Consider the following 288358-nt stretch of genomic DNA (forward strand, 5'->3'; position numbering starts at 1 on the left):
TAGTTTTGTGTAATCAATGAAGAAAATTATCTTTTCCTATAATTTAAATATTTGAACTTCTGAAACATCTTTTAAGTACCTCATAAAAATTATTTCAAGCTGCGTACTCCTAAAAAATATATATAGACATCCGCTGACTGCTTGCATCCGTACCCCAAGCCATCTAATCTAGAATCTTGTACTATAATGGTAGCCTCCATTCCATTAGGAAATTAGTAGCGTTGCATGATTTTCCAACAAAATTGCATTACAATATAAATGTAATATTGGTTCATGGAGGCATAAAATTAGTTAGCTAGTACCCACATACATATACAGGCATATGTGTGGGGGTACGTGCCTACACATATCCTGTAAGCAAGTATGCTACAATGCTACAGCAAGCCTTGTAATTTCATAGGAGCCTCATTCGGTTGTAAGCACACACACATATATCCACATATGTACAAATATCCATATATGCTTACATACCTTGAAGTATGTGTGCGTATGTATGTGACTGCATACGCTTCCCTGTAATTGAAAAGGTACTATAGCAGCATGATAACAACAACAACAGCAATAGTAAAACTCTGCTTGCTTTTAAAGACTCCAATTTGACTCGCTGCCGTTGACGTTGCCTAAGAAACGCGACGTTTTGACTTTAAAGCGGACATTTTCTTATGCGCTCAGCTCCAGCGCCGCAGCACCGCAGCACCGACGTGGACATGAAAGGGAGGCGAAAACAATTGAAACAAAAAACACAAACGTTAAACCAACAAACAAACCCACCGGAAAGCAGCTGCACCCAAACACACACACACACACGAGCGCGCCTTCGTGCATACGCCAAGCAATACAGTTAACAAAGTACCGAACGTTCTTTGGCACAACTTGATCGCGAGAAAGAGATAACCAGCCGCACAACAGGCGAGACCATTTCATTTGCACCCAGGCCGGAGAGTTGTGTGCGCGCAATGGCGCCAAGTTTGCTTTGCAGCGGCTTTGGCTCCGCCTTAGCGTGCAGCGTGTGGACGGCGAAGCAAGCGTGGCCTATGCGTGGTGGAAAAGGGTGCAAGCTAGTTGTCGGCGGCAGCTACCGTGCTGCTCTGCACTGGAAGTCGCAGACCAAGCAAAGGCTCGTTTTCCCCTTTCGCTTGGAATTGGAACGTAACTTTGTAGCGCGTTAAGTCGACTTTGCGCTGTGTGCGTCAATTTTTGTAGCGGAAGTGCGCGTAGCTCCGTTGCGCTGCATAGCAAATCACTTTCAGCGTGTGTGCTGGCCATCCATCTGCACCATCTATATCATCAATACCATCTTTCGCAGTTGGCTGCTGGTGGGAACCTGCTCGATGCCATCGCATTTTCGTGTTTTGGTTTCAATTCATTTGTTTCGAATTGCCGAAAAACGCTCATGTTTACTTACTCATAAGAGTATCTACTACAACCAGTGGATATCGCCACATTGTACCGACTTGCTAACATGGAATTTTAATTACGAAATCTTTATTGATTTTTGATGAGCGTTTTTGTAGTGGGAAAACAGCTTGTCACGATTGCTCTACATATTGCAAATGTAGTGGGGATGGGTATGTTTGTGTACTTGTAAAATTTAGTACATATACAGCTGTGAACTCATCTGAAATGCAAAAAAACGTATCATAAAAAATTGAAATTAAGTGAATTTTCAGGTTTGAAAGCAGACAGATATAAACCAGTTCTAACCAATATTAAAATTTTGTTTCACTCATGTTCCATTTTATTTCATGTTTCATTCATGCAACTGTAAATTTCCGAAAATGCTGTTACGTTATTTTGCATTTCAGGTGACGATATACAGCTGTGAACTCATCTGTATGAAGTAAAAAATAAATTATTATAAAATTGAAGCGATGGAAAGTAGACAAAGAAGTCATTAGCAAATGTTTACAAAAGACCTTCTGACTTCAAGAATACCTGAATTTAGACTGTAAACAATCTTTGAAAGACTCCCCGGTCCTCTTTGGGGTCCGATTAATTTCTTCTGTGAGGAGGTTCATACTGATGCTGAAGTCCACTTTAAATATTCAGCAGTGGCAGTAATTTATGGGTCCCCAATCCTTAAAAGACTTCCATACTGCAGATGAAAGTCAAGAAGATGAAGTCCACCTTCAATATTGAGCATTACATGACAGTAACTTAAGACTTTTTGGTTCCCTCATCAACATTATCTAATCGTTTACATAGTACTAAATGTCTCCAACAATAAAATATGGCTTCTATCATGTGATATCATCACTTTATTGAAGCGAACTCTGTCCAAATCATATTGAGAAATGGGGTTATCAATTGTTCAGCTATGTAGATTATGTGACCAATTTTATGGCGGTAGGTCAGCTTATGCTAATGAAGCAGCTACGAACAACCCAAATGAAATCAATATTCAGCGCCTTGTTAGATGCTAAATATATTTTTGTTTTTGTTTTCATATTCTTAAAAGAAATTTCAGAACCCAATCAATGTTTTTAGAGTTGAATATTACCAGTTGTTAGAAAAAGGCAGGATCCCTCTGAAACTGCTGGGAAGATATGACCGATATATCACGTCTCGAAGAAAAAACTTTTTCGGTTTCTTCAAGCTATTTTCTTCGCTAGAATTCTCTCAAAGTTTCAGTACATAAATTTGGAATAAAATGTTTTTATTTATTCAAAATAGATACAATTAGACTCAAAAAAAGATGGGAACGAACAACCAGTTTGATTATGGCATTTTAAGGTATGTTCCCAGGCACTTTAGTTATGGCTGCTTAAATGGCTGGTATCTATATATATCATCATAAAATACTTCCTTCAAAAGACTTACGTATTATTTGATCAGGCGAACAAACCTTTATTTTACCTAAATCTTTAGTTGAAGTTTTCCAAATAGTGTTTCTCTCCGTATATAAACCCTCAGCCAACATTTTAGTGGTAAAATACTCTTCGATACCAATAATTTCAGCAACTTTTTTCAACAGTTCAACACGATGACTAGTTTCTGGATCATCTGGCCTTTGGTGGTAATCGTGCACACCACATATAAACATGCATACGGCTCATCCATAAACTTTTTTCAACAATTCATATGTTTAATCGAGTTTTTTATACTCCAAGTTTAACCCAAAATTCTACATTTGCTCTTTGTACCATTTTTGTTTTATAAATTTAACAACTGTCATGCGTTTTACATGAAATTAGGAGCGTTTAAAAGACCAGGAATGTGTCTGCGGAATGCTGCGGTAGTTAATGCTATTGGTCTTAAAATGATTACCTTTGCCATCCTTGCTTACAAGAGGAGAGAGAGATTTCATTAAAAAACTTGTAAATAATAATAATAATAAATGTTCAACTTACGCTATGAACTAGAACTCCTCCTCATGTATTAGCTAGATTTCGAACCACAGCTGCTTTTCTACTTTTTCATACTCAAAAAGTTCCTCAGTGAAAAGATGTTGCCATCAATGATGATGAGGTGAAGCTAGAAATAAAAACATTTATTCGAAGTCCTCTAAATTTCACAATAATTCTCTCACTCTACTCGTAGATAAAGGTTATGTCGAAGATTAAAGGCAAATTTCATATAAAAGTTCTTTCATTTCAGCGCATGTAGTATGTAATGTATGTATGCAATATCGTATGACATTATCACATCGAAAACATGTAAAAACAAACATGTAAGGCTAAGTTCGGGTATATATCGAACATTTCTCACTCTTGCAACTGGCAAGGATTAAAGCCATGATAATATTTTCAAGTTGTTAATTATATGGGGTCTATCTGATTATATTCATTGAAAGCACAAGATGAGCCATTACTAGTTAGAAAAGCACGCTCTTGTATTAAAATAACTCACATATTGGCTGATGTTTTCGATATAAAGTCACCCGGTAGTTTGAACACATAGACATACCATTATTAGGAAAGGATTCTCACCAAACTTAATTATATATCATATACATTGAGCGATATTTTCCATCAAAAGTCAACTATAGATACTGATGTCCACATTTTCGATACCTAGGGGCTTCACGAGTTTTGGTTCGATTTGAACAATTTTTAGTCATGAGATGGTATACTTCAAAGGCGCTATTTGTGCGAAGTTCCCCTTGCTATTAATTGCTACTTTATTTGTATACTGGAAAGTGAAACAATCAAAATAAAACCATAAAACTGTGTTATATGGGAAGTATGCGTGGTTGTGGTCCGATTTTGCTCATTTTCGCACTGTAAAATAAGAATGTCACATATTTGTTAAAATCGGTCGAGCAAGTCCCGAGATATGTGATTTCACTTAAAAGTGGACAGTTCCACGCCCATCTTCCAATTTTTACCCCGGCTCCTTTAAAGCTCTCTTATACTATTTCGGGAGTAAAATTTAATGTCTGTGAAGTATTTATGGATTTATCGCAATTTTAGTAAATTTTAACAGTAATGTTATATGGAGAGTAGGCATGGTTATCATCCGATTTCAGTCATACTGTCCTCAAGTGTTCTTATAATAATTGCTCTCATCGAATTTTTTTGTTGTAGCCTTTTTTCCTTAGAAGATATGTAAAGGGTATTGCATTTCGAGGTTTGCCACTTTCTTAAAGAGAAAAACACAGCAACTTCGAATTTAATCAAGAATGTTCATTATCATTCGAAAGAATTATTTTTGGCTTTTATATTTTGAAGATTATCTCTTTCAAATTTTGGCCGTGGCTACGTCTCAGATGGTCCATCCGTTGAGTTTAATTTTCGATGACTCGTTCGAGCATTTCGACTGGTAATTGGCGAATGACACCCGTGATGTTTTGCTCCCAAGCCTGAATCTAAACGAGATTGTCTGCATAGACTTTAGACTTTACATAGCCCCACAGGAAAAAGTCTTACGGTGTGATATCACATGATCTTGGTGGTCAATCTACCGATCCAAAACTAGAAATTATCTGCTCACCGAAGTCTTCTCTCAATAAATCCATTGATTGATGCGATTTGTGGGCAGTGGTGCCATCTTGTTGAAACCAAATGTCGACGGGATAACGTACTTCAATTTCAAGCATCAAATAGTCGGATATGATGGCGTGATAACGGTCACCATCGACGGTTACGTTCTCGCCGGCATCATTTTTTGAAGAAGATTTTTCCACCGGCCCACAAACCACACTAAAGCGTTGTTTATTCTGGATGAATTGGCAGCTCTCGAACCCCTTTATATTGTTCTTTGTGCCGAATGCGGCAATTTTGCTTGTATACATACTCTCATTGAGCCAGAAATGGGCCTCATCGCTGAAAAAAATTGGGCTCGAAAATGTCGGATCCTCTTGGAACTTTTCAAGAGACTATAAAGCGAAGCTATGTTGCTTGGGAAGGTCGAGCGGTTTCAGTTCTTCCGCAAGCTCTATTTTGTACATTTAATTTAAGATCATCTAGAAATGCGCCAAGTTGTTCCATGCGTCAGTCCGAGTTGCTGCGAACGGCGCCGAATCGACGTTCCACGGTCTTCGTGTACACTCTGAGCTCCGGCTGCTATATTTTGTTCACTGCGTGCTGGACGTGGTCTATTCGGTTTAATATTATTTAATAATGAATGCTGGATCTCAAGATTTGACCGTCTCTTTTATAAAAAAATTGTTTTTTCCTAATTTTCTAGATAATAAATAATAAAGTAAATTACTGTACCATTTTATAAATATTTGAGAAAGTTAAAGAAAATGTTATAAAAAATACATCTTGGGGAGAAAAAAATAATTACAAATAACAGTATCTTAGTATCAACCTAACTTTCCTCTTCCTCATCGCACCTACGCGTATTTACACGATGCCTTAACACTTACGCAAATACGGCGGCTAACAAAGCAATTAAATTATCCTTAATAACCCAACGCTGAACCATTATTTTGCTCACTAATAGCATATATAATTTTCATTGCGCCTTAATCTCGTTTCACAAGTGGCTTTTCGAGTCAAGAATCTGTCAAATGTCAGTCGTACCGAAACCGTCAAATGGTACTTAGGAAATCCGATACTTTTTCATGGCCAAACGCCACACTGTCGAAGAAAATGAGGGTGTTAAAGAACATGCGTGCGCTTGTACGGGTGTGTGTGTGTGTTTGCAAGTAAATTTAAGTGTGGGGGGTGTGTACACAAATTCATTAGCCGACATTTTTCATGCTCATTACGAACGTGGAACAAACATAAAATCACTACGATGCAGCCAATTAATAGAAATGAAGGCTCTACGCACAACAACAGCAACAACAAATCGCACATCATCATTCCCCAAAAGAAATTAAATCAACTAATACACCAAAAATGTTGAGCACAACAAAAAAAAAACAAAAAAAAAAACACAAAAAGGACGAGAACAAATAGCAAATTGAAAGATAAGTGGAATAGCGAACTGATTGAAATGGAATGGAATGTGCGACGACGACAACGACGACGGTAGCTGGAAGATGGGCGATAAGCGATAAGCGCGCAACACTGTAAAGGGTGCCCGCCGCAGCGAATGGGGTACGCAAGGCGAGGATGAAACCGCAAAACAATGAAATCCTCAAATTCCTTGAATACTGACAGTGCGCTTATTAGCTTGTGTGCGGCTATTCGCAGGCGATTGCCGCTTGCCGATTAGCCAGCGATCGGTTGGTTGGTCGGTCGGCTGGTCGGTCGCTCGCAATCGCAGCCATCGTTGTGCCTTTGTTCAGCGACGACGACGTATGTGACTGGTGTGCGCGGGTGCGGTCGCACGGTGCTGCGTGCGCACGGCAAGCCGACACGTGCCACAACGCCGCGGCGTCAAATTGGCAGTTAGTCGGCGCGGTGGAAGCGAGTTCTCATAGGCCGCGTCCGTAGCATCTTGCTGCGCTTATGAGTAAATAGCAAATTAATGGGATACTCGTATGCTTACGACCGAAAAATAAATTGTTTACTATAGCCCAGCAACAACAACAACAACTTGAATACGATGCAGAAGACACAAGATAAAAAGGTTGAGCATTGGTTGCATGCAGTAGCTGAAAGCTATTAGCGATAGTGGCAAGCAGCGGCGACATGCAATCAACAACAGCAGGGCGCGAGAATATATGCAACAACAACAACAACAAAAACGGTGGAAGACAGCATTTTGAGGCTTCTTAATCAGTAGCCAAGCAGGCGGACACATTTCAGCACTTTCCGCTGCTTACATATTTATTTGCACGCACACACACGCACACAGATAAATATACAAATGTTTGTATGTACATACATATGTACGCACACTTACTTTCGCCTGCGCATAGCTAAATACTCGCTTTATTCACTTACTTGCCACATGAGTGCTGCATCATCATCGTCCATATCGTCAGCGTTTATTGTGTTGTTGTTGTTGTTGTTGTTGCTATTATTATTTCATTGCCTCTTTTACGTGCATTTGCAAAGTGGCATAAAATATACATAAATGTGCCTCGTAGTAGTAAAAGAAGTTTGTAGCAAGCAGCATGTTGCATGCAGCATGGCAAAATTGCCAGCAGTCGCTCGTAAAAAGGCGAGCGTAAGCGCATGAAAGAGCAAAAAGCAGAAGGCAAACAGAAAGAAAAACAGAAAATCGTGAAAAGCAACTGACAGCAAATGGAAGCCTCATAAATACGAAATTAGTACGTAATTCTATAAGCAACACGCGCCAATTGTACGCCCCTGCGTCGACACTGTTGTCGCTACTGCTACTGCTACAGCTATTGTTGTTGTTGTTGTTGCTGTTGCCCCCAGACGAATTGAAAGGTTCACACACACACACACACACACAAACACACATACTTACATATGTACATAGCTAAGTATTGCTAGCCTTGCCATTTGGTCGATTGTTGTTGTTGTTGTGCGCTTGCTTGCTATTTTTATTCCGTTTGATTATTACTGTTGATTATCCTTTCAGGCGAATTGAAAGGTTCACACACACACACACAAACACACACATACTTACATATGTATATAGATAAGTGCAAATGTGCACACGCGTGGGTAGTTTTGCCACTTTAAGTGCGTTTAGTATTAAAGAATTGTCCTTTCGTGATTTAAAAGTTTTAAATTATGATATTTAAATAGGAAATGTGTAGATATATTTTGCAGTATATAGTATACATATATTGTATATACATATGTATGTATATGCACATACATATGTATGTAAGTACTTATAAATTTAGATCGCCAGTAATGAAGGATTGTAAAGGCAAGTTCATACATCTGTATTTTGTATTATATTCATTGATATTTTATGAAGATCTATATCTTGATTTTAATTGGTTAAGTTGTATGACTGCTATCTGTTCTCCGATCTGAACAATTTATTCGGACATTGTCTTTACATTTCATTTTCATGAGCATATCTTGTCTGGTAAAATGGTTTTTCATATAAGAACTTGATTTTGAATGGTTAGTTTGTATGACAGCTATATGCTATAGTGGTCCGATCTGAAAATTTTTTTTGTACCGTTGTCTTAAAAAATAATTCGTGCCAAATTTCGTAAAGATATTTCATCAAATACAGAAGTTGTCCATACAAGCAGTGTATTGTGGTCGTTCCGTTTGTATGACAGCTATATTCTATAGCTGTTCGATATCGCTAAATCCGACACATGAGCAACTCCCTTTAGAGAAAAGAATGTATGCAAAATTTCAGATCGATATCTCGAAAAATGGGAGATTAGTTCGCGTATAGACAGATCGTCGAACATAGCTAAATCGACTCAGCTCGTAACGCTAATCATTTAAATTTACATATGTATAGACATACCTACTAATGTAGAAATTATAGATACATTCTGTATAGGGTCTTCAACGGTTTCCTTTAAGGTGTTACAAACTTCGTGGGAATCTTAATATACATAAATACTAATGTACATACATTCTGTTCACGGTACAAAAACAGTGTTTGTAGGCTTTTTCTGAGAAATAACTGGCATCATCAGCTGCCTACCTTAATGCTAGCGAATAATAAAGAATTAATACAAAAGATAAAATTCTGTTTAGCTAAGGATCTTTTGAGATGACTTTAGATTTTAGTCGTAGACGAATCTTATACCGAGAGCTTACTATCAGCCAATCACAAATATGTATGTATATATACAATATTAAACTAGAGTACAGGGCTGGCATATATTTTATTATTGTAAACAAAATATCACACTTCGATTATAAACAGAGTGATATTGTGCCTAACGGCCAGAGCATACTGCAATTAGAAGGAATTATTTCTCCAGCCTGCTGAATGACAGTGAAAGCCTAATACCATGAGATGGTGAACCCGATTCCCCAATCGATGACGATAGAGCAGACGTTACATTGCCCTACCATGAAAAAGTTCGAAAGCGTCTGCAGAACCACAAAGCGGCGGCAGCCAATGGATTGCCAGCCGAACTATTCAAATACGGCGGCAAAGAACTGGTACGGAGCATGTATCAGCTTCTTTGTAGAATATGGTCGTACGTAAGCATGCCCAATGTTTGGATTTTAAGTGTGCTCTGCCCAATCCACAAAGAGGAAGACTCCACAATCTGCGCCAACTATCCTGAGATAAGTCTCCTCAACATCGCATAGAAGGTGCTATAGAGCATATCGTGTAAAAAATTAAAGTCCACTGTCAAAAAACTGATTGGATCTGGTCAGTGCGGCTTTAGGCCTGGAAAATCAGCAACTGGCCAGAATTCACCACACGCCAAATCGTGGAAAAGACCTGTGAAAAGGGAAACGACACACACCACTTTTTCGTCTATTTTAAAGCTTCTTTTGACAGCACGAAAAGAAGCTGACTTTATGCCGCTATGTCTGAATTTGTTATTCCCGCAAAACTAAAACGGCTGTATAAACTAACGTTGAGCAATACCAAAAGCTCCGTCAGGATCGGAAGGACCTCTCCGAGCAGTTCGATACTAAACGAGATTTCAGACAAGGCGACTCCCTATCGTGCGACTTCTTCAACCTGCTGCTGGAGAAAATAATCCGATCTAATGACCTGAATAAACTTACTTCTATAAGAGTGTACAGCTGCTGGCGTACGCCGACGACATCGATATCATTGGCCACAACAACTCCGCCGTTAGTTCTGCTTTCTCCAGAATGGTTAAGAAAGCGAAGCAAATGGGTCTGGTTGTGAATGAGGGCAAGACGAAATATCTCCTGCCTTCAAATTCGTCACACTTGCGACTAGGCTCTCATGTCACTTGTGGCAGTCATAACTTCGAAGTCGTATATAATTTCTTCTATCTTGGAATCAGCATTAACACCCACAACAACGTCAGCCTCGAAATCCAACGCAGAATATCTCTTGCCAACAGTTGCTACTTCGGACTAAGTATGCAATTGAGAAGTAAAGTCCTCTCTCGACGAACAAAGACCACATTTTACAAGTCACTCATCATCCCCTCCTGCTATATGGAGCAGAGTCATGGACGATGACAACATCTGATGAGTCGAGGTTACGAGTTTTCGAGAGAAAGGTTCTGCGGAAGATTTATGGTCCTTTGCACATTGGCAACGGCGAATACCGTAGTCGATGGAACAATGAGCTATACGAGATATACGACGACATTGGCATAGTTCAACGAACTAAGAGACAGCGGATACGCTGATTAGGTCATTTCGTCCGAATGGATGAAAACACTCCAGATCTGAAAGTATTCGACGCAATACTCGTCACGTAAGCGGTAATAATGATAAAAGACACATGTGGTTACATGATTGAGAAGAGAGACGAAAGAGCGCTTAACAACAAGCAACCGAGCTCTGAAAGTTTTTAAAACCAGACGAGGCATCATTTATAGATTATATGTCTGTTTCTATAGGTGGTAGTTTTAATCCAGTGTGAGCCTTTTCGCATACTCGACGTTCCAAAGATCTGCTAAGCGACGGAAGATGATCTTTTAATACACTTTTGAAGTTATTACTGTCTATTGTTGAGTATTTATTCGACGACAGACGGAATTTGATTTCACTTATGCTTCTCAATCTAAGCTATTGCTGGTAACTTACGGAACAGCTGTCTAAATTGATAATAACAATTCCAAACAAACGGGAAAGTGCAAGCCTTTAAATTTCACTTTGAATATTTATTAGACTACTAAAGAAATGCGGAACTATCCATCTATCCGAATGTGATGCAGGACTGCAAAACTGCTAACCGGTAATAGAAAAGTATTAGTGCAACCTTGAGATCATGATAGGGAAAATATTTAAGTACAACATAAGTTGTAGTCAATACGCCTAAAGGAGGAATACCGGAATCTGTAGCTGTCGAATGAGGGATCAATTCAAAAATATGATGTAACCTCCTTTTATTGTTTTTATTATAGGAAAGCCGATTAGTAGGAGTCTGGTAATAGTTCATTCGCTTAGAGAAGATTTAATTTTTGGTGTTGGCTGAGACCGATTATTGGAGGCAGTTCAAACACACATCTAGATATCAATATGGCAGAAAGTGTTCGGTTATTGGAGGTTAATTATTGACTAACTATTTTCGAAAACAACTGTGGAAATCTTTGTTTGACCAGAGAACATTTTGCAAAAGATTTTTGACAATTTTTGGCAGAATTTAATATCGGTTACCTAAATTAAGGAAAATTTATATTTTTATATATAACTTAATGGAAATGTGGCATAAAAAATTACCTTAACTTTCTGCAATTTTTAACTGCGATTAATTTTTGTATCTAAGTGTTTAACATCGGTCCCACTGTGCCGCAGACATAACGCCATAGTTTCGGTAATTTTTTACAGCGTCTTTTTAAACCTCAGCGAATCACCAAAACAAAATGGCATAACAGTCCAACTGAATTCGCGGCAGCTGCTCTCTTGTGCGAACAACAACAAAAACGACAACAGTATAAAAACAGAAAACTACGCGGCAGTTGAATGACAACCAAACCGGTCTTAGATGATCAGAAAAAAACCCCATGAATATTGGGAAGCGACGATCACCCCGCGAAAGCGCGAAGTAAAAACAACAGCAACAACAGAATCTGATATAAGTCTGCTACTAGTGGCGAAACATTTGGCTTCGCTGCGGCAGTCAGCCATACAGGGTGGCCTCGCCACTGCAACTACAAAACAAACACACATACACACACATGCACACACACACGCACACATGTTTATATGGTTTGATGGTAGATATTTATTTAGTTAACAGGTAACCGAGAGACCATTGAACCAGCCAATCATCCGGAGTCAGCGAAGCCGCCACAGTGCGTCGTGCGCCGAAGGTGTCAGCGTTAAAGCTCTTAGCGTCGGCAGCTGCCCTGAAGTTGCGGCGGCATTTCAGGTGGCTGAACAACGAGGCAGTGGGCCCACAGCGCTGGCTACCGTAGCGAAGGCACGTCGGCATGGCATTTCCTTTCCAACGATTTTATGCCAAAATTGTGAACAGTCACATAATTCGGACATTAATTACTTTTTTGCGAAGTTCGGCAACAAATCTTTGTTGTTGCTATTATACTCTTTTTGTTTTTTGGCTGAAAAAAGGAATTCGGAAGAATGCGTGAAGAATGTGACGCAAAGGCGGCAGGCAGGCATGCCGACAAAGTCAAAATATGTATAACAACAGCAACAACAATGATGATGATGAGAGTTGTGCCGACTTGTTGGCGGGCGGTAGCACAGCGAGATGTTTGAAGTGTGGGCGGAGAGGTAGTATGTAGAGGACGAGTGGCAGCCGATATGCAAAGCAAATTAAGCGCATAATATCTAGAAGAGAGAAATACTGACATCAGCGCAAATTTTTTTTAATTATTATGAAAAAAATATATTAGAAAAAATCAGAAAAAACTGAATCAAAAAATGGTTGATTACAGAGACTAAAATTAATAGTGGAGAAGCGGTTTATATGTAATTAAATGTAAGCTTCTAACAAAAATTCTAAATATTAAAGTCATATTTCAAACTTTATTATTTCATACATTTTTAGAAAATTGTTTTATGAATTTTTGGAAAACTATTAGAATAAGTTTGCAGGCGAAGGATAGAAGGATATAAAATAGAAACTACTTACATTGAAAAAAAATTAAATTTTGGGTTTAACTCGGTTATACTTGGGAGCAGAAGCTGGTAGCTTGTCCTTACATATGCACATATAGTCCATATACAGCGAAATTCCTCATAACCGGATGAAAAAAACTGGAACTACAAATTGTACATAATTTTCTTTTAACATTTTATGAAGTCTTGTCTGTTTATCAGAGATAATTTGAACGAAATATTACCAAAATATTGTCCGTGTCCAGTCATTGGAACGTACTCTTGTCCGGTTATAGGAATTGCTTTTGTATGAAAGTAATAATGCAAACGTTGTGCTCATGAAATTTGTCCCGTTATGGGAGATGTGCGATTGTGAAGACTGTCCGTAATTCACTGCATACATATGTATGTACCTAAATTAACCAATGGAAAAATCAATTTCGAATTTTTTGACGATTAGGTAACGGTTAATTAATGAATAAAAAATGAAAAAAATAACAGAAGAATTCTGTCTCATTATATCACTGCATTTTCAGTATTTCCTTTACATAAAAAAATCTCTTAATTTTTCAACTATTTTTCTCACATTTTTATATATATTTAAGTTTCTTGTTCATTCTTACTTTTTCGAAAATATTGCTGATATTTCTTCTAGTTTACCATATATTTGTAAACATTGACTTTTATATATTCATATAAATAAATTAATTAATAAATTCACAGATTAATCTGTTATGGCAATTGTATATACATTGTGTACAATTAAATACATATGTACAATTAAATCCTAAAACGTAATCGGCCAAAAGTTTTTCTAATTATGTATTTCTAGCTAATTTTTTGCTATAAACAACTTTTGAGTCGAATTAAGGTTCTTTATAAGGAAAACAGATTTTTTATGGATCTCTTGATCGATCAGTTTGTATGGCAACTATATGCTATAGTGGTTCGATATTGGCGGCTTCGACAAATGATCAGCTTCTTGGAAAGAAAAGGACATGTGCAAAATTTCAGAGCAATATCTCAAAAATTACAAACAGACAGCCTAGTCTAATGGACTCTGCTCCTCACGCTGATAATATACACATACGAGTACCGCATATATACATAGTTCATAGATCCTCCAACATTTCCTTTGTAGCGAATTTAATATACCCTGTTCAAATTATAAATAATAAAATAAATATAAAAAGCAAAATGTGTGCTTACAAATTAAGAAAAACTTTTGTTAAGAAATAATAAAATTTTTTCTTATAGTTTTCCCACTCCAAACTTGCGTTTTATCTCTGGACCTACGGACTTCACGTCGTTTAGCTGGCGTTGGTTGGCGTCCGGCTTATGCAAGATAATTTTGACCTAGAACGCAGGAGTTATACTGAATTGCTTGTCCTTAACATATGTAGTTCGTCTTGGCTCGTAGGAGCTCTTGCAGGACATTGTCTAATAGGGATTCATGCGGGAGGGCAAATAATTCAATCCATTGCAAGTTGTAAAAGTTTTATAGAAGTAGGTGAGGTGGAAACACTTTCTTCTTTGTGACGGGCTCAAAGCGCATATCTAACGAAAATTAATTATATTAAATTTGTAAAGTCAGGCGATTCAATGAAAATAGATTTTTTAGTTTAAAGGAGCTTTAAAGGGTAAATTAAAGGATAAAAATATTAATTAATTTAATTTTGTAATTAATTTTTTATTTTGTTTTTTAATTTTATAAAAAATAAAAGAAAACAGTAAATATTAATTAATTTAATTTCTTAATCATTTTTTTTTTAACTTTATTAAAATAAAAGAAAACAGTAAATATTAATCAAATTATTTTTTTTTAATTATTTAAAATTTTTGAATTAAAAAAAATTTTATTTAATTAAAAAATATTTAAAAATAAAAATTATGACTAAAATAAAACTTAAGCTAAAATATATTGAATGTGATGTACAAAAATTCGTCTTAAAAGTAAAAAGTAATTACTAATTAATTAAAGAAATTAAATATTAAAATTTAAAGAAAATAAAAGTAATAACATTATTTAAAGCAATAAAAATAATTAATTTAAACTCAAATATTATTGAATGTGTAAACAAAAAGTCTTTGAAGTGGAAGAAAATAAAAAAATTAAAAAGTATATAATAATTAAATTAATTATTAAATAAAATTGAATTTATTAAATTAAAAAAAATAAACAAAAATTAAATATTGAAATATAAAGAATTCAAAATTATAATCAAAACAGTTAAAATAGTTAATTAAAATTAAAATAATATTGAATGCCACACATATAAATTATTCTTCCTAAAGGAAAAGAAAATATGTATATAAGAAATAGTAAATACTAATTAACTTAAAAAAATTAAGAAAAATAAAATATTAAATAAACAAAAAAATTAAAATAGTTAATTTAGACTAAAGTAATAATAAATTTCGCAAACAAAAATTCTTCTTCTTAAAAGTAAAAGAAAATAAAATAAACTAAATAGTAAATATTAATTAAATTAACTATTAAATAGAAGAAATTTAAAAAATCAACAAAATATTAATACTCAAAGAAATTAAAAAATTTAAAATTATAAAAAAAAATAATTAAAAAAAATTAAAATAATTAAATTAAATTAACATAATAATAAATTTCGCACACAAAAATTATTCTTTTTCAAAGTAAAAGCTAATGAAAAACTAGAGGGTTAATATTAATTAAACAATTATTAAATAAAGCATATAAAAAATATTAATATTAATATTAGAGGAAATTAAAATATTTAAAATTATAAATCAAATAATTTAAAATAATTAATTTAACCTAATGTAGTATTTAATTTCGCACCCAAAATTTATTTTTCTTAAAACCAAAAGAAAATAAAAAACTTAATTATTAATTGAAAGAAATAAAAAAATAAATTTAAATATATAAAGAAATTAAAAAATTTTAATTATAAATAAATAAAGAAGTTAAAAAATTTTAAATTAAAAATAAAATAATTTAAATATAAAGAAGTTAAAAACTTTAAATTATCTATAAAATACTTAAAAAACTAAAATAATTAATTAAAAAAAAATAATTAGTTTAAACTAAAATAATATTAAAATTAATTAAAAAAATTAAAATAATTAATTTTAAAAAAATTTAAATAGTTAATTTAAACTGAAATAACACTAAATTTCGCACACAAAATTGTCGGAATTTAAAAACATGCCGCTTATTACTTGTTTTACGGAAAACAAAGTAAAACGCTGCAAATAAAGTATGAACATCAAAAGCCAAACAATGACAAAAAATAAAAAATAATAATAAATCGCTGGTAACTGGCATTTGCATCAAAAATGTAGCTTTATGCGCCAACAACAACACAATGATTTTTGCTATAAAACGAAAAGACAATGCTTTAATGATGATAAATTGCGAATCGCGCGTATTTTTCTTCGCTAGCACAAATGCGAAATTAATAATGTGTTTTTTTTTGCATTTTGTTTCTTTTTCCTTTTTCGTTTTGTTTTTGTTTTTTTTTCGTTTATTGCTGCATGTTTAACGCGTATTTCGCGCGAATTTCGTGCGTATTCGTGTATTAGCAGGAAAAAATGCGAAAAATATTGTTTTAAAGAACGCAAACTTGCGAAAAACTTAAGCGCATTAAAGCGCAACAACAACACAGCTAACCGTTAACACAGCAGAACAACACAACACAAAGCAAAAACGTAAAATTTGCGGAAATAAAAATTTTATTTTATTATTCATAGTTTGCAATCGCCTAACAGTAATATATAACTGTATATGTGGTATATACACTAACAAATATAAACGCAATTTTTTGTTGTTTTCAATACACATTACATTATATTTATTTATTTGCTTTCAATTATGTATATATATAATTTTTTTGTTGTCTTTTAATTTAATTGTTAAAGTAATAATAATTACAAGTGGTTTTAATTATTTGTACACAGATTAAACAACTTATTAGTTAGCTAGTTATATATGTATAGGTTGTTGTTTTTTTCTTTGTTTTTCATTTTTATTTACTTCAATTACATTTACTGTTAATGACAGCTTTAATTATGCATACGCTTTACAACTTAATGCGCTAACTAATTACTTTTTTTATTTTTTATATAATTATTAAACTTATTTAATTGTTTTTTATTTTTATTATTTTTAATTATTTTTACTATTATTTATTTATTTATATTTTTTATTTTTTAATTATTTATAATTTTTAATTATTTTTAATGATTTGTAATTTTTTTATTATTTTCATGTTTTATAATTTTTTTTAATTAATTATGTATTATTAGATATTATTTTTATTTATTTTTTATATTTATTTAATTTAATTTTTTTTTTGATATTTACAAATTAATTTAATTTTGCAATTCTGCTTATTTGCAACAATTAATTTAATAACTTAGCTGTCTAAATAAAATTAACTAGCGGCTAACTCTTCAACTTTGCTCTCTGATATAACGGTTGCTTGCGGTCCATAACCAGCCTGTCAAGCAACCGGCGCCTTATAAATGCCTTTGCTTTGCTTTTATTAGCCTAAATTGTTTTTGTTTTCTTTTGTTTTTGTAATTTATTTTTAATAATTTACATGCTTCATTTTTATATTTTCATTATATACCATTTACACACACTGCTAAAGAAATGCTCTTATAAAATAGTTCGTTTTTTCTTTCTTTTCTTCGTTAAATATGCAAAATCTGAATTTTTGATATGAAATATTTGCGTTATTAGTTAGACTTTATACAATATTGTTGTTGTTCTTTTTAATAATTTTTTTTTTTCATTTTACTTTTGTTTTCGCTTATATTATTATTATATTTTACAATGCATAGTAATTGTGGGACGGGTAGAGGGGTGTTTCGGAATGCTGACTTAAATGTACAATTTGTGTTTGCAACTTACCGACTAAATTATGCTAATTTAAACTAAAATGCAGCAAATAATCGATTTTATAATAAAATCAAAATTAATTATTTGAATTAATTGCAGTGGCAGGGCGTTTGATGTGGTGACAGCATGCTAAATACAATCTTTTAAATGTGATTCAAAGCGGTTGCGGCAAACGAAAAATTTTGAAAAATAAATTTTGCGCAATTTTGTGGCTAAAAATGTGCATAAAAAGGGTTTTAGTTGTGTGTCTATGCTAAGGCAGCATTAAAACAATAATAAATAATTAATTATAATAAAAAACAAATGTTTAGGCAAGTAAAAAAGTAAAAATTTTCACAAACTGAGAGTGTAATATTTGAAGTGTGTAAAATAGAAAAAACAACAAAAATGTAAATTTATTTATATGTTAAGGGCCTTCATTAAAAACTTTTTTTACTTATTGTTTTTTCATCATATACAATTTTTTCAATTAATATATTGTTTAGTTACTCACTCACTCACTGATACAACATTTTGCACCTGCGTATAATAATTTTATTTACCTAACTGTTGTTTTAGCAGTTTAAAATAATTGATTTTGCTGAATAAATGATCAGTGATGAGAAAAACTGAAAAAAGGAAAGGACTGTCTGTTTGTTTCTGTCTGTTGGAGAGAGTTAAGCCACAAAGCACCTAATTTGTGATACAAGTTTTGTGATAAGATGCTAAGACATAGAAGATCTGCTTCTATGTGAAGATGTAAGATATACATATAAGGCCTCGGTGGGCTCATAAATTAAATAGCTGTGCTGTGGGCCTTAAACCTCCTTCCTTTAAGTGAATATTTAAAGCTCATAAAACCACCAGCACTTGACGATTAATAAATTGATGTTTCATTTTTCAAAAGTTGAAGAGTTTGAAGAATTTGATGTACAACATATACCCATTTTATGATAGATTAAGTTAGGTAAGACGGCTGATTCCCAGCATGGCGGGGGATCACACATAGACTGTTATGTACAGTCCATTGTAAAGCTAAACGAAAAACCTGCCTTAGTTGGATCTTAGCTATCCGCAAAAACACCCTGAACCTATGTATAACTAAACTGGTTAGGGATTTATTATTACGCCAGGGAAGAAGAAGGTATTTTATTTCTATTTCCTCTATTTCACCTGTATATCTGAACGTATGAGATCCGAGGTGTTTTTGCCCAAGCCATAGAAATAATAGCGACGCTTTTCATTACTCATAAGAAAGGAAAATATATTCGTTTTTTTTTTCAAAAATCTTCCAATATTAGTAAAATAAGAATATACAAAGTTCGCACTTTAGTCCAAAAACGAGTGAAGTATTTAGTTCCGAAATTCCTAAATTAAGGAATAATTTTCGAAGCCATTTTTTGATTCGTCAGCAGTTTTGTTAAGAGTGCTTTCTAATTTTGTGTTTTTTATTTTAATCGAATTTTTATTTTCAATTTACGAATTATTTATCATTTTATTAGAAAAAATATTGAAACAATAAAAAAATGTTTTGCAAAATATATCATTATTCAAATATGGTTTACAGTTCGAATTTATTTTAAGTTCCGTTCAATATTATTTCTTTTATTTTTAATGATTTACAGCTTTAACATATAAAACATAAACAAACGAGAATTTTAGTAATTTAAATTAATAAATAAAATTTGAATGATTTACTGTTATAATCTCCACTTTCCTGTGAGTATTGTTTATGGTTTATAAAACGATTAAAACTTGATAATTAGCCGTGCAGAAACAATTTATGAAAATTAATCAATACATTTTCTTAATAAACTCATAAATCCATTTTACAAAATTTCAAAACATAATTTTTCGAAGAATTTTTTTAAGTGTAGCTCCAAAACAATAAAACTTTTCAGCAAATTTTTGCAGTGTAGTTCGAAAACAAAAGGTTTTGATAAAAGTCTTCGAAGTTTAGTTCGTAAATAAAATATTGTTAAACAATTGAACAAAACATTTTGAAATTATTTTTTGTCAGCGTATTTCGAAAACAAAAGATTTTGGAAAAATTGTTTGAAGTGTAGTTCGAAAACAAAAGGTTTTGAAACAATGTATTGCAGTGTATTTCGAGAACAAAATGTTTTGAAAAAAGTTTTCAAAATTTAATTCAAAAATAAAAGATTCTTAAACAATTTTGGCAATGTGGTTCGAAAACAAAAGATTTTGAAACAATTTTTCTATCAGCGTTTTCGAAAACAAAAGGTTTTGAAACAATGTTTTGCAGTGTATTTCAAAAACAAAAAGTTTTGAAAACATTTTTTACAGTGTATTTCGAAAAAAATATTTCAAAAATTTTTGGAAGTTTAATTTTAATTTTTTTTTTTTAATTTTTTCCACTGTAGTTTGAAAACAAAAGATTTTGAAAATTTGTTTTGAAATCTGACAAATAAAAAGTCATAATTCCTCATCACCAATTATTGGCTAAATATTATTGATAGAAATTTCAATAAACAAAAAGGGGCAACACTCAAGCGCATTACGGTATATTTGAGTACATTACTTACGTTACAATTTTCGTTTAAAGTTTTTGTTGAAATTCTGTACAAACACACACATACGTACACACATTAACTATAATTAAAGAGATTTTTGAAATTTTTGTTCCTAATTTATCACTCAATATTTCGTTGATACTGGCTGCAAATGTTTTTGCCTTCACACCTTGCTTTCTTCTCTTAAATAGCTTCATTCTGACAGCAATAATTCCGCTCTACTCTCTATCTTTCACTCGAACACTTTCACTCACTCTAACTCTCTATCTATCTCTCTCACCCCGCGCACTGAGCATTTTCGTAGTGTTTTCCAACACTGTCACTAACGGATATGTCTCCTGAGTGTTCCCAACTCCAAGCTCACGCATACTCGTCCGTTGATTCGTAGAAATGCGACGGCGGTGCTGGTGGCGGCAACAAGGGCGCTCCTGCCGACGGCAAATGCAGTAGCGGCAGCGGCGGCGGTGCACTTGTCATTGTTGTTGTTGCTGTTAGTGGAGTTGTTGCCGGTGGCGGTGTGCTGCCTGGCGACAGCTTTATGGCCAACTGTTGTGGCTGCTGGTGATGATGTTGCTGATACTGATGTTGATATTGGTTGGACAATTGTTGTTGTTGTTGCTGTTGGTGCTGCTGATGCGGCTGCTGTGTGGACGCATACTGATGTTGCAAGTTACTGCGATTGTTGACATTGCCGCCGCCGCTACTGCTGCCACTACCACCGCTATAGTGTGGCAGCATTGCGTAATCTTCGTTGCCATCGTGCAGGCCATAAGTGCCACGCCCACCTACGCCAATGTAGTTATTGCCGCCGCCGCTGAAATGCTTGATGCCCTCACCATATATGCCACCACCACCACCACTACTTGCACCGCTGCCACCACAATTACTGCTGCTGCTCCCGCTACCCATTAACGAAGCGCTGATGCTGCCGCTAACACCTCCGCCACCGCCACCGCTCACGCTACCGCTGCCACTGCCGCTTCCGCTAGCAGCGCTGTTGTTGCTATTGCTGTTGCAATATTGCATCAGCAGATTCTACACCATGTTCACGTACTTGTCTTGTGGCGACATGTAGTCCAGGCTGTTCTGCGAGAAGGCCTGCGCCGACACGGTGCCGGTGAACGAGGGACTAGGTGAGAGGCCGAAATTCGAGGCGCTGTAGCCGGTGTGGCCCATATTGTAGTTGACCTGATTCTGGTTGCTGAAATACTCCATTTGCGAGTAGTAGCTCGGCGCCTGTGCATAGTTGTTGGGATACTGTTGATATTGATTATGCCAGAAATTGTACGAATCATGATTCGGCATGTACGCCGAATGGGCGGCCGAGTGATGCGCCGACTGTGCGCTTTGTGCGGCATGTGCTGCAGCGGCGGCCGATTGTGGTGACATGGGTGTGATGGGCGGTGATGGTGTTGTGATGCTGGAGCTCGAATCCATCGGTGTTATATTGCCACCGGGTTGCACCAAACGTGGATTCGTCGCGGCCGCAGTGCCATAGATGCTGTGATGATGTATGGCGCTGCTGCTGATGTCGCCGCCGCCGTCCTTCAATGTGTCGTAGGTGGAACGCAAAGAGCCGTCATTGCCGACCGGACCGCCAGGGTAGCCGCCGCTGATGTGTTCCTTCTTGCAGACAATGCTGACGGGACTCACGGAGGTGGCGGGTGTGGGCAACAGTGGTGAGGAGTTTTGATGCGCAGCCACTGAGGCGTTCAGTGAATTCACCGTGGCCACGGATGGGCCGGACGCTAGCGAATTGATGCCACCACCGGCGGACATGTGATGCGGATGTGTTGAGTGTGCGTGCGACGAAACGGCCGAACCGGAGGTGGGCGTTACCGCTGAGCCCGAGGCGGAAGCGTTTAGGAAGGAACTGTGATGGGATTTTATAGACTGTGCGACGGCGGCGGCGGCTGCGGCCGCTGCTGCTGATGAACCGCCGGCATTGTTCGGATTATTCGCATTGCCGCCGGCGCCCGAGGAGTTGCCAGATTTATTGCCGCCGCTGCCGCCGGACGTGGAATGCGATGAGTGTGAACTCGATTTGTTGGCATTGGATGAGCTGGAATTGTTGTTGCTATTGCCGCTATTCGATGTGTTGCGCGATGTAGAGCAGGAGCCGGAGCCGGAGCTGACATTCTTCGAACTGTTAAGGCTATTTGATTGCTGTTGCTGCTGCAGTTGTTGGCGACATTTGGCGCGCCGATTTTTAAACCAAACCTGGAAGGAAAGAGAGGAAAGTGAAATGTTGAAAGTTGAGCTTACAATTATTTTATACAAATTTTCAATAATTTCTGCAAGTTTTAATTTAATTTTATTTGTGGAACTTTTGCTTTAAGCTGAATTTCGAAAACGGCTTAAAATGATTTTAAATTATTATTTTTAAAATTTCCAAAAAATGATTACTGCCAAATTTCGAAAACAGTTTTGAGTATTTTTTTTTACAAATTTAGTAAGATGTAGTTAACAATTTTCATAATTTCTTCAAATTTTTTGCAATTTTTTTGGGAGCTGAATTTCGAAAATAGTTTTTAGTATTTTCTGCACGTTTTAATTTGTTTTATTTTAAAACAGTATTTTTATTTTTTTTAATATTTAAAACAAAATTTCAAAATTTTCGAACATACTTTTGAATATTTTTTTCGAATTTTTATTAACGTTAATTTGAAATTTTGTAAAGTTTCTTTTTTTTGAACTATTGTTGAGCTGAATTTCGAAAATAGTTTTCAATATTTTCAGCACGTTTTAATTTGATTTCTTTTAATATAATAATTTTGCATTTTTTAATATTTAATTGCAACATTTTCGAAAACATTTTTGTATTCTTTGTAAATTTTAATTTACATTAATTTAAATTTTTTTTGATTTGTGTGTATATGCTATTGTTGACCTGATTTTTGAAAATAGTTTTATATTTTTCTGCAGATTCGAATTGAATTTAATTTAAAATTATGTTTTTTTTGATTTAGTAATTAAATTTTTAGTGTTTTCAAGAAAATTTGTCATTGCTAAATTTCGAAAACAATTTTGTATATATTCTAAAATTTTCATTAAATTTCCTTTAAAATTTTTACATTTAAAAAAAATTGCTTGAGGAATATTTGTTGGCGCGGGATTTCGAAAATAGTTTTCAATTTTTTGGGCAGTTTTTACAATATTTCAAAAACAGTTTTAAATATTTGCTACAAGTTTTAATTAACTTTATTTTAAAATAATACTTTTTAATATGAAAAAACATTTGGTACAAAATTTTGAAAACAGTTTTGAAAATATTTTAAATATTTTTTTGCGTTTTTTGAGGGAGCTGAATTTCGAAAATAGTTTTCAATATTTTTTCAATTTATTTATTTTTAAATACTATTTTTAAAAATTAGTTATTGCGCAATTTCGAAAATAGTTTTGAATATTTTTTACAAATTTTGATTAAATTTTACTTACTAAATTTCGAAAATAGTTTTTAAGCTGTTAATTTTGACTGTTACATAATCAAAAAAATATTTTTAATATTAAAAAAATATACAATAACAAAAATAAAAATATTGCTATATTTCAAAATCATTTTGAAAGTTTTGCAAGTTTTCTTTTAAAATTCTATTCGCTTAATGTTCACTCACACGCAACTAAAATAATTAAAATCCGCAAAATGTCAATTTAACGACTTCAATTGCCGCATTTCGCTGACAAAAGCAAAGAACAGCAACGCAAAACAGAAAAAAATCAAAACTTGAAAGCAAATTACAGTTACGCAATTCTAAAATTCAATTTCATTGTTGATTAAATGATTTCAAAAGTGACTACTTGCAAGTAAACGAACCTAAACGCAAATTTAACTTCGGAAATATGGCTGAGAACAACGGCGAAGGCAGAAGGGTGCCACCCTCACACACACACACACACGCACGCATTGAAAGCAGCGAATACGAAGCCCTTTATAAAAAGTGAAATCAAAATCAATGCATTACACTTGACAATGGCACGCCAACTCAAAGAAAACTGTAATATAATTCGCATTTCAACGTTTCGCCTTTGTCAGCGGTGTTCCAGAGGATGGGGTGAGTGGTTGGGGGGAGTGGGTGGAATAGTGAATAGTGACGCTGTTGATGAGATGTGAGCAATTTGCGAGCCTTTTTGGTGGATAACGGAGTTGTTGTTTTTGTTGCTGTTGTTGCTACTACTATGCTTGTGGTTGTTTGTGTCACTCGCGTTGTTGTTGTTGTACTTTAAACAAATTTTATGCGGCAACAATGCATGAAAATGTGCTGTGGTGGGGCGTTAAGAGGGTAATGAAATTTGATACGCCTTGTTTAATGCGTTTTTCCTACTCCCCTCCACACTATATACTCGTACAACGGTAATCTTGCGGCGAACACACAGACACACAATGTCAAATAAAACGCCCTCAATTATTTTACCGATTTCAATGAAATGCTCGAGTGAACACGACTCGATAAAAAGTCTCATTGTGTGGGGTGAAGTGCACTGTGGTGGATTGTGGTGTGAGGTGAGTAGAGTTAAAGTAACGGTTGGCGATCCTTTGGCAAGCACACTGCCAGCCAGCAAGTGTTAACTTCACAAGACCGGGTGTTAATGTACATATAAATGTTTGTGAGTATGTATGTGTGGGTGTATGTCTGGCTTGTAGAATGCTTGAGTGTTGGTTAGTGTAAGTGGTGCACTCATTTCCTTCCTCAAGTAGTGGTTGCTGGGTGGGAGTGCTTGATAAATTCGGTTGTTTACCAATGCTAACCATTAGCAGGCGTCAATAAATGTGTTTGTGTGTGTGTGTGTCAACTTTTTATTGTGTGTGTGTATATTTATTAGGAAGTGTGTGCCTTGGCGTTGTAGAGTAGACCAAAATCACTGAAATAATATTGGTAAACGAATATGGTCGTTCGCACACACACATATACATAAATGTTATTATATACAAACACACCTACATACATATAGTACAATCAAGCAAGCTGAAAGCACAGCTGTTTGCCTCAACAAGAGGATTTCAAGCGCTGGCTCTGTTTAAGCGCTCATTTATTCATGATATGTATGTATGTATGTGGTTGGCGGTGAATGCTTGAGAACCGGGCGTGCGGTCAGGCGACGTCAGTGGCAGCGTCGAAATCAGTTACAAGGACACTTTTCTCTACGGTTTTTATACCCAGATCCACCAGCCCTGTCCAGCTATCTGTTCAACTGCGAATTAGTTACTCAGTTTTCGAGATCTTGAACTGAAACTTTGCATACATTCTTTTTCCGCCAATAAGCTACTCATTTGTCGAAATCAGCGATATTAGATCACCGTGGCATATAGCTGTCATACAAACTGACTGTTAAAACTCAAGTCCTTATATGGAAAATGTGCTTATTTGACAAGATATCTCCACCAAATATGACACAGATTATTATCCGAATAAACGCTATAAGCTATGAAAAAATTGTTCAAATCGGACCACTATAGCATATAGCTGTCATACAAACTGACTGATAAAACTCAAGTCCTTGTAACGAAAACTTTTTATTTGACGAGTTATTTTTACGAAATTTAGCAAAAGTTATCTTCCAAGTCAACGCTAACAACTCCCAAGAATTCGTTCAGATCGGACTACTATAGCATATAGCTGCCATACAAATTTACACATCAAAATCAAGATAAGGATCTCTTTTCATGTTTTTATGCTATAAGAAATGCAACTGTGTAGGGTATTATAGCAACGTTTTCCTGTTTTTTCCTCTCCACAGAGTTTATTTTGAAGCTTCTGCATCAGCTCTCCTTTAGCATAACAAATAAGGATAAGTGAATGTCGCCGCCTGCCGCCTGTTACCGAAGTTAATGGGATGTTGAGGCAGCAAGTCGAGAGGGTGCAAATGTGTGGGCGTGGGTGGGGTTTGCGCACTCAACAATATAATCGAGTCAATTTTCTTAAGCACGCGCACAAGCAAGCACACACACGCACACAGAATATACACACTCACACGCACACAGAAATAGCCACATACACTTGCTGCGTTGGTGGGCACATTTTTATCCTTTAGCCGTGAGCTGATTGAATAACTTCATCAATGGGCTGCGAACAAGTTGCTCTTTGGCGTTTGTCGGCTTGTTTCCTCGCTTGCTTATATTTGTTTGTGTTGCGGTGTGGTGTGGCGTACACACGCGCGTGACTTTTTGCACTTGCTCTTGGCAGTGTTGCGGCCAGCGGCGCCGGCGTTGCAATCAAAACACTTTTTATGTGCCTTCTTCGCTAGAGTGCCGTTATAATTTATTCATTAATGCCATTTCCGTTCGGTTGACGGTCTCTGCTGTTTGCTGCTTAACACTTGACGCCGAGGAGAGTGCCCACCACATTGTTGTGTTGTTGTTGGCTTTTCGTCCTTTTTTATTATAGTTGCGTTAACACTAACAACAATGCCACTCGCACTAAATAAATAAACCCAGTGGCAACAAAGTGTGCACACTCCACATTTTCGACACTCTGCGGTGGCTAATGGACAAATCTGTGAGAGTGTGTACTGTGTGTGCTGTATATGTGTATGTACATAAGTGTTAAGCAATGCAAAGTGCTGCTGCATTTTGATACATTGTTGGGTGTGTGGAAATGTTAATTGGTGTGGGAAAATGACAAAATGACGAGTTGTTGATGGAATTTTCTCATTCAAAGTGTTGTTGTTATTATTTTTGAATAAAGTGAGTTTTTTTAATTCAAATAAAATAAATTTTTTAGAGGAGCTTGGGGAGAAGTTTCTTCTAAGTTTGAGTTAAATTTTTTGCTCTTGAAGTCAGTATCAACGAAATAAGCCTCGGCAAGTACTGGCAAGCGTAGAAAAAAATAGATTATTGAGTTAACTTTTAGTAATGTTTTCTGGATTCCCTAATATAAAAATCTCTAATCTCAGAACTGCCAATCCAAAAGCATTGAACTTCTGATTTTTATTTTCGTAAAAAATTTTTATCACAAATAAATTATAAAATAATTAAATAAATATTTTTTCTCAAAAAAATCAGAAATTTAAAATCTCACAGTACATTTTGTTTAAGAATTTGAAATATTTAAATTTAGTTTTAAAATTTATTTTCTGTAATTTTTCTTTTCACTGAAAATATTTTTTGAAATAAATTATAATAATTAAAAAAAAAAAAATCTCCAAATTAATGAAATTTTGTAAACGTAATTACGTAAATACAATTTTTAAAATTTCATAACTTTTTTTAGAAAAAATAAAATGTTCATTATCTTCCAATATTTAATAATTGATAATTTTTAAATTTATATTAATTAAATTATAACTAATTTTTTTCAATTTTTCTTTCTAGAAATATTTTTTAGTTGTAATAAATTCGAATAATTTTTTCTAAAATAAAAAATTAAATTCAAAAGTGTGTACATAATGTTTAAAAATTTGTAAACGTGACTTTTTATAGAAAAAATACAAATTTTACGATTTGGAATTTTTAAAAATTCATATTTTTACAAAAAAAAAAAAATAAAATGTTCTTTTCTTTAACTCAATTAAAGCCAGAAAGAATTAAAAAACATTAAAACATAAATTATTCATATGTATTATGTGGTTAGCTTTTTTAATAAATAAATAATTTTTTTGTTTTTACTTTTTATTTATAAAATTTTTTTTGTAAATGCTTCCTTTTTTCGTTAACAATTTTATAATAATTTTTTTTAATTAGTTGTGTTTAAAATTAGTTTTGATTGACATTTTTATTGATTTTGAATTAATAAATAATTTTTTTCATATAAAAATATTTTATTGCTGATTTTATTAATTAATAAAATTTAACAACAAAAATATTTTTAAAGAAACAAATATTTTTTTAAATGTTACAAATATTTTTTTAAATTGGCAAAAAAATTTAAATTTAAAATTTTATGTAACAAAGTTTTTTATTAATATTCGTTTAATTGTGAATTAATTTTTTTATAATATTTTTTTTTTTTAAATTAAATGTTTTTAAAATTAGTTTTCATTAATATTTTTTTATCATAAATTATTTTTAATTAATAGATAAATATTATAAATATTTTTTTATGGAAAAAAAATTTTATTGCTCATTTTATCGTAAAAAAACAGAAAATACGAAAAAATATTTTTTAATTAAAAATTTTTGAAAATTCAAAAATCTTATTAAAAATGATTTTTTTATATTTTTTTTATCATAAATTCTTTTTAATTAATAAATAGGTATTATAAATATTTTTTTATGGAAAAAAACGAAAAAATACGTAAAAAAAATTTTTTTCATTGAAAGAAAAAAAAGAAAACAGTACGATTTTTACGAAACAAATAATATATATTTATCAAATTAAAAAAATAAATCTTTTTTCAAAATAAAATATGTATGTAAATACTAAAATATCAAAGTACAAAATATATTTTTTAATTTCAAAAAATAGAAAACAATTTTGTGTTTTTATTAGAAATTCAAAAATTGAGAAGTTACAAAAATAGCAATAAAATCTCAAATGAATTATGCAATGCTCATTAAATTTGTCTTCTGTATTTCCTTTCAGAAGTCATACGAAATTATTTAAGAGTGTTATGCAACTGCTAATGACAAACACAACAATGAGCACAATACAACAAAATAAGTTTAATTGCGAAAATAGAAAAAATAATTTTCTAACAATTATAACAAAAGGTTACAATTAAAAGCGCGAGATGTCTGCGGAGTCAAAAGAAGCTGGCCACACAAGCGGGTCTTACTAACGTACATACATATAGTAGACATACATACATACACATACATACATATATACTTATGTGATGCTTGTATTTGTATTCTTGCAACAAAGCATTTCACAATTATCGCATTACGCACTCGTGTTGTGCAAACAGAAAACACATACATGCACACATACACATATAATATATACATTCAACTAAATATGAAGTGTTGCTAAGTGACATAAGCAACAAGAAAACGCAAAGGAAGTGATGAATAGCGTATTTAATGGTCAATGGTGTGCCATAATGTTCAACAGACAATTTTCAAAAACAGAGGAAAACAAAGAAAAGCTTTCGTATGCATTGTGGCAGACGCGCGAAATGCGTAAGAAAAAGAAATGTTGCAAAACGGCAATAAATTGTAAGTTTATGTAACATGTGGCGAAGTGAATAGAAAAAAAGAACAAAAAAATTGTTTCTTTGTCTTTTTGTAGAAATACAAAGCGCTGAGAAAGCAAAAGGAAATAATTTCTCAAAATAAAATCGAAAAAGCGCAAAATTGTGTGAAAGCAAAAGAATTAAAAAGAAAACGGACAACAATTAAGCATAAATTGGGAAGTGATGTAAAAAGTTGCAGCAAATAACCAATTTCAATTAACAGTAAAATCAATTATAAATAAAATTATATTTCGGAAAAAGAAAATTAAAAAAATGAAAAATAGCGGAAGCAAGGAAGACAGTCCAAAAAGTACACAATTAATAATAATAAACGCTAAGCCAATTAATTACGCTGACGACACACCAAATTTGTGACAACGCGACGCAAAGTGATGGAAATAATTTACAAATTGTGGTCGCAACAACAACATACATACACAGTATATTTGAAATGGAAAAAAAAAATTAAAATAAAAATCAGAAATTACAAAATTTAAAGGTGTTGGATATTTTCGAGCAAGCGTGCAACGCAATGAGCGGAGTCAGTGAGCGAACATTTTTAATCCGCAGTGAGAAAATTAAAACGGGAAACAGCTGCAGTGCTGACAAAATATACACCGTTATTTATATAAACATATAAACACATTTATTCGTATGTATATATGTATGTGTGTGTGTTTATAAATAACGTTACGTTGACAATGTGCATGTGCAGCGAGCGAATGCGTAGCAGCCTTACAGGCGCACAAACAAAAGAGTTGCGCTAAGCGTACCAACACATGCACACACACTCTTACGTGCATAAAATGCTTAAATGCAGTTATAAATTGAAAATATTATAGTTGAATGGAAATTATAGAAATGCTGCGTGTAGGGTGACAAGCCATTGAAGCGTGGCAGCGACAATTTTACAAAACAAGAACAAGAATAACAAGCAAAAACGTTAATTTTGGTTGAACAGCAGAAATACCCTTTGCAAATAAAAAGGTTTTCTATACAAGCACTTCATTTTGATCGTGCAGTTTGTATGGCAGCTACATATACATATGCTAGAGTGGTCCGATCAGAAAAATTTATTCGAAAATTGCATCGTTGCTTAAGACAATAACCTGTGCCAAATTTCGTGAGAATATCTTGACAAATAAAAAAGTTTTCCATATAAGAACTAGATTTCGATTATTCGGTTTGTATGGCAGCTATATGCTATAGTAGTCCGATTTGAACGATTTCTTTGAAGATTGTACCGTTGCTTAGGACAATAATCTGTGCCAAATTTCGTAAAGTTATCCTGTCAAATATAAAACTTTTTCATATAAGAACTTGATTTCGATTATCCGGTTTGTATGGCAGCTATATGCTATAGTTGTCCGATATCAATAATTTCTTCGGAGATTGTGCAGTTACCTTGGGTAATAATCTATGCCCAATTTCGCAAATATACCTCGTCAAACAAAAAAGTTTCCCATATAAGCACTTTATTCTAATCGTTCAGTTTGTATGGCAGCTATATGTTATACTGGTCCGATAACGACAATTCCCACAAATAAACAGCTTTTTGGAGAGAAAAGTACGTCTGCAAAATTTCATAACAATATCTCAAAAACTGCGATACTAATTTGCGTATATCTAGACAAACCTACAAACCCTGTTCAGGGTATAAAAATGCAAGCAAAATCAAAATGGTAGGCGCTCTAGGCATACATAGCACACATACACAAGCATTGGATATGGAGTTTCAACTTGTATCTATATAAAATGCCGTTCGTGCCACCGGTGTTTGGTTGGTCGCTGGCTCGCTCGTCGGGTCGGTTTTATCTGCGCCTGACGGTTAAATTTGATTTATGACCAGGCGTCACAGCATCCAGCAGGCCTCGTTGTGTGCCACCCCTAGCACGCGTAAACCCTCTAAAAATTCATATTCACACCGCTATTAGGCAGCAAGCGGCTGTATAGTCGAATACAAATACAAAAGGTTACGTTACTAGAATATATATGTACATTCAATACATATGTATGTATGTATATAAAGCATATGTATGTATGTATATTTGTGCGATTGGGCAGGGCGTAAATGTTTGCGCTGCGCTGGTGCAGATAAGCTGTGGAAAATTATTACATTATTTGTATTGGTCGCCAGAGTCACACGACACATTTGTATGCGGGCAACAACAACAACAAGAACCGTTGCATTCGGGGTACCGTTCAGATTTCATTGCGCACAATAAATATCACGCTCATGTCAGTTGCTTTTTTTCCACCTTTCTAATTTTGCCCAAATTGTGCGCCCGCCCTATCAATTGTGGCAGCCAACAACAACAGTGCATGCAAGTGTGTGTTAGATGTATGCATGTAGGTGTGCTGTGCAATGAAAGGAATAACAGTTTACTTTGATTTGCGGATTTTGTGCGCAATGCGGAGGCAAATGCTTGCATGTACATATGTATGTATGTGTGTGTTCGTGACGATGGTTGTGTGCTGCTTTTAGGTTGGCAAGATGAATATCATTCAATTAATATTACAGTAACGATTTGTGTTATTATTTATTGGTGTGTGCGCGGCTTGGCGGCTGTGGTCTGATAGAGTCATATGTACATATGTTTGTATATAATATATATATGTATGTATGAAATAGTCAGTTTTTGCTTTGCACTAAATATTCTGCGAGGGGTTGCTTTTGCTTGTGGGAATGGCCTTTATGAATATGATTTTCGAAAATAAAGTAAATGCACGCACAGAAATGCCCCATAAATATTCATGAATCGCATAAATAATGTTTCAATTTCGTATGCGTGCAGCAACTAAATCTGAAAGGTATCTATGCGGTAAAATATGCAGGATTTATAATTTACAAATATGTATATCGAAAATTATAAAAAATATAAAATTTATATTTTATTTATATTTTCAAAGATAAAATTATTTTTTTTATTTTGAAAAAATTTAAAAAAAAATTATATTTAAAATTCTTCGTTGAAATTTTTTTATTAATTATAATTTTTGCATTAATATATTTTTTTTTATTATTTAATTTTTTCGTAAGAAATAATTTAATTAATAATTTATTAATTAAAAATATTTTGAATAATTTTTTTATGAAAAAATCAGCAAAAAGATTTTTTACGAAACAAAAGTGTTTATTTATTTAGTAAGTATCAGAAATTGAAAAGTTATAAAATATTTTTAACAGCAAAAAAATCTCAAATGAATTATGCAATGCTCATTATATTTGTCTTCTGCATTTCCTTTCAGAAGTCATACGAAATTATTCAAGAGTGTTATGCAACTGCTAATGACAAACACAACAATGAGCACAATACAGCAAAATAAGTTTAATTGCGAAAATAGAAAAAATAATTTTCTAACAATTATAACAAAAGCTTATAACGAAAAGCACAAGGTACCTGCGAAATCAATAGAAGCTGGCCCCACGGTTATGTAAAACCCTAATTTCAAGTACTTACATACATACATATGTATGTACATATATCCAATAATGAAGATATATAGATGAGTAACTGTGTAGTAATATTCCAACTGACGAGGAAAAATTTATTAAACTTCGAAAATTATTTAGAAAGGGTTTCTAGTGCTTGGAAGAGCATTAAAATATGCCGTTATAAATTGTAATTTACGTTTTAGAAGAGGGAAAACATAAGTATTTAACGACATTGTTGCTATAGTAAAATAATAAACTTAAAAATATTAATTAATTAATTAATATTATTAAAAGAACAATGAAATTAACAATTTTTTTTTTTAAAAAAAAGAACGGTATATTTATGGGTGATCCTTTTGAGCCCAAATTGGTTATTACACATATAAAAAAAATGTCACTATATATAGTGATTTTGACAGCTTGTGGCGGCCATGTATAATTACAGAATTATGTAAAATTTTGTCGGTGTGTTCAGTAAAGTCAAAATTTCTCAGTGTGTTTAGTAAAGTTTGCCAACGTCATGTTTCACTTTGACGCTACGTTTGGATCTTGTCCTAGATTCACAAATTCACGTTACCGTTTGGTGCGGATTGTGATATAGAGGCATCATCGGGACTTATTTCTTTCAAATTGAAACAGACAATGCCATTGCCATCAATAGCGAGCGTTATAACACAATATTGACTGGATTTTTCCCAGAGTTTGATGAAATCGACGCGGACGATCTCTATTTGCAACAAGATGTTCCACATACAAACATGGCCAAATTGAGTGCAAATTTTGTCGACTCGTTAATTTCGAGAAATGACCGTCAAAATTATGCGATTTAACGCCTTTCGAATATTTTCCCTTGGGGATTATTATACTATAAAGGATTTACCCCTCGAGCAACGCTTGAAGATCTCAACAACATTCAGCGCACTACAGCCTAAAATCCAGCTGAATTGCAGCACCAGATTATCAAAAATTGGCGTAAATGGGTGGAGACCGCATTTCAGTGTATTATTTAGAATCTATATTTTCACACCGTATGTAATGTATAAACACATATTTTCCTCAATTGTTTCCGGATTATTCTACACTATATATTTTATAAAGAAGATTATATACTTTTTCACCGTTATTTTACTTTTTTACACAAATTTATATCTGCAAATTATGTCATTCTCATTCACTTCTCGTTGTCTGCTACATACGGCTATCCTTCTCTATTACTAACCATTGGGAGGAGTTACGAGTACTTGTAGTCATTGCTAACGCCTCATGGTAGAAAGAGATAGATTGAGTTCAAAAGTAAATATTGGCAAATTAGCGATCAGTGAGTTAGAAGTATGTAACTTAAGGGATCATCTCAGTGTAACCCTCCGAAAAATCACTGATTTTCGCGATTTTGTTTTTTATGTTGAAACTAACTAATCGTTCCAGTTTTTTTTTTAAAAAAATACCTTCATTACGAATACAAAATGATTTTTTTTATGTTTATTTATTAGGTGTATAATAGTTAAATAAATTGATTGATAAAGTGACACGTAAAAAAGGTCCTGTACGAAGTTCACAATTGTGTAGGAAAGTTGCTATCGCGCTATAGAAGCTTTTTGTTTTTTTTTTTGAAATTCGACAAAATGGCGACTGTTTGAATAAAAGATATCGATTTTGGGTCTTTTTTTCGACAGTTTTTCGTAGAAAAAAATAGGAAGATTTCAAAAAAAATTGATTTTTTGAAAATTTCACACTGAAGCAATCCTTAAGATCCACATACATAAGTCAGTTGAGGTGAGTTCTAAATAATTTTTGACTCCCCCATAACTTGATATAGAATTTTTGTTAAGTTATTAATTCGATCAATATCTAAGTATGGATAAAAAGACTGAATTTTTCTCAAAAGAAAAGTCAATATTACTTATCTAAAATATTCATATGTTTGGTATATACATGCAATATATACATACATATATTGCGAATATACAAGTAAATGAAAGTGATAAAAAATATGATTTTCAGATTTGTGCATATTAATTATATGTATGTATGTATGTAGCGTCATCCACAAATTTTTTACTCTAGCATATTATCGGGAGCTTTCATCCAAAATATTATTTTGTGAACTAAAACGTCTCTTAAAACATAAATTCCTATTAATGGACTGCAAATATTCTCTTTCTGTATATTTTCTTGAAATTATACATTTCCTTTTGCATTTATTGATTTTTTTCGTATAAAATCTATATATCGTCACCTGAAATGCAAAATACCGTATCATCAAAAAATTCGAAATTGAGTGTCTTATTGATTACGCTTCACTACTTCAAATTACATACATAATATTACATATGTTCAACATTTTCAAGTTCTGCACTCTGATATAAACCAGTTTTAACCAATATTAAAATTTTTTTCACTCATGTTCCATTTTATTTCGTGTCTCATTCACGCCATTGTAAATTTCCGAAAATGTTGTTAGGTTATTTTGCATTTCAGGTGACGATATGTATATAAAAGAAAGTTGTGCTAGTTACACCATTTATAACTCAAGAACGGCTGAACCGATTTGACTGAAAATTGGTGGGGAGGTAGCTTAGAACCAGGGTAAGGACATAGGATACTTTTTATCTCTTTATATCAAAATTAAATACAACTCATAAATACAAAAATTAGATTTCAAATCATAAACATATGTTCAAAATTCGTGTTTGTAGGAATCATTTGAATATTTGCGTACAATTTTAGACAGATTCTTCCACAAAAATAATACAATTGCTAAGTATTTGGAATAGTAGAAAAGAACTGCAACCAAATACGCAGTGAAATAGATTATAACTGGCTCAGTAATCAGTCGTTGAGTATGTATTATAGCACGTGCATCCCAAAAAGATTGTCGATTTGACTTCAATGATTAATGATGGAACTATGTTTCTATTGTCTCACACCGACGCAAAAATTCGATTTTATTACGATTAAAAATCGATCAGACACTTCTCAGAATCAGTAATTCGTTTTTTTGTTGGATTATGAACTTGCGAGGCACCCACTTTGCACAGAGTTTTCGCCTCTTAAAGCTTAGCAAATATATTTTCATTGGTGGATTTCCCTGAGCCCAAATTCAACTGTATTTTCCCCCAAAAAGCTATGCTTTATTAACACACGAAATTCTTTATGATCCACATTTGGAAACTAACACAAGTTGCTTCACAAAAATGCTATATCTCATTAACTAATAGTTATAATCCAACTAATAGAAATCACATAGATGGTAGCAGTAGTATTATCTATGTATCAGCCACAGTGAAGCGTGGACGGGTCCTCTAGTATTTTTATAAAAATAAATATAATTTTTTTCAGATTTATTGATCAATATTTAATAAAAATACTCTCTTCGGATTTTCCCGCAAAATGCTTGGAGCATTTCTACCTAACATTTTCGAACTGATTTGGCCTTACAGTCGCCGCTTTGTGCAAAAATCAAAGAATCATAATTATCCTTCTGACTTCTGCAGTTGAGAGATTGACGAAAAATTATTAACTCCACCCGAATAGAGCTGAAGCTGTCATAACGAATAGACAAACAATAAGGGCATAATATGGGTGCTGCAATACACAACAGTTTACTAAATGGCTATTTAAATTTCTACTTCAGGGACAACTCTTTGCAGTAAAGGATAAAATTAACGGGTGTAGCACGAGTTTCTGGCATTCAAAGAATTTCAACATAACTAAATAGAAGACATTTCTATGTAGAGAGCACTTTTGTCCCTCAAACACTGGACAAGCGCTTTGCGGTTGAAGGTGCTTTTGTGCACCGTCGTCGTCGATTGGCAGCGCGTCAAGGCCAATGTCTCACGTCGGCCGCGTGCCTGTCAACCAAACGGCCTGCGTGCCGCGGCGAGTACAGGTACAAAGGTGCGCTGAATGCAGACAGTAACTGATATATGCATTTGACTGCGTGGCGTGGTAATTCAATATTTTTCTAGCAATGTGCACGCAAAATGTGCACAGAACGAACGGTAAATGAAGCAAAAAGAAAGCAAAAACAAGAAAAACATGAAGAAAATAAAAGTATAGCACAGCCAAAGTCACTTGCAGTCAACGCGTTTAAGGAAAAGCGCGCATGGGTGTGTGTGTGTGTGAAGGGAAAAATGAGAAATTGTAGCCAAAACGCAGGCAGCGGATACCTTAGAAAAAACCAGCGCAAACGTATTGATTTTTAGTGTAGGAATGCAAAAAGCAAATAACAAAAAAAAAAACAAAAAACAATTTGCTGTTGTAACTGATAATTGTAGACGCACGTTGGTATGCATGTTGCATAAATAGATACACAGATGTGTATGTGTGTGTCATTTGTAGAAATGCCTCAAAAGTGGAAAAACAAAATCAACTACAATAGGGGGGCGTCTGTCTGCTGTCCACCTCCACATGTCGTGTCATTTTTCACTTGTTCCTGCCACGTTCCCGCCGCACACATACATACGTACACACATGCAGACACATATGTTAAAAAACTTATGTTTAGTAATATATGTATACAATTACTGGTGGCATGAATGACCCCCGCACACACCACCCCGTCGCGCGTACGTGCTCAAGGCAGCAAGTCAAGCGCCTTAAAAGGCTTCCTTTGGAGGCGCAACGTGCTGCAGACGTACAAGTAAAAGAAATAAAAGCGCAAGAAGTGGAAAAATGGAAGAAGAAGAAGAACAGCAGCGGTATTATGGAAATGTGCAATTGCAATTGTCATTAGTGGCCAATATGTAGCGAACATATGCAGTTTTTGTATTGTTGTTGTTGTTATTATACATATATGCATGCATTTGTTTGTCTTTCTGTTTGTTTGCTGCCTTTTTGCTTGTATTCAATGTCACGTCCTTAAATTACACAAAATCAATACTTGCAATTCTTTTGTTGTTGTTGTTTATGAATTGGCGCGATTTTTGCATGTAACTGCAATGTGTTTCACAATAATTTTGGTGACTAGAGTTTTGGTTAAGTATAATTTTTTTACTATACAAATTTGTGGTTAACATAGAAATTCGAAAAAAATTTAAATTTCAATAAAAATTATGTTTAAATTATTTTATTTTTTTTGCATCCCAAAAATTTTTCAACCATTTTTTTAAATAATTTCTAGTTATTTTGTATTAAAATAATTTGTAGTTTTTGTTAGATTTCTTAGCAATTTTCATTTCAGACATTTTTTCTTATTTTTTTGCTTTATTTATTTTTTAAAGTTCCAATTTTATTTTCATAAGTTTTATGTTATTTTCACATTTTCATACAAAAAAAAAATGTTTCTTATTCATTTTTAAAATTTAGCAATATTTTTTTTATCATTTCTTAAGTTCTCATTTTGTTATTATTATTATCTAGATATTTTTTATTTTATTTTTAAATTCTTTTTTATTTTTTATTAATTATTATAATTTTTTTATTATTATAATTTTTTAAATTTATTATATTTTTTTTACTGTTTTTAATAATTTTTTTTTATAATGTTTTCAAAATTTTATTTTATTAATTTTTTAATTTCTATTTGTACCTATTATTGTTTTTTTTTTAAGTTTCTAATTTTGTAAATATATTTTTTTTATTGTTTTTGCATGTACATTTAAAAAAACTTTCCCTTATTCTTTTATAGTTATTTATGAAATTTTTAAATATTTTTTTCTTTTCGTAAGTTATAGTTTTATAATTATTATTTTGAAATTTCTACTTTTTTTAAATTATTTCTTGTTTATTAATTTTACATTAACATTTTAAAAAATTTAAATTTGATAAAAAATAATTTAAAAAAAATTTATATTGTTTTATGCGTTATTAGTTTTTTTAAATTCATATTTTAGGTAACTTTTTTTGCAATTCCGTATCAATAAATTTTAGTTTTTTATTTTATAATAATAAATTATTTTTATTTTAAAATTTTAAATTTTTACTTATTATTATTATAACAATAAACTCTTTTTTAAATTAGTTTTTAATTATTTTTATTAAATTTACGTAGTGTTTTTTAAATATTTATTGTTTTTTTTTTAATTTTTTAAGTATTTTCATTGTTGTTGTTTTTTTTTATATTGTTATTTATTTTATATAATTTGTTTTTTTTTCATTTTAACTGCTTTTTTTTTAATATTATTTTTGTTCAAAAATTTTCGTAACTCAAATTTTTTGCCGTTTTTCATTGCCAGCTGTATTGACATAAAGCATTTGTCAGCTTGGAGGTAATCACGCTAACAAAATCAACAAACTTCCTATCTGTCCGTCCATCTAGCTCTGATTGCAACTCACTCGGCGGTGTCAACTTCTTGTTGCACGTTTGCTGATCGTTTGTTTGCTTTAGTCTGCTCACAATAACGGCAATATTTTGCATGTCATGCAACCGGCAGCCAGCCAGTTCAAATAATACCAACAGCAACAATAATCTACAAACCCAACAGCAGAGCTCAGTTGACATCTCAATTTTCAGTTAATGATATTTCATTATTTCCCAAAGTTTACAACAACAAGAACAACAGAAATTTCAATAGGAATTGTTGCAGCAAAAATAGCATTCAATTACAGCGCCAGCACACGCATACAATCGCAAATTTTCACAATTTTCAGTTATGATTGGCCCCAGGCCACGCTAACGTGCCAGCGTTCTAAGGTTGCGTGCAACATGAGTTGGGAAGCGTGCAAATTCTAAGATTCTAGTTTTCGTGACAGCCTGCCGTTGTGTTGATAATCAATTTTATTTCTTCAGCAAACAATAGCTGCACACATACTTGTATATATGTATATAGCATAAAGAGATGCTTGCTGTGGGACGCCGAGAATTTTGCTCATTTTCGGTTGCATAATTTTGTGTTTGTTTTCGGCATTTTTTCCGCTTGTTTATTGGAGCCAAAGGCGAAAATTCGCCAGCACTCATTTTGGGTATACTTTACACCATAATGTGATATATCAATAATGGAGATATACATATACATATACACAAACATATGTATAACGGTGACAATTACTCAAATGGTAAACAAATAAATTATGTAAAGGTACACAATATGAAATATGGCTTTGTATGTGTGTGTTTGTATCAAATGTAGCAAACAAAGGCAAATAGTTGCCGAAATCACAGCAAACACGCCTAAATAAATAGACGAGCAGCCGGAAATGGCGGAAGTAACAACATAATTTTGTGGCGTTGTTTGCGTAGAGAAATCGTAAAACTGACAAGACGTGGGGTTTACGCATTCAAGGGGTGTGCGGAGCAGTGCAGAGGTCATAGAGACATTAGTCGTGTGACAATTTATTGCAAAATCAATGCATTTATGAAGCATTACACTGGGCGAAATTGCATAAGGAAATTTCAAAAATTGAAAGTTTTAAAATTTTAATTTTTTTGTTTGAAAAAATTAATAATAAGTAAATAAAAATAAATTTAAGCTATAATAAGACTATTTTCGAAATTTCTTTACTGTAAAAAACTCGATTTTTTTTTAAAAATAAGTACATTTAAAAAAAAATGAACGAAAAATTATATTAATAAGAAATAAGTAATAAAGTAAAAAAATATATAGATATTAATTAAAACAATTAAAAATAATAATAATAACAAGAAAAATATAATAATAATAAATATAAAAACAAAAATAAATATATAATACTAATAATAATATCTAGAGTTTTGATGAAATATAATTTTTTTCTATACATATAAAAAACTAACATTCAAATTCGAAAAAATTCAAAAATCAAAATTCGATAAAAACTTAAATTTAAATAATTTCAATTTTCTTATACGTTTTTTTGCATCATGAAAAATTGTCATCTATTCCTTTAATTAATTTCTAGTTGTCAGGCTGTCACAAAACCTAGAGTATAATTTGTATTTTTGATAGATTTTTTTTTAATTATTTTTTTTAACAATTTTAATTTCAACCTATTTTATTAATTTTTTTTATTATTACTTTTTATAATTCTTTTAAAATATTGTGTTATTAATTTTTTAAATTTCTAATTTTATGTTTTTCTATTTTTGATTTTTTTTTAATTTTTTATTTTAATTTTTTTTTATTCTTACATTAACGAAAAAAATTTCATTGATAAAATTTTAGAATTTTTTAAAGTGGAACTTCTTATCTCGCCTCCCAAATTTTTTCCTTCACATATCACATATTGCATTACATCACTCAGTTCTACTAAGTTCCAAAAACAGCCAAAAATAGAAAATATCACTTCCTCGTCGTCAAATCTCGTACTTTCGTATTTCTATTCATAACTCATCAAGCCAAATGGTAAACTACAACAACAATCGCTTAAATTTTCTTCACTGTGTACCATTGATATCATTGTTAGCCAAAATTTGTCAACGCTCCCCTCTAAACAACTAAACAAACAAGCCCAAAAATGAAATGAAAACAAGCAAACCGAACGACACGAATGCCCAGAGCTCCTCTCACACGCATATAAAAACATATGTACGCACGCAAATGGAGCGAGAGGGTTGGCTGTCACACGAAAGTAGGCAGGAAAATATGTCATCACACAAAATGAAATGCAAAAACGAGAAAAAAATGATTTCACGACGCTATTGTCAACGATGCCAGCGCAGATTTTCCTTTGCTGTCAGTCAATTTGTAGCTTTCGGCTACCGAATACCAAAAAAGGCAGTGGCACAAATCGCATTTACCCCGCAAACAAGCCGACAGCCACGCTGTTATAAATACATGTGTGTGTGTGTATGCAAGCAGTGTTTGCACAGCAGGATATGCAGCGACATTTAGCTGCTGCTGCACCGCAACTAGTCAACAGACGGCTGAAGGGCGGCGAGTGAAGAGTTGAACTCCATATATGTATGTATGTACATATGTATGTATATACATGTATGTACATATGTACATATATGTATGCATGAGTATGAATATGTGTATGTCTGTTATACAGTTAACCGCCTGAGGCCAGTCCACGTTTTCTAGCACAAAGATGTGCGGTGCGGTGCGCAAGTTTCCCAGTTTGTCTTGTTTACCCAATGGATTTTCCGGATTTTTGACATTAACGTAATTGTCGGAAATTATTTGCTCTTCGGTACGCAGAAGGCAAAATGCTTTACAAATGAATAATTACCAAGCATGTCTTTGAATTACGCAAATATATAGCGCTATAAATACGCACAAAGTCGTTAGATTATGACATTAACTGCTTGCCGGCAGACGTTGTCTGCTTTTAGGCGCATACCAGTGTGAAGTCGTATAACACCCGCTAAAAGCTAATGTGTAGTTAGACATTAGTGGCACATATGTTTTTATGCTTCAAATCTTCGTGATTGCATGCACTTGCCGGCATTATTTGCTTTCACACATGCACATACATATCTACATATGTGTTTATTTGCTGGTATCTATATTTGCTTTTGTCGGTGTGACTGTTGAATTAATTTTACGCTAAACTTACTGTGAGCTTACATTAATGCAAATAAACATATTTATATATGTTTGTATGTATGTATGTGTATATCTATGCTCTATGTATTTATATATGCGACTTGTTTTCTATTTGTATTTATTTTTTTTGCTTACCTGTACTCTGGATTCGGGTAGATTGATCTTCAGCGCCACTTCCTCTCGCATGAATATGTCCGGATAGCGTGTTTTACCAAATAACGCTTCCAATACGTCCAATTGGGCGCGTGTAAATGTGGTTCTTTCGCGTCTCTGCTTTCTTGTATTCACACCTGTGGACGAGTACGATTAGTAATGCTGCTCTAGTGCAAAAAAATTGCCTAAAGTTGCGTTGAAATGTGTCAAGGAATGCGGTTACATACATACATATGTACATATATTTTGATATTTATATTGGGTAGTTGAAAAAGTATTTTCGGTTTTTTCTTTTTTTTCCAATATGTGGGTAATTACCATTGGTTGAAAAATATTAAAAAAAGAAATCAAAATTAAATAAAATATGTTTATACAAATATGGTTGCAGGAATGTAGAAAATACTCTTTATTTGTACCAAATTTAATGCTGTCTATATGGAAATCAAGGTTTCAGGTTATGAAAATTTATATCAAAAAAAGAAATACCTAAACTACTACAGCACCGAAGCTAAAATACCGGCTACTGGTGGTTTCTTATAGTATCAAAGGGGTCAAATAGAATTCAGATATAGTAGCATTACTTTTAAAAATAATCTATGCCCAATTTCGTGATGATATCTTGTCAAATAAAAAAGTTTTCAATACAAAGACTTAATTTTAATCGGTCAGTTTTATGGCAGCTATACGCTATAGTCATCTGATCTGCATAATATGTTCGGAGATTGTAGCGTTGCCTTGGATAGTAATCTATGACAAATTTCGTGTTGATAACTTGTCAAATAAAAAAGTTTCCCATACAAAGACTTGATTTTAATGAGTCAGTTTGTATGGCAGCTATACGCTATAGTGGTTCGATCTAAATATTTTATTCAGATATGGTAGCACTACTTCTGAAAGTAATCTATGCCAAATTTCGTGAAGGTACCTTGCCGTGTAAACAAGTTTTCCATACAAGGACTTCAGCAAGAACGAACAGTTTGTATGGCAGCCATATGCTATAGTTGTCTGTTATCGGCGATTCAGATAAATGAGCAGCTTCTTGGTGGGAGAAGGATGTGTGCGAAATTTCTTATCGATAACTCAAAAACTGAGGCACTATTTCCCCCATATGTATGTACATATGTATATACAGACTGACGGATATGGTTAAATCGTCTCAGCTCATGACGCTCTTTATAAATATTATACTATATACATATTTATTGTTTTTTATAGGATCTCCGACGCTTCTTTCTGGGTGTTACAATTTTAATATACCCTGTTTAGGGTATAAAAAATCATATATGCCAGTACATACACATATGTATGTATATCAGATATTACTAGGTAGACACAACTTTTTATATAAAACTCTATACACTTACATACATATGTAAGTATGTACATACCAAATACATACCTAAGTATATACGCGTATTAGAAAGCTGCCACTTCCATTCGCAAACCCTCAACAGCCAGCGAAAGCATTATGCTGCAACCCTTATTAGCGCGACATTAGAAAATTTACTTATTGTGTGTAGTATGTATGTATGTAAGCGAGCATGCTTGTGAAATTCTCAATTGGGTTGCCCCTCTAACACGCAAGCACACAAATCGATCGGATGGTGGGCACACGAGCGCCGCCGAAACAAGCTAAATGGTTGGCTGACTGCTTCGTTGGCTAAAGCAGTCGCGCTATTGTTATATACTGCATTATTTATGTATATGTGTGTGTGTCTTCTGTGCTGCGCCCAATCCCTATTGTGCTGTTACAACGCTTGCGAGTCCTAAGCCGTTCGGCTATTGTTCGCCAACATTCAAGATAAGTTTGTATGAATGCTTGCATGTATTTGTGTGCGTGTCCTTTTGTGTCCTTTGCGCTGGCTGGCTGGCTGCTGTTTGTGCGCTTACTTTGCGTGGCAAATATGAGTTACATACTTAATACTGAGTTATACGACATTTTTTTTTGCTGCTCTGTTTGTTGTTGTCTTTTTTTTTTAATAAAATTTTTTGCGACTGTACACCCTTTTGCCCGCTTGCCTTCCCAGCTGGTTTTATTTAATTTTTTTTTTAATAATTTTTTATAGTTTCATTACGCTGTGTTAGTGTCTCCGTTACAGCAACAAAGAAAGGCAAAATTAACAAATATTATTGCTGGCGGGAGAGGGTGCGCTCTTTTGGAAATTTCGTAATGGAGGATCCTGCGCTATAATACAGTTAATGTGAAAGTCATTGCTTTCATATGTGGTGCCGTATAGACATATGTATGTATCGCTGTATGTATGTATTGCTGTGTGTATATATGTTTGTATGCATGTGTATTTGTGCCGTAAGATCACTCCGTATAATCCCGTTTGTTAAATGTTGAATTTATTAATTCAATTGCAGTTGCAGTTGCAGCTGCCGCGAAAAATGGCCGTCGCTTAAAGGGTGGTTAAGCAAGGCAGCAATAGTCATTTAAGCTAACTTATGTAGTTTTAATTAAGTGGGCCGTTAATAGTACTACATATGGGATATTATGCGCTTTTGAGAAAATGATTTTGAAATTGACTTTTTAGCATATGAAGTCGTCAACTATCGTCTGCCCGTATGGCTGTATATACGCGAACTAGTCCTTTAGTTTTTGAGATATCTATCTGAAATTTTGCACATGCCATTTTCTTTCGAAGATACAGCTCATTTCTTGGAATAACAGATATCGAATCACTAAAACATGTAGCTGTCATACAAACTGATCGCTCAAAATTAAGTTGTTGTATGGAAAACTTTTGTATTTGTCAAGATAGCTTCACGAAACTTCACATGGATTATTTTCCAAGATAATACTTTTATACTTGAACATATTGTTCAGATCGGAACACTATAGCATATAGCTGCCATACACTCTGAGCGGCCAAAATCAGGAAAAGGATATTTTATACTCTTTTATGCTATAATAAATGCACGTGTAAAGGGTATAATATAATCAATTCAGCCGAAGACAACTTTTCTTTTAATTTTTAATATGATTTTGGAACAAAGTTTGAGGTTTTGTGTTGCCGAGCTAACGTTACCAATATCACACATTTTTGACCTGCCTTTAAATAAACGTATATCCATTTGCTATATTCCTACTAAATATTTATTGCTCACGTGTTGTTTAACCAACAAACATTTATCAATTCATATTCAATGAAAGCTAAACCTTTTTCATTTATCTTTTTCTGTAACTCGTCTCCACTTTGCTCAGCAATTTGTCGTACATTATCTTGAGCGTTCAAAAAGTTTTTCTCTTATCATCATTAGTCGTCTGCTGCACTCTTTCGTTTTAACACACTTATTGCTTGCCTCATGTGTATTCTAGGCACGTATGAGTGCATATGAGCTGTTAACTTCTAAAACCGTCGAAGTCAATAATAAAGGTTTTTGGAATTTTTGGTGCTAAGATAGCATATTTCTTATATTTTTACAGTTTAAGCGCCTATAATGTTTAGTATATTTCTTGAATTATCATTCAAAAATTAACAAGCAATAGCTTTTTAACTCTATACTACTATGAAACCTACTTGACTTTGGTTTCAAACCATTTTCATACAAAACTAACAAGAAATTTTTGCATGTGGTTATAATAATTTCACGAATAAAACAAAAAATTAGATCAGCATTCGAAAATGAGAACCAATTTTGAATATTACTTTAAAATTGACATCTCCTGCTGTTAAGCATTATATGATTTTTATATCGGTTGTTGCAAATTTTATTTTGAATCAAATAAAAAAGTAAAACAAAAAAATATTGCGCAATAAAAATTATTGTGCAATTTTTAAATATTTTTGAATCGGTTGTTATTTTAAGATTTTTATCCATTGTTGCAATTCATATTTTGAATCGAACAAAAAAGGATTTTTACTAAGAAAATATTGTGCAATTAAAAGTATTGTGCAATTTTTAATTTTTATATTTTTTAAACTAGTTATTATTTTAAAATTCACATTCATTGTTGCATATTTGTTTTTTTTTTTTTTGAATCGAACAAAAAATCAGTTTTACTAAAGAAATATTGTGCAATAAATTTTGTTTCATCGAACAAGAAAATATTTTGACGATAAAAAATAAAAAATAAATATTATGAAAAAGGTATTTTTACAAAAGCACAAAAAATACAGAGCAATAAAAATTATTGCGCAATTTTTGATTTTTTTTAAATCGGTTGTTATTTTAAAATTTGTATACACTGTTGCACAATTTGTTTTTAATCAAACAAAAATGTATTTTTACTTAAGAAATATTGCGCATTAAAAAATACTGTGCAATAAAAAATTTTTAATCAAATAAGAAAGTATTTTAAGAAAAAAAAAAACAGAAAATAAATATTGTGAAATTCAAAAAAAAGTGAACTAAAAATATTTTGTGTAATTTGGTTAATTTTAAATGTTTTCTATTCTATATCATTATGTACAATATGTATGTTAACAACCTTCCGAAATTCTGAATTAATTGTTTCTAGTTAAAAAAGAATAGCTTGAAAATTTTAGCGATCTCTTGCCTTAAAAAATACTAAAACGACTTAGGCAACTTTCAACATAAACAACAACTGCAGTGTATACTCGTATGTATAAGCTTTCCGTAGGCTTGGTTAGTTGCCACAGATTGCTGCTGCTCATTATTCATTTTGACAATATTATTGATAATGATGTCGATCGGTGAATGGCGTGAGTAAAATATTGAAAACATTTATTGTTGCGTACACTATTTTTGTTGTGGTTGTTTTTTACTTTCTTATTTTGGCTTTGTTTTGCTTCGCTTGCCACAATGATTTGCAGGATGTGATGACAAAATATGAAACAACTGAGGTGCTCATATATGTATGTACATACTTATATAAATGAATATACATACATACATATGTATACATATACATATGTATATGTACATACATAAATACATATATTTGAATATAGTTGTACCAACCAACATTTTAACAGTTGCGGCATCATTTTCAGCCGTTTACTAGCTACCAGCCAGCCGCCGTAGTCTTCTGGCCGTGCTGCATTCAAGCGGCTTGTTGGTGTTGCTTTCCAGTTGAAATCACCTTGTCATTTTTATTTAAATTAAGTTATCAGTGGCATATCAGTAGCACAAAATTCACTCAGTTTGCCAACAACTACAACAACAACATACGCGCTTAGGTTAGCGAGGACTTTGACTGCAGCTGGCAACTGGCGAACTCTGGCTCATTTGTCATTGCTTGCACGCTTGTGAGTATGTACATACTTGTATGTACACATGTGAGTATATAGCGAGGCGGGAAGCTTTGCCAACATATGTATGTGTGTATGCCACTAGCTACATATGCAACGGCAAGCGCGCCTTACAACTCATTCATTGAGGCATTCCGGTGCGCGTCTCAATTTCATTGCGAATCAGTTTCACTACACTTGACTTGCCCGCTAAACGGATGTGCGATTGCCAGGCGGCGTGGACGACTGACTGTCTGCCTGTTATGTCGTGTTGTTGTTGTTGTTGTTGTAGTTATTTTCATAAATTTTCTTACTACTAAAATTCTCAGTAGTTTCTCACATTGCTTATTATTATTTTAATTTTTTTTTATTTTTATCGCTTCTTCTGAGATTCACTCTTCCCCAGAAATGCATTACAATGCGGCAAGCATGATTTTCAAGTTTTCGTTTTCTTTCACTTCAATGCAACTCAATAAAATTCTGTTGTAAGGTGAGGTTTGTTCTTGTTGTTATTATTGCTTTCGGTTTAATGTAGTTGCTTTCGATTTGTTGTTGTTGCTTTCGATTTGTTTTTATTGCTTTGATTTTGGTTTGTAGTTGCTTATATGTATATATGTATGTATGTATGTATGCATATACATATGTGGCTATAGTCATATTTGTTTTGGTATCAGCTATATCTTTCTTTGTCAAATCAGTTTTGTAACAATATTTGTGTTAATGTGTCTCTCTTTCAATAGAATTCCTCCAACGGTTTATTGTAGCGGTGTTTTGTAAATTCGTTTCGTGTCAAATGCAGCCAATTTGTTTATAATTTTACGGGTTAATGCACCTGATCGTCGATATATCTAAATTATTTTATCTCGCCTCAATGATATGCACTTTTCATTGAATTTAGAAAGTGAGCGAGACCCAGCGGAAGAAAGAGATGTATGGTATGTGTGCAGCTTCGAAGCATACTTGGGTACTTGAAGTTTTTTTTCAAATATTTGTAGAAATTATGACTTATTGCTTGTTTTGAAATAAAATAAACTGTTATCAAAACATTCATTGAGAGAGTTATGTGTCAGTTGCATGGAAAAAAAACAAGAAAAAACGTTAACCTAACTGAGTTGTTGCTATAATACCCTACATAGGTGCATTTCTAATAGCGTAAGAGGGTAAAAAGAACTTTGATCTGGTTTGGTTCGGTCACTTTGTATGACAGCAATATGCTATAGTGGTCTAATCCCTGCAATATATCCGGAGATGGTATGGTTGCCTTAGATAATATTCTAAGATTACCTTTAACTTCAATTTCTTCAATTTTTGTGAAGATCTCTAGTCAAACAAAATTGTTTTCCATACAAGGACTGAATTTAGATCGGGTTTGTTTGGCAGCTATGTACATCCATATATACTATGGTACCGATGTATGTATGTAAGCATTTTCTTCGCAGATTATGTAACGGTCGTACTGAGCAGCCTCTTGGAGCGAAAAAGGCGTATGTAAAATTGCAGATCGCTATCTCAAGAACAGAGTGGCTAGTTCGCGTTCTTAATGTGCGCTGTTGAGGGTATAAATATTCTATGCTGCTTCTTTAAACTAACAAGCGGCTAATTTTTCAAAGTAACTACCAAAACCAAAATATATGTATGTATGCGACTAATTCTACAATTACTTGTAAAATATATATTTTTAGTATTCCTTTTCGTGAGCAAAGTGTTCTAAATATTAATTTAAAATTTTAGGTAATTTTTTGATGGCCGTGATATGAATAATTATTTTTAATTTATTGTTAATTATTTTTAATTAAAAAAAAACTTAAATTTATTTCGTAATTAATCTTAATTTAAAAAATTAAAATTTATTTCTTAAATATTTTTAATTTAAAAAAAATTTAAATTTATTTCTTAATTATTTTTAATTAAAATAAAAAAAATAATTGAATAATTTCAAGCTTCAATTAATTAATTAAATTATTTTTAATTAATAAAATTTTTAATTTATTTTTAATTAGTAATAATAATATTTCTTTTAATAATTTTAAATTTTTTCTAAATTATTTTTAATTATAAATTTTCAAAATAATTTTTAATTTTGGAAATATTACATTTTATGATTTTAATAATTCATTTTTCAATTATATTTAAACACTTTTAAAATGTTAAATTTTGTACATATATAATTATAAATTTTAAAATAATTATTTCAAATTATTATTTTTAATATATTTCATTTTAATTATATTTTTTAGGAAATTTTGATTTTATAATTTAAAAATATTATTTATTATTATTATTTTTTATACATTTAATTTTAGAAATTTTTTCTATCGATTTTAATTTTTAAAATATTATTTATTATTATTATTTTTTAAATATTTATTTTTAGAAATTTTTTTTATTGATTTTAATTTTAGAAAATAGTTTTTTAAATATGCATACACGTTTAGAAATTTTTGTTATGGATTTCATTTTTAGAAAATTATTTATTATCATTATTTTTTAAATATATTATGTTTCAGAAATTTTTTCTATTGATTTTAATTTTAGAAAACTATGTATTGTTATTATTTTTTCAATATTTAATTCCATAGCAAAAAGGATTTCAAATAAAGAAAAAATTATATGTTATTACTATTTTTTATATATTTTATTTTAGTATTTTTTTTTCTTGATTTTAATTTAAAAAATTACTTATTATTATTGTTTTATATATTTTTATTCAATGTTTCCTTTTAATAATATTTTCAGAACACTTTACTCAACACTACACATTTCAAATCGCTTGTTATTATAATTTTTTTTAAATCAAGCTAAGTTTTTCTACCAAAATCGGTTCGATATTTACCCCACATACCTTGGGAGAACCCAACAGCTTCTAAACCGTGAGGTAATCCGAAGGGTCCTAATGACGGCATCGGCATTCCTGGTGGCAGCGGCCCGTGCGGCACCGAATGATGTGGATGCGGGCCGCCATAGCTGTGCGGATGATGGCCCAAATCGCCGGATTTCAGAAAACCCGCAGCCATTAAGGCTTCTGTCGAGTGCAGCGCCATTGTGATAGCTGTGCGGTTAACGGTCGGGAACCTAAAGAATATGTAGAGAGAGTATAGATAAATATTTTGTTAATAAAAAGGGTAATATGAAAAAAAAATTAATTAAAGTAAATAAAAAAAAATTAAATAAATAAAACCAAAATGTTTAATTATATAAAACTAAAAAATATATCCATATAAATAAATTAAATATATAAAAAATAAAAAATATATATATATTAAATAAATAAACAAAGAAGTTAAAAATACGCAGAATTTAAAGCAGCCATACCAATTACAAATACACTGGCCAATCTATCTAGCGCGCTTGGCATTGGCCACCGACAAATAGTAACATACGACGATTTGCAACAATCGCCGAACAATGCGGCACCCGTCGGGAATTGCGTGCGCGAATAAATGCTAAGTATTTTGCGCACGAATTCTATATACACAGCAACAGACGACACGAGGGGTGGTCGCTCGCCACGAACGCTTGCATTTACTAACTATTATATGCGTGCATGTAAACGAATGTGTGTTTTGTTGCATTGCAAGCAATTGGTATGTATAGTATATGTACTATTGTTGTTGTTGTTGATAATGGGTAATCATAAATTTAAATTTGAGACAGATGTGTTATTAATTTACGTGTGCGCGTGAGCATGTAATTTGGGGTCGAGTATATGGTTACCTCTAATGGCCAAACGTTCACGGCTGATAATGGTTAATGATGATGAAGGTGGTGATGGTGATGAGGCTGCTGACTGACTGATTTCGGGTGACGAAAGTTGTTCGAGTGCAATTTCGACTGCACTGTGAGTAGGCATATACGCACACAAGCATACATATACATACAAACATATACAGTGTGCGACAAAACTAAAGCACGGAATCTACCTTGTCGGTATTTAACCGAATAAAATCATAAAGTAGGCATTACGTGATGTTTTATTGATTTGTATTATTAGTTCATGTATTCTTCTTTTAAAATTAGTAAAAATTAAACAAATTAACTTACTAAAATATTATATAAAATTAAATATATGAAAAACTCCAAAAAAAACGGTTTTTAATGATCAAAAATGTTGGATATGTGTAGTTGAAAAATATTAATGCATATTCAGTTGCAGTTCGTCATTCAGTACGGTTGGTTGTATGTTAAAGAGAAAGATATTTCAATGCACTGTTCATTTTAGAAAAAAATTTGTTAAGGATTTTAAGAAAAGAGAATCGGTTATGACTATTGCACATCCTAATGTTTCCCGAACATTTAGCTGATTTGGCAAATCAAGCTCTTTGGTTACAGCGCATAGAGGTACAAGCAACCGAACGAGAGGACAAGGGAGTCATTCATATCGGCAATATCTATTGTAAGACAATTATGGTTAAATATATTACAGAGATCCATACAACGTCGAGCTGTCGATGGGGAATTTTCATGCTACCTTTAGCAAGTTATTGCAAAAAAGCCGTATTATTTATTTAAAGAAATGCATTTGAATGCATTACAATGAAACGTGAAAACGAATCAAAGATGACAAAACAAAGCGCAAATTTCAAGCGCGGTCGGAAAAGTAGGGAAAATATGAAATGCGAAAAAATATTTCACACGTGCAAAGAAATGGCATAGTTATCAACATGACAATGCTATTTGTGTAAAACATGGTTTGTTGATAAACATACATATATGGATGTAAATTGTAGATCGAAAAATCAGAATTGAGAATTGTAAAAATAAGGCCGTTTTATACATTCAAGAGAAGGTAGCATTTTCCTGGGACACATCAAATAAATTAATTGAGTCCATCATAGCTGTGCTGTTAGAAAATAAGGGATACGCAACCAAATATTGAAAGACATAAATTTTTCAATCATGAGGGTTTTTCATATATGATTTTATATATTTTTTTAATAAGTTCAAGAATACATGAACTAATAATACAAGGCATGTATGATTTTATCTAGTTAAATACAAATCAGAGCAGAGGATCAACCATACATGACAGGCATGCGAAACAATGGGTGAAAGGATGAAAACACGGACGGACATGGAAGGCGACTGCATTTTGTGTCAAATAGTGATCGCATATGCGAAACGAAGGTGTGGATATGTGAAGTGCAATTGCTTGTGTCAAATAGTGATCGCATATGCGAAACGAAGGTGTGGATATGTGAAGTGCAATTGCTTGCCGTCCTCCATGTCCATATAGAGTAATTTTTTGCATACCTGATGGAAAGAAAATTTCCCATATACTATTTGTATGTATGTTTGCATGTGTGTAACTGCAATAATCATAGATATTTGTTTGTACACGAGCGTAAGACATAAGTAATTTGCACGAACGTCCTAAGCCGGCCATTGTGTGTGTGGCACAGAGCAGCGTATTTTAAGTTAATGGAAAATCGCAAAGCCGTGCTGCAGACAATGTGTGCGGCAAAGGATGTCAGGACATTCGGTGCGTCAATAGATATGTACACATGTATGAATGTGTATGTATGTCTGTCTTTATTCCATAGCAATTTTAAAATATGCGAATTTGTATTTAAGTAGCATGCTGCATGTGCAATATTTTTTCAGTTATTGTGCACATTGCAATTTACAGGTATGAGCAGCCGTGAAAACTAATCCAGGTCGCAAGATTATGTAGGACGATTATTATAACTGAAAAATATGTCTACTTTATATGTGTGTATGTATGTATGTATGTACAAATTTCTATTGTATGTGCTATTTGTCTAGTGTGAGTGCAATGCCTAATCTATTTGGTTGATTTTTTGAATGCGAACAAAAGCAAGAAATTATGATGAGCGTAAGATCAAAAAGACCACACCGCAAATGAGGCGACAACGTGTTGATGAAAATTTGAAGATGCTCTTGCGGCGAAAACACATGCCATTGTTTCTTGAAAGAAAAGCCAGAAATTTGATGAAAATCTGTCGTTTGATTGTTTTGCAAGCAATAGAAAATTAAGGTAACAAGTTTGGCAATAAAGAGGTGAAAAAATATAAAAGTAATAACAATAAAAAAATAAAAAATAAAAATATTATACTCTCTATCAACAGGTTGCAAGAGTATAAAAATCCATTATAGGGTACATGAAATAAAAAATGTTATGGAAAAAGTAAAATTATTACGAAAAATAAGTAAAATTAGTCATAGTAAAGAAATAAATTATTATGAAAAACGAAAAAATGTTTGTAGAAACTTACGGTGGCTTTTTAAATTATAATTAATATTAGAATAACCGGCTGAAACTTAAAAATCAGAAAAAAACGTAAACTTTCGCTTCACTGAAAGTATAATGTCGTCGTTAGGTATATTTCTTATAGCAGAAAATGGTATACAAATATTTATTTTGATGTTGGATGACCAGTTTTTATAACAGCTACATACATACATATGTATGTGTATGCTATAGTGCTTTAATCGGAAAAAAATTGTTCGGATATTGTACCGTTTCTTTGGTCATCCACTCAAAATTTCTCAAGGATATCTCGTCAAATAAAAAATTTCTCGATAGAAGAGCTTGGTTTTGTTCGTTCAGTTTGTATGGTAGCTATGTATATGTTAAAGTAGTCTGAGCTGGAAAATTTCTTCAGATATTTTAGTGTTGACTTGAGTAATAATATATGCTAAATTTGGTGAAGACATCTTGTAAAAAAAAGTTTTCCCATACAAGAATTTTATTATAAGATAACAAGATTTTTTATAAGATTATAGGATTTTCTTATCTTATATGTGTATAAGATCCGATATCGGCGATTTTGACAAATAAGCAGCTTTTTCAAGAGAAATGAATATAACAGAAACTAACGATTTCATAAGTTTTCTTTTATAAAAACGGTCTTAGGGAGCTATAAAAGCATGTATTACCAAAATCAGAAAGCAAAAAACAGCCAATTTAAACATATTTGGAGGTGTGACGAAATTTAATAAAATAAAATGATTGATTTTCTCGAAATTCGTGATTCATACTTCAGAAAAGTACAAATTGGTATATAAATTTTAGTATAAAAAGGTATATAGCATACCTTTATATACATATACATATGTGTACTATCGTATATTGAGAGCAAAAAATATTTATACATACATACACACATATGTATGTACCTCCCTATATCATATTACATAAGTTGAAACAAGAAATTACCGTGATTTATTTTTTGTCTCAACCACAATGATACAGACCATTAGTGTCATATAAGTATATACCATACCATATACTTAAATATAGGCATGCGAAAAAGTGAACATTTGTGCACAATAGTCGATGTACGTGACTTTTCTAGAAATTGGCGGAAAAATCATATATTGTACATATGTATGTATGTATGTATTTACATATGTATATAATTTGACAAAAGACAACTGACACCTTTTTGGGCTAACGAATATGCCACATGCGCCTAACTAACCAAGCGTACGAGCAGCCATCAATGACAGTAATCAAAAGTATGAAATATATGCATACATACATACAAACCTACACATAACTAAACAGCGTACGGATTACATTTGCCTTTTTTCAGCAAAAAAAAAGTTGTAATAAAAAGAGAAATGCCTCTCGGTAATTTTTATTTTCGCCTTTTTGTTTGCGTCTAAATCGTGTTAGTGCAACTATATCACGTACGCATGCGCATTACATTACGTTGTAAGCGAAAAACGCAAAAAACAACAAATAAATTGTAAACACAAAAAACGTAAATGTATGTGTAAGTTTTCACTTTCAGTTTCCGGCAGCGCGCAGCAATCAAAAACTGCAAGTAAAAAATGAAGAGACAGAGCTCTGAAAAAAAGTAGACAAAAATCACAATTGCACATGATGGTCATTGTTGTTGGTTGCTATAAATGAACCATAACGAGTTGTTAAATTCATATAAGTATATGCATGTACATACATACATATATCCATCTACATGTACATATGTATGTCACTTATGCTTACTTTTATTTGCGGCAGGCACAGTAATTGTATTATGTGGCGGACGGAAAATAATTGTGGAAAAAAAAATATTTTTATAACAAAAAATAACAGCCAAGACATGACTTCTGCTGCTATCAAATGATTAAAAGCATACATAAATTTTTTTTAACGAATTTTTCACACAAACTATGCAATAAATCGCCACATCATATGACATCATTGAGTTGCACACGCCACTTGGGGGCCAAAAGCAACTACCCGACATAGGCTCTATAGCATCCGCACATTTTTACCAAATCATTTGCCTCACACACTCGCATTCTCCCACTCACACGCTTATTTACTCGCACATTTCCAGTAATTACGGTCAAAATAATATTTTGTATTTATTTACGGTAGCAATAGCGTTATAGGTAAACATCAACAGAAATGCCCAAGGAAATATAAACAGAGCAAAAGAGCAGTCGCGACAGTCAATCAGTGCCTCTACGGTGCTCCAAGCAAGCAGAGATCTCTTCGACTTGCATACATATTTACACTGGCTTCGGTGTGTGTGTGTGTGTGCGGACTAATGGTCAGCGTTGTGCTCTAAGTGCCATCTGGAGCAATGCTCCTAGCGTTGCGTCGCCGCCGGTTGAGGATGTCAAGCGCGATAATGTTTTGAGTGGCTCTCGAGTGTGCGTCTAAGAAAAATACTAACAAACAAGCCTGGGAAATATGCGCATCCAAGCAGTTGAGTTGAGTTGAGTCAGCGCAAATGACCAGTAAGCAAGTTGACGTAGCAATATGGTAAGATACGATATGCTTGCTGTGTTTTTAGGCATCATTAAGCACAGTGGATTGTTTGTTGTTGTTGGTCACAGTAGCTGTCATTAGAGCAGCATCATTAAAATGTAGAGAGCAATAAAAATTAATTAATAATATGTAAGTTGCTGTGCAAATGAACTAAGTTGGTTGCATTGATTGAGTGATTGAGTTTTTTTTCTAAACATATAGCAAAAATAATTAATTAATATAAATGTTATTTAGTTAATGTATTATTTAGGGTATGAGAAAATGTTGAAATGAAACCAACAAAGAGCACTAAGAAATATTAAAAGTAAAAAAATTTTGAAAGCATCTCCATTTAGAAAAAAATTTAATATTTTTAATTTTTTAAATAAATTTTTTTGTTTATTTTATAATTATTTTTATTTTTTATTTTTTTGAAAAAATGTGGAGAAAATTTCCGTTAATTGTTTAATAATTTAATAATTAATTAATGTAAATGTTGTTTAGTTAAAATTTGTTATTTTGGGTTTGAGAAAATATCGAAAAAGAGCAACAAAAAGCACTGAAATTGATTGAAACTAAAAAAATTTTAAAAGTGCTTAAAAAAATATTATTTAATAAGAAAAATTATGCAGCATATCCATTTAGAAAAATAAAATTATTTTTTTCTTTAATTCTTTTAATTAATTTTCTAATTAATTTAAATTTTTTGGTAGCATCTCTATTTATAAAAAAAAATTATTTTTTGTAATTTTCAATTATTTTTTTAAACAAATTTTTTAACTAATTTTTTTATTATTTTTTTTTTTGCAGAAAATGAAGAAAATTACCGTTATTTATTTAAAATAAAAAAAAACAAAAGATAATATTAATTTATAATTATTTTGCAATTTATTTTATATATTAATTTAATTAATTATTTTATTAATAAAGCACAGCACAGCCAGTATACAACTTTGAAAATTTTGCATATTTTTATTGTCTAAACCTTTGAAAATTCCAGACCAAAAATTTTTATAAATTTTTCAAATGTATATTCAGTTATAGCCTTCTAAAGGGCAGCCGCTCAGTTCAATCAGCCCCACCCGTTTATCTTTAAACATTTTTTTCTTAGTACTTTATTTTTCAAACTAGTTTTAGATTATGATTACAGCGAGACCATTGATCCGTTCACTAATTTTGCCTTATTTTCTGTATATACATAGTTCTCCAAAAAATGACTTACTTATTTTTTTTAACTGATCGCAGGTCAAAAACGAACAAAATTTTAGGTAAATTTTTTTTTTTAGTTTTTTGTTATTTTTTGCACTTTGGAACATTTTAGTGACACTCTCCGTATTCTGTGGAGATAATCCACGAAACAGATCAGAAATTAATGCAAATTATTTTTTAAACGAGTTTTCCAAAAAAGTCATATTTACTTACATAAAAGTCAGATCCTACCGCAGACCAAGGTTTTTGGTACAACTACTGATCTACAAATCTCCAAAAAAAAAAGCATTTGTGACGTTATAAAAATCAGATTCTATGTAGAGCTAGATCTATTTAGATATAAAAATCAGATTCTATAACGGACCTAGATTTTTTGATACCACATGAATTCCTTTAATTTTGAACTTTCTACAAACAGCTGTTGATTTTTATAATTTGTATCAAGTCATAGGTAGCATAAAATTTTCAGCTTCTGCTTTCAGTTATAACCAATATATATCCACTTTATAACCATTTTATAACCAATTTATAACCAAAACTCAAAATTTTCTTTCTATATGAGTGGTTTCTATGATATCGTTTTCCTTCGCCTGTAAACTTATAAAAAGTGATGTTACGTTATTTTGCATTTCAGGTAACGATATCCTATATTGTTGCAATTTTTTCTATATTTTAAGAATATACAGTTTTAAGGCTTTATTTTAAGAATATATAGTAACATTTTAAGAATATACAGTTTTAAGGCTTTATTTTAAGAATATATAGTAACATTTTTCAGGAAAAAAATTAAATATTTTTCATGTTACACACGATCTTTAACGACTCTACACAAAGGTCCTCTACTGCTGCAATGATTCCGGTCATCTCCGTGAATGAAACCTTAAAAATATATTCGCGCCTGGAAAATACTATCCATGCAATGACTTAATGTCGAAGAAAGGTGAAAAATTTACAAAAATTTGGCGTTAATACGAAGTTGAATTTTTTTAAATTTTGTTTTTTTTTTTTAACTGCCAAAATTCGAGTTTTCAACAAATTATAAACTGATAAATCATTGTGTAGAGAACTATATCATTGAATGGAGAACTATATACAGGACATGCAGCAAAAATCTTTGAGTTGTCGCCGAGTAATCACTCAAGTATATTTGCAAAATGAAGCTTTGGAGAAAAACGGGTGTTAAGGAAAACCGATGGAGCTGTTTGAACTGGTTGACTAACTTTAACAGGCTGAAACTCAAAAATTATATGAGATAACGCTTTCAAATTGTAGTATGTTATTTTTGGAGGTATAGAGTAGGGAAACATGTAAGCAAAATAGATGAGATTCTTACGAAATTTCACAGTAGCTGCTTTAAATAACTTTGGTCAATTTCAGCGCAATATTTTTCCAACTTCCAAGCTTGCCAAAAATATTTAGGCTAATAATATCGTCGCACCGTTGAATGCGGCACAGCGCATACCTTTCACTCATATTTCTGAAAGTTTTACTTTGACGCCGCAGCGCTGCCCCCACACAACGAAAAAATACAAATCAACAATAAAAAGCAACGAATTGTCCGTCCGCTTTATTAATGTATGCACTTAAGCAGATATTAGAGTCTGACTGAGCGGCACGGCTACTGGTTTAGTGCACAAATATTTTTCAACTTTCGTGAACGCGCTGAGAGAATGCAGCCGTTCTACATATGTACATATGTATGTATGTATATTCAGTTGGCGACCGAGCGCACCGCGACACAGTGCCACTGCTGCAGTAGTTGCTCTACGCTGTTGTTGGTTTTGTTGTTGTTAGGTAGTGCATAATGAGCTGCTCCCACTGTTAGTTGGGGGAAAAAGTAATGCGGCTTAATAAACTTAGTAAAACAGCGGGTTATCACAGCGGCGGCTAACACAGACGCTGGATACCACGCTGCAACAACAACAACAATAAGAGCGGATTGCTGGTAGTTGCATACATATTTACAATTTACATGTGACTGCATATTTATGCTAAGTTTGTTTGTTTTGTGCACTGTGCGGGGCATGTGGCATGCAACATATGCATTTTAGTGTGTTTGCTGCGCATTTTGTTGAATAGTTGTTGACGTTACGTTGGCCACGGGAAAATTATTATTGCAACTTGACCAAGTTGCGGTGCGATTTGCTGTGCTGGAAATTAGAAATGTTCGGATTGTTTAGTGTATGTAGGTGTGCGTGTGTTAGTGCTTAGATGTGCTTTAAACGCCTGTTAGTTGGCATTTCCACATTTCCTTTTCAGTTCGAATGCGTGCTGACATTTAATTCGAATTCGCATTTGCTTTTGCCATTACTAGGCATTATGTGTTGTTGCTGTTGCTTTGGCATTTGAACATTTCAATTGCAAGAAGCAGCCTAACGCCCGCTGACACTGACGATTGCATGCCGCATGTGGCAGCAATGCGCGTCTGCGTGGCAATTTCTATTTATAAAGCGATTTTTCACAAATTTCTACACTGACGTGCAAAAAAAGTGCAACAAACTATAAAAAAATGTGAAAAAAGTGTGGCAGCTAAAGTCGCGCAAGCGTGGCAAGCCGCGTTTGTGCAACGGAATTTGCAACCGAAACTGCGTGATGAATCTGTTAGCAACGCAACGTGAAGTTTAATTAAGACTCAAGCCGAAAATGCGTAAAATATTTATATGAATGTGAACTACATGTGGTTATGCCTGTGTTCGTGTGTGTGTAGCGCTGCGACTGCGTTTTTTGACGATTTTGACAAGTTTAAGACTATTAACTGTACAAGGCACAAGGCATGCAGCAAATTCAAGGAAAAATCAAGCAAAAATGAATGCATGCCACACAAACACACACACACACACATACATATGCATGTGCACCTGCGCAGTAGATGAGTTGGCCTAGAAATATATATTAAAACAGGCTGTAGCTACTTAGCTACATACTACTTAATAAACACACACATACATACAAGCAAATGCAAATAATTGCTCATATAAATATACGCGAGTGCCTGCACTCCTTATGCCGCCACACTTGCTGCCGTCGCCGCTGTCGCTGCCGTTCTGGTGCTCGGCTGCGCGAACAAGTTGTTTGGTTTTAATTAGTTTTTTGACATATGCAAATGCAAATGCAATTTTTCCACGCCGCTGCCTAACGGCTGTCTGTCAAATGCGTTCGCCTCAAACACTTGCTGACGTTTGCGAATTTTCACGTTTCACGCCGCCAACTTGGCAAAAGCATTTACATACATACATATACACATGTATATGCATATGTAGGTGTATTCGTTTGTTTATTGACACTCACTAAAGCATTTGAATAAGTCGCTAGTTTATAAATTAAAAACGCATTAAAAAACGGTACTGGCATTGAATGCGTCACTTCTTCGGAAAAGCTGCGCCAAAGCCAATTGATAAGCCGTTGCTTTTGTGGCTACAAATAATCACATATAAACATACATACATATGTATGTAAATATATGTACACACATATGGAAAAGATGCATAAATATGTGGTTTAACCAGCTTATAGCGCCATAATTGCCGCTGATACGCCCAAAAATGACTGTTCACTTTTGGCTAGTTGGCGCTTAGCTTACCATAAAGACAAGTGAGGATACAAGTATTATTATCTATTAAAACAAAAATAAAGCAAAAAATTGTTAAGCTGAACAAAATTACTATTTTAATATTTTTTTGAAATTCCATTAGTTTAAAGGTTTATACCAGTTTAGACCAATTTAATTTTGACAATTTATTTTGAGAGTATGAAAACGCATTGCTCCCTTTGAAGCTTTATAGAACACCATACATACATATTTAAGTGAAAATAAGAAATTTTATAATGACGCTTTAACACAAAATTCATTTTTCTTTAGTTTAAGGTTTTACGCGAGTTTAGACCAATTTAATTCCGACAATTTAATAAACTAAAAAATAATAATTTCCTTTAAGCTTTATTTAAGTGTATCTATTAAAAAGTGTTTGTAATAATTTTTTGGTAGAAAATTAGCCAATCTTCGGAAACACCTTTTACAAGTGTCTCTTAACGAGCGGCGGCTACTAACTAAAATAATATGAAAATCGAACTACTTCTTATGAACGTACAACGTTTTCAAAATGGCATTTTTCTGAAAATTTTAGACCATCCAAAATTTTTGTACAGGCGTAGGAAACACGATATGAAAAAAAAACCACGAATAATGAAAAAGAATTTGAGTTTTGGTTTTATGTGGTTATAAAATGGTTATATATTGGTTATATCTGACAGCAGAAGCTGAAAATGAATAGTTTGGAGCTCCAAAATATTTTCTGGAGCTTATAAAGCATTTTTAAAGATTTTATGAACAGTCTAAGATTTTAGGCTTAAGGTTCTTATCTTTCTTTAAACCTTTAAAAATATTTTACAAGCTCCAGAAAATGGTGTGGAGCTCCAAAAAAATACTATTTTTCTTCAAAAACCAAAAAAATTATACGAAAAAAATGAATATTAAAAAATATATATGTATATACAAGATTGCCATATTGGCTTCACATATAGAAAACTTAATCTCAAATGTAACAAAGATCTGGATTTAATTGGATATAAAAATTAAGTTATTTTACACAGCAATTTTTTCAATTAAAAATATAAGCACACATACAAATATATAAATGAGTTGACAGTTTTTGAGCTGAAAATAGTGTTTGTATAAAATTGAGTTGCTCGATTTTTATCCATAAAAGGTATAGAAATTGCTTTATTGTTCTTACATAACCACAGCGTTGCTATAAGTACGTTGTTTTGATTCGAGAATAATCTAGTTGTAATCTAGCAATTATTTTCTTCCATATCAAATTTCTTAAACGCCCACTCAGAGTAAAGGTTTCTTAATGCCTTATTAACTTCTTACAATTTTATGAATATTTTTTAATTGTTTTTTTTTCTTTTTTTTTAAATTTATTTCTCATTTATTTATTCGCTTACACCGCCAGCTAGGGAAGTGACTTCAACGCCAATCAACAATGCCAAAACTATGCGCTTACTTCATATACATATGTACATACATACTATGATACATATGATAAATCTCTCGACCATAAAGAGCGCAGACGAGATAAAAGCGTATAAAAATCTTTGAATAAATATTAAAAAATTTGAAAAAATAATAAAAAATTGTAAAAATAGAGAGAAATAAAAAAATTGTAAAAATAGAGAAAAATAAAAAAAAAGAAAAAATAAAAGAGTATTACAAATAAGTTCTATTTTTGATTTCCTGTTGATATTTCACGTTATTAATTTCGCGCTATTATATGCGCCAGCACTCATAAGCCTGTTTATGTTAATTTTTTTTCATGGAATTTTTTCAACTTAAATTTTTTTGTGTTAATTTTTTTCTGTTTAGTTTTTTTTCAATTGAAATTTTTATTAAATTTTTTTTTTATTATTTTTTTCAATTAAATTTTTTATTCAAATTTTTTTCTTATTATTTATTTTGCTAACAGCAAAGCAAGCGAAAACAAACAAACAGAAGTATTACAGCACAGTGTCGCCAACAGTTCTTTGTAAATTTTTTGTGCACTCCAAGCGCTGCTTGACAATTTACCAAGCAAACAAAAATAGTCACTGAAACAACAATAACAACAACTAAAATGCTAGAAAATAATTAAGGTAAAAATATATATCGCCAAGACATCAGCTTTGAAGGCTAGAGAGCAATCATATAACCTGCCTGCCGCGGACTGGCGGACGCCGCGCAGGCGCTGACTAGAGCACAGGCTCCGCATTGCGGCGGGTGTGCACCAGCACAAGACAACTTCGTGGTTACTCATATATTTTTTTTCATTTACTCATATCAGCGCTGCCATATCTGTGTGTAAGCGCAGCTAAAAGACAACAACCGACTGAGTTGAGCCTCGAGAAGTAAGCGTTGCGTCATTTCCATTCATATTCAAGTCAGTTATTAGTTGTTGTTGTTGTTGGTGTGCTGCAGAACACTATATTGTATATTTGTGGCAATTTATAATTGTATGTGTGTGTGTTTTGTGTCTTTTGCTGCACGATCTTGATAGTTGCGCTTTACACTTGAATGATCATTTCTATTTGAAAGACTTTGGCAGCCAAAAAATCGAGCAAAAGCAATGAAATTGTATAATTTGGGGGGAAAGAATAAAAAAAAAATAAATAAATTGAATTCAAGCTCGAAAAACTGTCAACAAGCGTGTGTTAGAAAAGCTGTGAGCCAACAGAATTATGAGCGAAGAAAAAAAAATAATAAAAAAAATATAAAGCGCAAAGGTGTGCTGCTATTAACCACAATGCCACAATAAATATTAAGTACAAATCATAATTTTAATTATCAATTCAATTAAAGTTGCGACGCGTCGCGAGTCTAGCCATTTGGCTGATAAAGAAAACCAGAAAAAACAACAGACAAATAAGTGACTACAGGCCATAAGCACTCACACACACACACGACGACAACACCGCCGCACAATGCTGAAAAAATCTCGAGCTTCACTTCAAGCCTTCAATCACTTGATTGACTTATGATTTTAAAATTCACTTATTATTCTGTGGCAGCGCGCATTGTTGTTATTGTTGCCGCTTATGTGAGTGTTTATGCGCTTAGTGCGCGCTCGAAATCATTGATTCAAATTTAATTTCGTTTTCAAGCCCAGCCCAAGATAATGCGATTTTTTTCTTATTACCTTAAGATTGCCAGCTTTTTCAATAACAAGCGTTTTTATCAAATTTGTTTGCTTTTTTTCTGAAAAAAAAAAGTGTGTGCCTGTGGTACCGGATATGCCCTATCTATGCAATGAATGAATGTTTTCTTTACATTATTTCTCGTATATGTGTTGTTGTTGTTGTTTAATTTCCATTCAATAAATCTGTGATCTTTGCTAGTTGCGTGGGTGGCTGCTTGTAGCGGTTTTGACAGCCAATAAACTGGTTGCCGCTGGAATTCTACTTGCCCTAACGATTGCCTGGTTGTTGTTCTTGTTCAAAAGTGTGGTTGTGTGTGAGTGCTGTAGTGCTGTTGAGGAGCTGCAGTTCAATTGGTTTGTGCACTGATTGATTGATTTGTAGCTGAGAAAGTTCAGTGGTACCTTACTGCTTGTGAGTGTAACATGAAAATACATGCACTACTTATATGTATGTGTATACAGTAAAGAGTAAAGTTTTAGCAGTGGAAATTTTAGTAAAGAATTAATGCTTTTGTATCGTGTAAAGAATTTTCGTTCTCTATACATAATATTATTTAATTATGTAAGAACGATATTTCTTCTTATATTAGCTAAACTTCCAAATAATATCATTTTTCATACATTTTACTTTATTTCAATGCATAATGTGTATATATCTTTTTTTAAGAATATATACATTTTTTCTTTGATTTGAAATTAAAAATTTCAAATTCCATTTATATTTATTTTTAAATAATAAATATATGATTATGAAAGTATTTTTTGAGCGTAATAATATAAATATTTCACTTAATTTAATACAATTCCATTAGCACATATATTTTATGTGTAATAAGAATAGTTTAAAGAAAGGTTTTTGTAGACTTAAATGGGAATTTAAGTAAAAACTTGCTTGTATGTGTATATGTACATATGTAAGTATATGTGCTTTTGAAAGGCAAAAAATAATTATTGGATTTAAAAAAATATTATGTTTTCTTTCTAAACGGTGTATAAGAATATAAAACCAGTATTCAAAAACGAATACAAAAAAAATATTTTAAGCCTTCAATTAATAATTAATTCTAATAATAATTAATTTAATTAATTAATTATACTTTTTTTACGTTTAATTATCACTTTTACTTTTAATTTATTAATTATAATTTAATAAACTTATAATCGTATTATTAATGCTTTCACATTTCTTAAAAAAATCATGCAAATTATTTATATTGAGGTGATCAAGTAAACGATTTGCTTGCCAAAAATTTTCAAAAAATCACTATTTTATGCGGCCAAGGACAGAGAATTCTGTCGCTACAACAAACTCGAAACCTCGAAACTGTAGTTTTCAAATCGGCTGACGATGGTTTTCGTAGAGTATCGTATACACCCAATTTTCTAACTCCAGCGTTTCAGTAATAATGTATTATCTAGTAAATTACCTTTTACTTCTGCAATTTTATCTTTTTGTGGACAATTTTGAATATTCGATAAATATTGAAAGGTAAAGCTATTATGAATAAGAATTTCAGTTATAGATTGTAACCGTGAATAATAAAAATTAATTATTGCCAAATATTATTATAATTATTATCGAATTAAAAAGCTGTGATTGTTGTTGTTGTAGTTTCAAAAGCAACAAAAATGTTAAAAGAATTTTGCGGAAACCTGAGTAGTATGGAAAGTAAAGCCAAATTGGCTTAATTTTAATTAAATAAATGTATAATTATTAATTAAGGTGGTAAACTCTGCCTCTGGCGCGCTGTTGTAAACTCGGCTATAACCGCGTAAGCAGTGTCTACGCCAATAAAGAAGAAAAGCCTCTGGCTTAGAAGTCTTAATCCTTAATATATAGAAACGTTTAATAACCAAAGTTAAAAAATATTTTCATTGTAATTATCTATATAATAATGCTTTGCTTCAAAATAAAATATCCATAATAGTCAAAAGGCCCTGTTTGTGCAGAATTTTTGATTAACATAATCGAAGCGACGGACACGTATTCTATACTAGTCAAAACTAATATTCGAGCAGCAAATCATATAATAGTTGACTAATTTATTTTTTCTAATATAAAATTTAGTATAATAGTGCCAAAAATAGTAGAAAAATAGTAATTTTAATTTTTTGTTGTTTTTATAATTTTTTACTTCATTTTTTTTTTAATTTTGTATTTTTCTTTATTTTTCTGTTATAAAATTAAGTATAATAGCGTCAAAAATATTAAAAAAAAATAATAATTTTAATTTGTTGTTGATTTTATAGTTTTTTTAATCCAATTAATTTTTTCTGATTTTATTAATTTCATTTTAATTTTTTTATAGTATTAATTTTATAATTTTTTATTTCATTAAAATTTTTTATTTTTATATTTTTGAAACAAATTATTTTTCTCTAGCTTTCTATCAAAAATTGTGGAGATTTATTTTCATATGTGTTAATAATTTTTAATATTCTACAATAACAAACTTCTTGATTTTTTTTTTGTTAAAAGTCGAGCTTTTTCCTTCAAAGTGTTTAAAAAAAATGTAAAATTGAAATTTCGAAAAAACACACTCACGGTTACCAGCGGTAAACTATTATTTAACGAATGAACTTAAATTTTGTGATTTCGTGAGATCGAGCACCACGCTATGATTTCTACATCCTTCCAAGACACTTCCGAATAATTGCTGTCATTGCCAGATTTGTTGATATTTCTACGTGAAAACAACACTTTTCGAATGTAAAAAACGCGTTTAAAGACAGCGCACTTAGCCTAGCTGGCCTCGGGCGCATAAAGTTCCGAAACTATTACTCGGATCAACTTGAAAATTTAGGACAATATTTTAAAGGTGTTGTAGAACTTAATAAAACAATTGAAAGGTGTTGATTAGGACACTTTCTATTTTTCAGGATGGTCTTTTATTTATATATTAAAATTAGAATTTACAAAATTTATTGAATATAAGATATTATCACACGGGAGTCTGCGTTCGCGTTGGCGGTTGAAATTCAAGTGTTGCTTTTGATGTGCCGGTGATGCCACAAGGATGAGAATTAATATTTTGCATAGGGTTACCTTACGCAATAAAATAAATCGATTTTTTGAAACCCGCAAACTTAATGTACTATTGACTCTGGGCACAATAGAGCTCAGGGCGTGATGCCATCTTTATCTATTTTTCTTGTCTTTTTGGTTTTAATAAAACCGTCGTCACAAAAAAATCACCTAAAAATGCCTGTCCTTGCACGACTTAAACCTCAATAGTTTGTTTCTACATATTTATAATTTTTCATTATTTTCATCAAATTCACTCCCTCAGTAATTTTACTTTTTAAGTCTGCATTCTAGTATTAACACTACTAAATCTACAACTTTCTCAAAACTTAGACAAGCATAAATTCCTAACACACAAATAACGAAAAGTCAAGCTTTCCAACAGCAGCCAAGAAGAACATAAGCGGAGCAACTTGCGGTTTTCCCCAGCCACAATTCATTCTTATCAATACAAGTAAATTAGAGATAGAATGGAGAATGCCTCCGCGCAAACAATAAAATATTAGACTAGCATGTATTTAGCAGCCAAACGCTTTAACTAAGTGTGATACTATGCATATGTGCGTGCATGTGTGTGTGTAACCAGTTTTATTGTGCTGCCATATAACACAGCAAAAGCATTTGAAAACCGAAATGATATTAGGAAACCCCTTCTTTTGAAAATTAACATTTCTCACTGAATCGCCAAACGGCTGCGAGTAATTTGTACGACGCTTGTTTTTGTATGTAGTCATTATAAACGGCTGTATGTATGTATGTACACATGTATATTAATATGTATGCTTGTAAGTTGCTGTCGTTGAAGCTGTGCCGCGTCGAACATGTGTAGCATGCATGTATTTGGTGTTGTTATTGTATTTAATTTATACAATATGCAAATCGGCGGTCAGCGAAAGAAGAAGCAGCAGCAGCAGCGGTGGAAGTTAGAGCAATAATACAAGCAATAAGACAGTAATGAGGAGACCAGCGGTGCTGCGCGGGAAAGGAAGTGCAGCGCTGTGCTATGCTTTCATGATCAATAATTAATAAAGCAACGAATATATTGATCGTGTTTGTCGGCTGCTTGAGCGCTGCCTGCTTACTTGCGCGCTCGCTCGCTTGGTTGGGTGCTTGTGGTCCGCTTGGGGCTCGCACGGCGGCTGCTAAGCAAAATACTACAAGACATTAATATTGTAACTTTGGCAGAAATATACGAAATAATTTATAGCGGCTATTAAGAATTCAGCGTGTTCAACGCTCCAACACTCAAGCGCTCAGCACCAAAACACACACACGCACACATAAATATATAAATGTAATATGAAAGCACAAAAGCATATTTGGAAATAAACACGTTAAGCGCGCAGAAGGGGTCCCACGTAAGCGACGCGCGGCGGTCGGTGTAGGGACGGACATCAGCGTTGCTGATGTTGGTGGCTGCGCTGTGCAGTTGGTATGAAGCGCGACTGCTACTTACAAAAACGTGTGAATAATGTGTCGGCATTTTAATATGTTAAGCGTTGGTTAATATTATTGGAGTTTTGTTTAATGCTGCACCGCCGCCGATGACGCAGTGACCGCAGCGGTGGCGTGAGCTGGCGGAAAATCAATGCACCGCATTTTTTTGGTTTGTTTGGTTCTTTTCCTGTTTGATGTTTTGTTTATAGTTTTTAATTTTAATTTAATTTTTTAAATTAATTTTAATTTTTTAATTTTTACTAATTTTTTAAAATTTTGTTTTAATATGTTTTATATTAATTTTTTTAATACTTTTAAACTTTTTTTAATTCTTATTAATTATTATTTAATTTTTTTTATTTTAATATATTGTATGTATCTAATATTATAAACTTATTTAGTTTTTATTAATTTTTTTAAATTTTGTTTTAAAATGTTTCATATTACTTTCAAATTTTTTTAATACTCTAAAATTAATATTTATTATTATTTTTTAATTTTTATAATTTTTTTTTTATTTTTATTATTATTTTTTAATTATATTTATTTTTTATTTTATAATCTTTTTAAATATTTTTAATACTCTTAAATATTTTTTTTCATAATTGACGAAATTTTTTTAATCATAAAATGTTAATTATAAAATGTTGTTATAAAATGTGTTAAGCCTTCGTGCATTTTCATTAATTTTTTTTTTGTTTAGTTTTATTATATTATATTTTTTGCGATTTCTGTTTATTTTCCTGGTTATTAATTTTAAAAAACTTTTTCTTTATTAATTTTTATTTTAATTTTTCTTAAATTTAGTTTTAAATTAATTTATATTTTTTTTAAATTATTTAAAGTTAAAAAATATTATAAAAAATTAAAAATATTAATTTTTTTTTTATTTTTTTGTTAATTTTTAATTTTATAATTTTTTAATTTTTTTAATTTTTTATAATATTTTTGAAATTTTTAATACTTATAAATATTTGTTTTTAATTTTTAATCATAATTAACACAATTTTTTTAATCATAAAATGTTATGTTTTTGTTGTTTGTAATGTTTAATATCAACATAAGTATTTGAAGTCCTTTTGCATTTTTATTATTTTTTTTTTATATTTGGTTATTTTTATTTCATTTCATTATTATTAGATATATTTTGTTTTTGTTGCTATTTGTGTTTTTTGTTTTCTGTTAGTTTCTCTTTTACTAACATTTTCCTCTCATTTACCTTGGACATTTTGTCAAAGTCCACCGCGGTTCCACTAATTTTACGAAAATCTTGAAAATATTTGTGACTAATTGCCCCTACCCCAAACGCAGATGCGCGCTCATATTTGCATATTGTGCGTCCAAATTTTATTTTATGAGTCTACACGCTCTTCTGGGCATGCGTAAGCATTTATTAATTTAGTTTTCTATATTACTTTTTGTTTTAATATATTTTTCGCCTCTTAATTTGTATTTATTTATTGTGTATCTGAAGGTAACACAGCGTGAATATTGGCGAATTTTCGCCGCAAAGCATCTATTAATTAAGTCGAAGCCGAAATAGCTGGCGGTTTACAATGACAAATGCTTTAAAATTGATTTATAACCCAAAACGATAAAATTATAAATAAATATTATCTAGTGCAGAAGAGTGAGAAAAGGTTTTGCCATGCACAAATGTTCAAGACTAAGCAAGATTTTTGGTAGAACTACTAGTTGAAGAGGCATGGGTTGTTCGACTTTTGCAATTAGCGGTACACCATAGAGCAGCTGGTAAATATGCCTTTTGAATTATTATTTTGATGACTACACAAATACTCTAACATATTTTTTCAGCTAATAGTGCTTTATTTATGCTAAAGCTTATATTTTTTTATGGAAAATAAGAAGTTAGATTGCTTTTATGGTTTATTGCTGGAGAACACTGCATTTTCATAACGCAAATGGCTGAGAGATGTTATATCTATATTGAGCATACCATATTAGCTGTAAATACTTTTTTCAAATGAACAATTTATGCTTTTTTTGGAAAATAGTATCTTGATTGGCAATTGGATTAGTTCAGAGCATGGTTTTTGTTTATGGATAAATTTTTTTAAAAAAAGGTAAAGAGTAAATATTAAAACTAAGGATTATAAAGTAATTTCCATGTGGTGTGTTCTCAAGCAGTTGCACCGAAGCTAGAAAACCCTTCGCAAACACACAGAAAAGTTTCAATGAAAGAACTTGATTTTGATCCTTCAGCTTCTATGGCAGCTATGTGCTATAATGGTGCTATCTCAACAATTTTTGCGAAAATTGTACCGTTGGCTTAGTTAATTATTCATGCCAAATTTCGTGAAGTTATCTCATCAATTAAAAAAGTTTTCCATACAAGCACTTTATTTAGATTGATACGTTGGTATGGCAGCTATACGAAAGAGTGGTTGGATTTGAACAATTTGTTCGGACATAGTGCTGTTACCTTAGATAATAATCTGTGTCAAATTTCGGAAAGATATCTTAACAAATAAAAAAGTTGTTCATATAAGAACTTGATTTTGACCATTCAGTTTGTATGGCAGCTATAAGCTATAGTGGTCATATCTGAACAATTTCAAGGACGATTGTACAGTTACCTTAGGTAATTATCTGTGCCAAATTTCGTGAAGATATCTCATCAATTGGAAAAGTTTTCCATACAAGCACTTTATTTAGACGATTCAGTTTGTATGGCAGCTATATGTTATAGTAGTCCAACATCGGTGGTTTGTACAAATGAGCAGCTTTTCGGTGAGAAATTTACGTATGCAAAATTTCAGCTCGATAACTGAAAAACTAAGACACTAGCGCCTTTACACTTGGACATGGCGAAATCGATTTAGTTTGTCGCGCTGATTATTTATATAAATATTTTCTTTCTGAATGTTACAAGCTTCGTCGCAAACTTAAAAAATACTGTTTTGTGTATAAATACAAAGCTTGGATCGCAATAATTAAATACCATTCATACGAAGCGTAAGCGAAATTTGAGTGAAATTTGAGTATTTCTTCATGCTTTGTGTGTAATCATGTGATTATCAGTAGTTTTAGGCGGGTTTCAGTCGACTATGATTAAGTTGTAATGCATAAACTAACTTTACATATATCCCAAATTGAAAATATTTTCATGAATTGCTTGTATTTTCTTCTAAGTTGTGTTATTTCATTGTGCACATTTCTTTGAACCTCATTTTAAGCAATTTATCTATACACAGTAGTCATTTGTTGTAGTAATCCAATGAAAAACAATCAAGAAAATCAAAAATTAAAATCAAATCAAAACTATTACCATTACTAGGAACTTCTAGAACTCTTACTTTTGAAGCAAGCGTCTACAGAAATGTTAATTATAATAAGCAAATACATTATCTTAGAAAGCGGAACTCGTATCAAAACTTTAATGTTAATGTTCCTGTAGACTCCAATTGTAACAATTTGCAATTTTATTTATAAAACGAAAGCAACACCAACACTGGTAATGCACCTTGTAAGCGGAATGTCATAATGAAACAACACTTGTCAACTTCCTAAAAGCCTCTTAAACCCGTCATTGTCTATAAGCCTGGATATCTAATTGTATCAGCCACTGCAGCGCATGTAAGGCAGTTATATTAAGAAAAAAAAAAACAATGCTGCTGAAGTATAATATCAGTAGTTTTACGTACGTACATAAATGAAGGTGAGATCAATTGCATCGAAAAGGGAGGTTTAATGGACGGCAAGTTTTTAAACCCCTACGTTGTTGACTATATCCAGGATTGGATCGCAAGTGCATTATCTTGTATCTCCAATCGAAAGACGTGACAGCGAAATTGTTCTATAGTTATTTTCTTACAGTGGACAGCTTTAGGTTTCGATGGAGGGCCTCGTTTCTTACTCGAAAAATTGTATCTACAATAGTATAACCCTAACAGCTTGATGCCACCGAGTTGCTTTATGTATGAGAAGACTTTTCCAAGGTTAATTTGGAGATTTTGATTTCATACGAACAGATCGGCTTCAATATTGCTTTATGTATGAGAACATGTTTCCAAGATTAATTTGGAATCTTCAGAAAATTTGCAAGAAAAAACTTTTTAGGAGAGTCTGGGTGCTTTGAATTAATTTATAGATTATTATAGTAAGAAGATTTTAATATGAGTAGTATCAATTTAGCTTAAATTAGGAAAAATTGGGTGCTATAGTCATATGTGTGAGTTAAGATTATATATTTAATATATTTATTATTGTTAGATAATAATTTTCTAATTGTCTAAATTTTGCAATTTTATTTGGTCCATTTAATCATGTTTCCATAATGTTTTAGAACGTTTTGAATGACATAAGTGTGCCAAAACACAATCTAGTACCAAAACCAATCCCATCGCGCCACACAAAATATGACCTTAAACCCATAAACTCGGCATTAATATCATTTATAGCAAAAAATCAATTTATATTTATTTATATTATAATATAATCTGCATTATATTTCCATATAAATTTCCCTGGGCTGTGCGATTATATTTCCTTTTCATTCTCTAGATACTATTTAGTCCGTTCAATATTTTTCCATAATATTTTAGAATATTTTGAATTCCATTAGTATGCTAAAATAGCAATCTAGTTCCAAAATCCTGCCTGGACGTCACATACATAGCTTTAGCTCAAAAACCCGGCATTACTATCATTCATGGAAAAAATATTCATAGCAAATTATCAATTTCTTTAGCATAAAATCTGTATTATATTGTTACTTCTTTAGCATTTTTCCCAGCATCATAATTCCTTATCATTCTCTATAACATATACACCCAAATTTGACTTACCAAACTATATTTCTCGCGCTGAGGCGGCTTTGCTTGCACTTGGCTAACGGCGCGTTTGTAGCTTGCAGTTGCGACGGCTCTTAGCTTATGAGTATTCCAAATTTGCTGGCATCGGTACACTGATTTGTTGACTGAAATGTCACTTTTCACACAAGTAAACTATAAGTTTTCGTATTTATATATTTTTGGAGAATACTAGCACAATTATTATGAGTACTTGGCACAAAGACACACAATGACGATGTTGTTTTTGCGGTGTTTTATGGATTTAAGACAAGTTTTCTGTCAGCTAGGTATGTAAATATGTAATCCAATGCTGCTATTTGTTGTTGTATGAAATACACTGAAGGAGTTATGAGTTTACAACTTTTTTTCAAACTTGTCTACGGTTTTATTGGTTTTATTGTACTAACCAACGATAAAATGTACACAATGTTAGATGTTTATATGTATTTTTTTTGCGTTTTTTGCTTGCTTTGAACACAATTGAATTCGCAACAACACTTTTATGCCGCCTAAGCTGCCACACTTTGCATTTAAGCTCTGATGCTGTTTGCTGTTTTTATAACTTCGCTATTGTTTCATTTCTGCTTGCACATTTTTTGCAATTTTTTGCAAATTTTGCTGTTTTTGTTTTAATATTAATATTTTTAAATAATTTTTTTGCGGGGTTTTTGCGAAACCCTCGCTCTTTTGCACACTTTTCTCGACACAGTCGCTTTTTCAATTGAATTTTGGGCGTCAAATCATCAACACGCTTACTAATTTCGCTTGCGAAAAGAACACGCCAAGTTCGCAACGGCACAATATTTGCGAACTCGCACGAAGATGAACACGTTTCAAAATATAGAAAATAATTATTATTTTGTTATTAGCACACTGCGTTTGATATCGGGCAACAGGCAGGCGAGAAAGACGGTGTGTGGATAAGCGCAGCGCACAACACGACAACGACTACGACGACAACGCTTCACAAAGACCGAGTGAACTGAATGAACGTAACTTTTGGACTGACTGTGGTGCGGCTAACAAACAAGCAACACCTTTGCGCCTGTGTGTGCGCGGTGGCTGCTGTCCGTGTGGATGGTGTGTGTACGACGGAAAAACTCGATTTCTTTTCAAAGCCGCGCGTCGTGTGTGCGTGTGCATGAGTATGTGTCGACGTTGTTGCTGTAGCAGCAGCAGTTTGCCAACAGTGTTGTTGTGTTGTGCCTTCACAAGGCGAGGGAACGGACGAAAGTGCGTCGGCGAAGGTGAGCTGTAAGCGAAATGAACGATTAGCGGCGGAGCTATAGATGACGGCGGGGTTGACTATATACTATGAATGTTTGCGCACAAGCATGCAAGGTAAGTGAGTGCAATAAAGATAGAGAGTGTGGTTTTTCCAACGAGAGCACCATAAGTATGAGCAAGAGCGAGAAGAGTAGCGTACAGTAGCGAGTGTATGTGCGTTGTTGTGTGACGAAATATGTAGCGAGTAAACGCGTAACAAACAGCAATACAGTGAAGGCGCGCTACACATGTGTGTTAGAAAGAGACAACTACACGCTAGGACCGTCTGTAGATGGCTGCCACAGCTAGAAAAAATTTCGGGTTTTCTTGTTGTTTTTGCCAACTACGGCGCACGCTACACGCTACACTTGAGCAATATGAGTGATAGTATTGTTGTTGTTGTTGCAATCGCTGTTTGTAGATAATATTTATAAGCTCGTCGATATGCTTTGCAGCTGTAAATACACATGAATGTATTCATTTGGAAGCCCAGTTGGCGGTTATTTGCCTATTTATTGCCCCAACCACCTACATTTCTTATGCGCGCACCCACACCGCTCCACCCACCAGTATAATGGCAGCAAGCAACTACACAACCATATACACATAAATATATACATATATGTATGTACATACATATATATAAGTATATAAATATTTATAAGCACAGCAGCAAATAGCGTAGCACAACCTTAAAGCTAGCGCAAGTACTTCTGTGCACATACATATACACACACACACATGCGTACTCAGCAGCGCACCTATAACCACACCCCCTACGTGTCGGTTCAACAGCCGCACATTTGCCTCATCATGAGCAGGAGCAGCAGCAGCAGCCAAAAAGCGCGACTCGCTGCCGAAAACTTTGTAGTTACACTGTTTTGCAGCAAATGGTTGCCTACAAAAACACACACGCTCACACATACATGCATGTATATGGACGCAAGTACGCTAGAGTACAGTGGACGAGTGGGTTGTGAGTGGCGCTGTCGAGGTGACTATCCACCAGCGTCATTGTAGCTACACCTCGTCACTAACAGCAACGCTGTTTTTATGTTGCTGATGCCTTTTATGCTATTGTTGTTGTTGCTTTTGCTTTGCTTTGCGCGACGTCGATCGATGTGCTGTTGTGGGCTAGAAAAGGCTCAAGTGGTGCCATACAGTTTGTCACGCACAGGATTGGAGCCTAGCCAATATGTACTGTATGAAGTGTATATATGTATGTATATGTATGTACATAGTATGTAAGATACGTACATATGTATATGTATATAACATTTGTAGGCGTGTGTGTTGCTGTCTTTAACCGCGCAAATGTCGGCTGAATTATTTTTGTTTTTTACTTTATGCATTTCAACACGCGCCATCTTGCGACGCTTTGCCTTTATTTACATACAAATTTACATATATGTATTGTATATGTATATCGATACATATATATTCACATAGGCACATACAGATAACATGCCGTCAAGTAGCCTACAAATATGCACAGCTACAATCATAATGCTCTTCAAGTATGTATGTATTGCATAAACACTCATACATGAGTACATATAAATATGTATATATACATATACATATATTTACATACTCACATTCATATGTATGCATGTATATATTTAATTTCAAAGGATCCCTCGCCAAAGTCTGCCAGCAAGTGCGCCCACACACAACTATTCCGCACATTTTACACCACAAAAATATGTTTGTATGTCATGAAAGCGAAAAAATGGCAATAAAATATGCGCGCAGGCTCTTCAGGCTACCGTGAAAAGCTGAATGGAGCTTTGATTAAAATACACATGAATTACGCTGCAGCGAAATCGAATAGTTGGCGCTAATAAATTTGGCAGTTTTTGCAGCTACTTTTTTGTGTGTTGTGAAGCAGCGTAAATATGTATGCGCGTATGTATAGATACAAGTTGTGATTGTGATTGATTAAATCAAGAGATTACAATTGTAATTTAAGCACATTATTTGTATGTAAATATGTATGTCTATAAGTACTAAATTTCGTAATAGTTTGAGGCGCATAATTTTGAAGAAGTTAATAGCTGATAGCGTAAGTGAGATGCCAGAAGCGGTGTAAGAATCAAGTAGAGCGTGTTTTTTCGCAATTAAGTATTGCATATTTTTAGACAATTTCTTAATTAATTTATTTTTTTTTTAATACTTGACATTTTATAAGAAAAAAATGACAAGTACGCAATATTCACTGCGACAAAACATATGTATTGGACTGGTCGCAGTTTATCGCGCTGGGCCACAAAAATCCCATTATTTTATGGCAACTTTGCATTTACCACACAATTTGGACAATGTCATAAATATCAGCACTGTCTTAGTTTAACTAAGATTTGTTTTACACATTTCTGACGCGATTAAGGGGTTACATGGGTTTCCTCGGGTAAACAGTCTGTTTTAAACAATTTTTTTCTCATACAAAAAAAATGAAATATTTTATTAGAATTTTTAATTGTTGAAATATTTGAAAAAAAAAATTTTAAACTCGGCCATAAGGACGCCCTTTCCGGTGACCCCTCGGAAGAAAGATGCGCTCGCGTTGGCAGGATAACTCCTTACGGGATCATCTTAAGTGAAAAAATATTTGTTTTAGTTAAAACCTTAACTTAGAACTTGGACGAAGGAAAAATACTGAAAATTGGATTTTTGGCAGACATTTTTACAAAAATTAGAACATTTCAGAAATCAAAATAGTTGTAATCGAAAAAATGCATCTTCCAAATCTTTAAGAATTGTATCTCAAAAACCTGTGTATTGAAGATCGGTTGATTAGTTCTCGAGTAATCTTACTAACTGTCTTCAAAAACACAGTTTCGAGAAAAACACGTTTAAAGTCAGCGCAGAAGCACAAGTTCTCAAGGCCGTATCTCCGATACTATTACTCGGATCAATTTCAGGACAATATTCTAGGATTTTTTGAAAATTATATTTATTTCGAGGAAACTAATGACAAAGCCGTAAACAAATATTCAGTTTAATTTGAAAAATTAATTACTAAAATCTACAAAAATAGTTTATCACAAAAACACAATTCCATCAACTTTTATATCAATAAATCAACAGTGAGCTTAACTTTATAAAATTTAGGGAAAATGTACGCCTGAAAACTCAACATCATGGAGGACGGCTCAAAGCTACAACGCGGCAAGACTACTAAAAAATACTTAGAGAACTAAACAGGTTTCCAGATAAGTCGGCGGCGATTGTGGTTAAAGCCTTAAATACGAAAGTTAGCAGCCGTGCTGTACAATGAAGCCCGCGTGCAGGTGTGCTAAAAAGTTCTAGAGCAACCAAAACGCCGTTTATATTCAGAAAAAATCCATGATCGATACGATTACAATTTGCTCGGGAACCCAACAACTGACCAATGAAACGAAGGAAAACAATAAATTGCTCTGATGAATCAAAATGTAATTTAAAATAATTCAGACGAAATGGGAAGAATTCACCGACCGAAAAATAAGCGGTTAGATGCTCACTACTGCCAAGGTATAGACTCATCGCCAGCAAAGATATCCTCAATGAATGACAAGACGAGTGGAATTTGCTGCTTTCGTGGTCAACACGACAACGACTCACCACGAAACTAGTGGCAACCTGGACCATAGCTCAAAGAATTAATGTCCTAAAGTAGCCAGCTCAATCACCGGATCTTCATGTTATTGAGAATCTCTGGAAGATAATAAATAGAAGGATAGAGAGAGAAGTTGTAATTGGAGACAAAAGCAAATTGTTCGAACTGGAAACTAAGTTTGGTTAAGCATTCTATAGAAAGTTAAAATATTACGTACAACAATCTCATAACCTCTATGACAAATAGTTGCAGTGAAGTAATAAAAAAATTATTTTCCTACTAAAATACTTTCATGCCCTTGACGGTTATATAATCATCTGCACAAAACTAGATATAAGCAAAAAATCATTAATTTTCAGAAGAATACCCCACCCCCAGATTATGAATTCAATTCAATTTGAACTAAAAAGTCCATTGTGTCTATATCGTATATCTGTATGTAATTTTCTTGTTATTTACATACTACTAAAAGCAAAAAATAAGTAAGACTTTGTTCATAACTTTAAAGTCCTTGATTTATTCTGCAAAATCTATGTCGCCTTCCACAAAGTAATTCCTCTTGGCCCCAACACACTCGTGCAACGTTTTTTCCAATCCTCGGATCAATTATTAAAGTCAATTTCCGTTAAATTTCTTCAATTAACTTAAAACGGTTTCCCCGGAGCAGTTGTTTGAGTTTGCTGAATAGTCAGAAGTCACACGGAACTAGATCAGGCGAATATGGTAGTTGCGGCATGATATTGTGAAAATTTGGCGAAACACTCACGAAGAATCAATGCAGTATGGATTGAGCAAGAGCTGTTAGCCTATAATTCCGGCCTCTTTTTACGAATAGCATCGCGAGAACGACGCATAATACTAAAATAGTTTCCCATGTTGACAGTTTGGTCGGCCGAAGGGAATTCGGAATGCACCACTTCTCCATAATCGAAGAAAACTGTCAACATAACCTTGATTTTTGACCTGCTTTGACGTGTTTTTTCGGTTTCGGCACACATTTGCTACGATATTCGACGGATTGATCGTCTGTTTCCGCGTCGTAAGCATAAATCCAAGACTTGTCGCCAGCAATAATACGTTTCATGACATCAGCATAGTCGGAAAGCATTGTTTTACAGACGTTGACGCGACGCTGTTTTTCGAAAAAACCTTAGTGATTTTGCAACAAATCGTGCTTTTTACTTTCCTTAGGCCCAAATGATTTTTCAAAATGGTTTTCACTGAACCTGCCGATATTTCAACGATGCCAGTAAGATCTCTGACTGTTAATCATCGATTTTCAAGCACCAATTCCTTTACTTTATAGACGTGTTGATCATCAGTTGATGTTGATGGCGGTTCTGGACGGTGTTCGTCGTCAACGCGCTCTCATACGTATTATAGAAAGACAAGCGTATACTAAACACTAATGATTACTTTGATGTGACATATGGCACAGCTGTCACTGACAATCATACTAAAAAATAGAAAAAAATCGACGAATGGGTTTTCGCCTGAAATTTAAATTAAAAAGTTTTCCTATATTTTGCCCACAGTATACTTACACACCTTTAATTACGCAAAAATCTGCCCCGATGAAAAATGAATTAACGGTCATACAGTTTCTCATCTACATGTGTGGAAGGCATTGAGGTTCAGAGAAGAGTATGAAAATAAGTAAGAAGGTTGATATAATCTAGTTAATAACAAAATTAAAATTTTGTTTCATAGTGAGTAGTTTCTATTTTATTTTCTATATTGTATCTGTATTAATTTATTCCGTCTCTTGTTCTGTTCTCCTTGTAGGAGATTGGAAACTTGTGAAAGAAACAATTCTTATATTTTAACTTTTTAAAATGGATTTGCCTGCAATATTTAAGTTAATACTTTGCTCTATATAAATTAGTATTTTCCGTGCAACATCACGTGATGTAAATTTGCGTGTGTTTCACAATTGATGTTGTACGTTTTGCAGCGTCTTTGTTGTTGTAGTCATTGTGAAGTTAATAGCAACCAAAAATACCTGATGAAGAAGCGTAGACTGACCTATACTTAAATGCAAAAGGGCTATACAAAACTTTAAATAAATGCACACATGTACAACAACACTAAGAATGCCTTTAAACGCAAGGATAAGTTAACTACTGTTTCCCATTTATTTTAGTCAAGGTGTAGGTGGGAGGTTTCATTCTTATGTATTTAGCATAGCCTTGATTTTTCAGAATCATTTCAAAGTCACTAGCTGCGCTAGCTGAGATATGGCTGACAGGTCAACTATGAGCTAGGTAGTAAAAAGCGCAATTGTTTTTGGAAGAGTTGAAGAGAAGTACAAAATACTGCTTTTTGTTGTATTTTATGCTTTGTTACAAAATGTTCTCAATAGTTTCAATATCTAAAGAAAGCAATAATATATAACTATAAAGATCATTTCTCGTTCCTTTTCTATGTAGGAATTCTTTCCTTATATAAAATGAAACACTTTCTTAATTGGTATAACGACACGTCCTTCCTTTATTAGATACGATTTGCAACTGTACGTTCTCGTTCGTCGTAGGTAAGCATTCCGCTTATTCAGAATTGCAGTTAAGAGGTCTGCCCGGATCGTATTGTCCGCAATTCTCCTACACTCGGCCGTCCTGACCTGTCGTTCGCCCCGAACGCTGGTTGCCACGGTTTCATACATTCGGCCACCGTTATAATTCTACCCGGTCCCTCAACGTCACCTAATTTTTCCACATTTATTGTATAAAATACACTTCTGGGTCCTAAAAACAGTATTCAATTGGTAGCATAGAAAAATTATTTCTTCGGCCCAATCTGCCGTAGTCTCAAAGCGTTTGGATCTGTCAAATTCAATGCATGAAATAGCCTTGTCAATAAAACTTGAAATGATTAAATTCAAATTATTTTCCTCATTCCCAGAAACAATTGTCAAAACGAGGCCGTTGAGAACTGGATTCACCTTTCAAGGGGTTATATTCATTTGGGAATCTCAAAAATTGATTTGTTTTTGCTTACATATCGAATGTGCATGTATTTGGGAATATTTTCTGAAAATTTGTAGCTGATCCAGTAAAGTGTGTCGGAGATATGAGCTCATTTGTAAGATTTTTTAGGTTAGTGTAATCGATTCCCAAAACTTTTAACGCGTTTTTCTCGTAACACCTTTTTCATAATCGGTGAGGAAAATTTCTCCAAAACGCCAGGAGACCTATAGACTATAAATTTTGATACGAACTTCAAGGAATAAAATTTTCGATTTTTCACCGAAACGCCTTTTTTTCAGAAACTTAAATTGTGACTAGATAATAATCAGTGTCGGATCCAAAACCTTAGATTTTGCCTTAAGTTCAGAAGAATTTACAAAGTGACATGAATATTAAATATATGTTGGTAGGAAACCCGGCCAAAAACTCCGGATGTCTGCAACCGGCGGATACATTAAAATATCTAGGGTTCAACCTGGATAAGAAGGTTTCATGGAAGCCGAATATCGAAGAGAGAGAAAAAAGGAATCGATTGCTTTATACTGCTATAGAGGAGCTCTGGCATCATAGTCAAGCCCATTATGTACTATGTAGTCATTATGTGATGGAGGGCTCTAGATAATACCACACTTGCAAAACAAACTCGAGAGCGTTCAACGAGCGGCGCTAATCAGCATGTGTGGTGCACCAAGACCATGGCACTTAACGCCATATTGCACATAGTGACATCGTCGGAAAATCTGGGTTCTTAAAAGAACACGTATCTGAACACAATGGATTCAGAGGAGGGAAATTGCAAAGCTGATGAGCTAGCAAGGAAAGGTACCCTAGAACCGCTATCGGTAGAATGGGGGAGGGTCGGTACTCCCTTGTCATTTTCTGTTCTACTACTAGCTAGCTGGGCTTCACGGAAGCTCAGCTGTCGCAAAAGCTTTTGGTAGAAGATTGTTTGCCGGAGATCTCGTGATCTCTTTGCCCTCAGTAGGGCTAGCCTCTCACTAGTTGTGGGGCTTTTCACAGGCAGATTTTCGGAGGTCCTTATGTTGTTGTTGTAGCGGTAGAAAGCATTCCTGAAATAGTTTAAGGAATGTTGTCGAGTTAACAGTCCTTAGCCGGTTAAAAATCCGGATTCGCTCCGGTTAAGTAGACTCGACTATGGCGGGTTTCAGTGATCCTCTTGGAGTTTGGCTACAAACTGTATCACCGATTATTAAAGTGCATTTTTTATATTTTATAATAGCTCTTCGAAAAATATTTCCCAAAAAACGTGTTTTTTCGGACTTCACTAAGCATAAATATTGTCAACAAGATTGTTTATCAAGATTTTTTTTAGAGAAAATTAAAATCTTTATTCATAAGGAAAAAAATCACAAAACAATATTTCTTTTAATATTTTGTATTTAGTTTTGACCAGTGACGAGGGTTTGGATATTAAATGTTTGGATCCGCTACTAATTTGTATATTTATCCATTGTCAGTTACGCACAATCAGCAAAGTTTGTGAATAGCTGATATATTTGCCTGCACTATATTTACAAGGTCTGTCGCAAAGAAACAGAACTTTTTAAATATAACTGTTTCTGGTGGCGCCACCTATTGGTGGGTATATGAAATAAAAAGTTTGATCTCTTGTTGACATTTCGTAAAAATTTTAAGACAATTGGATAACTACAATCGATGTTATCGATCCAAAAGTCACAGCAGCTTTTGGTCATCGGTCGTAAAATGCAAAGAGCAAATATTAAATTTTGTTTTAAACTTGGGAAAACGTTTACTGAAACATTTCAAATGATGAAAAAAGTTTATGGTGATCAGGGCCTATCCCGTAGTAATGTGCCTGAGTGGTTTAAGCGATTCCAAGAAGGTCGTGAGGACCTCTGTGACGATCAGAAGTCGGTCGTCTTCAGAAGTCAAACATAAAGACAATGCTGATTTGTTTTTACGATTCCGAGGGTATTGTACACCGAGAGTTCGTTCCACCTGGCCAAACGATTAATGCTGTGTTTCACCTTGGAGTTATGAAGCATCTTTTGTCATGCATTCGTCGTACTCGACCACATTACCATAAGGCAGGGTCCTGGCGCCTGTTGCACGATAATGCGCAGTGTCATCGGTCGACGCTTGTCACTGAGTTTTTGACAAAAAACTCCATATTAACCATTAATCACTCAACCTATTCACCTGATCTGGCAATCTGTGATTTTTACCTATTTGGAAAACTTCATTTGCCCATGAAAGGACACTGGTTTCAGGACACTTTCAGCTATCCAAAAGGCGACGACCGATATTCTCAAGAGCATTCCGAAAAATGGCCTTAAACACTCATTTGAAATGCTAATTGACCGGGCTAAACGCTGTATCGAAGCACAAGGAAACTACTTTGAATAAAAAAATGTAACTCTTGAAAAATATTAATTTTTTGTTGTTTTTTTCAACAGTCCTTTTTCTTTTGCGACAGACCTTGTATATTTAACTGACAAAGAATATAAAAATATAAAATATTTAATTTATGCATTTTTTTTTCATTAATTCAACTTTAATTTTAAATAAGATACACTTTTATTTCAAAACTAATAAAAATAATGCGCTCATTATATCTGCAATTCATTTCACTTTCCTTACAACTTGACGCGAAGTCACGCTGATATAATATAATAAGCATAAATTAATATTACTGACATAGTATAATTTGATTAAGACTTGAAGTCTCGCAATTTAAAGTCAAAATGAAAATTTGCAAAAATAAAGCAAGAAACGCCGAGTTGCGACTAAGTACGCGTTAAAGGGGCGGAAATGAGTGAGGAAGATGCACGCGCGCATAAAAAGTCAGCGATTGTAAATATTTGCCAGCATGGCGGCGCAGCGCGGACCACCTTCGGCCACAAACAGCGGCACAACAAAAACAACAGCAAAAGTCAAGACGATACACAGATGCACAAAGAAGCTGAGAAGACATTTTGTTTGCATTTTTTACGTTTTTCGCTCATTGCTTTTATAAGTTTAAAATGTCGCAATAAGAAACAAACAACAGAAATAAGAAATGTGTGTGTGTATAGAAACAGGACAAAGGAATAAACGAACTATGAAAAGCAGCGAACCAAAAAGTCGCAGAAGTCGCGAGCGAAACAGCAAACACACCATCCAACCGACCAACAGACAGTTACACAAAGCACGAAATGGAAAATTACAACAACAACAGCACTGCCCACCACAATAACAATAACGTCGAACGTAATCAGCAGTCCGAGGTGGAAGTCCTTTGAGTTGCAACTTTTATTACCACTACTGTATATGTGTGTATGTATGTGCGTGTGCGTGTGTTTTTGCTGTTCTAGTGAATATCATAGGTTTTTATCACTTTCCATATTGTTGCTGCCGCCAGCACACGCTCAACTCCCACAGTTGCTGGCAATCAAATGTTGTCGCCAACATCAGCATAAATAATGCATATTATGAAAGCAACAAAAACAACATGCGCGCATGTAACAACAACTTATAAGACACTTAACCACACACACACACACATATACCTACATATGTATGTATGTTTGTTTTTATGTATATACATACAATCAGCGAGTGAAAACATAAATAGCCAACAACAACAATGCACAACAATCGAAACTGCTACAAATATGGCAACGAAAATGCAAGCTTCCAACGCAAAAGTGAGTCCAGCTTTTGTTTGCTGCTGCTGGTGTTGTTGTTATTGTTGACGCTACTTTTATTGGATTGTTGTCGCAGCATTATTTATACGTTTCGCATTGTTGCAAAAACAGCTGTGTGCATGTAGTTGTTATTGTTGTAGGTATTAGTATGTACATATGTACGTATATATATTTTTCATATGGCTGGACACACACGCATAATGGAACAAACACAAATAGCTACATAAAATTAAATTTGGAATTTGTTATATAAAATATGAGAAGAGTATGAAAGCACTCCTGGAAGCATAATTCAATTTTTGTCCAAATTACATATTTTAGTCTTACCAAGTTCCAAATTAAAGCAGATGCTCAGCAAGATCTTCTGTGCAGCCTTGGAAGTACCAGTAAAGAGAAGCTTCCAACATTGAAGGAAGGTATCAATAAACCTACGTTGTTATAATTCAAGAATATATATCCCGATCCCATTCGCGGTTGAAAAATTTGTTTTATAGGAAACTTTCCATTGTAGTCTGTATGACAAATCCTAAATGAGTTTCACAACCTGAATCTTTAAGCCTTGACGGTACTTAGGAAGAACTTCACTTAAGTGGTCATTTGAATTTCGAAGTCAGAAATGAGATTTCCAAATTTCCAGATTTCTATTTTATCAAATTTTAACTTGACTTGGATGTTTGCTTATGTAAGTGCTTCCTTAATATTAGCAATGCTGTTATCTATAAAAAAAAAATGCCATCCTGATATGATTTTAAAGTTGCTCTTACAACTTTCAATTACGTCACCACAAGTTTTTGATGAATTTCGATCCAAAGAAACTCTTTTACATTATCTGCTAAATCTATTTGTGGAAAATAATGGAAAGACGAAATATATAATTTTGAATCGAAATCGCACGAGCGTGTTACAAGCGGGTAACCTAAAACGGGTAAACTCTTTAAGCGGTTAATATCAGTTGCGGTTCGCTATCCTGGTTCGCCAAAGGCATGACTGTTCATATTTTTCAACCTTAGTCTTACAAAAGCTCGACAATGGCGACGAAAATGCCTGGATATTTTTACCACATTTTTCTCTATACAATTTTGACAATTTGCGTCCGACAAAATTTTCAGACTTAATGTTGCTCTAGCAAGAAGTAGTATGTTTCGGTGGTACCAGGCCTTTTTGGAGGGCCGGGTAAGATGTCGCTGGTGAAGACCGTGCTGGGAGACCTACGACTTCAACAAATACCGACAATGTGGCTCGTGTGCACAAAGTTTTGAACTCAGACTGTCGACTAAGTATTCGTTTAATTGCCCAGATGTTAAATTTATCAAAATCTGTAGTTCATGACATTGTGACGGGGCACTTTAATATGCGCAAGGTGTGCGCGAAGATGGTCCCAAAAGTGCTCACTGACGACCAGAAATTGTGGCGAGGGGAAGTGTGCCAAGAAAATTTGAACATGTGTGAAAGTTACTCCCAATTTTTGAATAATATAATCAGAGATGACGAGTCATGGATCAAGAGTACCCAAATGTTGCTTTAGACAAAGAGTGTGTTTCGGTGGTACAGACGCCATTTTGGAACAAGATGTCGGATTCAAGACAATGCACCTGCGGCTTTCGACAAATCCGAGAATGCTCTTCCGTGACGCAAAGTTTTGAACGCGCTGGCAGACTGTCGACTAAGTATTTGTTTAATTGCCCAAGATTTTAAATTTATAACGATTGGTTAAATAAATTTTTATTTAAATCGACTCAGCCCTGTTACTTTCCGGAAAACCCCTGTAAGACCACTGATGGTTTTGGTATTGTTTAATAAGATTTTCAAGTTTTCAGTTTCTCTGTTCTTTTATTGTTAGAAAAAAACACAATCTTGTTACTAGAAGCGTAGTAATATATATACATATGTATATATACATTAAAAATACAAGAGTTTGATGGATTATTTAGTTCTCTCGAATGAATTAAAAAACTCGCACTAAAAACTTAATACTCTGGCTGTGAAATGGCTTTTTACTATCCCTGTGATGCTTCCACGTACAGTTACGTATGTATATATCGAATATAACTGATTATTTCTACGACACATTCGTTTCTCCACTTTATGTCCTTCGCAATCCATCGTAATTAATTTAAGATAGTCTCCTGACATTTTTACAGAGGGAATCTTACTATGATCAGATAGATGGTTAAGTTGTGGAGTTATATATACTTGTTCGACCAACGAACGTTTTTTTTATTGCGTTTTCTTAATTTATATCCTTTCAGGATTAATTCTTCTGTATTCCATAAGGATCTGAGCACTAGAGCCAAAGTTACTACTGTCGATAGCACGCTTCTGCCATGTACCCACCAGCACATGCCGAAAGTTGAAACGCGATTGTCTGAAAATGATGTTTCCGTTGAATAAGGAGTCTCAAGGGCCATGTGATCTTTCAATCTAGCTTTTGCGTTGAGCCAAGGAATTTGTCATTTTAAAGTAAGGTTCTTTTGGATGAGAAAACTGAATTCAGAGACCTTAAAAAATCAAACTTTTCAATAAATAAATTTGTTTTGCCAAATCATTCGTATAAGTACGACGTTATAATAAAAGTTAAAGAAAACTATTGTTTTATTTGATTGCAGATGATCCATCGTCTACTTTTTATGCTAACTGAAAAGCGAAGTTCCATTACATTTTGTGTGCGGAATCAAATTTCTGGTGCCGACAAGTTCAGAATGTTGGAACAGATCTTCGCTCATAATTGTCGCGAGCAAGTGTTGTTGATTGGTGCAAATTATTCAAAGTGAGTCGACAACGCGTTGACGACGAACCACTTCCTGGACGGCCATCAACATCAAAAAATGATCAACACGTCAATAAAATAAAGGAATTGGCGCTTGAGATTTACAGTCACAGATCTTAGTGGCATCGCAATATTGGAGAGATCAGTGGAAACCGTTTTGAAAGATCATTTAGGGCTAATAAAAGTAAAAGCACGATTGATTGCTCTTGGTCTGTGAGACTTCTGACTATTAAGCAAACTCAAACGAACGCTTCGGGGAAAACGTTTTGAGTTAATTGAAGGCATTAAACGCTACGCGCATGGAAGGCTATTCTGGAAATTGACTTTAACAACTGTTTCGAGATTTGGAAAAAACATTGACATAAGTGTATTGGAGCCAAGTGGGATTACTTTGCGGAGGATGACATAAGTTTTGAAGAATAAACAAAAATTCTAAAATTATGAAAAAAGTCTTACTATTTTTTGCTCACAGTAATATGTATATATATTAACGTAGTGTTTGCAAACAAATGTCTTCTCAAAAACGATATTTTTCAGAGAATAAGTTTATATGACTTCTTAAGTTAAAGGTACTTTCCGTTAAGAAACAGCTTCGATCAATCACGCTTTCGACTATTAGAAATATTCCAATACATTTCTTTCAGGATTTTAGTAAGGGCCTCCCTCTGTGTAGTTTGTTAAAAGCTCACCATTTTTCGGAGCGTGAATGTACCATAACTAGGAGTCTTTACAAGGTAGATGCTGAACAGTGAATTATGGGATTTTTTGGAGAATATTTTGAATATATTGAAAGGCCTCGTAAAAATAAGTTGAGCGAACCGATTAACTGGCGCTTATACACAAATATTACTTGAATATGTAATTATGAATGCTCATCCGTTGCATATATTGACTTCAAAGGTATTTATTTCTTATCTAACCACACCATTTCTTGCAATTTCAATGCATTTGATGAAGTAATATTGCTAATCAACCCAGCATATAACCAAAAACCAATTTACTCCGAGATAATTTGCTGTGTCATTACTAATTGTGAATGTAAATTTTTTCGAATTTCTGTTTGTTGTCTTTGCAACTCATAATCTTTGGACCCTGCGTTTGAAATTTGAAACTGTTTTGACATCAAAGACATGTGATTTTTTCGTAACCATCGCTTCTGGAAACTTTATGTCGTACTTTCCCACACAATGCGAGGAAGTAAATATTTATGTAAGAGTGGATTAAGATATTTCGCCAAGGATTAGAAAAATTTAATCCTCAGAATTTGATAATTTGCTTTGTTTGAACATGAAGATGGGCACAAGGGCAGCTAGTTGACAGATGCGGATGCATATAAGCGCTAATGTAAACACATATTTGCACGTCAGAATGTCTGATGTGATGACAACCAAATAGCGCTGCTGAAAATCTGATGGCAAGAAGAAGAATTTATTAATGACAGCAAATAATTAGTTGTAATGAATGTAAAGTGATTGCTGCGAGATGGAGTATATAAAACAGATTTCTTTTAAAGAAAATAAGAAAAAACTTTTACCACGGTTGCACCGAAGCTAACATGCCCTTCACAGCCTTCACTGGTGCATTTTCAATGTCATAGAGGGACTTAAAGAATTATTTCCTTGATTTTGATCGGTTAGTTTGCATGGCAGCTATATGCTATAGCTATGTTCGATCCGAATAAAATATTCGGTGATTATAGCCTTGCTTTTGAAAATAATTTATGTCAAATTTTGTGGAGATATAACGGTAAATAAAAACTTGTCCATATAAGGTATTGTTTTCTACCAATTAGTTTGTATGGCAGCTATATGCTATAGTAGTTCGATCTGAACCATTTATTGAGATATTGTAGCGCTGTCTTGGAAAATAATCTGTACCAAATTTCGTTAAGATATCTCTACAAATAAAAAAGTCTCCCATACAAAAACTTGATTCCGCTTGATCGGTTTGTATGGCAGCTATATGCCATAGTGTTCCTATTTGAATAATTTTTTGAGAGGTTATAGTGTTGTTCTGAGCTATAATCCATACCAAGTTTCGCGAAGATATCTTGTTAAATAAAAAAGTTTTTCATACAAGGACATGATTTTGATCGTTAAGTTTGTATGGCAGCTATATGCTATAGTGTTCCGATTTCAACAATTTTCTTAGAGTTTATAAAGATATCTTGGAAAATAATCTGTACCAAATTTCGTGAAAATATCTCGACAAATAAAAAAGTTTTTCATACAAGGACATGATTTTTCTCGATCAGTTCGTATGACACCTATCTTCTGTAGCGCGGATACCGGCGGTTCCAACTTTCTAATGAGTAGCTTCTTGAATAGAATAAAGATGTATGCAAAATTGCAGATCAGTATCTCAAAAGCTGGAGAACTATTTCATGTATACACAGACAGAGTGTCAAACAGCCAGCCGAACATGGCTAAATCAACTCAGCTCTTCCTTGTCATCCCAAATTAAGAGCCGACACTGGCCAGTACAACGAAGGCAACCGCGATCAAGGCGTTTTTTGGGAGTTTCTCCACACTAATGCTTATGAGCGCAATACCGATAATGATGGTGGAAAGCAAGTGCGCTGCATAATGGAAATGTGAATAATGACGAATTTGTACGGTTTCTTGATGCGCTGCATGCTGTTTTTATTTTGTCGGCCGCGCTATGCTAGCGCACGGCTGTGGTCGACGGCCCGGCTCGCTGGCTGAGACTGCCTTGTTGGTGGTTAATCGCGCAAAACCGCAAAACGCTACTTCTGGAAGATTTGAGTCACGTGCTGACCGGTTGGACGGCGGTGCACTCAACGCTTTTCACCTTTCGCCGCCAAGCGTTGACGGTTTGTGCGATACCTTTTTGCTGTTCGCAGTTCGCAATGCCCATCAATCGATGATCTTCTTTATTTTCGTTTGTATTTTATTTTACTATACCAACACACAATAGCGCAGAAAGCAAGTACCGGCATGCAAAAGGCCGAACTCATCAACCACCTGCTGATAGTCATCAAGGCAAATCTTACTCATACTACGCGCTGACTCGCTGACTGGTTGACGGAAAGCGGGTAGACAGGCAGTAACTTGTTATGTTTGCATTGACTGCATGTTGCACCGACCAAGCGACCGACTGCCAGTAAAGTTTGACTGACTGGCAACTGACGGACTGCAGCACAAATGCAAGTTGGCTGTCTCTGTGACTGTCGGTCGGTTGGTTGGTCGCTTACTCGTATGTATGACTGATTAAGTTCAGTATTGTGTTTGAAAAAGACCGAGTTAGTGAATAGCTGGTGCATAGTAGTTCTTCCAAGCGACCTATTTTTTGCGTCTAATCCCTTCTAACCCAACGCTCAGTTAAGGAGTGCGCTGCACAGTGGTACATTTACCATAACTAATAAATAAATATTTGACAATTGAATTGGATTAGTTTGAGGTATCACTTGCAATAGTAAGTTGTAAGTTGGTTTTAAGAAATATTCCCCGGGGATTGATAAAAATCTAGAAAATAAAATATTTTCTTTCTTAATTTTGAAGTCCACTTTCCATCCTACCTTATCGAAAGTTAAGCCAAATTTGCGAAAGTCATAAAAAATGATGATAAAAGATAACGTCGGTCCAGTCCATTTAGTCATGTGCGTCTGTCAGTATGTGCGCGAACTAGTCCCTCAGTTGGGGGATGGAGTCATGCAGAAGTTCTCGCAAGTGAGAAAAGTTCTCTGATCGCCATTCACTTGGGAGTGGCCAGATACGATTCTTTTACATATGGTTCAAGCTGCTCACAACTTTCGGTCTTAGATCAAGTATCCTCTGGGTAGCCAAAAAACAATCGTTTGAAGTCGAGCTAACTGAGTAGGCTCCACGTAAAAACACCCCCGATGAAAGTAAGTCTCGGAAGAGAGACTCCCGTTTTGCTTACGACCATGGAAAAGGCATTAAGAATTACGATTTAAAGGCATGCACCTGGAACGTCCGGTACCTTAATTCGGAAGGTGCCGCTGTCAAGCTGGTTGAGCTGACATTACCGCTGTCCAAGAGGTGCGATGGACGGTACAAGGACTGAGACGAATTCGGCTTGGGATTCGTTTCGGGATAGAGACTCCATCGCAGAGTCCTGGCATTCACCCTAGTGGATGAACGTCTAGCCACAATCCGCATCAATGCGAAGTTCTTCAACATATCGGGAATTCGCGCCCACCCCCGGAGGGATGAAAAGAACGATATGACCCAATATGTATTCTTTAACGCCAGGGTAGACAAAGAAGATAACTTTGGCTTTGGTAAATTCAGTTTCCATGATGAAACATAACCAAATGGGTCGACTTGACATAGTTCGGAGAATTAAGAGACAGCGGCTACGATGGCTAAATCATGTCGTCCGAATGGATGAAAACACTCCAGTTCTGAGAGTATTCGACGCAGTACCCGCCGGGGGAAGCAGAGGAAGAGGATGACCTCCACTCCGTTGGAAAGACTAGGTGGGGAAGGACCTGGCTAAACTTGGAATCTAAACAGCGACAAGAAAGAACGACTGGCGCGCTCGGCTATAACAGCGTAACCGCTGTCTACGCCAGTAAAGAAGAAGATTTAGCAAAGATGAGACAAAACTTGTCCAAAAGTATTTCCAAAAAAATCTGAAATAACCCACTGTGCCTACTGATTTCAGTCAATATGCCACGTAAATTTCCATACTCGCTGCTGGCGGGCGAATCCGCTGGGCAGGTGAAAGACAATGGGCAAAGACAATGAAGTTGAGTTGAGTCGGTTGTCGGCGGCTCGGGTCCAGAGTCAGTAGGTACGCGTACATAACGTTGCATGCTCGCAAATGAAAAGCCAAACAAAAGCAAAAGCAAACTGCATCAACACACATACATACGCACACACTACACCAAACATACAACGCAATGCAAATATGCACAGCCGAATTAGCAGCAAAGGGATTAACCGCATTCAGCCGCCGTTACCATTGCCGTTATCGCCGCTTCGCTTGCCTTTGTTGCAGCTCCTTTCTTAACCTTTATGCATGTGTATAGTATGTGCTTGAGTGTGTGTGCGTGTGGGGCTGTGTGCATTGCGGTTTACGGAATTGCCGCCTTAATCGCCGGCATTGTTTCAGCGTGTGGAAAATAAAAACAGTAGCAACGGAACATCAGTACCTGGGCGGCATTAATCTGGCACGTCGCAGCCATGTCAGGCCATGCCGTGCTTTGGCTGGTGCGCGATGGTGGCCACCAACAAGTTGACAACAAGTGAACACAGGTCGCCCGGATCGAGCGCGCGTGAGTTATGTTCCTACATGTGAGTTTGTATGTGTGTTCATTACTTATTCAACGACATGTATTTACTTCAGCTCACAAAAGGTGCCTCCAAGTTGAGGCGAAACCTAATTGCCAGCCTAAAATTTTGCTCAACTCGTTGTTCTCGACATATATTGCAATAAATAGTGTTTATAGCTATGCTAAGGGTTTTATTGCTAGGCATGCAAATTTTGGACTGTTTTGCTGCATATTAACCCAGTAAACCAAAAATATTGGGTTTTTCATAGTTGTTAAATTTCATTGTAAAGTTCACGAAGAGAGAAAATGATGAGGTCCGACAATACAAAAAATGTTCTCTGAGCTTCATTCACTTGGCAGTGTCCATAAATGATTCTTTTACATATGACTCAAGTAGCTCACGACTTCCGGTCTTAGACCAAGTGTCCGCTGGGTAGCAAAAAAATCATCTGTTTGAAGGCGAACTTAAGTGAGAAGGCGAAACAGTCCTCGCCATGTTTGTATGTTGTGTTTGGAACCCGCCATGTAAAACGGCACCCCAATGAAAAGAACAAACAGCCTCGGCGGAGACATCCCCTTTTTGGAGACGAACAATGACCACACGTTGAATAAATTTCTTTTTTTCCTCGTTTTTTTTCTCGATTTGAAAAAAAATTACTCCTCTCAGAAGATGCTGGACTTTGCTTTAGTTAACTCTAGAATTTGAATTTATTCCTACAAAGGTAACAATCGTATCTAAAATGTTCTTTACAAACCTCTGTTCCAAAGTAAGCTTGATAGGCCCTTGCTAAACTTTCACAAAAAGTCTTGGGCTCCACAGGTTAACCCAGTTTCGAAGAACACATGCTTTCTCTAACACTGACTTATCAGACTTTCAGATTCATTATCGTCCGAAGTGTTCTACTACTCGGGCAATCTAACTAAGGGGTATTCGGCGGTAGTTTGCATTACAGAAATGCTCTGAAACTTGAGACAAAATCAATCAAATTAAATTCCAGCTTTGTCAACAGTTTTTGAGTTTATATCCGATTTTAACGTAAAGATCAACTAACTTATCTTTGTTCTTCGTTGATGAACTGTTACATGAAATTTATTAGACGGCACTTTAACTAACCAAAAAGCACAGATCGGTGAGAAAATTTACAGAAATAAAGCATTTAGGTACAGTTCTTATAGGAAAAAGTAATGGTGGTTACAAAGAAAGAAAGTAGGTTAGATTAGGTTAAGTTAATAGGTTGATCTTAATAGGGATCTCACTTGAACAGCTTAGAATGTCGGTTCGTTTGGGTACCAAAAACTCCTATATAATAGAACATAAGACCCTTACTAATCGACAGCGCGTTTGGAGCCTTCACAAACTTCTTGAAATGGCTAATGTCAGTTTCGGCTATGTCTTCTGTTTCGCCGAAGGTAAGACTGTGCGAAATTGTTGTAAAAACTAAGATCGCCCATTTATACTTATCGGAGATTATTACGATTTTTATGGAATATATAAATATTATATAAACCATTTTATGGAGAAATGGAGGAAATACGCCTATACGTATTCTAAAATTGACTTGACAATAGTACTAAACTCGAATCATTTTGAATTAATTAAAAGCCTTTAGGATCGCAAATTTTTGAGATAATATTAAGACACCAAAGGTGTATACTTGGGAATGTGTCTTGGAATATGAAATTTTCGAATGATTTGGTTTTCGGATAATCAGGGATCATGAATATTTATAAAAATGAACAATATTAATTCGTTCATCAATTATTATGTAATCAAATCTTCGAATAATTTATTTTCCCATATTTTGAAAAAACAATGGTACGCATCAGCATCTATATTTTCCAATTTTTTTACCCAATGTAGAATTTACGAGTGGTCTACAAATGTTAAGTTTCTCAATTCTGACCATAACAACAAGCGATTGACCATGTGCACTGCCTAACTTCTGAGAAAAAAATTTATACTTTTGTGTAAAAAATATGTATAATCTTCGAATTTTTTCGAAATTGGATATTAAGGAATATCGAATATTTTTGAAAAAGGAAAATAAATGTATAATATGTCAACAGAATAAATATGTTTCCAAATTAAATCAACCAGGTTAACGAAAATCTCCTAATGTTCGAAAATATTTCTTTTCGAAGACGCTTTGACAAATTGTGGTTTATTGGGTACAGTGTCTAAGTCATTTACGAACTTCACTTAGATAGAGTAGATAAGACCGAGCGATTATGCTTTTATTATTGAACACCTTTAGCAGCTGCCAACAAAACCAACAAAAGGCAACAATTTACACGCATACACTCACAAAGATTTGAAAATATATACAGACATATATTGAAAATTTGCCTTTCGAAAATAGAAGACAATAAAATTAAATGGAAAATCGTAGCATTTTCCCGCTTGCCCTAGATTAAGTCCGTCTTTTGCCGCTACCGTTGCCGCCGTCAGTGAGCTAACCTTCGGCACTTGCCGTTGATGCCTCGGGGCTATTGCAAAAGCAGCGCGAAACAATGGCGCTTAAATAGGAACGAATATGAGTATCCTTGTAATGCAACGGCATTTAGCAGCGAGCGTTCCGTGTGTGTGCCGACCCGCGTACGAAGTGGGTGTTGCCGCTAAGGTGCTCGTTGTGGCTTCATGGTATTTTTGCGAAAACGTGCGCGCATCGTCAAAGCATCTCCATTGTATTGAGGCAAAGGGTTAACTGCTCAAAGCCACTTGCACTCGCTGTAAGCCAGTATGTATGTATGTATGTGTTTGTTTGTCCGCTTGAAGAATGGCACTGCGCATCATTTACATTTAACGGATTACAATATAATGATTTAGCTGCTGCAAATACCCACTTAATCTCAATGCAGTCGACAGTCGGCAATCGAGTCCTGCGTGATCCTGTGTTATCCTCGTGCGCATTCATGCAGTTCCAAGTAAGATAATGTTATTGTAAATGGCTTTTAAACTGATGTAATTATGAGTGTGCCCGTGCGCGATTGTCTACTTTGTAGTGTATTTACATATCTATCTACAATTCACTTGAATATTTTTGCTGGAAATTCGAACTGTCTAATCTTCTAATTAACTGTGGTGGCAGTAACATGATTTGAAAACAACAGATTTTTCATAGCATTTTCATTGAAATTTTAAATTTATGAAAAGTGTCTGAATCATCAATAATAATAAGGTACTCAAATGGGTTATTCTAATATTCTAATATCTACGCAACCACTTCTAGATTAAATTATTAATTCCAAAGACAAACAATAAAAAACGTTAACTTTGGCTGCACCGGAGCTAGAATGTCCTTCGCATATAAAGTAATTTTCCACACAAAAATCTGATTTGATCGCTCAGTTTGTATGAGAGCAACATGCTATAGTGTTCCGATCTGAACAATTTACTTGGAAATTTTTCCATACAAGAACTCGATCCATAGAAGGACTAGATCAATCGTTTGTCTGGCAGCTATATTCTATAGGGTCCAATATCGGTAGTTCCAACAAATGGGCAACTTCTTTGGGAGAAAGAACTTGTGCAAAATTCTGCATTGATATCTTAAATACTGAGGGACTAATTCGCGTATATGCAGAAGCAGACAGATGAACAAGACTAAAATGATTCAGTTCACTTTGATATGTACATATGTGCGGTCTCCGACTTTTACTTCTGGGTGTTACAAACTTCGTGGTAAACTTAATATACCTATAAAGGGTTCAGGATAAAAATACCCATGGACGTAACAATATTTTGAAGATATTGGGAATTCAGAAAATAGTCAGTCGATCCGGTAGAATTCTAACGGGTTATGCAAGTAGAGGTACTTTTTCAATTGCCTATTTTTGACAGATAGCGCGTGATTCGTGTCAACACGTCATGTTTTTTTGTTTAGTATTGTTTTGCATTTCATCGTGGAAAGACTTACGTCGTTATTACGAAAATTTACGTTTTGTAAAGCATGTATTTCGTGCGCTTCTCTTAACTTATGGTCAACATAATCGGCCTACTGAGTGCACTATTCGCAACACCATCACCCATCTTGAGATCCAGCATTCAACATTGGATATTATTCGACCGAATAGACCATGTCCACCTCGCAGTGAAGAAAATGTAGCCACCGAAACTGAGAGTGTACACGAAGACCGTGGAGAGTCGATTCTGCACCGTTCGCAGTAACTCGGACTGAAGTAAGCAATGACTTTTACTTCGGACTTCTACACTCGACCTTCTCAAGCGACATCGCTTCCCTCTTTTAGCTCTTAAAATATCCGAAAAAGGGCAACCTGATGAGATTCAGGGGTTGTCATTTCATCCAGAACAGACAACGTTTGGTGTGGTTTGTGTCAGGGGTTGTCATTTCATCCAGAACAGACAACGTTTGGTGTGGTTTGTGGGCCGGGGGAATCATCGGTCCATATTACTTCAAAAATTATCGCGCCATATTAGCCGACTATTTTATGCCTGAAATTGAAGTTCGTGATCTCGGCGACATTTGGTTTCAACAACACGGCGTCACTGCCTACACATCGCATAAATCAATGGATTTATTGAGAGAACACTTCGGTGAGCAGATAATTTTTCATATGTAAAGTCTAAAGTCTATGCGGGCAAGCCTGCTTCGATTGAGGCCTTGAAGCAAATGTTCGAACGAGTCTCGAAAAATGAACTCAACGGATGGACCATCTGAACCGTAACCGCAGCCAACATTTGAAAGAGATAAACTTCTAAATATAAATACCAAAATAATTTTTACGAATAATAATAAACATTTCCCATTAAATTTGAAGTTTCAGTGTTTTTTTTTAAGTAGGGAACCACGAAATGGATCACCCTTAAGTACTGCAATGAACTCTTAACTGGAATATGTCAGAGTTGCTGAATAAAATCACTCTCATATTCACTTGGAGACTGCACTTCATGGTTACAACGTCTCTCACAAATGTCAGTAAACTGTCTAGGGCTCATAAATGTAGCCGCAAAAGTAATTAATAGAATATAAATACAGTTTTGATTACTTCCAATTAAAGGTGGTTATGATAACTATAATATATACGCGTTTATTTAGAAATTACGCTGTTTAATGGGAACAGATTGATTTCATGGATCATTAAACTCTTTAATATTTTCTGCTAACTGATATACTATATATGGATGCTCAATATAATCTAATTATTTATAATTTAGTTATAGACGAGTTTTGCTCTCACTTTTCTTCTTCTTTAGTGGCGTAGACACCCCGGTTATAACCGAGTTTACAGCAGCGCGCCAGTCGCTTTTCACTGTTTGGCGACAATTGGAGATTTTGAATTCGCTGAACTATGTTTATGTCGTCGTATATCTCACACAGCTCATCGTTCCATCGAATGCGATATTCGCCGTGGCTAATGCGCAAAGGACCATAAATCTTTCGCAGAACCTTTCTCTCGAAAACTCGCAACGTCGACTCATCAGTTGTTGTCATCGTCCAAGCCTCTGCACCATATAGCAGGACGGGAATAATGAGTGACTTACAGAGTTTGGTCTTTGTTCGTCGAGAGATGATTTTACTTCTAAAATGCCTACTCAGTCCGAAGTAGCACCTGTTGGAAAGAGTTGTTGTTGGTATTAATACTGGTTCTACGTTTTAGAAGTTTTGACTGTCAACTGCGACGACTGTTTGTTTGATGACAGGTTATATTTCGTCTTGTACTCGTTCACTGCTAGATCTATTTGCTTCGCTTCCTTGTCCAATCTGGAGAAAGCAGAACTAGCGTCGCGGTACTTGAGGTCAATGATATCAATATCATCAGCATACTCCAGCAGCTGTACACTCTTATAAATTGTACCTTCTCTATTCAGCTCTGTAGCTCAAAATATTTCCTACTGGAGTAGATTGAAGAAGTCGCACCATAGTCGCCTTGTCTTAAACCTCATTTGGTATCGAATGGCTCGGATAGATCCTTCCCGATTTTGACGGAGCTTTCCGTTTTGCTCAACGTCTGTTTACACTGCCGTATATAGGTTACTTAAGTGAACATAAGTGAATAAGCAATCAAAGCATTGGCAAAAAAAAAGTTTTCCTTTTTTCCCTTATTGACACCAAGGTTTTTCCTGTTATTTCTCTAATTAGTATTGCACAAATGCTTTGAGCATCAGTAGCAGTGCATATATAGAAATCTATATATAAAACATTAATATATACATACATTAATATATACATAATATTCCTTCATACAATATATTATATTTTTACCGAGAAACTAATTAGCTTTATGTTATACTATGCACATACACAAGCATTAATGTTTTAATTGTCAAAACCACTTCAGTGGTTGAAAAGCTAGTTAACGCTTCGAATAATATTTATTATATAATAAATTATTTATGACTATGTGTTTTAAATACTCATAAATACATATAAACTAACATGTATATACATTAGGGTGTCCGTTACTTACCAAATTGATTATTTTTGACGAGACGCCACCTAAACTTTTAGTTTTCCATCTACAAAAAAAAATATCAGACCATAAAAAGCCTTTAATTTTCATAATAAACCTTGCCGCAAACACGATACATTTCCCATTTAAATAACATGGGAGTAAAAAATAATCAATTTGGTAAATAATGGACAGCCTAATATACATATACATATGTATGTATGTACAGATATGTGTTCAACGCAAAACTTCAAATTCAAGCATTGTTTTCGTTTTTTACGTAAATTGCTTAAGTTCCTAATTAAATTATAACAATTTCCGCGTATTTCATTTAATTATATTATTTACACTAATAAAGAAGAATATAAAAATGCCTAAGCACTTAATTTATAGATTTCACACTTCATTTTTGGCTAAGCAGATTTAAAGAAGTTCCATTGCTACGTCAAATGTTTGTGTGTATACCTGTATATCAACACACAACGCTAATTTAGGTTAGAAGGAACGTGAAAATATATGTATATGTACATATATACAGTACAGTAGCCGCCCGTTTTTTCCGACATCATATAATATACCTAACATAAGTATATATATATAAACGCCGTATTTTAATAAAAAATAAAGAAAAATATAATTTTGTAAAACTTTTTCAACATTTCACATTCTTCATTTTCTCTATGCCTCAATGATTGGGTTATATACATACAATATACTTCGATTATAATGAAAAAAAAACAATACCAGTCCATAAAATATCCTACCAAAACCCGATCACGATTGTTTATCTGTTGTTTATCTGAATGAAACCTAAATTTATTTATTTCAGTTTTAGAAAGATGGCTTTGATCAAGAATCTAGGCCGACAGAATATGAGGTTTGGGTGTAAACCTTAATATTTCTCTAATTAGATAATTTGGGAGAATATTCCCAACATTTTCCATAGAAAGATCTGACATTCTGCGCTTTATATTCTTGACGGCATTAACTTCGATTTCCTCTAAGAGGTTAAGGAAAAACATAAATTCTAGAAGAAACCATCTTTTATCGAATTCTTTGAAATTTAACAGGAAGAACTAGAGCTATAAAATTTAAGAAACACTTGTTGTAGTCTACTAATCTGGAAATCTAATGGAAAGAATGCCTGATTTAAAGTACAAAACATGAAACATTAAATGCAGTATGGATCAGAGAATTTATTGGTTTTTCGCCACATTACCCCAGGCACTTTATGGAAATAATGAAATTAAGATGAAAATTAGACAGAAATGTAAAAAAATGTGAAAGATCTAGATTCTTATCAATACCACTGGATATATTACTGATTTTCAAAGTACATAGCCTTTTAATACCGTGAACAAGTTATACTAAGTTTGTCCAGAAAGAAGCATCGGAGATCCTATAAAATATGTTCATATGTACATATATAAATAGTCAGCATAATGAGCTGAGTCGATTTAGCTATGTCAGTCTGTCTTATATGAGGAATGTTCACAAAATAATGGAATTTTTAAATTAAAATTTCGCTGGTTTGCTGGTCCGATATTAAAATTTTGCCTGTAGCAGCCGTTAAGGTTACAGGTGTTTTTATAGCTTGGGAGTTTCGTTTGTTTAAAACTCACACTTCGTCGCTTGTTCGTGAATTCTTCACCAAAGCGAAAACTGAAATGATCCCCCTACCTCCATATTCGCCAGACACGGCATAATATCGAATGATTACCATTTTGAGGGCGACAGGGTGAAGATCTAGAATATAATCTTAAGAAAATTTATTATTCTCTAGATGTTTGAGATATTTAACTGGACTATGGTTATTTATTAACTTTAACAAGTAAAAATATATACCTTAATTGAATATATGCGAGTACTTATGTTTCCTTATAGAACCTTTATCCTGACTACCATCTGCCGAGATCACAGATTGATAAATTTTGCATATAATCTTCAAAGGAACTGCTTTACTGTGTTCGAAGTATGTAAAAAAGAATTGTTGAACTGAATTTGTCTTTAAGCAGTGAGTTAGGTAGAAAATAATTCAAGTTTTGTACTGCAAACTTTGGTCTATTGTACCCTCTCCTATATCAAATATGGTTGAGATGATGTGATCCGTGTCCGCGTAGATGGATAAAAGGGCCTTTATGTATATGTATGTTACATCTGCACAGCTCTTAAACAACTTAGTTTTTTTATGGTAATTATAAGTTAACAAATTTTTAATTTTTAAAAACCTGTAAAGAGTTGTTTCCTGCTGTTTAAATATTCGAGGGAATACTGCAAATATTCAGTTGTATATAAACATCCGCGGCATTGTGATGTAAAGCAAAATGTAATTAGTATTAATAAGGCCGAGCACATTTATTACAGTACTAATTAACCAAGTGCCACGATCCGACAACCACTTGCTACCTTTTGTGCAATCTGCTGGCAATCCGTCAGCTCCTAAGTGGCTGACTGTCCGGTCAAAGTAAACAAAAGATATTCATTTATAAAAATTACGGAATTACAACAAAAAAGAAATAAATCAGTAGCAATGAAAATAAAGAAAACGAAATTTTCAAATTATGCAAGTAAGTTGGGGAAAAATGCGGGCGGCATCGAACAAATTATTTAAAATTGTTTGAATGAAGTTATTTAAACAATTTGTGGTATAATAATATTTTTTTGAAGGTTTATGTCACTTTAAGCAGTTGTTAAATTACCGTTATTTTGAAGGTGGTTTCAGTTTCTTTTTTAACATTTGGCCGAATTTGCTTGCGTTATTCGATCTTATGATTGAGTTGTTCATATTGGGTGGTCGAAAAAGTATTTTCGCATTTCTAATCAAACTGCAACTTATTTTTTTACATTTAGGTATAATGAACTTTAATGAACCAAATATGTACCATTTTGGTGGATCATTTTCGCCATTTTTCGCTAGGGATATTATTCCATCAGTGTAAAACTTTTCTGGTTTCTCAGCGAAAACCTGCTTCAAAGGCTTCTCTTGAAGCGAACTTTACTTCATTAAGGGACTTCTGCATTGACCAAAACAAATAGTAGTTCGATGGTGCAAGGTCAGGGTTGTATGGTGGACGCATCAAAGCTTCCCAGCCAAGCTCTACCAGTTTTTGCTGGGATGTGTGTGATTTAGCGTTGTCCTGATGGAAGACGAAGCCCTTTCTGCTGATCAGTTCTGACCGTTTTTTTTCGATTGCTTGCCTTAATTTTATCAGTTGTAGACCGTAAAATGTACAACCAATCGTTCGATCAGGCTGGAGCAGCTCATAGTGGATGATTCCTTTTTAATCCCAACAAACACTCAGCATAATCCTTCGAAGCGTCACTCCTGGCTTTGCCACCATTTGTTGAGCTTCACCATACTTGGAACATGATCCTTTTCGCACATTATTGTCGTATTTGATCAATTTTTCATCTCTTGTTACAGAATTGGTTCGATATCATTTCGTTTCAGCACAGAATCTTAAATGTTAATTCGGCCCATTAAATTTTTCACAGACAATTCATGTGGTACCGAAACATCGAGCTTCTTTTTGTAGACAGCCTTTTTTAAATGGTTCAAAACCGTTTGATGATGAATGTTAAGTTCCTTAGCGATGTCATGGCTGCTTATGTGACGGTCCTGGTCAATCTTTTCCGTAATTTCATCCACTTTTTCTACGATAGGTCGACCAGAGCGAGCTGCAACTTTCACATCGAAATTTCCAGAACGGAAGCGACCGTACCATTGTTGTGCTACACGAATTGTTACAGAATCATCTTCGTAAACTTCACAAATTTCATTGGCGGCTTGCATGACTTTCTTCCTTTTTAATGCAAAAATTTCAAAATATACCGAATTTCTTCATTACTTTCACTCATTTTTGAACAGCTGCAACTTTTTTTCAACTTCCCTGAATTTAATTTTTTTTGGTTAAATGAAGCTTAAAATGTCACCTTTCCAACATTATATGGTATGACACAATGTGATTGGTAGCACTACAGATATACGACTGCAACGACATCTATTGACGAAATACGAAAATACTTTTTCGACTACCCAATATATCACAGAATCTAGTTGAGTTATCGACAATTGTGTGAACAGATGGTGCGATAATGGCAGTTCCGAAAAATTACTAGCTTCTTGGTGAGAAAAGAACGTGTGCAAAATTTCTTATTGATATCGCAAAAACTGAGGGACTTGATCGCATATAGAGAATCTGGTTAATCGGCTTAACATCCTTATAACTTCGAATTTGTCTATGTCCTACCTCTAAAAAGCATCTCAACAAAGTTAAAATACCTTAACCAACATTGCCAAATATTGTTATGGCATCAGTATGTTAAAGCGTTGTAACCAAGCAGAATGACTGATGGCGGCAAGTTGCACAAACGCTCGCGATGTCATTTCGCCACGGATTGATGAAACTTTTTTGAGCACATACCAACTAAAAATACCATATACATACATATAAGTGTATATATGGTATTTATTTATTTGTGCAGTGGAAGCGCGTCTTAAAAAACGCTGAAATGCGATCAAACTTCATTGGGCTCGGAGCATTTTAGCCGAAAATTATAGCTTCTGCGCTTCTGCATTTACGTACAAATGTATTTGTGCGCATGCGCATGGCATTGCAACTGACAGCGCGCGCAGACATACACCTGTATGTGTGTGTGTGCGTGTGTTTCACTGGAGAGCCGTCCATCATATACCCTTCAGTCCATTTAACACGTTTCTGACACTAATCCTGTCTTGATGAAACTAATTTTTTTATGCGCACACCGTACGCCATGCGGCCATGATTTATTTCCACGCCGCTTTCGCTGACGCAAGCAGCAAAAATATGCGCATATAAAAATAAATATAAAGGGTGCCACAGTGATCACTGTCCAAATGCGCAAAGCGTAACTTAGACAAACTAATGCATTTGTGAGTTTTTGCCTTTGTTGTTATTGCTGCTGCAGACTTTAGCCTTTGCATATGTCCTCGTTGAACAACAAACGCAACATGCAGCAACAACAAGTGGAGCAACCAGATCGTCGGTGAACACTTTGGACACCACATGGACTTCTGCTTGAGTGCGCACCGCAATGTAGCGGCTATTTTTCGTAGTCATCACCAGCAGTCATGTCAGTCGCTGAGTCGGCGGCAGTCAGTGCCAGTGCCACTGTCAAAGTTGTTCAGAATTTATGCTGTTGTTTTTGTTACTTTTATTTGCCATCATAATACGCATGGCCTTTCGGTTTTACTTTTGGTTCGTCAGTGGACTCATCGTTATATTTGTTTTTGTTTTTGTATGTTTTTCTTTAGCATTATTCGATCATTGTCGTGTTGTGTTGGCCGTTGGCCTCTGACTTGCAGTTATTTTGCCTGATCTGTCATCTCGTATGCTTTTGGCGTTATCTTTGCATTTGATCTTGCCACCGGCTGTGGAGCAAGTTTGATTGCCGTTGCGGCAACAAGTGCACGTGCCGGTTTGCTTATGGTACTTTCTGGCACTTTTATAACACAACGATTACCATTTGCGTTGGTGCTGATACTATCGGTGGAAAGGATATGTGGAAAATGTAGATATGAGTTGATCGCGTAGATTAAGTTGCGATGGATCTTCTATTACAATAGATTCTTTTCTTCCTTTAATCGGGGTTTTCAATAGGGACGCAACAAAAGTCTACCGATAGGGACAGCAAACGACCTAATATTTTTCCCCGCTCTTGTGACATTTCTCTTGAATTAGGTTTGTCATTTCATCATAGAAAGATATAAGATCCAACAACGAGTCGATATTATAAAGATTTACTACCGAAATTCGGAGTCAGGCCTCAACTTTAAGAGTGCTACGTCTAATTTATGATCGTCATAATCGTCTCATCAGATCAAGGAATGAGCGTCTAGTGGGAAAATTTGAATCCACAGGCACAGTACAAAATGTTCTCATGACACAGTACAAAATATTGTCGTGCCAGTGAGACAAAGAATTGCCCGTAGTGTCGAGAATTTTGCTGCCGCTAGCGCATCAATTGAGGAAGACCCAAATCAGTCTCTCAGATGTCGTTCTCCAGCCTTGGACATCTCTGTAACGTCGTTGTGGCGAATTTTGGGAAAAAATCTTGTCCTACATCCTTACAAGATACAATTGACATAAGAACTGAAGCCGCTTGTCCACCAGAATCGTTATACAAGTACTTGTATGTTCGTGAATTGGGCTGAGCAACAACTTAAAATGATCTGGATTTTCATCGAAAAATCATTTCAGCGATGAGGCTCATTTCTGCCTGAATGGTTACGTCAATAAGCGTTATCGATCAGGCAGCAATCCACACGTACTCCATGAGTCACCATTGCATCCCGAAAAAAATACGGTTTGATGGCGACCGCTTACTGTGAATGGGGATCGTTACCGCTCAATGATAACCGAATATTATTGGCCCGTATTGCATGCTATGGACTTGGACAATATTTGGTTCCAACAGGATAGCGCCACAAGCCATACATCGAATGTCACAATCTATTTATTGAAAATCAAGTTTGGTGAAAGTGTTATCTTACGACATGACGAAATGGCCCAGTCAATTGGCCGTCTCGGTCATGCGATTTGACACCGTTAGACTATTTTCCGTGGTGCTACATCAAGTCTATGGTCTATCGGCCGATTTATGCTTGAAAACGGTCGAAAATTGGGTTCAGCGTCTGGACTTCTGCAAGCTTGTCCGTGGTGGCCATGCAAAAGAAATCGAGTTCCATACATAATGGCATCGAATGTACTTTCTCAGAAATAAAGTATATCATATTGATATCCTAAACTGGTGTTGTAGGACTAGTATTGAAAAACCCTTTACATATAACTTTAAAGTTACCTTAAGTTTTCAACCAAACAAGTTTTGTTCAGATAAGTCAAGACTAAAAAAAATGTGAAAATTTGTTGCAAAAACTAAAGTTTTTCATCTTTCATTTTAGCTTTGGGATTTCGTGCCATAAAATCCTTTAAGGAACGTTTAAGTTTCCTTCATTATTATGTAATGAAATAATGATCGTAATCCATTTCATTTAAGTTAAGTTATCTACTGGTTTTAAGAATCCGAATATCTGAAACATTTCATAAGAAAACCGAAAATACTTGATTTATTAATCGTTTTTTATTAACTCAGGCCATCCTAGGGATTGGGATTTCCAAGGAGTACTGGAATATAGAAATATTATATGGTAATCTCTCATGTTCATATATATGCGGTTTTGGTACTAATCCGTCTAAAAATTCAAAATCGGTCCTATGTGGTTCAGCGTCAAGCCGACTGAAGATCCAGATTGATTGGAGAATTGCCTGATTTTTCCCTGTAGCATCCTAGAGGTTTGCTAAGAAGCAAGTATAGATATCATGAAACACAAAAAAGAGTAATAGCTGATTGTAAGCTACGTCAGTGTTGGGGTAAAGAAAAATTTGGTCCAAAACAACTTAGATCCCTTATTTCTATTTAGCAAACGTCAAGTAGACGCTGTCGAAACAAAGAAAAGTATATTGTTAATTTATAAATCATTAACAATTTATTTGAATTTTCTTAAATTACTATTCTCGATCAACGTTTTATTAAATATAAACTTATCGATTCACAGTTTGGTATAGATATTGTTGTGAACACCACTATAAGCTAATTTTTTCTATTCGAATATAGCTGAAAACAACATTACCATCAACGAATACGTCACTTTTATATTTTTAGTATGGAGTACTGACATGATTTCAGTATGAAATTTTAAATTTTGTGTTTTTTCATATTTCAATTGTCTATAACTTTAAATATAACATACTAAAATCAAATCGATATCTCAAATAGTTTTTGAGTTACAGCCATTTAAACGGTAGCCAAATTGGTTAGCCATTAAATGCGTTATTCTCAAAACAGCATTTTAAGAGTTTGCTCCAGTGATAACTAGAAGACAAGGCATCCGATTTTTATACCCTGAACAGGGTATATTAAGTTTGACACGAAGTTTGTAACACCCAGAAGGAAGCGTCGGATACCCTATAAAGTATATACATATGTATATAAATGATCAGTATGTCGAGCTGAGCTGATTTAGCCATGTCCGTCTGTCTGTCTGTATATATACGAACTAGTCCCTATCGTTTTGAAATTTTGTAAACGTCATTTTCTCTTCAAGAAGCTGCTCATTTGTCGGAACTGCCGATATCGGACCACTATAACATATAGCTGCCATACAAACTGAAAGATCGGAATCAAGTTCTTGTATGGGAAACTTCCTCATTTGACTATATATCTTCCCGAAATTTGGTATGAGTTATTGTTTATAGAAATAATGTAAAATCAGAAGAAATTGTTCAGATCGGCTTACTATAGCATATAGCTGCCATACAAACCGAACGATCGGAATCAAGTTCTTGTATGGAAAACTTTCACATTTGACAAGATATATTCACGAAATTTGGTATAGATTATTTTTTAAAGAAACAATGTAATCTCCGAAGAAATTGTTCAGATCAGATTACTGTAGCATATATGTAGCTGCCATACAAACTGAACGATCGGAATCCAGGGCTTGTATGGAAAATTTCGCATTTGACGTGGTATCTTCACGAAATTTGGCATGGATTACTGCTTAAGGTAACAATATAATCTCCAAAAAAATTGTTCAGATCGGTTTACTATAGCATATAGCTTCCATACAAACTGAACACACAGTTACTAACAGAAATGCACCTGTGGGTATTTAGGGTATTTAGCTTCGGTGCAACCGAAGTTAACGTTTTTTCTTGTTATGTTTCAGTATACTAAAAAAAATTAACAAAACATTGTTAGTTCCTGTGGCGTTCAACTGGGAAGCAAATTATTTACAGTATTCCAGCCAAGTCACATCTCAGCACTGCGAACAAAGAAAAAATCCATATTGTACACTTATGAGTAATTATATTTAATTAAATATATTTCCTGAAACTGCTGCTGCGATCAACTATAACACTAATGAAATAAACACCTTTATTATTATACAATTAAGTAATTACTCGAGAAAAAATCAGTCTTCACTGCAATTAATATATCATAACTGCTTTAAGTCAGCCACAGATTCAATTATAATTGAGAATAAATTGCGAAAATATTAGATCTATCAGATCGCTGCACATTTGGAAATTACATTTATACCTGTATATACATACATGCATATGTGCATTAAAGCTGTTTCACAACTTACTTTATTTCTATATATATGTATATATAGTGGTATGAATATTAGGCTGGTCCACAAAATAATACATATTTTTCCCCTTTAGAAGTCGTGAAAATATCGCTCAAAATGACAAAAAAAATTGGTAGTTAATTTTGAGTTCTTGATATTAAGTAATATTAACTCATGGCGTATTGTGATTTTTGATTTCCCATAATATGTATTTATTCCTGCCATAAGTTCTGTTACAAGTTCAGGCCGATATAAAAATGAAACTGTGAAACATTTTTTAATAAAGTATTTTTTATTTAATAATGCATATATTTTATGAGCGATCTAAAAAATTTTATTCCAAATAATCTAATTTTGCTTTCATACAAGCCCTCAAACGATTTGACCATTGAGAAATAGCATCATCCACAGTTTCTCTTGGTATTGACGAGATTGCTTGAAACAAAACTTTTGTGAGACGCTCCAAATTTCTGTGGAGTAGTTTCCAGACCTTGTTCTCCAACTCTGATCCCAAAGTGTAGTCTAATAGATATCAATCTGGACTTACAGACGGTTAAACATCTGCAGTTTAATTGCAAAATATAAATTTTTAGCTACTGCTGAATGGTTTCTGCTTTGTGTCCTGTAGCATAATCTTGCTGGAAGATCCAATGTTCTCCATCGAAGAGAGTAGTGCTCAACTGTTTTAAAACATGCTGTTCGTGCATTTATGCCCCAGTTTTGACCACTTTTTCACAGAAGTTTAGAGATGTAACGCCTTTACAGGAAACTCCTCACCAAACCATAACAGCAGTTGGATGGTGACTACGTTGACCTCTTGGAATATAATTTTTTGTGTTGTTGGATTTTTTTTTGTTTGACGTTTTACTTATTAAAAACCTCTTCAACAGTGAACATTTTGTAATGTAATATGAAAAAAGTATATATTCAGGGCCGTTGATCACTGAAGAAGCCGCTTGCAACTGTTGAGCTTAATTTTCTTCAAGCGCTTGGTTAAATGATCAGTTGACGGACTATTGGCTTTCAAGTCTCTTGACATGCATTTGGTTGATATAACCATATCTCTTAAATTAATTTTCTACTTTCTAGGTGATTTTTGCGAATGGGTTCGTGAATAGTTTTTATGGATGAATTGGTGCAGAAAGGTCTAATATGATATAATAAACCAACTCCATTCAAAAGCTATTCGAGGGGCAAGTTCAACAATAAATCGTAAAAGATATTTGTTAAAGTATTGGGTAGTCGAAAAAGTCTTTTCGTACTTAGTCAATAGATGTCGTCATATACTTATCTCCAGTACTACCAATGACATTGTGTCATACCACATATTGTTGGAAAGGTGAGCTTCGTTTAACCAAAAAAATTTAATTCGCGAAAGTTGAAAAAAAGTTACAGCTGTTCAAAAAAGTTCGTGTAGCACAACAATGGCTTCCGCTGTGGAAATTTCAATGTGAAGATGCATCTCTCTCTGGTCGACCTATCGTAGAAAAAGTGGATGAAGATTGACCAGGACCGTCACATAAGCAGCCATGACATCGCTAAGAAACTTAACATTCATCATCAAACGGTTTTGAACCATTTAAAAAAGGCTGGCTACAAAAAGAAGCTCGGTGCTTGGGTACCACATGAATTGCCTGTAAAAATTTTAAAGGACCGAATTATTATCTGCAATTCTTTGCTGAAACGAAATGAAATCGAACCATTTCTGAAGCGAATGCTAACAGGAGACGAAAAGTGGATCAAATACGACAATAATGCTTGAAAAAGATCATGGTCCAATAGTGGTGAAACTCAACAAATGGTCGCCAGGATTAACGCCTCGAAATGTTATGCTGAGTGTTTGGTGGAATTGGAAAGGAATCATCCACTATGAGTCGCTCCAGCCTGGTCGAATGATTGATTCAACATTTTACTGTCAACAACTGTTGAGAATGAAGCAAGCAATCGAAAAAAATGGCCAGAACTGATCAACAGAAAATGCTTCGTCTTACCTCAAGACAACGCTGGACCACACACATCATTGATGATTCGGCAAAAACTGGGTGAGCTCGGTTGGGAAGTTTTGATGCATCCACCATATAGCCCTGACCTTGCACTATCGGACTACCATTTGTTTCGGGCAATGCAGAACTATCTTATTGGACTAAAGTTGGCTTCAAGAGAAGCCTGTGAAAATTACTTGTCGCAGTTTTTCGCCGAGAAACCAGAAAAGTTGTACACTGCTGGAATAATATCTCTAGCGAAAAATGGCAAAAAGTGGTCGACTAAAATATTAAAGAATACATATTTGGCTCATTAAAGTTCATTATAAAAAAACAATAAGTTGCAGTTTGATTAGAAATACGAAACTACTTTTTCGACTACCAAATATTTATATTTTTTTTTACAAACTAATGCCCCACAATCATTAAGTGTCTAATTTTTTATGACTTTTGCTGGTTTTATTCGTTGAATTCATAGAAATGTTTTTTTTATTATTGAGAACGGTTGAAAAAATATGTTAAAAATTAATGATTTTATTACTGTTTTTATATAAGAAAAAATATTTCTTTTTGGCTCAGCCTAATATATACATATGTACATATATATGTATGTATGTATATATAAATTCCACTGTTTTTGCTTGATTACCAGCAATTTTTCTGCTTCACCTGAACCACCTTGAGCATTTATTTTTAAAAATGGACAATAACAAGAACATATTAATAATAATGAAATAAATATTTTATACAAATTAATTGGTTGCATATTTTGTTTTACGGTTTTAAATTTGCTTAATACTATTTATTTGCATCATTTGAGCAAATATAAATTTATTAGTAATTTTTCAAATGTTTCTTATGAATTTAAGCATGTATATAAATAAGTGTATATATGTATGTAGTATATACAAATGTTTGGCATTAAAAAGGCTATAATTGGATTTGCGTGAGATCAAACTCGTATAAAAGCAAGCACACAAACACACACACATAATATATGTATATACATATGCATATAAATATATAATACTTCAATCGCCATTTACGGAAACATAATAACTTGCATTTGCTGTTTTGTTTTTTGCTTTTTTTTGGCATTCGTATGAAATAAATCACTCAATTCAATTGATTTGCATTCACTTATTTATGTAGATATGTCGATATTGTGCTCATACATTAGTATAATCGCTGCCAAGCATCTCTTTATTATTGACAGACGTTAAATCAATATTTTAATAAGGTGACAACAGTAATTCTAATCTATGAATTGAATCAAAAACACTCACACATACACATGTTCAGAGGAGAGTATATGAAAAAAGTTGCATAATTTCAATAGTTTTGTGTGCAAATATGAATAAGTCGAAAGTTTATTTTTTATTGAAAAAAATTTTGATTGAGAAGGTAAAATATTTGAATGTGTTAGTTAACTCATAATTTGAATTTTATCATTGGTTTAGTGAGATATTCTTTGGATTAGTCAATTTCTCATTTTAAATGTCATTCAAATCTATATTATTGGTATACTTTGTGACAAAAAGGTATCCGGAAATTGTAAATAAAACGTAAAATGTTTAATTATTCATCAATATTTATTTTGTCGCTTTCAAAGTAATTCCCACCCAGAAGTCCATTTCTGGCTCAATATATATGTAAACAAGCAAAATTGCCGCATTTCAGACTAAGAGCAACCTGTAGAGATTCAAGAGCTGTCATTTCATCCAAAAAAACAAAAGTTTGGTGTGGTTTGTGGGCTTGTGGAATCATCGATCCATATTTCTTCAAAAATTCTGACGGTGAGAACGTAACCGTCAATGGCGACCGTTATATTGCCATGATAACCGACTATTTAATGCCTAAAATTGAAGCTCGTGATTGCGGGGACATTTGCTTTCAACAAAATGTCACCACTTCACACACATCACATCAATCAACGGATTTATTGAAAGAATACTTGGGTGAGCAGATAATTTCACGTTTTGGGTCAGTCGATTGATATCACACCGTTAGACTTTTTCCTGTGTGGATATGTAAAGTCTTAGCTCTATGTGGACAATCGGGGCCGATTCGGGCCTTGGAGCAAAGCATCACGCGTGTCATTCGCCAGTTAGCAGTCGAAATGCTCGAACGAGTCATCGAAAATTAGACTCAATGGATGGACCATCTGAGACGGAGCCGCGGCCAAGTTTGAAAGAGATAATCTTCAAAAAAAAGCCAAATAATGTTCTTTCGAAATTGAATAGATGATTTTAGCGGTGTCACTTTTCTCAAACTTGTTTCAGTATATGTTAGCAAGGGCTAGACAACATTCCTCACTCCTAATTGCCATTGAGACCATGTCTGTTGTACCAAATTAATAATGTAAGAACTTCTTAAAAAATTGCAAAATTTCTAACTAAATCAGACAGTCATTACTAATGTATGTACTTAGGTATTTATGTCTACAAAGTTGACTTTCGTCACGCTAAGTTATGGCAGGCGACCAACAGCGCACCGAACAACGAAGAAAATAGACAAAAAGGCAACACATTCATATAAAATTCGGCTTAAAGAAATTTTGTGGTCAAAACTGCTGTGTTGTAATGTGATTCTGAAAGCTCTACATATGTATGTACTTATGTCCATTGCAGTCTAAGAAAGCCATACTAAAATACACTGGAAACACACCTCGCCGCGCGACAACCTTGCCAGCACACTGTCGCTTGTTCTTATTGCCTGCCTTTTGGTCTTCATAGGGACGGTGTTGGTGGCTGCTCTTTCCGCTTCAACTTCGAAATTGAAGACTAGCTTTCGATGCTTGATTTACAATATGCCGCAGCGCAATGGACAACGCGACACCAGATGTCGATTGGGAAGCTACCGGTGGCATGTGCAAACATACCAACATACATATGCGTGTATATACTGAAGAAGGAGAGTTATGTATTGCCTACCGATGGAGTCCATAAAGTCGCCCAAAACGAAAATCGCCGGTAGCCTAATCCCCTGTTGTACGACTAATAACATTGTTACCATTAATTTTTTTATTGTATTCCACGGCTGTATATGTATGTATCCGGCACAACAGCCAACAAAAACAACAAAGTGCACACCAACATGCGTTTGTATGTAAAAGCCCTACACAGATGTACAACTATGTTCCACGTTATGTGCGAAGAGCTTTACTTTGTCCCTGTTTTGTGTTGTTGTAGTTGTTGTGTATGCTTATTGTTAGCATTGCTGTTGCTTATTATTTTGTTTTTCTTCATTCTTTTGCTTTTGCTCTCGATAAACAAGAACAAGACGAAGCGGAAAATCACTTGCAGCCTTCTCCAGTGGCTGGTGGCGAAGATGCGCTCGGCGCGGCAGCGATTTTGCTGCAGCAGCGGTTTCGAGCAGCCAACAATTCTACTAAGCGTCCGGCCGACCAGCAAATCTGCATAAAGCGTGTAAAAAGTATAAAAAAGTAACAACAACTAAGCCAAAAGTAACATCTGTGGTCAGCTACCAGCAATCGAGTTGCACATCACTACACACACATACAAGCATATGTACCTTTGTTTACCCAGGCAGACATATTTACATATTGGTCATAACTAAAATGTCCAGCTATTCCCTTTTGCGGACGCTTTCAATATTTTTCGACTCGAAAGTTTCGTTCATTGTGTTTGTGTGTCTGTTGGCTGATTATTTGCTGTGGAGTCGAAGGAGTAGGAGGCGGCGGCATCAAGTCTCGGCAGTTGACTAACTAACAAAAGTACAAAAGTAAATTTTCAGTTTTAGCTACAGTGTCCAGCTTCGGAGCGTTGGACTAAGAGAACACGGGCGTAGTAAGAGCACAAAAATGGAGGGTTATTGAATTTGTATAAAGTTTTTTGGACCTTCAGGGACTTACCTCTACATTAGGTTAAAAAGTATGTACATTTTTCCCCAATCGTTTATTAATGAGTTTTTCTATGCAGGTTTTATGATTTCTATTGAGTCTTCCCTGACCACTCTTTTAATTACAAACTACTTGACGACACCTTAACCTCGTTTCTATTTGAAAACGCTGGTTAGTGTCAAGAGAGCTTGATTAAAAGCTGTCGAAATCATAACTCAATTTAATTCTGTACAGATTTTCGGAAGGGAACCTTTCTACAAAGCCCAAATAATCTAGTTAAGGCTACTGAAAAGATCCATTATGGATATTTGCAGAGAAAAATATTATTAATATTTCTTCCACAAGAGAATTCACTCATTCCTATGGCATTTTTTTAGCGAAAAATCGTCTAAATGGAACTCAATTAGAAAAATAGAAATCATTTATTATTGACTACTTAGAATCAGAGCCTACCGCGAACGTGTTGCTTGGATTAGGACGGTAGAATGCCTGTAGGTATGCGCTTTCAAGTGTTTAAGTATTGACCTCTCAAACGTGGGATAGTCAAGAAGAAAATGTTGAGTTGTTTCCACATCATATTCTTCCATACAGCTTCTGCAGATGGATTCTGGTAGGACTCCCCGTCTAGATCTCTTGCGATTGATCTTGAGGCAAAAGGTTTTTGAGACATCGCATGGTGCTCCAGCGCTGGCCAAGCTTCCGCAAAGCCCAGCTATCTAGTAGTAGAATACAAGAGTATACGGGAGCACTGATCCGCCACCTTAATGGCTGCAATCTCGGCTTGGAAAACACTGCAATGGTCAGGAAGTCTGAAGCTGAAGTTACCTTCCTCCCAAGTTCACTGGTTTTCTCCTCCAACGGCTTAGAAGAAGCCGGCAGAGTTTGGTTTGGCGACTACATGATCCAAGTGACCCGGTATGAAGTCAAAGTGTGTAAGGATGTTCAGACAAATGTTCTCTTAGGAACCCAGATTCTCTGAGTGTGAGATACCTCATATTTTGCCAATGGCTACTCTACAGCAGTATAAGGCAATCGATGCCGTTTTTGCTCTCTCGGCTTCCATGAAAGCTTTCTCTCCAGAATGCCCAGAAATTTCACTTTATCCGCTAGTTGAAGACGGATGTCTCCGATTTGCGGTAGTGGTTTATAGTACTCCCAATAAATTATATACAATATTATTTACTTTTTTTTGTAGCTAATTTATCATTGGATACACAGGAAGCAAGTCCACATTTAAATTAAGGGGTCAGTAGGGTAATCTTTTAAAAAAAAAAATTTTTGTTTGCATTTTTTGTTCCCTTATACCCTTAGAATTAATGTAGAAACCCACTTTACCATTGGAAGGTTTCGAAAAAGGACCAAAAATATTAATACCGCTCGACGTTCGGAGCGCTCGGAGTGCACACCTGGCACTTTAAACGTGTTTTTCTTAGAACACACTTTTTTAAACCGGCGAACTACTCAACCGATTTGCTTAATTTTTTTTTTTAATGTTCACAAAACGCTTGGCTATCGTCCCTACTAGATTCATAATTTTTTATAATTTATTGACAATGATATATGAAAAAAGTGCTATTGTAGAATAAAAATTTCTATAAAAAAAATGTAAAAAAATAAGGCCAGATTATCCACTGACCCCTTAACCCAGAAAAGTACTTCAAGTACTTCAAGTCCTCCAAATCCACCTACGTTTTCAATACACTAGATTAGATTGCAGAATGTGTGAGGATTTTATAGATATTAGGTTCTTCCTATTACATTCGTTTTATAGTTTCGTGACAAAATGTAGGCAAGGTGTCTTGAAACTTTCCTAGAAGTCTGCGTATATAGTCTTTACTGGCTTATAGGGTTCACAATAAAGTCTTAAAGGGTTCCGAAAACAACAAAAATTCTCAAAGATATTTATTTACCGGAAGCAACGAAATTTGTGAATGAATAATTTTGAGACAGGATTTAAATGAACCTAAATAAGTACTTCAGGTTCTCCAAAACTATCCACTATTTTCAATAAACTGGGTTCAATGCACTGAAATATGCTTCCAAAAAATTGTAACTTAGTGCATCTATAGTAATAATAAACTACTCTGGTTTCTGGTTTTTGGACTTTAGATAATTTTCTCTGCTTCACCACCAGGTACCAGGTTCGTAAAAATATATATTTCAATGTTCTTGATTTTATATCACGCTTCTCATATTATGACCCCTTTTTTTATGTATTCACGAACTGTTCACAGCAGCCTCATCTGAAATTTCCAGCCTACGCCCATGCGTAAACCTTTGTCCAGCCGCGCACGTCAGCGGTTATCTTATAAAGAATTCGTTTGAAATTTAGCGCTCGCTCGAATTGCTGTGCTGCTTCATATATCAAAAATTATTATGACGATTTTATGCGTTCGAAATGTCGTCTCATTATTTAAAATTTTCATATTTTTTGATGTAGATACACATACTACACATACATACATACATATGCCGCATACCGACAAATGTGTGTTTGTTTGTTCAATATGCTTTTTTGTCGTTTTGGTAGTTATTGCTGCTGCTTCTGCTGCAGCCTGTGGACTGTTGGTTGTTCCAGTAGCTACTGTTGATGTTGTCGTTGTTTTGTGATTTAAATTTTTTATTCTTAACTCCGGCTTCTCGAAGCGTTTAACCATTTATTAAATGCATATGAGCATTTTCTGTGACCGCGTGTCTATGTGTTTGTGTGTGTCAGCGAACGGTAGGCGATTTTATTGGCCTGAGCCGGCTACCATAGTAAAATTAATTACGCTCCATAATAATGCACATTGAATTATGTACATATGTATGTAGTTGTATATGTGCTTATGTATGTATGTATGTATGAGCGAGTACCAGCAAGGCAAGGAAAATGCATGGCAAACAGCAGTCAGCAATTACATATATGCAAGCATGTGTGTGTATGCACCTGATGGTTGTCCAAAGTTTGTTAATAAAATCTGTGCTATACACATATTTACATATATACATATTACACATGTATGTGTATACATTTATCTAATGACTCCAACTCCTCTCAATTACCATCGTTGCTCGCTTATAAAATTAAATATGCCAGCATAGTTGCCACTAAAATGCCTTACACACTATATATTCATATGCACAGATTTACAGCTATAACGCATACATATGCAGCAATGCTCTATTCCCAATTTTATTCATTCGTATTTCCTTCATTGTGCTTTGTTGTGTTGCACGGCGTAATAAACATAAAAAAGCGTCAAATAAACATTTTAGTATGAATTGATTTACAATTAAGTTGTGCTTCGCTATGCAAATGATCTCTACACATCTACACATGTAGATACACACATAAAAATGTGTTTGGGTTCGCTTGCAATACAGTAGCTGTTTTCGTGGCCAAACGTTTGTCAACAATTTTTATGGATGTCGGACACTTTTTATTGCCCTGTATATAATTTGTAGCTAACAGTTTCTTCACAGCTCTTCCATTATTCGAATTTTGGTACTAAAAAGCTTTCTAATTGCAATAGACGTGAAATACGATGAAGATGCCAAGATTTCGAAATACATTGGAACTATTGTCGGATATTAAAATTGAGTTAAAGGAAGTAGATGCAAGAAAATCGAAGTCTGTTGTGTCAGAAATTAATTCAACCGGCCAAAAAGCAAATTGAGTTACCCTTTATAAAAAAATATTTAGATTTATTTAAAGGGTAGACCTGCTATCACATAGCATAAAAAACGATTTTTTTCTCCGAAGACGCTAAGAAAAAATGTTCTCCAGTTTGCAGAGATTCTAGTCTTCTCTGTGTATGCGACCTAAACAAAAATTCTTTACTGGAAGATATTGTCCGTATAATGAACTAAAGTAAAAAAAAATCAAAAAATTATAAAATTTGAATTTTTATAAAAAAATTGAGTATTGGACTACAAAAAGTAGATTTTTTCATATCAAAACTGAAGAACTAGTATATTGAAAGTGATTGGAGCATTTGTCTTCGAGTAATCACTCAAACAAGTTTGAATAATGTTGTTATACCGATAGAGCTCCTTGAAATGAGCGGATACACTTTGGAAGACTGACAGAGTCCGTTGTGATTTACGTGAGTACCTGCCTGCGAAGGCCTAACCTCACGGTGCTTTCTATTTCTAGAAGCACGTAGATCAATACAATGCGTTGATCAGCGCCCCAAAGCATAAATGCATTCAGCACTCATACCTTGGAGAACCAAAGTATTAATGCATTCTGCACTTATACCTTGATTCAAATTGGTTCGGGTGGATAGGGACACCCAAGGCGCCTTGTTCGGGTACGAGGCCGACCTAAAACCTCTGTCTCTGCCCTGCCTGCATTTAGGTACAAACCACAGCCACCACGAATCTCCACAAAGGGCCAAACCCAATGAGCAGATTGGCAGACTGACCGACCGATTCAAAGTTTTAGAATGTAATTTTGCTCTGGACGGTCTTGGGGTTGCATCAAATCTCAAACATCTCATTTTCTGTCTGTGCCACAGAGTGATTGAAACGGAATGGCGAAACGCACCGGTTCGATGAAATCTGAGTAGCGGAACCCAATAAGGTGGAGTTCTCACTTCACTTCTATGGATTCTGGTCGTTAACGACCTACTTGAAATACTTGAGGATCATGGCTGCAGGGTGATTACCTATGCAGACGATGTAGCACTTATGGTTAAAGGAAAGTTCCTGAGTATCGTGTACGAGTTGACGCAGGGATATCTCAGAGTCGTAACAAATTGGGCAATCGGATGTGGTCCCGCCATCAGCCCAAATTAAACTGAGATGGTTTTATTTACTAGAAGATACAAGATCCCGGTGGCACTGCTGTCGCAAATGGGAGACATCCGTCTGCAACCGGGCTCATCCTGAATATGAAGCTTTCATGGAAGCCGAATATCGAAGAGAGAGCAAAAAGTGCCATTGGCAAAAGATGGGGTCTCTCACCCAAACCTGTCCTCTGGCTCTATGACATCATAGCCAATCCCATTATGTGGTGAAAGTCTCTGGAAAAGACCACACTAGCAAAGAAACTCGAGAGCGTTCAACGGGTGGCGCTCACCAGCATCATTCAATAAGGTTCACTTCAACCATGACACTTAACGCCATCTACACATAGTGCCCGTAGATATCGTTGTAACGCATATGGCTGCGAAAGTCGCTATCAGAGTCAGAGAATCTGGGTTCCTAAAAGTACATGCAAGGAAAGACACAATAGAACCGCTATCGGTAGAATGGTAGTAGGTCCGTGCTCCCGAATCCTCTTGTGTTCTACTACTAGATAGCCACCATAGGTACATGCGTTGTCGCAAAAGCTTTTAGCCAAAATCGATCTCAACTGAACGCTAGATCCCCCTCAGTAATGCTAACCTGTCCCTAGTTGTGGAGCTTTTAGAAAGCTATTGCTCTATTGGCGTCTATGCTATATGGTTGGGAATCTTAACGGACACCATCTGCAGTAGTTGTATGGATGACATCTCAACAAAAATTGTCTGTAGAAGAGAGTTAAGTCCTGAACGAAAAAAATTAAAATTATGTGAAGAGAATAATATAGTACGTAACCTTACATGCAGACCAACCTATCAACAGCATTTCCTAAAAGACGTCATTTAAAACGAATAATGTTCCTGTCATTAGGAAAATTTCATTCGAAAATGTTCGCAGCTTTGTAAACACGCCCTTCTGGAATGCGAATATTGAATTCATAAGCAATTTTTTTTTTCAAAACAATTTTTTCAGTCAACTATACTATATATGTATAACGATAAGTATTTCGATACGGTATGATAAGCAGAAATTCATTACTTTCCCAGAATACGGTTTCAATAGTCTATAACTTCTGCTGGTAAGTATTAAGATTTCGCACTAAAAACACTCCTCAGCCAGTTTTGTGCACGCTGGATTGAGTATGACACACAAGCAAAGAGAAAATGTGCCATATTTTTACTGTTTATCTTCAATAAAGGCGAAGAGTCTAGTACTGAAAATGTGAACAGCGTTTATGGTACTGATACTGTAACAGCCTATCAAGCGCATTTCAGATTTCGCTGATTCCATTACGATAATTTTGAGGTAAAAGATGAACCACGCTGTACAAGGCCAATAGTCGAAAATATCGATTTGATTATTGGTAATGAAATTGAGTTCCTTAAGACAATGTCAAGCGAAAGCTATCTTGGTCGAATTGGATCAGGATGGATCAGGATGGTTTTTCGCAAGCATATGTGTTTGTTGGGATAGTAAGTGAATCATCTGCTAAGAGTTCCTCCCCTGGACCGTCTAAAGGAAGCAATCGCCTGGAATCGGCTGGTTTTGATTAATAAGAGAGATTGACTTTATCAGAACAATGTCATACCACACATTCGGATAGTGACTTGTCAAAATCTACAGAGGCTTCGTTTAAATGTTATTATGCTTCCATCTTCTTGTCCGGACTTTTCACTGTATGATTGTTACAAACCCCTGTCTATTTGCCCTTTCCTTTCAGTCCCTGATAAAGGGTAATATTACTAAAAGCTTGAATCGCAAACGATGGATACACGCATGGACAACTGATCTAGCGCTTCCCTATTGGCGGTTGGCTGGTCTAAAACTTGTCTTAATATTAGGATGTGGCTCTGTCGGAGAGAAGTTCATCTTCTGGCGAATTTTAGATTTTCTATGCATATCTATTTAGAAACAACGCTCTAATATAATATACATAGTCGACACGTGTATGACAATATCAGTTTATTGCTAGGTATTTACCGGTTCCAGCACAAATTCCAAATTATTAGCTTTTTTTTCAACACGCGACGACGCGAACTGCGTTGCATTTGCATATTCGCCATCATTTTCTTTGCGGCCTCACGCACCTGCTGTGATTGACTTGGAACTAAATAGATTTGATACACCGCAAAAGACATGTGATTTATGAAGATTAAAGTCGCTATATATATATACATATGTATGTGTTAATATACATATACATGTATTTACATACATACATATATAGTAAGAAGAACAATACAATTTGTATTCAAATAGTTTCACTAATAAATGTGATGCGGTTTTTGTTTCGAAATTAATACAAAAGGGATTTTTCTAATTTTTCATTGATTTTATGACAGCTATAGCGACAGAAACGGCTACTGTTTGGCGCGTCTTATGTGCATCTATATGCATGTATGTAGGTGTGTTTGCTTGTTTTTTAATAGTGGAGGGCGGTAGTGTGGCAGGCACCCGCAGCGAAAGAAGACTGAATAAACAACAGCTATTAATAAATACAGGTATGAGTTTAATACAAATCAGTGGCTGTTTGATAAAGTGAGACTAGTTGGATTTAAAAATATTTTTAGATGCCAGAGTGTGCCTATATATAAAATGAATATTTTGTAGGTTATATATGCGAGTAAATACATATGTAAAATTAATACAGATATATGTTTGGTTATTTATAAAACTGCGCGACCCTGACTTGAAGACTCGAAATTCAACAAATATTTTTTTTGTTCAAAAATAACTACAAAAAAAATTAATAAAAAATTTAACCAAAAAAATAGAAAAGTCCCGAAATTCCAACAATATTTTTTTTCATATCAAAAAACAAAAACAAAAAAAATTGATCAAAAAAAAAAAAACAAAAATAGAAAATACCCGAAATTGTACTAATATTTTTTAATAAAAAAATTATACAAAAAAAAATAAAAAAAATTTAAAAAATGTAAAAAAATATATTAGTGGAATTTCGAGTCTTTTCTATTTTTTTTTTTAATTTTTTTGTAGTTAGTTTTTATACTCAGCTATAAAAAAAATAGTAGAAAACAAACGAAAATAATGAATTGTATATTTTATGTTTATTTTTGTGGGTTTCACTAATTTGGCGAGTCTATTTGACAGTCGATATTATAGTAAAGTTTATTATTCCTCATAATTAATTTATTTTGATTGTTTTAACTTTTATGAAAATATTTATAAAGATTTGCTGAAACCAACAGAAACGAATATGAACATAAATTTATAAATATACATTTGTATATACGAGTACACACACACACACACATATGCATACATACACACAAAAATAAATAAAAAAACATATAAAGTAGCCACAAGAGTTTTCCAATTAGGCAAGGCGCCTACAAAACAGTCACAAACACACACACACACACACACACATACACGCACTCCTTCATACCAAACAACTTACGCAAGCCCACTTCCTCAATGTGAAAACAAAAAGAGTAAAAATAAAAATATATAAAAAAGTAGTCAATCAGCAGCTAACTTGTTGTTGACTGGTTGTTGTTATAGCGAGGAAGAAGCGGTTATGGTTACGGTTTGTTTATACGGTGGCATGGTGGACACTGCTACCACTACTGGTGCGATGCCTATTGTGGCTTAAGTGGCTACTGGTCTTCAGTTAGCGTTATTGTTTTGCTATTCGCCTTCAAAAAGCAGCGTATTTTTTCTTTCTTTTGGATTGGCATCGCTAACTTTTTCGACCATTGTATAAACTCTTCATTATTTCCTTTTTTGATTTATTCTTTAATCTATGCATTTGTATGTGCGTAAGTATGTGCGCGCATGTGCGAATAGACAAATGTGCAAACAACTCTGAGTACTTACTAAATACTACTCCAACAAGTAGGCAGTAACGACGTTAAGTGGCCAGAAAACAAGTTAATTAAAAACCATCTAACGCATGGCCAAATACCAGTGTGGATACAGTGATGCACAGTGATGATCATGAAGTTGGTAAAAAGAGAATTCTTTAAATAATCAGTTATAAGATATTATTGGCTCTCTGATAAAATTAATTTAAAGAAGACCCTCAGATGAGCAGCTATGACATCGCTAAGGCACTTAACATTCATCATCAAACGGTTTTGAACCATTTAAAAAAGGCTGGCAACAAAAAGAAGCTCGATATTTGGGTACCACATGAATTGTCTGTGAAAATTTTAATGAACCGAATTAACATCTGCGATTCTTTGCTGAAACGAAATGAAATCGAACCATTTCTGAAGCGAATGGTAAGAGAAGACGAAAAATGGATCAAATCCGACAATAATGTGCGAAAAAGAGCATGGTCCAAGCGTGGTGAAGCCCAACAAATAGTCGCAAAGCAAGGATTGACGCCTCGAAAGGTTATGCTGAGTGTTTGGTGGGATTGGAAAGGAATCATCCACTATGAGTTGCTCCAGGCTAGTCGAACGATTGATTCTACATTTTACTGTCAACAACTGTTGAGAATGAAGCAAGCAATCGAAAAGAACGGTCAGAACTGATCAACAGAAAGGGCTTCGTCTTCCATCAGGACAATGCTAGACCACACACATCATTGATGACTTCGGCAAAAACTGGGAGAGCTTGGCTGGGAAGTTTTGATGCATTCACCATATAGCCCTGACCTTGCACCATCGGACTACAATTTGTTTGGGTCAATGAAGAACTCTATTAATGGAGTAAAGTTGGCTTCAAGAAAAGTCTGTGAAAATTACTTGATGTAAAAAAATAAATTGAAGTTTGATTAGAAATGCGAAAAGACTTTTCCGACTACCCAATGTAAATAACAGAGTATTGAGAGTGGTATTGTATATAGGGACTAGTGGTTGTCAGTTGTAGCATACCTAAGATGTGGCAACACTGTTCCAATCAATCGATTCACTTCAGTAATATGAATGTCACTGCTTTTCATTTTATGCCATAAAGTCAGTTAAAATAAGATATATGTATAACTCACCCTAGTTACCATATATCTCCAGTAGTAAGGCTGAGCTCAGGCTACTACCGGGGTCACAGATGGCGGATAGTGAACGGCCTATGCTAAGTAGGTTAGCTGCGAATAGTAATACTAAGAACTGCAGGAGAGGAGGACTTGTCTTAAAACGTCTCATGCGCCCAATGAACCTCCGGCGAAGAGGCGAAAAGATACTGCCTTTAAACCTCATCTGGGTTGCACAAAAGGAGAACCTACCCACGAGAAGAAGGCAATAAAGCGACGAGGGAACAATACTGCGATCAGCACAAAATATTCACAGATGTCGACGAAAACCCTGGGCAAGCACCCGTCAGAATCGAGACCAGTAAGATTCTAATTATGGTGTACTACACCGGAACGGATTAGTTTGACTCACCTCAGTAGGTAAGAGTAACATCTTACCGAAATGGCTGGAAGGCTAATACTGCTCCGTCTCATTAAAAACCTGGTAGGTCTTTAAGGACGTTCAATTCCCGTTGCCATAATTTTTTGGTACAGCTAGACTAATTCTTCGACGTAATCAAAAGTTACTATAGAAACTGGCTCATCGCAGAAAATAAGAAAAGACGGGGACATCTAAGCAGAAGCTTCACGACCACTCAGTCAATAACCTCGAAGCTGTGCGACAAGCCCTGTGGAGTCTCGATTCACAGTGCGACCACGAAACAAAAAGGACGGCTAGTGGCAAAAAGTTTTGCCTAAAAGAGCAAAGAAGACTCACGAAAACGAAGAAACAGTTGCCGTTTAGGGCCGTTTACTCAATGTCTGGTTAGCAGCCTGCTCAGATTCCTTCTTTGGGTAAAGAACATTTTAAGTACTTTTGAAATCAATGCTCCGAATTTAGAGTGAACCAATTTAATTTGTTGGTTATACTGATGAAGGGATTTTGAACTATTCTGCATGACTCACAGCGGGATTGTTTTAAGAATTATGCTTTTATGACAGTTTATGAACCTATTTAAAACGAGGGGATGGATCCATCTGAACAAGTCCACAAAAAATCACTTGGCAGCTCACGATTTCCGATCTTAGACAAAGTATCCTCTGGGTAGCTAAAACGCTGGAAAGGATTCAACCGGCTCGGATGAGAGAATTCGAACTGCAGAACTGAATAGAGAAGATACAATCTTCTACAAGAGTGTGCAACTGCTGGCGTATGTCGATGATATTGATATCATTGGCTTCAAAGACCGCGCCGTTAGCTCTGCTTTCTCACGGTTGGGCATAAAAGCGAAGCAAATGGGTATGTTAGTAAACGAGGATAAGAAGAAGATGACAAGAGATACATCACGTCACGGTTGACAGTCATAACTTCGAAGTCGTTTTCGTCTATCTTGGAACCAGCATTAACACCAACAACAACGTCAGCTTCGAAATCCAACGCTGAATAACTCTTACCAACAGGTGTAACGTCGGACTGAGTAGGCAATTGAGAAGTAAAGTCCTCTCTCGACGAACAAAGACCAAACTACACAAGTCACTCATCATTCCCGTATATGGTGCAGACGCAAGGACACTGACATCATATGATGAGTTAGCCTTAGGGGTGTTCGAGAGGTTTTGCGGAAGATTTATGGTCCTTTGCGCATTGGCAACGGCGAATACCGCAGTAGATGGAACGATGAGCTGTACGACAAATGTGGCGAGATTGATATAGTTCAGCGAATTAAGAGACAGCAGCAAGCTGGCTAGGTCTTGTCGACCGAATAGATGAAAGTACTCCAGTTTAAAGAGCATTCGACGCAGTACCCGGCGGGGGAAGTAGAGGTAGAGGAAGACCTCTATTCCGTTGGAAAGACTAGCTGGAGGAGGACCTGGCTGCACTTGAAATCTCCAATAGACGCTAAACAGTGAAAAGGAGGAACGACTGACGCGATGTTGTAAACTAAGCAGTGTCTACGCCAATAAAGAAAACGGAGAAGATTTAGAACGAATATTGGTTATATTACACCTTTTTAGTTCAAATATAGGTTCCACAAGATATCAGATCATTACTGAATAATTATGTTTTTCTTATGCGATGCTTCAATAGTAGACATAGCAAATATGTATATTTGGGTATTTGAAAATGCCAATATATCGAAAACACTCTCTTCTTATATCGAATTTTAAAAATTGACTAATATTTCTATTAATAATAACACATAACTAACTATTAAGTTACCTAAATAAATATTTATGAGCCACTGTAATTCATACTCGTGCAATTCACGGCGTTGTAATGTCTGTTTGTTTGTTGGTGATTTGCGGATTTTCTGCATTTGCTCACGTAATACCAATTCACTGTCGAATGACCTGTTTGGACTAGAGATAACGACCTCTATAAACACTCATTTATGTACATATACAAGTATATAGCATACTTATAGTACTCGTATATATTTTATGTGAGCTTTGGTGAATTGTCGGCGTAATTGGTCGGTCGGTCGGCCGGCCGTGCGGTTGTACGGTTGATTGACGCACATACTTTCTTTTCGCAGCAAACGAAGCGTAAATGAATCTATGTTGGCAGGCACTCACAAGTGCTCGTTTTTGCAAATATATTTGCCATGTGAACTCTTAGTGGCACTCATAAACATTTATCGCAATTAAAACGATCAATTACTCGCTAGGTGCGGGTTTCAGATAAAAATAACACATTTATAGCATTTATGATTTCTAATATAATATAACAGGGTACTCGTATCAATAAAATTTAGATTATTTACTGTATATTTTCGCAACATGTTGCCACAGAGCATAGACATTTTGTTCACATAACGGTTGTTTCAAATTAATGTGTATGTATACAAAGAAAAAAGGGATGACGAGACGATTTCATTTCCGGATGGATATCTGCCCATCCTTCTTTCTCTCCATGAGATTTGAGTAAAAATTCAGATATCTGAACAATTCTGATCTTTCTGAGAAGTTTGAGCGTGGAAGAATGCCACGCCCACATTGAAAAATATAAAGTGCTATAATGTAAGTTTTGTGTTTATATCTCAAAAATTTACCGAAAATATTTTTCTTCATGTTTCAGTGGTAGAATCGGTTGCTTAATAGAGCAGACTTGCGTGAATACGTTCGAAAATTGGAAAGTGGGCGGGGCATCAGCCACTTTGAGGTGAAAATTTTTAGCAACTACTGTATCAATTTCTTATATAACATAGTCTTGGCATCCTTACGATACAGTTTGCGCAAAATTAGGTTGCAGTCATGTCCACTTCCCTCATGACTTCAGTTTAGGCTACAACAGACTCCTTATCTTTACAATAGATAAGCCTTAATGAAGTTATTGATATACATTATGGTAAAAATAGTTCCTATAATACATGCCTACACTGAACTTAAAATGTTACAAATTCGATCAGTCGTCAAACTATGCCTCTTCAAGAACCCGGATACCGAATATGAGGGCCTCAGTGTCTTTAGCTGACTTTTTACCGCATATATCGGCAAACCGCTGAGATATTTTCTTGAATTTCAAAGAAAATATTTTTCTGAAAATAGTTCTGAAATCGGGAGAATAGTACCCTTAACCCCCTATACCTAATATAAATATAAAGGCTTTATACCACATATACCGGAAAATGTTTGACATTTCTGAAATATGTAAATAAAGATATTATATTATTACCTACATATATTACCCATTGTGTCTTTATGACTAAAATAGATTATTTGTTGTAAATACTATCCCTGACCCCCATATATCCAACATAATATCGGTCAATCTGTGATGAATCTTAATGAAACTCAGAGATCATCATTTTCCCCATATACCTAACATATAATAAGAATCGAACTTCCATTTGGCTTTATACCGTACATATCAGCCAAACTATATTATACCAAATATTTCATAAGATGGCGAAAATGTTTAATCTGTCGAGAAAAATGACTTTATGCTTAATGAAATCTCTTATGTTCTACTACAGAAGATCATCTAGTGATCTCTTTGCCCCAGTATAGACTGTGGCTAATATATTGGCGTCCATCCTGTAAGGCATGGAAAAATAGGATGTTCAAACAACTCAACACTTCCTTCTTGACTGTGCCGCGTTTGGAAGGTCAAGACTTAAACACTAGGGACCGCATATCTTCAGACATTCCATCGAACTGGCGGGAGTGGAAATTAAACGTCTGTGCAAATTTATATTGTTTGGCTACTAAGCGTTTAGCTACAAGTTCAAACACAGGAGTTCTTTTTCGGTAATAGTAGTGTCTGACACTCTCCATATTTATAGAATTTCGTCCACGTACAAAATATTCTCTGAATCTAGACATCAAAAAACTTCTTCTAACACTCAGACCACAAGAAAATGCTAGTCAGTAATCTTCTATCCGTAAATTTAAGTCTCATTATCCTTCTAGACTTACGCCAACTCCTAACTCTCCGTCGCCGAGATAAGAATCCACACGCGATAAGTCACTTGCGCTTTTCATTTACATTTTATCACGAAACGATTAGCGTCTATCCACCACCTGAGGCGAAAATCGCACAACAAAATAGTGCTTACCCCGCTTAAGACACTCAAATTGCCAAAAAGGTGAGACGACGAGGGAGGAAGAAATTTAAATGCAATGCCTAATTATATTTGCATTTGGGGCGTAAAAGTCGATTGAGCTCAATTTCGATGCCTATCAAATGCCTCACTTAATTGCAACATTAATACTTTATTGTTATTGTTGTTGCTGCCATTGATCTTTCACATTTCCGTAGCCGACGTCGATCGTCAATTGGCAATTGGCGTAGCCTAATTTGCCAAAACAAAAATAACAAAAGCATGCAGGCGGCTGCAGATTGCAATGAGCGCAAATATGAAAGCCGAAAAGGTCAATGGAGAAGCAGAGAATGGCAACATAAAAAAGTGGCGAATAGAGGAGTAGATATAAATAAGCGAAAGTGTCTGAGAGGGGTTGTGATGACTGAATGCAGTGAAAAGGTTACGATTGGAAAGAATTTCAGCGCATTTCGGTTGTTGTTGTTGTTGTAATTTTTGACACATGTACTATGTGTGTTGCTGTTGTATGGCTGTGGTATTTTGTTGATGGTAAAGCAATTCCATGCCATTGCACTACATTCAATTGAATCGCCATAAACAATCGAAGGCATGCAGCTTGTAGCAGACACACACACATACACATATACATGCATACATCTAGACAAATCTTCAGACACACATACGAACATAGATCTACACACAGTTGTTGGCTGGCGCACAAAACTATGCATTGAAGAAATACAATTTCGCTCAAATCCGCAATGTTGTTGTGTTTGTTGTTGTTAGTTTTTATTAGCTATATGCTCGACGATTGCAGTTTTCCCACTTTTATTTCAGTTGCATTGTTTTCGTTTTACTACAAATTTTCGATTTTCCACTTTTGTTCTTGAAGTGCTGCTGCTACCGTTTGGTATGCTTTACGCATTGTTGTTGAACACCGCTACAATAACAAATAACAGAGAGGCTTTACAATGCGAAATAGTTAAAGAAAACGAATGCTACGAGTACATACATGTATGCTTATATACATACTTACATATATGTATATACATAAATATATACATATAAGTATGCATGTGTGTTTGTGACACAATGGCAATAACAAATCAATGCATTTGTCTCAATATGCCAATGATCCTTTCAACAGGACATTGTATTGCCATCAAAATTTTCAAAAATTTTCTAAGTAGACATCTTCCGCAGCTCCGTTGCCCGCCAACGCTGCACTGTTGTAGTTACATTTGAACAACAGGAATACATACATATGTACATACCTACATACTCGTATAAGTGTTGTGCGCATGCGTACGCTTCGCGTCAAATACAAGGTTACAACCTCAGATCGTTGGGAAAACTTTTTGACACAATTGACAAGTAAGTACTCTTTTCTTTCTTCTTCTTTTTCAAGTACATCAAATCAAATTTTCAATAACAAATCAGTAATATATTTACTTTTATTTTTTTATGTCTGCTTTTCATCTACTAACGGATTTTTCATTAAAGAAGCTACAAAAGTTTTTTTTTTTTAATAAAACAAAAATGGTTCGGAATATCAATGAAATTCTTTATCCTTGTGAAAGTACCTTCGATGCCATTATATATGGAAATCGATTTCTTTGCATGGCCACCACGAGTATACTTGCAGAAGTCCAGACGCTGAACCAAATTTTGCACGGTTTTCAAGCATAAATCGGCCGATACTGCTGTAATTTCACGTTCCTTATTCGTACGAAGTTCATCAATCTGCGCTGGCTTGTTGGCATAGATCATAGACTTGACGTAGCCCCATAGGAAATAGTGTAACGGTGTCAAATCGCACCGGGGCGGCCAATTGACTAGGCTATTTCGTGAGATAACACGTTCACCAAAATTGGTTTTCAATACATCGATTGTGACATTCGCTGTGTGGCTTGTGACGCTGTTCTGTTGGAACCACATGTTGTACAAGTCCATATCATCCAATTTGGGCCAAAAATATTCGGTTATCATTGAGGGGTAACGATTCCCATTCACAGTAACGTGCCGGTCTTGATCATCGTGGAAGAAGTACGTCACACTGACGCTGTCGGCAGTCATTTTTTCGAGATGCAATGGAGACTCATGGAGTACGTGTGAATTGCTGCCTGACCAATGACGCATATTTTTTTAACTGACGAAGCCATTTAGCCAGAAATGAGCCTCATCGCTGAAGATGCTTTGGGTCTTCCTCAATTGATACGGGCACTTCTTTGTCTCTCTGGCCTGGGAGCATTTTGTACTGTGCCTGTGGATCAAATTTTTCTACTGGATGCTCAAGTGTTGATCTGACAGGATGATTATGACGACCATAAATTTGACGTAGCGTTCTTAAAATTGAGACCACTGACTACGAATTTCGATAGTAAATTTTAATAATTTCGGCTCGTTGTTGGATCGTATGTCTTTCCATGATGAAATGGCAAACCTTACTGAAGAGAAATGTCAAAAGAGCGGGAAAGAATAAGGCGTCGTTTATTGTCCCTAGCAGTCTACTTCTGTTGCCTGACTATTGAAAACCCCGTTAGAACCGAAAATGAACTTTTAACACTACATGACACCCTCAACTCATTCTGACAGTTCATAAATCATCTCAGCAAGTATGGCACGGATTGGTCCATTTGAATTGCACCCGCAAATCGAATAGATAATTTTTTTTCCTAGTTTGCTACAACTTGTTTTATGTTCGTGTGAAGTTTGATCTTCATATATCAATAAATGTTTGTTTAGTAGCAGTTTGTTAACGACAAGAAAATTTTACTTTTGCAAGTTGTCCAATCACATATTAATGACGACGGCATCGTGACAGTGTTGAATATAACTGTTCAACAATCTAGCCGATCAACTCACTTCTATTAGTTCAGAAGCAGCCTATTTTGAAGTCGATTAATATTTTTATTAATATGTGTTTTTCGTTCTGGTAGTCCGGATCCAATTTGATCAGATGTTGTACAAACCTAACATGATCAGTATCATTCTAGTAGTATATGACTAATTCCAAAAATTTTACCAACATTGTGCCATTTATTCAATGTTGACTTATTTTTTCGATGACTTATTATCCTTCTTTGCATATTATAGGTTGAAAGTATGGAAAGTGTTAAGGAGATATTCTGTCTGATTTTCTGCAGTTTCTTCCTCGATTCTCGATTTTTCTTATTTAATAGTTTATCAAAGCTTTTCTTCAAAAAGTCCTAACTAATGGAGGATTTTTTCTATTGAACTCGTTTGTGAGAAAGCTGTAAAAGTTGTTGTTGTAACGATTATCTAATCCGCGCTTGGTTGCCAAGGTTCAAGTAAGTTGTCATCGAGGCCATCTAACGGTAGGCCCAGAAAACGTGCTGTTTCGACGGATTCGAACCATAAGGAGAGGTGTGTTAGATGAGTGGGGCCACCATCTGGACTTGCGTGGTTAGTGTCATGCGAGTACTCGTTGCATTTATTTGATATTTCGGGAACGATTCTCGATAAGTAGCGTCAATTACTGGTGCCAGTGCGACGATTACTTCAAAAGTCGATTTTTTTTAGGTCTAACCCCATATTTTCTAGGTAACAATGCTTCTGAAATGTTAGCACTGCATTTCGAGTTTTATTCCTACAAACAACAGCTGTTTCTTCAGCACATAGCTCTGATTTGTTTGGTAGGCTAATAAGTCCAGCCTAGACCAGTTTTGTTTCTTAGAGACACTAAGGCCCCCAAATGCTTGAAGCTTGCCTTGCCAGTGCAGGGCACGTGCACCCGAGCTGATACGTTGTTTCGCCGGTCCTTGCTCTTGAAATTTTTTAGAAACAACAAATATTATCTATTTTGCTTTAATCCTTTAAGCTTCACTCCAATAGAAGATAATATCAATCACAAAATTCAAGTGTAGACTTTCAATGGTCGCTTAGTGTTTGCAAGAAACAGTTTTGCAACAGTTCTAGCGATACTATTTTTACTATATTTCTAAGTGTGTGTGTGTGCGACAGCTTAAGTCTGCGACCATTTGTGAGTTACTCAGTAGCTCCTGCAGCCTGTTGGAGTATGCTTTCTACAAATTCCTGCCCTTTCCCTGTTCTACAGTCTGCCTTTTGGCTTGGCCAACACTCGCAGCGCCTGTTTATTGCTGCATGTGTGTGTGTGTCTGTGCGTCTGCTAGTATTTGAAAAGAAGGATTATCCTAGTAATAATCAATACCGAAAGAATGAAGACACATCAACAGACATATTGGTGAGGAGCAGTTGGCTCACAGTTGCACACATATACGACGTATGTATATGTATGCAATGTGAGGATTTTTTTATGGGAAAAGCAGCGCAACATTTATTTGCCATTATTGAGCACAGTGTGGCCTAAAAATCTATTTGCTGTCAAGATGCGAATGTCAATACTTCAGAACTCAACTCAAGACGCAAAACGATATTACTTGCCAACATACACACACACTCGCTATTTACTGCTATGTGCGTATGCGTGTTGTGTTTGCTATAAAAAACCAATTTGTTGGTAGCTTATTAAACAGAAATCTATAATATTTTCATATTTTGACGAACCGCTGAGAAAACAGTGGCAACCTACTTTAGCGCTTCCTCTCCTCTCCACTTTTCATCTTTTATGGCCAAATACTGTGTCAATCAAAAGGTTACACAACAATGGGCCGAGTTTGTTTGTTCCAGGAAGGTGTACACACATATGATTATAAGACGTATTAGACTCCTGCTCGTCTCTCCTGCGCAGAAGAAAAGAATATCCCTGACATTTCAAACACATTTCAATTTTCCTATTAAAAATGTTAATTGTTTATATTGGCGGTGCAACTGCGCAATTCATCGGCAGCGCTGAGCACTGACTGCTATTTACGTTGCGCAGTCTAGCGTTAAAGTGTTTCTAAATGTATTTAATCAGGGTTTCTCACCGGATTCTCTAAGATGCGCTGCTTTCGTGCGCTATGTATTTGCTATAGTCAGCGGATATTTGTTGTTTTGATTTCCTAAGACAATGGCGCGGTAGTTGAGGGCTTCGGCAACTTTCCCACAATTTGCAAGGAGAAGGGACAAAAAGAGCAATTTAAGTGGTAGTCTGCAATGTTTGCTTTACGGAAACTATATAAACAGATTTTTTAAGGTAAATCATTGCAAATCTTTTTTTTTTATTAAAAAAGTAAAGTTAGGTTGGATTAAGTATCGTGGGTAGCAAGGTTAATTCCTTATAAAAAGCACTTCTTATTGAGTACTATTTACTCGTTTCTATTCATACAGCCTGACATGTCGTGAGACGAGGTCTACCTTCTACATTTCACGTTTTATTCGACTTTATTGCATGATGGCTAATAAGTAGACTTCTTGTGATAATCTGCCCAACTTAAGCACATTAAAAGCTACACGAAGGCTCAATTTCAGGATATAAGTTGAATTACTACGCAGGAACATAGGATAGAGGATGGAGTCATGTGTAGAAGTTCACACAAGTGAGGAAAGTTCTCTGATCGCCATTCACTTGGGAGTGGCCAGAAACAATTCTTTTACATATGGCTCAAGCAGCGCGCGACTTCCGGTCTTTGACCAAGTATGCTCTGGGTAGCCTAAGAACATCCGTATGAAGGCGAGCTAAAGTAAGAAGGCGAAACAACCCCTCCGCAGGGTTGTGCGCTGAGTTTGGGACCGCTACGTAAAAAAACGTATCCAATGAAAAAGAACAATAAGCCTCGAATGAGAGACCCCCCTTTTGATGACGACCATGGCAAACGAATTAAGGATTACGATTTGAGGGCATGCACCTGGAATATCTGGTTCCTTAATTGGAAGGTGCCGCTGCCCAGCTGGTTAACGTACTTGTAAAAATAAAGGCTGACATCACCGCCGTCCAAGAAGTGAGATGGACGGGACAAGGACTAAGACGAGTAGATCCTGGTGGCATTTACTACAGTGACCATTTAAAGTAGCGCAAATTCAGTGTGGTATTTGTGGTGGCAGAGAGACTTCATCGTCAAGTCTTGGCGCTCACCCCGCTGGATAAACGTCTAGCTCTAATCCACATTAAAGCGAAGTTCTTCAACATATCGCTGATTTGCGGAAATGCCTCGGCGGAAGGGGACGACGATGTGACCAAGGAGGTCACTTAGAGCGCACCTATAAGAGCTTTATGGTAGGCAAAGAACAATCGGTAAAGTCAACCTCAATGATGAAATATCCCCAAATGGGTTGAGGCTGATCGACTTCGCAGGGGCTCGAAATACTATGGCTATCTAGTATTAGGTTCCAGCATGGGAAAATTCACCAAGCTACCTGGCTATTTCTGGATCGAAAAGCCACCAACAAGATTGATCATGTTGTGATAGACGGAAGACACGTCTCCAGTATTTTAGTCGTGCGTACGCTCTAACATCGACTCGAGCCACTATCTCACTATCAACAAACATAAGGAAGGTTCGACGTCGAGAAGCTGCAATCACAGCAAACAGCCGAACGGTTTTCTACTCGACTTGCACTCCTACTCTCTGAGAGCACTCATCAGCAACTCGGTATAAGGGAACTGTGGGACGGCATTTCAAGCTCCTTACGTACAGCGGCAAAAGAAACCATTGGTTTTCGGAAAAGCTGGTACGCTGAGGAGTGAAGTTGAAAAGGGAAGCTTAGCAGACAAAAAAAGAGAGTTGTCGAAATGCGAAAAGCTTCTTTGTAGAATATGGTGGGACGAAAGTAGTGGTATTGAACGAGGGTAAGACGAAATATTTGCTGTCATCAAACAAAAAGTTATCACCTTCGCGACTAAGCTTTCACGTCAATGTCGAAGTCGGAGATAATTTCGTTTATCTTGGAATCAGCATTAACGCCAAGAACAATATCAGCATCGGAATCCAACGCACAATTATTCCTGCCAATAGATGTTACTTCGGACTGAATAGGCAATTGAGAGTAATCTCTTGACAAAAACCAAAATCCATAAGTCACTTAATATTCCCGTCTTGTATATGGTGCAGAGGCATGGACGATGACAACATCTGAAGAGTTCTGTGGAAGGTTTAAGGTCCCTTGCGCATTGGCAAAATCGAATATCGCATTCGATGGAACGATGATCTGTATGAGATATAGTAAGTACATACAGTTCAGCAAATTAAAAGACAGCGGCTACGCTGGCTAGATCATGTCGTCCGAATGGACGAAAACATTCCAGCTCTGAAAGTATTCGACGCAGTACCCGCCCGTAGTTAAAGAAGTTTCCAATTCACTGAAAAATAAAATTAAAGGCGTTTTATTCAATATAATATCTCTTTCACTTGAAGCCATGCCATGCGCTGGCTGAAATTTTCAAGCTAAAGTTAATCAGTTAAGTCCACATAATTAAATTGGTTAGATTATACTGGCCAGCGGTCACGTCATAAATAGACCTACTGGTCCTTATTCATCGCACATGCTATCAAGGCTTTTTGCGAACTTTAAAAGCGATTTAATATCTAGTTTTGATTTTTCCTTGAACCCGAAACTCCTAAATATCTAAAACGAGTGCTAGATAAGGCAGAGCAGATGCATACGAAGTTTTCCAGCGTCTCTCTTCTGCCTATTTTCCTGCAGTGTCACCGTTCTTAAAGCTCCTCAGGCTGGAATGTGATACCAGTAAGTTATGGCCTGACATTCTTGCAGTCATTTCGAGGTCGTGTGAGTAAAATGTTTGTGAGTTTTTCTGGCGATCCTGCATGTCCTTAACACATTCCATGTCTCCTTGATACGTCTGTCAGTCCTTTTTAAAATTTCATTGTATAACATTTTTAGCGACTTTCGTATTTCTTGTACTAGTTCGGTTTCTGAACGAATGTGTACTGGAACTCAGTATATAAACATTCGCTTCCCGCAACCACTACATCTACTGCCCTCTGCCTTTAAGGACACTGTAGTGAGAGATTATTGCTTTCATTGCCGCTTCATTCCTTTATGTTGTTTCCTCCGTTTTTAGCTACCTCAGCTGTTTTCCTGAACGCAAGGACTTCCGATCCAATCGTGAAAGATACTGCAGTATTCCGGCAGCTTGGAGGGTCGCCTATGATTTACCTTCCGAGTAATAGATTCCGTCGCTCACTCCATTCCTGAAGCATTTTATGGCCTAGATAAATACTAAACCTACGAGATAAAAAAAATTTTGGAAAATCGGCGATTTATTTATCCTTTTCATTTCACTCGATACTGTCCAAATGCAACTTTTTTTGCTTGTCTAAAAATACGTCGAACTTAAGAGATAAAAGCGAAAATTTTGAAAGAATCGGGATTTATTCGGTCGGTTGGAAACAAAAATAAGTCGCACGAGGCAGACCTTCGTAGCCTAAATCAATCTTTCTGACATCAGCGAAGACGTGTGTCAGTGACTTATCTGAGTAAAATATTGTTTTTTTCGATTTCAAATTTTTCGTTATATTTTGGCATATTAGACCTGTGACCATTTTGGAGTTTTGTGCTTTCTATGGATCTTGTGAATCCCAGAAAGCGGTTCCACATTTCCAGCCAAAGTAATATTATTCTCATCCTGCCGATCAGGTTAGCTGGGTTAACTGTTTCTTGCCCTTTGGTATTTACTAGTGAATACAAGAATCAAGAATTGTCAGAGATTACGCAGGTGCTTCTTCATATTATGCATAAAAAGCGTCAAACATTGGTTCAAAATGGTTTCACGATTGCCTCTATTGTCTTTTGTGGGCGGACCCGAACATTTTCTCTTAACCGATATTTTATTCATGATATGACCCACATGTTCGTGTCGAATACTTCCAGAGCTGGAGTGTTTTCGTAGCCGCTGCCTGGAGGATGGAGTCATGTGCAGAAGTACCCACAAGTGAGGAAAGTTCTCTGATTCCTTTCACTTGGGTGTGGCCAGAAATGATTGTTTTACATATTTCTCGAGCAGTTCCCGACTTCTGGTCTTCGACTAAGTTTACTCTGGGTAGCCAAAGAACATTCGTTTTAAGGCGAACTAAAATGAGCAGGCGAACCATCCCTCCGGAGGGTTGTGCGCTGGGTTTGGGACCCGCCACGTAAAAAACGCCCCCAATGAAAACAAAACAACAGCCTCGATGGACGATATCGACCATGGCAAATGCATTAAGGATAACGAGTAAAGAGCATGTACCTGGAATGCCCAGTACCATTTGCTTAACTGAGAAAGTGCCAAGAGATGGTCCAGCTTACTTGTTGATGTCCAAATTAGAACTATGGAATATTTAATATATTATAAAAAATAACTTTACAATAGATTAGAAATACGACTTCTCTACTACTCTATACTTATCGAGTTAGATGAGTAAGAAAATTATGAAAGCAATTTCATGTTATCAAGGCTTTCAAATCTGAGCATTTAAAATACTCGTATTTAAACTTTTTGCGGTTTCATCATACACTCGAAACTCCTGTTTCTTCGCTGCGTAAAAATGAGGTCAATATCAAATTAACTACTGCCCTACTTTTGTCGGCGTGTGCTTCCTTCCTAGAAACATAGAGTTCGCATACAGTTCAAAAATGAAAATCGATTAGAAATACATTTTTTACGATATCGCAACCACAAGCTAATATTGATGTTAATCCCAAATATTCTCACATTGACATGAACCCAACATTCCCCACATTCCACGTCAACCAAAAATGGCTTGCAACAAATTGCATCATTAAGCCACTGCTACCACAGCGATTCGGCGAATTTGCAAAACATTTCATTTCATACTTAATTTACATTTTTTTATATTGCCATTTTTTGGGAAACGAATAAAAAGTGAACCGAAAGCGTTCTACCGAACAAATGCCATACGATTGTTCATCATTTTATGTCTTTCAATGCAATAATAATAAAAATGTTGTGAATTGTGCTCTTCCACTCGTATCGGGTGATCGTTTTGTCGCTTTCAGAGCGATCGATGCAACCGAAAACGATCGATATAAAAAATATGCCGAAATGACTGTAAAGGGAATAAAAGCGTGTTTAACAAATGACTAGCAGCTAGTCAGGCAGTCTGACCAGGCCAACGGGGCCAACGAGCGATCGATCGTGTGGGTACGGTGTGTCCACACATTCAGCCTAAAAAAATAAAATAAAAAAACAACAAACAAGAGAGATGAATAAAAGCAAATGGGAATGCGTAGAATAATGGGAATGTGGCATGAAAAAACCAGAAGCGTAACAAAACAGATCGAAGTCATAAACACACGTACAACGAACGACAGCGAAAGGCACGAACATGACTGCGAATATTTTATGAATTTCACAGCTGCGCCGACGCACAACCACACCAGCGCACTGCTGGTGGAGCTGATTGGGTGAGGCAGCGCGGCGGTGAGTTGACTGTGGCTGTGGCTGCACCAGCGATGGACTATGGACTGCGCATGCGCATCGGATGCCAAAGGCGCATTGCCACTGTGTCACCATCAGCGTCAAAGCAGCGACCATAATACACAACTCATAAGTGTTGCGCGCATACGCAATAATATCATGTATTACAAGAACAGCAATAATAACGACAACAACAACAACAACAACAAGGCACATTGATTTGTGATATACACGCGCACGCTCGTAATTAGGGCCTTGCCGCGCTGCGCATTTAAGTAGAGGCGGGCGTGTTGCTTAACAAATTTGTTAAGAGCTCCAACGGTGTGGCGGTGCCTTTTTAGTGCTGTGACTGGCAGGCGCGCAGGCGCACAAGGCATTTGCTTTGCTTGGGCAGCAAATATAACCCTTGCCTTGCGGCAAACGGCCAACACCGACATGACCAATGGGGCAACAATAACAATAACAATGAAAGGAATACCAGCAGCCAACAATCAACAAGGAGCAGCGGCAAAAAATTAACAATATTAAATACACATACCGCGGCACCAACACACAAACACACAAGCACACTGTGGCGTATTGACTTTTTCGCTTTTTTTCGACTAAACTGGCCACTGTAGCCGCACGACGCATCCTTCACCATCTGCTTGCCGATTATTGATAGGAGCGGGTGGTGGCGCGCGGGTACGCAGCAACGATTTGCTTGTGTGTGTGTGTGTGTGTGTATCGCGGCAGGAATGCGCATAAATTTCAGCAAGTGATAGTAATGAAATGAAGCCCTTAGCCGGACTTCAGTGGCCGAGACCACCATCAACATGCCTTCAATATGAATGTATGTATGTATGTGTATGTATATATCACATGAGTGGCATGTGTATGTTTCATATATATTTGTATGTATATGTGTGTGTTCCGCACCTCATTTCTGTTAGTTAGCCATGATGCATGCTTTTTTATGTTAACAGGGGGTGTGGTTGGCAGGCGATGCCGCAAAATTAGCACTAAACGTGCAGCCAACCAATGGCCATAAACAACAACAACAAATATTCGCATAGTTTATATTTGTTACTCGGCTATTAAATGTGAAAAATTCATTGCCCAATAGATTGCGGTTGAAATGCTAATGCGTCGCATAACTGTCGTGTGTTGTTATTGTTATTGGTTTTTCTACAAATTTCAACATTTCAGCTGAAAACAGGAACAAGAGTGGTGTGAATTCACATACGGACGATGGCTTTATTGTTTAAGAGAATGAGAGCTTTTGCTTATTAATTATATATTATAATAGTAACATAAGGTGAGTGTGTTAAGCAAAGTTACGTAAGTGTTTTAATAAAATATAAAAAAAAATGTTAATTTTTGAAATTATCATAATTTTTAAAAATATGTTATACATACATATGTAAAAATATTTATTTCTGATCGCTTTTGGGTTTGCATACTCATTTCAACGCTTTGATATCGTTCAGTCTTTCCAGTAGAACTAGGATCGCCATACCCTCAGAGGGGATGTTGTGACTGCTGCCCAAAGCATACTGAAATTATTGAGGGAACACTTCTCCAACCTGCTGAATGGCAGTGGGATGGTAAACCCGATCCCCTAATCGAAGACCATGGAACAGACGTTCCATTGCCCGACTATCAAGAAGTTCGAGTAGCCGATGGGTTACCGGCCAAGCTATTCAAACACGGCAGCGAAGAACTGATAATGCATGCTCATTTTCTTCTTTGTAGAATATGGTCGGACGAAAGCATGCCCGACGATTGGAATTTAAGAGTGCTCTGCCCAATCCACAAAAAGGGAGACCCCACAATCTGCGCCAACTACCGTGGGATAAGCCTCCTCAACATCGCGTATAAGGTTCTATCGAGCGTATTGTGTGAAAGATTAAAGCGCACCGTCAACAAACTGATTGGACCTTATCAGTGTGGCTTTAGACCTGGAAAATCAATAACCGACCAGATATTCACCGTGCGCCAAATCTTGGAAAAGACCCGTCAAGGAGAATCGACACAGACTACCTCTTCGTTGATTTCAAAGTTGCTTTCGATAGCACGAAAAGGAGCTGACTTTTTGCCGCTATGTCTGAATTTGGTATCCCCGCAAAACTGATACGGCTGTGTAGACTGATGTTGAGCAACACCAAACGCTCTGTCAGAATCGGGAAGGACCTCTCGGCAAGAACCTCTCGCTGCAGATCTGAATAGAGAAGGTAAAATTTTCTACAAAAGTCTACAACTGCTGGCGTACAACGATGCCATCGATATCATTGGCCATAACTTCCGCACCATTAGTTCTGCTTTCTCCAGACTGGATAAGGCAGCGAAGCAAATGGGTCTGGTGGTCAACGTGGGCAATACGAATTATCCCCTGTCATCAAACATATAGTCGTCGCACTCGTGATTTGGCTTCGAAGTCGTAGATAATTTTATTCATCTTGGAACCAATATTAACACCAAAAACCACGTCAGCCTCAAAACACAAGGCAGAATAACTCTTGCCAGGAGGTGCTATTTCAGACTGAGTTGCCTATTGAGAAGCAAAGTCTTCTCTCGACAAACAAAAACCAAACTCTATAAGTCACTCATAATTCCCGTCCTGCTGTATGGTGCAAAGGCATGGACGATGACTACAACTGATGAGTTGACGTTGAGAGTTTTAGAGAGAAAAGTTCTGCGAAAGATTTGTGATCCTATGCGCGTTGGCCACGGCGATTATCGCATTCAATGGAACGATGAGCTGTACGAGATTTACGGCGACATTGACATACATAGTTCAGCGAATTAAAAGACAGCGGCTACGCTTGCTAGGTCATGTTGTCTGGATTGACAAAAACACTCCAGCTCTGAAAGTGTTCGACGCAGTACCCCCCGGGGGAAGCAGAGGAAGAAAATGACCTCCACTCCGTTAGAAAGAACCTGTGGAGAAGGATCTGGCTACACTTGGGATCTCCAATCGGCGCCAAATTGAGCAAAAAAAAGAAGCTATTCGACTATAACCGCGTAAGTGGTGTCTACACCATTAAAGAAGAAAAACCACGCGATATTAAAAGTAGAAAATAATAGCCTTACATGACTTTTTCTTGGGCAATAACATGTAAAATACTATATTTTCGTGATTTTTGTTGATTTAAAAATTTGAACAAAAATCATACAATCAATTTTAGCTAATACCGAGCTAATGAGTTGATTATCAAATTTCCTTTTCGGAGCACTAGATGATTTATCTAGCTTTTCATGCTATAAATAGAATTCCTAATTTGCCGCTACTAACGTATTGACCCAGGATCCACGACAGTCTTGTACGCGCAATCGAAACAAACCCGGTTTTTCATCAGGTCAAGGATTGACAACTTAGCAGCATTTCTCTGGGTTGTATGAGGAAAATTTACTGCAGGTACAACAATCACAACAACAACTCAGGTGAATTACCATACGTTTTTGAAAGTACAAAAATATTTTAGAAATTCATCTACGCTCTAATAGGTACCACTTTTTTCTCCAAACCTGCTGATTGGCAAAAGCGAGCCCAACATAAATAGTTTCGCTATGGACTCAGTAGCGCTGCAGCACTACATGAGCTTTGTATATATTCAAATTATATTGCGACCATTAAATATGATCGAAAAAGTGAACAAAGCAACAACAACAAGAACAACAACTACACAAATATACAGCAGTGTGGCGGCCGCAGCAGCAGAAGTCGCTTAAAGTGTCTGCCGCACAACAAACAGAAGTAGAAAAGGTGTGGTTGGCCGACTTTAATTTGAGCAGCACAGCATGGACCCACATCAACACTGACTCATTGACGGACGGACAAGCTGATTGCTGTGCTTGTTTCTTATACATACATATGTTATGTATACGTGTGTGCGTATGTGTGTATGTGAAGGCAACGCTACATATCAAGGCAAGTCCAAGAAATCTCGGTATTAATTCGTTGCCATTCGATTTGTGGCGAGCACTGATGGCGAGGTTAGCTTTCGCGGCGCGCGATGGAGGCAGTTAACCAGCAGCGGTGAGCCGATCAGCGGGCCTGCCGCGACCGCTGGCTGCGCTACAACGACCGCCTGCTGCAGCAACAGTTTAACATCTGTTACCTCTTGTTTGTTTGACATCAACAGTGGGCGGGATGGGCCAGCGAAGGGGTGAGGCGGTGTAGTGATGAGCACTTTCGGTGCGTGCGAGGGGTTGCGGGCACTTGGTGGATGACTGGTATTTGTGTACTAACTAAGAATTATTGTTGCGTTAGGTAGTACGAAGGCAAAAAATTTCATAAAAATTTGTGTGTGTGTGTCTGTGTGCGTTAGCGTGTGTGTGCATATAATAACAATATTAAAAAGCAAATAAGTCACGAGCACAGATTTCTCGCATAATAAATTATCGACGAACATTGAAATGTGGCTTAATGCGCTTCTGTGCAACGCGCTGTGGCCGTGTTGTTGGTGTCTTCAACGGCTTGTGGTTTCGGTATGGCGCGGCGGTGACGATGCTGACTGCATTGCTGCTATGGCCAGTTGTCGGTGGCATAATGCGTTAAGAACTGTAGTTTGTGTTGTCAGTCTGCGCTCAGTGGCAACAAAGGCGTAAATAACAACAACAAACTATTTTTTTATATTATTTTTTTTTTTTTTATAAATGGTCAAGCGTGATTTTTTCTTGTTTTCGTTTTTTTTTGTGTTTGCCGGTGCCACATTTACCTTGCCACTGTAACTTTGTTAGCCTTTTTGTTGTTGTTGTTTACGTTGATTGCATTGTAAGTGCGTTCGGTGAATGATATAAAAATCGTTGCGCATCAATAAAGTGACAGACAGATGGACAGCCAGCATACAGTAGCGCTTGTTTGTACCACCGAAAGCAGTCACTTTGATTGCTGCGGTGCCACAAATGCATGTACATACATACATATAAACATGTCAGCCGCACAGAAGCGCGTGATAACAATGACATTTTCCATTACCACCTTCTACGTTTTTTGATCGAATTCGTCGCTGCAGTTGCACTTAATTTTATAAAAAATGAGCTGAAAGGTTGACTGCGGCGGCAACGAAGCAGTAATACCCTTCACGAGTGCAATATTTATAGCATAAAAGAGAATAAGAGATCTTTTTATTGATTATGACCGACCAGTTTGTATGGCAGCCATATGCTATAGTGGTCTGATCTGCATAATTTTTTTGGAAACTGTTGTGTTGCCGTGGAAAATAATTCCTTCAAAGTTTCGTGAAGATATCGCACCAATTAAAAAAGTTTTCCATTCAAGGTATGTTCAGCTTGTATGGCAGCTGTATGTTTTAGAGGCTGCCCACAGGGAGGAGCGCTATCCTCCCTTTTGTGGAGCCTTGTCGTGGACGAAGTGCTCGTGTTACTAACTAGCAATGGAATCCGCTGTCAAGAATATGCGAACGACATTGTTATCATAGCCAAAGGAAAATTTGAGTACACTCTCTGCGTTATCGTACAAAGGGGACAAGCCTAGCCAAGGGGTGGTACAGAGTGGTTGCACTGAACTTCACCTCCTTGAAGACGACCATCATCCCGTTTACGAGACGCAAGTCTTTGCCTGGACTCAGGTATCTACCCCCCGGGGCCAGAGAGATAGAGATGACTAATATGGTCAAATATCTTGGTCTCACGCTGGATACAACTCTGCGGTGGAAGCAGCTTGTTGATCAGCTACGAAAGCACTTATAGACTGCAATTAGCTAGCTGTTAGATTCTGGCACTGCAAGCCAAAATTGTCATTATCGTGTGGCCGATTATCAAATATGGAGCGTTGGCCTGGACCCCTTAAGCATCGCAGACTTCGGTAGGACTTCAACTATCGAAGCTGAAGCAACTCACCTTCGTCTACGTGTCGGGTGCAATGCACACATGTCCGACGGCGACACTTCAAGTCTTGCTGGATCTCACACCAGCTTCACCTAATAATCGGTGAAGTTGCCAAACACACCCTGCTCCAAATAACAGCAAAAGGGTTTGGCAGAGGTAAGATAATCACTTTCCAGCGCATGAAGGACTTAAGTGGTAAAATACCACTGGCACTTCTACCATGGGACAGCATTACCGAAAGTGTAAACCTCACCAGAAAGTTCCAGGTTAACCCTAAGAAGTAAAACTGAATATAACGATTTCATCTCGAGATACTGCTAAGAGATAGTAGAATAAAGGCTCGAAAACGTCTGAGGAAATTGGTGCAGAGGTCGCAGAACCATATTTCAAACTCTCAACACCTATGGGTAGTTTACGAACATATTCCAAGCGGAGGTCTTTGCTATAAGTCGATTTATGAAGATAAACCTCCAAAACAACTATCACAATGAACGTATCGCTATACTAAGCGATGGTCAAGCGGCACTCAATGCGATCTCTGCGTACGAGATCAAATCGTTTTTGATGCAGGAGTGTATGGAACGACAGAACAGTCTATCAGATCGTAACCAATTGCATCTTATTTTTGCGCCAGGTCACAATTGGTAGGACTGGAAACCTTTCATTGCAGTTGGTCCCCAAACCATAAAGGAGCTGCTCCACAAAGAAAAATCAATGGGTTGGGAGAAGTATTGGCAACAATTCCTAAGCATGCGCCATGCCAAGTTGCTAAAGGGTGGTTACAACCTTAAAGGTTTAAATATGTAATCAACCTCCCAAGGAAAAAAACTCATGCTACTTGTCGCCTTCAACATGGGCCATTGTAAGCTCAATAAGCACTTATATAACATGTGCTTAACTTCTTGTGCGAACTGCCGGTTCTGCGACTTAGAGTCTGAAACTCCCGAACACCTACTAATTGACTGCACAGCAGGATAGGATAAAGGACCTTGGAGCCATGTTTCCAAATAGGGATCACATCACCTCAATAGAACCTAGTAGTAATTTGCTAGGGCTGAGTGAGTCGTTGTGACTTAGGAGAGGGCACAATAGACCTTTGGTCGCGGTGCAATCCTCATTTATTTATCTAATCTAAATATGTTTTAGTGATTTAATATCTGCGATTCCAACAAATGAGCAATTTCTTAAGGAGAAACGAACGTGTGAGAAATTTCAGAACGATATCTCAAAAACTTAGGGACTACTACGCATATATACAAACGGACGGACAGAAAATCATGGCTAAATCATTATTGCATTTGTGTATATGTATATAATCCATGGCTTTTCCGACTTTTCCTTCCGGGTGTTACAATCTTCGTGGCAAACTGACTTAATATACTCTGTTCAAGGTATAAAGCCCATAAATAAGTCTGTCATATATAGTTTACATAGAGAATTTACTGCCTGCAAGAACATGCATATGTATGTATGTTTGTATGTATGTTTACATGTATTTGTTAGTTTATGAGCTTCATTCTTTATTATTTTCTAAATCAGTTTTTCTTTCTTTTCGCTTTTTACTCCTCGCTATTGTAGAGTTTATAGCTTTCGCCATTATGGCTATAAATATCTCTATGTACATATGGATAGATGTCTTTGCATATATATACGTACATACTATGTATTCCTGTGGATTTCTACTTTACAAAATGTATTTCTTAATTCAAACGAAAATTAGTAGCTTCTGTTTTTATGCAAATTCCGACGAACATAAAATTAGTAGAAAGCTCGTAAATGTCTTTACAATTTTTAGTGCTGTTCTTAGCTTAGAACCAAGACATATTAGTGAAAAACTAACATTACATAAAATATGTGTCGATTTTAATATATCGTGTTTGTGTTTCACGATTGTAGTCTTCACTTTCGTTCGTTATCGCAAACTGCAAGGGAATTCATATTTTAGCAATGCTATAAATATCTGGTTCTTAGAGGCGTATAGTCCTTTGATACTTGTAGATGTTCGATAATATTCTTTATATTCAATATTATTTCTTTACTTCATGATTCGCTTTTCGTACTTATGTTGTTTCTTTATTTCGTCCTGCTCTCTGCTAAGCGTCCTATTAAGTCCGTGAATATTTTCGAGGCTGAAATTATTAATTGGAAGTATTTGTTTAGAATTCAATGTTGATTATAAACGAATAAGAGAGCACTCGTTTGATTACCCAGGAGCTACAAAACACTATTGAAACCATTTAAATAAAACTGGATACGAAAAGAAACTAGATATACGGTTGCTATACGAGTTAACATAAAAAGCCTCAGGGCCCAAGTTTCCTGCCGAGAATCGCTGATGAATCGCAACATAATCCATCAATTTCTAAAACGGATGGTTACTGGTATTGACATGTGAATCACTTACGACAACGTTAAGCGAAAAAGGTCTTCGAAATGATCGGTCGAATCACGATGAGCCGACGCAAACGGTATCCAAGTACGCATTGACGGTCAAAAAGTTTTTGTTACCTATTTAGTAGTACAATGAGCTTCTACGGCTACTACTAATACTACTACGTAGGACTACTACGTCCAAATTCTTAATTCGGAACAGTACTGTCAATAACTGGGTCCTCTGAAGGAAATTTTGGCCAATAAAAATCCAACATCTATTCCGTTGGGATAACGCGAGGCCACAAACATTAATGTGACTTGCTTTTAAAGAGGAAGTGCCTCTCAGTTTTTTGCCGACAGAAACGAGAGTTTCTATGATAGTGGCAAATTACCATAACTACAATCGATGTTATCGATCAAAAAGTGACAGCAGCTTTTGGTCATCGGTCGTAAAATGCATTTTGAAAAAAAAGCGCAAAAATTAAATTTTGTTTTAAACTTGAGAAAACGTTTACTGAAACATTTCAAATGATGAGTCAGTTTATGGTGATCAGTGCCTATCCCGTAGTAATGTGCATGAGTGGTTTAAACGATTCCAAGAAGGTCGTGAGGACCTCTGTGAGGATCAGAAGTCGGGCCGGCCAAAATCAGTGATTACCCAAAACAATATTGAAAAAGTACAGGAATTTATTAAGAATGAGCCGAAATCTTCTTTGCTTTACATGGAAATGGAGTTAAATATCACCAAAGACTCCATTCATCGCATTTTGATTGATAAATTGGGTCTACGGAAGGTGTGCTTCAAGTTTGTTCCGCACAAATTGACTGAAGAGCAAAAATTGCTACGAATCCAACATTGTAAGGATTTGATTAAGAGGTCGAGAAAGGATATAAACTACAAATATTTGATTGTGACTGGTGATAAAACGTGGTGCTTTCAATATGAACCCGAAACCAAACGTCAAAGTGCCGAATGGAAGCATCCAGACGAGCCATCACCGAAAAAAAGTCGTCTTCAGAAGTCAAAAATAAAGACAATGCTGATTTGTTTTTACGATTCCGAGGGTATTGTACACCGAGAGTTCGTCCCACCTGCCCAAACGATTAATGCTGTGTTTTACCTTGGTGTTATGAAGCGTCTTTTGTCACGCATTCGTCGTGCTCGACCACAATACCGTGAGGCAGGGTCCTGGCGCCTGTTGCACGATAATGCGCCGTGGCATCGGTCGACGCTTGTCACTGATTTTTTGACAAAAAACTCCATATTAACCATTAATCACTCACCTACTCACCTGATCTGGCACCCTGTGATTTTTACCTATTTGGAAAACTTCATTTGCCCATGAAAGGACACTGGTTTCAGGACATTTCAGCTATCCAAAAGGCGACGACCGATATCCTCAAGAGCATTCCGAAAAATGACTTTAAACATTCATTTGAAATGCTAATTGACCGGGCTAAACGCTGTATCGAAGCACAAGGAAACTACTTTGAATAAAAAAATATAACTTTTGAAAAATATTAATTTTTTGTTGTTTTTTTCAACATTCCTGTTTCTTTTGCGACAGACCTTGTAGTTCAGCGAATTAAGAGACAGCGGCTACGCTGGCCAGGTCATGTTGTCAGAATGGATGAAAACACTCCAGCTCTGAGAGTATTCGACGCAGTATCCAGAGGAAGAGGAAGAGCTCCCCTCCGTTGGAAAGACCAGGTGGACGACCTGGCTACACCTGTAATCTCCAACTGGCGCCAAATAGCGAAAAGGAAAAACGACTGTCGCGCTGTTTTAAACTCGGCTATAACCCCATAAGCGATGTCTACCCGTAAGATGGCTTATGTTATATAATACTCCAGTTAAAGTTAAAGAATTTCAAAATTTGCCTTATTTTACTTTCCTTTAAGCTCCACAAAATGGATAAAAAGACCTCTCATCTCAACAGTCGGGTATACGAAACCGGATTTTTATCTGGCCAAGAACTGTCAACGCGGCATATTCTGCCGCTACAGCAACAACAACCTATCATCTTCCATCGATTAAGACTACAGCATTTACCATATCAAACTAAGATTAATTTTCGATTCGTATTATGTGATAACGAAAATGCATCAGGCATATCATCATCAGGGCTAGATCATTATATCGGGCTGTGGTCCGCATATAGAGCATGTTTTGATTCTGCAAATACGGTCAAGTAAGATTGCTGGAGAGTCATGTGAGTTCTGACACATACATACATATACACATGTGCTTACAATTAAACGCCATAACTACAGAATCCAATTTATTATTTATTATATGAGGTGTACATATAATGTACATATGTATATACATATACACTCATAAATATATATGCATAATAATGACATTTTTTACTTCTCCACTCATTATTATTAATTTTTCTTTATATTTGAGAAAATAATACCAGTCGACCCTCGGCATTAAACAGCTCGTGCCAGGTGTAAATCAGACTTTGCATCAGATGAGTGTTGAATAAATATAAAAATTGCAGCTGACTTAGTAATTGAATACATATTTATTTGTCTGTCACTAATCCGAGTCTAAATCAAAAAACGAACAGCTACGAGTTCGTAAAGTATATTGACTGTGCATATGCGTCCATGTGTGTGTGTGAAGCTTATAAAATTACTTAATTAATAAGGCGAAGATTTATGGATCCGACGGACCACCAAGACAGGAAGCTATCGAATCAAAGCGTTGAAGATTAAGTAAAAAATAGATAAAGAACGAACTGAAGAAAAAAATAAATAAAAATTGGCACACACATCCGCTCTGCAAGGGGGACAGTTTTTTCGAGCGTTTCCCTACGCGGCTGTCGTCAGGATACGCGCATACGCTCATTTGTTACTCATTATCTGTGGCAAAGTATTTGTTGGCAGCAAGCGAAGGTGATTTAGGGCCTTTACAAATACGCAATTTTACACCAAACCGCATGGGCAAGCAATTGCGGGGAGCAGAAGGCATGCAAGTAAAGAGACACGGTACACGGAAGCGCTGCTTCGGGGATAGTTGTTGTTTTAGAACAAAAGGTCGGACGCTGACAGCCGCTGGACGCGCGAAAGGTCATACAAAGCGTGGCAGAGTTAGCATTGCGGCTACCGGAAAGTAAAATGTGCTGAGTGGGACTGCTGCTCGGGGCTCCCGTTTCCTTCCTCTATGAAGGAAGTAGCTGTGTGGCCAAAATGCTTGACAGCTTTCTTGCGCGTACAATTAACTGCCCAAAGAACAAGGCTTAAACGGAAATCAATTGGCGTTATAATTTATGATGTTGCTGTTGTTATTGTTGCATGCTCATGTACGTGCATGAATGTGTGTGTGTGTCGGTGCAGCAGCAGACTAAGTGGCTACGGCAGGGCAGACCAGCGCATACCAACTGATGCAGCCAACAACAACATATAGCAACAACAACAACAACAACTACAAAAAACAACAACTGAAATACAACAACAAAAACAAAAACAACAGCAACAACAACGAATAATAATATCATGAAACACAAAACCAACAATAACAACTACAACAAAAATAATTTACAACAACAACAAAGACAATAAAACCGTCATAGAAAGCAAAGAACCCGCTCCTAAACAAATGAAATTCCAGACTCATTGTTTGCCATCAAAGAAAAATCGTTTCCCAAATTGGTGGAAAATACCTTGACGGCTGCGTAATTGCACCTGATTGCATGCAGCAACGAGACAATAAGTTCAAATTGTAATCGAAAAAAAGAAACTGTGTGTAAGGAAATATTATTGAATGAATGTTGTGCTAGAATATGAATGAAAGTGTAGCGCTAGAACCCGCAAACTGGGGATCGCCTCCGAAGTAGTGCGCATAATACACGTAGATACTCCCCGCCGTGCATTGCGCATGCGCATGTTGCAGTCTTACTCATGATATGAGAGATGTGAGTGACCTCTGGCAGGTCTTAAGTTCACTTGCTGTTGTTGTTGTGTTGCATTACTGCATTTCAGTAAAGTGTTGTTGTTGTTGTGCGTTGAACACCAGTTGCAGCGCCTTATTGTTACATTTGACAGCGTCAATAAATTATTTTCTAAATGAATTTAGGTTTGTCCAACGTTTCTATCTATGCATGTGAGTATCTACATAATTTCTCGACACTTTTCTCAGCTCCATGAGTTTTCCATTATCATTTCAATTTCAATTTTTATATCAATTTCCATTAAAATTTTTATATTTTTATACCCTTAATCGGCGAACAGGGCCCTTAGGTTTCGAGATATCAGTCGGAAATTTTGTAAACGAGCTTTTCTTGCCAAGAAGCTGCTCGTTTATCGAAACCGCCGATATTGGATCACTATAGCATATAGCTGCCATATAAACTGATCGTTCAAAATCAAGTGTTTGTATTGAAATATTTTTAATTTGTCAAAGTTATCTGAACGAAATTTGGCACAAATTATTTTCCAAAGCAACTCTACAGTTTCCGAAGAAATTGCTCAGATCGGACCACTATAGCATATAGCTGTCATAGAAACTGATCGAACCAAATCAAATCATTGTATGGAAACATTTTTTAATTTACCAGATATTTTCACCAAATTCGGTATGGATAATTTTCCAAGGTCACGCTACAATTTCTGAAAAAATTATTCAGATCGAACCCTTATAGCGTATAGCTGCCATACAAACTGACCGATGAAAATTAAGCTAGAACTCCTTTTATACCCTTTTTTTTATAAGAAATGCAGTACATGAAGGGTATTTAAGTTTTTTTCTTGTTTTCTTTTTATATTTCTTTAATTTTCGAAATTTCGTTTGTAACACTTTTCGCCGGACGCTGCGCATGCGTTACATAATTGTAATCTTTATAAAATTAGAAAAATGAATTAGCATGTAATTTTTCCGTATGCCGCGCCGCCATTCCACTGACCAGCCGCCAGCAAGTAAACAATGTCGCTGGACTTTTATATTCATTAATTTTTGTCTCAATGCCTTTTTTTCATATTTTCGCTCAGCTCACCTTCGCGGCGACTGTGAATAAATTCAATTTCTCTTTAATGCATCATTTATTAAGCATTCCTATGCGGTAGACGGTAGTCGGTAGCAGCCTTTAATATACATTTTTTTATTGCATTGAAGCTAATATAGTTTTATGGCCGAAATTGGGGACCTTGCTTTGGAAAAAATATATGCCAAACAAAGCAAACAAATAAATGAATGCGTGGTTAAGAGCAGAAGAGGTCATTTGTTGCACACCAAACAAAGCCTTTGCTTTTATTATTGTATTTTGTTGCTGTAATGATAGCTTCCGGTGTAAGCGTGCGAGCTAAGGATTTTTTACTGGGAAATGCTCATTTAATTGTAACGAGAATAATATAATAGTGGGGTCGGAAAAAGCATTTCAATTTACATGTATGTATGTATTTATATAATGGAAGAAATTAAGAGAGAGCCCGCACAACCATTGAAGAAAGTTCTAACCCCAGCTTCTTACAAAGAAACTCCAGAGCGTCCAACGGGCGGCACTTATCAGCATGTGTGGTGCACTAAGGTCCACTTCAACCATGGCACTTAACGCCATTCAGCACATAATGCCCGTGAACATCGCGTCAAGGTGTATGCCTGCAAAAGTTGCTATCAGACTCAGATAGTTAGGGTTTCCTAAAAGAATACGAGTCTGAACAATTGGAAATCATCACTCACTTTGACTTCATACTGGATCTTGGAGTTGTTGGTGGGAAGAAGCCGTTGGAGAAGAGGGGCAGTGAGGTTCTTCACATAAGGGTCAATGCTTGGGGGAAGATTGGTTGAGGGTTCCACTACGATACTAGCCTTGAGCTCATTAACAGTGTATTCACGGCTAGTCGAAGAGTGCTTAACCTCGCTATTAATAGCATCAAAGGTCTTTGTGATAAGACTGGTATGGGTAGCAGGCCACAGCGGAATCGCGGGAAACTTGTGCACTGGTGCAAGAAAAGGAACCCTAGAATCGCTATGGGTGGAATGGGAGCGGATCGGTTCTCCCGTATTCGCGTTTGTTCTACTACTAAATAGCTGAGCTTCGCGGAAGCTTTTCTATTCATCACAAAGGACTACATAGTTGTCCACGTGCGATCTTTGATCAGCCATCTAAACTAACCTCTCAGTATAGAAATAATAATTAGATATTTTTTAAAAATAAATAAATACATTCGGAGGTTTGACATTACCTGCCAAGCGAAGATTTCGAAAAGTGTTCGAAAAGTATTTTCTTAACTTTTTAGTTTAATTCTACTTCTGTAAATGGTTTCATTATCATAATAATATTTAGATTACGAACAACTTTGCTAAACATAGAAATTTGGGAAAACTGACGATAGATCAGTCGCACTTTCATCAAGGAAGTACTAGCTACTTTACTTTCTGAGAAAAGTAAACCATAAAATTTGAAAGTTATTGGATCGCGACTTTATTTTCCTCAGTAAACAGCTCTTTCTCTCACTTTATCTGTCGTATAATATCAAATAATCTGGTGAATTTTATCAAATAATTTATAACCGGTAAAAAGTCTTGCCTCTACAGCATATTTCGCAACATTGCATCACATTTTGAAATCTAATGTAAGGAAGCTCTTTAAGAGTCAACCTGATTAACGGAATTCTGACTTCGACTCGAAGCTAATGGAATATTTACATTTGCATTTCATTGATGTTTTGATAACTGACCAGTTCTATCTGGACAATAGCCTCAATAAATGGTCGCAGCAAATGATAAAATATCAGAGAAACTGATTCCATCTTTCATTAAGGAAGCATATGGCATTAGGACTTTTCAAAGTGCGTACTTTCTGCACAGATATCTTCCAAACTGTAATACTAGTTTTTTTGCATGACCATTATAATGTCTAAATTGAAGTCCTCTGCAACATCAATTAAAATGCATTCTTCTTTTTTCGAATTAAAAACAAATTTGAGGTTAATGTTCAAACAGACAGAAAAACATGACAAAAGAAAAAATAATTAAAGCTGTGGCATATTACTCACACTTCACGCCAAGCACCATCACTTATTACCTGTAAAATATTTTAAAGTGTCGAGAATCGTAAAAAAATGAGAGGAGGAAGAGGACATCATTGAGGTACTGCTGTGGTCAAAAATAGTAAGACTGTATAAATTAAATTATCCACGAAAACCCATTCGTCTAAATATTTTTTTTTTTTAGGTTGCTATGATTGTCATTGACATCTATGTCATATGTCACATCAAATAAACACTATTGCATTCGGCGATTTTTACGATGAGTGAAATTATTCAGCAAAGAAGTTCTGTCTACGGAATCAAATTTCTGGTGTCGAAACGTTCAGAATGTTGTTCAGAGATCTTACAGGCAACGTTGGAATATCAGAAGGATCACTGAAAACCAATTTGGAAGATCATTTAGACGTAAGAAAAGTGAAAGCACGATTGGTTTCAAAATCACTCAATTTGTTCGAAAAACAAAATCGCGTTAATGTCTGTGAAAAATGCTTTCCCACTACATGTTATGAAACATATTAGCACTGGCGATGAGTCTCGGATCTATGCTTACGACCCGGAAACAGACGATCAATCGGCCGAATATCGTGGCAAAGGTGAGTCGAAGCCGAGAAAACCACATCAAAGCAGGTCAAAAATCAAGATTATATAGATAGTTTTCTTCGGTTATCGAGATGAGGTGCGCTCCGAATTCCTTCCGATCGAATCAAACTGTCAAAAAGGAATACTATTTGAGTGTTATGCTAAGCTATTCGTAAGAAGATGCCGGTATTCGCCTGATTTAACTCCGTTTGACTTCTGGGTATTTAGCAAACTCAAACAACCGCTTCGAGGAAACCGTTTTGAGTCAATTGAAGCCATTAAACGTGAATCGTTACACGGATTGAAAGCTATTCCGGAAATTGACTTTAACAACTGTTTCGAGGATTGACAAAAACGTTGGCCCAAGGGTATTTGTGGCCAAAGGGAACTATTTTGAGGGGGGCAACATAGATTTTGAAGAATGAATTAAGCATTTTAAAATTATGAACAAAGTCTTACTATTTCTTGCTCAAAGTAGTAAAAGTTTTTTGTGTTTGAGACCTTTGAAAAAAAATTGCTTGAGTAAAGAAAGAGTTTTTGAAAAATCCTTCGAGATGAATCAAATTATTGAGAAGCAAACTGGATTCTTATTTTATGGCAAAAAATTAGCATTTGACAAATAAAATAAAAGAAATGGAGAATATTTTAATAAAATTTAAAATATGGTAGTATATTTTTTCTGCAGAACTGTGGGATATTGCAAAATATAATCGAGCAAGCGTTATTCAAATCGACCAAAAATTTACACATAGAAAAAAAATAGGTAAAAAAATAAAAATAATAAATAAAGTTTAATAAAAATAAACTAAAATACGATGAAATGAAATTAAAAAAGCAATAAACATAAAAATAAAAAATAATAAATATATATACATATATGTACTTAAAAAATTATTTTCTATTATTAATGTTTTGCTTCATTAAAACACGCTGCCATTTGGCGAGTTATTCAGCAGTAAATGTAGTAAAAATGGAGATTTTCGATATATTAAAATTTTAGATTAAAATTATGAAACTACCAAAAATAAACTTCAAAATATTTTTTTGTAATATTTTTAGCAAGTACATAGATCCATAAATATATTCTGAAATATATTTACACTATCTTGCGACAATAAAAATTAGTTTACGTTTTGTTTTTGTTTCAAATGTAAAAAAAAAATATTATCAATTTATTCAGCGGCAATAACATAACAAAGTGCCTAATTTTAACATATTTTATTTTAAGTTTAGAACCCTATACATATGTATATACCAAATGCACTCGCTATAGACTCTCAAAAGATTCTAACTTCTCGCAATATATGTATCTGGCAAGCAGCTCTATAAATATATTCTGAAAACATATTTACGCGCGCTTGTAGCAACCCTATTGGAAAACCATTCATTAAGGATAAATCGTATAATTAGAAATTTCCTCCTACTACCGTTTAAGGCGGCGAAAATTGAAAAGTGATGCTCGATTGCTTAACTGACTTCAAAAGGAGCACAAATATAATGAAGTTATGTAATAAATGGTATTGCCTTTATCAGCTTGATTTCTGATTTCCAACGGAGCAGCGGCAGCAGAGACAATCAAAGCCATATTCTAAACACACACACACTCATCCATGCATACATAGATATAGTAAGCAAGCAGTGGTGGCACGAACGGAAATTTAAAGGTAGAAATTTGAAATTTCCTTCAGCTTGAATTATCAAAAAACCAAATGCCGATAATTTGTTGCACACAGCACTTCACAACAAAAACCGCCACGTAAACACAAGCATACATATGTATATAATCATGTAAGTATGTATGCGCGTTGCTTGTGTTAGCTTGGAACCTTTTCCCATTTGGAGCAGCAGCGCTGCACTGCACCCTATTTCGACATTTCCAGATCATCGCTTTCAATTAGACTCATTTTGGGAGTGTTTGCCGCCATCACTATCGCCAGCACCATCGCGCAGCCAAAGCGGCATTGCCAGCCAAACCCTCGGCCGAAGTCGTTGCGTCTCATTGTCTAATGTTATGAAATTTCGCTTCTGTTTGGCGGCGGCATTGTGATGCATACTGTTTTTGATTGGAGTGATCGAATGAAAATGCACAAGAGTGCACATATATACCCATATACAAATATACCATTTTATATGTTTGTATATATTAGATAGTTTTTTAATTATACCCTGAACAAGGTAAGATACAGAAGGAAACTTGTACTAGTCCCTCAATTTTCAAGCTAGCGTTCTGAAATTTTGCACATACGTTTTTATGCCCAAGGAGCTACTTACTTGTTGGAATCGCCGATATCGGTTAACTATAACATATAGCTGCCATACAAACTAACCGATCAAAATAAAGTCCTTGTATGGAAATTTTTTTTATTTGACGAGATATCTTTATGAAATTTGACATAAATTATTGTCGAAGCTAACGGTTTAATATTCGTAAAAATTGTTCCGATCGGACCACTATTGCTTATGGCTGTCATAGAAACCGAACCATCGGAATCAAGTGCTTGTATGAAAAATTTTTTTATTTGACAAGCTATCTTCACGAAATTTGGTATAGATTATTGTCCTAAGCAACATGTTACAATTTCCGAACAAATTTTTGTGATCGGACCACTATAGCATATAGCTGCCATACAAACCGAACGATCAGAATAAAGTTCTTGTAGGCCAAACTTTGTCATTTGTCGAGATATCTTCAAGAAATTTGGCATAAATTATGGTCCAAGGAAACGGCACAATCTCCAAATAAATTAATCAGATCACTGTAGCATATAGCTGTCATACAAACTGACCATTCAAAATGATGTTAAAATACTCTTACGTCGTTTTATACTATAAAAAATACAACTGTAAAGGGTATTATAGCTCCGGTACAGCCGAAATTAACGTTTTTTTCTTCTTGTTTGATTTTTTTTTTAATTTTTAATTTTCAATTTTATTTTATTTTTTTTATAATATTTTTTTTCTTAAACAAGCAAACCATTCGAGGAGTGTTATCCATAATTTTCAATTTCGGCATTTTCTGTTTGCTTGAATTTCCTCCTGGTGTATATGTAGTGTGTATGTGCGTTTTGTTGTTTTATGAAATTTATTTGCAGCGCATTGTTTGCCATGGTAAATTTCACTTGAATGCCAATAAGGCCACTTACTATTTGCGCTGGGCATTGGCGAATTTTCATTTTTGCAATTTTTCTCTTATTTTCATTGTTCGATGGTTTGCCATGCAAAACATACGCACATACACAAATACAAACATACTCATGCCCACATACATACATACATATGCTCACATGTAGAAATGCTGAATGCATGCGGTCTTAATTACTTGCCAACAGGACATTACCTTTCGCAGACAATTGTGCTGCCCATCATCATACATATGTACACATGTGTGTCTGTGCTCTCATGCGCTCGCTTGCGTGCATCCTCTTGGCCGATTGTCCATTCTGCACATAATTTGGCATGCAATTGAAAAGCATTGCTGTCTTTTGTTTTTCAACGGCTTATTCTTATTTTGCATTTACAATATTTATTTATTTGTAGGTAGTAAAACAAGTATGTAAATACATACATATAGACATGCAATCATTTTTTTTCGTGCAATGTTTGTTTTTGTAAATCGTTGTTGCCTGTCAATTTGTTGTGATTTCTTGTTCATCTGCAATCAAGTGGAAATCCTTAAAGTGATTTGCGACAAATATATCTACACTCATGAAGTGAGCTTGCAGTTGTGTGCGTGTAAGCGTATAAAAAAATATAAATATATGAGTGACTATGTATGTAGCTACCCAGCTGATAACTGGAGTTTGTGTTATTTAATTATAAATTCGTGTAGATAAATCTGAATCAAATATATACCAAAAGATCAAATTTGACCCGGACTGAAAAAAAAAAATCTTTATTATCGCCTTCAATATAAGCTTCTGAGCCAATGCAAGCATACCAACTCATAATCCAATTTTCGATATACTGGCTATAAGCCTCGGCTGGGCTTTTGTGGCTCCAGTGCCTTCAGCGAATTTTGGTTTTTCCGAGTTCGGCTCATTTTTGGTGCGCCATTCGCTAGATTGTTGCAAAGTTTCGACGTTAACGCCATAAATTCACATATCGTCATCAGTAATGATGCGTTTGATTAATGTAGGGTTTTTAGCTATGTTTTCAAGCATCTCTTCTGCGACTTCTAAAAATTGTTGTTTTTACAATGGATTCAGATCTTATGGTACCAGTCAAGCGTTGACGCGCTTCATACCAAAAACTTTAATCAAAAGTGTTGAGTCTATCCATAAGAGATATTGAGAGCCTCCACTATCTCTCTGATCCCAACACGATAATTTCCCAGCACAGTTTCTTTAACTTTTTCGATTTTGTCGTTATTAACAGAGGTGAATGGACGACTCGCTGGGTGTAAGTTTTCGAAGAATTACGACCTTCACTGAATTCTTTTTGCCACTCAAAGGTTTATCTTTGTGATAAAGTAGACTTGACAAAACAACTCTGCTATATTTTTTATAGGAAACAAAAAAAAATTTCCATGATAAAAACCGCCAAATAATTTTTTTGTGTCGTAAACTTACAGCTGTCAAACACACACTACTTGACAAATAGTAAGTGGAAAAAACTTTACGCACATAAAAATTGGTATAATAATCTAAATGTTTTTTTATTGAATGGGCGCAATGTAGTAAATGTATCAGTCCGGGTCAAATTTGATCAGATTATGAACTTATATATTAATAATATTTTCTTCGTCATATTGAAGTTTTTATATTTATTATAACTTATCTACTAGAATTTCTATAGTAAAGACATAAATTCACAAAAATCTCAGTCTTGTACCGATTTTTTGGAAAGTTGGTTCAGAAAGAAAGCTTAGATACATTAGCAATTTTTTTCAATAAAAGCCTGAAGCAGCTTAACGAAGCTAAAATTTAAGTTATAATTCGAAATACACGTTGAATTAGAGTGTCATGGCTCTGTATGCTATTTATGAGACTGTTTTCGATATACGAGTACCCATGAAACAGTATAAATAGTAAAAAAATTGGAAAAATTAACACAACAACCAGTATGAAATATTGAAAAAATTGGAAAAATTTTGCATTCAAATTAAAATATATCACAATATTCACAATATTTTTCGTTTTAACAACAACAAATTTCATTTCTTTCTCTGCTCAATCTATGGCATTTCAGATTTGTTTTCCAGTAGTTTTCAAGAAATCTGAAAGAGATACTAGATCGATGTTTTAAATATGTTCCTTGTATTTTCGATACAAAAAAGTTATTTAAAATGTATTTTAACTCATTATAAATAAATTTCTGTTGAAGAAAATTAATAGATTTAGGTGAGGCAGTAAAATATTTTCATTATAATTAAAATGCATTAGCATAATATGAGAGGCTATGTCTAAAACGTATATATTGTTTTCGAATTAAGAACTTTCAAGCCTTTTTCCTCTACTCCTACATCACGGCTCATATTTCGCTTCATTCAACACACGAATGCATATTCGAAAATAATATCAATTAGACTATGGGAAGCCTTAGATTATGAAACTTTGACTAAATAATTGTGTATTTTAAGCCAAGATGGTGACCAAAGCCAAAAGATTCTAAGTTGGTTGACGCATTTTTAAATACTTTAACATATTCATATATTGGTCTCAAGTGCCAAACGGAACTAATATTTCATAATTTAATTTAATTAATCATATTTTTCGGAATACAGTAAAATCTATTTTACATCAATGAGACAAGTTTATGAGCTCTCGCATATTTCTGAAGCGAGAATCTTTTATCGTCTGCCTTATTTGCTTCAATAATTTGTTTGAATAACACTAAGAATTAGATTCATGAAAATTTTAAGTATGCCAACATATATTACAAAACTACTCTTCAAAATAATGCCATGGGTCTTCCAAAATAAAAAATTAGATGACGTATTTTAAATTAATTAATCAAAATTTTACTTTCCTTTCAAGAAAAACAAGAAAATTTTTTTTCAAAATATACGCAAATTTGAGAAATATTTTTTTTTTAATTATTGAGACCAGCTGCAGTGGGAGATACAGGAAATGATGTTGAGTGATTATAAATAATTTTTAAAATAAGTTATTCCGATTGGTAATAAAAAAGCTAACAGATCAATGATAAAAGCCGATCAATGTTAAAAAGTAACAGATCAGTGATTAAAAAATATATTGATAGCATTTTCAATGAATGATATACTATAAAAATTATTGTTTAATTAATTCAATTTCTTCCATTCATATCCATATATGGCCGTAAATAATGCAGTTATGGGGTACGATGAGTACATCCAACATTAAAATCCTCCAAAGATATCAATCTAAGACTTTAAGCAGTATTGTAAGTGCGCCTTGGTATATACCAAAATCACTTCGAAATCCACAAAGACTTAAAAGTACCTTTGTACTTTTAGAGATGAAATTAGCAAAGTCTATCGAAGATATCCAGATATAATTTCTAATTATGAAGACTTACTGGCTATCATTGGCTTAGCTACAACTTCGAGATCTACCTACCTCAAGTTTCATGAGGTTCGAACAAAAGTGAATTTTTACAAAATACCTTCGATATTAAGTATATAAAACTTAGGAACTTTGTACACGCTAATTTTTTTTTGAGGAAATTGATAGTAAATTTACGAAACATCTTATTAAAATCCATAGAAAAAACCCATTTTCTCCCTATATCTTGTACACTTTTGACACAATTTGCAGGGAATTTTTGCCCGAATTGGAGTTTTTAAATACCATTTTGCCGCCCCCAAGACGTTGCGCCCGGGGCGACGGCCCCCTTCGCCCCCCCTAGCTACGCCACTGCTGGCAATAAATCTACTGAAGAACAGTATGGATGTTAGACGCTTAAAAAGAACTCACTTTTTGGATCTTCCAAATAGATTTTAAGTAATTTTAAGAATATTTTTTAGCAAATTTTGTTATTGAAGAATATTTTGATTAGTCTCAATGCAGCCCAATCAATGTTGATTCTCTTATATATAATTTGCTGATTGTCTTCAGATTGATTGCAAATAAAAAAGGTAGTAAGCAAAAAAAATATTTATAATATATCCATTCAAACGACATGTTCTTGCGTAGTCACTGATTTTTCATTCGCTGAATGATCATCTTTTGATGTACTTGAAAGGCATTACAGTTTATTTTATGTGGTATATTCATTACTGACAGTAAGTATACATACAATTTTCATAGAATCCGTCTTCATTGAATATTGGCATCATCCATGCTTCTCAAACATATGTTAGGAAGGATGTAGTGAACGTTAGTTTTGTTCGCCAAGAGAATAAACTCAGTCTGCCTGCCAGCCTAAAGTAGCATTTAGTTTCACAAGTTCGATTTTAAGACTGTTATTATTTTAAGTGACTCTGAATTATCCTATTTATAATACAAAAACGTAAGACACGCGTTCGCGTTAATTTGCTGACAGGATAAATGTAAATATAACGCTTTGTCCCCGTTTTCACCAAATCCATTTGATTTCATTGCTTTTTAATCAAATTTTGAGAAAGTGAAAAAAACGGAATTTCGCATCAATGGTCGATTGATCGATGGTTATCGGTATACATCGGAAATGGTACGTACTGACAAGTATAAAACGTTGACTCTGAACAGTGTATTAGTTTTTCAGAAGATTGAACTGCATCTATCTTTAAAAAATCTTAGGCTCTCTCTGATGCAGAACACTGTTCGCTGTTTTGTTGACTTAGATATAATATATCTGTTTTGGGTACGTTTGGGCTCACAAATCATAAAACTATCAATGGTTTTATAAGATTTGCTCTCGAAAAATATAATAAGAATAAAGAAATTTTGTTTTGAAAAAAAAGAATACTTTCAAGTAAACAGGGAGAGAAATGTCGAAAACATATGTTATATTCCAATAAAACTCCTTTTATAAGCATTTCTTTTATAATATTTCAGTTGACAATACGAACAGCAATAGTCTGGCATCTTATGACGATCCCATCAACCTTGACATTATTTAGATCTTCATGAAACTGCTCTTTCTTTGTCTCATCATAATTTCAAAAATTATCCGAAAATGTATCAAGATGATTGCTGAGAGAGTGTAACTTGAAACTCATATTTGCACTTATGGTCTGAAAATTTTGCAAATTTTTTTAATGATTTGGTGATTTATAGTTATCTGGGAAATTTTCGACCATCAACACAAAGCATTTCCAGAATTCAATTTCCGGAACAGTTTTAACCTTGATAAAATCTGTAACTTTTATTAATTGCCTTAATTGAGGCCTATCACGACTAATTTCAACCTTCAACCTTTCCATACTAAGCTTCGGAAATTTTCTACAACTGTAGTTAAATATGCATTCTCGTTCATCGCTTTGAAAAATTGCTCTATCATACCTTACTTGATCACGTATTAAACCACTGAGTTAAATTTGAAAAAAAAAATAACTTTGGCGTAGTTGTTTCATTCTTCCATTCATTTCCAGTGATGAAATGTAAAGATTTCTGTGAATTCGGCGAATCCATCTGGCGTTTCTGTGGGCATGCCAAGAACTTCTGAAACGCAAAGGCAGAGTTTCATTGAGAAAACAAGGCATTTTGTCTGGTTTTTATTAAAACTTTTTGCATATTTTCGATAAAGAGTCTTAGAGTGGGGTTAACATGGGGTTTGTATGCGCGGACAGTTTTCGCAGAACCCAATCATACCCGGAATTGTAAATTGTAACATCAACAAGCCGATAATTGATCAAAATGTTAGATATATAATAATAATAAAAGCAAGGAGAAGAGTCTTAATCCGAAAACTTGAAAACAACAAAGGAAAAACTTTTTTTGTAGAGCTGTGTAATATACATATGTATGTATATAGCAGCTCTGAGAGGTTCTTCTTCAATGCGATTTAAGATTTGCAAAAGCTTCATAGTTTTCTGGGATATCGGGACATTATTAGATTAGATTAGATTGGAAAATGAGGAATCCACCGCGACCTATGGCCTACATACTATCCTTTCTCTATGTCACAACGAATCACTTAGCCTCAGCACATTGATGAAGTCCAATATGTTGTTAGGAGCTAGGAAGTCGATGCGATCCCTATCCGAAAACGTGATACGACGGTTTTAATCCTGCTTCTACAAACTTTTGTGCAGTCTATAAGCAGCACCTGAGATTTCCGGCTCCATGTCGTAAAACCGACATTTTACGCAAGAGGCCAGGAGCATGTTGTGTAAGTGCTTCAAATCGGGATATAGCGAACGTAAATAATTTGGTGCTATCGGAAGCGGTTTAGTTTTATTTTACAGTTATTATTACAAAACGAAACTCTTTAGATTCTTAATTTTTCTTTTCGTTGAGACAAAAATACTTTATTCCATAAGTAAATATTTGTTAAATGTTTAGTCGTGCTAGTCTTCTAAATGTAGGTATCTAACAGTTCCAGGATGTGTCAGAAAGCCTTATGATTTTATGTGAATTTTTTTGCAATTTTGTTTTTATATGATTTTATGTGAATTTTGTTTTTCAAAAAATGTTAGGCTTACCACGGCAAGTCGAGGACAACCGCCATTTGAAAAAAAAAATTCAACTTAACTTTTTTTTGGTGTTGCAGCTTAGCACAAAAATTTAATAAACAATTTAAAATAAAAATAGTTAATTAGATTTCGGTTTTATCATGTAGTTATAACTGACAAGTTTTGTGAAAAATTTAGCTTTAAATCTGACTCATTAATTGTTTTAATTCACTGAGGCATCCATTGTGAAAACCACATGAAATTGAAAACAAACTTCTTTGTAATGAATGATAAATGCACAGATATGCCTATATAAACACACAGGCATACATATGTACATATATACAAACACGCGTACGAAGTCCACATATCTGCATATAAATGTATGGCAGTGTAGCTATGTATGTACATACATATGTATTATATAGACACATATTACAGCTCACCTTCAAACGTCAACGCGTCACTCAAGCCCAATGCTGTCCGCTGCTTCTTCCAACTTAGCAGGCAGACGTAAACATTGTAATTAAAATTACTACAAAAAAAACTGGTCGAATTAGCAAATCAAATGGTTATGTGGACGCACATACAGACATAAATATATGTATGTGTGTGTGTCTATGCTAATATGCTTGTGTGTGTGCGTTTTGGTAACGCTTTATAATCGCAAAGTTTCAAATATTAAATTTTATATTATATAGATATTTATTGTATATACATATATGTTTGTGGCCTCCAAGGTTGTACCGACCGCCGAGTGCACTGTCAAAAAGGTGGAGTTGTCAAGTTTCATTTGAAAAATTAAAATTTCGTAGCTATTTGTCAACTGACAGATCTTCTTCAGGTCAACAGTGGGAGCCACCGCCGCCGCGTAGCGCTGTCAGACACCTGCTCGGGCGTTTCTATATGACGCTGACAATTTCTATTAGTGCAGCGTATATTTTTCTTTATTTTTTTCAATTTAATTAAAAAGCAAAATAAAAGCAGCAAATAAACAGTTAAAGCAGCTGAGCTGCGAACGCTGCGGGCGAATGAGGCGGAAGCGGGCGGAAGACTGTAACTATGGCTTCCAAGAATGTAGAGTTAATTGACTCATCATTAATCCCAGTCCCAGTTGGTTCAGTAACTTTCAAGACGTAAATATATACATATTTATTTATATATTCTATCTTACGTTTATAGTTACCTGATTGCATATAAACATATACATATATACAAACATATAAATATACGAGATATACATGTATGTGTTATAGAGTTATGTTTGTTGGCGCACATTGTAGCTATATCATTAATATATAACTATATACATACACACATACACGTAAATACGTACATGCGTTGTTACGTTATTTATGTATAAGCACTTATGCGCATTTCTTGTATACATGCTTTTGTTGCTCTCACATCCAATAGCCGCCCCCATCAGCGTGAGTGAGCGCGCATGAGTGTGGGCGTGTTTGCTGCTGCCTGGCCAGGCACCGCAACTGTTCTTATTGCTCTTTCGCACCGCTGCGCTGCTTATCCAATAAGCGCTGTGGATCGCATTCAATGAGCACACGACAATATGGTGTCTGCGCTGCGAGCATCCATTGACCCCGTTGGAGGTAAATTTGAGCTTGTATGTATTTGCTGACATGTGTATGTGTGTATATATTTGTTATATGTATGTGTTAGCTGCGAAAAGTTTTTATAACGAAATTCACCCCCAAATACGTGGAAGCTGTGTTATATAGTGGGGATTTCCAGTGAAAATTGGGCACTATATTGCCCCTCCATAATTTCCAATTTTCCCGTGAAATTTTATATGGAATATTTTTTTGTTGGAAATTTGGTAGACACATATTAGTAGATATATACTAGCTATTAATTTTGACGGTCATAATCACTAACACCTTTTCAGTTAGAACTTATTTATATACAGTGGCGTATATACACATACATATGTATGTATGTATCTATACAATATGTACATACATATGTATGTATAGAAAATATGTAATCAATTTTATATACATACTATATATATTTATGCATGCTAATATTGCAAATAAAATATGTATCACTGCAAGCATTTGCAAATCTCGTAAATGTTATTTACTTCTGTTCGGTTCGAGTAATAAATTTATATTGAGTCTTTAGCGCATCTACACACACAAATAACTAACTTATGTGTAGTCACATAGCGTTACATTTATAAATTCAGTTATTATCCATGATTCGCCTTCATGTCTTTATTTTGAATGTTTGTATACAAACGCGTAAATACAAAGGTATTTATTTGCATTCTATTGTGCATACATAGATATGTATTTGTGCATTGATATAAACATATCGAATGCAACAGAATTTGAACGAGGTGCAAACCATGCAAATGTTAAGTACATGTGAGCACGTACATATGTATGTATATACTTATATATATATATATGTATGTATATATGGAAAACAATTAATAAAGTAGATTTTAATGAAATCATTAGCAAAACTTATAGCATATCGCGCAATTAAAGATTTTTTTTGTTGTAGAAAATGCAATATCCATAAGAAAATTAATTTTTTTTCTTATATAAATTTGATAAAATTTTTTAGTTTCTGAAAAAAAATGTTTAATACAAGATAAAAATAAGCACTACAAAAACTTGGTCATTTGAATTTTTCACATAAATTTTGTGGTTATGTGATAAAGGTAGATTAATACAAAAGTTGTAGCTCGTTTCATTACCTACAACCAAGTCATGGAACTTTCTATTATAGAACTTGAAGTTTAGCCTGAAATCGAGATGAATCGTTTTAAAACTTAAAAATTCAACCATGTCCCTGCCCTTGCTCTTCCCGTTCTCCAATACCCCGTAAATTATTTTTTCTTTAACTTCTGTTATTTTATCCTTAGTTTCAGATGAGTTTGAAAATACTATGCATTGTTTAATTTTTTTCATTTCCATAAACGGCTTGACCGACCGATTTAACGATCTTCTTAGATACATATGACGGTTAATAGTCAAAGGAAAAATATTTATAATAACAATTTAAATTTTTTGGGTCATAATTTTGAATTTTTTGATATAAACTGATCTTCTTCTTCTTCTTTTTATAAGCCGTCATTTTGTCTGAAATCTTAGTCGATATGGTCCGTCCGGCTTTATCTATGCTAATATTAACGTATAGCAATAATTTGAAGTAATTTTAAGCCGAACAGGAGCAAGGCATCTTTTTTTGGTGGTCCTCCTAGAGATTGGCTACATTAAATTCTGTAAATGTATATAATATTTCTTTTTATTTTTTAAGGGGTTTACGGGTTTCAAAAAATCGATTATTTTTGTTGTCCTATTAAATTCTACAACACCTCTCCAATATTGTCCTAAATTTTCAAGTTGATTCGAGTACCGGCTATCGTTGGAATTGATGCAAATGGTCATCACTTTCTCCTAGACTATCATAAATATTTAGTAATTTTAATAAACATATAATTTTAATCTCTCTGTTTGCCAAAAACACTTAGCCTTAGCATATTCAGTCCCATATTCGAATTATTATTCTTCATAATAATAATAATATAATGTAATGGCCAGCCAAAAGAGGTGAAAAAACTAGTGACAATAAAGGTGAGAATACTATGGATGACAGCTGTTGACAGCTAATTAGAAACGCTCTCTTTTTTGTAAGTGGCTGATGAGTATAATCATATAAATTTTTGATATACCGTTATTTATATTCCGAAAAGTTTTGCATTGCTAGTGTTTCTCTATTTACTACTAAACGCACTCTTTTTTGTAGTTGTGAAGTTAAAGTTCTTTTAATTTTTCCCCAAATAGTAAATGCGTTAAGATATAGAAGGCGAATTAAATGCGACAGCTAATTAGAAACAGTTGTTTAAAGAATTAAAATTCCTCAAGGTCTTAATTTTTATTAATAATATGTATTATTGATTTCAGGTAAGGGTGTGCCTTAAAGTTGTGGTTTAAAATATATTATTCAAGTTTTTTAAAGAGGAAACGCTGCAGCTGTACACCTACCCTCCGAGGCTACATTTTTGACTTTCGTCAGTCTGGAAAGATGAGCAAAGAAATTCCGAATAAGGTCAAATACTCAACAAAAATTATTTTCAATGTTTTTAAACATATGCAGAATTTTAAAACTATTTCCAATGTTACACGCAAAGAAAAAACCCGAAAAACTGCAACAGAAATAGACTTCAGAGTTAATTCTATCTTACGAAGAGACCCACAAAAGAGTTCCACTGATATTCTACATGAAATTCAAGGCGAATACAATGTCCAATTTTCCAAGAGAACAATTGCCTGGCGTTTGGTCGAATCTGGATTTCACGGCAGGGCAGTGCGCAGGAACCCACTTCTGACTAAAATTCGTAGAAACGACGCATAAACTTTGCCAACTCTCGTTGCCACGGGCTGAGGAAAATTTGCCTGTTATAAGGAAAATAACAAATCAAAGCATACGTCAAAGTTGACACAAAAGTTTTTTAATGAAAATTCTATCAATATTTTGGAGTGGGAATCGTCCATCCCAGAATTGGCGTGATGCTAAAAAGCCGTTAGTACCAAATATATCAAAAATATTAATGTTCTTTTTAATAAAATATGGACGGCATGGCAAACAACACCAGCGGTATGCTGGCAGAGTCTAGTAACGTCAATTCGAGGTGGATGTGAAGTCATATTATAGTATAAGGTTTAAGCAACAAAATACTAACCAAAAGTAAGCAAATTTTTGTAATAACATTATTTTTTGTTTATAAAATATTTTCGTTTCTAATTAGTTGTCGCACTCAAATCGTTGATTCCACATGTTTTTGTTAAAATCTTCAAAACAAAAACGAATTTTAAACAAAATTTTCACTACTAGAATTTAAGTTTAACATAAATTTCAATAAAATAAGTGAAAGTACAATAAATACACATGATCTATTGGAAAATAACATCATTTACTTCAAAATAGGTGTCTTTTCTAATTAGCTGTCAACAGCTGTATATATGTATGCTATTAAATGATTTAAATATGTTAAAAGCATTTACTATATTTACATTTGTATATAATAATAGGTTATTAAATCTTAATTATTTTATATTCAGATAACTGGAAATTAAAAATTAAATTTCAAATTATTAAATACATATGTACATAGATTATTTATTATTGGAAGGAACTGCATTCTCAATTTTATTCTAAGCATTTATCAGCAGTGTTTCATTGCATACTTTTGGGCTGCTATTATCAATAAGTGCATATGAATTACTTACTGCTGTCCACAGCGACATCTGTAAATTGCATATAGCAATGAGAGAGTGGAATAAAATTTGAATGGAACGCAATCTTACATTCCACTCAAAACGGAAATCGCAGAAAACACTGAACGTACATGACCAAGAGTAAAATTGAAATTAACTACATATTTGAAACTCTGTATGTTAAGTGTAAATAACCTGAAAATGGCGATTCACTTTTAACTTTTTAAATTTTTTAATTTGTCTGAATATATTTTATTACAATTTAAAAATATTTATAAAAAAATGTTTAATTTAATTTTTATAAAGACAAATACCGCCTATTTATTTTCTATCACCTAAAAATTGTTACAGCTGAAAGTCTTTTGGGATTTAAAAATAAAAATATTATTAATTTTGTCGTAAAATAGCCGAAAGGCAATTTGAAATTAAGGCTTCTAACTTGAGTAAATCCGCCGGAGAAAGCAGAGGAAGAGGAAGACCTTCACTCCGTTGGAAAGACCAGGTGGAAAAGGATCTAGCTACACTTGGAATCTCCAATTGGCACTAAAAAGCGAAAAGAAAGAACGACTGGCGCGCTGTTGTAACTTTGGCTATAACCGCATAAGCGATATCTACGCCAATAAAGAAGAAGCAGAACTTCAGTATAAGTTGTGACACCTACTGATATTGCTGTGCAAGAGTTGACATCATTTGATATCTCCTAAAGGATCTTTAGACTATTAATTTTGGAATAAATCATATTTCTCGAGCAAGAATAGTTCAAGAAGTTAAAGATCTTCACTTTTAAAGATTTCTCCTTATGACTCTTTATACGTATGTACATTAGGATCATCATAAAATGCAGACAAAAATGTGTAAAACATCTACAAAAACTTGAAACCCTATATTCAGCATAATATAGTCGAAGATATTACCGATAAATTTTGGTACAGATTTACGGCTGTAAAACGGGTCGATATTCAGATTTTGTATATGCTGAAATGTCTTGAAACCGGTGTCCTTTCATGGGCAAATGAAGTTTTCCAAATAGGTAAAAATCACAGGGTGCCAGATCAGGTGAGTAGGGTGAGTGATTAATGGTTAATATGGAGTTTTTGGTCAAAAAATCAGTGACAAGCGTCGACCGATGCCTCACGGTATTGTGGTCGAACACGACGAATGCGTGACAAAAGACGCTTCATAACACCAAGGTAAAACACAGCATTAATCGTTTGGCCAGGTGGGACGAACTCTCGGTGTACAATACCCTCGGAATCGTAAAAACAAATCAGCATTGTCTTTATTTTTGACTTCTGAAGACGACCGACTTCTGATCGTCACAGAGGTCCTCACGACCTTCTTGGAATCGCTTAAACCACTCATGCACATTACTACGGAATAGGCACTGATCACCATAAACTTTTTTCATCATTTGAAATGTTTCAGTAAACGTTTTCCCAAGTTTAAAACAAATTTAATATTTACTCTTTGCATATTACGACCGATGACCAAAAGCTGCTGTCACTTTTTGATCGATAACATCGATTGTAGTTATCCAATTGTCTTAAAATTTTTACGAAATGTCAACAAGAGATCAAACTTTTTATTTCATATACCCACCAATAGGTGGCGCCACCAGAAACAATTATATTTAAAAAGTTCTGTTTCTTTTGCGACAGACCTTGCATATGGTAGATATAGTTTGTTGTTGTTGTGGACAGTTTGACCGGTCGGAAGGAATTTGGACTCGACTGTCAAAATAACCTTAATTTTTGACCTGCTTTGACGTGGTTTTTTCGGCTTCGTTTCACCTTTGACATAATATTCAGCCGATTGATCATCTCTTTTCGGGTCGTAAGCATTGACTCATCGTCAGTAATAATACATTTCATGACATTCTGGTGGTCGGAAAGCATTGTTTCACAGTCATTAACCTGAGCTCTTTTAAAAAAATTTGATGATTTTGGAACCAATTGTGCTTTCATTTTTCTTAGGCCCAAATGATCTTTCGAAACGGTTTTCACTGCTCCTTTCGTTATTCCAACGATGCCAGTAAGATTTCTGACTTTTAATCATCTATGCTCAAGCAACAATTTTTTTATTTTATAACGTGTTGAACATCAGTTGATGTTGAAGGCTGTCCTGGACGTTTCCTCGTCACCGTTCTCGACCTTCTTTGAATAATTTGTACTAATCAAAAACACTTGCTCGTGAGAAACGATTATCAGCGAAGGCCTTTTCCAAAATTTTGAAATTCTTCGGCACCAGAAATTTTACCCAACCACAAAATTTAATGAAACTTCTTTCTTGAATAATTTCACTCATCGTAAAAATCGCCGAATGCACTTTATGTACTTCAGAAAGACAAGCGTATACTAATCCCTAATGGTTAATTTGATGTGACATTTAGCACAGATGTCACTGACAGTTATACCAAACTAGAAAACGGGTTCTCAAGCAAAATTTGAATTAAAATGTCTTACTACTTTTTGCCCACATTAGTACATATTCACACGCATTTGATATTGCTGGCATAAACGAAAGTAAGTTTAATATGCAGTAACAACTGTATACAAATACACCTGTATAAAGAAAAATATATAAATTTATATAAATACACACACATGTTAAGTACATATGCACCTACATATGTATGTATGTACTTGGATATAACTTATGCATTTAAATTTGGTTGAGATTTCCGCGCGAATAACGGCAATAAGAGGAAATTTTGCAAAAACCGTATTTCATGTTTGCCTATTTTATGGCCCTTTCTTGTTTACGTCGTAAATTACACACAATATGAAAACAAAGGCGTGTTGCAGACTTTGGTGTGCCAATATAACGGAATCTTCCACCAAAACACCTTTCAACATTTAAAGCAAATATTCATTTGTAAACATTAAGTAAGGCAACAATTAAAATACATTAAATTACTGCAAACATTTACATTTGCATATGTATACATGTATGTCCTTTTGTACATACATATATGGATGATTCTAACAAAGTAAATTACGCGTTAAAATACTTGTATATAAGATTACTGATTTGTAAAAAGCCGGTTTAGATACAAGGAGGCAGGGGCCACATTTTAGAAAGAGTCCACATTATGATCAGAAATAGATGGACCTTTATTATACCCTGAACAGGGTATATTAAATTTGCCACGAGGTTTGTAACACCCAGAAGGAAATGTCAGAGACCCTACAAAATATACATATGTATATAGAATTCACCAGAGTAGCGATCTAAGTGGATTTAACCATATCCGTCTGTATATACGCGAACTAGTCCCTCAGTTTATGAGAAATCACACTGAAATTTTGCATACATCCTTTTCTCATCGAGAAGCTGCTTATTTGTTGGAACGACCGTTATCGGGACACTGTAGCATGTAGCTGACATACAAAGTGAACTATCGGAACCGAGTGCTTGCATGGAACGCTTTTTTATTTGTGAAGATATTTTAACGGAATTTTGTGTGGATTATTGCTTAAGATAATCGTGCAATCTCCGTAAAAATAGATCAGATCGGGTCACTTTATCATATAACTGTCATACGAACTAAACAATCGAATTTAATTTCGTTATGTGTGAAGGTTATTCTAGCCTCAATACAACCGAAGTTAACATTTTTTCTTGTTTTTGTTAATATATATTTTTTACAGCGTTTAACGAAGTCAATAACCCGAGACCAATGACCTTTTTGTTTATATTTTGGCGAAGTCGCCAACCCTAGTTCAATGGCCTTTGGTGAGGTCAATTATGCCTTTGTTTACCTTTAGCGAAGACAACAACCAATTAACGTGATCAATGATCCTTAAGGTTGTTGAGGTTAGTTTTAATCCAAAACTGCCAATTTTTGAGACTGGAAACTAGAAAACTGGACATGCCCAGATACTTTAGAGGATTATAATATGTTTGAAAATAGGAGTAAAAAGTACTATTATTGATGTTTTCAGCAAGAAGTAGGTGTTTGAAAGTTTTAAGGGGTCACATGGGGTTCCACGGGTAAAAATCAGCTTTTTTCCAACAATTTTTTCTCATGCGACGCCATTTCCGGTGACCCCTCGAAAAAAAGATGCGCCCGCGTTGGCAGGCTAACTCCTTACATAATCATCTAAAGTTAAAAAATACGTGTTTTAATTAAAACCTTAACTTAGACCTTGGACGAGGGAAAAAAAAGTGAATTTTTGGCAGACAATTTTACAAAAAAATAAAAATTTCAGTGAAAATTTGGCAAAATTTTTTTTTCAAATATTTTTAATCGAAAAAAATTCTTCGCCCAAGTCTTTAAGACATCTCAAAGACCTGTGTAAAATTTCATGAAGATCGGCTTAAAGACGAAACGCGTTTAAAGACGGCGCACATAGCTTAGCTAGCCTGGAGCAAACAAGTCCTCAAAGCTGTTTCTCCGAAACTATTACTCGGATCAACACAAAATTTAGGACCATATTCTAGAGGTGTTGTAGAATTTAATAAGACAATAAAAAGCATTCGATTTTTTGAAATCCGTAAACCCATGTAACCCCTTAAACACGTTTTCTCGAAACTTTTATATAAACAATATATAGTATAATACTATTTTCGGTGATAAATTTAACCTTTTTTACAAAAGCCTATAAAATTTTTTTCTCAACACTCCACTCCATCTTTAAAAAACCCATAAAAGCAGAATTGCAATAACATATATCTGACCACCACTGTACTTGTATGCATATTTTTACTTCAACACCTGTATATATGATCAGCTGTGGGCAATATTTCATTCATTTAACAGCCTAATAATAAATAGTAATGATACGAAAAAGAAATACCAGAATATCCGCTCATTTGAAGTTCTATTACAACTGTTTTGGTTGCGTATACGCACTTGTGCACACGCAGCCAAGCATACTTTCATGTTTATTTGTAAATAAACACAGACATACTTTGCTACATACACACGCATGTAGCAGTAATAGTAGCAACGAGCACTTAACAGCATAAACGACACCCGCTGCTTCGCAAATGGCCGATGAATGCCAATTAGTAACAACAACAAACCAAGCAAACACAATGCTTGCGCAGCATGCTATAAGTGCATGTAAGTACGTTATAAGTATGCTGTGCGGCGACGATCGCAGCCGATCCCTCCTTGGTTAATTTATTTATACGATAAACAAACATACGATTTTCATGGACTTCGTTGAATATGTCCGAGTGTGATATGCTTGGGAGCGCTTGCAATGTTTTCTTAATTTTTTCAAACTTTTTTTCAGATATTTTGTTTACAGCATTTTTTTTATTTTTTCCAAAGCGAATGGCAATCGTGAGCACTTGTGTGCAAGAAATTCGCAAAGTGGTAAAGGAGAGCGAAAATAGAAAAAAATTGCCGATGATTGCCGAGAAAGTGTGCAAATTAGCGCGAGATCGGCACTTTTCGCTGGAAAATCTGGTAAGATTTCAGTAGCAATTCAGAAAGCGGCGCGTACAATACATATTTTATAGCAAGCGGATTGCGGATTCATACAAAAATTTTAAACACAAAATTTTTTTTCAATTTCCAATTTAATTTTTTTTTAAGGAAATCCAAAAAAAAATTATTTATTTTTTTTTTTACAAAACAAAAAAAATGTCTGAGTATATAAAACTCGAAGTGAAAAATGAGAAAAATAACAGTAATTCCGTAAAACCACAAAATAATAATGCAAAACACGATATACTTTTCGAAAAACGTGACAATTTCAAAAATGAACATGTGCGTTTCAAGAATAACATACACACAGTTATAGTGCCAACACATCACTCGCATAGCCGAACTCTACCCAAAACTCTGCCAAAAAATGGTGTTAAACATTACAATGAAAATCTAGCCAAAAGTGATCCCAAACATATTTCAAAAATCCTAACCGTTAACGACACAAATAATGATTTCATCATACAAATTAAAAACGACACAAAACCAAGAAGAAAGTCAGATACAAAACCAACAGCACACACACATTCAACGCTTTCGAAGGCTGAATCGAAGACGTCACTGCGAAGCGATCACCGAGTTTTAATTAAAACCGATTCGAAATCGACGTTACGCAGCGGTGAATCCAAAAATGATTTGAAATCACTTTCGGGCACTTTGCCACGCCACGCATCGAACAGTACACTAAAAAGTAACAGTTTAGGTAAACCGTTGCATAAGTCAGACTCCAAGGCGACACTGAAGAGTGAGGCGATCTCAATCACAGATGTTTCAAGCGGCAGCAGCACGCATGCGAAGAAAAGTCTGGAATCGATGACCGACGAGGAGATCATCGAAGAGAATTTGAAGGAGTTACTCGAAAACAAAAATCGAGTAAGTTTTCAATAAATTTAGATTATTATTAATAAGATTTCGAAGTGTTATCATGAAAGGAATTATGGGTATATATGTATTTGAGAGATAATTCCTACTTTGTAGAAGAAAAGAGTCTAAAACTCCCTTAAACGTTCATTTACATTGCTTTTCTATATAAGAGACTTACATATCGATTAAAAGCTTAGCTCGTCTTTGCAAAAATAGTCAAACGTTCGTCGTTGAGAATAAGTTATGTCCCCTAATTTCGCTCTACCAACATTAAGTAAGTTATGGGATGTGCCGTTCTGAGATCGAAACGTGTGCCTAATATCAGATTAGACCAAAGTAGTTTAGGGTACAATAAGATACTTATAGATCAGTTCTTCCAGCATTTTAAAAATGGCCTTTGTCATTTCTTCTCTTCTTTACTGGCGTAGAGCCGAGTTAACAACAGCGCGCCAGTCATTTCTTCTTTTCGCAAGGTGGCGCCAATTGGAGATTCTAAGCGAAGCCAGGTCCTTCTCCACTAGATCCTTCCAACGAAGTGGAGGTCTCCTCTTCCTCTGCTTCCCCGGCGGGTACTGCGTCGAATACTTTCAGAGCTGGAGTGTTTTCATCCATTCGGACAACATGACCTAGCCAGCGTAGCCGCTGTCTCTTAATTCGCTGAACTATGTCAATGTCGTCGTATATCTCATACAGCTCATCGTTCTATCGTATGCGATATTCGCCGTGGCCAACGCGCAAAGGACCATACATCTTTCGTGCTAATGCTGGTTCCAAGATAGGCGAAATTATCTACGACTTCGAAGTCAACAGTGACGTGGAATCCAACTCACTAGTGCGACAACTGTTTGTTTGATGACAGAAGATATTTCGTCTTGCCCTCGTTCACCACCAGACTCCTTTGTCATCTGGTCTATGAAAAAGTCTGATATACATATATATACTAACACTTATAAACATTTAACTTGGGAATGTACTCTCCATGCTGTTCCCTATCAAACTGAATATAAGATTACTAGAAAAATAGTTAAAGAAAAGACTAGAATAATATAATAAGAACTAAGATCATGGCACATATGCGGAATTAGTGATGATCTCAAAGACGTTCCATTTCTTCGACAGAGCTTAACAAACATAAGCATATATACTTATAATAATAAAGTTTCCATAGATATTCCTCAAGATATATAGAAATTACGCAATATTTTACCGTCACTTATAGATTTAAAGTTTTAGTTAAAGTTAGGTTAGTTTGGTAGGCTACTAAACAACGCATAGATCAGTTTCGGTGTCATTAGGTGTGCCATTTCGTAGTTCATCAAAGGTAGTCATCCTTTATAATGACAGCGTTTAAGGGAAATGTCAATAAGCGGGCTTACTACTGACATCTCTTCCAGTGTTCTTATTAAGGATACCCCAAAATAAAAAATTTTGCCTTGTCAATGCGGGATGCCACATTGTTCCCCTGGTGCCTTGCTCTTGACATTTCTTGCAGTCATCTCAATCAACTCCATTCTGCCCTGTGACCACTAAGTACTATCCCAATCATGTTTCTACAGTCTCTTCTACATATGAAGATTATAAACTTTTTGTATTTCTGTGCTATCGTTTTGAACATGACTTTTGTGGTTTTGAACCCTAGTAGTTGATTCCATCGGAATTTAGCTCCCCTTGGCGTACTCCTGTTCAGATCGTCTTCAGATGACAGCCGAACACCATTCTTGGCAATCTCGTCCACTATCGCTATATCATTGTCATCGATGCCTTTGTGACCTGACACCCTGTGGAAGTGAAGTCCTTATGACAACCTACACTGTTGCAATGTTTCCCAAGAAACTTCTGGACAAAATGCGAAACGATATTATTACCTTACCTGCTTGGCTATATACATATATAGTATATATAGATGTTAGCTTTGCAGTTGTCTGCTGATGCATTAGAGGCTAGCTCCTTTAGCAAAAACCTCTGTTTGAAATATGCTGGGACATCAGCTAAATTACTTGAGAATAACTACAAGAGATTCACTTTTTGGAAATATGTATACATTTCTGGCTTCAGACAAACCATTATTTGAAGCGCTATTATTATTTTTCATAGCTCGTTGAAATTAGGGAATTACTGCCTAGTCCATTGCCGTTGCCAGGTGTAATACCGGAACCATTCCTTACACATATGTAGTAGACCCAACTGCTCAAGTAACAGTAAAGCGTGTATGCACGAATTCGTCTCGGCTCTACAGAGAGGAGTGCTACCCTTCCTGTTATGGAGTCTTGTCGTGGACGAAGTGCTCGTGTTGCTAACTATAGGAATCCGCTGTCAAGGATATGCGGACGACATTGTTATCTTAGCTAGAGGGAAATTTGTACAAAGGGCACTATGCCTAACCAAGAGATGGTGCAGAGGGCTTGGACTGAACATCAACCCTTCGAAAAGGGCCATCGTTCCATTTACGAAACGCAGGTCTGACCTCAGGAACCTAACCCTTGATAGCAGAGAGATAGATATGACTAATATGGTCAAATATCTTGGTCTCACGCTGGATTGCAATCAGCGGTGGAGACAGCATGTTGATCTGACCATGGTCAAAGCTACAAAAGTACTTACGGTGTAAAATCAGCTAGCTGGTAAATCCTGAGGCTGGGGCCATGATCGTGCGTGTATAGAACGACTGAATTGTTTAACAGATCGTAGCCTTATCCAGGTGCCAAGTGACAAAGCTATAGCCGGGAATGAACTGGTTGATGACCTGCCCGAACCTTTCATTGCGGTTGGTTCCCATACTTTAAAGAAGCTGCTCCCCAAGCATGAAGCAGTGGGTTGGGAGAAGTATTGACAACAATTCCTAGGCATGCGCCGGGCCAAGTTGGTAATGGATGGTTACAACCTTAAAAGGTTAAAATATGTAATCAACCATCCAATGGATAAACTTAGGCTACTTGTCGCCTTCTGCACTGGCCATTGTTAACTCAAAAAGCACCTACTTGTACATATACATACACAGCTATTTTCGGTAGCAGCCACGCAGATTCCACAATTTATAGATCAAAGGTGCTAATTATGAAAATCAGCGCTCATCCGGCATAAAAATGTGCGGATGCATGATTATAAAAGTTTTACACATATATGTATACACATACATATATATCTATTTAAACACATGTAATTGAAAATATTATTTTTTCCAATTATTAAAACACTGCGCTAAAATTAATATTCCAAGCACTACCTTAGCTCATCCGGTACATGGCATACTAGATATACTGAATACTATATATATATGAAAACAACTACATATTATATCTAAAACCTATTTATATACACATATACATGTTAGATATGTATGGAAGTGCATAGTAAAGGGTGATCCATTTCGAGGTTCCCTACTTTTTTTAAAGAAAAAACAAAGAAACTTCAAATTTAATGAGAGGTGTTTATTATCATTCGAAAAAATATTCGTTGGCATTTTTTTTTTGAATTATCTATTTCTAATGTTCTCCCCGGCTACGTCTTAGATGGTACATCCGTATAGTCCAATATTCAATTACTACTTCGATCATTTCGGCTAGTAACTGGCGAATGATATACGTGATTTTTTTCTTGAAGTCGTGAATCGAAGCGGAGTTGTTCGCACATATTTTAGACTTTACATATCGCCACAGAAAAGATTGTAACGGTGTGATATCACACGATCATGGTGGACAATCCACCGGCTCAAAACGTGAAATTATCTGTTCACCGTAGTGTTCTCTCAATAAATCCATTGATTGATGCGATATGTGCGAAGTGGCGTCGTCTTATTGAAAACAAATGTGACCGAGATCACGAGCTTCAATTTCAGGTATCAAATAGTCGGTTATCATGGCGCGATAACGGTCACCATTGACGATTGCGTTCTCATCGGCATCAGTTTTGAAGAAATATGGACCGATGAGTCCACCGGCCCACAAATCACACCAAACCGCCCTCTTTTCTGGATGAAATGGCAACTTTTGAATCTCTTCAGGTTGCTCTTCGTCGGAAGTGGTGAAAAGTGTTTTGTTTACATACCCATTGAGCCAGAAATGGGCCTCACCGCTGAACAAAATTTGGTTCGAAAACGTCGGATCTTCTTGGAACTTTTCAAAAGTCCCTTAAGTGAAGCGATTTTCCTTTGGGAAGTTCGAGCGGCTTCAGTTCTTGCACAAGCTGTACTTTGTGCGCTTTCATTTTACTATCTCGACGTGTGGCTACAAATGGCGCCGAATCGACTCTTCACAGTCTTCGTATACACTCTCAGCTACGGCTGCTATATTCGTTTACGGCGTACTGAACGTGGTCGAATATTATCCAACAATGGATACTAGGTCTCAACGTAGGTGATGGTGTTGCAAATAGCACGCTCAATAGGCCGATTATATTAACCATAAGTTAAGGCTATTGAAAAAATTACCTCTACATGGATCACCCGTTACATACCTATGCCTGCTAGACTTTGCCCAGATACTGTATCAATCATTTCATACAGTAAATAAATAGCACTCACATGTCTGGAGGATTTCAAAATGATGGACCAGTCAAAATTGCTGAGATTGAGTTATGCCGGCTGTCAGATATTGAAAACACAATTGATTTGTTTGCGGTGATGTTTTTTCCAGCAACAACATGCATGCACATACACATCTGTTGTCGGCAGTTGGACTATGCGTATAAAATTTTGTTTTCTTAAGACATAAATCTCGAATGAGCGCATCAACAACGGTATATTATTAGGAATTCGATTTAACGAATAAATCATTGTTTTATGATAATGAAAGCGAAGCGGTGAACCATGAAAATCGACAGACGTACATCTTTATATACATATGTATGTATGTACCCTTACTGCATTGAAGCGAAACAGCTTTCGAGGCTTTCAGCATTTCACCGTTATATAGAATGTACTTTGCCCGTGTGCAGATAATTAAATTAGTGCGATTTCCAAAATTCTGCGTAAAAACGCCGCGGAACGATTTAAGTATCATTTCACATATGTGTAGTACAAACATATATGTGTAGATATGTATGTGTATTTTCATATTTACAATTCAATTTATACATACAATGATGCAATTTTGTTGATGTGTTTTTGACATTGTTGCTGGAGACGATTTAAATATGACCTTCTTCATCAATCAAAAAAGTGCTCGATATTATTTACGTTTCCTTGCGGCTTTCATGAGTAAATCGATTTTTAATTACTTTCTGTCTATTTATGCATACATATATACATGAAAATATGTACATGTATATACATGAACATGCGTATAGTACATATTATAGGCTTCGCGATTCCTTGAACTATCACATTGAATAATTTGGTAGGAAAATTTCGCAATAAAATACAAAATTCGCACACGCCGCTCGAAAAATTCGATGGAAATTTTCATATTGACTTTTATATATGGGCAGACTCATAATACTCGTGGCATTGAATTTTTGCTACCTATTCAATTAAATAACACTACTCAACGAGTCGGAAGAAAAAATTAGCGACTGTTGTGCTAAGCGGTCGGTCGTGTATTTGAGGTGTTCTGAATACGAATTTGAGTTCCAAAATTCTCTATTACGTACAGCTATTTTTGACATTTTAGTAAATGGTGGTGATTTGATCTCTATCCCTTCATTATAATACACAAAATTCTACGTATTAGGATATTTTTACCATCATTTTCGGTTTTAGCAAAACAAAATTAGCAAGAAACAGCCTTTACAGTCCACAAGTTTCCACAAGATGAATGCTCTCCAAAAATTGTAAACTTTTATCAATTACACTGGTCTAAAGCGGAATTGTTGACTTTGATATTAGAACAATTTGGGAATAAAAGGGTAATCCAAATAGAGGTACTTTTTTCAACAGCCTTTTTTTGACAGATCATGCGTGAGTCGTATCACGCTCTCATGTTATTTTTGTTCAGTATTGTTTAGCATTTCATCATGGAAAGACTTACGCCTGAATAACGTTTACAAATCACAACACCATCGCCCATCTTGAGGCCCAGCATTCATTACTGGATAATATTCAACCAAATACACCACGACCAGCACTCAGTAAAGAAAATATAGCCACCTTAGCTTAGCTTGAAGCTCGTGATCTCGGCGACTTTCGGCTTCAAAAAGACGGCGCCACTTCCCACATCGCATCAATCAATGGATTTATTGAGAGAACACTTCAATAAGCAGATAATTTCACGCTTTGGACCGGTTGATTGGACACCATGATGGTGTGATATCACACCGTTAGACTTTTGCCTATGGAGATATGTAAAGTATAAAGTCTATGCGGACAATCCTGCTTCGATTCATTCCTTGGAGCAAAACATCACTCATGTCAATCGCCAGTTACCAGTCGAAATGCTCGAAGGAGTCATCGAAAATTGGACTCAACGAATGGACCATCTGAGACGTAGCTGCGGCCAACATTTGAAAGAGATAATCTTGAAAGAAGAAGTGACAAAGTATGTTCTTTCGAGTGATAATAAATATTCCTCATTAAATTTGAAGTTTCTGTGACTTTTTTTTAAAGTGGGGAATCTCGAATCACGCGATTGCTTTGAAACTTTGGGAGAATTCGAGGCATAACATAGTATTTAAAAAAGACCAATTTTTCATAGCCCCACGTAGCCCCATAAGTAACATTATTTGACTACATCTATGGGAAAAATATCAGAAAACGTAGTAAATAACGATCGACAGTCCTAGTTTATTGAATATTTTTGAAGTTAGTATTTTTTTTTTGTTAAGTGGCAACATCAGTATAACCTATTTTTATATGATATCACTTCCATAAATATTAGCCATTTTATACTTATATTACTTGTGAATATTGGTGGACTATTAACTACTGAAATATAATAAAGATGGCAGCTATATTCCAACTTATGCTTTAAAACGCTTAAAGTATTGTACATATGTGTACTCTAAATAACTACATATATACACATGCAACACTAAATCTATGGTATATATACATATGTATATATAAGGATATATAAGGTACATCTGTGTTACTATACAAGCTTCACGAGACCAATTATTAATTCCTTAGTCATCAAGCCTAAGTAATTTTTGAAATTTTGTTTATAAATTTCAATTTTTTTATTTATCAATTAAAGTAAAAGCTATAAATTATTGCAAGGAATGTAAAACGAATGAAACACTGAGTGTATGGAGCATAGATATGCATGTAATACCTAAATGAATAATTCCTTGTACACGGAAGCCACGCGCAGTAGTAAGAAGAACCAGGGCCTATTCATAACCTTTCTATCACCAAGCACACATTTTCAAACACTAAACAAACTAAATAATTTGTATAGCGTATCGTGATCTTATAAAAATGTTGTACTCCTACTCGTTCCACTCGCTGAGATACGTGTGCAATTGGTGTGGGTGGTTAGTCACCGTTTTGTAGGTTTTCGCCGATTTTAAAATTATACTTTATATTTGTTTATGCACATACAGCAACGAAAAAATCAATGACCGCATGTGGCAATGGCAACAACTAAAATTAATTGCAATTTAATGGGTTTTCATTTCGCCTGTGGTTTCTTTCACTTCCTGGTCTCAAATTCGGTGTACATTGTGAAGAATGGATATACTTATAATAATAAACACGTCTATAATGTACTTATCTGAAAATATTAAATAATGAAGAGTGTCGAATCGAAGCGACAACTGGTATTAGGCACATAGACTGCGATAAACAAAAATACAGATGGAATATGAAGCGGTTATATCACTTTAGCGAGGTATACTCTATTGGATTAAATTCAACTGAATGCTTTTGTTGTTTTTTCATCACACAAGTTTTTTGACAAGCATGTAGGGTTCAAATTTAGTGAGTAGAGAGGCCAAGAAACCAAAAAAATTCAACCAAACTGTTATCAAAAATGGCAACTTCTACAAGAGTAAAGTTGGTTCGGCGCCAATCATAGATATATTTTCCATATGGCGTCTTGAAACCACTAAATTTACGATTTTATCTTTAAGTCACTCAGAAAGTTATGTATTTCTAATACTTTCCTTCTAAAAAATATTTCAGTTTCTAACATAACGATAAAAAAAACAATTTTTTTGAACTTAAGAATATTACAGAATACTTCAATAATCTTTCTTTTTAATTTCAGGAAGAGCGAAAAGCAAACGGACGTCTCATAGCAGCCATCGTTGCCTTTCTGGTTATATTTGTGGGACTCTATAATATGTGGCTAAAGAAAGCCAATGGCCTGGCGGGCATTCTGGTGCCGGTGATAATTATGGTGTCCTATGGCGGTTGGGTGGTATTGCTCGCCAAACGCGATAAGCAGCGTCAAGTATTGTATGTAAGTAAGTACTAATATAATTTTATTGAGTAAGGATAGGATAAGTTCATATGATTGTCTGTAGGCAGGTCGTCATTGTAGGGATCCGCGTAAAAAATCCACATTTTTTTATTTTTATTTTCAAAAGGATTAAGAAAGATGTAGAGATCGCTTATATCTAAAGCAACAATTTTGAGTACATCAAGTATTTTTTTTATTAAAACAAGAAAAAACGTTAACTTCGGCTGCAGCGAAGCTAATATACCCTTCACAGGTGCATTTCTTTTAGTAACTATGTGTTCAGTTTGTATGGAAGCTATATGCAATAGTAATCCGATCTGAACAATTTTTTCGGAGATTATGTTATTATCTTAAGCAGTAATCCATGCCAAATTTCGTGAAGATACCACGTCAAATGCGAAAGTTTTCCATACAAGCCCTTGATTCCGATCGTTCGGTTTGTATGGCAGCTATAGTGAGTCGATCTGAACAATTTCTTCCGATATTACATTATTTCTATGAACAATAATTCATACCAAATTTCGTGAATATATCTTGTCAAATACAAAAGTTTTCCATACCAGTACTAGATTCCGATCGTTCAGTTTGTATGGCAGCTATATGTTACAGTGATCCGATATCGGCAGTTCCGACAAATGAGCAGCTTCTTGAAGAGAAAATGACGTTTGCAAAATTTCAAAACGATATCTTAGGCTCAAAACCTTAGGATTCATCTACGTAGACAGGGATCACATCACTTCCTTCAGCAAGCTCCTGAAACTATTCAGAATGCTGAACCTCTGTGACCATACATATGTGATATAGGAGAGGGCACAATAGTCCATAGGTCGTTGTGCAAAACCTCAATTATTTTCTAACTATCTTCTATCTAAGGAAAAATAGTTTAAGGGTGGGAAGAGGAAGGTGTAAAAAGGATTTATTTAGATTTTCAGCAAAATTAGGAGTCCTATGAAAAAAATTGCATAGTAAAGTTTTAAGTAATTAAAAGATCTGTATGTACACCTTTTTCACATAACCTCAAAATATAGATGAAAAATTCGGAAAACCAAGTTTTTGGTTTTTATTTTTATCTCTTTGCAAAAAAATGTTTCTTTCACGAAATTTGGGGTAAACTAAACTTTTGTTTGTATTCAAAACATCTCTGAATAAGCATTAAGCAGTTTTTTGAGGAGAAAATGACGAGTGCAAAATTCCAGATCAATATTTCAAAAACGGACAGATGGACGGTTATGGCAAAATCGACTCAGCCGTCACGCTGATCTCTTATATGTCTATACATACATATGTATGAAGTTTATGAGGTCTCAAACGTTTCTTTCTAGAAAGTATAAACTTCGTGACAAATTTAATATACTGTTTAGGCTACAGTAACTGTATACATGTAGACATGCTTGTGTCCGAAGGATGTTAAGTTTTAATTTTTCCCAATTTGATTTAAAAAATCAATTTTAAATTTTATTTTTCTAAAATTCTAATGTAACTAATATAAACGAAATTCAGGGAATTTATGACCGAGCAAATGCTTTCGCTTTGTTTACTGAAAGATTTTTCTCACGCTCTTTTCAACGAAAATGAATGAATTTTCAATGAAACCCATAAAATCGGCGCCAATATTTTTATTGAATAGCCTCTAAGTAATTTAAATATTATAAACAATTTATAATAATTTTTAAATTTTATTTCAATAACAAAATAATAATATTTATCGCATGCCATTTTAGGACAAACACGTGGAAGAAGTGATGGAACGCAACAAAATCGAATTGGCCGAAAAGGCGAGATTGCTGCGAAAGAAAAAGGCGGAGGAGGCAAAACGCAAGGAAAGAGAGAAAGCTGCCAAACTAAATCGTTTGGGTCATCGTCCCAGTTTCCGAGAGAAACTATTCGGTACGCGTCCGCCGGCCTTGCAGCCCTCGGCTAATCTGCTGACAATCGCCGTCACTGCAGCGGCGCCATCACAAATTGTTGTAGAGTCGCCGAAGAAAAAGCGGCTGGAGCGCATGGATGCATTGGTGTTGCCGCACCCGCCGATGCGCACGGGTTCAGCGCCGTAGTGTACGCAAAACATAACAGTACTAAAGTTGCAGCACACACAAGCGCAAGTGCGCACACATACAGATAACACAAGACGCTTGTAAATCGAAAAGAAGAAAGAAACTTTACACAAACAGGAAACGTGCGAAACGTTTATACGACCGGAAATGAGGGTATTTAAAGCATTTTCGGTATGTTTCAGAAATAGTGTGTTTACGTTTCGTCGTGCCGTCATAGTGTAGTATATATGTATGTATCCTTTTCATAAATTACTTCATAATTATCGCTTTTTATTTTGATAAACACAAGAACTTTGTATATAAATAAAAACGAAACTAAACATATAAATCTCTAAACACGCAGCGCGTGCTCTCTTCAGCGTAAACAGCTCAATTACTTTGAATTTTATCGTAATCCGTCCTTTTTATGACTCTTCTCATGGCTGTCTTTCGCTTACAACTACACACACACACGTTTGTGTATTTTCTAGTCACTACACTCTTATGCTACTTTTCTACACACGCATGTAGTATATAAAAATACATTTTACTTTTATTTTAGTTGTAATGATAATTTAGTAATTCTATTTAAGACTATAATGTTAACGTGCTTTATATTAAACAAAATGAAATCTTTAAATAAAATTACGATTTTTTACACAAAGTGTGTTTTTTTAGTTTTTCTCCTTTTAATTTTTCAAAAGATGAATGTTTTAGAGCATTGGGAGGGATAACAACTAGAGCTACTTTTTTCAATAGCCCTTTTTTGACAGATCACGCGTGAGTCGTGTCAAGCTGTCATGTTAGTTTTGTTCAGTATTGTTTGCCATTTCATCCTGAAAAGACACGAACACCGTAAAGAGTCGATTCGGCACCATTCGCAGCAACTCGGACTGACGTATGGTATGACTTGGGCATTTTACGTCGAGATCTTAAATTGAAAGCGTACAAAGTACGGCTTGTGCAAGAACGAAGGCCGATCGACCTTCCCAAGCGACATGAATTTATATCACTTCGCTCTATAGGACGTTGAAAAGTTCCAAGAAGATCCGACGAAGATCAGACGAACCTTAAGAGATTCAAAAGCTGTTACTTAATCCAGAAAAAAAAACGATTTGGAGTGGTTTGTGGGGTGGTGGAATTATTGGTCCATATTTCTTCAAATATGATTCCGGTGAGAACGTAACCATCAATGGCGACTGATATCGCGCTCTGATAACCAACTATTTGATGTCTGAATTTAAAGCTCGTGATCTAGGCGCCATTTGGTTTCAACAAGACGGCGCCACTTCCCACACAACGCATCAATCAATGTATTTATTGGGAGAACACTTCGGTGAGCACATAATTTCATATCTTGGGTCAGTCGATTGGCCACCAAGATATTGTCATGTCACACCGTTAGACTTTTTCGTGTGGGGATATGTAAAGTCTAAAGCCTATGCGGACAATACTGCTTCGATTCATGCCTTGGAGCAAAACATCACGCGTGGCATTCGCCAGTTACCAGTCGAAATGCTCAAACGGGTCATAGAAAGTTGGACTCAACGGATGGACCATCTGAAATGTAGCCATGGCCAACATTTAAAAGAGATAATCTTCAAAAAAGAAATGCCAAAGAATGTTCTTTGGAATGATAATAAACATTCCATATTAAATTTAAAGTTTCTATGTTTTTTCTTTTAAAAAAAAGTAGGAAACTTCATAATAAATCACCCTTTATTTGTAAGGAATAACATCAAGATGAACACTACAAATAGCAGGAGATAATCTGCTAATCATGATATGAAAAACCACATCCTAACTCCACAGAGAACCTGGGTTCCATATCGAATACGATAAATATAAAAAAAATTGAAATATCCTTCGCTTCTCGGAAGGTCAAAGCGACGTTTTTAGTTTTTTAAATAGCTGTAATTGAACAAAAAAAAACATTAGTTCAAGACCTTTTAAATTATATCTCGAAGACCTGTAGAAATTTTCTTTAAGATCGGTTGAGTAGTTTCGAGAGATATATTGAAAACCGATTTTGAAAATACAGTTTCGAGATTCGAGCGCTCACCTTTTGAAGGCTGTATCTACAAAACTGTTACTGGGATCAACTTGAAAATTTGGAACCATATTTCAAGGATGTTATATAGAATTAAAAATTACATAACATATTAAAAATATTTTTTTTGAAGCTGTGAAATCCCTTAAAACCCCACAATGAAGAAATATCGTTATATTCGAGATCGTACCCCGTGGGGTCTATATAACACAAATACCATCTGATTTTTATCCACCAAATGAGTATCGAGTCAAGAGTATTCTGAAAAGTTATTTGTGGAAAAATTTCCGTCGCTACAACAACAATGATAAAATCATACCTGAAAAACATTTGCCGAAAATTGTCAAAATTGTTCAAAAATAGAAGTCTCTAAAAAACAATATAACATTGTTATATAAACAATATCACGGATAACCGTTTTTCGACAGAGAGGGTATACCATCTGATCAAATTTGACACGGATGGGTTCATATAACCTGCGCGTCAGAAATCGATTCGATTAAAAGTATTTTCCTAGATTTTCAATGTTATACTCTGAATCTTTTGCAAAACCGACGTCGAATAGACGTCACAAAAGGTATCCTTGACAATACAGTTGAAGGCTCTACATTCATCAAATGCATCAATATTGGTGACAGGGCGTGGGCTAAATTGTTCAAAAATCTAGCAAATGGCACTCGAAACCGAAAAATCTTAATCTAAAATTTTCGTAAGGCACTGAAGGCTATCCCGATGCTTATAACAAGTGTATGGAAAATTGAGTTTGGCGTTGGCATGTTTGTGTTGACTAAGAACAACATTTTGAAGACCCTATTACAGATTGCTATTAAAATACGTGAAAATCTATTTTTTTTTTGTCAGTCCGGGTCAAAATTGATCAGAAGGAATTTTTAGTAAAAAATCGATTTGAAGATTCGTAAAGTTTTATCTTTTGTTTTCGATCAATGTTTTAAGCACAATCAAAGCGCTTTTTCTCAACAAGTGCGCATATACTTGTACTTTGCTAAAAATACACAAAATCAATTTTAGATTTATTTACTTTCATTTCTAAATATGTATGTATATCACATGTACATAGGAATATATATGTATCGTATGTATATATGTGCATTATATATGTGTATATATTAGGAATGTGCATTCCTCCTCTGAACAAAGATTTATATTTTAGGATGCTATTTACGCCAGAAAATCTAAAAAATGGAAGCTACAATTAAACGGTACCGTTGCTCTGCTTAAAACAATATACAATTAGTATGATTGTATATACACACATATATGTACATATGTATATATGTATGTACATATATTCGTATATAATCAGATATGTAAATATTTTTCATGCAAGTCACGCAGATTTCTCTTTCAACATTGTAGGCACTAAGTTCTTCGCGCCTTATAAAAATACTTTAATACAACAAAAAAAATTTACAACAACAATGTGAATATAAACATGAAAGCAAACCATAAAAGTGCAGATATAAACAACGCTATGTGGATAGAAGGCTGAAAGTAGTGCTATTTGCAATATAAAAAATTTTTATTGTTTCTCAATGTATTAAATAATGTAATATAAATAAATATTTTTTGTTCATCTAATATTGCGCCAATGAAAAATTGTGAGCAAATTATTTACTTTAAGGCTAGTGAGGTACTTTTATGGCCTGACGGACCCGCATCTTGGCCTTGGATGCTACATGCTATATATTTTGAGAAATTTTTTATTTTTGTAGTAAAGTAATAGTTAACAGTATTCATATTGACTTTACCAAAATCCCGAAATTTTGCGGGATCCCGATTTCAAATACCGAAATCTTAAAAATTGGAAAAATCGCAGTTTTGTATATTTTTTATGCACACTGCATTAGAAGATTCCTAAATTTTTCGGGATCCCGTTCTCTAATTTTGAAGTATCACAATTTGAAAATCAACACACTTTTAAATAATTATTATGCAACCTGCATAAAATTAATTGTAGTATTATTATTAGCATTCATATTGATTTTATTAATTATCGCGATCAATTTCGGGATCCCGTGTTGATCTAACGAAATTCCAAGGCTAGAAAAATAGCACAACACTAAATTCAATAGCATTGGTATTGATTTTACTATCATTTTCGAAAATTTTCGGGATCCTGTGTTCAAATCCCGAAATCTTAAAATTCGGAAAAATCGCGGTTTTGAATACCATTTATGCACACTGCGAAAATGTTACTAAAGATTCCTAAAGTTTCGAGATCTTGTTTTCAAATGGGAGAACTACCATTTTCTGTATTTTACTACTAATTAATAGCATTTATATTGATTTTACTATCATCTTCGACATTTTTTGGGATCTTGTGTTCAAATCCCGAAATCTTAAAATTCGGAAAAATCGCAGTTTTGAATATAATTTAGTACGCTGCAAAAAAATTACTAAAGATTCCTAAATTTTTCGGGATCCCGTTTTTATCTTTAAACTCTCATAATTTGAAAATCAACACTGTCTTAAATAATTTTTATGCAATCAATTTATTTTAATTGTCAATTGTATTGATTTTACTAATAATCCCGAAAATTTCCGGGATCCCGTGTTGCAATCCCGAAATCTCAAAGTTCGAGAATTAGCACAGCAGTAAATACCTTTTATGCAGACTGTTTAAAATTTACCTTAATTGCCAACAATGCGTAATTGTTTTTAAACAACCTTTGTCTATAATAATGTATTCATATTTATATATGTATGTATGTACATACATATGTATGTATGTGCGTGTAGTCAATGTAATGTATTTGGCAATATGATATGCTCATAACTAAAATTGGCGAACGCTCTTATAGACATAATAAACAATATACTGAATTTTAATATTTTCATTCAAATTTCATTCATTCATTACATCATATCGCAACGCAACAATTAGCATATTTCATTCACAATGCTAGTGAGCACATTTAAATAGATATGTATGTACATACATATGTGTCTGTGTAAATAAAATGTATTAGAGGTCAGTACGCTGTAAAAATAGGCTTTTATTCATGAAATAAATATGCAGACATAAATATGAAAATAATGTTACTCATACGCCCCGCTGGCTGTTTAATAAACAAGTCATGGGGTTTCCATAACAAAACAATATTAAACATCATATGCATGCCGAGAGTTTTGTCGGAGATTTTCCAAAAATATGCCAAAAATAAAAGTAAAGTAGTAAATAAAAAATTCTTTAAAAAAATAAATTCTAAAAATATTTTATTTTATTAAGAAATACATCTTATTTTATTATAATGTAAAAAATATAAATAAATTAATAAAAAATAATAATCGAGAAATATGACCACATAAGTTATAGATACCGGTGCTTCCTATAACTTGGATTCGCTCCCGATTCCGACAAACGCCAAACGTTTATTCTTCAAAATAGCCCACGAGCTCCGGACTACCTCTTCATTGTCGATATATTTCCCGCGAACAATCTATTGTGATCTAAGAACAGAAAAACGTTCAGAATGGGTTACCACTCATAAAAGATCAGGACCCTCAAATCGCTCTTAATCGTTTTTCGTTTGAGAGTATCGCTCTGCCTTCCACATTTTACAAGTACATATATCTACTTTGCACTAAGCTTAAGCATACCCAGCTCAATAAATCCAATTTTAGGGTCATCTGTAATGTTAATATATATTTTTAATTTTTTTATCCTGAACAGAGTATATTCAGTTTTATCCGAAGTTTGTAACGCACAGAAAGAAACTTCGAAGACCTTAGGAAATATGTGTATGATCACCATGACGATCCAAATCGATTTAGACCGACATATACGTCTGTCTGTTTAAATACGAATTAGTCCTTCAGTTTTTGAGATATCGATCTGAAATTTTCTACACAAGCTTTCCTTAACAACAATCTATTCATTTGTCAGAACCGTCGGTATCGAACCGCTTTAGGCCGGCCAAGGACTATGAACTCGGCAGATTTTTGCCGCTATAACAGCAACAACAACAACCGATTTAGGGTATAGCTGCCATACAAACTGATTAATCGACCTCCCCTGGCGAAAATTATACACGTGCTTTTTGAAGGTTAGGTCTTACAACAAAAACTAACGCTTCAATTCTATTAGCGCCTTGTTATAAATAAAGCGAATTCCAAGTTAACATTTGCCTAGACAAACTCGCATAAACAAATATACATACACATCTACACATATAGTGTAAAATTGTTTATTTTTAAATTTTTTGCTAGAAAAATGTAAAGCTGAAATCAATAAAATAGATCAAGTGCACATTGCCAAAACACATATCTGATATGTTTTTGTACATACATACATATGTATATTGCACCTATGTTTCTCTCTGTGTATGTGTTGCATATATGACGCCTTTAAACTAGTGATGAGCGATATTTCGCCACCGGTGATTTTATCATTGTGATTGAGAAATCGCTTATAGTCACTGCTATTGCTAGCCCAAAATATCAGTGATTGGTGATTTTTCTTCATGCCAATATTTCACTGTGAATGAAATTCAACACCTGATGCCAATATTAAAGTCGGTCACTAAATACTTTACAGATATTTGAAACTTAAGTTCATTTTTATTATTATATTTATTAAAATTTCAACGAGGAATACAAAGTATGCAGTTATTTGAGGTTTCGAAATATTTAACTTTCCACTAATTTATTTATTGCATATTTACTCTGCATTTTCTTATTAATTATGTACTAAGCACTATCTTTTTCTCAACAAGCACTATTGAAGTCTATAAACACACTAAATGTACTAAAAATCGATATTTATCGAAAAATTTGAAATAAATCGATTTGTGAGCGGCATATCAAGCCTGCGTTATTGCATTTTCAGAAGCTGTGAAATAAATCCTTTCTTTGTGTTTTTGTTAACGGCATTAGCAGAATTAGTTTCTACAACCAAGTGCCATAGTTTGCTAAAAATCATTGTTTTCTGATGAAGTTCATAAAAGCATAAAGTTCTTCGTGTGGCAAATAATACAAGATGACTACGGAAAAGGATAAACATGTTTCTGTGACGCACTTCATTAATCCGCAACTATTTTGGTTTCACGAGATTTGTGTGCCAAATCCGGCTTATCACGAAATTAAAGAGCTGGAAGAGCAGCTTGAACAATATTATAAAACACATCAACCATGGACGCAAGCGATACGTAAGCCTACAGTTGATATGCTGGTGGCTGTAAAATTCCTATCCTGGCACAAAATGATAAGAGCACGTGTTGCACATATTGCGAATTTCAGTAAAAATACGCAAGGTGGTGAATATATTATGTGGGCCATTGATTACGGTTTTCCATTTCAAACAAAATCTGAACAAATATTTCGTTTGCCTGATAAGTTATCATGTCCAGTGGCGCATATACAACGTGGTGGTTTGGCATACTTAACACCAGCCGAAACGGACTTTGATTTTCGTATGAGTAGCGCCGTGACAAATGCCAAAGAGAATTGGTGTCAACGTGCATGTGAATTGGTGGACAAATTATTGAACGAATCAGAATCGGTTGTATTTGTTGAGAAGTTTCAGCACGACGCACATTTTTGGGGCGATCTAATAGTGACCACGCATTTGGGCTATAAATGTAATGTGCGCGATTATTTAATTAGTATAAGTCTGGCTTTAGATGCCGGTCCGAGTTTTCGTGAAACATGTGCAAATTTGAAAGCCACCAAAATTTTGCCATGGATGACAAATAGTGGTAACAGTAAATTTAGTGCAAATAAAGGATTTTTGTGCGAAGGTATCGGACGCGATGGTAAAAAGCTGCAACAATCAATTAACACTGAATTGGATGATTATGCAAAGAAAAAAGTAGAAGATTGGTGTGCAAGAAATGAGATAGCTAATCTTCAAGAAGCCGCAGATTTCGAAGAGGACATATTGCTGGACAGCGTCAAATTCGACGATTCAGTATCGAACAAAGATTTTGAAGTACGCACTCTAAACAGTGTTGAGACTGTGGAAATCACTAAAGAAAGCGCTGTTGAATGCGAAAAACTACTGAGTGACGACGAATCTGCCAATTCCATACATAATTGTGAAATAACTGAACAGAAACTCGGCAAGGCTGGTACATTGACAAAATCACTAGAGCTAAAGTATAGTAAACAACAATTGCCGCCAGAACCGAAAAGTATTGATTTTGATGTATCCGTTGATTCCGAAAAGGAATCTTTGAAAGAAAATGTGCCGCATGGAAAAGAAAAGCTGCTCAGTGGTGTGGAATCGTTAGCTTCCACGAGAAGCGCAGTTTCGAGGAAACAAAAGTTGCTCGAAAAACGTAAACAGGTAAACAATTTTAGTTTTAAAAAAATAATTGTTGAATATATAATAATTTCTGCACAGATAAGCAACAAACAAACTGATGAATCTATTATAACCGACAAGCTGCAAGAGTTATCACTAAAACCTGAAATTAACAAGAAGAATAATAACCTTATAGAACTAACGTCCAACGCAAGCACTACGGTGGAGTCTGATATTGAAAAGCCTATGGTATGTGAAATTAAAAACCTATGGTAAATGTAAATAATTGAATATTTGACTTAAATTTTCTTTGCAAACTCAAATGTGGATTTTCACACCTAAATTTTTGTATAATAATACTCCCCACCTTGCTTCTTATAATAATATTAAATAGTACGTTTTGTGAAGTTTTTTTTATATTTTATTTGGTTTTATTTTTAAGCGCAAAACTATTACTGAGAGTAGCGAAACCAGCGTGGTTTCAACAAATGTAACCAGTACTCGCGCAAAACGCCATCTACTCAATCGCCAACGCGCATCGATGAAGCAGGAAGAAACCACCACTGACAGCACATCTACCAATGAACTTACACCGCAACCAACAACCGCCTCCTCCAAACGTATGGAATACTTACGAAAGGTATTTCAATAAACTTTATGGCAAGGTTATGCAATAATAAAAAAAATATTAATTTTTGCAGCAACGTTTAGAGAAGCTTAAACCGGAAAAGCATGAAGAACCCATACAAGAGGGTGCTGCAGAAGAACCCATTGGCAAAACTCAAGACCAAGCACAATCGAGTGAGGTGGTTGAAAAGAGCGCAGCGCCGATTGCTCCCGCTAAGTCCAGCGCGCATTTTGGTCGTTTGTTAAACTTGCGCAAAAAGGTAATGCTCGAAAGTATTCAACAGTCAGGCTAATTTGTATGACTTAAAAATCACCTTAAAATTAGTATATATGTAAAAATAATGCATTTTATGCAGCATAGCGAGCCACAGCAACCCCAACAAGTTATTAAACGCGCATTTTTACCCAGTAAAAAGGTAAATGAAAAGCGTTTGATAATAGCAAATATTAAAAAGCACGCTCTTTGTGAATTGCACCAACATACACATAGTATAGATTATCCTTAATATTTTTTTTTTCATAAATACTCGTAGCTGTTGAAATAATATTGGAAATGCAATATATAATTTATTTACGCATGTAAAACATAAATTTATATGAATTAATTGAAATAAACATACATGCAAATATGTATATGGTTATGTATTTTTTTAAAATTAAATACCGGCTGCAACCTATTTTAAAGTGGAATAGCCTATAACTTAACGAAATACTAGGGTAAAAGAAATGAAACGATCTATTTCAGGTTAAGGATGTAAAGCCAGAGTCATATTTCGAATTAACGCAACCCCGTTTACGACCTGCTACTGAGGTGCGTATACATATACAATGGAAATTATATTTCGGTTTCAATAATATTTTTTTCTATGCACATTCTAAAGGCTTTAAAACAAAGCACCACTTTCCATGGTTTACGCATGATACCGGCCGGTTTTGATATAACCAATTTAAATCATTATAAAGACGAGAAAAACCATTGGCATCGCAAGGCAACTACGCGCTTTGATCATGTGCCACACGACCTAGATGTGGCAGCAATGGAAAAGAAAGAGACGCAACAACACAAGAATGCTGATAGTGCTGGAGCCAAAGCAGTTGAAACTGCAGCAAAGCATGCTAATATATTAGATACCACAGTGCCAGAGTTAAGCGAAGACCCCATTGATTTTAGCATAATTTCGGAGGCCAAAAGCAAGGAGTCTACTACGCCGGAGGAGCTGTCAGCCTACAGCAGTAGCAAGTAAGTGGTAAAGATAATTTTAATTTCTATGTTTTTATAGGTTGTAACATACAGAAGGGAGCGTCGGATACCCCACAAAATATATACATATGTATACAAATGCTTAGCTCGGCGAGCTAAGTCAATATAGCCATGTCTGTCTGTATAAACGCGTGCTAGTCCCACAGTTTTTGAGTTACCGCTCTGAAATTTTGCACATGGTCCTTTCTCCCAAAGAGTCTCTGAACAATTCTTTCAGATCGTACGACTATAGCATGTAGTTGCCATATAAACCGACCTATCAAAATCAGGATCTTGTAGGCAAACTTTTTTATTTGCCGAGATATCTTCACAAAATTCGGCACGGATTATTATTCGGTGCAATCATCGAAGAAATTTTTCACATCCGACCACCTTAGCAAATAACTGTCAAGTTCTTGCATATAAACTTTTGTATTTGTGAAGAGTGCCACCGAAGTTACTTTTTTTTCTTGTTTGTTTTTCACAAATTACTTTTTTTTCTTGTTTGTTTTTCACAAATTACTTTTATTTCAAGCTCACCGGCGCCAAAAAGGTATGGACGCTATCGCTCGTTGAAATCGCCCGCTACGCAAATGAATAAAATCGACGAAATACTACGTTCCGCCTATAATGAAAAAGCCGGCGGTAATAGTGACATACTAGACCTAGACAATCTAAATTCTAGCGCCTGCAAGGATGACTCGGACAACACGGATCTATATTCTGCCGACGATACAAACGGCACCACTACAACCGACAACGAAGATATTGAATTGGAACATAATTCTACATCCAATAAACGTTCACTTATCAGAAATCGCCTGCTGAATAAGTTAGCAGCACAACAGGAACATTTGAAAAAGATCGAGGACAAATTAACCAACGAATTGAATACACCAAAACCCGAAACATTTCGTATACACTTGCCAGAAGTGAAGGAGCTGCGCGTTGTAGAGGGTGAACACAAGTTGAAAACCAAATTTATTGATCACTTGGTGTTGGCGCATTCGAATGTACCGCTTACGGCTCTCACAAGCATAACGGAGGCATTCTTTTTGAAGGAAATACACGATGAAATGGAAAATATGCGCGTGACAAAGCTATATCGCATACAAGCTTACGCCTGGCCACACTTGCTACGCGGTAATTCAATGTTCGTCGTAAACCCACACAAATCGGGTAAAACATGGAGTTATTTGCCGGCCATTTGTAGTCTCGTTGCTTATCGAATACAAAGTTGTCGCATTGCCGAGACTTTCGGACCGGTCGCCATCATACTGCTACCGACCTCCGCACATGTCGAAGTTGTGCATAATTATTGCAAACGTTTATTGTTAGGCGTGCGTCCGGCAGTGACCACGGTTGCTTCGTATGGTGTACGGAATGCGAATGATGCTAAAATACAATTGCTCAATAGTTGTGGCATACTGGTGGCAACGCCGGCTAGTTTGCTGCGTTTGTTGCGTGATAATGAGAAGGAGCCGTTGCTTGATATGGAGCGGTTGAAGCATTTGGTCATCGATGATTTAGATTTAATGCTCTCACGTTCGCAGAACGATATCGAATTGGTATTGAAGACCTTATTTAAACTATCCAAACGCAGTAAGGACACTGCACTGCCCTGGCAACTGATAGTTACATCACGCGATTGGGACTCCCTGCTTGTGGCGCTTATGCGTAAGTCAAATCAACCACTACTTTTGATTGGTGATTTTCTCGAAGCTGCCGTTTATGGCAGAGTCATGATATCGATCAAGCTCTGCCCGAGCGAGCGCAAGATAACCACAATTCTGGAATTCATCGAACAGTATTCGCTCGAAAACGAACGCATACTGGTGCTGTGCAACAGCGATGATGATGTCTATGAGGTCGTGGACGGGTTAACCACTTCGGCGCATGTCTGCATTGCCTACGACAATCACGCGTCAGCCGATGTGCGCACAATTATCGAGGAGTGGCGCAAGAAGAAGGTATTAATTGCAATTTCAAAATTTGGAAAGAAAACATGTTTTAACACTATTTTTTTTTTAAATTTCACTTTTAGGTTATGTCATCACGCATACTAGTGTGCGCCGACTCTTCCTTTCCGGAGCTGCAAATACAGAATGTCTCACATGTCATACACTATTCAATGCCCACATCTTGGACTAAATTCACAGCGCGTTTTTCTGCTTTAGCTCAGACCTATGACAACTATGTGAGCACAAATTTCGAAATTCCCACTGGCTTGGACCGCCCCACCGCGCGCTCACTAATACTGCTTGATGAGGAGAACAGCATACAATTACCGCGTTTAATGGATTTTATGAAAAAGCACGATCAATTGAAATTTATACACGCCGACATTTTAGCTGTATCCAAGCGCGTTTTGGTCGAACGCGAGGAAGCGCGCATATTACAAGGCACACGCATGTGTCCTTTTGTCTTGGAGTTCGGGGAATGTGATGAACCGCGTTGTGAATTTCGACATAACCTCACACGTTTCGATGCGGTTGCCAAAAAGGATAAAATACCGACCGACGGCGATATGCGCATACTCATACTGAAGGTATACCTCGCTGAGCAACACTTAATATATGTGAAAATTAAAAAAAAATATTTACATAATTCCGATTTTTGCAGGTCTTTTCACCCACCCACTACGCTGCACGTCTACTACAACAACGTACAACCAACTCTAATAAATGGCAGGATATCCGACGCTCGCCGGAAGTCTGCAATTTTAGCATGCAGTTGAATTTGCATTATATGAAGCAGGAAAATTGGAATCTGCTCTGGCCGCTACACATCGGTGATTTGTGCATCTACAAATACGCCGAGACATATCAACGCGCGCGTATACTTGAGTTGCCTGATGTACCAAACACTGCTATTATTAAGGTGATAAAGCTTACGCTCAAGCTGATCGATGAAGGCAGCATTATATCGAGCGTTAAATCGGATGAACTCTACGTATGTGCTGACAAATTCAAAGATTTTCCTGCGCAAGCCATAAATATACGTCTAACGGGAGTCGTGCCGTTCGACAACGAACGTACCTGGGATACCAAGGCCACTAAAACGGTGCAGAAATGGATTATGACCGATATAAAGCAGAATGAATGTGTGCATGTGAGCATTAACTTCACGTTAATCGATACCATTTGGGTGAACAATGTGATAGTGATGGAGCAACTCGAACAAGTGGGCCAATATGTGTACCGTGTGAACTTGAAACGCTCATTGATGGAGAAAAATATAGCCGATGTGGGTGATAGTAAGAAACAGGGTATACGCGAAATAGCTGAGGAGTTGGGATTGCTTGCGTATGACGACGAATCGGACATGCTCAGTGACTCTGAGGGTGAATTTAAAAGCTTCAGTGAGAATGACACAAGTAATCTTATGATATTTTCCTCGAACGATAACACCGCCGAAAGTGAGAAGCTGCAGCAGGTGGAAAGGCATGCAACAGAAACTCAAGAAGTGGCGGAATCAAATTCGCTAATAAAATTCGATGACGACAATGACAATGTGGAAGATTGGGATGCTCAGTTGAATGATAATGCTAATAACGCTAAAGAGGTTAGTGTGCAACCATTGAAATTTAGCAAACGTGTGCTGCGGCTTCGGCAACGTAGGAGTTTACTCAATCACATGTGATGTACTTAACATTTTATTTGCTAAAAATAATACAACACAATAACAGAGTGACAGTCGAAATAACGGGTATGCTTTATTACACAAATTAATACATATGTAGTATACAGAGTTGCAAAAATGAATTTGAAGTAATATTCCGTTTTTTTTTTAAGAAGTATAAAATAAAAATAAAGTTTAATCTCAAAAATCGCATTAATATTTTAATTAAAAATAATTTTTAACTCCAATAAATAAAAAATAAAATAAAAAAAACTTAATCCGTAAACCCGGATTGAAATTTGAATGAAATTAAAAATTGATATAAAAATTGGAGTAATAAAAAAATTTAAATTAATTTTCGTATTAGAGAATTTAATTCTAAAATTTTAATACAATTTTTTTTTTATCGAAAAAATTGCAACGCGGTTAGTATACAACCATATAAGAAGTATTAATTAGTTGGTATAATATAAAAATAATTATATTAAATACTGAAAGATATTAAATAAGAGTAAAAACTTAAATTACTTTAGCAAACTGTTTCTTCAACAACAATATTCATAAATATTAATGCATGTAAACATTTTTGCTAAAACCAAACCAAACAAAACTCATCCATTTGGAATTTTCGACTGTGAAGCCTCTAACCATAACTGCACATTTGAAGCACACTCGAGTAAGCCACTAATATACTGCATTTTCCAGATTTATTTACCACTACAAGCAACAATTAAGATCGAAACAGACGAAGCCTCCACAATAACAACACAGGAGACAAAAACGGACGACAAAATTATTTCAACGGACATACCAACCTCTACAAACGGCAAGGAAGCTTGGCTGGAATTGCCTTTAGAGCAAATTGTAAAAGTGGAAATTGGTAGCGAGGACGAAAATGGCAATTGGAGCGATATTTACTTGCAACACATCGATAGCGAACTATTGGATAAATTCGATGAACTGCTACTGCTAATTAATAAACACATTGCTAAATTGAAACGCAACCCGGCAATGCCATTCCCCGCCTCATGGTTCAAACCAATGCAGAATTGTATAATACATTATGATGACCGTTATTTACGCGCCAAATTGTATGGTATTTTCAGCAATAAGACAACAACTAATGTAGCGCCATCAACAATTTACCGTTTCTTTTTGTGTGATTACGCATGTTTCGTAATGGCTACATCGGATGAGTTGTACAAAGATTTCCTATATCCCACCACCCAAGAAATTGTGGAGTTCACGCCGTATCAAGCCGTACACTGCCGGCTAGCTGGCATACATTTCAATAAATTCGCAAAAGGCTATAAAGTCACCAAAGATTATCTTTTCGCTTATGCTGTGAAAGCGAGCGGCTGTGCCTTAACGTCAGCTATCGCCGATTTCCATATAAATTCTTATGAAATACTGTTGTATGAAAATGAAACGGAAGAAAATTTGCAAACGATAGAATTGTTCAATAATAAATTAATAGAAAATGGTGTTGCCACTGTGGATGAGTCAGCCAAAGATATGCTGCAAAAGGATGTAGCAGTGCCTAAGACACCTAAGGATTTGTGTAATTTTGATGAACTGCTACAATGCATACAACGTTCCTTTGAGTTAGAAATGTGTGAGTTAAATGACGCGAGTACTATAACGCCGCTTCAGGCAATTGAACCGCCTTTACAAGAGGCGACGGAAAGTGTTGACAAGCTTCCACCGATCACTAATAAACCGCTCGGTTATAAAAAATTAAAATCAAGATCCACACCGAACTCAAGTGGCAATGAAGAAGAGCAATTACTACCGTCCAGCAAAACATCAAGCAGCAGCGATAACAGTCGTGCACTCAACTTAACCTCGACCACCTTGGACACAACATCTTCGTCCACAAACTCTTTACCGCCACCACCTGCTCTACAGGCGAAACACAAACGTCCACAACTCTCCTGGTACGATACAGACTGTTTCATTTATCTCGTTATACATGCGCCCGATGTTGCTGACTATTATCTCGAAGTTACAGTAGATACATTGATATTCGCTGCCAATATACAAGATGTGCCACATGCGTTAGTGCTCAATTTGCTTGGTATAGTTGAGCCTTCTCTAGTTTCACATGAAATACGCGGTCTAAATGTGCTTGTGCGCTTGGTTAAGGGTGTTTTTATGAAATGGCCACGTTTGTTGCAACAAACTTTGCGTTATCCTTGGCTCACGTACAACTTGAATGCGTTAGATTTGTCAGAAGTTGAGAAGTTGCTGCCGCAACAGCAATTGGAAATGATACTACAAAAGACAGCAGCACTAAACCACAATGACAGTTATAGTAGCGATGAGGATTCTGATGACGAGCGCAATTTATTCCAAACGTATACGCCCATAGTTAATAGTGAGGACCTACACGATCCTACTACGGAGCTGCTTTGAAAGCGGGTCTCTGTGAATTTCAAGCCATATAAATATGGTTGCTTGTTTGTTGGCCTAGGAGTGACTTTAATCGCGCTCAAATGGCACACCGTGCACTTACCTAAATTTTAAACATTTAACACGTATTATTTATAATTTGTTTATTATTCACTCAACAATATTAAAGTTTTTACTTGAAATTTCGAAAATATTTAATTTTAAAACTCATAAACAATTGAATATTATAGTTTGAAATAAATTTTTGCTGCATAGTTTTAAAGAAAATATATATTTATATGCATATGCATATATATGTCAGATAAAATGTTAGAATATGTATATTGAATTTAAGTGGTTTTGAATTACTAAAAACTATAATACTACAAATAAATGCTTTGAAAGTGATTATTTTTATATCATAACTTTTGTGCGTTTCAATTACTTATTCTAAATTTTTTTGGTATTAATAGTAGACAATGCTAGATATTCGCTTTCATTTGAGATCTTTTTAGATATTAAAATCTACGCTGCACCGCTATGTTAGGAAACACATGTTAGAATGTTGGAAAAGCTATATGACGCAGTTCTTCTAAACTCTTTACATCTTCCAAAACAGATATTTCAAAAAATTTATAGAGTCGTGATAAAGGAAACTAGGAGTTTCGATTATTTCGTGCATTGGAGTGGGTTTTTATAAGAATGTTTTAGATTTTTGTGTTGGTTGAATAGCTAATTAGTTTCACTTATAAACGGAGAGTAACAGGTTGTTAATCGTTATACGATTTCTTGCATATACATATATGTTTACTTATAAACTACTTGTCTCTAGTTATCTCCGTACATAAAGAGGTATTAATTTAAATAAATATATCTTATAACTTATATTATCTAGTAAGTATCTCTGTATGACATATTTAAATAATAATAATTTTTAAATGCCGTGCACTTACCAATGAGCGTTTTGCATTTTAAATAAAAGTTGCGCTTGCTTTCACGTTTGTAAACTTATTTCACACACATACACAATCACACCTTTTTTTTCATTTATAAAAATTATCACACTTTTTTCATTCATAATAATAATCACTAAACACTATTATAGCACCGACTTTCCTGCGAAGCACTTATGTAGGCAAAACATTTGCCTCTTTGGTTATGTCTTTTTTGTAAGATATTCTTAAATTATCCAATAAGGAAAAACTGCAAATATTATTTCTAAACAATAAATATTTGCCTTATTAGGTTTTAAGCAACTATTCCCCTTTACTTTAAGTACTTAATTTTGAGGTTGCTTTTTTGTGTATGAATTTTGTAGAAATCCTTAATTTTTTCGCCAAGAAAATCTCCACTTTACTTAATTTTGTAAATCAAGTGCTTAAATTAAACTATTAAGTAACTACAAGTTCCTTTGGTTATGGTTTTGCAATAATTGCTTTCTTTATTTCGGGCACAGCACAATTAAATTTCAACATCCGCAGTTTATCCTGTTGGCCGGCCAACTGTTGAAATTTTCGGTGAAATAATAGAAACAAAATGTCAGATGTTAACTTCCGTTATTTTAACTTTTCAGTTGTTGCAATGTCAGTTAATTTGATGTTTTCTTTTGTTTTGATTATTTCATTCATTTCAGTTGGATAATTTAATGATATAGTTTTAATTTGGAGTTGGTAAATAATTAATGCAATATGTAATGTTGCTAATTGTTTTGCTGTAACATCAACAAAAGCATTAAATAAAAGTAAATGTATGTGTGTGACGTTTGACAGGGCGGTTACTCGTTTTGTTTTATTCAGGTAGCACCCTGTGCGAGATTTCCTTTTCATGCTTAAATAAATGGTTTGATTTTTAACCGGGTCGCAAATATGCAAAATGGCGTTAGTTTCACTTGGCACTAGCTAAAGTTCAAAAATTAATGGATTTAGGAGAATATTGTACACAATCACATATAAATAACATGTAAACAAAGAAATTTAATTTATCCTTAAGATTTACTAGCGTTACAATACAATACTGTGGGAAACAGCTGTTATTTATAATTTCGCTAAAATTTAATATCACAAATAAATATATGAATAGTTGTGCAGTGCGTGGGCACTTAAACGCCGCTTGGCGCAGTTGACCTTTTGGCTGTATGTCTCAAAGTCTGTATTCTTACATAAAAGTAATACAGTCCTACATAAAAGTAATACAGTCCTACATAAAGTAATACAGTCCTACATAAAAGTAATACAGACTTTGGTTTATAACTTGCTGATACGCTGTCATTTTGAGTATTTGCAACGCTCTAAATAATTTAATTAAATTTGTGAGCTGTATTTTGAGTTCATCCAAACGCTTCAGCGACTTAGGAAGTGTTTATATAGTAGCTAAGCCTTTTTACTCACCACATAATAATAACAATCATTTTAAATTCTTGTATAGTGATAATTTTTATTTACTTTATGTAAACATATTTAGTTGTAAAACATTTCTAAAGGGTATTCTTTCTGTTAATGTTGTAATATAAGTATGAACTTCTTGATTTTTTTTGTTTTTTGCTCATAAACGCTAACTGTGAGATACATACATACATACGTTTATCATAATTCAATTTATTTTGTATAGTATACAATATTTTAAAACGAAATGATGTTCGAACAAACGTAGTTGATAATATTGTATATGTATGTATGTAAGTTCGCAGTTCTCTTAGTCTGTATAAGATATTAAAATACATAATTATGCTTACAATAAGTAACAATAACTGAAGTTTTAGTTTGTTATTATTAATATTGTTCATTTGGTCGATTGATATCATTAATTTATTTATGTATTATTTGATTTTAGGATACTCAGCGCACACAATTTGAATTGCTAAATTAAGTAGTAAATTCTGTGTGAGTACGTTCGTTTCGGCTGCTAGCTAAGTAGTGTTTGGTGCGTCCCATAATAAGGCAAATTACGAATGAACGGATTACGGGTATTTAGCGAGTGGCTGAGAGTGATATCAGTGCATTTCAAAAACACAGAAAAAAATTACACTTAGTTTACATAATTATATATACATACATGCTATATATTTACGAGTAGGTTTACGAAAAAGTACAAAATACCAAAATGAGCACGAAAGTGTATTGTCTCTAAAACTAACCTAAAATGATGCGTGGTTGCGTGGATGTTGCTGACGCCGACTTAACGTTGCCATCAGTGGTAAGTGCTGATTAGGGCAGTCAATCTGCAGTATTAACGCCAGTTGTGTAGGAAATGACGAAGTACAGAGTGCGCTTTAAAGCTAAGTTACGTGAAGGAATTTTTGTTTTTTTTAGTGTTTTCATGCTTTTTAAGTACCATTACCGGAAATCGTACCAAAACCTTCTTGTATTTTTATATTTTGTTTTTCTTTCGCAATTTTCTTATTCGTTTACTAATATTAACACACATTCAAGCATACACTTCACCTCATGAAAACGAAACTCGTTCGCTTACATATTTTCATTATTATTAAATTTTTATTATTATCATTAAAAGAGTGCGTAAACTATGGAGTAATCATGTTAAATTAAATTGAGTAGAGACAAGCTTTGGAAAATATTAACATTTCGAGCATTGAGCAATATAAAAAATTGGAACAAAATCATCAACAATTTTTGTGTAAAAAATAATAAAAAAAAGGAACTAGAGAAATTTGAAATTTCTATCAAATTCCATACCAAGAACAAAAGTGTATATTTTTTAAGTTGAAAAATTAAATTTTGTAAGTAGTAATATTGAATTAACAAACTAAGTAGCCTTTTTAAAAATAAATTCTGTAAGTAACATAAAATTTTCAACATTTAAAATGTTTCGAACATATTAAATAATTAAATGCGATAAAGAAAAAAGATAAAGTTACTGCCCTCAAAAAAAGTTACTGGCAATAAATTTGTAATTTTCTATTTTAGAAATTTCGAGACTGAAAACTAAAGGTTACTGTGTTATATTGTTAATAAAAATATTGTTATGAAACAAACTTTATAAAAAAAAGGTTTATTAATAAAGAAAACAAAATTGTTTCAATAAAGAGAAACAAAATTTTAATAAAAAAAAAAAAAAAAATAAACAAATATTAAAAAAAATAATAAAAAATAAAATTAAAACAAAAAATTAAAAAAAAATTTAATAAAGAAATCAATAAAAATAATAATAAAAAAACTAATAAAAATAAATAAAAAAATTATTATAGAAAATTAATAAACTTAAATAAAACTTAATAACAATTGCAAAAAAAATTGTGAATTTGCAAAAAATTGTTAATAATAACAAACTTTTGTTATCAAAAAATAATAAAGTATTTTGTAATGTTTTGTATTTTAGCGAAATAAAAAAAATAGTGTTCAGTTGATTTATGCAGATTCCATATTAATATTGCCTTTTCTATCACCCTGTTTTATGTTTAACATAAAAAAAGAACCCAGCGCTGCATAAAATAAAACGTTATCGATAAAAAAAATATTTCCAACTAATTTCAGGGCCATAAAGTTGACAGATGAATTCCGTTATAATTATGTATGCGGCATAATTTCATTCGCTAAACTATATTTTAAACTTTCAAAGTGTAGACGTGATTTCGCGGCATTCATACACACACGCATACACCCTAAACACCTCTCACCCATGCACACAAATTTATCAAACCTAACCTTGTAAAGTTATTATGTACCGTCTTAAGATTGCCATTTCCGTTCGAAACCACAGCATCATCGTATATCTTACTTGTTTTTCACGTTATTATCATATCATAATCATTATCAATTTACATTTTCATATTACACAACAGCACCTGCGCGCTTCTTTCCCCTCGGCATGCAAGTTGTAAAGTTTACCGTTTTAATTGTCAACTGCAGCATCGCTTAACGCTGCCGCAATGCCCTCTTCATGCGCATTGGTATTTGCCGTCTTCGCATTGTTGTTGTTGTTGTGAAAATCGTGCTGCATATAATTGATTTCACGTCAAGGAAGCAATAATGGTTTGAAGTAGGCGCGACAGAAGATGGTTGCCGCCGATGGTGGCAAATCTTGATTTCGATAGAACATTTTGCATTCCTTTTCGGTCAATTTGTCGAAGATCGAAGCGTATTCGCGATGGAATGTGGCTAAGTCGACATTGGAGCGCCCGATGGCGGTGAGCGCCAAAAAGAGTATATCACGATAGATCGAGTGTGTGCGATTTACGCCGTTATTCTGTAACTTGTGGCGCTCATTGGCCAAGCGCTTGACGGGTGTTAGCAGATCATTGCAGCGTATGGCTGAAATGATTTGCTGAATGACACTAAAATAAAAAGAGAAGATTAATAAATGAATAAGTGTAACAAAAATGGGAGAGCAAGTTACTTCTTATTCAAATGCGCCTGATCTGTGAGTAGCGCTTTCAGCAGTGGACTGGCTGGCTGATTTTGTTTATGCAGTATATACATGGGCGGACCGGCTTCGCTGTGTAGTCTTAAATTGTCCCATAGGCATTGGATGCTGACAGTCTTCACTTTGCTGAGCGGATCGCACTCCTCATCAGACTGAATGTGAAGAAAAATAAATCAATTATTAAAAGTAAAATAAGTTGCAGTAATTATCATTCACTCACCGCCACGGGCAGACAAAGCTCCGGCAAATGTGTTTTACTCTCAATACGTTCCATGATCCACAATAGATTCCAATAAATGATTGGATGCTCTTCCACGAAGCTTGGCTTCACCAACGCAATATCACCTTCCTGTGTCAGTATATTTTCGAGCTCTTTACGCAACACCAGCGGATTTAGATATGGAATTGTCAAGCTGTCTGATTGCTTAAGCGCCTTCAAGGAGTCGTCCACCACAATTTGCACGCTCAGGAATGGCACGGTTAATTTATTACATGCATGGCAGGTTGTATTTAAGTTGGAATCCTCGGCCGACCAGCCGGACATAATCTCCTCGTCATAGAGTAATACCGAACAGTTGTGGCATTGCGAACACGAAGTGATTTGAATGAGTATATCACACTCGGGACGCTCCACTACCTGTGTTTTAGCAAGGTTATGGATGAAAGGGAAATTTTAAATGTACATAAAAATAGCAGGTGGTTATACAATTTTTAATAAAAAAAAATTTAATAAAAGTTAATAAATTTAATGCAAAATAAATAAAAAAAAATTTATAAAATCAAATAAAAAATTAAAAAAAATTAAAAAAAATAAAACAAAAACAATAAATATACAGAAAAAAGTAAATAGTAAACTAAAAAATAAAAATAGAAACAAATTACTGAATAGTTAATTTTAATTTTCCAACTCACATCCGCCAAAGGTGTATATAAATTTTCTGGCAGCACTGGAAATGCGCTCAAATTCAACGCCGAAGAATTTTCACCCAACGGCACTAAGTTATTATAGCTCGACTTGCGTGACTCGCTCAGCCTGCCCCAGGGGTCCAAGTCGCTGGAGACACGTCGCATCTTCAATGTGCCATCCTCATGTGCGATCATGTCCTCATCAGTCGCACCCTCGGCGTGTCCAACGCTACCGGGCGTCTTCACCGGCGTCGTTTGGGTCGAGAACGCCCCTTTAATCTCATCGAATTTTCGTGTTAACGAATTGGCTGCGTACTTTATGCTACTCAGACTACCTTGAATGATCTCATTCGATTTTTTACTGGTTAAGCTTGGACTGAAAGAATTTGTCAAGCGGTAAAATATTAAATATATTCGCTTTAGAAGCGTAAAAAACTATTTTAAAAGCGGAAATGTAACTTTGTAAGCAAATTTTGTTAAAGGCTTGTTTTGTTTTTGTTTTTTTGGTAAATTAGTGCAGCAAGGGATGGTGTGATTTGGGTCTAAGGCCATTTGTTGGTTAAAAAGCAATAAAATAAATGTAATTAAAAATACATAATAATTAAATAGTTGTAAAGAATAATAACAATAAATTAACTGAAAAAATATAAATTAAAAAATAATTTACAGTGTGTGCGGAATTTTAAAAAATATGATTTTTGGTTTTATTTCATATTTTTAGTGTAATATTATATACATAATTTAGGTATTAAAAATAACATTTTTCTATTTTTAAGAATAGTAATACAAAAAATTTATTCTAAAGAGACTTCACAAGAAAAATAAAATCAAAATTTTTCAAAAAACAAAAAATTAAATAGAAAAATAAATATTTTGAAAAAAAGGTTTGAAAAAAATATTATCAGAAAAAAATTTAAACTTTGAAAAAAATTAAATAATTTGGAAATAAATATTTAAAAAATTGAAATATTGAAAAAAAAAGCTTTGAAAATATACATGTGTACATATGTATGTACATCCGTATATACATATATATACAATTTTTTTATAAATGTTGAAAAAAAAGTTTGAAGATAAAAAACAAAAGATTAAAAAAACAAAATAAAATTTTGCAAAAATAAAATTTATCAAAATTAAAAGTTTTGAAAAATAACATAAAATTTGTGAAAAAAGCATATTAAAAAACATGTACACAAAAGAATTAGTATCAAATAAAAATTTTGGAAAAACTAAGAAAGTAATAAGATACACACAGATCTCGAAATTCATAACCTCAATTTTGATAAAAAAAATGAACTGGTTGATAAATATGTATTAAAAGAAGTAAAAAAATAGCAATTTTGGAAAAAATGGTTTAAAATAACAAATACAACTTTTATAAAAATTAAAGCTTTAAAAATAAATTATTAGAAAACAATTTAAATTTTGAAAAAAATAAGGTATTTGGAAAAATTTTGAAATATTAAAGCAAAAATAGAATATTTGAAGATAAAAAATTTTGAAAAAATTAAAAATTTTGAATTTCACAATTAAAACATAAAAATTTTGAAAACAATAAAAATTAAAAAAAAATAAATACTGCAAAAAAAACAAAATTAAAAAATTGTATACATACATATAACATATAAAAATTTTAAAAAGAAAGTAAAAAGTTTCAAAAAAAAATTAAAAAAATTTAATACATATAAAGATTGTGAAAATAAATAAAAATTAAAGACAAAATAAAAAAATTTTAAAAAGTTTCAGACAAAAATTTTTTGAAAATAAAATTTCAGAATAAAATAAAGTTTTCAAACAAAAATTTGAAAACAAATAAAAATTGTGAAAGTAAATAAAAAATTAAGAAAAAATAAGAACTTAAAAAAGTTTCAAACAAACATTTTTGAAAAAGAAAGTAAAATTAAAAAAAAAAATAAAAATTTAGAAAATAAAAATGTTGAAAAAAAAACAAAATTTCTAAAAAAAAATTCATAATTTAAAAGTACCCAACACCTCTTTGCACATAAATTTTCCATAATTAGTTACACAATAAACACAACTAAAACCATGGGGATTTAATTTGAAATCAACATAGAGTTTTTGCACCTTGTTTTGGATCGGAAAAAGCCAAACTTAGAGAAAACCATCACCGAAAATACATTTGTATGTATGTATGTATGTGTTTGTGTAGAAAATTAAAAAAATAGTGGAATTTTTCATAACAAAGCAGCTAAAGTAGGGTAGTGTGTGGCGCCGTAACCGAACGAAACAAAAGCACAAAACAGAACATAATATTGGAACAGAAAGAACTGGACGCGCACACACCGCACAGCATAACTGTGACTTTGTGACGGTGGCACTTACCTTATATTCGAAATATTTTCTATAATAATGTTGGGCTTGAAACTGTCTTTCTTAAATGAGAATCGTGCAGGTGAATAACGTCTACGAAAACATGGTACAAATTTGTTTCATTAAAAAATTGGGGGAAGTGACAATTAAATAATAATAAAAAAGAGAAACAATATAGCAAAAAAAGTATACTACGAAACATAGAGGTAATAAAAATAAGGAGCGCGCGCTAATAGCTTCTAAACAAAAAATACATATAAAATTTTTAGTGGATGGCAAAAATAAATTTAAATAATATTAAATTAAAGAATAATATTAAAAAAAATTTTAAAGTAATAACTTAAAAAAAAAAAATAAAAACAAATATTAAATAAAAAAAATTAATTGAAAGGTATTTAGCGAAAAAATTAAAATTACACAAAAAAAAAAAAAAATAAATAAAAAAAAATATAAAAGAAATAAAAAATAATAATTTTGATTAAAAAAATTATAACTTAAATTAAAAATAAAAATGTAAATAAAATAAAAAATAAATATTAAAACAAATAAAATCTAAAGAAAAAAATTCAAAAAATATATAGAAAAAGTTTAAAAAAATATTAAATTAAAAAATATTTAAAAAAGGAAAAAAAAATAATAATTTAAAAAAAAATACATAAAAAAATTTAAAAAAATAAAAACAATTAAAAAAATTAAAATTATAATTTAAAACAAAAAAAAAAAAATAATTTTAATGAAAAATAAAATTTGTTAAAATTTAAAAAATAGGCAGTTGCATGCATTAAGTTTGCGATAGCCACGATTTTTTTTTCCTCAAAAAACAAAACAAAATAAAATTATTTCATACTGATTTGTCTGTATATATATTGATTGTGTCCGCAGTTTTGGCACGGCAAACGAATTTTTCAAAATATTTCACTGATCTACTAGCATATTGTTGAGGCTAAGCTATATAGCGCTTTGCTACTTGGAAATTAAGCTACTCAAGTTTGTATGTATCGTAAGTATGCATGTTTGTTTTGTGCAAATAATAGTTACCCAATATTGAATTTAATGGATGAGCCGAAATTGGCTAAGCTCGAGGCGACGCTTGAGCCGGGCATTGTCTCCGAACGCTGCATGCTCTTGCTCAAATGCGTCGATTCGTCGAAGGTCGCGCTACGTTGACCCTTGAACAATATGGGCTTATCGGTATACATACTGTTATTTGCGCCAGCATTCGGTTGTTCGCCTGTTGGCTCTTTGGTGTTTGTGGGCGTGGTCTGATCTTGCAGTTCTTCATTCAAGGCGCCGAGCGGATCGTTTTGCGTGACCGGCGTACGCGGCGATATTCTGTAGGAACACAAATAATTAATGAAAAAAATGTTTATATATATATATTTATGATATATATTTTATAAAATAACGCGCGCTTACTTTGTCGGACTCTGCAAGTTGTTGATTTGCTCGTGCTCCGCACTCATATCTGCGCTGTGCGCCACAAAGTCCAGCTCCTCCTGCGAGCTCGCGATTTCATGCTCCATTTCGTTTTCTTTCAGCACTGTTACATCATCCGCTATGTACTCTTCACCATCACCAATATTCATTATCTTATAGCGCGGCCCACTCGTCTCGCTCGGCAGCGATTGTTTGCGCTGCAATTTATCCAGCAGCTGTGCGTCGCCGCCAAAGCTCTCGGTTTTAGTCAACTGCAGCTTGCCGCCAGCGCCCACAACGCCCAAATCACAGCCCGGGCTGTGTGGACTGCTTGGTGTGTGTGGCGCAGATGTGCTCGTCGGCGCCGCGCTCTTATCGCCGGTCGACTTTTCACCACTCGCTTTACTCTCACCCGATATCAGCAGACCGGCAGTTGAACTGATTACATCGCCTGCTGGATCCTGCGCGCCCATTGCCATAGCCGATTGGCGCACAATACTGCCGAGTTTGCCGCGCAGCTTGTCGAATGCCGAAAAGTCCAGCAGTGTCGCGCTGTATGCATGCGCGTCGCCAGCACCGCGTTCCATATGCGACGACGTCGAGGAATCTAAGCTGGTGCGCGAGGTGCCATCCACCGTTTCCAGCGTGCTTAGATTGTTCTCACAAGAGGCTGAGAGTGGTTTCTTGGCCGCATGACGCTTGCCGGCGCGTCGAAAATGCGCTGCGCCAAGCACCACGTTCTTAATGCGATTCCAACGCAATTGGCTGAGTGTCGTGCTGTCGCTGGGCCAATCCGACTCGAGCACGCAGCGATTGTAGAAGCCGTAGGTGAGCGCGTTCGGTTGCACGCCCGAGCGCTTCATTAAATAGTGCAGGCGCACAGCCAAGACGGGCAAATTGTGTATGCCGCACAATTGCATCATGATGCGGTAGCAGAACTCATCACAGGTGATTTTCAGTTTGGATGCGCGCACCAGCATATCGTAGGCGGCGCGCAATGTATCGTGCTCCTTGTTCGCCTGTCGCGTCTCATTCACCATGGACGGTAGTATGAGGAAGTAAATCGAGTAGCAGGTGGCTAGCAAATATTTGGACCACGCCTCTGGATGCATCTGACAGCGGCGCGCCATTTTTTGCGACAGTTTGATCTCGTGCTTTGTGCGGCGCGCTATTGGTGAACCGGGCGCCAGCGAACCATTCAGCTGCTGCTGTAGAAAGTGGTTCAACGCAGTCTTCTTCGATGATTTCAAAAGGCTGGGATTCAGTGTGAAGTTGGCATAGTTGTAAACCGCGCCGGAAGTATCTAGTAAGTAAGCGTAAATAATTTTAGAAAAATATGTGAAGCGCATAAATAACTAGTACCAACCTTGCTTGGGTCCCACGCTATCGGGTGGGAATATGTACTTCGTACGCTCGCTATTCTGCCCCGACTCCCAGTCAACCAAGCGCAAGTCTGATGGGGTGTCATCGTAGGCGCCCACCTTTTCGGCGCATTCGTCGAAAAATGTGAGGCCATGATCACCATCGGAGACGAAAGAACGTTCCTCAATGAAACGTATGAACATTTGTGTCTTCATGAGTAGTTCGAAGAATTTCTGATGCGCCTTATCGCGCGATCGCAAGAACGCCTTCAACTGAAATAAGGCACTTGGATCTGTGGCGCCGACGGAGGGCGCCTTCGATATGGGCGTTAAGTAGTCACGATAGCCGCGCAAAATCGATGCCATAAAGAGTAGAAAGGCCTCCTGTATTCGTTGTTCGAGATCTTGCTGAAAATAAAAGTGGAAGAATAAATAAATATTGATATCTACTTTCTAATATTATATGGCTTAATGAAGTAAATAGTAAATTTTATCGAAAATGTTTGCAATTTATGTTATCAGTTATCAACATATGTATATATAAAAATTAGACTTCGAAGTAATTATTTTAAATGCGACAGATAAGATACCTCACGCTTTCGTTTTCTTAGATCCCTATCAAGGCTATTTGTTGATTCGATGTGTGTGGCTTTTAGAACTTCCAATTCGTTGAGTGTTTGTCGCAAAATACGCGCAGCACGTTTAGGCAATAATTTTATCGTCAAATGCTTTTGTGATTCACACAACTGTAATGCAAAACAAATATATGGGGTAGATAAGAATATTATACATTTAACTACGTGGCACGCTTGTATAGTTTAACTTACGCTGATCGTGTTTGTATCCAAGTCGATACAAGTCACATCTTGTGGCGGTTCATACAAATCGAAAAAACGTGAATCGACACCTATTAAATAAGGTAATGGCGCATGTAAGACCTCCGCCAAGCCAAGTGGGCACAATGGTATGTACGGACATTGCCATTTGAAGGGAAATAGCAGCGAAACAATGGCCTCACCAACTGCAGTTAATGTGGCGGGTCTAAAATTTTAAACTTTAATTAATATACATAACCCTAAAAATAAAGCTTAAATGCATACCGTAAGGAGTGTATTAAGATTTTTTGCTCCGTCAGCGCCAACAGCATTACATGCAGACAATTATCAGTGCCCAAATTCTGCAGCAACATGTGGAAGCCAGCACCGCTGCGTGGCAAGGGCGAGTCTTCCGGTTGCGTCAGCAATATGCGATCTTTCGGCTCGCTGGAAAGCTGTCATTATACGAAAAATGTGGTGTAATGATCGGTAGAGAGTGACAATTCATTAAAACTTACTTGCAAATGTATGCTAGGCGCTGGAAATTGCACTTCATCCAACAATTGCGTTACGTAACGTTCAATTGATACTGGTAAATCTACACCGTGCACGGCCAAGCGCTAAAAAATTAAAAAAAAAAATCAAATGCAATTTAGAATATTAAATTTTAATTTTAATTATAAAAAATATATTTAATAAATAAAAATTTAATATAAAATATCAAAAATTAATTTTAAATATCAAAAAGTTATTTATTTTTCTAAACGCATAATTTGTATTTACTTACATGTAAGTAACGCAGCCATCTGTCAAACGTGTCACCAAATGGATAGTGTGATAAAAGGCAAATAGATTTGATTATATGCAATGAATGCTGCTTCGCGAACACTTCATCCCAGCCCAGGAGTTCACGCTGTTTGTCATTTAATGCGGATTCCCTAAAAAGAAGAAAAATATAAAATGTCAATAATTTTGTCAAAATAAGTAAACAATGTTGCCACTTACTCAAAATCCTCATAGAATGTTAATGCAGAACCATACACTTTGTATGTGCCATCATTAACCGTCAGCACAAAGGTACTAAACACAGGACTTGTGGGTTTACGCTTCTCGCCCTCTTTCACATGCGGCCAAGCCTCTAGCGATGCGCCCATTGGTAGACAAAATAACGGCACACTTGGGCAGAGATTTAATGGAAAGTCGTTATGATCGACAGTTGGATAACGTAGTAAAATTTCTGGCTGATAACTGATTAATTTCGGACGGTACATAGATTTTTTGTAGCATAAATACACATCACTGCCCATATAACCTCTATTGAGTGTTTTATAAATGAGACAGAATGCATGCGGTGGCCGTTCACCTTTACTTTGCACGATGACACATAAATCTGTGACGACTAGCTCGTTGCATGGCATGTCGGGTCGTGCGCGTCGGTAGGTGAGATAAATTTTCGAGGAAGAATTATTCACATTGGCTATGCGTCCACCCGGTGTTTCGGCGACGATTTCGGCGTCAGACATTATGCGTTCATGTCCATCGTACAGCACACCTGCGAATATTTTTTTATATCAGAAAAATATAAATTAGTTAAAAAATTTAATATATTTACCTATATCCACCAGAGGCGGTCGATCTTTGCCCCGCTTATAATAAATATAACACTCCGTTGAACGCATAGAGCCATGATTGAGATTCGCAGGCAGTCCAGTGGGTGTTGTTTCCAACACCTCATAACCGTCGGGCACTTCTTCATCGAGTAACGGAAAATATACACCAATATCTGTTATAGGCTCAATAGTATTGGCAGCCCGTAAATGCCCAGATTCGCTAAATATATTCTCCTGTAGCAATTGCGGTTGTTCTGGCATGCCAGCGACTACAAAATAGTCAGCAATCCGTTTCTCTTCCATTGCGCTGTATAGATTATAAAATGAATAAGAATAACAAAACTGATATCGGAATAAGTAACAATACAATGATTTTATATCTATAACAATTGCACTTTGTTTTCATTTGACGTTTTCATCGCCTTTGTTTTGGTCACTAACGAACACACAGCAACCACAATCCAATCAGATCTTGCTATGCCGTTCACAATAGTTGGCACAAAATGCATTCACTTGCAATTCGATGTTTATTGAGCCAATACACTGTTTTTTTTTCTAGCACAACAACCTGTTCTGCCCACTTAAAGGAATCCTTCGATTTTACATTGAACAATATATATTTGTTAACGCCTTCCTTATTACTAGTTTTCTACAAGGAGCTGTTTCAAACAAGTTCGCCCTTGCAGCTTTGCACTGTCATATGAATCACCGCCCCGTCACTTCCTCTTTTAGTATTTCTACACTTACTGTCGGGGTCAAATTGCTATTAGCCTCATCGTAGGCCACCCGTTGCCAATGCGAATTTTACTTTGCGGCTCAGTTTACTTCTATTAACTCACAATTTATTTATTTATGGTTAAACAACACAACTCACTTTAATTGATTTTGCTGGGTTTTGCAATTTATGATTCAATTTGCTCATTAACCAGCCTGCTGCCTTTTACTTTTGCCTTGTACTCCTTTTTTCGTCGTGTGCTTCTAATAGAAAAATTTTCACAGCACTGCGTAAAAAATGTCTTGGCCTTTTACACCAACATTGCTCACTTAAATACTGTTACAATTATTCACCAATGATAAATAAATGATTAAAAATGAATATTTAAATATTCTAACGAAGAATTAAATTCAGAAATGCTTCACTATTGGAATTTATTTTCCTTTGCAAAATCCATTGGTTCGGTGACTGCCAAGTGAGTTGAGTGTTGCCAGCTGTAGCGATTCGATTATGTCAAATAAAATATTTGACGTTTTAAGAAATATGTTAGAAAGAAAACTGTTTGTTAGGAATTAATTATAAATTTAATAAAATTAGAAAACAACTTCGAAAGGGCATTCAACGATAAAATAATTCGTATTAAACTATAAAATACTTACGATAATTGTTGCAACCTTGCACTTTATGGCAAGTCTAAAATGTCCAATTGTCATTATATCAGTGTTGTTACAACAAGAAACTGTCATAAACTGTTCTAAACGCAATGTATGCATGTTAGTGATAAAATTTGAAAATAATTCTTTTAAAGGGTAAGGCCCGTTTCGGTATCTTAAAGAAAGGTCTTATAATTAATTTATAATTTATTGTAGGAGTGTGGAAAAAGTCATTTACTTTCATTTTAATACAAAATGACAGCTTCTGGGTCTTATTCTACCAATTGAATAAGTTCGGACCTTGAACTAAAGGCTAAATGGTCCAAAATTTGATTTCCTTCTCCTGTTTCAAGCTTTTTATATCCTGAACAGTAAATATTAAGGGGTTACCTGGGTTTACGCTTTTCAAAAAATCGTTTTTTTATTGTCTTATTACAGTCTACAACACCTCTAGAATACTGTCCTTGTCCTGTTTTCAAGTTGATCCGTGTAATAGTTTCGATGATACAGCCTTGAGAACATATGCGCTCGAGTCTAGCTAAAATAAGTGCGCCGTCTTAAAGGGGGTATTCTGGTCTAGGATTTTGAAAAAATCGATTTTTTACATATTTTGAAAGTTTAGACTTTGAAAAATATGACCTTAAAAGGATTTTTCAAAATTGGACTTATTTTCGGAGATACAGCCGATTTTGTGACGTGGCGCCTGTGTTCACTAGAATTGTCTCCTAAACTTTAAACGCGTCTTTCTCGAAACTGTGTTTTCATCATGGAAAGATATGCGATCCAACAATGAGTCGAAATTATTAAAACTTATTACCGAAATTCGAAGTCAGTGGCCTCAACTTTAAGGCCGTTACGTCCAATTTATGGTCGCCATAATCGTCCGGTCAGATCAACAATTAAGCGTTTAGTGGAAAAATTTGAATCCACAGGTACAGCACAAAATGTTCCCGTTCCAGTGAGACGAAGAAGTGGCCGCAGTTTCGAGAATATTGCTGCCGCTAGCGCATTAATTGAGGAAAACCCAAATCAGTCTATCACACGTCGTTCTCAAGCATTTGGCATATCTGAATCGTCGTATGTTCGTGAATTGGGCTGAGCAACAACTTTAAAATGATCCGAATTTTCATCGAAAAATCATCTTCAGCGATTAGGCTCATTTCTGGCTTCGTCAATAAGCAAACTATGTGTTATTGGTCAGACAGCAAGCCTCACGTACTCCATGAGTCGCCATTTCATCGCGAAAAAAACACGGTTTGGTACGATTTATGGGCCGGCGGCGTCATTGGGCCATACTTCTTCCGTGATGATCAAGACGGGCACGTTACTGTGAATTGGAATCGCTACCGCTCATTGATAAGCGAATATTTTTGGCCCGAATTGGATGATAGGGACTTGGTCCGACATGACGGCGCCACAATCGACACAGCGAATGTCATACTCGATTTTTTGAAAACCAATTTGGTGAATGTGTTATCTCAAGAAATGGCACCTGTTTCCTATGGAGCTTTGTCAAGTGTTTGGTCTATGCCAACAAGCCAGCGACGATTTATGAACTTCGTACGAATATCGAACATGAAATTGAAGCAGTATCGATCGATTTATGCTTGAAAGCCGTCGAAAATTGGGTTCAGCATCTGTACTTCTGCAAAAGTGTCCGTGGTGGCCATGCAAAAGAAATTGAGTTCCATGCATAATGGCATCGAATGTGCTTTTACAGGAATTAAAAATTTCATTGATATCCCAAACCATTTTTGTTCTTTGTAGTGCTCTTATTGAAAACCACGTTATATGAAAAAAATGTCGCGAAATTTTCACTGATATTTTCTTTTTAAAAATGTCTGCCAAAAATCTAATTTTCAGTTTTTTTCCTTCATTTAATTTCAAAGTATTTTTTTCATTTTAGATGATCCTGTAAAGAGTTATCTTGCCAACGCAGACAGTTAAAAAAAGGCTGTTTTTTTACCCAAGGAAACTCAAGACCCCTTAAAATTTGCCACGAAGTTTGTAGCACCCAGAACCCTATATAAAAGATTTCGCTGTGTCCGGCTGTCTGTATATACGCGAACTAGTCCTTCAGTTTTTGAGATATCGATCTGAAATTTTGCACAAATCCTTTTCTCCTCGAAAAGCTGTTCATTTGTCGGAACCGCCGATATCGGAAGACTATAATAGCATATACGTAGCTGCCATACAAACTGAACCTTAAAATAACAGAACTTGTATGGAGCGCTTTCGTATTTGACGAGTTATCTTCACGAAATTTGGCATGGATAATTTTCCAAGTTACTGTTATAATCTTCTGCAAATTTGTTTAGATCAGACTACTATAGCATTTAGCTGCCATACATACTGACCGATCAAAATCAATATAAATATCTTTTTATACCTTTATGCTATGAGAAATGCCCGTTTTAAAGGTATTTTTATTTTCTTTTTAAGTTCCACTTTCAAATACAAATTCATGCACAAATGTGGTGTGAAGCTAAGCGCACGTGTGTTCTTAAGATAGCCACAACACGCCCACCTGCCAGTGGCCCAAAAAGATAAAGAAATAAAGAGCAGATGAACACTTCCGCAAAACACATCATCTAACAAGTGTTTGTTGGTCTCACATAAGCACAAAAATAAAAACAAGTCTGTAAGTAGTCGTAGAGAGGAGTCAATCATAAGGAGAGTGTGACTCTAGTACCTATACTCATTGTAAAAAGCGCTCAATGAGTAATAATAGTGAAAGAGCGGAATGAAGTTGCTCAATCGTTGAGTACAAGAAAAATTCGGCTCGAGGAGTTTACGAAGCAACCATTACAACCCACACACAACTGTCCCAAAATACCAAAAGTAAGAGCTGTTATCAAAACAAGTTTTGTGCGATTCCTTTTAGTTGCATTTCGCGTCCTTTGAGCGCAGGTCTAACGAATGCATAACGGCATTGGATTTCATTTTGATATGTGCTATATGTATATGTAACGGAACCACCTCCATACGATTTTACGCGTAATTTTGGCGCAAATTTAAAAGACAAGGGGAAGCAACGCCATTAAAATTGCGATAATCCTTTGCTTTATTGCAACAACAAGCATGCGAAAGTATAGTTATCGGAAAATGATACCTTTGGGTCGCATAAATATTGAAAGAGGAAACCAAATAAATGAAATAAGTGGTAAGTGCAAAAATTAAAAGGATTTCAAAGTAATAAAATGGAAACTTTTTAATTTGTCTCGTAAAATTGCAGAAAAAGGTAGCAAAATTGATGAACCCAATTGCCACCAGTACATGCATATATATAAGTACATATTTCGGACTAATTTTTATAAAAAATTCGCACATAACACATCCCAACCCTTCATTTCATGTTGTCCCGAAAAATATGCTCTATTAGCCTAAGGCAAATGGCTGAATTTCCAACACAGTTGGCGGCTCGGAAAGCCTCTAAATTATTTATTTTAATGCGAAATGTGTGTGCAGTACATTTGTATCGCTGTGTTTTTGTTTTTGTCATAGAGGCAGGTAGTTTGAGGTACATAGCGTTAAGTAAAGGACCGCGCCTAGGGCTATGCTACACTTGTGCATGGATAATGGAAAGCAAACAATAAATTGTAGGCGGAGGCTTGTCAGTTGCAGGCAACAGCCGCAAAAAGGAGGGGAAAACAATTATGACTTCTGCCAACATATGTGTCTGCAAACAAAAGCACACGTGCTGGAATTTTTTGCCGCTGTTTTGGCTGCATGCGATATCAGCTTTAATGCTAGATTATACAAAATATTTAATATTAAAGCTTTAAAGGGAGGATAGTGGTTTTTAAGGCACCTATGCAGGAAAATTGATCAAATATATGAAATTTTATTGCTGTATTTTAAGGTTAGGTTAAGTTATGTCAGATTAGTTTAAATTGAATTGAATTATTTTAGGTTAGGTTACATGATGAAAACTTACATTCCAAACTATTATTTTATGTTTTGTTAGGTGTAAAGATTTTTAGCTTGAAAATGTATTTTAATAATACTTTCATGGTTGCATGGGCTTGCTCGAATAGGAGGAGGAAATATTTTCTGAAGATTCGTTTCTGCTTATTTGAAATGAAGCAACATTTACATTTGGCCAGGAACTGTTTGAACAGAATTTCGCAAAATTATTTTGGGTTCTTTTTCTGCCATTTCGAGTATAATAATAACATTTGCAACTGATTGATTTAAATTTTCTCTCTATAAAGTTATGTTTCAAATTGAGTCGCAGTTCCTCGAAGAACTTTTGCTAGGTAGGGGTTTTAATATAGCTGAAGAGTCGGTTCCTTGTGGAGAATTTTGGAAATATTCTATTAACTTGTATTCGAACACAGCAGTTCTTCTTTTTTATGGATTCATAAAGGATAACATACAACAACATCCCCGTGCAATATCTCTAGATCAGCCATCTAACTTAACCTTACCCTGTATTCTTATAAGGCTATCATTTGGTGTTAAACCTTCATTAGTCTGCAATCACTTTCATAAATTGCAAAATCGTCTTCTAAAGACTTCACTTAAGGTGTTATAAACACTTTTGAATTTTAAAAGTTCCAATTATTTTTAATAAACAGGGTTTTGTCCGGAAAGTAATAGGACTGGATTCGGTAGAGGGCGTTAAGGGGTCAGTAGGGTAATCTTTTTTTTGTTTTTAAAGCGGTTCGTTAGTTGTCTCAGAGCACCTGGAGCGTCAGGACAAATATTTTCGCGCGACGAGAGACTTTTGATGTAGTCAAGCAGAGTCATGGATCTTTAAGCATGATCCCGAGACAAAAAAGGCAAGAATGAGCAAATTCAAAATGAAAACGATGCCCATTGTCTTTTTCGACATGAAAGGCATCGTCTACCATGCACTTGTTCCTCCTGGACAAACTGACAACGCCAAGTCTTACGTGGAAGAGACTCAAACGAAGGGTCAATTGGGTCCGACAAGACATTGAGCCGATTGGAAGTTGCACCACGACAACGCCCCGGCTCACACCGCCTTTCTTGTGAACAGCTACCTAACCAAGGTCGGCATTCTTACGATTCCGCAGCCGCCCTACAGCCCAGATGTGGCCCTGACTTTTTTGTTTCCTTGGCTGAAAAAGCTAAAAGGCAAGCATTTTGAGACGACAGAAGGGATCCAAGCAGCATGCACCTCGGTTCTCAAGGCTATTCCGGAGAATGCCTTCCGTGACGCCTTCAATGCTTGCAAATCGCGCTGGCAGTGTCTTATCGATGCTAAAGGAGCCTATTTTGAAAGTTTTTAAAGAATTGTAAAGATTCGTTCAATAATTTTTTTTAAATCGACTCAGTTTGATTACCAACCCTGTATTTTAATGAAATGTTAATCATCAGTTAATGTTGATTGCCGTCCTGGACGTGGTTCGTATGTTCGTGTGTATTTTTGACCGAAACTGAAAGAAAAACAAAATAAAGAATACTTTTATATATTCGTAAATAATATTTCGGTTTTTCATTAATCATTTTCTTTTTTAATAAAATATAATTTAATACATAAATTATTGATTTTGTATCAAAACATGAAGAAAATCTCAGACCAATATCTAGAGGAAAGTACATACATATCTACAAACTTAGATATCCATCTCTGAATAGATATACGCGTACATCTGTATATATATATATATATAGTGTATATATTTACACTAACGTTGTTGTTGGAAAACCTTTTGTTCCATTATGCTTGTTGTTTACAGGCAGCTGGGAGCAAATCTACCGCAACCGGAACCGCATCATTCATCATCCAGCCAAAGCCCACAGGGCTGCCAAAGCAGGCGCTTGTGTGCCAAGAAGAAACAGCAAAAACAACGCCGGAGCATAAACAATAGCCAAACAAGCACTTAGCAAATTTAGGAGATACAAACAATGTTGGTGTGAATATGAAGCATGGCGAAAAGCAACAAAAAAAAAAATCAAAATAAATAAAAGGCAAAAACTCGTCGCATTCAAATAATGATTTATACATAAAATGGAAATCAAACTTTGCTAAAGTTGGCTTTGTTGCTGGCAAAGCGTCCTTGAAGTGTATCCCCATTTGCATATTATTACCTTTTAGTACCCAAAGCAACAGACGCATCAAAAACAAGAACAAAAATGAAAACAACAATAAGATGGTGAAAGAGGAAAAAGTAAAAAAAAAATACAAAAGAAAAGACAATATTCACTACTGTTATTGAAGATAGCAGAGGAAAAGGCGAAGAGTGAGGAAAACTGGTGCGTAGAAGAATACAAAGGCAGCCAAGCTGGCAATAAACTGATAAACAACAAATGTGGAAGAAGTCAACAGAAGCTGACACACCCACGAGCACACACACATACGCATACATACATACTTGCTCACTCTTAGGTTACACACCCAAGGGCCACAAGAGCTTTAAAGCTAGACGACGGAGCTAACCAGGTTCATATTAGTTCAGCAATTGGCGACAACTTGAGTGGCGGGGTGTGACTGCTATCTTCAGTTACTTGGAGACACACATACCGACATATATGCTCTGGTTTTGCACATGTGCGTTTTTGTGTTAATGTGTGTGTGTATGTGTGTCACTTGGCAATAAATCCAATCTGACATGCTCCAAATTTATCTAATAGCTTTTTCACCGCGATAAAAGGATGGGAGGTGCTGCACACAGCTGCAGACACCTACTTGCTGACATACTTAAGTGACATGTGAAAGGTATTTAATACAATTTTTATTGCCTCCAGTGACAGTTTCATGGCTTAAAGTGGTGGTTGAGATATAGAAAAGAATTTTGGTTTTGTAAGAATTTTACTTATTTTTCGTTGGAGTTAGGAAGTTAATAAATTACTGGTTTCAGTAAGAAAATTCAAAGACTGACATTAAAAATGTTTTGAGAAATGTGAATGAGAAAATAAAAGAGTTTGCAACAAGAATCTTTCTGTTAATTTTTTTCCTTCTTATTTTTGACTGTTACTAAATTCAGCTTGTCTTTGACAGGTACTCCATGAAAACTGTATTTAAGGCAAAAATACAAGAAAAAACATTAATTTCGGCTGCATTGAAGCTATAATACAGTCAAATTTAATATAGCAACAACATGTATATATAACTAAATATAACAAGTACGGAAGAGCTAAGTTCGGGTGCAACCGAAAATTTTATTCTCTTACAACTTGCCAACTTTTTTTATTTGAGTTCCTATGGACCGTGGGGTCAGGAAGATACGAAGCAACCCTGCTGCAAGGCTTTGCTCCAGTGACATTAGTCAATAATCCTGTTTGCGCTCCTGTACTCCTCATAAGACCGCGATTGTCGCCAAGCTTTCGCAAAAGTCATCATTGTAGTCCTAGGAACATCAAAAGATCATTCCTCAACTACGTCGACGACATCAAACAATACGCCGACTAGACTTCGAACGCAACTAACCTCTGAAAAGCACTGACCGCCATTCACCGTGGAGCCATTAACACCTTCACTGACTCCCTCTCTGTGAATGGCGTAGTTGGTGTCAAACCACTACCCATTGTAGACGAAGAATTCGGGTTGCCGCGAGGAACGAGAGTGACCCTTGCGCAGCTTCGTTCTGGATGCTGTGTCAGGTTAAACTCCTACTTATCCAGAATAGATCTTGACATATCAAATATATGTCCAGCAAGCAATGAGTCTCCGCATGACATTGGCCACCTATTTGTATACTCCGCTAACCCTACTCATCAGATACCCTTCTCCCTTTGGCCCGACTCTGTCAAAATAGCACGTTTCCTGGGCGTATGATAAGCTATCTTAATTCTTATCATCTTAACAAAGATTAGGTAGCATTTACAACAACAACATAAAAAGTTCGCAATTAGAACTTTGATCGATATCTTGCACAATTTTTGGTCATAAGGTGGCAGACCTCAGCATCACTATATAGACAACATTTTATTAACATACGCTTATTGGTGCTGGATTTGCATACTAGAAAGTGAAAGAACCAGATAGAATTTACAATTTTGTTATATGGAAAGTAGGCATGGTTGTAGGCTGACTTCGCTCATTTTAGCACTGGAACATAGAACTGGAAATGATATTGTATGATAAATTTGTTCGAGATCGGTCAAGTAGGTCCTAAGGTATGGATTTTCATTTAACTGTGGGCGTTGTCACGCCCATTGTCTTGACATTGGCTCCTAAATGCTCCTCTTGTATCATTCCACATATAAAATTTAATGTGTCTGGTGCATTTAGTTATTTTTTTATCCCACGGCTTTTACCGGAATCGTTATGTGGGGAGTGGGCGGGGTTGTCAACCAATTAATTTCTTGTTAAATAAAAAAATGTTCCATATAAAAACTTGTTTTTGATAAATCATTTGACATGACAATGATATGCTATAGTAGTCCGATAATTGGGTTATTTATACCTTGAGAGATAAAAGCGGTTTGCCTATATATATATATGTATATTAACCTTAGGCGCCAGTACAGAAGAGCATTCTCTCCTCTAAAATTCTTTTAGATACACTCACCGGTCGTAACAATGACCTAGCTTACTAGTTGCGCACTTAAAGCCGACAATTTTCTTGTGCGAAAATGTCTTTGCTACACACTTCTTTATTTTTACGCCTAGCAATTCTTACTACTTGTTTTACCTGCCCTTTGTGAAGCTGCTACTTTCTACTATATACACACGCTTTGCATTGTTTCTCCACCTTTTGTTAGTTCATTTTATTGTTCATGCCTTGATGCATATTATAGTCAAGCTGTGGCCGCTAGGCGTATACGCAACATTAAAGCGAGCGAAAATCATAAAACGTAAACACAAAGGATCCGTGCAATGAAATGCTGCAAGAATGAGAAAAAAGTGAACGAAAGAAGAAATAAAAACTAAGCGTTTAATATACGAAGTGCCATAAAACATGTGTGACGGATAATAATAAATAAGAAATACAATTAGGTTGGTAGTAGGCGAAATGTAGGCAACTGTGGCTGTAAACACAACGAGATTATTATAAACATTGTGGATATATTGAATGAAAAATATATTACTTTGACTAAAAAAATTTTTGTAGGAGCTTTAAAAATGCATAGAATATTTTTATGTCTGCTGAGAATAGCAGAAAAAAATATTTTGACTACGACAATAAGAAAAAAATACTTTTTATGGGCTTATCAGCCTTAAAGCTGCAAATAATTTTTCATTCGATATATTTATACTAAACTAAAGCTGAAAAGCAATTTTTCTTCGACATCATTGTAATTCACACAAAAACCTACTTTGTATGCTTGAATGCCTCGCGACGCCACCCAGACTTATAACTTCTGACCATCTCTTCAATGCTACTTTTTATAGGCAATATTACTTATTTCGACTCATTAATTTTGTGGTCGTGAGTTGCATAAAATGAAAGCAAGAAAATAAGTGATAACCAAAAAGTTGGTCAGCCAAAGGCGACGAAATTAAAAATTAAGCTTTTCGATGAAATGAACGGGCACAAAAAGTTTGTAAAGCCAGCGAGAAAGCGACCGCAAGAACTACAAATGGAGAAAAATGAAATGGTTTTCGGTTGCAGCATATCAAAAGAAAGCTAAAGGCGCCAGTAAATGATTAAGAAAGTGGAATTTGGGTTCAATTCATTTGAGCTTTTATGTGACCCGAAAGCTGCTAAGCTGCTATTAAGTGAAATCTTCAGACGCTGAAGTCGTCAAATGATTTTTTTTCTGGTAAATTCGAAAATACTTGCAATCATTTAGTTTAGTTTCAGTTTTTTCCATTGCATCGTCGGTTGGTGGTTTCAGTCTTTTTGCAATGAATTCGATGGTTGAATGAAGTACATTATCAGTTTGGTCTATTGAAATATGTTTGCGGAATATGCACAAGTAAAAATTATGTTAAAATAAAAACAAATAATACCTAAAAAGCGATTTACAGAAAAAAACTTGGCTCTAAATATTACTTATTTTGAAATTGAATTATCAAGAGCTAACCTTTTAATTGCTGTACGTTCTAAAGAGAGATCCATTTTGAGGTTCCCAACTTTTTTTTAAAGAAAAAACACAAAAACTTCAAACTAAATCGGAAATGTTTATTATTATTATTCGAAAGAACATTTTTTGGCATTTATTTCTCGAAGATTATTTCTTTCAAATGTTGTCCGCGGCTACGTCTCAGATGTTCCATCCGTTGAGTCCAATGTTAATTCTCGTAATAAGGCTGAACGATTTGTAAACGTTGTTCAGGCGAAAGTCTCTCCACGATGAAATGCCAAACAATAGTGAACAAAAGTAAAATGAAGCTTGCCACTACTTACACATGATCTGTACTTATACTTGGAGCACCCGTTATAATAAGAATCGCTGCGTGATCTAAATAAACTTTAAAGCACTGTATCTTAAAAATTTTCATAAATCTTTTAAAAAATTTACAAAATCTTGCACAACAACAACAACCGACCGCTAATGTATATGTCTTACCACAAAAACCGGCGCTAATTGAAACACAAATATTACCTTAGGTTACTAACGCTTGAACGCTAATATTTGCTCAGGTTCATATGAGTGTTTATGTACTTATGTATATACATGTACATATATGAAAGGAAACATATATGTGCGAGGTATTAATTTCAAAGGGAAAAGATAAAAGTTTAAAAGAATTGTGCGAAGGTTGAGATGCTTTAGGAGGACTGCTTGATATACTCGACAGCGGGGGACGCCAAAAAGACTTTAAAGGTACATATCAACTTGTGAAAATATTTGTTTTGCTTTGCGCCATATAAAATGTAAATACACTTTTCAAGTGTTGTGCTTATTTGACGGTACATTTTTGCGCTATAGAAATGTTTCTACTTAGAAATAAATTAATGACATGTTATTTATCAAAAGTATTAAAAATTAAAACAAAACACATTCAGCTAGAGACAAAATCATTTGAAAGTTAGTGAGCTTTACAAAATGAGATCGAAATGTAAGAGAATGCAATGTGATGAAAAAATGATTTTTGAATTTTTTAAATTTAATTTCACATACATTGTAATTGAAATTCTTCTTCTTCTTAATTGCCGTAGACACCGCTTACGCGATTATAGCCGAGTTAACAACAGCGCGCCAGTCGTTTCTTCTTTTCGCTACGTGGGGCCAATTGGATATTCCAAGCGAAGCCAGGTCCGACTCCACCTGGTCCTTCCAACGGAGTGGAGCTCTTCCTCTTCCTATGCTTCCTCCGGCGGGTACTGCGTCGAATACTTTCAGAGCTGGAGTGTTTTCGTCCATCTGGACAACATGACCTAGCCAGCGTAGCCGCTGTCTTTTAATTCGCTGAACTATGTCGACGTCGTCGTATATCTCGTACAGCTCATCGTTCCATCGAATGCGATATTCGCCGTGGCCAATGCGCAAAGGACCATAAATCTTTCGCAGAACTTTTCTCTCGAAAACTCGAAACGTCGACTCATCGGTGGCTGTCATCATCCAAGCCTCTGCACCATACAGCAGGATGGGAATTATGAGCGACTTATAGAGTTTCGCTTTTGTTCGTCGAGAGAGGACTTTACTTTTCAATTGCCTACTCAGTCCGAAGTAGCACCTCTTGGCAAGAGCAATCCTGCGTTGGATTTTCAGGCTGACATTGTTGGTGGTGTTAATACTGGTTCCTAAATAGACGAAATTATCTACACCTTCAAAGTTATGACTATCAACAGTGACGTGAGAGCCAAGTCGCGAGTGCGACGACTGTTTGTTTGATGACAGGAGATATTTCGTCTTGCCCTCGTTCACTGCCAGACCTATTTTCTGTGCTTCCCTGTCCAACCTGGAGAAAGCGGAACTAACGGCGCGGGTGTTGAGGCTGATGATATCAATATCATCGGCATACGCCAGTAGCTGTACAGTCTTATAGAAGATGGTACCTTCTCTGTTTAGTTCTGCAGCTCGAACTATTTTCTCCAGAAGCAGGTTGAAGAAATGGCACGATTGGGAGTCGACTTGTCTGAAACCACGTTTGGAATCGAACGGCTCGGAGAGGTTCTTCCCTTCCCCTTGAAATTAATGTTTTATTTTATTTTGTTTTAATTGAAACACAAAGTTCTGTCGCGGTTAGTCTGCTTTTTCCAGACTGAATAAGGAAGCAAAGAAGATGGGTCTGGCAGTGAACGAGGGTCACATTCGCGATTAGTCTCCCACGTCACTGGTGACAGTCATAACTTCGAAGTTGTAGGCAATTTTGTCTACAGGGTTTGTCCGGAAAGTAATAGGACTGAGTCGATTAAAAAAAACTATTGAACCAATCGTTACAATTCTTTAAAAACTTTCAAAATAGGCTCCTTCTGCGTCGATGCAGCGCTGCCAACGCAATTTTCAAGCATTGAAGGCGTCACGGAAGATATTCTCCGGAATAGATTTGAGAGCCGAGGTGCATGCTGCTTGGATCCCCTCTGCCATTTCAAAATACTTGCCTTTCATCGGCCTTTTCAGGCAAAGAAACAAAAAACAATTCGGGGAAGGGTCACATCTGGACTATAGGGCGGCAGCTGAAGCGTTGCATGCCGGCCTTGATTAGCTAGCTCTTCATACGAAAGGCGGTGTGAGCCGGGGCGTTGTCGTGGTGCAATTTTCAATCGGCTCGATGCCTTGTCGGACCCGATTGACCTTTCGTTCGAGTCTCTTGAGGACTTCCACGTAAAACTTGGCGTTGATGGCTTGTCCAGGAGGTACAAATTCATGATGGACGATGCCTTTGATTTCAAAAAAGACAATGAGCATTATTTTCAATTTGGACTTGCTCATTTTTCCCTTTTTTGCTTCCGAAACACACCACTTCATGCTAGAGCAACATTTGAGTAAGCCTGCTTGATCATATCAAACATCTCTGTCGCAGATTTACCGAGTTTCACACAGAATTTAATCGCGTGCCTCTGGTCTAACTCCCAGAAACACGTCGCGCGAAAATGTTTGTCCTGGCTCTGCAGGTGCTCATAGACAGCCGCTCGTTCGTTAGCTAGAAACGCCTTCTACCGAATCCAGTCGGTGCGCGTACGCTCCGAAGTACAGTAGTGGCAGAAGAAAATGAGTCCTATTAATTTCCGGACAAACCCCTGTATCTTGGAAGCAGCATTAACACCAATAACAAATGTCAGCCTCGAAATCCAACGCAGAATAACTCTTACCAAGTAAAGTCCTCTCTCGACGAACAAAGCCCTAATACTACAAGCCACTCAACATCCTCGTATAAAAAGCGTAAAATTATACCAACATCTTGCTACCTTCAATGTCTTCAATTTCACAAAGCCTCACAGCAATAACGGCAAGTAATTAAAGAGAATATCACCACTTTCGAAAACTGCTAATATTTACAAAGAAATGAGAAAACAACAAATTTTAAGAAAATGCCAGCAAAAACATCTTCGTTAAACGAGACATCAAGAGATCACCAGAAAGGATGGCATCATGGCAAATTGAAAGGCTAAAGTTACGAGACATCAAAGTTGTGAGCGCCGAAAAATTCCAAAGTTCGCTGACAAAATGCCAACAATCAAGGACAGCAGCGCATCGTTAAAGTTTATGTCACACCGGCAAACGGTGGGCAAACATAACGACAGCAAGAACAAACTGCAGGTATGAGTACCGTTGTATGCTCGCACAGCAGCTGATAGTTTCTTAACTTTGGTCGTCAAAGCAACTAGATGGGCTATAAAGGAGGATCGACGTTCTTCGCCGCAATGAGGCTTCTGCGGTGGCGTGTAATTTGTGATTTCCTCACCGGGTGTCTCAGGTTTCAATTAATTTACCTCATCTTGTACGGGGTGCGTTGCCATTGTCACTTGGCGAATGTCTTCAACTATTATATTACAAACTCAATTATGTAACGGTATGCTTTTACAGTAACGGTGTTTAAAGTTTATCCGCCTGAATCCTTCGCAATTTTTGATTGCTTAGTTAGCGGAAAGGCATCTTTGAAATACATATTGACGTTAATTAAGAGGAAAACAAGGAAAATTAATGAGAGGGGTTTGAAGTGGTGGATTGAAAGCAGTTATGGTTGGGATTTTGGGCGTTAATAGACATTTGCTTTCATACCCCATAAATATTTATTTGATTGGTTGGTCATTAAGATGTGTTAAGGCGAAAAAAAACAAAATATTTGTATATATAACACTTTTCACAAGAAAACAAGAGCCACAACAACTACACAAACATCCAAAGTTCTTTTGTTATTAATTGTTGCCACTAGTTTGCTTACAATTTTTTTCTTTTACGACGTGCTATTTTGTATCAACAGTGCGTATACGTAATGCTCTTTGAAAAATATTAAATAAATTAATTTTCCCTTTTTATAATCTACTAAAAAATATAAATAAAATATTGTTTATCAAGAATATATATTAACACCGATTTATAATATGCTATACTGCTCTGATGGGGATATTTGGTTTCTTGCTATCGCAAAGAAGCTTAAGTTCAAAACCACATACTTCGGCCTAAGTTAAAAAACTAATTTGAGGCGAAGAATTCGTCACACAAGACATTAACGTTTTTTTTGCGAACTTTAAGGGCGACTTGATGTCTACGTTTGATACTATCTCCAGTTCTTTGAACTCCGAAGTGTGTCAAAAGTGTTTCAGTTTCTCTCTCATGCCAACTTCTCGGCATTTTCTGCATTATGCCAGTAGGTTGTGACCTGTCAAAAGACCAACAGACGTTCGGTAGTCCTTTTGAGACCGTGTGAGTAAGAAGCAAGTGAGTTTTGCTAAGGGTCTCTTGTACATTATCCCAGCGATCCTGCTTGTACTTAAGATATTCCATCTCGCTTTGATTCGCCTGTCAGCCTTTTCGTAAATTTCGTTGTGTATCGTTCTTAGGAACTTCCGTATTTCCTGTGCTTGTTCAGTTGCCATGACGGATGACACTTTTGGTAATTTCGTTCGCTGCTTCGTTTCTCGGAACTCCTCTGTGGCCTGGAATCCAATATAAAGACAGCCGCTTTCCAGCAGCCATTACATCTACTGCTTTTCTGCTTCTAAGGACATTCTCTGACGTAATACGATTTGAGATTATTGCATCAGTTGCTGCCTAGCTATCGTGGAACCTTCTCTCCCAAATAAAGCATAAGAGTACTCGTATATGGTCTAATTTGTCTACCAGCCTCCCGCTTTTTGAACTATGCCCGAAGTTGCTTGTAGGGAACTCAATTAATGCCGCCAACCTTGCAGCTGATTTTGCCATTATGCAGAGAATAGCGAGTCGTTGTACCCGTTCCATCGGTTTCCTGTATGAAATTTTGTTCATAGCGGTCCATCACACTATAGTACCAGGAAGTAAGATTACCTTGACTACCGGTGGGTGACACCAATGCATAAGGCCAGGTGATAGGCCGCGAGTAGGCCCTAGCATTGTTTACATGCTATTAAGGCATGCTTGCTATCCAAAATTACTTCAAGGAATTGGTATGCTCTTTAATTATCAGTTCAATTCCATTGAGTCTCGGCAGTTTCCACGGCAGGAATTTGTACCTCCTTGTAAAGAGTATTATATCCGTCTTTCAGCATTTACCTCTACTTTGATCGATATAGTCCATCGTTATATGACCTCCAGAGCAATCTCTTCATTGTATTTAGGAATTTCTCTGTGGCAAATATACCTATGTCGTATGTCTATTAGTTTAGGCTAGTAGTTTGGGTGCTTTCGTTTCAAATTTTTTCATAAGCTCATTAGCTACAAGTGACCGTAGGAGTGGTGACAATACAAACCACTTAGAGTAGAGAAAAGATCTATTGCTATGCTTCTGAAGAAGTCCATTATTATTAATGCCATATAATAGTAGTTGGAGTTGGAGTCGGAATTTTTATTTAAAGTTTAGTAAATTTATTTTTCAATAATTTTAATTTTTGAACCATATTACCCTATTTCCCGGAATGTGTTAACCAAAACCGTACTGCATATACCTAGTACATGTATAATTATGCAATAAATTTTGAGCTGTAAACTTCAAATTTCATAATTGCGTGCAGTTAAACGTATAAATTAAAATAAATTAGATTATTTAAGCGTCATGCATGACTATCACATATAAAATACAAGGTTACGTATACGCCATGTCAAACGGATTATTATTTTGCAGTGTGAACCTCACAATTTTATATTTGCTTGTTTTTCTTCTGTCAGAAATTGGTAACGTTATTTAATTTCAGGGAATGAAATATAGCTAACAAACATGCCAATTCGTGCCACACATGTGCCGGTCTAAATGGTGGCTTAAACGCCCATTTGATGCAGGAAATTTCGTGCAATTTGTTTCGTGCATACTCACTGAATTTATAAGCGTGTTTGTTATTTATTTCGCTTTTGGCATGTATGTATATGTGTGAGTATGAATAAACACAACTGCAGTTTAATAGAAAAATCTCGTTGGTTTGCTTTATATTTTCTACATAAATTGGGTAGTCGAAAAAGTCTTTTCGTATTTTGTCCCATAGATGTCTTTGCAGTCGTATATCTCCAGTGCTACCAATCACAATTTGTCATATCATATAGTGTTGGAAAGGTGAGATTTTAAGCTTTATTTATTAAAAAAAAATATTAAAAAAATGAGTAATCAAAGTAAAACTTTACACCAAAATCTTAACACTGAAAATTTGCTAGCCAAAAAATTTGTAATTTATTTAAATTTAAAAAATTTCTATAACCTTCATTTTTCATTGTAGACTTGTATCTCATAAAAAAAATTGTGTTATGCTATTTGCCACACAGTATCCTTTTCTTTCCCTGCTCTAAATGTCATAACAAACGACTTTTTGCACCCGGGAGCAAATGGTTTCTGTTGGCACACATCGTTTACTTGAGCTATTTCCCACAAATTTGTTTACCTCAAGCTGTGCTATGCGCATTAATATTCCGTCATAACACAACAAAATTGCTGCTAAACGCTTTACACACTCCGTCATCTTTATAGCAGCAAGAGATTCTTTGCCTTTTGCCTGCTGTGGTAGTTGCCCATAAAAGTCATGAGTGTGGTTCGCCATATTGTCTGGCACACGTGGTGCATACTGAATATTATTTCACAGAAAACTGTCTGCTAAGCTGTACTGAGAACTAAGGCTATGCGCATAATTAATCAGTTGCCTGTGAAGTGAAATTAGCTTGGTATTCACTGTAACTACAGACAGCAACTGTTAGAGTTTCTTCTTGGGTAGTTTTAAATTTTTCTACTTTTTTTGAAATTGCTTAATGACACTTCTCATAAATATTTTTTCGCTTGGCGATTGATTATCAGCAAGCGATTCTTGAGTCATTGAATTCGCTGTGAAGATATTTTGTAGTTATTACTATTGACCATATCCAAATACCTGATGCCTATATATACGCAAACTAGTCCCTCTATATCAGATATCGATATGCTCATTTGTCGATATCGCCGATATCAGACCAATATGGCATACAGCTCCCATACAAGCTTAACAAATTGAATAAACTGCTTTTAGGAAAACTTTTTCATTTGAAAGAATATCTTACGAAATTTGAGTAGGAGTGCAAGTTAAGTAGAAACCCGTTTAGCTGTCGGTTATGATCGAAAGGTTATAGTAAGAGTCGAAAAACATCGAAATAAATTTATTATACTTTCAATAAAGCGTCTTACATGGCGTGTTCTACTCTCTAATTTTTGATTTTTTCCGACAATATCCCGTTACTTAGTAAAAAAGCATTAAGCTTAAAGCAAAGTGTAACCAAAGAAAAATCTAAAAACTTCTCCATATTTTCTCATGCAATTAGCGATGTAATTGACTTTTAAATACGTTTTTATATAAATTTTAAAATTCTTTATAACAAAGTTCGTTTCAGACTTACTTTGGTGGTCATAGTAGTGGGCTTTTGCCAGTCAAGTTTCATTAGCAGCCATTCTCTTTCTTCATTTCCTCGAGGAAATTAATTTAATTTTTCACTTTGATGCAAATTTTGCAAATTAGTAACTGGTAAAGAAAGAAAAAGAAGAATTTTCAAGACGGCCACAATTTCACTAAGATTGATTACATGAAATTAAGCGCGTGGAAGCTGGCGCTTTCATACATAATTTATTTCAAAGTCAATAATTCGAACTCTGACACGCGGTAGTCGAGAAGAATATGAATTTGAAGTAATTTCTTTCACCATTTCTTCTAGATTATTTACCACATTATTACTTTTAAATATAACCTTATTGTAGCAACTGCGTGTGATCACTTGAACAACAATGCGTATACGTAATGTTCTATGGAAAATACTATAGTACTCGTACAAGAATTTTTCCTCCATTATTATATGTAAATAGTTTACCAAAAACTAATAATAAAATATTTTCGTATAGCATCTTATTTAAAATATATTTCAAACCAGTATTGATATATGATATATTGCTCTAATGAAATATTTTGCTCCTTAGCTATCGAAAAGAAGCTTAAGATCAAGAACCATACACTTTGATTTAATTTAAAAAATATTTCATACAAACTGACATTATGACGTCTCAATCATTAGCACTTACTATGGTAATTTTAAAACCTGCGAACTTGCACATGAAATTTCTTCACTTACTTTCAATGACTCGGTTGAAATCTGAAACTGCTTGAATAAATTTTGAAAGTTATGAACAAAATGAGCACAAAAATGCAACCTATTTATCAAATAAATGATACCTAAAACATACTCCGCTGTATTTTAGTGGCAATTTGAAAAACTCAAATCAAAAAGTAAAGAAATCATAAACGAAACCCCGTCAGTTTTCTAAAGACTCTAAACCTCATACTAACGATTAAGTGGGGATAGAATCATTAATTGATCATTTAGTTTTCATAGCTCGAAAGAGTTTATCTTATAATACACCGTAGAACATGTTTATATCGAATTTTATTGGATTTTCGAAAAAACCACGATATGTGATAATTTTGGTCAAAAAAATACAAGTAAGATCCAAATGCTTAATAGCTCAAATTACTGAAGATGCAACGGGTGAGATAACCAACATAAGCCACGTTGATATAAACATCTTTCCCCATGGGTAAGACAAGGTCAGCAAATTTTCTTAAGGAGACAAAAACTAAGGTTCTAAAATACGTTTAGTCTTTGGGTTTTTTACACATATCATTCTGAGCAAAAAAGAGTAGGACTTTGTCCATATTTTAAAAGTCTTAATTTTTTCTTCACATCGTCCCCTCAAAGTAGTCCTCATTGGCCCAAATAAACTTGTGCTAAAGTTTTTCTCAAACTTCGGAAAAGTTTTAAAGTCAATTTCCGGTATAGCCGGACTGACTTAGCTGAATAGTCAAACACGGAGCTAAATCGGGCGAATATGGTGGTTGCGATATTGGTTAAAAATTTGCTGAAAAACTCACCAAGAATCAATGCAGTATGCGACGGTGCATTATCGTGGTGCAGGAACCAAGAATTTTCGGCCTATAATTCCGTCCACTTTCTACTAGAAGTTTCGCGCAAACGATACGTTTCGTCAAATAGTATTCAATGTTGACAGCTTGTCCTGTCGAAAAGAATCGAAGTGCACCACACCTCGATAATCGAATAAGACTATCAACACAACCTTGATTTTTGACCTGCTTTGATGTAGTTTTTTCAGCTATGGCTCACATTTGCAATAATATTCGGTCGATTAATGGTCGGTTTTCGGGTCCAAGACTCATCGCCAGTAATAATAAATTTTATGTAATCCTGGTAGTAAGAAAGCATTGTTTCAAAGACGTTAACGCGACGTTGTTTTTCGAAAAAATTGGGTAATTTTAGAAGCAATCGTGCTTTTACTTTTCTTAGGCCCAAATGACCTTCCATCGTTCTCACTGATCCTTCCAATATTCCAACGGAGTTAGTAAGAAATCTGACTGTTAATTGTCGCTTCTCAAATACCAATTCCTTTATTTTACTGACGTGTTGATCATCAGTTGATGTTGTTGGCCATCCTGGACGTGGTTCGTCGTCAACGTGTTCTCGACCCTCTTTGAATAATTTGTACCAATCAAAAACACTTACTAGCGACAAAAATTGAAATTAAAAAATGCCGAAAAACAAATGATATTTATTAAAGTTGTTCTGTCTTGTTATTCATAGCTCATGCTATGCCTACAGTTTTTGCTTATGAAAAAAATACTTGAACATTTTTCTGAGTCACATCACAACTTGTTATGTTGTGAAGTGTTGATGCAGATCTTATGTACTTATCTTCTTTATATAACAATACGATTGTATTTTCCCTTTCATGTGAAGTGTCATATTCGTCGCCAAGTTGTCTCATAACTTTTGTATTTAACTTTCGCAATCAGTTGCAGATGCAAAAAATTGAGAACCAGAACAAGCGCTTACTTTTTTATGCAATCGCAAAGGCATTCAGACCGCCTAATAGTAGAGTATTTTTTTCGTAGTCATTTGCAGATGCAAGAATTGAGAAACAGCCTGCCTACGAGTACAGTTTTATGAAAAAAATTGTGTTTGAGTGCATGTCTAAGGACCATTTTGAACAAAGTTGGAGAGTATTAAAAGAGTGAACCTGAAAAGAGAGAAAAACAACTTGACTTGATCTTATTAACAGAGTCAGGGAGAGTTCACCGCTAATAATTTACATACTTTTGTACTTAGCTTGGTCACAGGTACTAGTGACTATAACATAACTAGCAGACATGATTGTAAGTAACACGACAATGCAACTCATTCAATTACAAACAATTACCACCATTGTTTCACCAATTACTTACAGCTCAATACTTCCCTTTCGTTTTACCTTCATCAGCAGCATAAGTTCTACTCAGCTTGGGTATTTGTAAATGTAGTATAATATAATGTGGTTTCGAGTTTGCGGTTGTGCAATTGTGGTTTTAGAACAATTTCGCTTCCAATCACTCGTGCGTAATTTTAACCTCAAAAAGGTGGTTGAACTATTTTGGTGTAAATTTAACTATTAATAAAATCCAATAAAGCCTAAATAAGATGCAAGATCTGGGAGTTTTGTGTTTATTTTGCGATTTAGTACGAAAAAGTAATTTTTTATTGCACATATTTACCGTTGTTAAATGATCATTGTTAAATTTGGTTCAAATTACTCGAGTAGTCATAATTGAAGTATGAACTGTGGCGCCTCCTATTTAACCGTTTACTTATATATGGTATATTTTAAAGCTTCTTGGGTCGAAAATGAAAAAAAAACCTGAATATTTCACTGCAGTTGGCTTTCAGACTTCCCCAACACTTACTCTTATTCAAATATTTGTGCATCTTGCATGAACTGATGCCATCTTTTGACGTCTTTTAATTGCATTAAAGTTCGCGAAAGCGCTTAATGGAAATGTCAATATCGGTGTCACCTACGACACTTTCAAGGATATTGAAGCGTAACGAGCAGGAAAGCTGTATTATTCCAACTTCCACCATTTTTACTTAATTATGTATGTATGTAAATAGGTACACGTTAATATGATATTTTACATTCAGTTTTAAGCTGTTGCAGCGTTGGGAATTATGTCACAACCACCGTCATACACATTATCTTATAAAAGGTTAAGTAAAAGGATGCAGAAATTAAGCGCAGTCAGGCAAGCTGACAACGTCAGTCAAGTGAAAGCTGATTGAATTGATAGGTCATGTAGTGAACCGAGGAACAAGCAGCTGTCACGACGCCGGTGCCTTATGAAAGCTGTCACACATAAGCATATTTTTATATAGACATATACAAGAGTATGTACACTTTGCTTGAAAATATAATAAATTACGTTAGTCATTTTATACTTTAATACATGTACCCAATCTTTGAAATTTGTTCTTAATAATTTGGAAAACTATTTTTTTTCATTTATTAAATCTGCTCGAATGGTTTATTGCTTATATGTTATATTATATTATATTATATTATATTATATTATTATATAAAGTAAAATACGATTCCAATTAACCTTAAATACATTTTTCAGATGTGAACGAATCAGCTCGGGTTCGGACAGCCATCCATGTGATTCATAATAAATTGGTGTCAAGATTTTATTGAATTGAAGGAGTGATCTCTTAGTATTAATTTTTTATATAAAACTAAACGATAAAAAAACCCAAATCGGAAATATTACTCTGGTGTATAACCACATTTTTCTTTATATTAGTCTTAAGGCTCACTATCAAAACCGTAGTTATGCCCATGTTCTATCGAATGGACTCCAGCTCAATGCTTCTTAGGTTCTCTTATTTTTGTCGTCTGCTTTTTTTACGTCTGCTTCCATCTTCAGCTCTCAGCTCTATTCCACCCCGCACGTATTGTGGTCGATTGAAACGTTGCGAGGTAGGGAGTCTGCTTTTTCTCCATTGCGACATGGTACTCCTCAGCGTACCAGCTGTTCTTTTGTCTTTTCCGAAAACCAATGGTTTCGATTGCAGTTGTCCGTTAGGAGCTTGAAATGCCGTGACACAGTTCCCTTATACCGAGTTGTTGACGGGTGCTCTCAGAGAGCAGGAGTCGGGTGCCTACCTTGGCTGCAGCAAGGTAGTGGTCCGAAACGATGTTTGGACCTTGGAGCGTACGCACATCTAAAACACTAGAGATGTGTCTTCCGTCTATCACAATATGATCGTTCTGGTTAGCGGTGGCTTAATGAATTTTCCTATATCTTGAAACCATATTTCGGGCCCCGGCGAATCGATTAGCCTCAACCCATTTGCGGTCGTTTCGGAAGCTGAATTTATCGACCGTTGTGCCAATGATTCTTTGTTTGCCCACCTCGGCGTTAAAGTCGTCAAATACGCTCATAGAATTCATCCTTGGTCACATCGTTCTTCTTTTCCGTTGGGGCGTGGGCGCAAATCAGCGATATCCTGAAGAACTTCGCTTTGGTGCGGATTGAGGCTAGACGTTCATTCATCGTGGTGAATGCCAGGACACGGCGACGGAGTCTCTCTCCCACCACGAAACCCACACCGAATTTGCGCTCCTTTAAATGGCCACTGTAGTAAATGCCACAATGCCTAGTCCAGTCCATCGCAATTCTCGGACGGCGGTGACGTCAACTTTTACCTTTACAAGGACATCAATCAGCTTGGCAGCGGCACTTTCCCTTTGTTTGCAGGGGTCGTCATCAAAAGGAGGGTCTCTCATCCGAGGCTGTTTTGATCTCTTCAATGGTTGTGTGCTTTTTACGTGGCGGGTGGCAAACCCAGCGCAACGTTAGGAAAAATTCTTGAATTAAACTTCCAATTGCAATCACCGTGTTCTTAAGATCTGATTTCCAGCGATTATTTCCTATTCTCAGATGTTAAATGAATGCTCGCTGGGAAGAAATTTTCGTCGAATCGTAGAGATGAACGCCGAAACTGAGGCTTATTTTAAAATAAAGACAAATCGTACTGCAAAATGGTAGGGAAAAGTTGTAGGGTCGCTAAAATCGGTGGATCACAATTGAAGGGAACTATGTTGAATATAAAAAAAACGAATTTAGCCAAAAAATGCGTCTCACTATGGCAGGCTGTGGACTTTCAATGGATCTGTTATATTCATATAATACAATTATTAATGAGCATTTACCTATTTATGTATCTTCAAAATAATTTAGTAAACATTACATTGCAAAAATAATTTCAAAAATTTTTAACATAGCTTAGCCTAAGCAGAATATTTAACATATGTGCATGACTACAATTTTTGCATTCTATCCTAAATAAACAAAAAAGAATTTAGTATGAACAATAAATCCTCTAAGGGTTTCACCATATTTTGCATAGATATTTGCATTTACATACCTCAATACTAAGATTGACCTAGAGCACTTAAGCCTTTTAAGAAGCTGTCAAATAAAACCAATAATCTGCATACCTCTCTCAACAAGAAAATATGCATAACCCATTATAGGGATTGATGTAAACAAATATTTTACTTTCACTTTTATGAAATATTCAACGACGAACTAAAAACTTCAAATAAAAAAACTCAAGCCATTTTCTTTACCAAAATTTCGACCTACAACCTTTTAACTAAAGCAAAGCTAAAAAGGATTGTAAACATAAACGCTTTCACGTGCCACAACAACAACTTAATCCAAATTGGAAAAGTGTCAAAAGCATAAATACACTACAATTGAGTCTTCCGAAGATTAAAGCAAACTCAAATACAAATATACCTTGAAATACCTTCCAGTTCAGAAAGTAATTTTTTGAAGAAGGTAAGTTGCTTCAGCCACAATTTTGTTTGCATATCCCCTTCCACCTGAAATCAAGATTAAATTTCAATTTACTGTTCCTTGCCATCTTAAACAAATATCCAAAAAAAATAAAGAAGTAAGCAGTGGCCGCTCCTCCTGCTAAAATTTACACACACAAACATGAAAAAAGCATTTCGATGCGCACGACTGAAAAGGAAGCGGAAGAAAATTATATTCTCCACAATTGGTGGACTTCGATTGAATTTTTTTGTTGGTGTTGTAGAAAATAACAAAAACACATAGTGTCGTAATGTGCCCAAGAAACCAGCATTGAATTTCAATTTTACCGCCTAGACTGTGATGCTGTAAATTCTTTACACTTCCTTTGGACATCTATCAATTTGACTTTTTTCTCGCTTAAGCTGCCATTTGTCTCTTCAATTGCTATGCAAAACATTTTACACGCGCCATTTAAATTTCGCTCGGCCGCAGAATTCCATTTACGTATTAACAAGGTGGAGTGAGGTCATTCCCCATTGAGGGTAAGCTGTTTAGAATCAAGGCAGCAAATTTGTTTTGAAGAGGAAATTATTGACGAAAATCATTGACTGATTCCACTAAGCAATTTATAGGTGAATTTCAGAGTATATAAAAGTTTGAAAATACAATAAATAGTATATTAAAAATAAGTTTATTAAATTAGTTGTCGTAAAAATAAATCCATTATGTATTAAATTGAAGGCTTTCGTAATCGGTATCTCGCGTTGTAAAAATGTATTTGATATGATATTCGCTATAAGCCTTAAAAAGATAAGATTTTGTACAAAAAAAATTTCGGATAGTTTTGTGATTGCTTGACTTAATATTATTTGAGAACGCGGTAAAAATTGTCACTAGAAAGCACTCGAACAGTCGGTCGTGCACCATTTAGGCTTCTGCGATTCCGTTTCGTTAATTATTGTGTCAAAAGTGTACCACATTCTGAAAAGACAATTATCGAAGATATTGCACTATGTGAACACCGTTTACAAATCGCTCAACTTTATTATGAAAATTAACGTTCTGTAAAGTATGTGTTTCGCACGCTTCGCTCAACTTATGGTCAACATAATCGGACTACTGAGCATACTATTCGAAACACTATCAACCATCTTAAGCCCAGCACTCATTACTTGATAATATTCGACAGAACAATACAAAACAATGATAATATTCCAGTAAGCAGTGAAGAAAATATAGCAATTGTGGCTGAGAGTGTACATGAAGACTATGGAGAGCCGATTCGGCGACGTTTGCAGCAACTCGGACTGACGTGTGAAACAATTTGGCGCATTTTTCGTCGAGACCTTAAATTGAAAGCGTACAACAGCTTATTCAAGTACTGAATCCACTAGACCTTCCCAAAGAACATCGCTTCGCTCTATGGGTTCTTGAAAAATTCCAAGAAGATCCGACGTTTTCGAACCAAATTTTGTTCAGCTATGTTTCCCATTTCTGACTCAATGGGTATGTAAACAAGAAAAATTGCCGCATTTGGGACAAAGAGCAACCTGAGGAGATTCAAGAGCTGCCATTTCATCCAGAAAAAATAGTGGTTTGGTGCAGTTTGTGAATCGATGAATCATCAGTACATATTTCTTCAAAAATAATGCCGGTGAGAACGTAACCGTCAATGGCGACTGTTATAGCACCATGATAACCGACTATTTGATGCCAAAAATTGAAGCTCATGACTTCGGTGACATTTGGTTTCAACTAGAACGGCACTACTTCCCACATATCGCATCAATCAATGGATTTATTGAGAGAACACTTCAGTGAGAAGATAATTTCACGTTTTGGACTGGTCGATTGGCCACTAAGATCGTGTGATACCACACTGTGAGACTTTTTCTTGTGAAGATTTTGAAGTCTAAAGCCTATGCGGACAATCCCGCTTCGAATCAGAACTTGCTCGAACAAGCAATCATAAATTGGACTCAACGGATGGACCATCTGATATATAGCCGCCGTCAACATTTGAAAGAGGTAATCTTCAAAAAATAAATGCCAATGAATGTTTCTTCGAATGATAATAAACATTCCCCATTAAATTTGAAATTTATGTGAAATTTAAAAAAATAAGGAACCTCGAAATGGATCACGCTTTATAATAGAATTCGTCAAGTTTGACCATCATGAATAGTCATATGAAAAAACTTAAATATGGTTGAATATAAAAAGCAGTTGTAAGAATGTCACAATTAGTGCCAAAAATTCTTTTGAACCAAATTTGCATCTGCAAATCGCTGCTGAATCGGAATAAAATCTCAATAAAACCGATCCATTTCTAAAGCGCATGGTTAGTAGAGATGAAAAGTGGCTAGAAGATTACTTAAAACAACGTCAAGAGTTAAAAGTCGTGGTCAACTCACGATGAGTCGGTGCAAACGGTGATCAAGCCCTGATTGATGATCGGGAAGGATTTGTCAGGTGTTTGATTGGATTGGCAGATAACCATGTAATATGTTTTGCTCCTATGATGTGTTGCTTCTATGATCAAACTCTTAATTAATTAGAAAGTCTGAAGGTATTAATCGCCTAAATCCATTAGAATTGAGAAATTTCATCAGAATAACGCATGGACAATCTCGCCAGAAACTGGTGCTTGATTGGGAGGTTCTTATGCACCCAACTGAAAACCAATTATTACTACCTGTTCTAGCGAATGATTTTGCTGGTAAAAAATTCGCCTCAAGGCAAGCTTTTGAAAATGGACTGACCGAGCTTTATTGTTATGGGAAAAGAGTTGACCGTATTTGAAAATAGCAGTCCAATAGTTTTCAAACAATAGGTCAGAACTGTACACCAATTTAATTTGCTTAATAGTTCCTTACGCCGTGACTGGGCGAAAGATGAAGGATAGTTAGCAGAGAAATAGCAAACCAAAGATCGCATGGAGAAGATATTGTATACGAAAACATTTCTCTTGAAATTTCGTTGAAATGTTAGTTCTTGGCCTAATAACATCCGGGTCACTTTCTATGAAAATAACATAAATCCTTTGATGAAACGGATACGATCTTATGAGAAAGATAAGTGAAACGATTCAATTATGGCAACAAGTCTTTTTCTTTATTGACAAAGTCACAGTTTACGCGGTTATAGAGTTTATGACAGCATGGCGTGTCTCAAACCCAGCGCACAACCTTAGTCAGGGATGGTTGGCCTTCTCACTTTAACTCGATTTCAAACAGATATTTTTTGGCTACCCAGAGGATATTTGATCTAAGACCAAAAGTCGTGAGCTGATTGAGCCATATGAAAAAGAATAATTTCTAGCCACTCCCAACTGAATGACCTTAGAGAACTTTACTCACTTGCGTTAACTATTACAACTGACTCCATCCTCCAACAAGCAGCTAAGTAAATAAACATTAGCAAAACAAGGCAAACAACTAATAGACCATTGATCGATTGTTCTGGTCATAAATAGAATATAGTCTAAATCAACAAACGATATTTTTTATAAAGATTCCTACCACCGGTTATTTTCCAATAGAAAAGTTCACAAAAAATTTTCAACGAAATTAAATCTGACTCTTATTAATTTTCTGCAGAAATGTGCATCATATTATAATAAGCTTTAAATCCAACAAATTGAATTTATAGTATCAAGAGCACTTACCAGTCATCCACCGACTTGCGCTTAGTGAACTTTTTTGCTTATTTAAATGCTGGCAGCAAAATATTGTCTGCAAAATATGAACAAACGAACCAAAAAAGAGAGAGGAGAAAACCCATTTAATGGTCATTATCACGTGCCAAAAGGCCACTGAACTACAACAAATGAAGTCAAGACCTCCGCACGTATACTTGAGCTTTACGGGGGTTGAAAGCATTGTTGGCGCCAGTGTATCTAACGGCACTCGTAGCGTGTGAATGTGCAGCGTTTTCGCTATTATTTGCCAACAATGGGGTCATGAAGCTGCTATTTTATGTTGTTTACGTACGCGATGTGCAATTCCACGAACACAGAACAAATACAAGTGCGCACATGTTTACACACGCGCTTCTGCCTTTGTACATTTTTATCTGGATATATACATGAAGATAAAATTACATGCTCTCGTTTACATAAGTACTCGTTTGTACATGCATGCGAATGTGTGCGCTATTGTTGTTTGAGTTAAAAAGTTTAAATTACATGGGTTATATGCTCTGAGTTCAGCGGGTTGTGGCAGCTCTTGCTTAAGAGAATGCTCTGAGTTGAACTTTCTTAATTTATTGGTTTGAAGGATCGGCGTTTTATTCTTTACATTGGCGGTGTGTTTTACGTGGTGGGTCCCAAACCTAGCGCATAACCCTTCAAACGGATGTTTTTTGGCTACACAGGGGATACTTGGTCTAAGACCGGAAGTCGCGAGCTGCTTAAGTCATATGTAAAAATATCGTTTCTGGCGGATCCCACGAGAATGGCCCTGAGAGAACTTTCCTCACTTGCGTGAACTTCTATACATGGCCCCTTCCTCGAGAGGCGTGGACTATGACAACAGCTGATGAGTCGGCGTTACGAGTTTTCGAGAGGATGGTTCTGCGAAAGATTTATACGAGTTATACGACGCCATTGACAAACTTCAGCGAATTAAGAGACAGCGAGACGCCCTATGCTGGCTAGGTCATGTCGTCCGAAGGGATGAAAACAATCCATTTCCGAGACTATACGATGCAGTTCCTGCCAAGGGAAGCAGAAGAAGGAGAAGACCTCCTCTCCGTTGGAAAGATCAGGTGAAGGAGGACGTGGCGGCCCTTCGAAACTCGAATTGGCACCAAACAGTAAAAAGGAAGAACGAGTGCCGCGCTTGTAAACTCGGTTATAACGGAGTAAGCGGTGTCTGCGCCAATAAAGAGAAGGGTCGCTTTGATAAGAAGTCTAACCACAAAGATAAGATAAGATTTCATTCTTACCTGATAGTTCTTAAGCAACAGTCAACAGAAATTGCTTTTTTGGAAAAGTTTTGATTTTTTACCTTTACAAAATAATTTCCCGATATTCATGCAATTGACCGCTTACTGAATATCCTTAACAATGGAGGTTAATTACATTTTGAGGTTAAATTCTTAAAAAGAGCCCTATTATAATTCGTACATAGTTTTTTTTTCTATTTCTATAATTTTTTGACTTGTTCGTTAATCTACATTTGGACCAATGAATGGTATGTTCGTTTTCGAACCATTGTACACACGAGTTATTCAGACTTTACAATACTGAAGCTAATAGTTTTCTCAGAACAAAAATTGTATCGGGTAACTTGAAATATACCAGCTGATCAAATTTGATTCGGACTGGTCCTTTTCATATGCACGGCCAGTTCAAAGCGAACTTTTTTTTTTGTACAATCTGTTTTGTGTTCGCGTTTGGCAGTTATTTGTTACGACGCAAAAAGTTTGCCTGGCTATTTTTGCCGATGAAAAATAATTGAACAATGAGTTTCCATGGAATTTTGTGTTTTCAATGAAATCACGGCCACTGAATCGTTCACAATTTTGCTGAAGTGTTTTACGGTTTCCATTTCGTCATTTGTAGTGGCGTAAAGCAGTCAACAAAAATTGTGTTTCACCTTTAATAATGACGATAACACGAAAACGTTAAGGGAATAGTTCTTCAAAGTCGCCATGTAAGCATCAAAGAGATAGCGGAAGATCTCAATATCTCTTATGGATCGACTCAACATATTTGTTTAATGTTTTGGGTATAAAGTGTGTTAATGCTAAATTAGAACATAGCTTCCTCATTGAAGACATCGAAGGTCATCCCTTTAAGGCTTAAAACAAGTGCATGCAAAATTCGAATGGAATGCTTTAATGGCTCAAAAGAAGCCTATTTTGAAAGCTGTAATAGGGATTTGCATCAAAATGAGTAAATATATAGTTTTTCTGGACCAGTTCGGGATCAAATGTGATAATATGGTATAGTATATATATATAAGTATATATAAATTGATCTTCATTTATTGTTTAGTTGGTGTTTGGTTCAGTCGGTATTATGGTAAATCTTTCTACAAAGTTGGATTAATTCAATGAAAATTTAACTTTTATTTTCTAATTCAGATTACTATCTTCTAAGATTATCTCTTCTCTATTTCAATTAAACACTGCTTGCCAATATCAGAGATACTATACAAATGCTTTTCTTTTGACTACTTTTAAGGCTTTCGGCGAAAAGTTTATACATTCAAAAATAATAGCTTTTCATTGGCATTTAATTACATTTGCCATAGCGCCATTCAAGAGTGTCTGCAAGTGCCGCCTAACCTCAATGCTTTTGTGATTATACTGCTGTGCTATTTCTTTTATTTAGACTATTAATCGAGTACTGTTTATTGCCATTGCAACTCACTTAAGTCAATTACTATCTCACATATATTCAACTGATAAATCAGATAAGTGCTTAATTAACTTGTTGTAAGAAAGTTGCTGAGCATTACGTGACCACTGACTGCGTGAAGGCACTTAATTCACAATAGAAGCAATAATAGTGCTTGTTTAGGCAATTGCGATTTAAGTAAGGAGATTAAATATGCGCATAAACATTAGGGTGAACATTTATTATTATATCGAAAAAACTCTATTTTGATAATTAGTGATGCTTTTGGAGTATATAAGTCGTATTTACAAGTGGTTAAAAGTGATTTTCATAAAATGATGTTAGGACTTCGGAGCGTACGTACGTCTAAAACACTGGAGACGTGTTCTCCGTCTGTCACAACATGATCGATCTGGTTGGTGGCTTTTCGATCAGCCAGGTAGCTTCATGAATGATGGATTTTCCTATGCTGGAATCTAGTACTACATACAACTATATTTCGGGCCATGGCAAAGTCGATCAGCCTCAACCCATTTGGGGTTGTTTCCTCGTGGAGGCTCAATTTATCGACCGTTGTGCCAAAGATACTTTCTTGGTCATCATCAAAAGAGGGGTCTCTCATCCGAGGCTATTGATTAGTTTTCGTTTTGGCTCAGGTTTCTGTGAAAACTTCTTCACCGAAATCCCAAGAAGATTCCTCAAGGGGTTATGGCGTTATTGTTGGTTTTGCATCCACAGCTCCATTTTAAATAAATTTACTAGAACCATCTATTCTTCATCAAATGGACTTTTCTTATTTGCAGATAACATTAATATTGTTGGTCCGGAATATTATTTCACAATTTTCATTGATGCATTACCGCACAGTTATCATTGACTTATTTCTAGAAACTATAGTATTTATTACAATAGTTATTACCATTATTATACTCATATACATTACCCCAATTGCATGTATTTCTCATTCTTTGAAATGAGTATTTTAATCCCTTAATAATCTGAAAAGCATACCAGCTTCAACAGAAACAGAAGATATTCTATGAAAATCAACAGGCAAGCAAGTACAAGCATATACTTAATAAACGACTTAACAGTGTGCTTCAAAGTTTCTCCGAAACCATCTAGTATTATATAATACCCTGTACTTACAGTAGCAAATAATTGATCGTTGCTCAACTATATTTCTGTAATAAGTCTCACTGATGCCTAGAAAGCATACTGTTAAAGTACTAGTAATACCTTTACTACAGCTATCACAATAGACAGCCAAACGATTTTCTACTTGACTCGAAATTTCGAGCTCCTTACGAACAGTTGCAAACAAAACCAATGGGTTTTGGAAAAGGCAAAAGTACAGCTGATACGATACGGAGTGCCGTGTTGTAGTAGAGAGAAAGCAGACGCTTACCTCGTAACGTTACAATCGAACACAACACGTGCGGAATGGGATAGATGTGCAAGACGAAATATCTTCTGTCATCAAACAAACAGTCGTCTAACTTGCTATTTGGCTTCCACGTCACTGTTGACAGTCATAACCTCGAAGTCGTAGATAATTTTGTCTATCTTCGAACCAGTATTAACACCAACAACAATGTCAGCCTCGAAATCCAACGCAGAATAACTCTTGCCAACAGGTGTTACTTCGGACTGACTAGCACTCATTATTCCCGTCTTGCTATGTGGTGCGGACGCATGGACGATGACAAAATGTGATGACGGTTTATGGTTCTTTGCGCATTGGCTGCGGCGAATATCGCATTTGATGGAACGAACTCCGACACTCCGTTAGAAAGACCAGATGGAGAAGGACCTACACTTGGAATTTCTACTGATGCATTTTCGTAAACTCGTCTATACGCGGTGTCTACGCCAATAAAGAGAAAGAAGAAAAATAATACTCTTGGATATCGGTTACAAGATCAAGGAGTTCGAAAGTTCTCAAAATGATTTATACTATTTCTAAAAATCCCTAAAGGTACATACATTATTTTAATTATAAATGAAGTAAAATGCCTCTTAAAAACATTGAAAAAAACGTTTATTTAATATAAATAATAATATAACGCCTTAATAGCATAAATGTTTATCTAATTTTTTATGAAACATAAAGCTAAGTATGTACAAGAGATGAAAGAACGTTGTCTGTCCGTATTCTGGAACACCTGTAATTGTAAAAAGATGCTTCCGAATTATGACCGCCGAGTGTAATTGTGATTATACTAAGTGCTTCTGTATATAATAAATTTAATATGCTAGAAGAGTTTTGCATTATGTTAGCAGTAGCTACTATGAATTATACATAGTTATTTCGCTAAAAATTCCTCTTCCAACCAAGCACACTACGTTTAATTGCAAATTGTGCACCAAAATCACATGCGTGCCTATGCGGCTACTGCTAAGCACCATCAGCATATGTAGACTACAGCTAAATTTGCATAACATTGCATTAATGCGTTCCAGTCTAAATTAAAATTCAAGAAATTTCCATTATAGCTGTGCTCACCGGATGCAGAATGCGCAATGCGAAGGATGTTTTAATTAAATTAGTGAGTGTTGTTAGTGCTCAACGGATGGCCGTATGACGAATCCAACGCATGCAAAAATAAATATATACATACGCATAGAACGTGAGTTATATCCATAAGCGTATCTACAAATATGGAGAATGTTTTGATTGAGTTCCTGGCTGATATAGAAGTGTAATGAAAATTGTAGAGGGCACGTATGAAAAGGGTCATCCATTTCAAGATTTCCTATTTTTTAAAGAGAAAATAAAGAAATTTCAAAGATAATGGAGAAAGAAAATTCTTTGGTATTTATTATTTGAAGATTCTCTCCTTCAAATGTTGGTAGCGTCTCAGATGGACCATCCGTTAAGTTCAATTTTCGATGACGCGTTCGAGCATTTCGACTGGTAACTGGCGAAAGACACGCGTAATGTTTTGCTCCAAGACATGAATCAAAGTGGAATTGTCCGCATAGACTTTAGACTGCACAAACCCTACAGGAAAGAGTCTAACGTTGTAATATCAAATGTTCTTGGTGGCCAATCGACCGGTCCAAAACATAAAATTAACTGCTTACCGAAGTGTTCTCTGAGTAAATCCAATGATTGATACGACGAGCGGGAAGTGGCGCCGTTTTGTTAACACCAACTGTCGGCGAGATCACGAGCTTCAATTTCAGGCATTAAATAGTCGGTAGTCGGCTGTGAAGAAATATGGAGCGATGATTCTCTCGGTTCACAAATCCCATCAAAACTCCTTTTCTGAACGAAATGGCAGCTCTTGGATCCCTTCAGGTTGTTCTTAGCCCCAAATGCGGGAATTTTGCTTGTTTACTTACCCCTTGAGCCATAAATGGGCCTCATTGCTAAACAAAAGAAGTTACGTTCCCTATCAATGTGTTGGCCGAACACCAATGCCAAAATTGGTTTGCAAAATTCCGTTCCGGAAATTCCAATGTGGAGGATGCACCACTTTTTGGAAGGTCTCTTTAAACCAATATGGATAAAATCAACGACTTTAAGTCGTTATAAATCGACGATTACCAACGCGATAGATTTCTGAAATATTAAAATTGCCTAACGCAATGGATCACAAGCTGATGCAACATCTAGGATTAATTTCGAAGCTTGACACATGGGTACCTCATGTTCTTACTGAACGAAATTTGTTTACTTGTATTAATTACTATGATTTGCTTATCAAACGTTTAGAATTCTAATCACCACAACACTTTCTATTTTGCTCTCCTATTTTGCGAGGTTGCCGAAAATATCCCTGAAGTAATTTGGTGGAATGTGTTTTTGTCCCACATTCTGCTTATTTAATAAAAAATTACATACATTTCCTAATTTTATCTTTTCTATGAAAGAAAAAATACTTTCATTTTTTGGGAAAAAACTCAACCCTTGTGAGCAGACAGAAACAATTTATGGAAACGGCAAAAAGGTTGAGTATACATAGTATATACACACAAAAGGTGTTTTAATACAAATACAAAAATATTGGTGAAAAAAGTTAAAAATTTCCAGTAAATTTCAGTTTAAATATACAACTGGGAATATAATTATAATTATTATCAATTATCGGCTATACAAGCGAAAAGGTAGCGAGTACCAAGCAAACAAACAAAACAAAAAGCCACTAAAAAGTGTTAAGGCGCCGAACACAGCCAATCTATTCGAAAATATAGTGTTGTTTACATTAGCCCTTTTCCTCCTTTTCAGCAACGATAAACAATGCTAATTTTAATATTTTCCAATAATTTTAAAAGGTTTAGGTGAGGCTTCTACCTACTGGTATGCATATATATGTATTATAATAAATGTCACTCATACGCTCTGTTGAACCAGTAGGGTTCACTATTTGATAGTACGAAAAATTTTTTAGTTTTATGGATAAAGAACGAATTTTGTAACCAGTAATATTAAATAATATACATTGCGTGTAGATTTTGAAGCTCTGTTGTATATTACTACATAGAAAGTCTGCCTTTTTGGAAACCCATTGCCATAAATTTCAACTCAAAAGGATTTGTGCTGACGTCAACATGTGTACTTAAATAGCAATGCTTTTAGTTTTACGATAAGCATTTATGTATATTTTATGAGCAATGAATAACGCTAAGAGTAGATAAAAAAGGTACTCGTACATCAAGTTATCAGTTGATAAAAGCATAAAATAAAATGAAAACGAATAAAATCTGTTAAAAGGGAGAAAAATATAAGAAAAAGTTTATTGGATTCAAATATTTGTCATAATAAAACACAGCACAGAGTTAAGTGTAACCTATTTTGCACCAATCACAAAGATCTACTTGTTCTCCATAACTTTAAAACTAAAAACTACTGTGCTCTCACATTGAAGGTTCACCTACACAAAACGCAATTTCCAAATAAAGCCACAAAAATCAATTCTGAACATAATTACCTCGCCCTCATTTCAATTTTGAAATGGTAACTGCTTTGAAGTCATAATCCACCAACGAATATGTCACTACTAATAGAAGCGCAGTCATCATAGCAGTGATTGCTGTTTGGGTATTCAAATCTCTTGTCATTTATTATACTGCTTTTGAACGACATTTGACCGCCGTAAATCCGGTGACAAGTGTGGAATTGCACACCGAAAATGAAGCCTGGCAATAAATAGCCTAAAGCACCCACTCATATGGTGGAGCATGGCATTCACACGCCTACTCATATGCTGATAAATTCGTACTGGAATATACAACAAAACTTGGTGGGTTTATTAAGGACCTTTCAGAGCCTATTTTGTGGTTTCTTACCAAAATGGATTTCATTGAAATTTTAGTAGCATATTTGTAATCTGTTTAGGTGTAATGATGACAGTTTCAGTTATATCTGATATTTTCGTAGCTTGATAAGAAGTCAAGTAGGATCTTTTGCTATATGTCTGGTTCATTTAAGGGATAACATGGGCTTTCTCGGGTAAAAACAGCCTTTTTCAACAATTTTATTCTCAAATAAAAAATTAAATATTTTTTTAGAATTTTTTTTTTTTACAAACATACATTATTAGCAAAGAAATTCTGAAATTAAAAAAAAAAAAAAATATTTTAAACTCGGCTATTGCGAGACCATTACCGGTGACCCCTGGAAAAAAAATGTACCCGTGTTGGCCCGATAACTCCTTACAGGATCATCTAGTTCTTAACTTAGAACTTGGACGAAGAAAAAAACTTGAAAATTCAATGTATGGCAGATATTTTTTACAAAAAAAATAAATGAAAATTTCAGTGATTTCAAATAGTTTTAGTCAAAAAAAAAAAAAATCTTTCGTCCAAGTCTTTAAGGATTGCATCTCAAAGACCTGTGTAAAATTTGATCAAGAACGGTTGAGTAGTTCTCGAGAAATCTTGCCAACTGACTTCAAAAACATAGACAGCGCACTTAGCCTAGCCAGCCAAGGGCGCACAAGTTCTCAAGGCCTCATCTCCAAAATTATTACTCGGATAAACTTGAAAATTGAAGACATTATTCTAAAGTCGAAATAAGTGGAAATATTGTCCTTTTTTTAAAAGTAAGCAATTTAAATTTAAAGGAATATTAACATAAGTATGATTTTGCGGAATAACTATTCCTCGACCAAATTAATTTAAGGTCTTATTGCCAAAAAATTTATTGATTTACAAAGCGCAATTGTCAACATAACGAATTATTATAAAGTGTGTGAGATGAAATTAAACAAAAAATATACATATGTAATTAGAAGTATACAAAGCTTTCACCCTAATTCGAGAATTGCTCCAAAACCGGTTACTGAATGTAAGTATCAAGTTTCTTTTACTTTTTTATTTTTATTTTTAATATTTTCCAGAATGGCACTTTTGCTATGTGATAATTTAATCTTAAGTCTGTACGTGTCCGACTGCAATCATATACTTTTTGATAATAATAAATGCCGACATCATTTTTCATCATTCGTGCTTAGACCAGACGAATAATCGCAAAAGAAAGCACAGACAAATCAATGTCCATATAAATAAATCCTAAAGTATTAGGTGACATGAGTTCATTTGCACATAAAAGTTTATTAATATAACATGCGTGGCATAAATAGAAAATTTGTTGGACAGAACATAATAATTCATATATTTTTGTATAATATTATAGCAAAATACGTGTTGGATCACAGGATGGTTGATGAAATTTCGCAAATATGAGTAGCAATGCATTACACCTGCCGTCTACTGACCTTTGTGTGCTCTTAGATATAGAATAATATAATAAATACTATATATGTTTTATGTCCATATACTTTGCCGTTTCGTCGGTTTTCGCCTTCTGTTCCAATTTTTCAAAAGGGACTTCGATGTGTATTAGTAAACAATATGTGTGTAAGTTGAGTTTGTTACTGATAATTCACATTGTCAGATATCTCCACCAGATTATCAAGTTAAAAACAATTGACGCAATTTATATATTCTAGCTTCGGCCTTCCAAACTACTTTTGCTATGAAGCAAAGGGGGTTGTCATCAAAATAGTAGTAGACGTGTTGTCCCAAAGTGCAGTTTCCTTCAAAGAGGTACATTCACTTCGACAGCAGAGCACTCATACTGACCTTAAATTCTCTAATAGTTCCATCAATGATAGTCAAGGATATTTGACTTGTTTTATAAGGAGTACCAAGCTGTTTTCTTATTCGCTTTTTTGGGTGTCAGGTCACATTGGAATTGGTCGTAACTGCAAAGCCAATGAGGTTATTAGAGAGAGCTTCCTTGTCCCAACTTCATCAGATTGGGAATGAGTCGGTACTGCGCCGTCTTTTTTCGCTCTAGCAATGGATATGTGAACCTTGCGTGAGTTTGACAAGCGCTGGTTAAGAACCGAAACTTGCTCAGCTGCGATGTTATTTTGCTCTAAAGTGGAACGTAAGAGGTCTTCTGATCAATTGTTTTTAATATGATGCATCTCGCCACAATGGCAGGTTTTTTGACTGGGCACTGTCCAATAAGCGCACGCGCACATAATTCAGTCTTAATAGATGACGAGGTGGAATCATCTAGGCATCTTCTTTTCAACTGCTCTACTTTTGAGAAAATGAGGTTAAAAGAGCTGAGTAACTGAGACGTAGGCTCGGTTAACCAGAGAAATTGACATTAACTCTTTTCATAAATTCTTTGGGTTGGACTCAAAACGCTCTGTCGATCTATGAAAAACAAATCGTGAAGAAATATGTGAGAATCAAAGTTAACCAGCTATCACAGCTGTCCAAGTGGGATTCTGCCTTACCTTTGATTCGGGAATCAGTTCTTTTACCTAATATAACATAATCTATGGGTTAACTCACCTATTAGTCAGAATATCTATTGAACAGAAAGACAAACAGTACTGATTTTCAGACAAAACTTAACTTTTGGTTTTATTCCTAATTGAAAGTTGGAACGATACCAAATGATTTTAGTTTCATAAAGAACTCTCTTATGAAAGGCATAAGCAAAATAAAGACCTTCGCAAACTCAGTAAAACCCACTCTTATATGAATTGTCTTTATCCATGTACTACTGTGTGTGTCAGGTGTTTATGCAATATGTACTATATATCCAGCTGAAGTAGTGGAATACTTCCATACCTGCAGGTAATTCAATTATTATGCACACTAGCACTGTGACTATCTATCTCCTTAGCACGGTGAAATTGCATACTCATGTGCGTACTATGCAGATACCCGGTTCGATAAATACTTGGTTTCACTGACCAATGGCACCACTAACAAGAGCCAAAACTATGTCGGGTAGTACATTATCTTAAGCTGATACTGAGTGAGAAAGCTGGTATGTTTGTGGATTTTAGAAATCGCTGGTCCAACCATCACACTTTACTGAGCTCATCGACTTCTTTTTGTTTCCAAGCCACTCATACTTTCTAGATCTGCAGAAAAAGGTATTATTTAAACGGGAAGGCATTTTTTAGAAGTCTAAGCTTGCATTCAACATAATGGGAAAACTTGTTGAGAAATAAATTGATATATTTTGAAAATTTTTCTTTTTGAGTACTTGTCAGTCCGCCCTCGTATGTATACTCTATTGACCACAATAGCCGGCAAATGGAATATGCTTGTGCTTTCTTTTCACTCAGACTGACATGTTTACTATATATTTTTTATTTTTTTGTTTGATGTATTTCTTTATTATTGATTTCATACTTGCGTCATGCCGTAATTGCGTTATTAACAATTTTATTTGTCATCAATCAAGGTACATCAATCTTATAATAGAGACAGCGAGAGATAAAACATTTTAAAAGGTAAAATGTTTTGTAGTTTACAGCTTTTAATATAAAATATTATAATGTTCAGAATTCTTTTTAAGGCATGAGTATGTTCTTTTTCGGCTGAAATAAAAAAGGACAATAGATAAATTTTTAAATTTGCAGCTTAAAAGCTTAAAAAGGAATATAGTTCATGACAAGCTTATACTAAATATAAAAGTGTCCTTTTTTTGTTTACTTTTAGCGTTGTCTCCAAACTTTCCTCGATCTTGAAAGATTCTTACTAAAACGTTTCGTATTTTCTGCAATTAAAAACTGTAAATACAACTGGTTTCCTAAAAAAATTGTTTTCCTCGCTCTTGCTATGAAATGTTCAAAGTTTCCATTTTAATTTCCGCATTGTTGATGAGTGTCGCAGCACTCGGTAATGCAGTGAGTATCGATTGCTTTCAAGTACAGTAGAACCTGTTTAGTTCATTCATACTAAGAGAAAACTTATATTTTTTGTATAGAGAAATATTTCAAGAAAATTCTTTAACATTTTCTCATAACTTTTACCATTTATGCATATCAATTGTTGCACAAAGCAATGAAAATTTTCAACTTTCATAAGTACTTACTTGCCACATTTCAAGTGCTTCACTGTAACTGTTTATACACGTAAATGAGTCGGTCAAACATCCTGTTTAACGTCAGGGGAAAGCTATTTGTATTATTGGAAATGCACTATACTTAGCTGCACAATCACTGTTAAGTATAGGTATATATTGCTGCAGGTATTTTGTAGTTCCAAACACTTGTGGCTTCTCAATTCGCTTTCGATAGTAACAGTGAGCGGTTGAGCCTTTTAGTGTTTGCGGTGAAAGTGTTTTAAATAAAAGAAATCTTAATGAATCTATATTGCGACTAAAACATGGAAATAAATAAAATTATAATTATAAATTTTATAAATCGCTCATATTAAAAAAATAATATAATCCTTATAGATTAAAATAAATTTATGAAAATATATATAAACAAATTTAAAAAAAAGTACTTTTGGATAATTGTTTGTAAATCATCAAAAAAGGAATACAATAATCAAATAAATAAATAGTAAAAGAAGGATAACGAATATGCATAACTAAATATAAAAACTTAATCCGCCAACAGCTCGAATTCATTGGAAAACATTTCGCTGATTGTTTCTAGCCAGTTCTTTGATAAAAATATCTTTCAAGTCAAATTAAATTTACCTAACACGGAAAAGTGATTATTGTTTTGATATCAATAGGAGAGTTTGATATATGTTATATCCTATAGTGGTCCGATATCAGCGGTACCGACAAATGAGCAGGTTCTTGAAGGGGAAAGGATATATCAAAATTTCCGGATCAATATTTCAAATATCAGAATATTATTTCGTGAATATATAGACATACGTACATGGCTTAATCGATTCAGCTCCTCACGCTGGTCATTCATATGTACGAGTATACGTTACTGAATCTCGAACGCTTCATTCTACGTGATGCTAAATGTATAAAAATCGTTATAACATTTAAAAAACTTATAAACCTATTTCCGCAACGAATACTTATGAAAACATATGTGTCAATAGAGCCTTTATCTTCTTCTTCTTAATTGGCGTAGACACCGCTTACGCGCTTATAGCCGAGTTAACAACAGCGCGCCAGTCGTTTCTTCTTTTCGCTACGTGGCGCCAATTGGATATTCCAAGCGTAGCCAGGTCCTTCTCCACCTGGTCCTTCCAACGGAGTGGAGGTCTTCCTCTTTCTCTGCTTCCCCCGGCGGGTACTGCGTCGAATACTTTCAGAGCTGGAGTGTTTTCGTCCATCCGGACAACATGACCTGTCTTTTAATTCGCTGAACTATGTCAATGTCGTCGTATATCTCGTACAGCTCATCGTTCCATCGAATGCGATATTCGCCGTGGCCAATGCGCAAAGGACCATAAGTCTTTCGCAGAACTTTTCTCTCGAAAACTCTCAACGTCGACTCATCAGTTGTTGTCATCGTTCCAAGCCTCTGCGCCATATAGCAGGACTTATAGAGTTTGGTTTTTGTTTGTCGAGAGAGGACTTTACTTTTCAATTGCCTACTTAGTCCAAGGTAGCACCTGTTGGCAAGAGTTATCCTGCGTTGGATTTCCAGGTTGTCCGACTGCAACGACTGTTTGTTGGAGAAAGTGAACTAACAGCGCTGGTTCCGATGATATCAATATCATCGGCATACAAGCTGTACACTCTTAAAGATTGTACCTGCTCGATTAAGTTCTGCAGCACGAACTATTTTCTCCAGCAGCAGGTTGCAGAAGTCGCATGATAGGGAGTCGCCTTGTCTCAAACCTCGTTTGGTATCGAACGGCTCGGAGAGGTCCTTCCCGATCCTGACGGAGCTTTTGGTGTTGCTCAACGTCAGTTTACAGCAGCTATTAGTTTTGCGACCAAGTTCAGACATCGTGTGACAGTCCTTTTCGTGCTGTCGAAAGCAGCTTTGAAATCGACGAAGATATGGTGCGTGTCGACTCTTCTTTCTCGGGTCTTTTCGGTCGGTTGTTGATTTGCCAGGTCTAAAGCCACACCGATAAGGTCCAATCAGTTTGTTGACGGTGGGCTTTAATCTTTCACACAATACGCTCGATAGAACCTTATACGCGATGTTGAGGAGGTTTATCCCACAGTAGTTGGCGCAGATTGTGAGGTCTCCCTTTTTGTTGATTGGGCAGAGCACACTTAAATTCCAATCGTTGCGCATGCTTTCGTCCGACCATATTTTACAAAGAAGCTGATGCATGCTTCTTATCAATTCTTCGCCGCCGTGTTTGAATAGCTCGACCGGTATTCCATCGACCCCCGCTGCTTTGTTGTTCTTCAGACAGGTAATTGCTATTCGAACTTCTTCATGGTCGGGCAATGGAACGTCTGCTCCATCGTGATCGATTGGGGAATCGGGTTCACCTTCTCCTGGTGTTGTGCGTTCACTGCCATTCAGCAGGCTGGAGAAGTGTTCTCTCCATAATTTAAGTATGCTCTGGGCATCGGTCACTAGATCACCTTTGGAGGTTCTACAAGAGTATGCTCCGGTCTTGCAACCTTCTGTAAGCCGCCGCATTTTTTCGTAGAATTTTCGAGCATTACCCCTGTCGGCCAGCTTATCAAGCTCTTCGTACTCACGCATTTCGACCTCTTTCTTTTTTGTCCTGCAACTGCTTTTCGCTTCCCTCTTCAATTCTCGGTATCTGTCCCATCCCGCACGTGTTGTGGTAGATCGTAGATAGAGCCTTTATATCTTGACTAAAATTGGCTTAAATATACTTAATGATGAAGAACTAATGAAACATACACTAATATAAACATATTTTTTCCGGGATCGTCACAGTAATGGTATGTGCCACTTGCAGGTCATTAAGAACCCCCCTCTAAGAAACTGTCGACCACCTTGGGACCACATCCGCATTACAGTGGAGTGCCATTTTTCATTCACTCCCCAGAATGACGCTAATTAAATTGTCTGCGGTTATTGGGCCAACCAGGTCTTCTACGGTGGTGCGTTACCAACGCACACATTCTTTGAATGTCATTTCAGCGTCGTTTTCTGTCGCGTCGTTGTATAGGCATGACGGCTCTTCAGTTTTTCCTGTGCATGCTGTGGAGGTACTTTTTGAAGTATCCGTGACTGGATAGTAGCTGGGTTGTGTAAAAATCTACTTCTCCGAATTCACGGCTTGTCTAAATAGTCCAGATTTTTTATTAGCCTGGCCGTCTATCTGTCACGACTTTCATTCTCCCATCTTTGCTGCCGTGTTATTTATGTATCCTTCTTTATTTGTTCTATTGCGCTCTTATGATTGCGCTCTTATGGGATGACTTCTTTAGCTCCCCCAGTTTTTTCCTTTCTTATGCTAGAAGGTCAATTCTGGCTGCGGTCTGCCCAGACCAGCTCGGTATAATAAGACGCTGATTGTCGTCGACATTATGTGCTTTAGTCGGCTCATTTGAGAGATGATCTTCCCTGCTTTTCCCGCGGCGTACTGAATTTGTAACCAGAAGGTTAATCTAGGGTCCAGCCTTACGCCTAGGTAGTTTACTGCTTTTTAAAAATGAAGGCAAATCTTGTTTTATGTTTTACATGCTTAATTTTGATATGGTCATATTAATCGATATAAACGGTATAAAGCCCACCGGAAACTTGCAATTCTTATATTAGGTGTAGGGCGCTAAGGGTAGTATTGACCTGATTTATTACCAGAAAAAATATGTTTTTTTGAGTTTTATTAAAATAGCTGACATATTGACCGATATTACATTTTAAAGTTAACCGAATGTATAAAAATTCTTATATTAGGTTCACGAGAACTAGACGAATTATTAACCCGATATTAGAAAATGGAGTCATTTAAATTTCATTAAGATATCTAATATATAGACCGATATATGTATACGATATGAAGTCCATCGGACTAGAAAGATTTATTTCTAATAGGTATATGAAGACTAGGAGAAGTATCGACCCGATTCTAACCACTCATTAATTGGCACACAAGATTACATTATTATCAGAATAATATTAATTTAGTTCAAAGATCGACCAATTTTTGTTAAAAGCTCCGCCATATATCTTGTCGTATACATATTCCCTATTTGAGAATATCACTATTCGATTTTGACAACTTTTATACTTGCAGTGGGCACTGTGCAGAGCTTTATCCCGATATATTAATTCGTCTTTAATTTTTATATCCTTAAGCTTAAAGAATCAGATGGATTTTAAAACTGTGTTCTATGTGAAGTATGTATTCAGTGATATATCGCAGTTTTAGTAGTTTTCTACTTAACCATATAGGTTTTCGGTTACCAACATTTTGTGAGCATGGCAATCGTCCGCCCATTTAAATACTCTTTATGTTACTAAAAAATACGTATATTAAGTGTCATCGAGATATCTCAACTTTTACCCAAGTTACCGCTTGCACAGATGGACCAACACACCCTCACCTGGAATTCAAATCGTGTTACAAAACCCGTAATTAAAAAAAAACTATTACAGTCTATTGCAACATATTGCGAGAGTACAAAATTAAAATCTAGCTAAAATACCTCTTGAAAAATTATTTAAAATATGTCAGTACCTCGTAAATACTTCAACTTCTATCAACCTGATGTTAAATTTAACACTTTTGCACTTCATATCAAACGACTATGTTTGTGTATAACAACAAATATAATAACTAAAACCAATTTAAAATTACTCATAACTCAACTACCGAACTTTTTGGCTTGGATTCCTGTATGTAATTCTACAGAAGTATTAGAGACTTTAGGTGAAATCTGTTGTGACTTTGTAAACACTGAATTATTTATAGGAAAACCCACAGACTGCCAGAATAAGTACGAATCTCATTCAATTTAAATGTAAATTTTTAACTCAAATTCATGTGAAGAGACCGCATTGCATTTCGGAACTACATGGTAAAGTTGTTTTTGTTTTCCATTTATTTTGGTCTACCAAAAGTCTGATTGAGTTTGTAGCACAGTTGTTGTTAGTTTCACCTCACTTAGTATTAAAGCTTAGTAATAAAGCTTAGTTTTTGAAAAGCTTTGCTACGTCTCGCATAAATAAATATTAATAGAAGTAACGGCACTCAGAATTCGTGCTATTAAATGAAAGACTGGGGAAACCCCTTTTATATGAAAAAATGAATTTATTATTTTACTGAAGGTGGTGAAATGCGTATGGCGCCTTTTTAGTATGATTTTTCTTATACTTCAAGAGAGACCGCTTTTAAATGTTTCAGATATTTTAGAGAACATTCTAAGTTATAATCGAGCTATTTAACTTATTTAGTGTAATTTTAGACAGATAGATCCGCGTTTTTAATCGTTACTAAGGCCATAAAAGCTTAATCAGTTACTGAGAGAGCAGTACGTGGATTTCCACTGTCAATATGATCCAATTGCATTTTTTTCTAGTCTTGATACTGCACTTATCAAGTGTTCGTCAACTTTTTAAAGGGTTTCATGACTTTCCTAGGTTAAAAACAGTCTTTTTCAAAAACTTTTTTCTTAAATAAATAATGAAATATTTTATTAGAACTTTTTAATATTACAAACATAAAATAGCTCTGCAGTTAGCCTAAAGGCTATTGTATCTGTGTTGTGTTTTAGCCTAATTTCAAACTGCCACATAGTTCAGCTTAAGGCCATGTACTCTCGATAAATATTTTTACTTAAAATTGATAAATGCTCTTGACATTAAAATAACCAAATATCTCCTCCCTAATACTTACTAATTTTTCATTCTGGCTTTCCTTTTTTATGACAGCAAAAAAGAGTGAATTTTCCATTATGAAGCATTTGCATTTTTATATTACAAATATGTATACCTAAATATGACAGCAAGCAGTACAAAAAGTACATACTTTCGATTAACCGTAAATTCTGCTGCATTTTACTTAGCAAATATTTTCTAAAATTTGCAATAATAAATATTTAGAACATGACATGCCATTTATTATTATAAATATAAAGTGTTTAATGAAAGCAACGATTATTATTATCAAAAAAAATAGAAATAAAATCTATAATGCATAAGGTATTATTGAAATTGTTCAACATTTAATATCCTTTCGGCTTTTCATGGATTTAAATTCAAATATTCCATTAAATATGTGCTTCGCATAGACAATTATTTGGTATATTCAGAGCTAATTATTTATAGCACTTTATAGCAATTAATAGTTAGTTAGCAATATTCATATTATCAAGCGAAAGTTCTGTGGAAAGTGTGTGCGGTGCGAGCTCACAGTCGACCGATTCTTCATGTCGAAATTTTCCGAAATGTGCTTCGAATTGCTTTTGCCTTCTACGTATTCACGGGATCTGATTGCCAGTACCAATTTTCTGTTCTGATATCAGCACCAAATACTCGCTAATATGAAATTTGATGATTTTCCGAGCAAAAGGTGAATCCTGCTACAAAAATATTAATGCAAATGATGAATGATAGTAGGTATAATCATTGCATCGTTCTCGGTGGTTGTACTGGTTAATCACCGCCAATTTGCAATAACAACTCGATATTTTCTTAAAAGAAATTTCGCTTTCTGTAGATTGTAGGTTTGGTATTAAGTTTTTTCTCTCATTAGGTAAAACTGTCTTGGAATTTTGATTATGGGAGATTTCACCAACAAGTTTTCGGTTTTGCATGGCCATTGTTGCCGACCTGGATGTTGAGCGTTTCTTCCGATCTAGCTTGACATTTAGTTTTACATCGTTGGCCATTAGCTTCGGTCATTTAGCAGCCTCCGTTGTTTCGTTTTAAGAAGACATTTGCCTTTTGATCGCAATCCCCTCCTCAATCTCCCCTTCGGGAGCCACGGATCTTTGGAAATGAATTGCGGTCTTTACGTACTACGCGGCTTTCTAAAATTTTCTTTCAGCCAAAGCCTCTTTTTACTTCGTCTGATTGAACATGCGGCTTGGCCTTCTATAACCTTGACCCCCGCTTTGTGAAAAGCTTTCGTCTTCAATCACTCCTTGCTGAGCTTAGTCTTTATCACCGGACCAGTACTCTTGGGCTGCCCCGGAGAACGTTGCAAAACTTCTTCTTCGATTGTGTTATTCTTCCAGGAATTCCGATGTTCGGACTTCTGGGAATGAGTCACCTCTCTTTTAAAGCGGGTTTATCTGAGTCAAGCAATAAACAGCAATCGCTGTGAACTGTTTCCTTCACAGCAGAGATATGACTGGCGACACAGCGAGTAGACTTACTGTGTCCGATGTTTGTAGCACTTCTCTCGACGACGTTTGGGCCGATAACGCAGCTCGCTTTCTTCTCTCGTTTATTTTGATATTGATCTTTAGCAATGACAGAAGTTGATATACATCTTCTTTTACCACTGTCGTATTCTATAGGTTAAATTTATGTATATAAATTCTTAAGGTTTTGCCTGAAATAACATACGAAAGCCTATATAAACGTACATATATAACCGGAAAGAATATAAAAGATCAAATGGAAAACTTGCTAATATACAAACTTCATTAAAGCATTAATAATCGCGGAGACAAGGCTTCCGGCAAAAAAACACAGCTTAAAAAGAAATATACACACTTGCAAAAATATATATATTTACATAATTAAAAACAATACCCTAAAAAATCACAACTTATAGTCCAAAATAAGATCGACCCAGCAGCACAACTATCTATGGATATACTGCAGACACTTTGCTTATCCGAAGGGCTAACAAACAACGGTGGCAACGATAGTGATTTAGATTGTAACTTGGAAAGTTTAGGTATTATTGGCACGACCGCGAGTTTGATTGCAATGTCTGATGCCGGTGCCGATGCGAATTTCACACTTCCGCCAGACAATCTGTTGGATTTCGAATTTGACCCACTCGAGCGTGTGGTATCCGCCATTGTGCCAGCGTTTTTCGGCGTCATCGGTGTTGCAGGCCTACTCGGCAATGTATTGGTCATATTCGGTGAGTACAGAATTTAAGTTTTTGAAAGCTTTGCATACACTTTACAATAAGATTTTTCTTGGTTTTTGGTAACAAAATAGCACACGCACTGTAAAATATGAAGTTAAAAAGTCTCACAGGGTGATGAAACTATTTAAAAATCATTTTGTAGCAAACATCCCACCCGATTCGGGCATGGTTTTACTCAGAAAGGGTTTGGTACGAGCTTTGTATGTAGGCAGCACATAATACATTTTTGAATGGTGGATAATTTTTCAGCTTCTTAACCATATAGTTGGGATCAAACACTTGATTATATTTGATAAATTTGACCTAGGCTGACGAAATGTATTTTCACATATTTGAATACAAATCTTTTATATCGCTTACCGAATAAACTCATTTCTAGTCAACACAAGTATGCCAATGTTTAGTTTAATATACATTTGTTAAAGCCTCGGCTGGTATGATCTTCAATGCCTTCAGCGAATTTTGTTTTTCGGGATCGGCCATTTGCTATGTTCTCAAGCATATCTTTTACGAACTTTACTCAACGTCAGTTTTGCAAAAGATTCAGGTCTTTTGGTATGATTCTAACTTTGAAACACTTCACACCCGAAACATTGACCAATATCTTTCTAATGCCTTCAGGCAAGTTTCAGGCATTGTTCTTTTAATTTTTTCGTTGTAATCGTCATTAACAGAAATGGATGGACGACTGGCATGAGCAAGTTTACGATAACCTTACGACCTTTACTGAATGCTTTGTGCCTCCCAATTATATTTTATTGCAAAAATCGCCACTGCTCGTGCCCTTTAAATGGGTCAGTCCGAGTCAAATTTGATCAATTGAAAAATTCACCATATGAACACCTTCCTGGGCGTCTTTAGATAAGGTTAGAATAGGTTAGTTTGATAGGATAATGAGCCATGCATAGATCTGTTTTGGTCCTTTGCGATACCAGATGGAGTTCAGTTACTAGGTCCATTAGGAGTAGTCATTCTTTAGGATGCCTCCGCTTGACGCGACTTTTAACAGACTCTGTGACCTCACTATCGATACCTCCTCCAGTGTATTATACCGTGAAGGCCCCAGATGCTTGGCAATGTGCAACAAGTGCACAAGAGAAGCTCCATTGTTTCCCTGTTGCCGTGTTATAGACATTTCCTAAAAGTCTTCTCGATCTGTCAGCGCCATTCTGCGCACGTGTGTCGACACCAGACAGAGAACAATTAGTATTTCTACCATATTCCTACAGTTACTTTTATCGAGAGCCAATTGGAATTTTGTGTACTTCCGTGTTTTTACCCTTTTGCACATGACTTTTGCAGTCTTGCACCCAGGTAGCTCGTTCCATCGGGTTTTGATTTTTTTATCATGCTTTTGTCAAGATCGGGGTATAAACAATGCATGGGTTTCCCAAAGTTGATCATGTTTTCAGGTTTCCCGTATACCATTCCGGACAATCTCGTCCACCATCGCATTGCTCGATGCCTTTGTGACATGGCACCCAGTATAAGTGAAGTTGCTTGCTTCTGGTAACACTTTCTATTGCTGCCCTGTTTCTTAAGAAATTTCTGGCCGATATGCGATAAGATTGCTGCTTGGCTGTCTACGTAGATATAGACTCTGGAATTCCCTGCAGGTGCATTAGAGGCCAGCTCCGCGGCTTTCGCAATAGCAAAGACCTCAGCATGAAATATACTGCAGTGATCCGGCAACTTAAAAGGCTGTCTCATGTCTAACTCTGGATAGTATATCCGCACCAACCCCATTGTCCATGTTTGAGCCATCCGTATAAATGATTAGAAAGTTGCGCGCAGCTAACATACCTTTAGGCCAACCATCATTTTCTATGCTTAATTTGAACCTTCTCTCAAAGTTGAAAAGTGGGATCATGTAGTCGGTGTTTGCCCAACCGCCATTACGAACCGAGCTATGCCCAAATCTTCTATATATAAATTCTCTTGCAGTCAGTAGTCGTCCCATCGATTACGCTGCGCAGTTTTCAGCGAAGTGGTCTATAGGAGGCAGGTTTAGCACCAGTTCAAGAGCCGCCGTAAGAGTTTTTCTTAAAGCTCCAGTTATGCACAGCGCAGAGTCTTTAAGTCATTTCTGTATTCAATAGCGCAATTGCTATTCCAAACTTCAGTTCGTCTCTTTTTACTGTCTTAAAAGTAATTATTTTCTTGACCGGAAATGAATTTTCCTCCCGCCTTGTCTTTACTTTGTTGTCAGTAATTTTTCCCACAAACGGAAATGCGCAGTTTTACCTTAGAATTATTACTTTTTGTTGGAGTGCCATTGTTTAGAACGGATGTGGTTTTAATTTCGCCTTCAGTATTCTCCTTTGTCTTTATCAAAATTCTTATTTCGAAGAATTTTTGTACACAGAAAACTATTTACTCTACATATGTATTCTTCGTTGCTCATGTACAGTTGTTGTTGCTAATCAACAAATGCGCTCCACTACCAACCTGCTCATCATCAACCTCGCCGTCTCCGATATTCTGTTTGTCGTCTTTTGTGTCCCCTTCACCGCTGCGGATTATGTGCTGCCCACCTGGCCATTTGGAAATCTATGGTGTAAGTTCGTGCAGTATATGATTGTGGTCACCTGTCACTGCAGCGTCTACACGCTGGTCTTGATGTCATTCGATCGCTTTTTGGCTGTCGTTCACCCGGTGACGAGCATGTCATTGCGCACCGAACGCAATGCAATGCTGTAAGTATGTAGAGTGTAACGGTACAAACGTATGTGGGAAGAAAGCTATGTTTATATGTATATAGGGTTGCCATAAGAAAAAAAATATTAAAAGATTTATATTTTGAATAAAAATCTAAAATAAACGAAATTCTTGTTTTTAGTTATATTAACCGATATTTTTCCAATTTCTTTTACCTAAAATTTTTATCATTCGCTTAATTTGTATACAAATGGCAACCCTGTTACTTCTCTTCCAAATGCACAATCATATTCGCTTCTCATATTAACTGTAATTCCAGCGCCATCTTCTGTGCTTGGATACTCATCCTCTCCTCAGCCGTACCAGTGGCTTTGGCACATTCAGTCCGTCTTTACTATTTCAAAGGACGTAGTTACACAGCTTGTGTTTTCTCCACCGAGGAGGAGGGTTGGAGTCTAATCGGATTCCAGGTAATTATTTCTCGCAGGAATTGCTGAATTAGCTTCATTACTTACCTGTGTGTAAATTTAATTTTAAGATCTGCACTTGAAGTGCTGAAATTCAGCGCTTTGTTGGTATTATTTATTTCCCAGAATGCGCAATTATTCCATTTGTTTCTGTTCTCATTTTAGATATCTTTCTTCATGTCTTCATACGTGGCGCCCTTGACATTGATATCCTTCCTATATATGGGTATGCTGGCCAGGCTTTGGAGAGCCGCGCCGGGTTGTAAACCATCCGAAGAGTCCAGGTAAACAATTTTAGAAAATTGGTCGAGAAAAAGATCAAAAATTGACAAAATGTGAGGGAATTTGCAAAAACGTGAATTTTTCTTTAAATTTTAGTTTTATAGAAAGATCTTTCGAGATCCATTTAAAATTTTTATCGACACTTTTTTTCGAAAAAAAATTCTATAACCCCCTTTTAGGGCAGATTTGAAGTACAGTTGCGTTGAGAATTTGAAAATCTACTTATTCAATATCTTCTTCTCATAGGAAAGGTAAACGACGTGTAACGCGCATGGTTGTTGTTGTGGTCTTGGCATTCGCTATATGTTGGCTGCCAATACATGTAAGTAAAAATGCTAAATCAAAAAAAAAAAAAAAATAAAATATTAATATCGCAATAATTTTAATTGAATTTTAAACCTCAAAACAAACATGAAAACATTTCAATTTAAACAAAGTTCCTTCCATACTCTCTGCCCTCCCTAGCTCATACTCGTCATGAAAGCTTTGACTTGGTATCCCGGCACACATGCTTCAGTCATTGTGCAAATTATCTCACATGTCTTGGCATACACGAACTCCTGCATCAACCCGATTTTGTATGCCTTCCTCTCCGACAATTTCCGGAAGGCCTTTAGGAAGGTAAGCTACTTATTCATTTTAAATTACAAACAAAGAGAATCGCTAATTATGAAATAATTAAAAATTTTAATGCACAAGTTCTCTGGATTCCAGGTCGTCGGCTGTGGCAATCAACCGCTCTTCCCTATGTCACATCAAGCCACAAAAACAACACGCACCACCGGCAATGTCACATCAAATGCTGAGATGCTGTAAGCCACATTAAAACGCCGTTTCTTCTAATGCAATATCATTAAAAATGTAAAATATTTGAGCAAACATTATTACAATTAAATTACATCACAATTTAATTAGAAGGAGTTGTGGGTGTTTTGTTTGGTCGGGCTTTGAAGAAGTGATGCTTAGTTAAATAATGTTTTGGTTGTCACTTAAAACTTTCTTTATTTTCTTCCTCCTTTGGCGCGAAGGCATAGCACAAATTAGCGACGAAATAATTTCATAAAAGTACATCTGTTAGCATTCAAGTAAAAGAGTATTATAACATAAGAGTATTTGATTATATTGAATTTGTATGTATGTTAAGTATTTAAAACCATTTTATCGTGGCATATTAAATTAACTCTTTGCTCGTATTCGTAATTAAAAGTGTGAAAAAATTCCTTCTTTAAGTTTCTTTTGGAAAGTTATAAAATCTCCTATTTTTGTTTTTTTATAAGTATTTATTCAGAGAATTAAGATGACTTTTTTAGCACCGTTTTATAAAGTGTTTTGTTGTCATGACGATTATGTACAGTACATCTATGCTAAATTTCACGTCAAAACATTCATTAATATTTGAGATAAGCCTCGTTTTGTGAGGCTCTAAAAATGAATTCGTCGATTTTTACTATGTCTGAATTTATTGAACAAAGAAGTGCGATAATGCACCATCTCATACTGTATTGGTTATTCGTGATCATTTCGCCACATTTTCAACTAATGTCGTGCCGCAACCACCGTATTCGCTTGATTTACCTTCGTGAAACTGCTGGCTATTCAGCAAATTCACATGACCACTCCGAGGACATCGTTTTGACTCAATTGAGGATATAAAAGCTGAATTGAAGAAGGCTCTGATGGCGATCACGACGGAGGATTTTTCCAAGTGCTATGATGACTGAAAAATTCGTTGGCATAAGTGTATTGCAGCGAGAGGGGATTACTTTGAAACAAAATTCACCGTTCAATTTGATCACAGTAGTACATCCTTTCTGTCGTTATGGCGACACACATATGAGCACTGGTATAGAAGACAATTAGTACGAAACCTTAAACCTTTGAAATCTACAACTTATCGTATTTAAAGCAGCATAAAACTAGAAGATAAACTAAGTGATTCCTAAGGTTGCTTTATCTTTAATACAATTATAAAAAAATACGCTTTAAAAAATACATTTAGAGTGCAAAACTATCGGATTTGCTCACAACAAAGATAAAAATTTGCAACAGATTTTAAACTCGAAACTTGTTTCAAAATGATTTTAATGGTTATAGCTTCTTTTAAAATTTATTAACATTCCAAGCATTTAGCTGAAGTACACTTTTTAGATGTTAACAAAACTTTCCTTAAAATTTTTGCAAATATGTATACCACTGCGTATACGTAACTTAAGGAGATTGTTGTAATTTGTGAAAAAATAATAAGGTAAGCATCATATACGTTAGTGTGTGGATAAGTTAATAGAAATATAAATATGTAGATATGTGAGAATATAGATCGTATCCGGATTTTTCCAGTTGAGCTGCTGTCCTTGATGTAACTAATTCGACTTTATAAAGAAATCAAATTTACTTATAATTAAACAAAATTATTAATAATACAAAAAAAAAAATAAAGTATCATATCTTAAGAAAAAACTAATAAAAGAAAAAACTAATAAAAGAAAAACAACTTACATGTAGTAAAATTTCTAACAAACAGAAATTTCAGAAAATAGCTAAGTGACAGATAACCTTTACTACACAAAACACTTTGCACAAGGTTTGACATACTTTACATCACATTCTTTATAAATTTATTTGGAATTCTATGCCATTCCCGCTATGCCCGCTGCCAAATCTCCGTCAGATTGCTTGGGGTTGATCGATATTGTCCGAACCTTCATTTGACGATTGACCACAAACTCTCTTGAGATCAGGATTTTGGGTTGGACATTGCATTAGTAAAAAATTTTGTTCGGCAAGCAATTACTTCAAGATTTTGGATGTATGTAGATGTTGGCGATATAGTCGCCAATGTCGCGGATACCTCTTTTGTCATTCAATTTACTTCTATAAATGCAATTTTTGGTGTTAAGTGCTTATTAATTTTCATACGAAGTGCGTTTGCATCCATCAAAGTTTTGTTTAGGCCTCTCTCTTGTACTTTTGGGATAAAAGCCATTTCTCAACGCTTATGACCATTAATTGGCTTATTTTAAGCTCTCTAGATAGTAGTTGTGTGGAAGACTTGCTCGTATTGGAGCATTAAAACTCTTTATTAAATTATAATTTTTTGACTTTCAGATGTCTTTAATGCATAATATAATACATATAATAAAATATATACAATTGATATTCGAAATTGAACGAAATTCACTATATACCGACTCATTGATCATTAGATAAGCTAAAATAAATTTTTAAATTAAACTTTTTATCCTAAATAAAATTTTTTCAATCTCTATTGAGATATTTCGGAGAACTTAATGAAAAATTTCACTATTGATTATCGAAACTCAATGCCAATCCTTGGTCGGATGAAATGGTGTGAAAATTAAAAAAAAATGCAATTATGTTGATATGCATAGCGAAGCACATGAAAGAAAAAAATGCGTAAGGTTAATACATAAATGTATAAGTATTCCATCGCCCGAATATTCTGCTACTTTTTTCTTGTTTCTAATTATATTCATTACACATTTAATATATTTATATCATTTTGATAACACACTTACAAAATAAATATTCAAATGTGTTCAAGTATTTTTATTCAAGACACGCACATGAATGTGTCAAAGTAAACATGCCTAGACGAGCAGGAAAACCACCTATCACCACAGAAAAAGTACAATAGATTGTATAATATAATTTGAACAATATTCAACGCACGTTAGCACGCAGAAAATTCCTGCACAATATGCCAAAAAAATGCCAATTTCTTTATGTTCACGTGACTTGGTTAAGTCATGAAATATTTTATTGCCATAGCAAGCTGTAAACAGCAAAAACCAAATAGCGAACAACGAAAAAGGAAACAACAATTGACATACCGCCAATAATTCAGTTAGCTGCCTCGCCAAGATTTTATCTGCAACGGTGTTTGCAAAATGGTTTTCGCTGCGTTGTCAACCTTCCGCACAGCCATCAATCATAACATTGACAAAAACCGACAACAGAAAGGAGATAAATGGAAGAAAAATGCCGCGTCATCGTTCACTTTCACGGTGAAGTGCCTCCGCGGGCTCATGTGTTCCTATCCATGCACACATATACTTACATATATGTGAGTATGTATACATACGCGTAAGTAGGAAGTACTTTCGTTGCCGCTTTTAAGCTGCTGTCATTGAGAACATACGCATGAACGTAAGCTGTCGTAATTTATCACCACTCAATAATTCAATTTTTGTCATTTGTTTCATTTGACGTTTTTCGCAGACACCTACGATTTTGCTTCGATGGAATGAAAAGCACTTGCTTCACATTCCAGTGACATAAGTGAAAAATCGTGGTGCGTAAATTATGCTTGTTTGACTGTTTTGAATATTTCATGTAATATTTATAGAACAGAGGGAGGGAAGCCATAACAAATAGCTCACAAACACCTTTTGTTGTGGTGTGCAACTTGAACTTATCATCTCTCCAGATACAATTCTATTGTGGGCACTCAGACAAGTCGTACCACATCTGGCAGCACTGTTTGTCAGTTATTCTATTATTTCATTCTCTTTATATTCTTCTTGGAAATTTACAGTTTCAACTGAATTCTAAGCTTTTAGTTTTAAGAAGCGTTACTTCTTGTACAGACTTCAACAAGAATAGAAGTGCTTTTAAATAAATATTTTGTAACGTTTTAATAAATGTGGTGCATAAGTCGCCACATAATTGGTGACCCTTACAATTGAACAGCACACCATAATTGGAACAACTACAGTGTAACAACACTTTCACCATTGCGCCTACGAGAAATTTTTAACTGGCGCAAACTACCAACGCAATACGCCACCTGTACGTCTACGGCCTCGGCAGCGAACAAGATATCCAATGGGCGTCCAGCACCGATCTTACGGGCCTCTTCCCAGCCATCATCGAAGCGCCAGCTATCAAAATTCGCCGGCGATGGTGCCACGATTATGGATGCCAGAATTTAAAAACGCCAGCGATTTGTATCAATTATGTTGATATGCGAATTTGACTGGTTCAGCGCAACAACATGGCCACAACCATCAACAACAACAACAGCAAAACACACGTAAAATGCAACTGCAATCGCAAACAGCAACAGCGCAGTAACATTATATTAAACTTAAATCATTATCTTTTCACATGAATGTCGCAAAGTAAACTTATCTACCAACAGCAATCATCATCATCATCTTTTAGAAAAGTTTCCATATCCTGATTGAAATACCCAACTTCTGACCTCATCATCATATCACAACCTCCGACCACATTTGTCGCAGGCACTAAAGCCGTCATCATGCAACACAAACCAAAAATGACGCTACAAACACTGCAGCACATGTCAACGGTACATATGATCGACATCATTTAGAGTCCACCATGTATCGCTTCATCTGCAGTGAATACGGCTCAACGCACTTTGCATCAGTCGCCGCCTCCACGCTACATGCAACACTATCAAGTGCACAACGCCACAATCAGCCCCCGCCCAGGTTGCCAACCGGCCGCCACGTTACGCCTCGGCACTCTACATTTTGCAATACCAACAATGGTAACCCATCGCCAACTATTCATTTACGACCGCACATCGAGTACGAATTTCCTCGTCGACAATGGCACGGATTTCGGCAACTCCGCTTTCTCGTAAACTAAAAATAGTAACTTCTTTTCGACTGCAAACTGCAAACGGTAGCAAAGTCGGAACCTACGGAAGAAAAGGCGCTCATCAGTTCGCACGTTTAGGCTCCTATGCAACCGTCATAGCCCTAACCGAGAACTGCACAAATATCCAATCGGTCACTTGTAGACCCTAACCCAGTCTCGCACGTGTAGGCTCCTATGCAACCGTCATAGCCCTAACCGAGAACTGCACAACAACCACTTAACCATACCAATTGGCCAGTGACAACAGTACGCCGCACAGCCGTACTCTCACCGAGCAAATAAATTCGCAACAACTACTTAACCATACCAATTGGCGTTTACGCCGCACAGCCGATTTCACCAAGCAAATGAATTCGCTACATACATCAACCAGCCTAACTGCAAAAGCACCCGGACTAGGATCTAGTAAAGGAACTCAAATAAGTCCAGCAGGACTTTATTTGACTGTTTTGAATATGTTTGTCAGTTATTCTATTAGAATTCTCTTTATATTCTTCTTGGAAATTTACAGTTTCAACTGAATTCTAAGCTTTTAGTTTTACAAACACCTTTTTTGAGTTATCTTAATAAATAATCTGTAAATATATATATAAATGTGGTGTTTCATTCGCCACACTATTTTACTTTTTATTTTTTGTATTTTTTATTTACGTTCAGTACAAATACGTTTCGAGGAAACAGGTACGCAAAGCCTGCTAAAAACAGAATCTTTATGACTATATAGAAAACCACTCAATCTGGTGAAGCATTTACCACAAGCAGTGTGGTTGACTGTAGCTGAAGCTTTTAATATTTTCACACTCCGATATGACATAAATTGCTGACTTTTATGTGATCTTGTGAGCTGCTACTTCACTTTGAACTTATACTTTTTTCATCAGGGTAGCACAAAAAGTCATTAATTACTTTCTGGAAAGAGAAATATTGTACCTGTATGAAGTGAGCGTTGAGATACAAAGGTATTGGTAGGGAACATTTGTTCTAAACGAGCCTTAAATTGTTTTCCGTTTGGTTGGCATGACATCTGTCATATATATTCAATAACTTCACAGTCATTGAACAATCAACATCTCATCAGTGATGATTTGCGGAAAGCATACATTTTTTGTTTCCATTTGAACAAAAGTGCTGCAGAGATGCATCGTATGCTTGCGAGCCATATAGTGATTATGTTTAATCAGAAGCAACAAGCAAAAGATGGTTCGAATGGATTATAGATAATGATTTCGATGTGAGAAATGAAGATTACCAAATAAGTTTGAAGATGCCGAACTGTAGGCAATATTGGATGAAGAAGATGGCCGAAGTCAAGAGAAAACAAGTAAGGAAGGGCTAAGTTCGGGTGTCACCGAACATTTTATACTCTCGCATGATAAAGTGATAATCGAGATTTCATTATACGTCATTTACATATTTTTCACATACCGAATTTGTGTAAAGTTTTATACCGCTATCATCATTGGTTCTTAATGTATTATACTCGTACATTTATGTATGTATATTATACAGAGAAGGCATCAGATGGAATTCAAAATAGCGTTATATTGGAAGAAGGCGTGGTTGTGAACCGATTTCACCCATATTTCGTACATGTCATCAGGGTGTTAAGAAAATATTATATACCGAATTTCATTGAAATCGGTCTAGTAGTTCCTGAGATATGATTTTTGGTCCATAAGTGGGCGAGGCCACGCCCATTTTCAATTTAAAAAAAAAACCTTTGTGCAGCTTCCTTCTGCAATTTCTTCCGTAAAATTTAGTGTTTCTGACGTTTTTTGTTAGTCGGTTAACGCACTTTTAGTGATTTTGAACATAACCTTTGTATGGGAGGTGGGCGTGGTTATTATCCGATTTATTCCATTTTTGAACTGTGTATGGAAATGCCTGAAGAAAACGACTCTGTAGAGTTTGGTTGACATAGCTATAGTAGTTTCTGAGATATGTACACAAAACTTAGTAGGGGGCGGGGCCACGCCCACTTTTCCAAAAAAATTGCGTGCAAATATGCCCCTCCCTAATGCGATCCTTTTTGGCAAATTTCACTTTAATATCTTTATTTATGGCTTAGTTATGACACTTTATAGGTTTTCGGTTTCCGCCATTTTGTGGGCGTGGCAGTGGGCCGATTTTGCCCATTTTCGAACTTAACCTTCTTATGGAGCCAAGGAATACGTGTACCAAGTTTTATCATGATATCTCAATTTTTACTCAAGTTACAGCTTGCACGGACGGACGGACGGACGGACGGACGGACAGACAGACATCCGGATTTCGACTCTACTCGTCACCCTGATCACTTTGGTATATATAACCCTATATCTGACTCTTTTAGTTTTAGGACTTACAAACAACCGTTATGTGAACAAAACTATAATACTCTCTTTAGCAACATTGTTGCGAGAGTATAATGAAAGCCATGTTAAATGCAGTACAACAAACAATTTCAGATCGTTTGAAAGCTATGGGAAAATAAATTGCATGAAAGATAAATGGAAAACTGAAAAAACATTTGTGAACTTTTACTTCAAAGACGCTAAGGAAAATTAATTTTGCATCAAACATCGCCAGTAAAGATGTAAATGAATTTATTTTAAGTATTTTAAATGGAGAAAATCATGGGTTAATCCGGTACAACCAGCAACATTGACTGCAAAAACAGATCGATTCGGTAAGATGACAATTCTCTCTGTTTGTTGAGATCAGAAGGATGTGGGATAACATCTAAAATGGACAATACTTAGAGTATTTTGTTTTTACTTTCCTACTCAAATTTAGTATTAGTATTATTTTCACACAAAAACGCACATTTTATACCAGCACACCTAAAATTTTGAAATTAAATACAAAAAATATTTACATTAAGCCATCTTGGCTTTCGTAATACAAGGCACGTTCCAAAGTAAACAGGACTTTTTGAATCCAAAAGCCCCTGGTGGCGCAATCTCGATAGGTGCGTTAGAATCTGCTCTCTTTATTGATTGTCCAGTGAGAATTTCATGACATTTCATTGATTCGGAAGTGAAGTTATTGCATTTTAAGTGTTAGTATGTTTGTGTTATCGGTGCTAAAGAGCTTCGAACAATGAGCCACCATTAAATTTGGTTTAAAATTGGTAAAACTTTTACCGAAATGTTTCAATTGATGAAACAAGCTTATGGCGATGATTGCCTATACCCGTAACAGAGTGCACGTTTTCATCGTTTTCAAAGTGGTCGTGAGAACATAAATGACGATCAACATGTGGGCCAATCAAAATCCGTGATCACCGGAAATTCATCGAACCTGCGCCTGAATTCATCAAAATTTAGCCGAAATCATCATTAAAAGTCATGGAAATGGAATTGAACATCTCCAAAACATCGATTTATCGCATTTTGACCGGACATTTGGGCTTATGAAAGGTGTGTGCACGGTTAGTTCCGCACAAATTGACGGACGACCAAAAATTGCTCAGAATCCAACATTCGATCGACGCTTGTGACCGATTATTTCACCAAAAATCACATTTTAACCATTAACCACTGCCCGTATTCACCTGATATGTCACCGTGCGACTTCTTCTTTTTCGGAAAAATGCATTTGCCCATGAAAGGAAAGCGTTAAGCAGACGTAGAGGCCACTCAAAAGGCTTGCACCGGCATACTGGCGGCCATATCGGCCAACGAGCTAAAACACTCGTTCGACATGCTTTTGGACCGTTCAAAAAGCTGTATTGAAGCAGAAGGAGACTATTTTGAATAAAATAAATTGATTTTGACCAAAAAATCATTTATTCTGTTTTTTTTAAGTCCTGTTTACTGTGGAATTCGTATTGTATATATATAATATAAATAAAATTGAATATACAATGGAGACCAAAGTTTTTAATCGTTGGGATTGAAAGAGATATGTTGTTGTTGAAAAGGCGTGCGATGAATTGCATAAACATTTAATTTTCTTATTAACTAAACGTAGTATGTCCCTGAATGCTTTACTGTATATTACTGGTATTTTGGTATGAACATTTTTGAGCTAAGCTAAGAATGAAAAGTATTATTGAAAGTAAGACATGACATTCTTATACTATATGTATACTCTAGTGCAATAACTTCCCAAACGGGCGTATAAAAGGAATTAGCGTCCCAGCCAGCCTTTTCCAAACGGAAGTACTGGGTATATAGAAGACCTGTGGAGTTCTATTGAATAACTACGGGAGGAGCAGAAACCAACATGGATAGCCAGGTAGTACTGCTGTCCTTGTCGACGTCACAGACTAATTGCAGCTTTTTAGCAATTAAAGGAAAGCTTTGAGCTCACTGGCAGGACAAATCCCATTGTCCATAAATTGGGTTTTCAGGAATATTTTCGACAATGAAAAGGCAGACGAGTTGGCAAGGCCAGGAATCACTTCAGTTGAATCAAAGGCCGTGTTAATGCTATTCACGCTGTGAACGATTAAAATAGAGCTTTATACGTATATGCATTTTGAACAAATAGCTCAAAGAAGGTAGAAATCAATAATAAGCTGGAAGATGATAAAGCTGTGGCCCAAATATGACAGGAATAAAACCATTGACTTATTTAATAGGTATAAATAGTATATACCTACCTGCACCAAAAAAATGGGCCTGCCTTGTAACAATACTTGCCAGTAGAAGGAAATAAGGAAACTGTTTCCGTTTTCTCTGTGAACGCCAGATTTATCACAAGCCACTTGGAATCCATCGGGCACCAAACGCTGTATAGCTGTCCATAAAAAGTAAAACCGATATAAGTAGTTTCATTGAGAGCTCCAAATATTTTGAGCGCAACGATGAAACGGGATAGCAAGATTATAAAGTCCAACGATAAAGCATCAAAATGGCGCATATTGAGCCCATGGTGGCCAACCTAACGGAAAATATGGTGACAGATAGAGCATTAGTCGTGGAGGCAGTGAATTCTTACAATATGATTAGAAATATATCCTTTCTGCTGACACACATACGAGCATTACTTATATTTGCACTAGTAGAGAATTCAATTTTAGTACAAAACCTTAAGCGTTTGAAATCTACAACTTATTATATTGAAAACGGTATGAAACTAGAAGATAAACTGGATTGTTACTATGGTTGTTTTACCTTTAATATATAGTAATATAAAAAAATACGCAAGGTGACTTTAAACGCAGCAATATCGGCTTTGCAAACAATAAAGACAAAAACTTGCAACAAATTTTTGATTTGAAACTTGTTTCAGAATGATTTTAATAGTTAGAGCCGCTATAAAACTTTATTTACATTCCATTTTTTTAACTGAAGCACTCTTTGTACTTGTTAACAAAAATTTCCTTTGCATATTTCGAAATATTCCACTGCGTATACGTAACTTAAGAGGATTGTTATAATTTCTGTAGAAATAGTAGGGTAGGCATTATATGCTATGTGGGCAGCATATAACTGTATATATACAATGTGAAATTTTCCAGTAGATTTTTACAGCTAAGCTGATGCTCTTGATGTAACTAATTCGATTTTATCAAGAAATCAAATTTACTTTACATACCTTAAATATTGCTGCAGGCATGAAACAAATGCTTACCCGTGTGTTAAATGTAATTAGTGTTAGCTTAAGTTTAGGCAGAGAATCCGGTGCAAGTTCCAAATGTTTGGTAAGTAAAATTTTCCGAAAATCTAGTAACTGGTAATTTAATTGAAAACAACTCAATTATTGTGTAATTGTTACATGGTAAACATAAAGAAAGTAACAACATATGTGAAAAGATTTTAATAATATTAAAAATTCCACAAATTTGATGGCGTATGCTAAAATGAAGCCAAAAAATTTTGTTGTATATTTTGGTAAAGTTTGAAGTACATTCAAACTGAATTTTTAAAACTTTTAGTCCTGTTGAGTTTATTTGCCCTTCAGTGCTAGCCAATTTCGTACTAGAGCAAAAGCACTACAAAAACTAAACAGCTGCACAAACAAAAGCCATTATTGCAGATTTTATCGAGCGAAGATTTATATACTCTCGTTTGTACATTATACTTGTATACATGTGTTTTTGCACTTTCACTTTCGGAGCCAGTAATGCCGCTTTAATTGGTCGCTAGTGAGCCAGTACGGCAATAAACAACGCAATAAATTCGGCAGCCAAAGCTACTAGTAAAGCAGAAATTGTAGAAACCGAAGTTTAAGATAGTAATATTTATATTTTCAATTCATTTGGACTTAACAAAGGAAATCGGAACATAGGAATGCAAAGAATTGAAAACAGACTACCAATAAGCATAATATACATATAAGGCTGTCTAAATCACTTTTTTAAATATATGTACAATTTGTCTTGAAAACCAAAAGTTGTACTACTCCTACTGCATTGGCGTAAGCGCCTATATAGCGACTATAGCCATATCAATCATATCGTGCCATGCATTTCTTCAACTTCAAGTTTGGCGTCAATTGAAAATACTACGCAAAACGACGTCGTTTTCCATCTTATTTTTCAATGGAGGGTAGTTCTTCTTGTGCTTTCGCCAGCGGGTTCAGAGCTGCGGCTCATCTACTGCTACACTCGCTACTGAAAATGCGCCAAAGACCATAAATATTCCGCAAAACCTTTTTGTCGAAAACTCCTAGCATCGTCTTATCGGATGTCGGCATCGTCCGTGCATCTGCAATTTATAGCAGGACGAAAATAATGAAGGATTTGTAGAGTTTCGTTTTGGTTCGACGAAAGAGAACTTTGTTTTTCGCTTGCCTACTCAGTTCCAGGTAGCAGCTGCTGTCAAATATGATTTTGCGTTGGATTTGAAAGCAAGAGGGCTCGTCATATATCGCGAGTCCGTTCGAATGATTTTGATGGATATTTTGTATGTATATAGTCCAGTCATTATAGTAAGTTCACCTCGGAATTCGATATACCCATTTATATGTCTGTAAATACTTGTATATTGACACCCTAAAGTTGTCTCAAAACCTACATATGGTAGGTATACCCTATATAATTCCGAGATTCTTACCTAATTTAAGCTTAAATGACTGGACTAATATGAAATGCGATCTTGCTCAACTCGTCCCGATAATGCTGAAACCGTAAATAGGTATTTTTGGACATTCCTGATCATGCGATCCCACATTCATCGAGAGAAATATAACTGCCGATGAGACATGGGTTTATGAAAAAAAATCATCAGAATGGAGGGAAAGAAATGAGACAAAACAAAAAAAAAAAACGCCAAAAACGCTCAAAAATCAAGGTGATGCTCATGGATTTTATCGACATTCGTAAATTTGTTCCGGAGAAACAGACGGTTGATAAGGAGTTCTATTTGGCCGTGTAGAGGCGTTGTCGTGACAACATCCCCGGAAAATGGTCGGGACTGTGCAAAAACAATGGATGAATTTTACACGATGATAATGCAACATCACATCGAGCGATGATTGTGACTAAATTTGAGACAAAAACACAATACCATTGACACACCATCTCTGTTATTTACCAAATTTGGCTCCGTGTGATTTTATCTTCTTACTCAAACTGAAATTGCTGCTCCGTGGAACCCGTTTTCAGTCGATCGAATAGATAATACAAAATTCGCTGAAAGGGCTGAAGGCGATCCTAAAGAGTGCTTATGAAAAGTGCTTCGAAGAGTAGAAAAATCGTTGGCTTAAGTATATTAAATCTGGTAGGGATTATTTTGAAGGCGATAAAATAAATATTAATGAATAATTAAATATTTTGCGTTTTATTTAAAATTTCTGGGTACTTTTTTATCATAATATATGTTCGACGCAGTACCCGCCGGGGGAAGCAGAGGAAGAGGAAGACCTCCACTCCGTTGGAAGGACCAAGTGGAGAAGGACCTGGCTTCGCTTGGAATATCCAATTGGCGCCACGTAGCGAAAAGAAGAAACGACTGGCGCGCTGTTGTTAACTCGGTGTCTACGCCAATTAAGAAGAAGATATGTTAGCAGTTATTTGCTCCTTTAAGATTATAAAAGCAATCTATACACCACAGCGACAGAGTTACAAGTCAATTTGGCATTAATGCTGTATTACCTTTTGAATTTTATAACAGCTCTTTCTTGCTTTTTTACTTTTATTTAGACTACAGGACTCTGACTGCGAGGAATAACAGAATTCCATGCAGCATTACACTACTATAATTATATTTTCAGTGCAGTTGGGATTTGAAGTGTTTACGTGAGTTGCATAAATTCGCATTACATACAAATACATGGATATACTAAATATATTATAGAACTGTTAATCTGCTCTTTATGTTGATATTTTTACAAAATTATTGGAAAGGGGTTTGCGGTATAATTTCATCTACTCAATTTACCTCTTTCTGATAATATTTTGAAATGGTATTTACTTTTGCAGAATTTGAATGCTTTAGTTGATATGAGAAGTAAGTGCTATGACCGTGTTGATTACAACAATAAAGTGTAAATAGTTAAGCAGGGTAATCAACAAGTAACAGCAATGTTGTGGTAGCTTTCATACTTTACTTACTGAATTATATGTTTTGTGAAATATAACTATTAGTTAGAAAAGTATTTGACAAAAATGACAGTTTTCAACAAGGTTTTGTAGTCTTAAGAAAATGTCTCATTAAAATGAGAATAACTTTACAATTAATTCTACCTAAATAAACATTTCCTCTTGGAAAAAAAATATACAAAGCTATGACTACAACTCTTCAAAATTCTAACTTCCGTAAAGCATTGTAATGGATACCCCATAGCGTATGAGTAATGAATAATTTAACATTTTGGAACATTTACAGTTTCTTATCCATCAACACCAACTTAAATTTTTCTACAATCGAGTACATGATTTCTAACCCGCTTTTAGTATCCGTGACTCAATGGCGATAAACTGATTATTTACTCAATGAAAAAAAAAAGAAAACAAAAAATTACTGTTTTTGTGCACAGTTTTCGCCACTTTCAATGCAAATTGAGCAATCACAGCAAGGAAGCTTGCTGACACGCGGTGAACGTGGTTGTGAGTTGAGGATATTAAGAAACTTTGTTGTGGTCAATGTGGATGTTTGAGTAGCTAGCCAATAAAACTGTATATATTACAAAAGTTTTGAGCAGTTTAAATATAGCTTTTTATTAGAGCTGTGTAAAAGCATTTCAATGAAATTTAAATAAACGCTGAAAATATAAAAGTTGTGAAATAGATTTGAAAAACGTTAAAAGTGAGAACTATTTTTATACTCAGAATGGAGTAACTAAAGTGTGTCACGAAGTTTGTATTATTCAGAAGCAAACTTCGGGATTCTAATATATAAGTAAATAATCATTATGAAGAGCTAAGCCGATTTAGTCATGTCTAATGACTCAGTGTTTTAGACATCTATCTGCAATTTTGCGTACATTCCTTTTCAAAATACTCACTTATCAGAACCACCGATATCGGACCATTATATCATATAGCAGTATAGTATAGTATGGAAAGCAAAGTATAATTATCTGACAAGATGTTTCATAAAATGTAGCATTTAGCCGTAGCCTTGCTACAGTGCACAGAAACATAGAACAAACAAAACGAGACCTCATTAACTAATAATACAAATCAAGCAGCTTCAAATCGTTTGATGGAGTCGTTTTTTGCTGAGAATATTTTCTATATTAATTTATATATTTTTTTATCATAGAAAATAAAGTTTCCAGCAAATATAAAGCCTTTTTGAAAAATACTTGATATTTTGGTTTATTTTAAATAAGAAAAAATACTGTGTGTTTCGGACAAAAGAAGGTAAGGAAAAGTTTACACCAAATTTCTTCAAGAAAAAAATAAAGTAACCACAAACTTTGATATTTGAATTTTTCACATAAATTTTGAGATTATATAAAATAAACTATTAAGGGGTTACATGGTTTTCTTCTGGTAAAAACAGCCTTTTTTCAAAAATTTTTTTCTCATATAAAAATGAAATACAAGTATTGTATTACAATTTTTTTGTTACAAATAAACACTATTAACAAGGAAATGCTGACATTTTTGGAAACAAATATTTGAAACTCGGCCATTACGACGCCATTTCCGGTAACCCCTCAAAAAAATATGCACCCGCGCTGGCAGAATAACTCCTTACAAGATCCTCTTGAGTGAAAAAATACGTGCTTTAGTTAAAACCTTAACTTAGAACTTGGACGAAGGAAAAATAACTGAAAATTGCCAGACATTTTTACAATTAAAAAAATTAAAATTTCAATTAAAATTTCGCGACACTTTTTTCAAAGAGTTGTGATCTAAAAAAAAAATGTTCGTCCAAGTCTTTAAGAATTGTATCTCAAAAAATTGTATCTGAAATTTCATGAAAATCGGTTGAGTAGTTCTCGGGTAATCTTGCCAACCGACTTCAGAAACACAGTTTCGAGAAAAACGCGTTTGAAGACGGCGCACGTTCTCAAGGCTGTACCTCCAAAACTATTACAACTTGAAAATTTAGGAAAATATTCTAAGGGTACTGTAAAATTCAATTAGACAACAAAAATCGAGTTTTGAAACCCGTAAAACCCTGAATCCCCTTAACAAAAAAAAAAAAAAATAAAAAGTTGCTGATCTTTTCTTTCCCTACAACTTTGCTTTATAATGCTTTTTTTATGGACTCGTAGTTTAGCTGGAGAACGATTGAAGCCTTTTTAATTCCAAAACATTTCACTACGTCCCTCCTTTTCCTCTTCCCGACCTCAGATTGCCCGTAAATAGTTTGTTCTTTCGTTTATGTTTTTTCGTCTATCGTTTCCAATGGATTTTTTTGCTTTCAAAAATTATCTACTCTGTTCTATTTTTCTATAATCACAAGTTATTTTTAATAATCATAGAAATAATTTGCACACACTTTTTTCCTTTCTTTTCTTCTTTTCACACTTTCATCTTTAATTTAATAGAAATCAACTTAACTAACAATTGCTTAGGAACTATCAAAACAAAAGCACTTTCTCTTCAGATAATATTTTCTCAAACGAAATAAATCTTTCACAAGTGTCCTTACGCAGATTCTTTGTTATAATATATTGCAAGGTGTAAAGCACAAACCTTATACATGAGGTGTTACCATGGCGCTACTGTGTTAACACATAAATGTCGAAGCTGTCAGCATATTATGTCTCATATTGAAACTGATAAGTGTGCATGAACACGTGTTCAAACTCAGCTGCAAGCAGCTACGCATATAAATAGAAACACGTGTGTGCTTCTGTAAATATACGGAAGTAAACTTTTACAGCGCAGACTTTTATAATGTATGCGTAGTCAGCTGCATTTTCTTTACGACAACCTCACCTTAAAGCTCACGTTTCCCGCTCTTGCATACAGAAGGCGGAAGCGTCAGTTGCGTGTGAGTGCACAAGTCTTCACACAAGTATATACTTATACAATATTTTACAAAAGATGCAGGTAAGCTAACCGTTTTCTCCTTTGTCTTCAGAGCTAAGACTTTTTACTTATTTTGTTGCCTGCAGCGCAACACTCTAACAGATCAACTCACACAAGTGCAAGCAGTTTTAGGTGGTAAAGTGCATGTTAAATGATCTCAGTATCCTTGTTTGCTAGCTTCCTGACTTCACATCACGTTAGCTTTTTATATGCAGGCTTTGTAGACATGTGTATAGGAAAGTGCCTTGCTTCCCTTGAAGACTTTATACTTGTATGAAGGCAGATATGAATTTCATAAATTTTTATAATGGCAACTTTTCAGTTCGCTGCCTTTCTTTTAAAGGAAGCCAAAAATTCCAGAAGTAAGATGCTAAAATTAGTTGTTACTTAACTTCTTTGTAATGATGTATTCATCTGTTTAAATGAGCCTCCCCCACTTTATCTGGAAAAAACTGGCGCACCCTAGCGCAACTCAACTCCCCTGAGACGAACACCATACTTAACATCGGAAAACAGCATGCACTAATACAACACACCTGGGGACAACTTGCATTTCACCACAGCAGGATGACAACTATCTAATTAACAAAAGGATTGGATCATCGCTGCTTTTGACACACTCGCTTATACTTTCGAATAGAAACGTTGACCACACGGTTCCTTCGCGCTGATCTTTTTCGCATATTACCATTTGTTTATACGTATATTTACATATGTATGTACATATTCGCTAACATACGAATCAGCGTCAACTCGATCGCCAACGTCGGCAAATAACTCTCGTAATTGGAATCTCGCCGTCCCTCCCGTGGATTACATTTACAAACTATATATACATATATATATATATTATTAAAATATTCATTCAGTGATGTAAATAAAATTGTTGAAAAAATAAAGTGTTTACAAATAAAAAACGGAGATTTTCATTTTAATTAACGTGGTGGTAGCTGCACCCCACTATATTGAGTGTACATTTCAATAATCTCTAATTTAATATCTTATAATATTTCTCAATAAAATTTATATAATTGGTTTTACTTGTGCTTTGTCAACATGTTAGTAGTTTGTCACATTTGAGCACACCTGGCTGTCTGAAGAAACAAGTTTCTAAAGAATAAAAACCTACGATATATATTGTTTTAAAATCTCAAACATATTTTTATAAGTATGTATTTTTACAATACATAGTAAATCTTTCAAAAAACATATATACATATCGAGTTTTGAAGGCGTTAATAAAAAAAAGATCTTTCACTGCTGCTTTGGAGTTTGTGCACATGTCTGGCTTTCTCGGTGAATGAAACCGAAAAATGTTCTACTAGAAGATTCGTGCAATGAACTTTGCTGCAGAAACTATCAAAAATTAACAGAAAGTCATCTTTTTTTATTTTCTATGCAAAATTTTGGTCTTTTTGACTTACTTAAATTTCATTTTTAATCAGGCAAAAAAATCACTAGATCTCTTGCGAAGGATCTTAGGTCGACCCGCTCCCATTCTACCGAACCTTTTCTTGCTAGCTCATCAGCTTTACAGTTTCCTGCTATTCCGCTGTGGCATGGCACCCATTCCAGTCTTATCACATAGACACTCCGTGCTATTGATAGCGAGGTAAGCCATTCTTGGTACAGCTCTCACCGCACTGTTAATGAGTTCAACGCTAATATCGTCGCTCTGCTATCTGAGTGGATGGCTACTTCTCTGGAAAAGTTTGCACTCCGAAGCAGTAAAAGACAGGAAGATACTGCAATAGACAGAAAGTCTGAAGCTAGAGTTGATAGAGAGCTCTTGACATTAAACTCCTCCACCAACCAATTTCACCCATTTAAGCTTTGACCCATCCGTAAAGAAGTTCATTGCGCCTTTTACTCCAACGGCTTCTTCCCACCCACAACTTACTCGTCGGTATATGGGTAGAGAAGGAGCCGCCAGAGTTCGGTTTGGTGACTCCATGATCCAAGTGATACAGTATGAGGTCAAAGTGAGTGAGGATTTTAGAGTGTTGGTTGTACCTCTAAATATTTATTGTTTTTATGCGACGAGTTGAGTCGATTTAGCCGCTTCCGTCTGTCTGTCTGTTAGCCTGTCCGTATATACGCCAAGGTCCACAGTCTTAAGAAATCAATCTGAAATTTACCACATGATCTATTCTTCCCAAGAAATTGCTGATTTGACAGATGCGCCGATATTGAACCACTATAGCATATAGCTATCATAAAAACTGAACGATCAGAACGATGTACTCGTATGGAAAGCTTTTTGATTGAACAAAATATCTTCATGAAATTTGGCATGGGTTATTGTTTAAGACAATAATGCAACCTTCGAAGAAATTATTCTGATTTATTTAGCATACAGCGGCCATACAAAATCGGCAACAAGTTCTCGTAGTGAATATTTGGTATTTGTGAAGGCTATTTAGCTGCGTTGCAATCGATTTTTTTCTTGTTTTAGTATAAGGTGTATAAAAAATTGTCTGTAAGTACCGGAATTTTGGGTTTATTGCTTCGTATTATTCATTTTTCGTTATTATTTTGTTTGAATTTGTTCTCTTCGAAGCCGCTTTGCTTTTTTTTGGAATTAAAAAAACACAATTTTGTTAGAAAATTGTTT

At 35.3% G+C, this 288358-nt stretch overlaps 6 protein-coding genes across 14 annotated transcripts; 3 read left to right on the forward strand and 3 right to left on the reverse strand.

Moving 5' to 3' along the window:
* Positions 1–20720: 20720 nt before the first annotated feature.
* On the reverse strand, positions 20721–21386 carry LOC126758312 (loricrin-like). The gene has a single exon (XM_050472545.1). The coding sequence runs from the start codon at positions 21384–21386 to the stop codon at positions 20721–20723; it is 666 nt and encodes a 221-aa protein (XP_050328502.1).
* A 9-nt stretch (positions 21387–21395) lies between these two features.
* Positions 21396–204324, reverse strand: LOC126760055 (homeotic protein ocelliless). 3 transcript variants are annotated; one of them, XM_050475406.1, is made up of 5 exons: positions 203406–204322; positions 73541–74798; positions 50499–50737; positions 42450–42604; positions 21396–22580 (listed from the first exon to the last, which is right to left on the reverse strand). In XM_050475406.1, exons 3-5 carry the CDS (start codon positions 50704–50706, stop codon positions 21396–21398), a joined length of 1548 nt encoding a protein of 515 aa, XP_050331363.1. In that variant the 5' UTR covers positions 50707–50737; positions 73541–74798; positions 203406–204322. The 3 variants fall into 3 exon arrangements, with proteins under 3 accessions (XP_050331363.1, XP_050331362.1, XP_050331361.1); XM_050475405.1 differs by lacking the exon at positions 73541–74798 and having other exon boundaries at positions 50508–50737; positions 203406–204324; XM_050475404.1 differs by lacking the exon at positions 73541–74798 and having other exon boundaries at positions 203406–204323.
* Positions 175170–186860, forward strand: LOC126760057 (uncharacterized). Of its 2 annotated transcripts, none has more exons than XM_050475407.1 (3): positions 175170–175898; positions 184031–184225; positions 185947–186860. In XM_050475407.1, exons 1-3 carry the CDS (start codon positions 175182–175184, stop codon positions 186277–186279), a joined length of 1245 nt encoding a protein of 414 aa, XP_050331364.1. In that variant the 5' UTR covers positions 175170–175181; the 3' UTR covers positions 186280–186860. The 2 variants fall into 2 exon arrangements, with proteins under 2 accessions (XP_050331364.1, XP_050331365.1); XM_050475408.1 differs by having other exon boundaries at positions 184031–184229; positions 185947–186205.
* On the forward strand, positions 193137–202877 carry LOC126760053 (putative ATP-dependent RNA helicase SoYb). Of its 4 annotated transcripts, none has more exons than XR_007667148.1 (11): positions 193137–194615; positions 194673–194822; positions 195016–195213; positions 195275–195460; positions 195557–195616; positions 195946–196011; positions 196082–196440; positions 196976–198410; positions 198485–198988; positions 199063–200148; positions 200767–200864. XR_007667148.1 is itself a non-coding variant. In XM_050475399.1 (11 exons), the coding sequence occupies exons 1-11, from the start codon at positions 193308–193310 to the stop codon at positions 202474–202476; spliced, it is 6918 nt and encodes a 2305-aa protein (XP_050331356.1). In that variant the 5' UTR covers positions 193137–193307; the 3' UTR covers positions 202477–202877. The 4 variants fall into 4 exon arrangements, 3 of the variants coding, with proteins under 3 accessions (XP_050331356.1, XP_050331358.1, XP_050331357.1); XM_050475399.1 differs by having other exon boundaries at positions 199063–200004; positions 200767–202877; XM_050475401.1 differs by having other exon boundaries at positions 199063–200083; positions 200767–200866.
* Positions 204325–207137: 2813 nt separating the features above from the next.
* On the reverse strand, positions 207138–217445 carry LOC126760054 (DENN domain-containing protein Crag). Of its 2 annotated transcripts, XM_050475402.1 has the most exons (16): positions 217145–217445; positions 216273–216577; positions 215666–216212; positions 215448–215598; positions 215179–215280; positions 214946–215115; positions 214673–214886; positions 214436–214591; positions 213851–214253; positions 212485–213787; positions 212107–212400; positions 211081–211161; positions 208744–209113; positions 208052–208468; positions 207805–207983; positions 207138–207742 (listed from the first exon to the last, which is right to left on the reverse strand). In XM_050475402.1, the coding sequence occupies exons 2-16, from the start codon at positions 216571–216573 to the stop codon at positions 207424–207426; spliced, it is 5007 nt and encodes a 1668-aa protein (XP_050331359.1). In that variant the 5' UTR covers positions 216574–216577; positions 217145–217445; the 3' UTR covers positions 207138–207423. The 2 variants fall into 2 exon arrangements, with proteins under 2 accessions (XP_050331359.1, XP_050331360.1); XM_050475403.1 differs by lacking the exon at positions 211081–211161.
* Positions 217446–261741: 44296 nt separating this feature from the next.
* LOC126758868 (allatostatin-A receptor-like) lies at positions 261742–269650 on the forward strand. 2 transcript variants are annotated; one of them, XM_050473282.1, is made up of 7 exons: positions 261742–265314; positions 267734–268019; positions 268301–268451; positions 268614–268732; positions 268977–269052; positions 269196–269351; positions 269430–269650. In XM_050473282.1, exons 1-7 carry the CDS (start codon positions 265032–265034, stop codon positions 269544–269546), a joined length of 1188 nt encoding a protein of 395 aa, XP_050329239.1. In that variant the 5' UTR covers positions 261742–265031; the 3' UTR covers positions 269547–269650. The 2 variants fall into 2 exon arrangements, with proteins under 2 accessions (XP_050329239.1, XP_050329240.1); XM_050473283.1 differs by having other exon boundaries at positions 261743–265314; positions 269445–269650.
* The last annotated feature ends 18708 nt before the right edge of the window (positions 269651–288358 follow it).

Source organism: Bactrocera neohumeralis, chromosome 5 (assembly GCF_024586455.1).
Source record: "Bactrocera neohumeralis isolate Rockhampton chromosome 5, APGP_CSIRO_Bneo_wtdbg2-racon-allhic-juicebox.fasta_v2, whole genome shotgun sequence".
Lineage (NCBI taxonomy): Eukaryota > Metazoa > Arthropoda > Insecta > Diptera > Tephritidae > Bactrocera > Bactrocera neohumeralis.

What these genes read in the sequence shown, in the direction of transcription:
- LOC126760057 (XM_050475407.1), top strand. Translation starts at nt 175,182, where the DNA reads ATGTCTGAGTATATAAAACTCGAAGTGAAAAATGAGAAAAATAACAGT. An exon ending in TACTCGAAAACAAAAATCGA is followed by an intron (nt 175,899 to 184,030) that starts GTAAGTTTTCAA and finishes TTTTAATTTCAG; the next exon opens with GAAGAGCGAAAAGCAAACGG. An exon ending in AGCAGCGTCAAGTATTGTAT is followed by an intron (nt 184,226 to 185,946) that starts GTAAGTAAGTAC and finishes ATGCCATTTTAG; the next exon opens with GACAAACACGTGGAAGAAGT.
- LOC126760054 (XM_050475402.1), bottom strand. Translation starts at nt 216,573, where the DNA reads ATGGAAGAGAAACGGATTGCTGACTATTTTGTAGTCGCTGGCATGCCA. An exon ending in TGGATACAAACACGATCAGC is followed by an intron (nt 214,592 to 214,672) that starts GTAAGTTAAACT and finishes TTTGCATTACAG; the next exon opens with TTGTGTGAATCACAAAAGCA. An exon ending in TAAGAAAACGAAAGCGTGAG is followed by an intron (nt 214,254 to 214,435) that starts GTATCTTATCTG and finishes TTTTATTTTCAG; the next exon opens with CAAGATCTCGAACAACGAAT.
- LOC126758868 (XM_050473282.1), top strand. Translation starts at nt 265,032, where the DNA reads ATGGATATACTGCAGACACTTTGCTTATCCGAAGGGCTAACAAACAAC. An exon ending in TATGTTGGCTGCCAATACAT is followed by an intron (nt 269,053 to 269,195) that starts GTAAGTAAAAAT and finishes TGCCCTCCCTAG; the next exon opens with CTCATACTCGTCATGAAAGC. An exon ending in TCCGGAAGGCCTTTAGGAAG is followed by an intron (nt 269,352 to 269,429) that starts GTAAGCTACTTA and finishes TTAATGCACAAG; the next exon opens with TTCTCTGGATTCCAGGTCGT.
- LOC126758312 (XM_050472545.1), bottom strand. Translation starts at nt 21,386, where the DNA reads ATGCAATATTGCAACAGCAATAGCAACAACAGCGCTGCTAGCGGAAGC.
- LOC126760053 (XM_050475399.1), top strand. Translation starts at nt 193,308, where the DNA reads ATGACTACGGAAAAGGATAAACATGTTTCTGTGACGCACTTCATTAAT. An exon ending in GTTTACGACCTGCTACTGAG is followed by an intron (nt 196,012 to 196,081) that starts GTGCGTATACAT and finishes CACATTCTAAAG; the next exon opens with GCTTTAAAACAAAGCACCAC. An exon ending in TCAGCCTACAGCAGTAGCAA is followed by an intron (nt 196,441 to 196,975) that starts GTAAGTGGTAAA and finishes TTTTATTTCAAG; the next exon opens with CTCACCGGCGCCAAAAAGGT.
- LOC126760055 (XM_050475404.1), bottom strand. An exon ending in GTTCTCCCAAGGTATGTGGG is followed by an intron (nt 42,605 to 50,498) that starts GTAAATATCGAA and finishes ACTCGTCCACAG; the next exon opens with GTGTGAATACAAGAAAGCAG. An exon ending in TACCCGAATCCAGAGTACAG is followed by an intron (nt 22,581 to 42,449) that starts GTAAGCAAAAAA and finishes CTTTCCTTCCAG; the next exon opens with GTTTGGTTTAAAAATCGGCG.